General features: G+C 36.2%; 5 protein-coding genes and 2 long non-coding RNA genes across 17 annotated transcripts; 4 read left to right on the plus strand and 3 right to left on the minus strand.

The window, feature by feature from the left end:
* The first annotated feature begins 19,139 nt into the window (after positions 1-19,139).
* Positions 19,140-22,099, plus strand: LOC126700381 (expansin-B18-like). Its single transcript, XM_050398503.1, has 4 exons — positions 19,140-19,416; positions 19,525-19,637; positions 20,657-20,850; positions 21,530-22,099. Exons 1-4 carry the CDS (start codon positions 19,245-19,247, stop codon positions 21,864-21,866), a joined length of 816 nt encoding a protein of 271 aa, XP_050254460.1. The 5' UTR covers positions 19,140-19,244; the 3' UTR covers positions 21,867-22,099.
* A 2,343-nt stretch (positions 22,100-24,442) lies between these two features.
* Positions 24,443-27,251, plus strand: LOC126700384 (psbP domain-containing protein 4, chloroplastic). Its single transcript, XM_050398505.1, has 5 exons — positions 24,443-25,008; positions 25,801-25,904; positions 26,312-26,423; positions 26,722-26,949; positions 27,064-27,251. The coding sequence occupies exons 1-5, from the start codon at positions 24,687-24,689 to the stop codon at positions 27,126-27,128; spliced, it is 831 nt and encodes a 276-aa protein (XP_050254462.1). The 5' UTR covers positions 24,443-24,686; the 3' UTR covers positions 27,129-27,251.
* Positions 27,252-27,403: 152 nt separating this feature from the next.
* LOC126700383 (pentatricopeptide repeat-containing protein At3g21470) lies at positions 27,404-29,595 on the minus strand. The gene has a single exon (XM_050398504.1). It carries the CDS (start codon positions 29,484-29,486, stop codon positions 27,786-27,788), a length of 1,701 nt encoding a protein of 566 aa, XP_050254461.1. The 5' UTR covers positions 29,487-29,595; the 3' UTR covers positions 27,404-27,785.
* A 2,378-nt stretch (positions 29,596-31,973) lies between these two features.
* Positions 31,974-34,675, plus strand: LOC126700385 (pentatricopeptide repeat-containing protein At1g08070, chloroplastic-like). The gene has a single exon (XM_050398506.1). It carries the CDS (start codon positions 32,094-32,096, stop codon positions 33,909-33,911), a length of 1,818 nt encoding a protein of 605 aa, XP_050254463.1. The 5' UTR covers positions 31,974-32,093; the 3' UTR covers positions 33,912-34,675.
* A 3,316-nt stretch (positions 34,676-37,991) lies between these two features.
* On the minus strand, positions 37,992-39,069 carry LOC126700386 (uncharacterized). 2 transcript variants are annotated; one of them, XR_007647125.1, is made up of 3 exons: positions 38,823-39,069; positions 38,626-38,704; positions 37,992-38,240 (listed from the first exon to the last, which is right to left on the minus strand). It is a non-coding gene; the product is annotated as an uncharacterized LOC126700386 (long non-coding RNA). The 2 variants fall into 2 exon arrangements; XR_007647126.1 differs by having other exon boundaries at positions 38,795-39,069.
* Positions 39,070-59,886: 20,817 nt separating this feature from the next.
* LOC126700387 (bidirectional sugar transporter SWEET1) lies at positions 59,887-203,213 on the plus strand. Of its 10 annotated transcripts, none has more exons than XM_050398509.1 (7): positions 101,087-101,211; positions 101,309-101,370; positions 101,465-101,501; positions 101,747-101,842; positions 102,520-102,799; positions 103,404-103,523; positions 104,608-105,187. In XM_050398509.1, the coding sequence occupies exons 2-7, from the start codon at positions 101,325-101,327 to the stop codon at positions 104,800-104,802; spliced, it is 774 nt and encodes a 257-aa protein (XP_050254466.1). In that variant the 5' UTR covers positions 101,087-101,211; positions 101,309-101,324; the 3' UTR covers positions 104,803-105,187. The 10 variants fall into 10 exon arrangements, with proteins under 10 accessions (XP_050254469.1, XP_050254464.1, XP_050254472.1 ...); XM_050398510.1 differs by having other exon boundaries at positions 101,141-101,159; XM_050398511.1 differs by lacking the exon at positions 101,087-101,211 and adding an exon at positions 105,234-105,549 and having other exon boundaries at positions 101,218-101,370; positions 104,608-104,806.
* Positions 77,990-85,224, minus strand: LOC126700389 (uncharacterized). Its single transcript, XR_007647127.1, has 3 exons — positions 85,053-85,224; positions 78,411-78,483; positions 77,990-78,132 (listed from the first exon to the last, which is right to left on the minus strand). It is a non-coding gene; the product is annotated as an uncharacterized LOC126700389 (long non-coding RNA).
* Positions 203,214-273,193: the final 69,980 nt, after the last annotated feature.

Below are 273,193 nucleotides of genomic sequence, written 5' to 3' on the forward strand. Positions count from 1 at the left end.
TTCTGCCCATTGCTCCTCTCTACTTAGTCCTCACACTTCGTTTCTGCCCGTTGCCGCCGACCAAGTCCCTGCCTAGCACCAACCGAAGCCCTAGCCTAATGCTGACCACTCTTTGCCTTCTCCACAACTCCACCCCCCTCTCTCTTTGCTATCTCATGCCTAGCGTTGACGTGGGTCTCTATCTCGCATTTTCTCTCTCTAGATCTCCACCTCAAAGGCCGAACCTCCGAGCTCCACCTCAAAGGCCGAACCTTCGAGCTCCACCCTCTCTCTACTATCTCATGCCCAGCGCCAATGTGGGTTTGTGTTTGTGTTTACCAATCTGTTGTGGGCAGTGGGCTTATGTTTTCCGATCTATGGGCATTTTGGCGCAATTGATGAAATTTTCGGGGGTATTTTGTTTACAATGTTTTCTGATGTGGCTGCTGTGGGGGCAGCGGTGAAGATAGAGTGAAAGAGAAAGAAAGACAAAACTGAAATAGAAAAAAAAATGCAAGTGAAGATAGAGTGAAGATAAAGAGGAGTATACGTGTGTGGAGGAGAAAAACAAAGAGTAAAAAAGAATAAAAAAAAGAAAAAAGAAAAAAGAAACATGTATTTGTATGAAACCAAATAAGATAATGGGAAAAATAAAATAAAGAATAATAAGAAATTAAAATTAAGAAATGTTACCACAATATTTTTGCAATAAATTTTAAGTAATAGGTTATTACTATCTAATATTGGTGAGACAAAAATAATTTTTTTGATGGTGGTGGTGGCAGTTGCGATGGTGGTGGTGGTAGTGACAGTGGTGGTGGTAGTGGCTTTGATTGTTGTTTATTGTAGAGAATATATTATTCTATCATGTGGCGGCGGTGGAAGAGTCGGGCAGCGATGGAAGAGTCAGTGGCGGCAGTGGTGAAGTGATTGCGGTGGCAATGGAAGAGTCAGTGGTGACGACGGTAGTGGCAGCGGTAGCGGTTGCAGATGATTGTGATTGTTGTTTATTGTAGTAGATATATTATTTTATTGTAGGGGATATATTATTTTATTGTGATATTTATACTATTTTATTGTGTTGAAAGTTAAAATAGATCCACTACTGCAGCATATGTGTAGGTAAAATAGATAAAGTAACTTTTGGTTTTTAGCTCCACTGCTGTGGATGCTCTAAGTAACATCATTGCCTAGGTGATTCAAATAGCAATGCTACTCCATACCTATAGAATTTCATAATAATTAAATTAGTAAATTTTTTGGTTTTTATTTAGATTCACTGTAGATATTACTTTTTTACATAACACTAACAATCTGTCACATTAACATATGTTAAACTTTTTGTCAACTTTTTTTTTTTTTTTTTTTTTTGTTTCTATGGATTCTTTCTAACTCAAAATAGTATATGCCCCCTATCAACAACCTTTTGAAATCTGGTTTAATTTAATTGTAATTAAATATGGACACTCACCATTTCACTTGGAAACAGAGAGGATCCTTATATATATACTAAGAAGTTCGTAGACAAAGGTTCATTATTGAATGATGAATGAGTGACTCAAAATATTAGTTAGCAGCACTCGAACATGTTAACTCGAAGAGAAAAATCTAGGATCACAAACTTTTTTGCCATAACTTTGACATTGCAAATTGTGAGCAGTAGAGAAAAAATTGTGAGTTTGTGGAGGGCCTTTTTGCATCTTGGGCTAAATCACTCCTACTATACTGCGACCCTATGATTTTGAGGTAGGAGAGTCGGGACTGGTCTAATTGAAACTCACCTTAGGCCAGCTTGTGCTCAAGTTAGAGCCCTAGTAGAAACCTTGGGGGTGTCATATGCCCACGGCAAGAAATGCTATCACAAAAAATGTTATAGCAAGCAAAACATGATACAACAGGATAACTAAAGTATTTTAACTAAAATATTTTTCGTTGACAGCAATAATGCTTAAACAATTCCACAAAGGAGAAATATGATGATGTGATTATGGCAAGAATAGGTTAATAACAAGAAAATAGCGTTAGTCCTTAATCAATCATAACAAAAGAAAAGAGGATTAGTCTGCTAAAGGAACAAACTTGACTCCTTGGCAGATTCAAGTCCAAGAAGGGAACTAATCTCAAATGTAGGTAACCTCAGAGGGGAATTCTACCATAGAAGTTACTCACTTTGGAGAATGGATCTAAGTGGCTTAATCTCATATTCTTAACTTGCTAGAAAGTGGGCTATTGAGAGGGAGAAAAGTTGGTAGCCTATTGGTGCATACTTTTCACTCCTATTACTCCTATTTTCTTCCTTACTCTCGGTTTCCTCGTTTTCTTTGTTTTTTTTTTTTTTTTTCTCCTCTTCATTGTTCTTGTTTACTGTGCATACCTATGGCCTTTTATACTATCTGTCGTGACAAGATTTACCATTTTACCCCTTCAACTACTTTTGGCTGGTTGTGGGTGCCCTTCCTAGACTGCCTATTGGTCTGCTGACTATCCAACCACCACCACAACACCGTATTGGTCGTGCTATACCTCATTCCTAGACAAAAGTAGTTTTTGTTTTTGTTTTTTTAGTTCCCTTGCACTCTCATCTAGATAAGAGCTAGGTTTCTCTCTTACCAACCCCTATAGCATGCACCTAGCGATTCTAACTCATGTTTGCCTCTTTTGGGTGGTATGTATTTCCAGCAGAACATTTCCCTCAAAAAAGCTTAAGCGGGAACCCCAAAATAGGCTTCCCTCTTCTCCTTACTGCCATATCACACCTTTTCTTACCTTAGACCTGTGGCCCACCTCCCCTATATTGGTTGGGTATAGGTAAGTGGTGCCTGAGCCTTGTGTGTGCTCTACTTCCATAAAGTCTATTGCTTTTCTGGCGTTCATGCATTTGCCATTGCCTACAGATTTGTTTGACTCTGCTGTATGTTCTGGTGCTTGTTTAACTCTTGGGCTTCCTCGGCCTATTTTATTCTTTGGGCATCCTCGGCCCGTTTCATTATTTGGGGGCATCCTTAGCCCATTTCATTATTTCCTACTTTTTACATTCTCATGGGCTTTTGCTAAATCTTTTGGGCTTCCTCGGCCTAATTACCACATCCTTTACCTTTGGGTTTATTGGCTTTTGAACCAATCTCATTTACTAATTAATTTCTTTGGGCTCTTCCAACCCGTTTTTGTTTTCTTTCTATTTCTTATGATTCCCATTGACTTACTACTTCATTCTTTGGGGCTCCCGTAAGCCCATTTGCTTTCTTTGGGGTCTTTTTACTATTTTGTAGGCCTATAGACATTATTCCTGCCATTCTGGCCTAATGATCTTTACTTTGCTGTTTCCTTTCTTCATCTCTTTCATATTGTTGAGCTTCTTCTGCCATTAGGCCCTTTTGCTAAAAATGGGCATCAACAGAGTTTATGTAAAAGTGATATACAGCCCAGTTACCACATTGTTGGGGGCATCCTTAGCCAATTTCATTCTTTCCTACTTCTTACATTCTCATGGACTTTTGCTAAATCCTTTGGCTTCCCTGGCCCAATTACCACATCCTTTACCTTTTGGTTTATTGGCTTTTGAACCAATCTCATTTACTAATTAATTTCTTTGGACTCTTCCGACCCATTTTTGCTTTCTTTCTATTTCTTATGATTCCCATAGGCTTACTACTTCATTCTTTGGGGCTCCCTTGAGCCCATTTTCTTTCTTTGGGGTCCTTTTACTATTTTGTAGGCCTGTAGACATTATTTCTTCCATTCTGACCCAATGATCTTTACTTTGCCGTTTCCTTTCTCCATCTCTTTCATATTGTTTGGCTTCTTCTGCCATTGGACCCTTTTCTTAAAAATGGGCATTAACAGAGTTTATGTAAAAGTGATATACAACCCAATTGTAATTTACCACGACAGAATTGTGACAAAAAAAGTTGTGGTAGTAGAACCACTCTAACTCATAGCATGCTGGTTGTGAAAGAATATATAATAATTTTTAAAAATAAATAATTGATCTTTCTCTCATGTTGTAGGAGTTAATTTAGGACTGCAACTTTTGCAGCATCATTTCTCACAATTATCTTATATGATAAATTGTAACTATTTTTCACTTTTATATGTATCTAACATTTTTTCCTCATTCATTCACTCTCATCCATCCAGAATAACGAGAGAGAGTGTGCAAGAGGTTGTGTTATTAGAATTATTTTTGTTGTAGTCTTCGATAAAACCAAGAAAATCAATCTGCTCAAAAATGATATTTGAAAAAGTTATGATAAGATTATAAAAAATTATAAATAAATAAATAAAAGAGATGTAGATAAAGATACAGATACAGATATAGATAGTGCTGTGATAAAAATTTCAGCAAAAAAAAAAAAAAAAAAAAAAATATATATATATATATATATATATATATATATATATATATATATATATATAAGAAGAAGAAGAAGATGAAGAAGATAGTCATAAAAAATCCAATTACTTTTGTAAAAGTAAAACATGGTAGTGGCCTAGTGCGTCTGGTCTTATCAAAATGGTAGTGCTTCTGGGTTTCTTTTCAAACAGCATAAATATATGAGTCATGTGAGTCATGTGTTACATATTGGCATTATTACTTTACTACCCACAATTCCTATAAAAAATTAATTAAAAAAAGAATGTAAATATGAAAGGGAGACTATAAAAAATAAATAAATAAAAAAAACAGTTTTTTCTATTCACATTAGGGAAAAAACATGTGAATGAGAAATGTGGTTATTTTCAAATAATTTTTCTAAATTTAGGAGCAGGAGCAGGAGCAGTTTTATTCCTTCACGTTAGAAGAAGAAAAAAAGAAAAAGAAAAAAGAAAGACATGAGGGAGAAACGTGCAAACTGTTTTTTTTTTTTTTTTTTTTTTTTTAATCTATATATATATATAAAACCGAAGCTTTTGCTGCCACCACAATTTTCCACGTCAACACAACACAATATTTAAAAAATAAAAAATTAAATTAAAAACACTATTTAATTTTTCTTTTTTTGGATAAAATCTGATAAAATCTAATATTTTAAGCTAACTTTAATCTAAAGATTATTATAGAATATAATTTGTTTATTTCAAAATCTTTTGATTATACGTTAATTTATTTTTTGCTATTATATATATTAGATAACAACAAAAAATTAAATATATATCATCATATGCCACAAAGATGATTATTATAAATAAAAAAAAAAAAAAACGGCAATAAAAAGATAAGTATCGGCTTTATTGCAATAAACCCAAAAAAAAAAAAGTTAATTAATTTTTTAAAAACCCTACAACTAAACTTCTTGAACTCTACGTTATAGAATATAATTTTTTTTATTTCAAAATCTTTTGATTATGCGTTAATTTATTTTTTGCTATTATATATTAGATAACAACAAAAAATTAAATATATATCACCATATGCCACAAAGATGATTATTTATAAAAAAAAATAATAATAAAAATAAAAAATTGCAATAAAAGGATAAGTATCGGCTTTATTGCAATAAACCCAAAAAAAAAAGTTAATTAATTTTTTAAAAAACCTACCAAACTTCTTGAACTCTACGTTATAGAATATAAATTTTTTTATTTCAAAATCTTTTGATTATGCGTTAATTTATTTTTTGCTATTATATATTAGATAACAACAAAAAATTAAATATATATCACCATATGCCACAAAGATGATTATTTATATAAAAAAATAATAATAAAAATAAAAAACTGCAATAAAAGGATAAGTATCGGCTTTATTGCAATAAACCCAAAAAAAAAAAAAGTTAATTAATTTTTTAAAAGCCCTACCAAACTTCTTGAACTCTACGTTATAGAATATATATATATTTTTTTTTTCAAAATCTTTTGATTATGCGTTAATTTATTTTTTTTGCTATTATATATTAGATAACAACAAAAAATTAAAAAATGCATTTTTGCATTAGTTATTGCAATATCTGAACATGTTTAGTAGATTTCAACGGTTATACCATGAATTATATATTCTTTTAAAGATAACCTATTTTTCTCTTATATATGTCTATTGTGTAGTCATAAATATATATTTTTTGTTTCAAAACTTTCTAGCCAATGAATCTTCTTATTCTTTAATATTTTTTGGCATTTCGAGAATTTTAATATCTGAAATCAATTGGTAGATTTTTCACAAGATATTGCACGTTTAAACAATGACTTCTTTATCAAATCGTAATAAAAATTGAAGTGAAACAGAAGAAATTCATGAAATAGTATAGTTTCATAATCAATTTTAAATTTTATATAATTATTTTAGTCTATTAAACAAACAAGTAGGTTCCCGTGCATAGCACGGGTTTGCGACTAGTTTAGTTAAAATTTAAGAGTTTTTTAATTAGTAATTTTACATATTTAAACTTTTTTTAAACAGATGACTTTAATGGTATTTTGAACATCTAAATTGAGGATCCCAAACAGGGAAACCGCCTTTTTTTTTTTTTAATTTTTTTTTTACAGGAGCCCCTTAAATAGTAGTATAAATATTTTTGTTTTTTTTTTTTTTTTTTTTTTTTTTTTGTTATCTTTTTTGTTTATGGACAGACCATGTGGGTAGTATTTAAAATCATATCCTTAAAGAGCTAAGAGAGTTTATGAAGCCGGATTAGTTAGTTTCGGCTTCAACAAGGTCATCTTTATTCTTAAAAAATAAAAAATATGATTAAAATTGTAATTCAACAAAATAAAAAAAAATTAAAAAAAAACAAACAAACAAACAAACAAGCAAACTACTAGAGAAACTTTTTTCCTAAAAATTAGCCCTCTCTTTTCTCTCTCTTACTTTTCATTCTTTTTCTTTTTTTCTTTCTTCCTCAGGTACAGGAGAAATTATGCCATCCTTGTGGTGGACCACATCACTTATCCATTATTTCAGTAAAAAAACTCCCACCTATTTAAAATTGCTGGGTCAGTAGTCAATTTCTATTTAAAACTCTACAATTTTAAACAAATGAAAGTCTTTTACTAGTATGGTGGATCACGTCACTTGTCCATCATGAAAACCTTATAATTTCTTCAAACTGGTACAGTGGTACGTCTCCTTTATTTTACTCTTTTTTTTTTTTTTTCACCTCTTTTTTTCTACTTTCTCTAGTGCTTCTCCTTTCTTTTTCCTCTTTTCTTTTTTCCTTTCTTCACCTTTCCTCTTCTCTCTTTCTCTTTTTTCTTTATTTGCTGGTTCTTTTTTCTTCTTCTTTTTCCCTCTTTTCTCTATCTCTCCATCTTTGTGGGTTTAGTGGTAGTGGTTAAATTTGGGTGTGGTTTTGTGGATTTTGGCTATGGTGGTTGTGGTGATTGATTTTGGTTATGGTTGAGTTTTATGAGTTTGGCTGTGGGTTTGGTGGTGGTGATTAATTTTGCCATTTTGAGTGTGGGTTTCTTAGATTTTGGCTGCGGTGGTGGTGGTGGTATTTAATTTTGGCTTTGGCTGTAGGTTTGGGTTTGATTGTGGTGGTGGGTTGTTGTTGCTAGTGGTGGCGGTCACTAGTGGTTTTTTTTTTTTTTTTTTAATATTATCTGTGGTGGGTTGTGGTTGCTCGTGGTGGAGGTGGTTGTGCTTATGACGGTTTTTGTGTTTGTTGTTTTTTTAGGCAAAAATGGAAAACTGACCCTCTAACTTTCACCTTTTTTTCATTTCAGTTCTCTAACTTTTAGTTTTGTAAATTCAGTCCTCTAACTTTCAATTTTTGTCAATTCAGGGCTCTGTTACAACTCAGTTAGTGCTGCCGTTAGAACGACTAAAACGACGCCGTTTTGCATGTGTGTGTGTGTGTGTGTGTGTGTTTTTTTTTTTTTTTTTTTTTTTTTTTTTTTTTTTTTAATTCGGAATTAAAATAAGAAAAATCTGAAAAAAAAAATAATAATAATAAAGAAAGAAGAAAACATTAAGGGGAACGCGTCGTTCCCCTTCCCTTGAATAAAAACATAACAAAGGACCCAAACCGACTCTCTTTCTCTCAACCAGACCCACGAGCCAAGCTTCAGCCTTTACAGCTCCAATCCCACCTTCCATCTCCGACGCTCTCCTCCACTACGCTGCCACATCAAATGCCACCATGTTAAATATTAGCATTGATACACCATGTTGAATATGCTAGTATAGATGCGGAAGCGAAAGCATAAAGTATAGAACACAGTAACACAAGTGAGGGTTACGTGGTTCAGCCTAACGGCCTACATCCACGGAAGAAACCCTAAAGGGTTATATCAATAATATATTAGAGTATAATACAAATCTTGTGTTACAATGAATCATAACATGTGTATATATAGTATACTAAACCCTAGACTAATAGACTTCTAGTACAAGTAGGAGACTTGACTTGCACACAAAGTAGAATTAGGCTTGGGCCTATGGTAATGAGCTAATATATCTCTAACACCCCCTCTCAAACTCAAGATGGAAACTTGATGAAATCTTGAGATTTGATAAGGTTGAGAAGATCCCTTGAATAAAGTTTGGCTCTGTGACGGTAGTTTGAGGAAGGCAATGATCTTGCAGTGTTGATGCGACTTCTAACATGTGCCCACATGTCCTCTTCTGAACTCACCTCCATAGCCACCACTCTCACCCACTGCTCCCCAACTTATAACTTCTTAATCTTCGGCCTCACCCACGAGTCTTTGCTATGGCAAGCTCTCAACTTTAATGGCAGAACCGTTTACTTAGACAAGAACAAGTTCTTGGTCTTGAAATTCGAGCAGTCTCACCTTGGAATCGAAGCCTATGATGTGTCGTACACAAACAAAGTCTTCGACATGAGCGAGCTCGTCTCTGTCACGAAATCGGCAGTCAAAAACAACCAAAGCCTTTATTTTGTTTTGATTCAGGGGAAGGGGAACGACTTGTTCCCCTTAATTTTTTTTTTTTTTTCCAAATTTTTCTTATTTTAATTCCGAATTAAAAAAAAAAAAAAAAAAAAAAAAAAAAAAAAAAAAAAACACACACACACACACACACACACACACATGCAAAACAGCGTCGTTTTAGTGGCTTTAACAGCAGCACTAATTGAGTTATAACAGATCATTGAATTGACAAAAATTGAAAGTTAGAGGATTGAATTGACAAAACTGAAAGTTAGAAGACTAAAATGAAAAAAATATGAAAGTTAGAAGGTCAGTTTTGCATTTTTGCCTTTTATTTATTTATTAATTTAATGAATTGTTAATATTATTATAAATGAAATTAGTTGGTAAAATAGATAAAATAGTTTTTTAGAGGTGTAAAAACTAAATTTTTTAACACCATCACTGTGAATAGGGCTGTAAATGAGCCGAGATTTGTTGAGTAGTACATGTTCAAGCTTGGCTCATCAGGAAAAATCAAAAGCTCGAGCTTGTGACAAGCCTAAAAATAGTGTTTGAGCTTGAGCTCGTGGAAAAGCCAAAAATCTTGAGCTTGGCTTGGCTTGACTTGCTTAATTAGTCAAGCAAAACTCATGCTTAATATCAAGCTCAAACTCGAGCTCAGGTCAAGTTTTTGAGTTTGAGATCTAAAAAAATTACATTATTAAATGCTTAAATCTCTAAAATTAAGAAAAAAGAAAAAGAAAAAGAAAATAGTACACTCATTTTATCATGCATCTAATCTTACTTATAATTAGCTATTATTCAAATTAATAATTTACATAATTAAATTCATTTATTCATCATTCCTTGTCTGCAGTTTCAGTAATTATTCAAAATATAATTTTTACATTCACGTTAGATGGTGAAGGACTAGAAAAATACCTGTTTGTAACTATTATGAATGAGAAAATACTAATATGTTTCATAACTCTACTTTAGATGATTGATAGGGAATGATCATATGTGGCCTACTTAATTATTTATTTATTTTTAAATGTAATTATAGTCTAAAGTGGTTCTTAATCAGTTTAAAGGGAAGGAAAAAATTAAGGTTATATAGGTAGTGGTCTCATGTTGGCCATATCATTATTAAGATATGTGTAATGAGTATATTTAGCTAACACATATAAACTTATAAATGAGTTTATGCTTGAATTGTTGTGTATCAAGCCTAATAGCTCACACGCTCGTTCATGAACAAATTTTTTTGCTTGGACTCGGCTTGTTTATTAAACGAGCCCAAAACTAAGGTTCAAGCTTGGCTTATTTATAAACAAACAAATATGAACAAACTTTTTATCGAGTAGAGCCCACGTTGTTCATGATCGACTGTGAATGTTCTAAACTTTCATTGGCTTTGGATTTATCACTAATATCATTTTTTAATAACTATTAACAATATGTCGTAGGTGTCAAATTTTTTGTGTGTCTAAACTTTCTCATTTGATATTGATGTGTTTCAAAACAATTTAACAAAAATTGGCAGTCATAAAGATTCTCATTGCCCATTTGGTGCTACTAGCTATGGTACCTCTCTCACTTGTAAAAAGGGATGGAGTAGATTTTTACACCATGCCATTGAACCATCATAGTCATAGGAAAGTAGGAATACAACTTAAAGACAAAGCCTTATCATCAAGTCCACCACAAAATAATTTTCTTTTGAGGGCTGAAACTTTAATTGGGCTAGTGTGAGGCCTGCACGCAACCATGAAGTTAGGTCGGCTTTAGCTTTATGCTTAATGGACCCAAATCAACACATATATCAATGGGGACAGGAAGTACCCAATCACCCCCAAGTATGGTACAGCCCAAGGTCTTACCCAAACCAAACCCATATCCGGGAATTAAAAAACAAAAAGGAAGTTATTCAGAACCTAGTTGCAATTTATTTTTCACAGGTTTTCTTTTTGTCTAATGGTGGGCTTTAATAAGGTTTAAATATTTATCATATAATAAGTCAAAAAAAAAAATTATCATATGTTTACATTTATGTGAGTCGTTGCCCCCAATTGGGCATATATGTATTTTACGTACTTCTCAAAAAATAATCTCCAAATTATAGATTGAAAGTTTACAATTTATAAATTATAACAATAAGCAAAAGATAGAGAGGGATGGAGAAATATGTTTGGTAGTCAATAAAAAAAAAGGTGAGGGAGATTGGGTCTGGTGGCCGTGGTCTGCAAGTTAGGCTAAGGTTTTTTTTTTTTTTTTTTTTTTTTTTTTTTTTTGAATTTACCATTAAAACTCATTTAATTAAATTATTCAATAGGTTTTTATCCATTATATCCTAATTTTAATTGGGTTGGGTTAAAACTAGGGACGAACCTAAGATTTTAAGCAAGCGGGGCCAGAAAAAGAATAAAAAAAAAAAAAACTCCAAATAGATATCCATATAGTACTAAAAAATTATAAATACACAAAATCGTTGTTTCTAAATACATTAAAATGCAATTATCTACCAAAAAAAAAAAAAAAAATTTAATACCAGGATGACTAAGATTTTTTTTTTTGGTTGAAATTAGAGCATTCACAATGGTAGTACTAAAAATTGTAGCTTTTAGTATCTCAAAAAGCTACTTTATTTATTTTACTACCTCACTTTTATTTACAATACACCCAATATCAAATGTTTTTTTTTTTTTTAATAACTTCATTTCAAATAATATAAACAACTCATTAAAATAATAAGGAAGAGAGAGAATTTGAGTTTTTTAATTGAAAGAAGAACTATAATCTTAATAAAATATTGTATTTAATTTTTAATAACTTGCTACAGTCACTAGGTATTTATACCAGTTTACTGTAACTGCAAAAAATTTAGCTTTAGTTTCTCAAATAAGACATGATTTTTTTTTTAGTGGTAAAATAGTTTTTTTTTTGCTAAAATACAATCATCATTGTGAATATCTTTATAACAAAAATTTTGGATCCGAGGGGGCCCGGGCCCCCACTTGGGTCCGTCCTTGGTTAAACTTACCCAAGTTAAGTGGGTCATGAGTGGGTTAATGAGTTTGGATAAAAATTATCATTTGCCAATTGCCACCCCTTTACATATATAAATTATAACAAGAAAACACGATGGATTTTCCACTAGGCTAGCAAGAAGTACCATATTGGCTATGCTATCTAATTCCTAAAACAAGATATGTCACTAGCTTCTGTCAATTAATGCTTTTGGTGATCATCCTCATTAATCCTAATCCCTTTGCAGCCATCCACTTTGCTTATTCATAAATACTTCAAAACTTATACTTAATAAATGGGGAAAGACATACAAGGCCTAATCACTAACTTATCATCATTCTTAAATATGTAATGTCAATAATAATAGAAATATTTCTACAAGTGAAGCAAAAAGTAAAAAATAAGCAAATATTTTTACAAGAAAAGGCAAATACTAGATGCAGTATTTTAAATGAGAGAAAAAAATATATTCAATGTTGAAACTTAAACTAATTAATCTGAGTTCTTGACTCTTGAGTTTTTTTTGCTAGGTAAAATAAGGGACCTCTAGGGAGAAAAAAAGAAAAAGGAAAATGTGACGTTGTGACGATGGGTTCTCCATTGGCAAAATGCACTATGACTAATTAAATTAATGGAGCTTTTGAGCTTATAAAAAACAAAGGATGTCAAATGCGCAATGTGCACGTTGGATTCTCCAATGGCAAAAATCACTCCTTCATCCGTAATTTTTAGTACTTTATTTCATTTTTATTCTAAAATGAATAGTATCGTTTTAGTTATTGGTATTTTTGAACATGTTTGAATCTTATGACTTATCCTTACTATCATTGACTGACCGAAAATATTCAAAATATTGATATGGCTAATGAAATGCTTCACTCAAGCACAATAAAAAGATATTTGGGCAACATAAAATGAACACATCATCAACCTACATGGTATGAAAGAGAAAGTGTGGACACAATTTTTGTGCCACAACTCCAATATGATTAATTGTGAGCAAAAGAAAAAAGGTTTATGTGCAAATAATTGTTCACCACTCACAATTAACCACTCCAACAAATTGTAATAAAAATGATAGAAAATGATCTGGTCCTGGAAGGCCGTATGATATAGCCACACCACACCATAAAGTTTGCTAGCATAAAATAGCCACATTTCTATTTTTTTTTCCCAGTTTCATTAACGTCTTTCTTTTTTTTTTTTTTTTTTTACATCCTCTTTCGTCTTAGATTTTATTGGTAGCTAGAAAAATTCCCTAAACAAAACAATGAACTCCATCTGTCATCCAGTTTAAAAAAAAAAAATGAACTCCATCTGTCATCATTATCAAACCCACAAATTCATAATCCTTGATTTGCCAAATCATAAGTCTATACTCAAATAATAAGTCTAAAAACACAACAAATTTTACAAATTTTTTTAAAATTGTTTAGGTGGTAGTTTGTTAATGATGTACAATAAAAGTACTGATGAAAGTGGTAGTCCTATATAAAAGTGATGTTGTACTAATTATTACAATTTATGACCTTAGCACATTGTACAAAATATTAAGAAATTTGTTGTATATGTAATATTGTTGATACTTAAAACACAACTCCTTATTCTCAAAAAAAAAAAAAAAAAAAAAAAAAAAAAAAAAAACACAATTTTTTTTTATGGGAAAAAAAAAAAAAAAAAAACACACTCAATTTGGTAGCTCCACTTCATCCAAACACCAACTGATTGCTACTAGTTGAGATCTACAGCTAAACCCCCACCAAACCAAGTCACTAGCATGAAACACCATCCCATTTCCAAAACTTATAATTTGACCTACTCAAATCCCCCAAATAATAAACTTCATGCCCATCAGTCCATCACACCACCTAAACCTGCCTAAATCCCCCAAAACCACAACCATTGCATCCATATCCACATTAGGTTGGGCATTAAGTATAGTAAGACATTGATTTGATCACGGGCGTCTTGCCTTCATCTTGGGGTAAGGAAAACTTGCACAAGGTAGGGTAGGTTTAGGTGGGGCACATCGAAGGCATCTTGCCATCCCCATGAAATGACCTCAACACTGATGATAGTAAGAAAGATGAGATAGAAGGGGGATGGGCAACTCTAAGAATTGTACAAGCAAGAAATGAGTGTATTGGAGATCAGTAGTGCGTGTACATTCACACACATCTAAGATGGGGTGGGATGAGATAGAATGAGGCAGGCAAATTTTGTCCTCTCCTTATTCCCTCTTTGAGGTAGGAAAAATCCATGCCAGGCAAGACATTGATGGTTGGATTGTGGTGGGAAAATTTGGTCATCCCTAGCTTCATTAATGCCTCAAGTCCTATGCATGTAACTTGTCCTAAGTTTTTCTAATATTGTATTGGCTCTCTTCTTTGATGTCCATACAAAGAATCTATAAATATGAGAGACAGAGAGAGAGAGAGAGAGCACCAGAATATGCTACACAAAACTTTCATTTTGATTATGTAAAATATTGATTATTTTTTTCTTTCTTTTTTTAAGAAATTTTTTTAAGAGGTTAGTCTAGTGATTCCTATAGCTCATATGCATGGTTCATGAGATTCTAAGTTTAAATTTTCTAGTTAACACTTTGCTAGGAAAATTCTTCTTGATAATTTTAGATAACTTTTTATTAAAGAGTTTTAATTTATGGCGTCTGTTCCTGATAATGACTCTTTATTATCAATCAAGACACCAATCAGTTTTTGATGTAGGCGGAGATTGGACTCCAGATTTTTTATTCAACTATCAGAAACTTTACCAACTAAGCTAACTGGAACCTTCAATAATTTAAGATAATTTAGGATTATTGAATATATATATATATATATAGACTAAAGATGTTTGACTTTTGGAATTTCATTCAATATTCAAACTTTCCATTAAAATGATGACGTATCATATTTTCTCTTAATTATATAATATATAGTTTCATATACAAATATAATTATAATAAATGATTATTAATAACTAAACAATAAATAATAATAATAATAATAATAATAATAATAATAATAATAATATCGAGAAAAAATCTTATTCCGTTAACTTTCGTGTAAATTGCATGGATTACAAACTATTATTATATAATTAATTTATTTGGAGGGCGCAAGAAATAATGGTAAGCTTAAGAAAATGATAGATTTGGTGGGTAACATTTCATTCTCAACGAGATCCTTCAAATGCTTCTGACACTAGGGTTTCTGTGAATAATTCCAAAAACCATAGTATCAATATGCATATTACAGTTGAATTATGCCTACCCAACTGAAACCACAACCGTAGAAACATGATCTTCAAAATTTGCAAATATAATATCAATCCCATCAACCTCACGGGCAATAAATTAATTAATAATTTCGTGATTGAGGGGACCTTGATATTCAAATTCTATTATCACCTTTCCATGTGCGAGTAATTTGCGAAAATCTCAAGCGATTTAACGACCAATAACCGCCATCAACGGCAGCATCCATGGAAATTGTTTTAATATAGTCAAAAAATCGAATGTTCTAACTTCTAATCAAGGATAAGCCTCTGGACCCTTAGTCTACCGACAAAGTACTTTTTTGGGGTGAAGAGCTTGATACACAATATCTGATAAAAAAAAAAAAAAAAAAAGTGTTTTGTTTAAATAATATACTTGAATAGTTTTATAAATCATTATATAATGGATTGAAAAAAATAGCTTCAAATTAGTTTGGAACCAAACTTTTGCCCCGTAAAATTGAACTGAGCGAAACATGATTTATTATTGCCTTGCAAAATAGTCAAGAAAATTTGGCTCTATATTGCATCAGTGGGGTCAGCTTAGGTGTCTTTTGGGCCTGGGGTTCGGCTTTTTGAGGGAGTGTTTTCTTTTTCCCATTTTTTTTTTATTTTTTTAATAATAATCTATTATTTTAAAGGTTTATTAAGCAACAATGTCCAAGCTTACACACACCAACAAGAGAGAGAGACAGCAGCCAAAAAATGCCGTCTCGGAAGTTTGGCATCTTGGACAAGTTTGCATTTTGAAGATTTGAGAGAAATTATTGTTTGAAAGTTTGGACGTACGTATAATTCCTCATTTCAAGCCATAATTATGAGTCATGTGACTCAAATACGTCAAAGTTCCTAATACAATAACCAATGGCGTTTCACGTTTGGAGCAAATTCCGCTCTCGTTAAATTAAAGATACAATGTCAAAAAGTGGGGTGTGATAGTTCTATTCTGAATTTCATTTTCCTCAGATTTTACTATTATTATTTTTGTTTGGATAAATTACAATTTTTTTTTTTTTGTTATAAGATATAATTTCTACTCTAATATAATCTAAGTGTATATGTGTGTGAAATTCCCTCCTGGAAACTTGAATCCTGACCCTTGCCCCCACACCCCACAAGCATTTATACTTATGAAGTGACCACTACACTAAGGGTGTGCGGTGATGGGTAACTTACAATTTACTTACCTATAGTTTGGCTAAAATTTAAGTTACTTACCTGTGATTTAAAATTTAACACTTTACTCAAGGTTAGCTTAGTTAGATTTTAATAACCCACTTCTGTTAAAAATAGAACTAATATGTAATTTTGCTGTACTTTTATGTCGCACTCCTCTAAAAACACAAAAAAAATATAAAATATTAGATCAAATAAGATAAAAAAAAAAAAAAAAAAAAAAAAAAAAAAAAAAATTAATTGGAATACTTGCATCATAGAATTTCAAACCACATGTAGGTAACTTAAATTTTGATCAAACCTTAGGTAGGTAAAGTGTTAAAATTTAAATTACAGGTAGGCAGATTCTCAAAAAAAAAAACTATAGGTTGACAACTTAAATTTTAGCCAAATCACAGATGAGTAAGTTATAATTTGCCCTTTTTGTTTTTATTTAATAGGAATAAATATATTAACAATTTAAGATCATTTACATTGATACTTTTTTTTTTTTAAAAGAAAATTTTACATTGATGCTTAATACTAGGTATGTAACTTCTTCTTCTTTTTCTTTTTCTTTTTTCTTTTTTACTGTTTACTCAAAAAAAAAAGTTATTTTTTTATTATTATTTAAATATAATGGAGATTAAGCATCTATTCGTTTATAGCATTGTTACAATCTTATGTAATTTATTTATCTCAAACACATGAATACCAAGGGTAAGAATATATTATAGGATATTATTATCCATACGTAGATATATAATGCAATTTTAGAATACCATGAGTATGGGTTAGCTAGGTTAATTTTGTAATACTAGTTACTGTGGTTTCACCATTATGCACTTTTGTAACTATTTATTCATGCCACCTAATATAACAACTATCTTCTTTCTCAAAAAAAATATAACAACTTTCTTTTATTTCTAACTTTCACCATAAAAGCTAGACACATATGCATATAATACTTGTACTTGATTTCTTCTTAACTTGTCTTAGCTTTTCTTTTCTCATGTCTCTTTTGTTATATGAGTCCAAATTTGATAAGGATTGGGTGTAAAATATGAATTTTACACTATCAAATAAAATATTGTTATATCAGCATTTTATTTAAAATTCAATACATCATACCACACTTAATAGCATCTCAATAAACTCTCAATTTGGTTGAATTTATATATGGGTATTAGAATTGATTAGGTGTAGTTGTGCTTATTCTTAAATATGTGATAAAATGATATGGCATGTTGGGATTGAAAGGGTAAAACATTGGTCTTACACTACATCCTTACAGAATTTAATCTCTTGTTGCATATAGATGTATTTTTTGGTAAATATAAATATAAATATATAAATATATATATATATATATATATATATATATATATAATAAGAAATCAGGTTTGATTTACTTCCAATACTTTTTAAAAATGAATCTCCTTTTATTTTAATAAGAAATTGTCACATCACTCACTAACTAAATAAAATGTGAGGATTAAAATCTATTACCACTTGTCATTGTATATTTAAAACAAAAGGACATGTTCAGTTAAAAAAGTATTGAAGGTAAGCCAAATTCTAAGTTAAAAAAGTACTAGAGGTAAGCCAAATTCTAGTTAAGAAATCCATATTCTTTGAGACTATACCTTTAGAGTTACTAGACTAAATTTTATATATCACTAATGTAATATTATGAGTTATATCGTGCTTTTAGAATTACTATATATTAAGCATAATTTATTAATCTAATTAACACACAATTTAATATGAATAATGCTAGAGATACAAATTATTTTACAAATTGCTGATGTGGTGAGTAACTATTGACAAATGAAAAAAAAAATGATATTAATGGTAGGCCTAAATGAAAACCAATAAGAGGTTGACTACATCAACATTTTGTAAAAATGTTGTAAAATAGTTTATAGTTATAGTATTACTCATTTAATATAACAAAGACATCGACGTTTGATTGAGTTATCATGCTTTTAGAATTACTATATATTAAGTATAATTTATTAATCTAACACATAATTTAATATAACAAAGATGTCGAAGTTTGATCCTGTTTTATGTGTACATAGGCCATCAAGTTAAATTAAATTAATCCTTTTACTTTCTCATTTTCTCTTCATGCCTTTTTTTTTTAATTTTATTTTAAATTTTTGATATTTTAACTAGTGGTAGAGCTAGAATTTTTTTTTTTTTTAAAAAAAAAAATTGGGCCAAACTATATATGTGTGCGTGTTTGTGTATATATATAAACTAAGATTTTTTACTCCTAACCATGAAATTAACATTTCTTCTTTCTTTTATAAGATAAATTTTAAAAAAATTCTCGTTTCTTCATAAAAAGGGGAAAAAATAATGTCCATATCTGTGATTTTCTAAAATTAAAAGAATTTTTTATTAAAAAGATTTGCCTATATATTTCTAGGATATGCTATTATGGTATAAGAGTTATTAGAGAAAAATAGTCCATTAATGATATATAAAATTTTCTATTTTTATAAAATACATTAAATACACTTTGAATTAATGAATTATTTATGATATAAAAGTAATTAGAGGAAACAATTAATAGCGATGTATTAGTCATCTAAATAAATGTGTTTGTGTTTTTAATAAAAATCTAGGAGATTTAAATTTATATATATCTAAAATTATTTTATTTTTACCAAAAATATAAAAGGGAGTAGGGATTTTGGAAAAGTCAAGGGCCATGCCTCCCTAACCCCCACGCTAGTCCGCCCCTCATTCTAACACTAACGTGAGTTGAGGTCTTATAAAACTATGATTAAAATAGGGGGAAAAAAATGAAGAACGTGGGTTGGGTGCAAAAGTGCAAGCATTTTTCCTCTATAAATACTGGCAGACTCTTATCAAAAATCATAATCCAAAGTAACCAATAGTAGTGCATTAGGGATTTGTAAAACACATAGTAAATACTACTAGCTAGTGAGAGTGAGAGTGTAGGTGTAGCAATGGCCACAGTACTTCATGGTTTATCCCTTTCCAATATACTAGTTTTCTTTTTCTTCTTTGAGCTGTGTTTTTGCTTCAATCCAAAATACCACAGGTTGTCAACGACTGGAACCTCTTGGTCATCTGCCGGAGCTACCTGGTATGGTAGCCGCGATGGTGCAGGAAGCGATGGTAATATATATATATATATATATATATAGAGAGAGAGAGAGAGAGAGAGAGAGTGAGTGAATTGTACTCTTTGTATTGTGTACTAATAAAATATATTTATGCATGCAGGAGGGTCTTGTGGGTATGGTAATGCAGTGTCACAACCACCATTCTCTTCCATGGTTACTGGAATAGGCCCTTCTCTTTACAATTCAGGCAAGGAATGTGGAGCCTGTTATCAGGTACTATAAACATAGTGTACATTTGGCAAGGAAAAAAAAGACACCCAGTTTTTTGGGACATTTTAGTTCATCTTGACAGGCTTCACAGTACACATTAAAAAAGATATTTAAAACTTATTTTTAACAGTGCTTTTACTAAATAAACATTCAGTAAAATGCATTTAAATGCACTCCTAATTGTAAACTAGAATTGTTTTTGGTTGTTAATAATTTGATAGTTACAATGGAGCTAAAAGAGGGATTTGAATTCTGAATATTATCTCTGAAAACATAAAGAAGTTTCAAACTTCTTGGCAATTGTTAACTCCAACTTTTGATTTCGCACTGAAGTCCCTGGCAGAAATTTTGGACCCATGGAATACTCAATGAACTGAAGTTAAATGATGACATTTGGAACAAGAATGATTGACCAAGTTTCCCTATAAATTGCTCTTTTCTTTGTCACCCTCTCTCTTTTCTTTTTGGATGAGTCATGTCTTGACTTTATTTATTCATAATACATATTCCTTCTATTATACTTTCTTTTTTCCTCCCCCTATGTGGCTTCCTTTCCACTCCGCTATTATTCTATTCACAATAAGGCTAGAAATAAGATCAAGCAATATTGTCACAAAACTATTTCAAATTTTCAATCAATATACTAGGAGTACGTCCATGGTCGGTCGTTAGTTACTTTGTCTTGTTCAACTTCTTTGAATTCTTTTTCCATTACTAGTATAATTCACAAACTGTTGGCCAATGTCTTTCTTTCTTTTTATAATATTATCACCTTTTTTTTTTCTTCTTCTATATTTAGTAGTAAAAGCAATCATGCTTTTTCTATTTATATTTCAAAGAGTTACATACTTCAAAAAGAGGGGAAAAAAATCAAAGTAATTGCTATTTATATTATTCCATAGTTCTATTAATGTACACAATAAAGTTTCGCATGATAAAAATTCTTAAATTGTTGTATTTTTGTTTTTGTTGTTTATGTTATGTTTGGATATATAATACAGAGATTGTTTATAAATTACTAGGTTAAATGTAGCAAACACTCATCTTGTTCGGGAAAACCGGTAAGAGTGGTCATAACGGATTTTTGCCCTGGAGGACCATGCGCATCCGATGCTGCACATTTTGATCTGAGTGGGACTGCATTTGGTGCCATGGCACTTCCTGGTCAAGAAGACAAGCTTCGTGACGCAGGAGTCTTGGAAATTAGTTATGCACGGTAAAACTTCACTCCTCAACCATATACTTTTTTCTTATTCTTGTAAATGTTATGTTATTTTATTTTGCTTGTTTATTTTTACCCAAAAGAACAAAACCTTTTAGTTTCTTTAACGTTATTTAATTAGTAGGCACTTTGTAATGAATAGGTTAAAAAAGTGTACAAGTTCAGAACTTTTTGAACATTAATATATTCGTAAATTAATTAGGATGACATGTGTTTATTAATTCATTAAATCAACACCACCATACACTTTTTTGTCACACTCTTTTTTTTTTAATGGAAATATATTTTATATTCAAACCAACAAACAAACAAGAGCACCTGTACAAGTTATAACATGGAGAAAACTGCAAACAAATACAATCCGAACATGAACAAAAGGACTAAACAAAAGACAAAAGGAATCATCAACTTTATAACTATGGATTGAGTATTACAAGAAGACTAAACACTAAAATTACGTGAATCGCCATGCTCAAAAACATTACTCGGAATATTTGACTTAATGGGCAGCCTTTTTTGTTTTTAATAGGTAACTTGGTAATAAAAGAACACCTTGATAAAGATTGTGGGAAACCAAATTACTTTAATTAGGCAAAACTCCTCTAATAGCAGTTCCATGTAGCTGAAAAATTATAATCAGACAGGCCTAACTAAATTTCTTTATGTTTGGCAGTGTGGCATGTGATTATTCAGGAAAAACCATAACATTTCATGTGGATCAAGGGTCAAACCCATACTACTTTGCTGTAGTGATTGAATATGAAGAAGGAGATGGAGATCTTGGTAGTGTTGATCTGAAGGAATCCTCAACAGAATCAAATGATGAATGGCGTACCATGCAACAATCATGGGGTGCAGTTTGGAAGCTAGATGCTGGGTCACTACTCCAAGCTCCACTCTCCATTCGCTTGACCTCACAGTACTCAGGCCAGACTCTTGTGGCAAAAGATGTCATTCCAAATGGGTGGAAGCCTGGCTCATCCTATAGATCCGTGGTTAATTACCTATGATTATCAACAACTTACAAGTCATCCAAGCCCAACTCCTATATTTCTGAGTTGGTTGAAACTTGAGATGTATTTTGCGTGGACTTAGATTAATGGGGCTAGAATTCAGATTGAAATCTTGCTTATTAGCATTAAAAGATGAATGTTAGCCTCAACTATTTTGAGAAAGTTGTGGTGCATCTAAGCATGTATTACAAATTAGCATATGTTTTAAGAGTAATGAGCTTTTCGTAGTATATATGTTGTTATAGTAGTATAAGTTCTACCACAAATTAGCTACAAATTAAGTGACCTAATGAGATCTTGCTACCCATATGTGACAAGCCTATGCATTCGGCATGCAGAACTAAACAACACAGAGCATATAACCTCGTTAACTCACTACAAAATTAATTTCATTTTGTAATATCTCTATAAGTTCTTTTATCCGAACAAAACAACAAGTACATTATATTATGAGAGAGAGAGAGAGAGAGAGAGAGAGAGAGATGCTTACATGCAAACTCTCAAATAAGAAACAAACAATTTAGCACACCTAGTTTCAACGCTAAAAAAAATAACGGAATCATTTCCATTATCCAGTCCCATCATTCATTTCCATCATTTCTGCTCCACAAAATGCACCAATTTGCAATTATTTGTCCAAGAAGTTCTTGCTCAGCATCAATGCAGACCAAGGTTAATCTTTTTTTATAAAAAATTTATGTAAAGAGTATCTCGTTAAGGATATATATTATAAAAATTTTTATATGTAAATCATATTAATTGATGAGTTAATTTATAAACATATCGTAAAAAGATAATTAAAAAAATCTATTTATCGTATTGTTAATTTAGCACCAATGAATCACATTAATTAATAATCAACCGTGTTTATAAATATTTTGTATTTATAAAAATTTATAATAAAATTAGTAATGTTTAACATTTTCCTAATCTAAATTGCAAATCCTCAGTGCATGAATAGTTAATATAAGTGAAGTTTATTCACAGTAGATTTATGATGCATAAAGCACCGGTAGCGGTGCCACGTGTAGGTAAATGTGACACAAGATAAAAGAACTCATATTATATAGCTCAAGCAATCTACAGCCACTTTTGTTTTGCCTTTGTTTATACAGTTAATCCTGTTACTATGGTATTGAAGAAGCTTTGCCTAGCTAATTCCAAGGGTTAGTTTAATGGTTTCAAAAATCTCATTAGATCTTAAGTTTGGAAATACTCATAACCGGCATTTTAGAAACCTTTCCCAAGGAGTTCTTCCATGTACTTACTTGATCACGGGCAAAGGAGGGCGGCATGGCCCTTGGCTTCTAAAAATTTCCCTTCCCCTTACAATTTTTATAAAATTATATATATATATATATATATATATATATATATATATATATATGGCTCTCTTGAAAAATGATTTTGGCTCCCATCATGCACCTAGAAAAATTAGCCAAGTGTTCAAAAAGTTATGGACCCTGATGTTAGGGGAAAAAAGAGAGAGGAAAAATGCTTCCTAAATATTAATTAATTCTATCTATAGAATGGATCTTGTATGCATTGGATTTCTATTTAGCTCAATCCTTGATTCAAGAATGTGATATTGAGGAGCCCAACATCCACACCATTGGACAAGTATATATGTAACACATGTTATAGTATAGATGTTCAGAAGCCATTTATTTTGCATGAGGATCATTTCCACTCGAAATTGATCTATTTTTTATGGTAGAGAAGAGATGCTCAAAAGCCATTTATTTTGTATGAAGATTATTTCCATTTGAAAATGATCTATTTTTATGATTCATATTAACTTCTACAAATCTTAAACCGAATCTAGTAGCATATCATATAAGATTTTAATAATAAAACACCCTATTCTGGCAAAGTTAGAAAATAAAATTTTACCCATGAAAAAACCTTGATGCAATTCTTATTAGAGAACATTTTGTCCCTTAAAGCATTAGCATCACAATACAAAGGCACCAATTTTTTCTTAATAATTTATAATGAGGTCATAACATAGAATAATACTTGGGACACACTATTTTCTACACCCAAATTCACACACTACTTTTGTATCAACTCATGATTAGTGTATAAGTTGACACAACATACTCAATTGCCTATGGTGGACTCACATAAAGTGCTGAAATTTAGTGTCCGTTTGACAAAGATTATTTTTGTCAATTTATAATCTTTGTCAATTTATTTTACTATTCAGTTTATTTTTGCTATTATTTATAGATCTCACTATACTTTTGCTACTTTTCATAGGTACTATTGTACTATTTCAGCTAACTTTTATTTTTATCTACAATATTTTCAGTAAAAAAATTTCAATTTCAAAAAAATAAACAGTTTCTAAACTGATCTCAATAATTCACACATAAGGTGTTGATTTAAGCGTGAGATCTGTGTCCTAGGCAAAAGCTGCTACTTTATTTAATGTAATTTTCCAAAATGCAGGGTTAAAAAAAGAGAGGTTCAATGATGGGTATCCTAGAGGCCCAAAGAGAAAGGAGATCTTGATTCTTGCAGAAAGGTGATGAAATAACTTTGCCACGCGTCAGGGTAAGACAGATAATCTTTTAGCATAGAGAATCCAGATTGTGCACGGTTTTGATGCCACGTCCACACATAGCCATTAACCAAACTCCAAACACCTGAGGACCTCAACCAAGTTTCGGTTTTGCCACAAGCAGTTGCTGTTGTTAAATTTTCCTGAGACAAAAAAAGCACACCAAGTTTCTATCTTTAGCTGGAAAAATTTGGGCTCTTTGAATCAGAATACACTTGTCTTTTTACCTTTCAGTTTTGAAGAAGAAGAACATGGGAACAACCTTATTTACTAGCTGCAGCTTTTCTTGGAGATACCACCAGCAGATAATTCCTTCTAGTCATATGCTTACTCAGTGTTCACTGGAAAATGGGATTTCTACAGCAAAAGTTATTCCTGATTCAGGAGAGAGTAAAGTGGTTGATGGAGGAATTGAGAAATGGTCTGGGTTGATGAAGAGAAGATCAGTTTTGGTTTCTGGGGTTTCTTTAATCTCCTCAACATGTTTGGGTTCTCCAAGAGAAGGTTTGGCTGTGGTTAAACAAGGCCTTCTAGCTGGGAGGATACCTGGTCTGTCTGAACCAGATGAACAAGGTTGGTTTTCATATGGTTCTGTTCACTTCCATTGTAATTGCCCTGTTTTCTTTTTTTAATTGCCTAATCTAAATGATAGTAATGATAAATGATATCCACATGCAATTGAGGAAAACTTCTATGGAGAAGACATAATTGCTCCTTAGTTATGTCTTATAGTCATGAAGCAAAAAAAATATTTCTTTTTGCCTTTCTCAGCTTGGAAGAGAACCGTAATATTATTAAAAATTATATCCCCTTTCGCTTGGGAGTATCTTGACATTTTCAGTGATTAAGTTCATATATAGTAGCCTCTTTTTCTTTTTTTCTTTTTTTTAAAGAAAAATTATCTAGAACTATTTCTTTCCAATTTAGTTTTTATGATGTAAACCAAATTACAAAAAAAGCAGGAAATGATCCCTTTAACATTCTCCATCAATATCTGTAAGCCGGAGTTACTATCTGCTACATATACTTATCAGGCAACAAAAGAAAGGGGGGGGGGGGGGGGGGGGGGGGGGGGATGAAGGGACAGAACTGATAGAACTAAAAGATCAATCAACATTAATAAATGGCATCTCAAAGTTCTATCTAGTCTTGGACCATGCAAAAAATTTTACTTACCTCATAGATTTTGAACTACTTTCTGTGGTTTCCATATGGAGCCCAAAATTGTGTATAGAATGCCTCTATAATTTCATATGCTTGAAACTTCAGGAACCTTTCAAACTACTTGCCATTGTCTTTACTTATTTATTTTTGTTCTTTTTATAAGTATGGCCAAGTTAACTAGGAAAACATATGCTCAGACAGGTTGGAGGACATACCGCAGGCCAGATGAGAAGTCTGGAGGACATGGTGTTGGATGGAGTCCTATAATCCCCTACGTATTTTCTGTCCCTCAGTATTGGGAAGAGGTGATAATGTACAACTGAAACCTGAGTTTTAACTCGTTGGACTTGCATTTGAACTGCATATTCAAGTCGTTACATTTCAAAGAAATTTCCCTTTTTTTTTTTTTTTCATAGAAACAAAATGAAATATCTAATTCCATGTCTCTTTTGGAGTCCTATCATCCTATTTACTATCTCTCAGGATTGGGAACAGGTGATAATGTACAACCGAAACCTGAGTTTTAACTTTGGACTTACGTTTGAACTGCATATTCAAGTCATTACATTTCAAAGAAATTTCCTTCTGTTTTCATAGAAGCAAAATGAAATATCTAATTCCATGTCTCTTTTAACTTGGATATTCTCTATCTCACTTTTTTTTGTTGATCTTATCTTAGTTCTCTATATTTTTCATTATGTCTGTATAACAGGTTCCAGTATCAATAGCAGATCTAGGTGGGACAGAAATTGATTTGAGATTTGGTAGCTCTAAGGAAGGAAAACTATTTGTAATTGTTGCTCCTGTTCTCAGATTTAGTGATGGTGAGGATCCCTAAATTTAAGCATTCTTCATTTGAAAGAATTCCCTCGGATGCCTTTTTGCTATAAGAAATCTGATTAGTTGTGCGTCAAATCTTCATATGAACTTCTTTTTTTTTTAATAAGAATGGTGGCGAGGAAGAACCATGTAGAGAATGCTTGTGTGTGCTTGAGGAAAGCAAATCTTCATACGAACTTAGCTCTCTAGCAGCAATTTTCTTGTGTGTGTGTGTGTGTGTGCGCGTGCATTAATGAATTTTGATATTCACATATTTGTTGTGGTTGTGTATTATATGTATAGGTCTTGGTGACAATGCTAAAATTGAACTAATTGGACCTCCGGATAAAGTGATTAATGCATTTGGACCTGAAGTGATTGGTGAAAATGTAGAAGGGAAGGTTATAAGTATGAATGTAGCAGAACACTCAGGAAGAACATACTACCAGTATGAATTAGAGCCACCTCATGCTCTTATCACTGCAACTGCAGCTGGAAATCGCCTCTACTTGTTTAATGTAACAGCAAGTGGTATGGATATTTATTTTGATATGCTTCAGTATAACCAAAGGAAAAGTATTCAATAATTCCTTTTCTTTTTCTTTTTCTTTTATTTATTTGATAAAATTCTTTTTCTTTTTGTAGGTCTTCAGTGGAAGAGGCACTACAACGATTTGAAAAGGATATCCGACTCTTTTCGCGTTGTCTAATTTAATTCTCTCATTAAATGAGATAGCATAAAGATATTGTTTCTGTAGTGTAATTTACAACAATTAGAGGAAAAAAAAAATACTTCAAAAATAGTTAAAAGCAAAGAGTATTGGTGGTAGAAATTTTGGGTTCAACTTGATATCATACATCTTGGTGCATATAAAATGGCATAATGGCATAAATATATTGTTTCTATAGTGTAATTTACAACAATTACAGGAAAGAAAAAAAAAAAAAAAAAATCCGTTTCAACAATAGTTAAAAGCAAAGTGTGTTGGTGGTGGAAATTTTGGGTTCAACTTGATATCATACATTTTTGGTGCATATCAAATTCGTAAAAAGCTTTCTTGCAGTTACCTGACACGGGTTTGAAGCATCAAAGTAGGTATAGAAGGCCATCCTTCCAGCTCTGTATCAGCACCTTTGCAATTAAACTTTCTGATAATCATTAAACTTGACAGCCAGCTCCTGAATACCTCTTTGCATGGTGAGTCTTGGTTTTGGATGGGAAGGGGCAAAATATCCAATTAAACTGAAGCAGAATGTCAATCACATTAGTTCCTTCTTCCAGTGATGACAGGATCCTTTTGGAAAGTAGCATATAGTCAAAGTTAGAAACAAACATGGTTATGCAAAATCCAGTACAGATCTATGCTCTATCTAGCATCAACACGAAATGTGTTCTTAGTGCTGCCTGGCATAATCAAGCTGCACCCGGGTGTCTTTTGTAGCCCTTTGTTACCCATGACCGTTCTCATCCTTTCAGCTTTCTCCCAGCTGTCTGAAGCAGCATAAATATGTGACAGAAGAACGAAATGTGAATCAGTAGCAGTCACCATGTTCACATTTTGTGTGCTCTCTTTCACTATCTTTTCTGTCATATCCTTGTCCTGATGAATCCAACAAGCTCCCAACATAGCTGTCCAAACTGTGTCATTAGGTTTCATTGGCATTCTCTTCACCAGATCGTAAGCCTCTCTTAGTCTCCCTGCTCGCCCCAAAAGGTCAACTAAGCACCCATAGTGCCTGACACTTGCTTCCAAGCCATACTTCTCCATCTTGGAGAATATTTCTATACCTTCATTCACAAGCCCCCCATGCGCGCACGCTGAGAGAACAGAAAGAAAAGTTATATCATCAGGCCTTTTGTTTGAACTTTCCATTCTGTCAAAAAACTCAAGAGCCTCTTTGCATCGTCCATGAGTGGCAAAACCCGAGATTATAGCATTCCAACAGGTAGTGTTCCTCTCAGTCATCCTTTCAAAGACCAACCTTGCATTAATCAAATCCCCACATTTCGCATACATGTCAACCAATCCACTCAAAACAAACACATTAACCCGAATCTTCTTACGATGTATCATACAATGGATTTCTTTACCAGCATCCAACAGCCCCAACTGAGCACAAGCAGATAAAACACTCACAATAGTGACTTCATCAGGTGCAAATCCTTCAGCTTGCATTTGGCCAAATGCTCCCATAGCTTCCATACAAAAACCATTCTGAGCATACCCAGAAATCAACGAATTCCAATTCACTAAATTCCGGACAGGAATTCGATCAAAAATAGCCTTGGCCTCATTCACATCACCCTTCTTGCAGTACCCAGAAATCATCGAAGACCATGCAAAGAAATTCCGGTGTGGCATCTCCTCAAAAACTTCCCTTGCCGCCTCCATCTCCCCATTGCTGGTATACCCATCAACCATCACAGTCCAGGTAACCACATTCCTAAACTCATGAGGAACCCTGTTGAACAATTGCCTTGCAATACCAGTATCTCCACCCTTTGCAAACCCATCAATCATTTCATTCCAAGTCACTGCATTTCTTATTGACATCTTTTCAAACAAAATTGATGCAGAATTCGTATCTTTATTCCTCAAGTATTCACCAATCATGGCATTCCATGTTACAACATTTCTCTCAGGCAAATAATCAAACACTTTACGTGAATCGATGATATCACCACATTTAGAATACATACCAAGCAATGAGGTCCCAACAATCACATTGCAATCCACCCCGGTCTTTATCGTCTCGGTGTGCACAGCTTTCCCAAAACCAAGGAAAGAAAGAGAAGCACAAGCCTTGAGAATTAAAGGGACTACACCCACATAGTCAAGTCCTTTACGCCTAATATTATTGTACACAACAAGAGCTTCTCTAAGTGATCCTTGAGAGATGTGATTCCTTATGAGGTAACTCCAATTAGTGAGAATTGGTAGGGTACAATAATCAGAGCTTTGGTTAATTGTTTTTGGATTTTGATGTATGTACTGGGTTTGTGTTTGATGATAGTAGACTGGGCAGTTTGTAGTTTCTTTAGGATTTTGGGAAAAAGTTACCCTCATTTTTTAAAGTTTCATTTATTTTCCACTTCAAATCCAACTGTTTATTTAGTTTTTGGAGGAAGCTTCTTATAGCATGCAGCTCTCTCACCTCCTTATAAAGTGTGTTTTTGCTGGGTTTTTTGTTATTAAACGAGAGATTTGGGGTTCGATCTTACCCTATACCAATAAAACTAATTGACGTCTTGATCTAATGATAAGGAGCAACCATTAAAAACAGACACCACTTTTTTTTTTTTTTTTGGACAAACTCTCACCTCATTAAAAAGTGTGTTTTGGTGAGTTTTTTGTTATCGAATAAGTGATCTGGATTCGATCTTACCCTACACCAATAAAAATAATTGCTGTTTTGATCAACCATAAAAGGTTAAAAGGGGTTGTTTGGTTAGTTGAAGAGGCACCATTTTTTGTTTTCATTTTCAATTTTTAGAGGGTCCCACCACTAAAAAACTAGTTTGGTTTTAGCATTTGAATTCAGTTTTCATTTTCAGTATCCTAAAAGTTGGATTTGAATAAAAAAAATGAATACAATTTTTCATCGTTTTTGTTTTCTATGAATACAAATACAATGGCATATTCGTAAATATTGTAAAAGCACAAAGTTACTTTATTTTTTTTAGTGATATGATGCAAGTGAGAAAATTTACTTTTTTTTTTTTTTTTTTTTTTTTATAGAAAATAATGATCAAACACAGGTATAATGTATTATATACCCAAATTATATATTTAAAATAACTTATCAAACACTACCAAATGTAAAAATAAGTGCTTTTTTTTAATATATATATTTAAATTCAGGATTTGAATATAGAATAAAGAAAATGAAAACTAGATACACCTATTTTTGAAACCAAATCGGTCTTAAAAGCATTTCTAGCAATTTTTCCAAATTTTTGTACTGTTTGGAGTATGAACAGTTGTTTTTATCTTTTACTTACCTTTTTTTTTTAAATACACTTCCAACAGATTCTTTATCATTTCTCAATCTCATTTAAATATTATTTCTTCATTATTTCTTTAATCTTTCTTTATTCTTTTTTTAATATTTTCCTTATTTCTCTATTCATTCCTAACGGCTATATTTTTTAGAATCCCAACAGCTATATTTTTAAATCTCCCAACAATAATATTTTCAAAATTTATAATAGTCATATTTTCCAACAGGCTATTTTTTTTAGAGTCTCTCTCTCTCACACACACATATATATATATATTAGGAAACCATCTTTATTGCTATAGTTCCCTATATATGGGAAGTATGGAATTTGAACAAAAGAACAAAAGCTTTAATGCAATTAGTTCAACCTTCTTAGCAAGGGCACCACCTGTTTCATTGTACTAATACAAAAAGAAATTTGACATTTTAAATGGGAATTAGCAATATAGCAATAATGGAAATTGGTACAAAGCTTTAGAACTATTACAAAGCTAATGAGAATTAGCAGTATAGCAGTAATGGCATTTGAAAAGCTTAAAAACTAGTACAAAGCTAATGGGAATTAGCAATAAGGTTGAACATCACCTTGGATATACATATATGGTTCAATAGGATCACATTGTAGCAAAACAAAGTGAATAGTGCAACAAAATCATATTGCAACAAAACAAAAATGAGTGACCCAATATACATTCTTAGTTAGTAGGATCACATTGCAACAAAATAAGATTAAAGCGCTGTCTTAATCATATACAAAATAAGAGCATTGATGATGATAATAGTCTAAGAATGAGACCTTCACTTTTCAAGGATTTCTATTTGGCATTGATGAATAATCTTGCTGCACTGAAGACAACATACTTACATCCATCATCATAATATTTTTTTCTTCCTTCATCTGATTCATTCTCAATTTCTCCATTTTATTGTCCTCCTTCAGCTTTTCCATTCTCAATTTTTCCATTTCATATTCCTCTTTCGATCTTTTTATATCTAGTTCCATTTTCATTCTTGCCATTTCAAGTTTTTTTATCCTTAAGTTGAATTCGCACCATCTCATGCTCATTGCCTGCAAGACGTCCTTTCTCAATACAAGCTATTTTCATCTCACTCATTTTTCTTCTTTCTTCCATCATGACATTCAATATGTCTTCCATATGTGAAGTCGTACCTCATTTGCACTTTGGTTTCTTCAATCTTTCTTTTTCGGCCTACACCCTTTTAGTGGTCTCTCCAAGTTTACAATTGGAATCAGTGGAATATCATCATCCTCTAAACTTATTGATTCTAGATTAGAAGATGAAGATGCCTCAAATCTCATTCTTTTTTTTGGTTGCTGATTGTCAACACTAACCAACCATTTTGGTGAGTGCTTTAACAAATTCCAACAACGTTCATATTGAAATTTGGTACCCTGCAATACTTGATAGAGCTGTTTTGCCACATTAAGCTAAAAAATTAACAAATAGTTTATAATTACTATCTTGAATCAGTTGGAACAAATTAGCAAATTAACACAAATTTCTTTATAAGATGTACATTGTCTTCAACAGCCATAAACTTCGAGATAATAACATAAATGCCCTTACCAAAGTTTTTGAACTCTTCCCTCCATTAAGCAGCTAGAGCAACTGTCTTTTGAATGACCCATAAGCCTAAAAGGGCGGCTAAGAATGCTGAAACTCTTGCAGAACTGTAAAACTATCAGGGAATTGAAGCAAACCCATCTTCAAATTCTCCTGCATGGCCTCCATGAAAGCGATTTTGTGTTGCCTAAGCTCATCACTCTTGCCTCCGAACTCGTTTCCCTTGATTACGCGGTTCGCATATTTCGAAATTCTCAGTATCCCAATGTAATTTCCTACAATACTATGATTAAATGCTTTGTTGGAAAGACCCATCAAGGTGCATTGCGTGTTTATGATCAAATGAAGGCCTTGGCGATTTTGCCGAATAGTTTTACCTTCACTTTTCTTCTGAGGTGTTTTGAATCGTTTGAAGCTCTAGGAGATGGTAGAGTGATTCATGGTGATATTGTGAAGCTAGGATTTGGTTCAAGTGTTTTTGTTCAGAATACCCTTTTGGATTTCTATGCTAAATGCGGTGGGAATTTGGATTCTGCGTGTCGGGTGTTTGAGGAAATGCCTGAAAGAGACGTGGTGTCGTGGAATTCAATGATTTCTGGGTACTTGGCGCATGGAGAGGTTGAATTTGCAATTGGGTTGTTTGATTTGATGCCTGAGAGGAGTATAGTTTCGTGGAATTCTGTTGTTTCAGGGCTTTCTAAAGCTGGAAATATGGAATTGGCTCGCTCGGTCTTTGAGAGGATGCCAGAGAGAAATGAGGTTTCTTGGAATTCTATGATTTCTGGCTATGTAAGGTTGGGTGATATCAAGTCTGCACAGTGTATTTTTGATCAGATGCCAAAGAGAACTGTAGTTTCTTGGACGGCTATGATTTCTGGGTACACTATGATCGGTGATCTTGAATCTGCAAGGAACGTTTTTGATCAGATGCCATTTAAGAATGTTGTCTCTTGGAATGCTATGATTGCTGGTTATGTTCATAACCATGAGTTTGATCGAGCTCTTTATGTGTTTCATCGGATGTTAATAGATGGCAAGTGCAGGCCTGATCAGACAACTTTGCTCAGTGTACTTTCTGCGTGTTCTCACATGGGGTCTCTTGAACATGGGAAATGGATTGATTCTTATACCAAGAGAAACAATTTCGACTTGTCTATTCCTTTAGGCAATGCTTTGATAGACATGTTTGCAAAATGTGGAGATATAGAAAATGCAAAAGCAGTTTTTGATAAGATGGCTAAAACATGTGTAATTACATGGACTACAATGATTTTGGGTCTAGCTGTTAATGGTCAGTGTAAAGAAGCTCTAGCTCTCTTCGGTAGGATGCATGTAGAAGGTATTAAGCCAGATGATGTCATTTTTATTGCTGTTCTGTCTGCTTGCACTCATGGAGGGTTGGTGGAAGAAGGTGAAAGGGTATTTGACCAGATGGTGCACAAGTTTGGTATTGTACCCCGAATTGAGCATTATGGTTGCATGGTTGATCTTCTGGGTCGAGCAGGGAAGTTGGAGGAAGCAGTACGATTTATCAAAGGCATGCATTTAGAGCCAAATGCTGTCATTTGGGCCACTCTACTAGGTTCATGTAAGATTCATGGAAATGGGGACATGTTAGAGTCTGTAACCAGGAAAATTATGGAGCTGGAGCCTTCAAATCCTAACTATTTAACATTGATTTCAAATTTGAGTGCATCAATTGGACAGTGGAGAGATGCTTTAATCTCTCGGGTAGCAATGAGACAGCAAGGCATGGAAAAAGTTCCTGGTTGTAGCTCCATCCAAGTAGGGGATAAGGTCCATGAATTTCTTGCCAGAGATACAAGTCATGAGGAAAGAAAGGAAATCTATTGGGCTTTATCATGTTTAAATGGACACTTGAAAGCAGTATGTGATGGATCATGAAAAACTCCCATGGTTCATTGCCCTAATAACATGCGCCTGCTGAGATGCTATGAGGAAGTTGAGTATTTAAATTACACGTCTTGGGAAAAATTCATCATTTCTTTATTCTGTTCCTGGAGCAAAGTTTATTCAAAAAGCAGGGTCCTAATTACTTCCAAGAAAAACCTCTCTTTTATGACACAAAATGAGAAGGTACGAGAGGTTTTTGGTACATGAAATTTTGGAGGTTGAATTGAAAAACCCAGATTAAATGTCACCCAACTTGTAGAATCAGGCAAGAGAAAACTGTGGGCAGGCATGAACTTGCAAAATCAAGGTTATGGTGGCATGGTGAATAAGTATGGCCAGGGGAAGAATAAGTGTTAACCCTGACCCTTATATCATCTAAGAGATGGAATGATTTGTTACAGTGGTGGCTTCCTTCTGGCCCCTCATTGAAAATGGATAACAAACCAGAGTTGGAGTTCATTGTCTAGAATGAGATACATCAAAGCATTGGGCCATCCTAGTAAAATTCAAACATTTCCATGATTTTGAAGGTGAGAAATTCAACCTGTAGAGTTGATACTACAAAAGGAAACTGTAATTGTTGATGAAGGTATAAAGGAGAGTTTATACTTAATGGCTGGCTGCTCTAACGCTTGCAGCTTGCAAGGGGCTCCTTTCATGCCTGAAGATAACTGCAGTGAGTTAATGTGTAATTTTTGCAACTAAACATGTTAGTTTTAAACTTTCAATATACCGACACAATCTTATCATTGATCCACATCATACACTAAATAATGTTTTAATTTAATTTAATTTATTTGAATAGCTTTCTTATCTTCCCCTCCTTCTCTTCCAAAGAAGAAAACAAGAAGGAAGCTTTCTCAAATAGTAATAGTTTATAGATTACTTGTGAAGACTCATTAAGTTTTTTTTTTTTTTTGGGGGGGGGGGGGGGGGGGGGGGGGGGGGCGGGGGGGGTTGTCTGGCTTGTTTCAACCATAAATTTTGCCAGTCAACATCCTTAAGTCTAGATTAATTTGTATTGTCCACCTCGTCATCGAAATCTAATGATAAAATCAACAAATTAGTCAATTAATTGGAGTGGATATTACAAACTAATGACAACTAGGATGTTAATTTTAGAGATATAACAACTATTATATTAATTTTGAAACTAATTTTAGATGGTACGATGGGCATTACAAAGTAATCTTGTTCAGTAAAATTGAAACTTAATTTTTACACTCACAAGAGCTGTGACTTTACAAATGGCAATAAAAATTATTATGGCCTGGACGACTCATTAAACCTAAAAGAATCCTATGCAACAGGTGGAACTCAACCTACTAGTTGGTGCTAATTCTGGCTGAAGAACCATAAGCCCACATTGAATGTACTTACACAATCTAAAGGCTAAAAGCCACCTCAAGTCTCATCCTGTTTCTGGAGATCATTACCTCTGTTCTCTTAAGGATATCACAACCTTCCCAGTTGTGAATTCTGCATCTTGTCCTCCCCCCCACCCCACCCCACCTTTTTTTTTTTTTTTTTCCCAGTTTTAACATCAAAAAACAGTACTCTTCCATTTAAAAATGGTTTATTGATTACCGATCACAATTACAAAGCTGCCATGACTCTGCTTCAGATTCCAACTAAAAAACAGGAACAGTGAGATGCTTTTCTAACTTTTAGTTTTGGGTGCCCGTTTCCATTTTGATGCTTTTGAATTATAATTTCTAATTCATTCTAACCTTATTCATTGTGAGTGTTGAAACCAAAATAGTAGTCATATGACACCACTGTTCAACCAAAATTTCTTTTTTTCTTAGAAATAATAGTCTAGATTCTTGACAGACCAACAATGCTTGTCCATATATTATGTTCTGAATCAGGTTTTTTCTGTAAAGGGTAAAAAGACATAAAATTCAATAGGTGTTATTAGAAGGACACATGGAAAAAATTAACAGTTTTTGGAAACTTTCGGTGGGATATAATGATAAGTTTGTCATGTTCTGGCCTAGATGTGTATTATCAGTAGCTCCTCTGCATACTGTAACTGATGCTAAAAGATACTAAATATTATCCTTGAACAGAACATAATGATGCACTTGTAGAGGAAGTTTTACTTTAAGGTAACAGTACATAATGTTTTTGAGTGCAGAGATATTATATTAGATGTACAGCCACCATGCCGAAATTGTGGACAAAAGGAAGAACATGCACAAACAGATTGAGTTTGTTCAATGTCTTTCTGATGTCATTTCCCTTTAGTAACTAGAGGGTAACATACCAGCTCAGACCAAAGGGGTATATAAAAACTGTGGGTAGTATGTATTTCTTTGCATGAAAACCAATTTTTGCTGAAAATTAGGATTTGTTGCACCTACTAAAAATAGTCCGTTCCTGGAATAAAGCAAAATTGTAATCACCTTGTCTAATTTTTCTTTGCAAGTTATTAATAATTATCCAAGGCACTGGTCGTTTCAATCCTCCTTTTTCTTTGCAAGTTCAAATCAATAAACCAAAGTATCAAACCCAGGGCATAATTGTGAAAATGCTGCATATATATTGTGACAACAAATTGACAGGCATGAATCTAGAGAATGAAGATTAACATAGACAAAATGCTTTTGAAGTCTGCTTACTTCGGCTATGATAAAGACTATAGAGAGAGAAAGAGATGGTTACTTGTATATGATGTGATGCTCTTCTGATTACTTGTATTTGATGCCCATAAAGCAATATGTTTAACCAAACTATGTTACGGAATTTATTGAAAACATGACTTGGGAAAGGATTCCATATATGATGTAACACCTTTTTTAACCTTCCATTCCTTTTTATTATTATGGTCATTTTCATATACAAGACAAGAGGTGCCAGATAACAATGTGAACCTCCAAAACTTTGAACGTGGCAAAAGAAAAGCTAGTTTTGGTAGGGGATGCTGGATAAAATCACTTTTGATGATAATGCAAGTGCTAAAAAGGTTGCAAAAGTTTTTGCTGGCAAAGGTTGGCAATCTTGTCTCAAAGTTCTTAAACTTGTAAATTATATTTTATTGTTAATACTTAATAAAAGTAGTACAAACATTCTCTTGGAATTGAGATCTTTCAGGGCTCAATAATTTAAATACAGCAAATCTAGTCTTCTCTTCCTTTTTTTCCCCTGATTATTCTGTACTCACGTGGGCATAATGTGAGTCTGCAGATTTTTGGTGTCGTGATCGTATTGTTAAAAAGCTTAGACCGGAAAATGTTAACAAAATCCACACAAAAAATGATTAAGGTCAAACTTGAGTACAAGCAAAGAAATGCTTGCGGTACTTCATAACTTTTGGTTGTCTAAGTTTTATAATAATTAACAGTATGCATCATATTTAAAGTAAAGAAACATCAAAAATATCAATGAAACAATAAAATTATTAATACAAATAAATAAATAAATAAAAATAACCTTCAAGTTATAAGTCACAAGCCTAGCATGTAAGAATAAATTTTGTTTTCATCAAAGCACCAACCTTTAGTCTGCTTAATTTTGCCCAATTCAGCGAACTGATGCACTTTTTTGTCATTACCCCTTTAACCCACTAAAATCTTTTAATCATAGCTTGTAGCTCAAGGCAAAGTCCATTAAAAATCTGGAAACAACTCATTGCATATGTAGGGATATTAAGGGCAATTGCTTTGATCAACACTTACCATCGACATGAAAAGCCAACCCAAGTCGTCATGTTAGATTGAGTTTGGTTGGTATTGGTGGGTTGAGTGCATAACCCTAGAGTGAGAATTTTCAATGAAAATTTTTATTTGAGATAGTTAATTTTCAATGATTTATTTGTTTTAAAAAATAAGTTAAAATATAAAGATAAATGTACCTATATAAAATATGATTTTAAAGAGAAAACATTTTTACATTTTGCATTATATATCCAAATGATTAAATTTTTATATTTTATTTGAAATTGGTATAACATTGCATATATAGGGGGCAAAGCAGAAGGTCTGTCTTTTTGTTTTGTTTTTGTTTTGTATGTGAATATTGTGAATTTTACTCAAAATGAAAAGCAACAAGTATATCATGGAGAAAAACTTGCTCTAAGAAACAAGGACTCTCTTTAATCCATAAAGAAAAATCATTAATGTCTAATGCATATTTTGCTAACAAATGAGCAAGTCTATTAACTTGTTTGCAAACATAGGATATCTGAAAGTCATGAATAGTAGCCAGCATACCATAGATAACTGGGGAATGCTCACCCAAAGCCTGAGAAATAGTGAGGGAGTCACCCTTCTGTCATAAACTCTTGAATACCCACAACTTTAGCAAACGGAAAGCCAGCTTCAATAAAATTGTATTAAAAAAAAAAAAAAAAAATCAAACTCTATATCATTAGTGTAATGTATTTTCATATATATATTTTCCACAAGGTACTAAATAATTCAACATACACGACAATCTACCAGAATATGTTGAATGATACACTATTAATCTTGATGGAATGTCGCTATGTCATAATTTATATTAAGATAGAAACATGCAAATCATGAAATTCACATTAAAGTTTGCCTTGTCCATTTTGTAGACCTCCCCTCTGATTCAAAGCGAAGTGACAACTACAAATCTTATCAGTTGTCATTTAAGAACATCATTTTCTCTCAAATGTTCTATATATATCTAAAAAATAATAATAAATAAATAGAGAACAAGAAAAATAATTAGCTACCTTGTTTCAATCTTTAACGCAGAGTTACCTGGGTCATAGGACACTCAAAAAATGGACCAGATTCTCATTCTAGTCATCACTGAAAAAAGAATTGAGGGCAAAGAGAAGCACCTCATTTATCCAAAAAATAATAATAAATAAATAGAGAACAAGAAAAATAATTAGCTACCTTGTTTCAATCTTTAACGCAGAGTTACCTGGGTCATAGGACAATAAAAAAATGGACCAGATTCTCATTCTAGTCATCACTGAAAAAAGAATTGAGGGCAAAGAGAAGCAACTCATTTATGATATGTGAAGTTGCGTCCACAAATTTGATTAATCCAACTAAATTCAATTTGGTTTTGGTAGTGAATGTCGAATTATAAATGCAAAGATATCCACAACGCAATGTGGTGCACTTTCAGCCAGTAATCATCTAGACAAGAAGAGTCCTCACAAAAAGGCAATGTGGTATTGGGTGAAAACCTTCAGTACCTGCCTTCAATTATTCTTTGATTTTGATGGCTACTAACATGAGTCGATAATGATGATAAAATGGTCCACATGAAATGACTTGCCCTATGTTAAAATTAACTGACATTATTCAAAATAGATAAATGTAATAGTCATACAAAATGTAATATAAATGCATACTGTAATTTACTTTTCATATCTAGGTTTATTTACTCAGTTGCTCGTTGTCGACGAGTTTTCATATTTTGAAGTCGGTTCATGATTTATTTATTTCTAATAGTTTTAAAATTTATCTTTATTTATGTATGTAACTAAGCAATCATTCATCTATTAATCTCTTATTTGATTGTGTCATTGATTTTTAACACTATTCATTGGTGGAAAAACCCAGATTTTATAGCCAAAACCCAATGTTTAAAATTATGAAAGATTCAAGAGATTTAAGTAAAAGATTAATGGAAAGATGGAGAATTAAGGATTTAGTCTCATCAGAAAATAAGATATTATTTTTAAATATGGACCAGCTACTGGGAGTAGGATTGCCGCGAAGTTTGGTAAATGATTTTGATTTGAACCAAAAAAACTATAGCAATATGAGAAAATTGAATTTCAATTGTTATAAAAGATCAAGTGTTGTGTGTCTCTCATTTAAAAGAAAAAAAGCGTCGTGTGTCAAATTTTATATTATCTCTTTATTTATAATAATATTTTATCTACTTATCTCAATTTTGGGCATTAAAGTTATATCATTTGTGTTGTTAATGAAATTGTGGGTCTTAAGAGAACAAGGTTTCTTTCTAAACTAGTTTAGAGAGAACCCTTTAAACTACTTTTATATCATTTTATTTGATGTAAATTTTAAAAATCTAACCATTGGATTGCATGTTCTTTATGTTCTTAATAAATATGTCAAATTTCGTTCAAATCGGATCTTATTTACTATTTGATTAATAAATTTATTTTTCATGCATAATTTTTTACCACAAAAACTTGAAATTTAAACTTGTCATTTAATGACATAACTATTGATCTTTGATATTCTTAAAATTTTCCTAGAATGAAAAATATATTAAGAACATGCAAGCTAGCGATTAGATTCTTAAAATTTATATCCAATAAAAAGATATAAGAGGAGTTTGTAAGGTTGTCATGGAAAATTTGTCCATAAACACCAGAGGTGGGGGAAAAGTTACAATATAAGATTCCTATGACAAATGGTTGAATCAGGCAGTTTCAAGTTTCGAACAGGTTGAGTAAGGATCAAAAACTTCTCAGATTAAATTTGGTAATTAATTCTATTAGTATACTTGTTCGATAACTCCAGTATTCCACAAAAGAAGAAAAAAAACGCATAAACATGAAATAAAGTTAAACCACTTATATAACTAAGTATGAATTTGGATTAGTATTTTACTAAAAGCTTACTTGCTTGCTTGTTGAAATTTGACAAAAATATAGTTGTACTTAAATAAATAAATAAATAAATAAATAAAATAAAAAAAGAAGAAGAAGAAGAAGAAGACTATAATTAAAAAGCTATAATAAGCAAATCAGCTAAAAACTAAAAGGGAGAAAAAGGCTAATCCAAACTTACACTAGTATATAGAATTTTAAAAAATAAAAAATTGTGTGTGTATATATATAAAAGAGTAAATAATTAGGAAGAAAAATGTATAATGAACTCATAAAAAAAAAAAAAAAAATACACATTGTTAGAAGTAGATCCAATACTAAAAATATTTATATTTAAGAATTGCATGTCAAGTTGGTGAGTAATGTCATTAGTATAAATTTTTTTTTTAACAATATAAAAAATATAATATAACTTTCGGGTTTGATGAACGAATTAAGTTTGGGTTGGATCTGTTTGAGTCAAATCAAAATCGAGTTCAAGAAAACAAAAAAGTCAATCTAAACAAGTTATTATTTTTATACCATACCTTTTTTTTCATAGAAAAAATTCAGCTCCCAACTAGTTTGGAATTATCTTCCTTCAACACTAACAAAGAAAAAGTTAATTCAAATTAGTCTAGAGCTATCCTCCCTCAACACTAGACTCTAGTAAAAGAAAAAAATTAATTCAAATGCACATGCATGCTTTCTTCAACATTGAAGGATTCTTTTCTTTTTCTTATTACCGTTTGAAAAAAAAAAAAAAAAAAAACTACATAATGCCAAATAAAATGAGGGCTTTTTTTTTTTTCCCCTCCAAGTTTCTTATGTGATCATCTTGATTGACATTTATATGATTTAAAATAGGCTAAAATGCAAAACTGACCCTACAACTTTCTCCAGATTTTATTTTAGTCCTCTAACTTTGATTTCCTTAATTTCAATCCTCTAAGTTTTAGATTTATTCAATTAAGGCCTTTCCATTAACTTTGTTAAAAAATTTTGAAAAAAAAAAGTCCGGAATATATTTTTCAATCATTAATTGAATTTTTTTAATTTAAAAAATTTGAAGAAAAATTTATAAAATTGAAAAATTAACCACAATATATAACAAAAGTTAATGGAAAAGCCTTAATAAAATAAACTTGAAAGTTAGAGCACTGAAATGAACAAAAGCAAAATTAGAGGACTGAAATGAAATCTGAAGAAACTTAGAGAGTTAGTTTTGCATTTTACACTTTAAAATAAATTATACCAACAATAAAATATTGTATTTTATTTTTAACAACTTGCTACAGTAAACTAGTATAAACAGTCAACTAGTATTTATACTAGTTTACTGTAGTTGCAAAGAATTTAACTTTAGGTTCTCTTATAACACATGATTTTTTGGATTTTTGGTGGTAAAATAGTTTTTTTGCTAAAATACAATCACCATTGTGAATTTTTTTTATTTATTGTTTTTGTTAAGTTTTTGGGTTGGATATTTGCTATTTGGGTTAAACTAGCTAGGCTGATTGGGATAAAAGGGGTATAAGATTTTGGAAGGGGGCTAACTACAAAAATAAAATATATAATAACTATATAAAAAAATTAAAAAATTGGACCCGGGGGGCCCGGGCCCCCACCTGGGTCCGTCCCTGACAATAGTGAAAAAAAAATTTTAATTCAATTGCACATGCATGCTTTCTTCCACATGGATGGATTTTTTTTCTTTTTCTTTTTTTTTTTTCTTTTTCTTATTACTGTTTGGCAAAAAGTTAAAAAAATTTCCTTTTTTGTTTTCTTTTTCTTGCTTTTAAAAAAATAAAAAATAAACTATCAAAAACTAAATAATGCCTAATAAAATGAGGGGTTTTTTTCCCTCCAAGTTTCTTATGTTATCATCTTGATTGACATTTATATGATTTAAAATAAATTATACCCACAATAAAATATTGTATTTTATTTTTAACAACTTGTTACAGTCAACTAGTATTTATACCAGATTATTGTAGTTGCAAAAAATTTAACTTTAACTTCTCCTATAACACATGATTTTTTGGTTCTTTGGTGGTAAAATAAATTTTGTTTGCCAAAATACAATCACCATTGTGAATGTTTTTATTGTTTTTGTTAAGTTTTTGGGTTGAATAGTTGTTATTTGGGTTAGCCAACATCAAAAACTGATTGTTGTCTTAGTCTGATGATAAAGAGCTATCATCAGGAGCGGATGCTATAGATTGAAATTTTTTCTCTAAAAAAAAAAAAAAGAAACTAGGCTGATTTGGAAAAAATAGGCCTAAGGTTTTGGAAGGGGAGTCCAACTACAAGAATAAAATATATAATAGTTATATAAAAAAAATTGGATCCAGGGGGCGGGCCCCCATCTGATCCGTCCCAAACACTAGTGAAAAAGAAAAAAAAAAATTAATTCAAATGCACATACATGCTTTCTTCAACATTGAAGGATTCTTTTCTTTTTTTCTTTTTCTTGTTACCGTTTGGCGAAGAGTTAAAAAAAAATTCGTTTTTAGTTTTCTTTTTCTTACTTTTAAAAAGAATAAAAATAAACTATCAAAAATTACATAATGCCAAATAAAATGAGGGTTTTCTTTTCCTCCAAATTTCTTATGTGATCATCTTGACTGACGTTTATATGATTTAAAATAAATTATACCAACAATATGAAGGGTTGAAAATCTAAATATTGTTTAATCATTTAAATCAAAATACGAGAAACGTTCTAAGATGTTTAGTGTTTGACCTAATGGAAATCCACCAGATCAGAGAGATTTTCGAGGTTTTTCTTTATACCTAACATGCCATATATATACATATAATCTGCATATTCTACCATTTAAAAATGAACAGTGCCCAAGATGCAAAATCATCTTAGTCACGCATGCATGTGTGATTTATGCCTTCTTATTCATGCATGCAAGTGCGTGGTGCGTGTAGGGAATGGCCCCCCAAATTTTATATTAAAAAAAAAAAAAAAATTTCCTTATTATATATAAAATTATTTTAATATTTTGAAATTTTAACTTACAAAAATAAGAGGTGACCCCTCCGAATATTTAAGTCAATCCAATGATGCTCTTAAAAATTAAAGTACTTAGTGTAATTGTTATAAAGACAGTACTTTATTTTTCTTAATTTCATTTTTTATTGTAAAATGTGCTCTTATATATGTTAAATTTTTTATCAAGTTTGGCATCAAATATGTCTGAATCTATTTTTTTCAACTCATTATGTGGCTAGTGGCGGCTCTAGGATTTTTTTATAGGGTGGTCATTAAGTAAATTAAATTATACAAAATCTAATAAAAATAGAACTTCATATATTGATAAATAAATAAAAAAGCAAATACATAAAGTCTTATAATTTCCTTCTAATAATATATTTTTTTTTCATATATTTTGAAATCATTGCATGATAGTCTCATTATCAATGCTGCAAACTACATCTCTTTCAAAATTTTAGTTAAATAAAAATTTTCTTGGATCTTTTCTTTTTGTTTGTAGAGACCTAATATATTGTTAAGGGGGCAAAAGTTACAAGACAAAATTTGACTACAAACTTAGTTGTAACCTAAGGCTACAATTCTCACTAAACAAATTAACATGGCTACATATTTATGCAAATAGGTGCCCCTTTGGCTGCTCCTCTTATTCCATTACCGATTGCTTCTAGCGGCGGATTGAAAATCTAACCATTGAATTGAATGTTTTTTATGTTATTAAAACACATGTCAAATTTTATATCAATCAGATATTATTTATTATTCGATCCATAAACATTTTTTAAAAAATATAATTTGAGACTACAAAAACTTGAATTTAAATATTTGATTGACAACATAACTACAAAATCATGATTTTTGATATTCTTGAAATTTTGCAAATATGTATGATATAAGAAAAAAAAATGTAATCCAATAGTGGATTTTTCAAAATTCACATCCAATAGAAAAAATATTGAGTGGAGTTATAACTTTGCTCTACAAGACTACAATCATGTTTTTTTGTCAAACTTTGTTCAAAATTTAATTATGTTGGGCCTAAAAAATATTTAGGGTGGTCACAAATTTTTTTTAAAGGATAAAAAAATTATAAAATTTTTAAAATTTATATATAATAAATTTTTTTCCCAAGTCACAGACCACCCTGGACACAATGTGGAGCCATCACTATATGTGGTGATTAAACAAGTCATTGACTCATCAAAAAAAAATATTGTGACTAAAACTATACATTAAATGCTTCTTTAGTTGCCACATAATGTCTTAGAGCAAAATAGCTCCAAACATGTTTGGAGTCAAACTTGTGCATCCTAGGTTTTTTAAATTTCATTAGTTCAATTGAAATATTTTTTAAACACTTTGGTATAAAATTTGATACAAACATATTTTTGATAAAAAATACTAAACTTTTTTTTTTTTTTGAGTGTGTGTGTATATATATATATATATAACTTATCAAATAAAAAAGTGTATATATATGTGGAGGTTTCTCTCAAATAATATATTAGTGTCACATCTCAGCCCCCCAAACAAAAATTTCTAGTCCCGCCCCTAGGTGTATGCAAAATCATCTTATATAAGGTCATGGCATGCCAGTGGACACATTGACAAGGCCATGACATGCTAGTGAACACGCTGTCAATGTGTGTGTGTATATATATTCACATATATGTAGTGGCAGTTCTAGAAATTTTTTTTAAGATGGTCATTAAAAAAATTAAATTATACCAAATCTAATAAAAAGAGAAATTCATATATTGACGACAAAAAAATAAAATAAATAAAATAAAACAAACAAACAAACAAAAAAACATATGCAAATACAAGGTCTTACAATTTTCTTATACAAATTTTCTTATTTTGAAATTGTTACATGATAGTCTCATTATCAATACTACAGGTTTCATCTCTTTCAAAATTTTAGTTCAATAGAATAATTCTTGAGTTTTTTTTTTTTTTTTTTTTTTTTTTTTTTTTTTTTTTTTTTTTTTTTTGTAAGGACCTAATATATTGTTAAGTGGACCAAAATTTAATAACAAAATTTGGTTACAAATTTAGTTGTAGCATAAGGCTACAACTGTCACTAAGCAAATTAACAAGGTTATATACTTTAAAATTCTAACTGTTGAATTGCATGTTTTTTACGTTCTTAAAATACATGTCAAATTTCATGCCAATCAAATTTTATCTACTATTTAATCCATAAACTTATTTTTTATGTATCATGTTAGACTACAAAAATTCAAAATTGAAATATTTAATTGATAACACAGCTATTGATCTTTGATTTCCTTGAAAATTTTCAAGTATAGAGGAGAATATAAGAAGAATGTGTAGTCTAATGGTGGATTTGTCAAAATTCAAGTCCAATAATATTTATATATATATATATATAACTCGAAATTAAAATATTTGATTGATAACGCAGCTATTAATCTTTGAACTCTTTGAAATTTTGCAAATATAAAAGAGGATATAAGAAGAAAATGTAGTACATTGGTAGATTTGTCAAAATTCACGTCCAATAAAAAATATATATATGTGTGTGTGTGTGTATAGAGAGAGAGAGAGAGAGAGAATGGAATTGTAGCCTTAGTCTACAATCAAGTTTATTACCAAATTTTGTACAAAATTTAAATATGTTGGGCCTAAAAATATTTATGGTAGTCACAATATTTATTTTAAAAAGAAATCATAACTTTTTTATTTATATATAATATATATATTATGGTTGTAGTGATCCTATAATCACCATAGACTCAATGTGGAGCCGCCCTTGCATATACGTGGGGTCTCACCATCACAGGCCTAGAATCACCCTTTCATTTAGTCCAAAGGAAGAGTAGGTTCCACGAAATCCATTGCCATTAATACCTTATAATCCGATAATCATTCCCACCTAAAATACATAATCTAATGGTAGAGTTTTAAGAACTCTATAGTAAAAATTATTTTAAGAATTCCAGAAGATTGTACGTAATCTTCTTTAACTCACTTTCTCCTTGTTCTGAAATCCACCCGTATCCTTTTTCCATGTCGGAAACATGAGCACTTAGTTCTTGCCCATATGTTATGTTTGTATGAAAAAAAATTGGGTGATTTTGATTGCTAAGCTCTTGAACTTTTTTATTTGACCTATTAGCCATGTGCTTGTGAGAATGAGCTAGCCTTATATAGTTAAAAACTCACACCATACTAACTACGAATACAAGTTTTTTGTATCACTTTTTGTATTTTACTTTATATTTTATGTTTCGCCAATCTTAATAGGTCAAATGTTTGATTTTTTTTTTAATTTTTAATTTTGGTTATTTTGTAAGAAAAGTTAAGTAAATATGTTATAATTGGTGATTAATGGAACACAAAAAGTGATTCTGAGTATTTTTATTCACTACCAACTAAGGGTTATTTTAATTCCAAATTCATAATATTTTAACAGACCCTTTTCAAAAAAAATAAAATTTTATCAGTTGCATGAATCGTGATTAATCATTTAGAAGCAAACCATCAAAACCATCCCTTATAGCCACCACAATCATGTGCGCCTATGCGGAAATTGCATACCTGTTTTGTCTAATCTCATAACTAAAAAAGGTTCATTGCCATTCAAAGTTCAATAAAATGGTAGCTTATGAAATACGAAAGGTCCATGGAGAATAACAAAACAGTTATATATATATATATATATATATATATATATATATATATATATATATATATATATATATATAGAGGATTGGGTTCAAGTTATACCTAGTATAACTCTAAGCAATATTACACTACCCAATAATTTGTTATAGAATTTATATTTTGAAAATTTCACCGTTGAATTATATGTTCTATATGTTCTTAACAATCATGTCAATTGAATGTTATTTACCATTCGATCCATAAACTCATCTTTTATGCATTATTTTAAACTACAAAAGCTTGAATTTAAACAATTGATTGATGACATGACTATTAATTTTTTATCACCTTGAAATTTTGCAAGCATAGAGAATATACGAAGATAATGGAATCCAACGGTAGATTTGTCAAAATTCGCATCCAATTAAAAATTATTAAGTGGTGTAAAAATTGTTTAGAGTTACACCAAGTGTAACTTGAACTCAATTATTTATATATATATATATATATATATATATATATATATATGAGTATCTAGGACTTTTGAGTAACCCAACCATTCAACAAAATACTAAATGATTGGATAATTTCTTTTGAACATAAGATATAAAAGTATTTAACTTTAAGGGGTTGGTTTAACGTTTCTTAGGACCTCGTAAAATTTAGGAAGTTTTTTCATCTCTTAATTGTTAAGAATTATGCTAAGCGTTTTGTAAGTCAACTAGTTGGTATTTTCTAGTATTTCAAAAAAACATTTAGGATTCAAATCTTACTACCCAACAATTTAATTATCAATAAATAAAATAAAAACTATTAAGAATTAGAAAATAAATGAACCTTGATCAGAGTCACATTTTTTGGTCGCATAAACTTATGCCTATTGACAGTTGCAACCCCAGGATTTTCTTTTAAGGGAGTCAATAGTGTCTTGAGTTAGGATTTTGTTGTGGGGGAGTAAAAAATAAAATGATTAATTCTATTTTATATATACAATTGTCATATTACATACAATAATATAACATAGTACTCTAAATAGTATACAACACAACTATATTGTAAAATAGTCTAAAAGAATTATTAATAGTTCAAAGATCTGTAAGAAAACAATGATAGAATGCATAAATAAAGAAAAATAAATAACTAATCATAATATTTGTCAAATTAATAATAATTTATTATAATCATATGTAATATCAATTAAATAAAAATATATGATAAAGAAGAATAGTAACACACCTAAGAGTAGGTCTAAGAGTAAACATTAAACTAAGGAAAATAAATAGTAACTTATATAAGATTTTGCTTTTGAAGTGTATGGATTTTTAACCACACATGTGGTCATTCTCTTGGAATAGGAGCAAGCACTAAAAGACTTTTTGGACTCGAAAAACTATAGAACACTTATCAAACTACTTAATTAGATAAAAAGAAAATATAGAAGGAAGAAAGAGAGAATGAGAAAAGAATCATAGATGTAAATACAAATCAGTTGGTTATACAAGTGGTGTAATTTTTTGTTGATGAAGAAAAAAAGTGCAAGAAAAAATAGTTTCATTCTACCATCAACAGATCACATTAATGTAAAATTATAATAACGTAATATTACGGCGTAACGTAACATCATGACAAATCAAACACTCCTCTAGTATTTCATGTGAGTAGGTATGAGTCATGCAAGTCCAAATTCATAAATGCAAAAATTGTCCATTATGTGAAGTTAAAATGATACCATCATAACTTACATCATAAATTAAGGAAAACTTTTAATCTTCTAACTAAGGAAAGGTTGGACCTATATATCCCACCCCACTTATATAGAGCTTTAGAATCATATTGGGCTGCCAAGCTAAGTGTCAGAATCTTTCATGGTCCTTTTTTTTTTTTTTTTTTAATAGCTTTTAGGAGTTACTATGAATTTTCCATATTCATGACGGATTAGCTAGCTAGCTAGAAGTGACAAAGTGTGCAAATTTTTTATTGGAAAATGGAAACTCCTTTAAGCTTGACGTAAATTTTTCATTTTTCTTTTTTTAAAGTTACTCATTTCAGATGCATGGAAAAACCTCTCTTAAAAATTAAAAATAGTCCCATTATTTCTCAACCGGAAATATGATATTCTTTCCATCTTTTTATGAACTGCAATATAACTTATGTATGTCACATTGTTTGTTATTGCTTCTTTCAATTTGTTGTTCCCAAACCCTGAAGACCTGTACTGTGGTTCAAGATTTTCGAATGGCTTATTTCTTAGAGAAATTGAATATAATGTACGAATCTATCAACTAGAGTGTCGGAAACTTAAGAAGCAACCATTGAAAAGTAATGCACGAAATAATTTGCATGATTATATAAATTAAAACACCATCATTTCAAACTCATACTACAAACTGTGTCAAGTATGTAAACTAATTACTCCATTTCAAAATTATATATTTTCAAATTAATAAAATCCTCTGTTAAATAAAAAGAAAGAGGACAACTAATATATTTGTTGTTTTCAAGTATATGAACGTGCCATTTTAAGGTCACTGCCTAGCAGGTAGCTATTGGTAACTGCCAATTGCAGGATATAATGGATTTGCTTTGATAATTTGACGTTTGGACGAGGAATTAGGCACATTGAAGTTGGAACATCTAAGAATCTTAGACTACTCACCCTATTTTATCAAAAAAAGAAAAAGATTACTCACCATAAGATGGTGGCTTAAAGTCAATGCCTTGTTGGGTTATTATTGGATTGAATAAGAGATTTGAGATTTAATCCCCATCTACACCAAAAATCATTTGGTATCTTGGTCTGATGATAAATAACTATTATCAGGAACAAACGTCATATGTTGAAACTCTCTCTCAAATAAAAAAAGTCAAGGTCTTGTTATTTGTAGAGACGGATTCAAGATTTTAAATTAGCGGGGGCCAGATTATAATAAAAAAAACTTTAAATAGACATTTATATAGTATTAAAAAATTATAAATACACAAAATCGTCATTTCTAAATACATTAAGATGTAATCATTTACCAAAAAAGACAAAAACAAAAACAAAAACAAAATAATATTTTTTCTAATTCTAGGCTGGCTAGGATTTTTTTTTTTTTTTTTTTGGTTAAAGTTAGAGCATTTATAATGGTGGTGCTAAAAATTTTAGCTTTTAGTATCTCAAAAAATTACTTTATCTATTTTACCACCTCACTTTATAATACACCCAATATCAAATATTCTATTTTTGTTTATCACTTCATATAAAATAATATAAACAACTCATTAAAATAATAAGGAAGAGAGAGAATTTGAGTTTTTTAATTGAAGGAAGAAATATAATCTTAATAAAATATTTTATTTTATTTTTAACAACTTGCTACGGTCAACTGATATTTATACTAGTTTACTGTAGTTACAAAAAATTTATCTTTAGTTTCTCCAGTAACACATGATTTTTTTGTCCTTTAATAGTAAAATAATTTTTTTTGCTAAAATACAATCGTTATTGTAAATATTTTTATTGTTTTTGTTAAGTTTTTGAGTTGAATAGTTACTACTTGAGTTAGGCTATATAGACCAATTGAGAAAAAAGGGACCAACTACCAAATGAAATAGAGAATGACTAAAAAAAATTTTAAAAATTTGGACCCATGGGGCCCAGCACCCTTAGGCCCCACCTGAGTCCGTCCTGGTTAATTGCCTGAAAAAGAGAACAAATGGTGACTACTCATCATATGCCTGCTTGTGTAAGACTTGGTTTTCTAAAATATTATACGGTACTTAAATTATTATTTTATTTATTTAGTGAAACATTTAAATTCAATTTAAATATTCAAATTAATATGTAACTTAAACATCTAAATAATTGTTTTCTATATGCTTTTTTATTATTTGTCAAGGTCAAATTTTACCTCCAAAGTTATAGGCCCATGCATTGCACACTTTTTTAAAAATTACAAAATTGTAAATTATTATTATTATTAGTGAAGGCGGAGAGAAAATCCAATTAAATTCTAAATTAGAGTCTAATTTTACGTCACATGTCTCATTTAATTTTTAAATTTGTGTGTCAGGTGAATTATTATATGCAAAAATCAAAGAGTCTAAATTCAATTAGATTCTAAATTGAATTTTAATTAGAATTCAATTTTGCGCCATATGTCACATCTAATTTTTTAATTTTTGTGGCAAGTAAATTATTGGGTGCAAAAACCAAAGAGTTTAGATCCTAAATCATATATATAAATATAAATATATATATATATATATATATATATATATATTAATAGTCAAGAAAATCCAATTAAATTTATATTGGATTCTCAATTTTGCGTCATGCGTCCCATTTGATTTTTAATTTTGTACCAATTGAATTATTAAGTGTAAAAATTGAAGAGTCTAAATCCAATTAGATTCTAACTTGGATTTCATTATATATATATATATATATATATATATATATATAATGAAACCATTACATATTTTAAAAACGTATGGTTTAAAAAAAAATGTAACTTAATACCAAATATAATTTGAACATCTTCTATAAAAAAAATGTATAATTTAAATCGTATAATTATAATTTTTTAATTATACCCGTACATATGTACAAGCTACACACTAATTATTGTCAGGGACGGGCCTAAGTGGGGGCCCAGGCCCTCTTGGGTCCAAATTTTTCTTTCTTTGTTATAATATTTTTTATTTTTGTAGTTAGCCCATTCCAAAACCTAAGGCCCTCTATTTCCACAACAAACCTAACTAGCCTCACCCAAATAGTAACTATCCAATCAAAAAACTTGACAAAAACAATAAAAATATTCACAATGGTAATTGTATTTTAGCACCAAAAAAAAAAAAAAAAAAACCTATTTTTCCACCAGAAAATCATCTGTTATTAGAAAAGTTAAATTTTTTGCAACTACAATAAACTAGTATAAATACTAGATAACTACAACAAGTTGTTGAAAATAAAATACAATATTTTATTAAAATTATATCTCTTTTTTCAATTAAAAAACTCAAATTTTCTCGCTTCTTTTATTACTTTAATGAATTATTTATATTATTTTAAATGAAGTTATAAAAAAAAAAATAGAACATTTGATATTGAGTGTATTGTAAAGTGAAGTGGTAAAATAGATAAAAATAACTTTTTGAGGTGCTAAAAATTAAAATATTTAGCACCACCAATGTGAATGCTCTAACTTCAACAAAAAAAAAAAAAAAAATCCTAGCCAGTGTAATATTAAAACAAGACATTATTTTATTTTTGTTTGTTTTTGTTGGTAAATAATTGCATCTTAATGTATTTAGAAACAACGATTTTGAGTATTTATAATTTTTTAATGCTATATGGATGTCTATTTGGAGTTTTCTTTTTCTTTATACTCCGGCCCCTGCTAACTTAAAATCCTGGATCCGTCTCAGATTATTGTAATGCATGGAAACTCATAAGTATTGTTATTTAAAACATTAGGTAAAAGTAACAATTAACAAAAACATAATCATAATCATAATCATAGATTAAAAAAAATAATGTTGTTTTTTCTTCATCATCAATGAAACAATAAATAATATTCTATTTCTATTATGCCTTTAATTTTTATTGTTAAAACAGTCGATTCGAGCAACAAGGTTGAGAGTTTGGCATTCACTGATCAAATAGAGACAAACACACAAAAACGTTATTACTCGTGCCCGACGCTAATAAAAAGAGAAATTCAATCCACTGAAGAGTAAAGAAAAAATAAATAGACTTAGGGTATATATGGCTCGGGTTGGGTTGGTGTACTTGATATATTTTTGAACCGAACCTGTAACCTCCTTCTATTGAGTAAGTCAATCCATAAATGGTAACTAGAAAGAAATAGAAATGTTCTAGGGCTCAAAATCCCCAAAACACCCTTAAAAGCACTATGCAAACGTCATGCAAATGTATTCATTTGATTGCTAGAGTTTGAATTTCAAATTAGTTTTTAGAGGTTTTAGCTATGACATGCATACACATAAAAGGATAATTTTAATTTCATCCATATGTATTTAATTGTGTCTATCTCATCTCTCAACTTTTAAAGTCAAATCAATTTTATAATAAACTTTATAAATATATATATATATATCATTAAAACTTATAAGAATAATAGTGATTTGGTCGTGAAAGTTGAGAGATAAAACTAAACCAATTAATAATTTTTATAGATTGATTTAGAAAGTCAAATTGAAAAAATTAATTGTATAAGGATGGGAATGAGCTTGCCCATGCCTTTGCTAGAAAAGCAGATTTAGTTGTAGATACTAATATGTGGTTAGAAAACCTACTACCAAATTTGGATGATGTATTCCAATAGGACTTTTCGCAATAAAATATTCTTACCTTTTCCTCAAAAAAAAAAAAAAAAAAATTATAGGGACAAGACTGAAACCATGACCAAATTATAGTTTTTCCATTAAAATATTACTCTAATTAACTCAATTATCAAAAGTTTCAAAATTTTAAGGGAATTTTAATATTTATTCTAAATTATTTTATAATTAGTTGTAATTTTGTTTTTTGATTAGTCTTATGTGATGTACATTTGTTATGTAACTTAAAACAATTAAACTATATTTTTGAAATATGGTCTTTATTTTACATATGATATTGAATTAAGTAGTATATCACACAAGAATAATATTAGTTTATAGGCAAAAATGGATCTTACACCCACTTACTTTGCCCAAAAATCATAATAGTATTTTAAGTTTTAAATTGGTCATTTTTAGTTGTTCAAGTTTGAAATTGTTCATTTTAGCTTATTAACTTTGCCCAAAAATCTTTTTAGTTCTTTAAGTTTGGAGTCATGGTAATTTTAGTTCGGTAACTTTGCTAACCCAGTCAACTCATTCCTTTCATTCATTGTTATTGATATGGGTGCTTTGTTAAATCACTCAAAATGACACCGTATAGGTATTTTGAGAATCAAAATATTGTTTAGCTAATATTTTATTAATTTAATGTGGTTTTAAAAACTAAATTGAACCAACTTGTTCAATAAGAAATCGAACCCTAATTTAATCCGATAAAAACCACTAAAACGGGTGGTTCAACCATAAAAATTATCAATTAAATAGGTAAACACTAGGAATTGGACATTGTTTCAGTTCTTTAACTAGTCCGGTTTTTAAAAACATAAATTTAACAAAAATTTAAGGAAAAAAAACCAAAACAAAACAATGGTTCTAATGACTCTGCCAATCTAGTTAGAATAACATAAAATAACAAAAGCCTCAATTTTTTTTTTCACAAAGTAAAGCTAAAATACCTCCTAAAGCTAAAATTCCCAAATTCATTTTTTTCACTCAAAAAAACAAAAAGAATTTTTTTCAAGAGGGGTTTTAGCTTTGCTTTGTGGGAAAAAAATTTGAGAGTTTTGTTTTGTAATGTTACTCCCTATGAAGCACGGGTGCGTTTCGAGACTCAGGTACAGGTCCGAGTGCAAGTGCGAGTGTGGGACTCGGCAATTTTTGAAAAAGGTGGGTGTGGGTGCGGCGGGACTCGGCAATTAAAAAATTATTATTTATATTTTTAATATATTGCTAACCATACTTTTTCATATTATATAAACATATACCAAATTTAAGAGCAATAGTAGATAATAACTAAAACATGATGTTCATAAATTAAATACAACCCATAAGATTGAAACTAAAAAAATTCCATGATGTTCGGAAATTAGAATACAACTCACAAGTTTGAAACTAAAACAAAAATATTCCATGATGTTCCATGAGACTTGAGATTGAGAGTGGGTCGGTGAGGTTGTGAGTGAGTTGAGAGTGAGATTGTGTGAGTGTGAGAGTGAGTTGAGAGTGAGATTGTGTGTGACTGAGTGGCTATCTCAGAGACAGAGAGGCAGAGAGCACACAGCAACACAGAGAGGCAGAGAGCAGAGCACACAGGCACATAACCGATAGACGAATGAGAGAGAGCTGAAGTTTGATCTCAGTGAGGATGCGTGAGAGAGTTTAGCCCTTTAGGGTTTGTTATAAAGTTCAAACGGTGTGTTTTGCACCTTTTTTTTTTTTTTTTTTTTTAAATTTCGGCCTAAATCGACGGTTTTGCCCGATACGGCCTGAGTCGGTGCGAATCAACCTGATTCAGCGCGATTCGGCCCGAGTCTGAGCCGTGCCGGTGCGAGTCGTGGGAAAAAAAAAACTGGACATGGCACCAACGCACGAGCAACGGCATCCCTCACGTGTCGCCACATCGGATGCGGGTGCGGCACGGGTTTTGCTGCGTTTGTGCATCCCAGGTTACTCCAAGTAGATAGACAACGTCGTTAGAAGAAGTTTGAAACACTGTTCTGATTTTTTTTGGTTAAATTAATAAATTATTTTTTTAATAATATTTTAATTCTTAAATTCTTAATACACACCTACACAACTCCATTTTGACTAACTTAAGAGAGCACTCTTAACGGCAATGAAGGAAAGGACTTACTGACAGAGTTAGCAAACTTACTAAAATAAAATGACCAATTCCAAACTTTAAGAAATAAAATGATTTTGAAGTAAAGTAATAGGATCAAAATGACTAATTTTAAAGTTAAATGACAAATTATTTTTGGGCAAAGTTACCAATCTAAAAGGACCAATTTCATATTTAAAAGACTAAAATAAATTTTAGACAAAGTTAACAAATGTATATTACATTTTTGCCTGGTTAGTAATTGACCACATAGAAAAAAAAAAAAAAAAAAAAAAAAAAAACCTCCCTCACCATGTGGTCATTGTTTCGCACTACCATTTGGACTCACTTAGATATATGATAGAAATTAATAATCATATATCAATCAATGAAATAGTGGGGGGAGACATTTACATGTTAGGTAACCTAAGAATAAGACAAATATCGTTTAATTCTTTATTCACTTTTAAGGGAGAAAAAAAGTAAGCTAGAGAGAGAGAGTTTCTTTTTTTTTTTTTTTTTTTGCTAAAGAGAGAGAGTTTCTTTTAATGCTTGAGATTTTGTGATTACCATTGCCTTACTTCTGAAAAGGACAAGAGAGAGATAGAGTGTGTGTATAGATCGTACATGTGGTGGGCTTTTATTTTTATATTTAAATATAATTAAATAATATTTATTTAATTAAGACTATTTTCATTATTATTTCATTATTATCTTCTAAATCTTTTTAATATATTTCTTATTCATTTGTTATATTTTCACTCAAATTTTTATTGTGTCTTATTTAATATTAATAACAATTTTATCTATAACTGCCCTTTTAGATTCAATTTGTTTTTCTAGTTTTCTCTTCTTTTTTTATTTATTTTTTATTTTTTTCATATCTAGATAGATATTTTTCTAATAGCCATTTATAATTAACAAAATATTTATAAATAAATGAAACGTGATTTATAATAGAAAATTATAATTGAACTAAAATAAAATTTAAAGCGTAGAACAATAGATCTAATTTATTCAAAAGCTTTACTAAATAATATGATCACTTTATACTCTAAATTTGTACAAATAAAAATTTATTTCATATAAAAAAGTAAATTACTTTTAAAGGATAACTAATGAAAATATACTTAAACAATACAAATTAAATAAATTACTAGAAGTATTAATATATATATATATATATATATTATTGGAAATTGGAAAGATCAAACTTAAATAAAATATATTAAAAAAATTTAAATAAAGTAACAATTACATCGGACCCACGTGACGATGGCTAGATGGTATAATAAAGCATAAACCCTTTAATCTTTATCTATTTTTTTATAATAAGTACATACTAGTTTATATTGGGGCTTTTTTTAATATACAATGCATTCTATTAGCCATTAAAAGGGTCTTTAAATTTTTTTCTTAATTTGCATAAAAAGGTAAATAAGTCTTAATTAAAATATAACATAAATATATTATATTAGTTAAGATGGGGTATTCTTTTATTTGAAGGCCTTAAGCAATTGCATTAGTCGTCTATATACTAGAGCTGACATTGGGGCTTGTCCTTGCATAAGAGACTTGAATCTAAATCTTACTTACACAAAAAACCAATTGTTTATTGTCTTGATTATAATGGATAAAAAGTAAATTTTATGAAGTGGACACCATAACTTTAAGTCTATTGTTTCTAAAATAAATTTTTTTAATAAAAAGAAATCACTAAAAGCAATTTTCCCACCCTTCATCATTTTACTTTAGTAAAAGTATATGTTTTGTCCTTGAATTTAGGTCAAATTCTAAATTAAACTTGAAAGTTGAAAGGTTCTATTACAGTTCTAAAAATATATATAAACATGTTAAGTTAATCTTTTTGTTGTATTATTGTTATAATTGTTGCTTATGTAAAATTTGACAAAATCACTTTGCACTCCATTGCAATAGAAGGTCACAAAAGACATAACTTGGAATGTTCACAATTTTTTTTAGGACATGTTTTATACAATACTAGTTTACAATCCGCGTATATGAATAGTACAATTAAAAAAACAATCATAATTATATATATATATGTACATATGAGTTTAAATTATACCTGATGTAAGAGTTATACCTTTTTTTAAGCCATGGATGAGTTCTCTCTCTCTCTCTCTCTCATTGTTTTATTTTAGTTTTTTTTATATATACACATGAGTTTATTCTTTTTTTTTTTATTCAGTTTTTGATGATTTAATTATATGAGATTCTTCATTTTTTGCATAGCATTAACTCACCTAGAACAAAAATTAAAAAAAAAAAAACTTAAATAGGACATGTGACACAAAATTAGGCAACAATTGAAGTCCAATTTAGAATCTAATTGAATTTTTTTTCTCAACTTTGGCTTTAATTATGTTTATATATGTATGTATATATATATATATATATATATGAACTTCCTAGTTACTATTTTACTTCATACATGGCAATTTAATACGAGAAATACTAGCAACATAATAATTTCACAACAAAAATTATGTGACAAATTATTAGTGGTATGTAGATAAAAAAAAAAAAAAAAATGGTGATGTCTATGGTGACCCAAATAAAAACCAATAATAGATTGACACCTAAAATTTATTATGAAAATGTTAGGATGTAAGACTCCTCATTTAATGTTTAATATCACATGATCTAAAAAAAAATACTACATCTACAATATTTTCACAACAAATTTTAGGTAGCAACTTGTTACCTGCTGTAGCTAATAAGCAAAAAAGTAATTTTAGTGGTAATGACCTATGTTAGGAAAAAGTATTTTGTATCAAATGATACCATGTCACCCATATCCAAACCCAAAAAGCTGAGAGATATATGTATAAAAATAACTACCCACTAACACATTTTTTCATTTGTTAATGAGGTAGTTATTTTTCACTGATATATCTCACATTTATTGAATTTTGATACCGCTGACATGGTATCATTTAATACTAAATATCTCCTCCTAGGTTAGAACTAGTAACAACTTGATATCCAAAATTTGTTGTGAGGTCTAAAAAAAAAAAAAATACTACATCTACAACATTTTTACAATAAATTCTAAATAGTAAGTTGTTACTTGTTGTAGTTGGTAGGCAAAAAAAGTAATTTTAGTGATAACATCCTAAGTTAGAACTAGTAATAGCTTGTCATCTAAAATTTGTTGTGAAAATATTGTGAACTAACATTACTCTAAAAAAAAAATAAAAAATAAAAACATTTTACACCCGTGACATAATGACAATAGTTTAAAGTTTTATACATGTGATAGTACCATAGTATGTACCAATAGATCTCAGGTTTCTGATTTATTTCCTCCGACCATAAAAGGCAATCACCCTCAAATTGTTTGGTACATACGGAATCTACGGATACTTTCACTTTCACCTCCAACTTTATAATTGTTCCTCATAAATAAAAAAAAAAAAAAAAAAAAAAAAAAAAAAAAACCTCCAACTTTATAACCCAATTTTTCTTCTTTTTTAATGGTAACACAACCCAAATATCCAGTGGTAAGAATCTTTTAATTGTTGGACCATATTACCAATTTACCACGTAATTCGAATAGTGGAAAGTAAAGGACAAACTCTCTCTCTCTCTCTCTCTCTCTCTCTCCATACATGTTTTCTCCCAAGAAAAATCCTCAACTCAACCATAGACCACTTTAAAACCTGATTTTTTTTATCATGGTAATCCGGTAATTCTCTGCTTCTACTGCAGTATTTGTGCAAATATATGTAAGCACTATTGTTGTGTATTTCAACTTTTTTATTTTTTCTTAGCATTTTTGGATAATGAAGAATGAAATTACATGGTGGCTGTGATGGGTGAAGAGAAACAAATTATTTAAATAAAGTAAAATTTTTTTATTAAAATATAATTTAAAATAAATAATATAAGGTGAGTGTTTTTGAGAAATAATTCAGTAAAATTATATATAAAAAAATAATAATAAGTTGTTATGTAAGTAAATAGTAATTTACGCATGAGCCGACATGAATAACGTGTTTTTTAGGATAACTCATGCCTCAAATCAACCGTGTGATATTTTGCATATTTTTCCCCCTAACTCACACTTTTTATATAATAAAAAAATTATTTGGTAAGAACACTATTTGTTGGGATAAACCTATGACGCCCACGTTTTTGACCAGTTTTAACTTTTAACCCTTCGCGCTTTACACAGTTTCACCAAACACTTAACGTACGATCAGCTGTGTGTTAAGACCAACTTCAAAAATCTACAAAAAAAAAAAATACAAAAACTTCAAAAATCTACTGTGTTAATTTTTTGTTTTCCTCTATATAAACACACGTGCTTCTGGTATTGTGCACCTCTCTATTCTCAGCTTCTGGTATTCTGATATCTGGTTTCTCTCAAGGCTTTTTTCATTCCTCATCTGGGTTCTCTTTCTTGTTTCTAGATTTTGTGTTGAAACAGTGAACAAAATGCAAAATACTGCGCATTTCGTGTTCGGAATCTTTGGTGGGTTGTATTCAATTTCTCTGCGTTTCTTTCTTTCTTTCTTGGCCTTTTGGACTTATGGTTCCTCTGTTTTGTTATCTTTCTCTGCAGGAAATATTAGTGCACTGTTCCTCTTCTTGGCTCCAATGTATGTATCATTTGAGAACTCCTTTTGGCTCTTATAAATCTGCCAACTTTTGGTCCTTTTTAACTCTTTTCTCCTAAAGGGTGTTGTTCTTTTTGATTCTTGGACATGTTTTTACAATCTTTTCTACTCTCTTTTAGCCTTTATATTATATATATCTGATTAATCTGACTGACATATTCTATTACTGAGAAGTTGTTAATCTGTGTTATTCATGTGAGGAATTGTGAATAATTTTGGTGCGTATTGTAGGATAACATTCTGGAGGATTATAAAGAGCAAGTCCACAGAGCAGTTTTCGGGCATTCCATACGCGATGACCTTGCTCAACTGCCTTCTTTCTGCTTGGTATATAATATATGCTTCTTATTTCATCAACCGGGTTCTTTTTAATTTTTATTGTTTCTTTTCTTTATTTGTTACCTTTTTTTTACCCCTATTCTTCTCTGTTTTTGACATGGATTATGTGTGTCTTTAATTACTATTATTATGGTGATGATAATGATGGGGATTTTATAGTTAATTCATGTTAATTTCATGGCCACCCGGGAATTCAGGGGCCTCTGTGTTGGTTGGTTGGACTTGGGAGTCTAGGCTAGCAATTAAACAGGATGACAATTTGGTTTAACATTTCTTGCTTTAGGAAAATTTAATGCTTGGTTGATTAATATTAATGTTAATTTATTCTGTACTGTGCATCGAACTGTTTAATATTTGTTTCTTTAGTAACTAAAATTTCAATTGGTGTGTCATTCATAAGAAATTTTAGAACTTTCCCAAAATTATCTCTATTTTTTTTTTCAAAGAAACATTCTCTCGTTCTGCTAGTTCCTTCAATTTTAAATTGTAAAGAAATAAAATAATCAAAAATCAAAAATATGAACCATAAAATCTTTTGAAATTCTCTTTTTTTTTTTTCCTTTTTTTTTTTTTGAATTAATTGTTCTGCCAATAGTCCAAAATGATTTCCTTGTTTCATATTTTCAGAGTTGTCTAGTTCAATTGTCTTATAATTACTGATTTTATACATGAAATAAATGTTGAACAGGTATGGCCTACCCTTTGTGTCAAAAAACAATCTTTTAGTTTCAACAATCAATGGCACTGGTGCAGGAATAGAGGTCATATATGTGTTGATCTTCATCGTCTATGCCCCAAAGAAAGAAAAAACCAAGATTTTGGGGCTCTTCGCGTTTGTGCTCACCTTTTTCGCAGCCGTGGCCTTGATCTCCCTCCTAGCCTTGCATGGCAATACCAGAAAGCTCTTCTGTGGCTTTGCTACTGCCGTTTTCTCCATAATCATGTATGGCTCACCTCTATCAATCATGGTGAGTTGTAACTTCTAAGCTATTTCTTGATTTTTTTTGTCTTGTTAAATATTTATTGAAGGAATTGACTGGACCCTGATTGATTTGGTTTCAAAGATTATGCCTCAGCTACTGGACCCAGGTTCAGTTATTTTCAATATGCAATTTGCAATTTTTTTTGTGTATATTATGATAGCTTGGTCACGGGGAAGTGTGAGAGCTTTGGTCCATTTCTTTATGTTAGGCCACTTTCTGAGCAAGTTAGCCAATCAAGAAATTGGTTATCCCACTCAGGAATCAGAAAATAACGCTATAAGACAAAATTTTGGTATAGTATCCTAATTTCTAAGAGGATTCAATAAATGATTTTAAAAATTTTAGTATTTAACACTTCAAAAACTTATTTTATTTATTATATCACTCCACTTTAAGATACATCAAAACTTCTATATTTTTTACCATTTCATTTAAATAATATAAATTACTCATTAAAATAATAATAAAACAACTACACAAAAAACTATAACAATCACCTCCTACACCACCCCTACCACCACTCCACTTGCCATAACCTCCATTGTAGCAACCACAACCCACCACAGCCACCACTACCACAAGTCACAGCACCACCTTAGGCAACCACAACCCCCTGCAGGAAGAAAAGAACCAACCACCGCAAAAACACCCAACCACCACAAAAACAAAATCTTAGCCAAGCACTCACCGATGACTGATCTAACCCACTGCAGGAAAAAAAAAAAAAAAAAAAAATTGTAGCCCTAAGATCCAACTCACGCACTCACTAATCTCACCACCGTGCCTCCAAATCAAACCCACAAATCACCGCCACTGTGACGTACAAAACCAACTGAAAAAAATTGGAAGCTACAGGGGGATCGATTTCAGAGAGTGAGAAAAAAAAAAAAAAAAAAAAAAGGAGTAATAGCAGGTCTGAACAGAGAAGAAGGAAAGAATAAAAAAATAGAAAAATAAAATATGTTTTTTAAAGAGAAGAAGAGAGAGAAAGCTTTAAAATAATATTTTTTTTATAAGATATAGCTACAATAAGCTGTATTGTAGCTAAGGTGTTATTTCATTTAGCTATAACACCTTTGATATAGGGTCCGTTTGGATACAGTTGAAAATTAAAAAACACTGTAGCAAATAATTTTTAAATGTGTAAATAGTATCATGGGATCCATTTTTAATGAAAAATTGTTGAAAAATGAAATTTGTGGGTTCGTGAATAGTGCATGATGTGCACTGATTTGCTGAAAAAGAGTGAGAAAAGTCAAAATTTGTGGGTCCGTGAACAATGCATGAACAGTAGCAGTAAGTCTCACAAACACGTGCAAAAAAAAAAAAGGAAAGAAAAACGCCAGACGCAAACGCTGGGATTTTCAGCCCAATCTAAACGTAATCGTAACCCACTTTTTAGAGTTTTAGCATTTAAATTATAGCATTTTAGCATTTGACATCTTAGCTAAGAATGCTCTAAGTACTGTATCCTAGCCGCTTAGGTTGTCAAATTGATTTCAACAAAATGATTATGTTGACCAGTTCGACAAAAATAGTTTTACATTTTTTAATATTGATTAAATTCAATAATATACAATTCTTAAATACAGTATCTAAAAAATTGCATGTAAAATTTTACCAGTATATCAAAGCATTAGCATTCGAGGATGTGGAAAAAAAAAAAAAAAAAAACCTATTTTCCATCCTCAAACACTACTTTATCTATTTACCAACTCATTTTATAACTTACCCTACATCTCAGTTTTTATCTTTATATACAACCCAATAAAATAATATAAACTACTTAATAAAATAGTAAAAAGTATTATTCTCTCTTTTTCCCACTCACTTTTTCTCTTCACACACAACCACATATTAAAATAATATTTTTTTTATGCAACCTATGAACAATAAGGTTGCATATATATGCAACCTTACTATTCATAGGTGGCAAATTTTTTTAAGTATACAAATCCGGATGGATGAGTTTTAGATGGCTTAGGTTGTAAAATAGCAACTGAGGGTGTTTACACCCCAATGCTAGTGCTCTTATTATTTGTTTTAAAGTTAAACATACAATTATGCTTCCTAAGAAAGTTTGGTTAAAACATACTTTTTGGTGCATGAACTTATATGGGTTTTATATGTATATGCAGAGGACTGTGATTAGAACAAAGAGTGTTGAATTCATGCCATTTTTCCTGTCACTGTTTTGTTTCTTGTGCGGCACTTCCTTTTTTCTCTTTGGTCTGCTCGGCAATGACCCTTTTGTATATGTAAGCATCTTCTCTCAGTTCCTTAACAATTATGTTATAAATGCTTCGTATTATGGCTGAGAAGTCTTGGGAAAAGGAAATATTGGAATGTTGTGGATATATTATCATACTCTCCAAAAGTTTAAGACCAGTTATAAATTTTTTAAACAAACTAATCGAGGTTGGTCACATGTATTCTTTTCAATTATTCTATTTTACTTAAAGTTGCTCTCTTTTTTCCTCGAAAAGTCATAGTTTTTTTTTTATTTCCTTAATGAATATGTTAGTATCTTTTACAAATTTTAATGTTATTTTAGATCCTCTCAATGCCCATATATAAAATTCCGTAACATTATCTGTTTGCATATCCCTAGTAAGAAAATTTGTGTTCCACAAAGAGCTTAGGCATGGCCAATTTACAGCCTGGGTTCCCAAATTTTGAAGCTGCTATCTCAAAAATAAATAAAAATGAAATTGCATCGCTAAAGTTCCTTCAGTTTCAAAACAAGTGACAATATGGTGTCTTATAAAAAAAAATACCAATATTGTGTATTAATTTTTATAAAAAGGGAAAAAGCTATTACACAAGCGAAATAAAAAGGGACTTAAAAGTCGTGTTTTTTAGTTTGGAAATTATGACCTCAGATTATGATTTCAGCTGATTTTCGCACGGGTGTAAATGTATGTATAATTAAGTGTGTATAATAAACACTGCTTGCTCTTATGGAAATGTGTAATGTTGTTGCAGGTGAACAATGGGTTCGGTTCTTTTCTTGGGGTCCTGCAGCTGATTCTGTACTTTATCTACCGTAAAAACAAAGGCAAGGACAAGGACAAAAACGAGAACAAAAACAAAAACACCGCTATAGTATCCATGGAGCTGGGACTTCCTGATGAACCCAACAAAGATAAGGAGCTATCCAACACAAACGGTACTCAGGATGGCCACGTATAAACTCGTAGCTTCTGCCCTTTTGGGGGCGTGAGACTGTACCCCCAATCATTTTCTTCAATCGTGCTCTGCCTCTAGTATCAAAAATTTAGTTCTATTGTGTGCTGAATATTTACTCTGTTCCTAATAATCTTCTAATGAAACAATGCTATTTTGGAAGGCACAGATCATGGTACAAACAAAATGTAAAATGTTGACTGAATCTGGGGATATGTCTTTTGAAATGGTTTCGATTTCCATTTTTTTTTTTCCTTTCTTTCTATAGTGGATTAAGATTTTACATATGATAAAATGTTCTGTAAGAGGGTACTATCTTATCATGTTCATCACATGATCGATGAGATGAAGTACTGTTTTAATTTCATGAAGCTACCCAATGTGCTAATGCCATGACTAGTTCATTGTGTACATTTGTATTTTGCTTTGTTATAATAAAATGGATCTGTATTATCATAGGCTCTGTCCTCCTAATTATGTTGCTTTCGCTTAAGTTTATAAATATTTTGGTTTATATATATTTATATATCTTGTGGCGGTGGATGATTGCCGCTTCACCATGGAATTGTCAGGTTTCAATTAAAGACGCCTGAAAGAGACAATTAAATTAATATGCAGCATTGTACGTGGGATTTTATCTGCTAGCATATGTAACCTTTGAAGGGTTTGGTTGGGGGTTGGCTCAACATAAACACGACGACAATGCCATTAGTATTTTCTGGAATTGTTGATTTTTATTGATGAGAAATCGTTAACAAATCTTTAAGGAGATTGTCACAGAGTGAGTCTTAAGATAACATGTTGGAAGACCACTTTAAAGTTTATGTTTGTGGGTTTATCAACCAGTCATTCATAACTATCGTCCAACGTGAGGGACTTCATCGTTCACACTTACGCATCTAGATTTCCAAAATAATAATAATAATAATCTTGATAATATCATTGAAAATGTAATTTATAGAGGCCGAAAACTCTAAATTATTTGTAAAAATGTTTTGATTTTGATTTTGATCTTTTTTTTTTTTTTTTTTTTTTTTTTTTTTGCTTTTTAGTGTAATCACCTTTTATATATTATGATAATTCCCAATTTTTTTTAATTGAAGAGCACAAGCAAAGACAGGAATTTTTTATTAGACGGTTCGATTACCATATTAAAAAATAATTGAACTATAGGCTCACTCACACACACACATTTACCACATAGGCTCACACACACACACCCAAATAATAAGGGATAAATTGTAATTTACCACATTTAGGACATCTAAATTTTTTTTTTTTAGGATAACTCACAACTTTGATATTAAAATTATTTTAAATCAACATAAGTGTTTTTGTTGAAGCAAAGCCCTCAAACTCAAATCTATCATATATCTTATTTTAACTTTTGGTTGATCTCATTATATGATGATGCACAAAAATCATCAGTGAATTGATCGTCCACACACATGCCAATGGGTGTACCTGAAGAACAAAAGAGAAGAACCAAACAGAGAGCACCAGTGGGGTACCGGCCAAAAACCCTCCGAAGGTTAAGTCAATGGTGGAACAATCTCCAAGAACTCAAGAGTGCAAGAGCTAAGGAGAATTCACGTACCTAAAAAAGGTTAGGGTTTGTTATTTATATAGTAGCAGATAGCTGACCTAAATCCCTTGATACGGGGAGAATTTCCTTATAGAGAGAGGGATCTCAAGATCTTGGGGATCACCTTCCCATATAGGGGAGATATGATTGTGTAGTAGGATCTTTGGTCGTGGTGTACAAGTTATTTCCATGTAGGGACATATGAGTGGGCCCCACGCAAGTCCCATAAGAAACCGTAGGGCGATGGATTGTCGGGATGGGGGTTGGATCGTCATCCAACCTGACTTAACGACCCATGGGATTGGCCATTCCCATAGGATCAGTTTAGGCAAAAGGCTGATGATCAGGTGAGGAAGGTTCAACACCCCGTGTCCATTGATAAAAATTATCCTCATTAGCTACCCCCTACTCCGTGAGTCATTAGGGTAGGCAAAGGGTCGCGGAGTATGTTGCCATAAATGCTTTGCCTTAGTGTCATGTGTCATAAATAGGGGTAATTATGTCCTTTTGACAGGGCAAAGGACACGTGTCGCTTTCTGATTCGGGGTGCCAAGCGTAGCGACACTTCATTTTTTGTGCCAGACCGCCCTATAAATAGTCCAATGTCGTTATTGTCCTCATTATTTGAATATTTTCCATTTTTGATTCCAGAGCCCATTCGTCGGTTTTTCTCCTTCGTTGGTTTTCTTTGCATTCGTCTGTTTTAGGTATGCTCTGCCGATTTCATTTTGTATTTTCTTTTTTGCTCTTTCTCCATTATTAGTTACATACTTAGGAGGTAGAGTAGAATCTTAGTTTTCATTTGTCACTTGTAGGTAAGAGATGTTTGGAGATAGTGAAGTGACGAGTGAGCGTACACCATCAGTCCGCATGGGTTCAGATGACGACTTGACCAGTCAATCTAGGCTTGAGTATATGTTGGAGGGTTCGTCGATTTTTGAGAGGGAGTTAGCGTCCTATCCTTCTTTTAAGGAAGCTAGTCCCTTTGGGCAATGTCCTAAGGAGATTGTTCTACTTGACGACTGGTCAGTTCATGACTTCCCAATTGATATGAGGGATGAAGTTTTTTGTAGGTTGAGGCTCAATTTCAAATTCCCGATGATGTGCCCATTAAGAAGGGCAACAGACGGGAAAAGTGTTATATTGGGAGCTCGTCGGATGTGCGCTTTTATGAGATTGCCTTCATAGCAAGGCTTCGTCTGCCTTTGACCTCCTTGCATCGTCAGTTAGCAACTTACATGGGTGTATCTGTTTGTCAGATTGCCCCCAATGCTTAAAGGATACTCATCAGGGCCAAGGTGCTATGGGGTCAACATAGTGGAGGACATCGATCTCTAACTTTAAAGGAATTTTTTCATTGTTACAAACCCTAGGAGATCCCCTGTTCTAAGGGTTTTTACAACTCTGTATGTCGATGGGCTACCCTAAGATTGATATTTGACATGCTCGACTCTAATTGTCAATGGAAGGCTAGGTTTTTCTTTGTGTAGGGGGTCAATTGGGTATGCTGTCCCGATGAGTGGGATAGCATAGGGTCTTTTTTTGACAATTCTTGGGGGGTTTTGAATAAGTCAGGTGAGTTGTCGGTATAGTCTTGGTTGCCGGTTTGTGTTTTCTACTTAACTGATGTAATTTTTTGTTCGTTTCAGCCACAGTATGTCCAACGATCCTCCTATGAAAGAGGCGTTTTTGGTAAAGGTTTTTGAAATACCATTTAAGGAGAGGTCTTGGAAGAGGCTTGTCATTTTGGACACTCTTTATGCATTTTGCGGTGGACTTGTCCTTTCCGAGGAAGCTCAATGACTTGATCAGGTTTCGCGAGGTCGTAAGTATATTACTTCATCGCCTTCATTTTTTTTTAGTATGAACTTCCCACTTTTCAACTTATTCGTCAGTTTCAGAGATGGATTCTTTGAAGAACAAGCAAGCTTTAAAGAGTAGGCAGGAGGAGATCAAAAAGGCTTACGCATTGAGGGCTTAAGGTGGGGGATTGTCAACATTGTCCCCTCATGCATCCAATAAGACGAAGTACTCTTCCGACCTTCAATCATCAGGAAAAAGTGCTAGTGGCCCCTCCATTTGTCCAGAAACATGCGAGGTCGTTGTTGACGCTCCTCACCATGGGATCGGGAAGGGTCTTATGACTTCCCAAGGCCCCGTTGCCACTCTTCTTCCTTTGCTAGTGAAGGATAGAAGTATGCAGTGGACACTACCCATTCCATCGTCTGGGATGCTGACTTGGACAAGTGTTCGGAGTATGAGACTGACCTTTTGGGTGACTTTGGTCTCTATGATATGGTAAGGGTATGTTGTATTTCTATCTCATTCGTCCATTTTTCAAGTACTTTTGTCCCTTTTGACTCTTTATTTTACTTATCCCTTTTGACTTACGTTTGTCCCTTTTGATTAGGGCTTGGTGAGGATGCGGGCTCTACAAATCCACTGTGCTTTATAGGAGGCGTCGGTTTTTTGTCTTACTTACACAAAAAACCAATTGTTCATTGTCTTGATTATAATAATCGATAAAAAGTAAATTTCATGAAGTGGACACCATAACTTTAAGTCTATTGTTTCTAAAATAATTTTTTTTTAATAAAAAGAAATCATTAAAAGCAATTTTCCCACCCTTCATCATTTTACTTTAGTAAAAGTATATGTTTTGTCCTTGAATTTAGGTCAAATTCTAAATTAAACTTGAAAGTTGAAAGGTTCTATTAGAGTTCTAAAAATATATATAAACATATTAAGTTAATCTTTTTGTTGTATTATTGTTATAATTGTTGCTTATGTAAAATTTGACAAAATCACGTTGCACTCCATTGCAATAGAAGGTTACAAAAGACATAACTTGGAATGTTCACAATTTTTTTTAGGACATATGTTTTATACAATACTAGTTTACAATCCGTGTACATGCATAGTACAATTAAAAAAACAATCATAATTATATATATATATATATATATATATATATATACACACACACACATATGAGTTTAAATTATACCTGATGTAAGAGTTATACCTTTTTTTAAGCCATGGATGAGTTCTCTCTCTCTCTCTCTCTCTCTCTTATTGTTTTATTTTAGTGTTTTTTTTTTATATATACACATGAGTTTATTCTTTTTTTTTTTTAATTGAGTTTTTTATGATTTAATTATATTAGACTCTTCATTTTTTGCATAGCATTAACTCACCTAGAAAAAAAATTAAAAAAAAAAAACTTAAATAGGACATGTGACACAAAATTAGGCAACAATTGGAATCCAATTTAGAATCTAATTGAATTTTTTTTCTCAACTTTGGCTTTAATTATGTTTATATATGTATGTATGTATGTATATATGTATGTATGTATATATATATATATATATATATATATATGAACTTCCTAGTTACTATTTTACTTCATACATGGCAATTTAATACAAGAAATACTAGCGACATAATAATTTCACAAAAAAATTTATGTGACAAATTATTAGTGGTATGTAGATATAAAAAAAAAAAAAGGGTGATGTTTGTGGTGACCCAAACAAAAACCAATAATAGTTTGACACCTAATATTTATTATGAAAATGTTAGGGATGTAAGACTCCTCATTTAATATTTAATATCACATGATCTAAAAAAAAAAAAATACTACATCCACAATATTTTCACAACAAATCTTAGGTAGCAAGTTGTTACTTGCTGTAGCTAGTAAGCAAAAAAGTAATTTTAGTGGTAATGACCTATGTTAGGAAAAAGTAATTCGAATAGTGGAAAGTAATTTTAGTGGTAATGACCTATGTTAGGAAAAAGTAATTCGAATAGTGGAAAGTAAAGGACAAACTCTCTCTCTCTCTCTCCATACATGTTTTCTCCCAAGAAAAATCCTCAACTCAACCATAGACCACTTTAAAACCTGATTTTTTTTATCATGGTAATCCAGTAATTCTCTGCTTCTACTGCAGTATTTGTGCAAATATATGTAAGCACTATTGTTGTGTATTTCAACTTTTTTATTTTTTATTAGCATTTTTGGATAATGAGAAACCAAAAACATAAAATCCAACAACCTATCATGTTTGAAAACAAAAAGAAAACCTAAAACTAACCTAAAAAAACAAATAAAAACATAAACTCAACAAAAGAAACAGATTAAAACAAAGATTAAGGCAAAAAAGAAAAAGAAAAGTTTTTAAAACATACCTTAAAATAAAAGCTTCTAGGCTTGATTTTTGACCATTCCCCTTAGTCAAATCTATCACAATTCAATGAAATAGTGATTAGTAATCTTAAACTCAAAGGATTGGGACCAGAAAATGTCTCAATCAAATAAAAAGAGATCTTGAGGGTATTTTGTGAAAAACTCCCTTATGATTCACTATTTTCTAGTGAATCTTAGGTTTTTCCTGTGGGATATCTGTGTGTTTTGAAAATTTACCATGTAAGGCTTTTTATAGTTGAAAAAATGAGATTTGGAATGGCTCCCAGACAATATGGGATTCATTTCAAATCTCAGCCATTAATGCAGAAAACTTATCTTTCATATGCTTTTGAAACCTTAGTTGCGTACGCAAGAACGTGCTTGCGTACGCAAGAACATGCCTGCGTATGCATGGTTCAACTCACATATGCAGGCTGAGGACCACTTTGGTCATTTAAAAGGTTATATTTTCCATTTTAACACTCCTCAAGTCAACTTAATATCTAATTAGACTCTAAACTGGCCTTAGGCCTTAGAATTCAAGCATTATTGGGGAACGGAGGCCCGAGTCGTAAGGGGTACAAAACGCGATGTTTACAATGGACCATAGTATAGCAGAAGGGGTTAAGGCCCAATAATACAAGAAAGGCCCCACAAGCATCAATTTGTTTTATTAACAAAAAATCTGAGCATAATTATCAATTACTTAATTTCCAGGAACTAAGTAGCATTGGATTTCACTTGGACATTAGTTATTTAGGTTTGGTAAGTGTTAACTTTGAATTTTAAATTTTTTTTTTTTTTTTGCATAGTTCACAATTACTAGCATCTTCTCCATTAATCTTAAAATTCCTCTTAATTAAGGCGAGGGTCACTCCACAAGTATAAGTGCTTAAGGGGTATGGGGGGCAAGGGCCGGAGTTCAAGTCTCCAGGAGGAAGTTTCACATACATATACACTTAAATAAGGTTAGAGTATAATTTCTATCTTATATAAAAATAATAATACTAATAATTATTAAAAAAAAGAAAGTCAAATAGCTGATCGAAATCCATAACCCACCAAATCAAAACTTGGCAAAAGTCATCAATCAACCTGTAATAACATCAAGCAGGTAAAAATTAAAATCATATCAAACAAGTGCAATTGTTTGATTCAACTTGATTGTTCTTTGGAGTTGGGTAGGCTGAGCTAGGTAATCCCAGGAGGACTTGTGGTTGGGCCGAGTATGTATTAGAAGTTGGACTAGTGCCAACTATATCCTGTCAATATCCAACCTCAAAGCCCATATCAAGACTGCACACTCTTGGCTAGTCTAGGCTTCACTAGTTTCAGAAGAAACTTAGGTCTACCATTATTTTCTTTACAAAAAGGCCCAAATATATACTAGCTTGTCTTAAGCATTTTCGGCCCTGTCCAAGAACCTTCTTGGGCCAAAATAGAAAAAGAACCTTGCAAATGCATTAGAGCATTCGCATTTGGAAATTGTATCCTATCATATTTTACCATCTTAAAAATCTATTTTATCAATTATACCATACCATTTTACAATATTCCCAGCATCCCAACTTTTATTTTACAATACAACACATTAAAATAATATTTCTACACAATAAAATAATATATCCCAAAATCAAATCTATTCTCTCCCATCTCTCTCCTCTCTCTAATTTTTACCTCTCTTCCAGCTGCAACTTCCACCGGAGCCTTCATTTGTGGCGAGGTGGTGAAATAGTCCAAAGCCATAATCTTATTCAGCCTCTCCCTCAATGCTGAATCTACAACAACACGCAAAGAATCAAAATCACACACACCAATTATTCAAAATTGATTCAAAACAGAGAGAATTATATCAAGGAAGTCAATACCGTACCGGTTTGGCCAGCAGTACGATATATTTCGGATACCGGTCAATACCGGTGTACCGTTTCGGATTTATCGCTATTTTATATATTTATTATATATATATTATTTGTATATTTATAAATTTAATTATTTGGTAAAAGTTAATTTGTTAAGCAGTTAAACTATTTAAGCTTATAAGTTTATTAAAAAAAAAATAAGACTAAAAAATAGAAAATCAACAAAAAGGTTTGGATGAGATAAATAGATAATAAGGGGGATGGGTTTGGTAGAATCAAATAAAATAATTAGAAAAATTTGTTGGTGATAAAGCCAAAGAAGTCAGTGATAAAGACAAAGCCAAATTTGTTGGTGATAAAGCTAACATGAGTTTTTATACTTTTCAGTTTTCACATTTTCCAAGTATCTTTTGTCAGTTTTTTACTCCACCACACACGTTAACTTCTGATCACTTCACTTCAACTTCTCATTTCATTTCACGCAGTCTAAACCTCTAGGCCTCTCTCTAGTCTTATACAGTTTTTCACTTTTTACTCCACCACATGTATCTCTTCCCATCAATCAACACACATTTTCAGATTTGATCTCTCTCTCCCTCTCTCGCAGATCAAGCATTCAACATGTTTTGCAGCCTCAATGAATCCTAGTGGTGCTGTTCACTGCCAGCCAGCTTTGTTGTCACCACTGTGAGGCCAAGATGAAGAGAACGTTGTCACTGCTAGCCAGCTTCTAGACCTTTCTCTCTAGTCTCACACACGAGAACATTGATCGACAGCGTTTTTGGGTCACTGTGGGCGTTAAGATCAACAGCTTTTTGTTCCGGCCGGTATCCATTTACCGGCCGAAATAGCCGGATTTCGCCGGTACGGCTAGTACGCGTCCGGTACGACCAGTATTTTTTCCGGTACGAAACAGAGGGTGTACCTATACCGGTGCACTGGCCGGTACAGTATATTCCGGCCATACCTGCCGGTACGGTACGATATTGACATCCTTGAATTATATTCAAATCAAAGATTATACAAGTAAGGCCTCATTGCCCATCACCCACCACCCACCACCACCAAAACAAAACCCACAAATGGCCAACAAAAACCCAGCAAAATTGGACCCAAACGTCGACTATCTCCAACGACCAACAAAACCCAGCAAAATCGAACATAAACACCGACGATCTCCGACGACCAACAAAACCCAGCAACATCAGACTTGAGAGAGCCACGACTCACGACCCACTTCAGCCATACCCAATTCAACCATACCCACTCATGACCTAGTCACATCAAGCAAAAAAAAAAAAAAAAAAACCACAGAGCCCAAAACTCCAAATCCGCTGATCCACCAATCCACTAACCCACAACCCACACACTGAAGTGGAGGCCCAACCACTAGCACAAAGAGAGAGAGTGAGAGTTAAGAGCAATTCATAGAGCGAGAGGGAGATGAAATGAGGAAAGAGAGAGAGAGTTGAGAAGCCTGACATAAAGGAGAGAGAAAGAATAAGACAGATTAAATAAAAAACAAATACAATAGTCTACAGTGCCATCATAAAAGTAGGATGGCATTGTAGCAGTATTGGAAAAAAAATTACAATTCTTTACTTTTACAATTTCGGATGTTGGAGGTTTTTGAGAGATAAATGCTAAATAAAGGCAACATATGGCATTTAACATTCCGAATGCAAATGCTCTTACAAAGCAAGTCTGGAAATCTTGGGCTGTTATTATTATTATTATTATTATTATTAGAGATAGTTTCAACCTATTATGTCCGTTCTTGATAATTAGTTTTTATTATCATACTATGATATCAATTAGTTTTTCTAAATTTTGGGTAGTTATTTGTTTGAACAAATTCAGGATTTTTTGCAAGCAAAAAAAAAAAAAAAAAAAAAATTAAGAATTAGGTGCAGGTAGGCTAGGGGATTGCCAATGTCTGCCTACATGAAAATCAAAAAAAAATTCCTATTATAAACAACCATAGTTAGCACAATTCTTTATTATCCATTATGTTGGATTTCTGGGTTTTAAGAGTTACGCATCAACACATTAAGGGTTCGTTTGAGAATAACTTATTTAGCTGAAACTAAAATTTTTTTGTTGAAAGTACTGTAGATAAAGGTAAAAGTTAGCTGAAATAGTACAGTGAGACTTGTGAATAGTACCAAAAAGTGCAATAGGACCCATGAATAATAGCAAAAATAAGTTAAATAGTAAAAAAAGCTGGTTTTTTAATCAGGTGCCAAACAAACACTAAGTGTCCTTTTAGGAACAGTTTATTTAGCTAAAACTAAAATTTTTTTGCCGAAACTACTATAGATAAAAGAAAAAGTTAGTTGAATAATGCAATGAAACACATGAATAGAATCCTAAATACAGTGAGACTCATGAATAGTAGCAAAAATAAGCTGAAAGAGGAGATAAACTAAAAAATTCAGTTCATCCCAAACGCACATGAAATAGCCTCTTTTTTTTTCTTTTTTCTTTTTTTTTTTTAGGAAGTTGCCTCTTTGTTAGACATGCATATAGCATGTTAAAAAACACTAGTAAATCCAAAAGTTTAAATCATAAGTTTTCGTTCAAATATATTTATATTAACCACTTAATTGCTTTAATTTTTTTCCTTGTATTTTATGGGATTTTATTGTATTGGGTTTAGTATTAAGTTAGTGAAGATTTAAGTTTAAATGAAGATCAGTGCATTTCATGACTAGCTCGCGAGTAGTTCGCGAGAAAGGTTCCTGCGAAAAGGGCATGTGAGAAGCACATGACTGAAATTGAAGAGTCGTGCTAGGCTGTCAATTTCGCGAGTATTTCGCAGGTAAGGCCTTCCCGTGAAATACCTGTGAGACTCTCTGCCTGGAGGATTTTTAAGTGTGACTTTCTTACCCTTCACCCATACTATATATACCCTCATTACCCACAAATGTAAAAAAGGCCATTCAAAGAGAAAAACCCTAGATAGGTTTTCGACAACACACACACCCATCTTTTAGAGAGAGAGCTACTCATCCTTAGTGAGAAATCATTCTAGCCTCTTCTCCTTCCCTCTCCCATTGTCATACCTTAAGAGGAGATTTGTACTCAAACACAACACACACACCTATTCAGAGTGTAGAGAGTGTTTTGGAGTTTGGGAAGCTTTGGAGATTTGCCAAAAAAAGCCGGTGAGGCTTAGCGGATGCAATCAAGCGTATTGCGAGATCCGAAAAGCTAGACAAGACACGGTTCCGAGAAGCCTTGTTAGAGTAAGAGCTTGGAGGGCTTAGGTACATTGGGTAGATTAGGTTTGGAGGGTCTCTTACTATTCGTGTATCCCAACTTATTGTCTAGTGGATCAATTTACCACTTGGAGGGCAGCGGAGAGGTTTTTCGCCGAATTCTTCAGTTTTCTCTTCAATAACACATCGCCGTGTTATCTTGTGTTTGAATCTTTCTTCCCTTACTCTTGTGCTTTACTTTTATTGTTTGTTGTTCATGTGTATGCACTAGAGTAGTATCGGTTGATTGTACTTCATTTACTCTTATTTCCGCACTTAGATAAGTTAGAGTAAAAGCAATTTAGTCTTAATTTTTAATTGGAGGTCTAAACAAGCTCTTGTGTTTTCACACATTTTCGAGCTTTCATCATCTAATGTGAATTTTAGTTAGTTTAACTGGTAAAGTTTCTGGTGATTGAATAAGAAATTTGAAATTTAATCCCCACTTACAGTAAAAATTGATTGGTGTTTTGGTGATGATAAAAAGCAAATGTTAAGTCTCACTCTATTTTTTTTTCTACAGTAATTTTAGCACGCAAAAAAAAAAAAAAAAAAAAAGACAATCAACTTATTTTATTTAAAATTTTACTTTTATCTACAATACTTTTAACAAAAAAGTAGATGAGTTGTTCTCAAATTGACACTTAACTTTTGACACACATTTAACATGAATATTACCAAAAATTATATTTGTTAATAAATACTATGCAAATAAGTTACTGAATATTATGAGATACCCAAAAAAACACTAAATGTGTCACTGACTTTTTCACAAATATGATGTTTTTTTTAGCTGTGATGGATCCCAATAAAATAAATTTGTGAGAGAAAAAAAAAAAAGCAAATTTTTCTTTGAAAAAATGGGTATATGTATGTAGCATAAGTGTATAACACATTTTTATTTCAAAAATTATTTTTGGGGGTAATTATTGTTACACACGTACTCTTGCACATAATTATACACACGTAAAATTTATATGTACAAGATTTGTATTGAAATCATGACTTCACTATTTTAGTGCAAATTTCGCATATGCATATAATTGTGTGCATTAATACGTATGTATCAAATATCAGCCTTTTTTTAAAGATGAATGTCCTCGGACTACTAAATGTCCCCGGACATGGCCCATGGCCCAATATATACTCCTGGGCCCTTTGTCCCCACAATAGCCCCTCAAAATTTCCTTCTTTTACACTCCGAAAAACAAAGGGATTTTGATACTCCAATCCTAATTCTGCTCTTCCCTTACATCATTCCTGTCTATGTAGGTGTCTTTTCAACTACCTAGAAGCACGCTCTTGATGCTTTGGCATTCGGAACGCAACTGCAATTAATTCCTACGACTCCATGTTCCCCATGTTCTACGGTACGATGGGAATCAAATGGCTGGGAATTTTATGGGAATGCGAGTGGGAGTTTTCCCGCTTGCTCTTCTCTCTCATATATATATATATATATATATATATATATATATACTGCTAAAAAACTTTATCCATCTCACTTTTCGCATTCGAAATTCAAGAGCTAGTCTGAGGAGCATTTCCTCACTCTCGTAAGTAGTTCCCAATCATTTCTTCCTTCTTTCTTCACTTCGGTCCTTCTTGTCTTCCTTTTTATTCAATGTCTATTCTCTCCTCGGCCCACTTAGTTTCGTTTCGTCTACCTATTCACTTCCTTTCCCCTCTTAAATGGGTAGATTTGCCTACTTAGTAGACTTCCCCGAGGATATAGAGAGCTTTAAAGCTCAATACCGAATCCCACCATGAGTATCCATTAGTTACTGCAAACAGGGAGGGTGGCACACCAATAGGCAAGAGGGAGAAGTTGTGATCCCCATGATTGCTTTCATAGAGGGAGGGATAAGAATCCCTATGGGTAGAGTTACTAGGGATTACCTTATAGCTTATAGGCTTTCCCTTACTCAGTGCGCCCCCAATATGTTTAGGATCCTAGGGAGCGTAGATGCCCTCAATGAAAAGATGGGCTTGAGCCTCACCCACCACAATGTCAATTGGATTTACAACCATCACCATTTATTGGGGCAAGGGTATTATCTAAAAACTAGGTACCCTAAGGTTAGACTTATATCGTGCCTGCCCGATTCCAGCAAAGGCATGAACAAGGATTTACATGATTGTCTCCGGAGAATGGCACGATGGCCTCCATTGCCCGACAAGAGAAGGGACACCAGGTGGGGCTCCTGAGTCTAGGTCTTTTTGCTCTAATGATAACTCCCTCCTGATTTATGCTTAATTTCTTTGCGCTTTTGGTACGCTACTATATATGTAAAGTTCATGAAAATTCATTAACATATCTCAAGGTGCTAGATAAATAAGGTGATCAACATAAAAATAAAAATAAAAATAAAGAGATTTAAGAGTAGAGGAAAGAACAAACTTTATAAAGGCAGCTGTGTCTGGTTCACCATTTTCTTTATAAAATATTCGTGTTGCGTTGCTTTCTGAATGTTTATTTGACAATTCATGCTTTTGATTTGCATAGTCCAATTTTCTCTTCTGAATCCAAGGCTGAAAAATCTGCATCAATGTTTCCAAATGGAGATGCTGGCATTAGTATAGAAAAGGAGCAGGAAAAGTTTACGTCATATTCTACAATGGATGAAAAAGTTTGGCAATTGATTAATAAAAGATACTTCAATAGCTAGCAAATAAGAACCACTGGTAAATTCAAGTAATTAAACGACTACCTGATAGACTCCATAGGAAACCAATAAAGAAAATGAGACAATGACTGAAATCAATAAAGTATGGTGACTCTGAGATGTTTTTTTAAACGCTTGTGGTAGTAAGACTACCATGATTGGGATAACAGATATAACCATGATCCTTGCAGCATGGTGGTTTGGATATCAGTCTTGACAACTGACCCTACAAAATTGAAGAAACATGCATTATATTGTGAAACATATCATCCATACCACAAGCATACTCATTGGCAACTTATTTGTTACTAATATTTAGTATATATAGTTCCATTAAAGTGAAGAAATGAAAGTTGACTTTTTTAGTGTAAACTTTAGTTTTATATCGCTTTAAAAAAGATAACTAAACCATGGCATAGCCTTCGGTTTAAAGGACCAAGTTAAGCCAAATGTACATATTTATCTTCACCAATTCTGTGCCATATCTGTAAGACATGTTCAAAATTTTACTAGATTGGGAATATTTTATTCCTAACAATAGATTTATATATCATATATAATAGCAGAAGGTAATTGTTTTGTTCATGTATCATACAAATAACAAACTAGTGAACACGAGAGAATTCATAGATAAACTGTATGTAAATATTTATCACACTTATGGATAACTTTAAACATATTTCTCATTCCATTCTTTTTGGTAACTACTGATTACATTGAAAAGATGAAACAAGAAAACTCATGGAGTATAGGAAAATTGTGGTAACTACTGATAACAAAATAGTGTCTGTAGATTACTCTTGGGGTAGAGGAAAATTGTGGTAGGGAGTTTAATTAACATCATATGAGTATTGGAAAGAACATTGCTTTAGCATGATAAATAGCACTCTTAAGACAAAGGACCTATGATTTTCATTATGAATTTTTTTCCCTTCATGATTATGCTTCACCACTTTCCTGTAATGATTGGCTGTGTTAAGCAAGGTGTGATGATTTACTTCAAACAAATGTTTTACTAGCTATGTACATATACTAATTCTAGAGATGTCCTTTCAGTAGAGCAGTGTTTTGTTTTGCCTAAAACTTAGGGAGCAATAAAAGCTAGATTACCAACATTGTCAAAACCTAGTTAGATTTTTCAGAGTTTAAGGACCAGAAAAAAAAAAAAAAAAAAAAAAACCCCTAGGTTTTTAATCACGTAATATCAATTTTGTGATATGGACAACTGAGATTTAAGAATTGTCCAAATTGACCCCATCTCAATTTTGATAACTATAATTGTCATAAAATGGTTATGTGTTTTGCAAGTACTATTATAGTGGTTACGTACACACCATGTGGCCAATTTCTATTAGTTATAGTCAATGGAGGTGGAGAGGTCAATTTGACCATTCTAACACGGTTAATAATACAAAATTAATAACACATGGGTCAGTTCGAAAATGACCCAAACCCTAAGATTTTAAACACCATCCAAAACCCACTATAAAATGGAATTGATTTCAATCAAGTAATTAATTCTTACAAACTAAATCAATAGATCCTCACAAATAACACTCACATCCTTTGACAAACATAAATACACTTAAAACTCTTAAAAACACAAATTAACTCAAATCACATTCCACCCAAACAAACCCTCACTGTTTTTGAAAATTTGAAAAATAATTTTGTTATTCTTAGGTGTCAATTGGTAGCCGAGTTTACACAATAGTGATCTTCTTTGGGTTATCAATGGAAGGAAAGATAGAACCTTTGGTTTTAGTCTACTGAGTCCAAAAGAGTGCTTGTGTTGTTTTGACTAATGAGGTGTAAATCAAACTAGAATTCATGCAAGTACTAGTAGAGAGATAGAGAGACTGTAATACTATATACAGAGGGTTGGATTTAAGTTATACTTGGTGTAACTCTAAGCAATGTTATACCACTCAATGACTTGTTATTGAATTCATATTTTGAAAATCTCACTGTTGGATTATATGTTCTATATGTTCTTAACATACATGTCAATTTTCATGCCAATTTGATGTTATTTACCATTCGATCCATAAACTCATCTTTTATGCCTTATTTATGCAATTAGGTAAAATAGTAAAGAACACATTTCTTAGGGGGCAATGGTGGCTCCAGGATTTTTTTTGTAGGGGGGTCAGCAGTGATGAAGCTAGAAATTTATCATGGGGGCAAATAAAAAAAAAAATTAAAAAATTAAATTTTTTTTACATGTGCAACTTCCATATTATATACATTATACAATAATCTAAAATAGTATTCTAAATATAATTTAGTATAAATATTGATAAGAAAACAACCATTGAATGCATAAACAAATATAATCAAATAACTAATAATACATGTGGTTAGTCTCTTAGAGAATAGTAACTTATATAAGTTTTAACTTTTGAAGTGTATAACTTCTTAACCTTACATGTGGTCAGTTTCTTGAGATTGGAGCAAACACTAAAAGACTTTTTGGATTTTAAAATCTATAGAGCATTTATCAAATTACTTGATCAAATAGAGAGAAAAACTAAGAAAACATAGAAGGAAAAAAGAAAGATAGAGAGAATGAGGAAAGAATCATAGATTTAGATACAGACCTATTGGTTTTAACAATGGGTATTTTTTTGTTGATGAAGAGGAAAAAGTGCAAGAAAAAACAACTTTTTTCTAGTGTCAATGGAAAAATAAGCCAAAGTCTTGGATTTTTTTTTTTTTTTTTTTTTTAACGAATGAGAAAAAATTTGAAACATTTTTTTTCTTTCTTATAAAATTAAATATTTTAAGAGTAGTGCTATTAACATAACACTTTCACAATAAAACCTATGTGGGAAGTTGTTAAAGATAAGAAAAAAAGTGATGTTAGTTGTGGGTCCTAATAAAAACCAGTTACAATTTATCACTTAATCTTTATTGTTAAATTACCATGAAAATATTGTGAAATTAAAGTAGCATTAAGATGATCATATTCAAACTTATATTAGCTTAGTTTAAACAAAATTTATGGTCAAGAGGTTTAATATTATATATATATATATATATTATGGTCTGGTCAGGGGGTTCATTTGAACCCCTGGCCTTAAGGTAAAGCCACCCTTGTGGGGTTAATAATATATTTTCTTATTTATAATGGCTCTCTTAAAGAAAAGAAAAAAAATCTAGGTTAATAACATCCTATCAATATTTTGACCCATTAAAAGTGATGTTGACACTTCCTCAAGGATCGCAAAGAGAAGAAGAGTGAATATGGATTTATTGATTAGTGCCAAAATTGATCAAATCCATCCTTACGTAAGAAGTCTTTCCAAACATCTCTAAACTTCTCAAAAATATAGACTAGGTTTTGAAAATTTGGAGATTTTGTGTGATTGGGACGATCTTAAGCCAATTAAGTCTGTATAACTTCATTTTTTTTTTTATAAAAAAAAAATTTAAGGGAACATTTTGTAAGTAGGATTTGATATAGATATTAAATATGGTCAATGATTTGGAATAATTGTTCAATTATTAGGTTGTATTTTTGTTACGATGGATAGATATTTTTTAGTAAAAGATCCATAATAGTTATTTCCCTAAATGAGGAATAACAGTATCTTATTAAGGTCTGTAAGAGCTCTTTTTAACATATTTAATATCCTAGAAGACAAAAGACATAGTGTTATGAATTAGATCTAGAATATAATTTGTTGGGTTATAGATTGACCCTAGTTAATTAATTCAATTACCCAAATTGATTAATAAGTCAAATTACATGCAAATCAAGTGGTGGCACAATCAAATCACTAAACCAAAAAGAATGCAATTGAAATTAAGTTTGACATGGTGATTTGATCACGATGGGAAAAATCTTTGTAGACAACCCCCCCCCCCCCCTCTCCTCGGTTCAAGTCATCAATCCTGAAGAATCTACTAATGAAAAATCAAGCGGTTACAAGTATAAAGAATCTTACCCTAACCGAACTATCCCAAAATAACTACCTACCGTAGAACTTACTATCCTATACCAGTATCAACTCCAATAACCAATTGGACTTGTTTTTTTTGTAGAGACTTCTCCTTTACACGGATCCTAGAACATGACTAACATCACAACAACACAAAGTTCTTCAATTCACACCTGAAGATCTGGAAGAAGCTTGGTACAAAACCCCAAGGCGCATAAAAAGTCGCAACAACTCCTATAAACGTGTATCTATGTATGTCTTTTTGTGTGTATAATGGTGGCTATAAAATATATCTTTTATATGCTGTGGAACCCTAGTGCATGACTTAGGAAAGCCTAGTCATCATGAGCCAAAAACAAACCTTGGATTTTAAATTTCCCATGTTTCAATAGATCAAGAGGTGTCGAGCTAGGTATTGAAATTCGATAAATATTGATAAATCGACAGGTATTGAGCAAGTGTTGAGATATGCAGTTCTAGCTTTTCTTGTATTGTTCTTGAGTATTCTTTATGTCTCCAATAATACCACTTGTTGAACTCTAAATGATCTTCTTGAATGCATTAGAACCTAAGATTCCATTACAAGTAAAATGTATTTTGCCTAGGGATATGCCAATTACAAAGATGACACTTACATGATTCTTATTATGTTTTATTGTGTTGATATGTAAACTCTACACGAACTTGATGTTAGGATTAGTGCCCTTAAATCCTATTGTATGATGCTATGTATGATATTAAGTATGACATTATGTATGATATTAAGTATGACATTATGTATGACTTAATATTGTGATTAATAAATTTGTTTTATTATTATCTGAAATAATGGTAACATGAATATTCGAACATTATCATATAGTCCATGAGATGCATAGTATGTGATTTATGTGAAAAGTCACAGAAGATATAAATCACAAGTTTTTTATAAACTCAAAATTATAGTTCATAGTCAGTGATGAAATTGGGCATTTCATTTGCGAAGACTATAACATATCAACTAAGATGATTTGTCTTGAACATGGAAGTGGAGACTTCTAGTTGATATGTTGATATATTTTAAGAGTTAAGACATATTGAACTAGATCGCTGTGAGATTTATTATTCTCCTAACGACTGTCAAATGAACAATAAATCTCACGACTTTTATTTATATGAACTCTTAATCCTGAGAGAATAATGGACTTGATCATGAAGTGTAGGTTGCTTTAATATATCAGGAGTGAGATCTAAAGTAACGGTCAAAATCTCAGTATGTTGGGCAGCCACATTTAGTATTGATGGAACATATATTCTCAAGATAGAATTCATAGTCTCTTAACGGGATATAAAATATTCCCATGAGATAAATTTAATGGGTACGGTTATTCAGAGTATTAGACCTAACCACTTTAGTAAGAAATTACTAAAGTATATATTTATATAATTGGATTTCATAAATATATGATGAATAACTTAAAAAGATTAAACCGGGTACTCAATGATTAAGATGTAGTAATCTACAAAGTGGCAGTCTTCATTTATGACTTTGTATTACTACGAATATTTTATAAAGGGGTGCATGTACAATAAAGTCTGGGAATATAATTTATTAATAAGGCCTAAAGTGCAATTATATTTATATAGTGATATTAAATATAATTAATGGTAACTTTGGACTTATCAAGATTAGTTGATAGAAAAGCCCAAGGGCCATTAGAGTTAGTGCCTTATTTGTTCTCTTTTGGTCCCACTCTAAGCCACATACTAAAGCCCAATTGGAAAGGTCCAAAAGGCTAAGCCAATTAGATAATTAGTTGTAAGAGGAGAAACATACAGATTTTTTGGAACATACATGAAGTGGTGTATGTGAGTGTTGTACACTCTTTCATTCTCCTTTGAACAAACTCATAAAAATTTATTGAGAAACCACACTTCTTGGGCGTTAGTGGAATTAGAGTGAAGATTAAAGGTATTCTCAAGAACCTCCAATCTTTGGTTTTGAATTTCACCACACTAAGATACACTCTCCTGTTCTTATAATCTGAAACTTACATAGCACATGTTATCAATTGCGAATGAAGTAGATCCATTAATTTTCCGTTGCATATATGCATATTTCCATTACTTGAATCACTTGATAAGTTATTCTATTATTTTATACTCATTTGAGATCCGCTTACCTCATAGTTTATTGATTTCATTACTATCATTTATCGTTGTTTTGAAATGACAGTTTATAATTGATAATTCCTTCCTTGCAATTTGATTATTTCTACAAAATTTTATAGACTTACCTAGTTACCTTCTTTGTCTTGTTCAATGGTGTGTGACTTTCTACTTACTAGGTTGTGTAACTCACTATATTATTTCAAAAATTTTCAGATTAGTTGCTTGAGGTCGTAGTCATAACAGATTATTAGGATGCGATCGTTCTTGCTTTCAAGTGAGCTAATGTTAAGATTTCAAGCAAACATTTATGTCTGGAGAATTTCATGGTTTAACATTTCGATGAATAGGGATTAACAATTTTAGGGGTGGTACATTAGGTCTCAGCTCATAAATAGTACATCTAAGTTCTTGGTGAATGGAGTCTAAGACTCAGGTTACTCTGCAGAACTTTTGGCAGAAGCCATAGATGATAGAACTAGATCATTTTAGAAAATTTTGTTGAGAAGCTTGAAAATAGACACTAACAAGATTATATATTAGGCTACTATAATCAATTTAGTTAATTGCCAGGTATTGAAAACATGCTTGAACATTTTCTCTCAATTCATTGAAAACAAGCTGGCATATCCTCAAAGAAAACTTGCGTGCACGCCCACACACATTCATACACAGCCTTGCTATGTGAAGTATGAGAAAATACCACTAAAGCTAAAGCGTTTTGCATTTGTTGAATCTGCAGAATCTTCAAGGTCATGCCTGCTAAATAAAACAGAGGATCCCCAAAGTAATGTCAGAAGATTAACAGCTGTTCCAGCCAGCAAGCCGATTCCAATGGAGAGCTGACTTTGAGCAGTTTCCTTGGTCTCAGATAGTCCAGATGCTAAAAAAACATAAGAAAGTTCATTAGCATTAATGTATCTTCATTTATTGCAGACCACTATAACAGGTACTTAATAGTGGTAAGTGATTAAATTCACCTTTTTGAAACAACAAATTGATTTAAATAACAAGATTTAACATGAAAACAACCACAAATCTGAAGTTTCCAAGTGACTTGACTCAAGTTGTTTCTATGTTAAACAAATTCAGTCAAGGCAATTAACAAGTATTACCTATGTACCCCTACCCGATCTTCCAGATTTGGTATAGGAAATACCCATACCCTATACCCAAATCCTCTAATGGGTCGGGTAAAATCCGTGACTGCTGGGTGGGTACCCATCTCTTAACGGGTTGTTGCCAAATGGATGGAATTTGCCTCTTGTAGGAACATTAGTACGTCAAGATAAAATGTCTCTGGCTAAGGAACAAACGGATCTATAATCATTCACAAAAATCGAATTATAATAATGTTACAGTTAGACCTTAGAAATGACATTAACACATGGACTTTATGGTTTGGAAATTGGAACCGCACCCCTGGCCCTTTCTGACCTTTAATCTTTGAAGAATTAAAGAATTGAAGGACAATAATGCCCATACAAGCAATGTAGCACGCAGAAAGTGCTGGTTTCAAATAATTCCAACAAAGAATAAAAGCAAGTCAGACCTACCAAGGATGATAATAGCATTAGGAAGTGAGCTGAATATGGGCAAGGAGAGCCCACCAATGATGCCCGGACCAAGAATCTCAAGCAAAATCTCACTTCCATCAGTCAAATTCTTCGCAGCCCAGAAAATGCAATAAGCATATACAAGAATTAGAAAGCCATTTCCTAGGACAGCGTTGGTGCATGGCATAACACCATAGGTTTGCTCACAATCATCCGATGAAATCAAACGGTTATCATGAAATGTTGGCAGCTGAACGCGTTGAACTTCATAAGGAAACTTCCCTAAGGACTTAATGTTTGTGATAGGTTTACTCCAGCAGGGATAGGCTAGTGTAATAAGGAGGAAGAGTATGGCAAAGAGGACAAATCTAAGCTTCTTTGCCATTTTAAAGTTTGGAAAATGCTTCGTTAGTGTCGTAGTATGCAAGCAGGAAACAAATAAAGATAACAGAAAGACCTCTGAAGTCTGAAGGGTGAAAGTCAAGTTCAAGTCAACTATATATATATTTTTTACAATAAAATAATATATACATTATTTAAGAATATAAGCATCCTTTATTACCAAAATAAAATTACTTATTTATCTCATCTATTAATTATTTGGCGGGGTGGACTGAGGTCTGAGAACCATAAAGGCTGCAGCCGAGACATTTGTATTTAACATAGCACAAAAAGTGCTGGAGAAATCGGGATCCCTGGCTTTCCAAGAAGCTCGCTTGATATGGGGTGCTGAAAGTGATCTGGGAAGATTTGAAAAAACCCTCTCCACCGTCAAAGCTGTGTTGTTGGATGCAGAAGAGCAGCAGGTTCATAACCAGGAGCTGACCGTCTGGCTTGGGCAGCTCAAAGAAGTGTTTTATGATGCTCAAGATGTCCTTGGTGAATTTGAGTGTGAAGCACTGCGGAGGCAAGTGATGGAAATGCAGGGGAGCACCACCAGGAAGGTAAGCCGTTTCTTTTCTTCCTCTAATCCACTTGTATTTCGAACCAAGATGACTCACAAAGTCAAAGAAATCAGAGCACGTTTAGATGAGGTTGCAGCCGGTAGGGCTAAGTTTCATCTCTCTCCACGGTCGGATGATAGGCATGTGGTGCGTGGAAAGGAGATGAGTTACTCCTTTGTCCAGGCTTCAGATGTGATAGGAAGAGACCAAGACAAAGAAAAAATTGTGAAGCATCTAATGGATCCTAGTGATGGTCAATCCATCTCTGCTGTTCCTGTAGTTGGGATTGGAGGTCTTGGCAAGACTGCGTTAGCTAAACTGGTGTTTAATGATGAAAGAGTGATAGAGCATTTTGAGTTAAAGTGTTGGGTGTGCGTGTCTGACGAATTCGTTTTAAAACAACTACTGGTAAAAGTTATCAAATCAATAACCAGTGAAAATTGTAGCGATTTGGATGAAGAGCAGTTGCAAATGCTACTTCGAAATAATTTGGATGACAAGAAATTCTTGCTCGTCTTGGATGACGTATGGAACGAGGACAGGGGAAAATGGATTGAGTTGAGGAATTTGTTGATGGGGGGTGCCGATGGAAGTAAGATTCTTGTGACTTAAAGCAGCCCAACAATTGCTTCCATGATGGGCACCATGTCCCCATACAACTTGGAAGGTCTTTTACATCAAGAGTGTCTGTCCCTATTTATAAAATGGGCATTTGATGAAGGAAAAGAGAGGCAGCACACAAACCTTGTGGAAATTGGGGATGCGATTGTGAAAAAATGCAAAGGGGTTCCCTTGGCAGTGAAATCGTTAGGAATCCTACTATATTCAAAGCTTGATGAACGTGATTGGCGATTTGTAAGAGATAATGAAATGTGGAAATTGAACAGAAAAGAAGGGGATATTTTGCCAGTCTTGCAATTGAGTTACAATCAGATGCCATCTTATTTGAAACAATGTTTTGCTTTTCTTTCACTTTTTCCAAAAGATTATGAATTCAATACTTTTGATTTAATTCCATTTTGGATGGCAAATGGGCTTCTTCAATCACCAAATGAAAATCAAGAGGCGGAAGATATTGGCAACCAATATATAGATGAGCTCTATTCAAAATGTTTCCTTGAAGATTATATTGATATTGGTCATGTGCGAGAATTTAAAATACATTATCTTGCACATGACCTAGCACTATCATCAGCCCAAAGTGAGTGCTTAATTATTAATTGTTAGATCCAAAACATCTCTAAAAAGGTTTGGCATTTGTCATATACTGACAATACTTGGCAGAATGAAAATGTTTTAAAATGTTTACAAAAATCAAAGAGTTTATGAACCATTCTTTCTGGGGTGGAAGGAGTTGAACCTTCTACTAAACCCTATGTTGATTTATGTCTCTCAAAATTTAGATACCTGCGAGTTCTAGTGTTAAGTAACTCAAGTTTTGAGGTGTTACCCAGCTCCATTGGTACCATGAAGCATTTAAGGTTGTTGGATTTGAGAAACAATTGTAGAATTCAGAAACTCCCAAACTCCATTTGCAAGCTTCAAAATTTGCAAACTTTAGCTCTTTGTGGATGTGAAAAAATTAGAAGAATTACCAAAAGATATAAGATACCTGATCAGACTCAGAATTTTTTTGGTGACAACCAAAAAGAAGTCTCTACCTGGGTGCCCTAATTCCCTACAATTTTTGAGATTATCAAATTGTGGCAATCTAGAATCTTTAGTTGAAACGATGCAAGTCTGTACAAGCCTTCGGGTGTTGTTTATTGACAATTGTGGGGGTCTAAACTCTTTGCTTCCTACCCTAAAATTCCTTACCGCGTTAGAGGCTTTGCTTTTTGAGAATTGTGAAAAGCTTGATCTAACTGAAATGGAAGACAATCAAGATGATTTCCCAACGAACCTTTGAGCATTAGCCTTTGTTGGATTACCATAGTTGGTGGCTATTCCCGATTGGATTAAACGCTCTACAAAATCTTTACAAATCCTTTATATTGAGAGTTGTCCTAACTTGACAGCATTGCCAGAGTGGCTGGTGAATCTCGAATCGCTTAGACGACTTAAAATTAAGAATTGCCCCAAATTGTCTTCTCTATCAAAGGGGAAGCTTTGTCTCCCAACTCTAAGATCTTTCATAATTGCAGAATGTCCTGAATTAATTAGAAGATGCCAACCGGAAATCGGAGAGGATTGGCACATGATTGCTCATGCCTCAAAAATTTATCTTGACGACAAGCGGATTAAAAAAATTGATAATTAGGTATGGAGTAATCCCTCTCCCTCTCTTTTATTTGTTCTTTCTAGACATGGCAAAACGGGTCAGAATTTTCTGACCCAACCCGACCCGACTCGAAAAATAACCAACCCGAACCCGATTTCTTGACCCGAAGCAAAAACGGGTTGACCCGTGACCCGACCCGTGTTTTGTGCGGGTCAACCCGACCCGCGACCCGACCCAAACCCGAACCATTTTTTAAAACTTTTTTTTTTTTGGGGTAAAAAAAAATAGTGAAATTAAGATAATATTAGTTTAATTGTTTATTATGAGTTTTAAGGAAACAATTGATACATTTACATAACTGCATGCAAATTAATTGAAAAATAAATGGTTGAGCATTCTGTAATGAGTAAAGATTTTTAGATATCAAATAGCAAAGTACATGCTAAGATAATCTGGTTACAGTAAAGTTAAAAACAGATTTAAAATTGTAGATATGTGTGAGACACATTCACAAGTGTGAAAATAGTAAAGCCAAAGTATCAAATTAGCATAAATTATGAATGCTTAGATCTATTTTAACAATTTATATTCAAAATAAACAGCTTTTCAAAATAAATTATGATATTTCCTAGAGTGTGTGCTGCTTAACAATGATATGATCTTCATAAAAGAGACTAGGTATAAATAAGTAAGCAATCAAACTTTAATGTATATCTCAAATTGAAATAGAGTGTCAACCACAATTGATAATAGATAATAAAATTAATTTTTAAAATTGTAACTTTCATATATGTTTTTATTCTTTATCAAATGAGTTATCCAATAAGTCATTTGTAATTTTTTTTTTTGGAATGTTGATATTGTGTAAAAATAAAACTTGTATATTTGTTTTACTTATCTTTGTGTTGTTTTGTTTTAGATAGCAATGTTAGGATTTGTATAATTTTAAAATTATTGAATAAATATTAATAAGTTTAACTGAGTTTATTCTTGATATAAGTAGTGAATTCAAAATAATACATTTTACATCAAGTAATATGTTGCATAACTATCCAAATGGCAAATACATATTGTTTTCTTTATAAAAAAAATAAAAAATAAAAAATTTCATGTGAAAAATACGGGTCAACCCGACTCAACCCGACCCGACCCGCAACCCGATTGACCCGAACCCGATTTAAACCCGCTTAAAATGACCCGTTTTTGACCCGTGACCCATTTGACTCATGACCCGATTGACCCGACCCGAACCCGACCCGACCCGCCCGTTTTGCCATGTCTAGTTCTTTCTTCCAAGAGTTTAACATTTATAAAATATTATTCTATTTCTAGTAGTGTGATCATTGCAAATCAATATATACATTAATAAATATAAATATGAATTATATGTCCACCGTACATTAATTAGGTCAAAGTTGGAATTCTTGTTATGTTAATTAGGTGTTGAAATTGGAAGTATTAATGGACTAATGGAGATATTCTTGATTTGATAAATTGCTTAATTTGTACAAGTGCTCTTAATTAGTGGAGATACTTATAGACTATATTATAGAGTAATTCTACAAGTGCTCTTTTCTATCCTCTAATAAGGGTCCATTTGGTAGGAGAGGTTGAAAAGTGGGAGGATAGAAAATGGGGAAGGGATAGAAAATTGTGTAGATAGAAGAAATTTAATTTTCTTTCATATATGTTTGGTTTGGATGATGGAAAATGGAGAGATGGAAGATGAAATTGGTATAAATTTACAATTATATCTCTATTAAATAAAACAAAAAGTAATACATTTTTTTAATTAAAAATTCTATATATATATATATATATATTTTTTTTTTTTTTTAAGTCCACAAGCCAAAAGATCCAAAACAGATGAGAGAAAAAAAGGTGGGGAAATAAAAAAATTTATGAGAGTGTAAGAAATGGATAAACGCAAAAAGAAGAAAAAGACAAAAAATGAATTGCGTGAGTGTGTCTAATACATACGCGTTACATTTATTTATTTATTTATTTTGGTAAACGGTAATAACACTAACTAAGAAACACCGCCAGCAGCCACTTTAGTACAAAGTCTAGGGCAATATACGCCCATCATATCATCATACAGCTACTGAGCTATAGCAAGGGGGGGGGGGGGGTGAATCAAAAACTAAAGACAAAACAGCAGAAGCCGACCCCAATTTAGCTAAGGCATCGGCACAAAAATTTGCTTCCCTGAAGCAATGTGATAATTTAACTTGAGGCAGACGCAACAACAATTCCCTGCAATCATCAACAAGACCAGACAAGTCTCCATTAGTATTGACATTGCTAGAAACTAAGGAAATTGTTGCGGAAGAATCAAGTTTAATTTCCACTGCAAAAATTCCCCTTTCTAAACATAGCCCCAGCCCATCCCTCAAAGCCCACAGTTCCGTGATGATACTTGAGCTAACACTGATGGATTTTGCAAAACCCACAACCCACTGTCCCGCGCTATCTCTAAGCAAACCGCCACACCTTGACAGCCCACTAGTGCTGACAACCGAGCCATCGATATTTAGTTTATGCCAACCTTCAGCTAGTTTCAACCATTGGACCTGCTTCAATTGCCTATCCTTCCCCACGTTAGGCTGCAAAACACAATACATAAGCTCATATGTTTGCATTTCCACCACCTGAATCAGATTTGGGTTAAAGGGTTGCTTTTTGAAGGCCCTTCTATTCCGTTGTAGCCATAGGTTCCACAAACCAAGTAGGAAGAAATTGCACCAGTCATAATCCTTGCCAAGTGCCTTTAAGGATCCTAAGGCATTTTTTTTTTTATCCATGACACAAGGTCATCCGAGAAATATTGCTTGAGACTATCAGGGCAGCTAGATAGCTCCCAAAAGTTTTTTGCTGTCGGGCAGTCCCTCAGAACATGATTAATACTCTCCTCCAATTCTATGCAATTGTCACAGCCACCCAAACTGCCAATACCACAATGTGTCAAAATGGCTTTCATTGGTAAGCTCATGTGCAAGCATTTCCAAAGAAACATTTTAATCTTGGGCAAAGTTTGGAGCTTCCAAATCCATTTGCCATGAAAATCCGGTGCCTCTAGGTTTTCATCAATTGCCAATAAGTACGCATTTCTTGGGTCAAACTCCCCATTTAAGCTGGAAATCCAGCTCCTTTGATCCTCCCTTAAAGCATATCTTCTAAGAGGGGTGGCTCTCACTACCTTCAGAATGTAATTAGGGAAGACAAAGGAGAGGTTAGCTAAATCCCAACCATTATTCATAGTCACATCCTTATTGCACAACTCACTCTCTCCTTGGTTCAAAGGACCTTCAATGAGGGCTTGATTGTGCCAATGTTCAACCACTTATCATTCCAGAAGCTTAGTGGGCTATTGCAACCCACTGTCCACTTAGAGCCCTTCCCACAAATGTTTCTTCCAGTCTAGTATGAGCCTTGGGCTTTCTAGTAGGCCCAGCCATGTACTTTTTCCTCAACACATTAGCCCAGCCTCCATTTTTAGAGTTCTCCATTCGCCAACACAGTTTAGCAGCTAGAGTTAAATTTCTTCCTCTAGCTTCCTGAATGCCCAATCCCCCTCGGCACTTCGGTTTAGTATCTTTTTTCTAGCTAACCAAATGCAGTTTTTTATGCTCTTTTGTCGATCCCCACACAAAATTCCTGCTAACCTTATCAAGATTATTTAGAATTCGGGTAGGGAGCATGCACCCCTGCATCACATAGGTAAGGATTGCCGAGAGGACTAGTTGGGCAATCACTACCCTACCTACCATCAACAATAAGTTTGTTTTCTAGCCTTGCGGCTTATTTTGCACCCTTTCTGTTAGAACATATATGATTTATTTGTATTTGGGTAGATCTAGGATGCGTTTAATACTTCAAGAAACTGTGTTTCAAGATCAAGTGTTGAAGACATGCAAGTCTGTCCAAGATTCAAGCTGAAGAAATGCTATTCATTAAAGCTCGACAGCTAGTTATCAATCAAGCTTAAGAAGCTGTTCCAACCCCGTGGCTCAACAACTGCTCGACAGCATCTCGACAAATAGGTATCTGTTGAGCTTTATGAAAAACAGAATTCCAGTTCTGTTTTGACTCCAATCTGGTTTTATGTATTTGGGTTTTCTTTTCTCATAACCCTAGACATATAAAAGTATTATTTTAAGGGCCGTCAAAATGTTCACAAGTTGCATAAGTGTTAAGAAAAGTTTGTTCAAGCAATTTGTAACCAGAGACAAAGTTTTGCCATAATTCATCATTCATGTGAAAAAGTTGTTGTGTATATGCACCATAGGATTTTGTGACCAAGTATCTTCTTGATCTTCATCGTGTGGATGAATTGAAGAACTTTGCAGCCAAAAACCTTCTCTAGTTGGTGATTGAAGTCGCGTACTGGAATCCGCGCAATTAGTTAGTCACGTACTTGGGAGCCGTTCATCAAAAGGGGAAATTGTCACTACAGAACAAGTCTAATTGGGTATTGGGGTAAGGGTTCAACTGTAAGTTGATATAAGGTACTAGGATTCCTTTACTTGTAACCGCTTGCTGTGATAATAGTGGAATTTCGGGAGTGGTGACCTGAAAATCACCCGGTGGGAGTTTTTGCCTTTAGGTTTTCCCCATTCGTAAACAAATCACCGTGTCAAATTTATTTTCTGCTGCATACTTACTGTGGGGCCCGGTAATTTATGGGCCAGACCCGCTTGCTCATGGGAAGTCCACAGGCCCAAGCCGAAGAAGGCCATGGCCCAAGCTCAAAATAAGAGGCACAAAATGGCCCGGAGATACAGCCGAGGACAGCTTAGTCCTCGGCAGGCCCAAAGTCTCATTGATGAAAGTGGTATACGAGCAAACTTTAAAGATCAGAAAATATCTCAGGGAAGTTGTCCTTAATACCCTTCACTGATAAGACTCTACACCTAACAGAACCTGATTCTTAGGCTTTATTAACCATCCCCAACAATTCCGGGATTAGACTGACGGGACAAATAGCAGTCCTAAAAAAGTTGACCCTACACGTGGACAAGGGACAGCGAACGTAGGCTAGTATAAAAGAGAAGATAAACTAATCAGAAAGGGGATCCCATCTCACTTCCTGGGAAAAACTCCAGGGATGAGAATGCCCGGATAATATATGTACACCACCACGGAAAACCCACCGCCGGGTAACCGGAGAAAGACAATAGTGCTCCTCGGACATGATCCAAGGAGTCCAATCCCTCTAGTTACAAAGCTGTAGGGCTTGGATATCCAGGTTGAAGCCTTTTCTTATCTGAGTTTCCCTAAAGTCCGGTTTGGACCAACGCCCTGTGACCAAACGCTAGCCTTTCAAGCCCACTCTCTACAAATCATATTGTGAGGGATCTTTCACGTGCGAGCCCAACACAATTATTGGGCCGTTAAACAATCGTGTCCCTACAATTGGCGCCATCTGTGGGAAGGCTTGCGCGTTGGCACGAGTGGTGCATGAGTCAACTCTCTAGCAAGCAGAGATTCGCGAGTTTTTCCCATCTCCGGTGACCTGCAGTTGTCGCTCCGATATAAACTGGTGCCAGGGCTTACATCCTGTAGTGCCAACGGCACGGGCAGCTCTGGGGGCTTCCGACCTCAAGTCAGCTCTCCCAGTCATGGCAAAGGGGTTGACCTGCGAAAAAAGCAAACAAGTACTCAAAAAAATTTTGGACAGAACCAAGGCCTTGCATGGTCCTCGGACTCAAGCCTATGGGGAAACCAAGTACTCAAAAAAGTTTTGGACAAAACCAAGGCCTTGCACGGTCCTCGGACTCAAGCCTATGGAGAAACCAAGTACACAAAAGAAAAAAACAAATAAGTACCCAAAAAAGTTTTGGACAGAACCAAGGTCTTGCATGATCCTCGAACTCAAGCCTATGGGGAAACCAAGTACACAAGAAAGAAGAAGTTTTGGACAGAACCAAGGCCTTGCATGGTCCTCGGACTCAAGCCTATAGGGAAACCAAGTACTCAAAAAAGTTTTGGACAGAACCAAGGCCTTGCATGGTCCTCGGACTCAAGCCTATGGGGAAACCAAGTACTCAAAAAAAGTTTTGGACAGAACCAAGGCCTTGCATGGTCCTCGGACTCAAGCCTATGGGGAAACCAAGTACACAAAAGAAAAAAGCAAATAAGTACCCAAAAAAGTTTTGAACAGAACCAAGACCTTGCATGGTCCTCGGACTCAAGCCTATAGGGAAACCAAGTACTCAAAAAAGTTTTGGACAGAACCAAGGCCTTGCATGGTCCTCGGACTCAAGCCTATGGTGAAACCAAGTGCTCAAAAAAAGTTTTGGACAGAACCAAGACCTTGCATGGTCCTCGGACTCAAGCCTATGGGGAAACCAAGTACTCAAAAAAAGTTTTGGATAGAACCAAGGCCTTGCATGGTCCTCGGACTCAAGCCTATGGGGAAACCAAGTACACAAAAGAAAAACCATAAGTTTTAGACAGAACCAAGGCCTTGCACGGTCCTCGGACTCAAGCCTATGGGGAAACCAAGTACACAAAAGAAAAAAGCAAATAAGTACCCAAAAAAAGTTTTGGACAGAACCAAGGCCTTGCATGGTCCTCGGACTCAAGCCTATGGGGAAACCAAGTACACAAAAGAAAAACCATAAGTTTTGGATAGAACCAAGGCCTTGCATGGTCCTCGGACCCAAGCCTATGGGGAAACCAAGTACACACGAAAATGTAAGTCGCTAGAAGCACAATCAGAGTTCCCTACTTCTCAGTTAGCTGCTCGGATGGATTATTTAGAGATTATCATTCTCGGACGGTATTCACGCGCTCATCACGGAATATTCAACTGCTACCCCGGTTAGTTTCCTAAGTTTGATTTACTGTGAATTATCGTCATAATGCTTGGTAGTATTGGTAAATCCGAATTAGTTGGATTATGTTTCAAAGTTTCCTGCTCTAAACATCCTTGAGGAAACACACACATGGAGCACACCCCTTCACAAAGTGGTGTTGCCAAAAGAACAGTATTCAAAACAAGTAAAGAAATTTCCATTTTTACTAAAACAAAGAAATAGTACAGCGTACAATGAAAAGCTGGAATCAGCTTGTGTCAAAACTAACCACGTAACCAAAAAGAAAGGAAGATGCAAGAGAATAAGATAAAGCCGAGGAAGTGGATCAGAGGAGAGGTTGGCTACTGCTCCAAGACCTTGTTCTTCCTCAATGCTTTTGCATGCCCACAACTCAGACAGCAAAAGAAACCCAACTTGAGCCTGACACCGCTGAAGCAAAGGTGCAGGGAGCTGGAAGTTGAGGGGCTTTCTCTAAATATTTGCCTGCCACAAGGCAGAGGCGCTGATAGCCGAGAATCTTTCTTCTGACACACCAAAATTCTGGCATGCACAGAACCTGCTTCGGATTTTGACTAAAAGGGGGAGAAACACCCTTTCCCCTCTGTCGAAGCGGAGTATTCTCTTGAATTTATGCTTCTTGTGCCCGTACCTCACCACTTTGAGTCTCAGGAGGACACGGTGCCTCCGTGGCGGAAAGAGTTCTTTTTCCTCAACCCTCGCCTCAGACATGATATACTAAGGGAGGAAACTGAAGGACTTGTGCGAAGGTAAAACACCTTTCTCTCCTATTTATTTAAAAGGTAAGGTGGTGGCATTTAATTCTCGCAGCGTCCCAAGGAACGCTACAGACAAAATGACTCTGGCTCAACTTCCAACGTCAACTGCAACCACAAGATTAAAGAAGCCTCGTAAAGGCGCACCTCGAACATTGGGACGTTAGAGAGTACCGCGTGGCCAAAGGCTGTAGAGACACCTCTTAATTCATGGGCTTAGTGACTTCGCGGCCCAGGCCCGCTCTGCATGAGGGCCCAGGGACTGTGGCCCACGCCGAGAAATAGCCGTTGCCGAGGACAACCCCTGCTCAGCGCCTCGTGAAATACCTGAAGAAAGGGAGAATCTGAACTCAAAAAGTTTTGGACAGAACCTAGGACTTGCATGGTCCTCGGACTCCAGCCTATGGGGAAACCAAGTACACAAAAGAAAAAACATAAGTTTTGGACAGAACCTAGGACTTGCATGGTCCTCGGACTCAAGCCTATGGGGAAACCAAGTACACAAAAGAAAAAACATAAGTTTTGGACAGAACCTAGGACTTGCATGGTCCTCGAACTCAAGCCTATGGGGAAACCAACTACTCATTCTCGGCTCAAATACTGTAAAAGGTTAAGGCCAGTGTGTTAAGTAGATGGCGAAATGACCCAATGTTCATTAGCTTAAGGAAACTGTTCATTTAGCGGGTGACATGTCCTCGGATAGTTACTTCCTATACCGTATCGAGCACTTAGTCCTCATCTCGGCTAATTTTAAGGTGAGTTTCGTCCCTCACTGGTCGGCATTGCTATGTCGAATAATTTTATTAAAGTTATGATGACATCTTTTTATTAGCAAATATTTTAGCCATAGTTGTCATTGATTCAAATGCTATATTATTGTGCCGAGCAGGGCTCGTAAACTTGTAAAAACATAAAAACAGAACATCCGAAGTAAAGTAACAGCAACTTTTATTAATATGAAAAATTATTACAACGTACAAAAAGGGGCTTAAACAAGCCTATACAAAAGATGAACTGCCGAAGCAACTATAACATCCGCAATGCAGATGAGTAAACAATCAGGTGTCTTTTAAACTCGTCTTCAAAGTCTCTCCAATCTCTGCCTCAGTATTGCTTATATAGAGAGAAGAACCTTCTTAAGAAAAAAATGAAGGAGAAGGAAGAAGAATTTGAAGGACAAGGAAGAAGAATTTGAAGGAGAAGGAAGAGGAGGATGAAGGAGATGAATGAGGAAGATGGAGGAGATGAATAAAGAAGATGGAGGAAATGAGTAGGAAGGAGGAGAAGAAGAGGGAAAAGGTGAGAAGGAGGGAAGAGAGGCAAAAAGAGGCGCTAGTGAAAGAAGAGAGGAAGAAGCGGGGACGCATAGTCCCTGCCCCAGTCCTGACTCCTAACACACTGACGCCATGTTAGATATGCTCATGAGAGAGCGGGTGGTGGTGATAATGGATGGCTTTGACTCGGTCACGCCGAAAGTGGGACGTGACGAATCCCTGCTTCGAATTTTGGCTAAAAGGAAGGGGAGACAAATCTTGAATCTCCGCCATCCTTGCCCTGACCGAGCCATCTCGAGCTTTATTAGGACATGGTGTTTTTGGGAATGAAATGGTTTACTCATGACTGACTACTGTGGTGAACGTATTATCGAATAAGGTATAACCAGAGAGAAGAAGTAGACTCTGGGAGGAATCTGAGGGACTCAAGTATGAGAAAATCAGCCTTTTTCTTCTCTCTTTATATAGGGGACGAAGAGGAGAGTACTTAATGTGTGCAGATCTCCAAGAAGATCTGCAAACATGAATACGCCCGTTTCATTCGCCCACGCCATCAAAAACCGTTGAATTTGGGAGGTCTCGTAAAAGGAAGATATTAAAGGCATGCTTCGGATAACCAAACGGCATAAACGCGTCGTGCGTAAATTAAGGGAAACGTCTTGAAGACCGGCACATTCCCTGGGGAGGTGAAGAGCCGCCAACGTCGGTCAAGAGCTGAAATAAATGAGCCACAATAAAGGCTCGGCATTACCAAAACCCACCTTTCCAATCAAGATGTTGGATAGCAGGGTTTTGAGGGGCTATTGTGGGGCCCGGTAATTTATGGGCCAGACCCGCTTGCTCATGGGAAGTCCACAGGCCCAAGCCAAAGAAGGCCATGGCCCAAGCTCAAAATAAGAGGCACAAAATGGCCCGGAGATACAGCCGAGGACAGCTTAGTCCTCGGCAGGCCCAAAGTCTCATTGATGAAAGTGGTATACGAGCAAACTTTAAAGATCAGAAAATATCTCAGAGAAGTTGTCCTTAATACCCTTCACTGATAAGACTCTACACCTAACAGAACCTGATTCTTAGGCTTTATTAACCATCCCCAACAATTCCGGGATTAGACTGACGGGACAAATAGCAGTCCTAAAAAAGTTGACCCTACACGTGGACGAGGGACAGCGAACGTAGGCTAGTATAAAAGAGAAGATAAACTAATCAGAAAGGGGATCCCATCTCACTTCCTGGGAAAAACTCCAGGGATGAGAATGCCCGGACAATATATGTACACCACCACAGAAAACCCACCGCCGGGTAACCGGAGAAAGACATTAGTGCTCCTCGGACATGATCCGAGGAGTCCAATCCCTCTAGTTACAAAGCTGTAGGGCTTGGATATCCAGGCTGAAGCCTTTTCTTATCTGAGTTTCCCTAAAGTCCGGTTTGGACCAACGCCCTGTGACCAAACGCTAGCCTTTCAAGCCCACTCTCTACAAATCATATTGTGAGGGATCTTTCACGTGCGAGCCCAACACCATTATTGGGCCGTTAAACAATCGTGTCCCTACACTTACTTTATTGGTGATTTGTTTTTGCTACCACGCATTTGCATGTTAATTAACTTAATTAATTCACTTGGCTAAATTAATTGGTTAATTTATCACAAGGGGTCAATTCGTTTTTGGCCTATCAAGTGGTATCAGAGGAGGCACAATCTGATTAGGTTTTAATCTTTATTGTGTTGATCCATTGACCCCTGTTTGTCATGGATAGAGGACAGTCTTTAATCATACCTCCTTTATTTGATGGCACTAAGTATGCATACTGGAAAGTATGCATGAGAGCTTTCTTGCAGTCATTAGATGAAAAAGGGTGGCAAGCTGTGGAAATAGACTGGACTAAGCCTACAAAAGCGCCGGCCGATTTTTTACAATACAACACAATAAAATAATATTTCGACACAATAAAATAATATATCCCAAAACCCAAATAAAAACCCAAAAACTCGGTGAGAGAGAGAAAGGAATTGATAAAGTAAGTGAATAAAATATTAGTATTTTTTTTTTTTAAAGAATTGAGCTACAGTGCAATTCTACATTTAGAATTGCACTATAGCACTATTGCAAATTTTTTTTGCAATAGTTAGTTTTTACAATTCCAGATGTGTGACGGGTTTTGGACTTTTATGCTAAATATTCCCTAGTATATGTCATTTCCAATGTGAATGCTATAAGGCAATTGTCCTCAAATAGATATTCTCACTTTCACCTCCAACTTTATAACCCAATTTTTCTTCTATTTTAATGGTAAAAAAACCCAAATATCCAATGGTAAGAATCTTTTAGTTAGATCATATTACCAATTTAACATAAAGAGTAATTCGAATAATAGAAAGTAAAGGACAAACACACACTCTCTCTCTCTCTCTATACATGTTTTCTCCCAAGATAAAACCTCAACTCAACCATAGACCACTTCAAAACTTGATTTTATATCATATTAATCCGGAAATTCTCCGCTTTATTGCAGTATTTGTGCAAATATAAGTAAGCAATATTGGTGTCTACTTCATTGTCATATGTGAAGAGAGAAAAACTATTTTAATAAATTAAAAATAATAATATTTTATTAAAATATAATTTGGAATAAATCTGAGCTTTTTTTTTTTTTGAGAATTAACCCAATTGGGTTTATTTATTGAACTGGAATAAATAATTTGAGCTGAGTGTTTTTGAGAAGTAATTCAGTAAAATTATAAAATAAAAAATAATAATGAGTTGTTATGTAAGTAAATAGTAAATTATGCACGAGCTAACATGAATAACGTGCTTTTTAGGATAACTCATGCCTCAAATCAACTGTGTGATATTTTCCACATTTTTTCCCCTAACTCACTTTTTATATAATAAAAAAATTATTTGGTAAGAACACTATTTGTTGGGAAAAACTAAAATTAATACCAGTTTTTAATTTTTCTACAAAACATTGGGAATGATAAACGTTGGGCATGCCCACGTTTTTTACCAGTTTAAACTTTTAACCCTCCGCGTTTTTCACAGTCACCACTCACCAGACACTTGAGTAACGTACAAGCAATTCATGAATTTGTCACATAGTACAAGAGGACAGTTCTTGCTTCTTACTACCAAAAGTAAAGACAAATTCCTTACTCAAAAGCATACCTACGGAATAGGGGATAAGACCAACTTCAAAAATCTACTGTGTTCCAAATAATTGTTAGTCACTGTTAATTTTTTGTTTTCCTCTATAGAAACACACGTGCTTCTGGTATTGTGCACCTCTCAATTCTCAGCTTCTGGTATTCTGATATCTGGTTTCTCTCAAGGCTTTGATTCCTCATCTGGGTTCTCTTTCTTGTTTCTAGATTTTGTGTTGAAACAATGAACAAAATGCAAGATACTGCGCATTCGGTCTTCGGAATCTTTGGTGGGTTATATTGAATTAATTTCTCTGCGTTTCTTTCCTTCTTTCTTGGCTTTTTGGACTTATGGTTTCTCTGTTTTGTTATCTTTCGCTGCAGGAAATGTTACTGCTTTGTTTCTCTTCTTGGCTCCAGTGTACGTATCATTTAAGAACCCCTTTTGGCTCTTATAAATTTGCCAACTTTTGGTCCTTTTTAACTCTTTTCTCCAAAAGGGTGTTGTTCTTTTTGATTCTTGGACATGTTTTTACAATCTTTTCTACCTTCTTTTAGTCTTTATATTATATATATCTGATTAATCTGACATATTCTATTACTGAGAAGTTGTTAATCTGTGTAATTCATGTGAGGAATTGTGAATAATTTTGGTGCGTATTGTAGGATAACGTTCTGGAGGATTATAAAGACCAAGTCCACAGAACAGTTTTCCGGCATTCCATACGTGATGACCTTGCTCAACTGCCTTCTTTCTGCTTGGTATATAATATATGCTTCTTGTTTCATCAACCGGGTTCTTTTTAATTTTTATTGTTTCTTTTCTTCATTTGTTACCTTTTTTTTACCCCTATACTTCTCTGTTTTTGTCATGGATTATGAGTGTCTTTAATTACTATTATTATGGTGATGATAATGATGGGGATTTTATAGTTAATTCATGTTAATTTCATGGCCATCCGGGCATTCAGGGGCCTGTGTGTTGGTTGGTTGGACTTGGGAATCTAGGCTAGCAATTAAACAGGATGACAATTTTGGTTTCACATTTCTTGCTTTAGGAAAATGAAATTTAATGCTTGGTTGATTAATGTTAATTTCTTCTGTACTGTGCATGGTACTATTTAATATTTGTTTCTTTAGTAACTAAAATTTCAATTGGTGTGTCATTCATAAGAAATTTTAGACCTTTCCCAAAATTATCTTTTTTTTTTCAAAGAAACATTCTCTCGATCTGCTAGTTCCTTCAATTTTAAATTGTAAAGAAATAAAATAACAATAAAAAATATATAAAATCTTTTGAAATTCTCCTCTTTTTTTTTTTTTTGAATTAATTGTGCTGCCAATAGTCCAAAATGATTTTCTTGTTTCATATTTTCAGAGTTGTCTAGTTCAATTGTCTTATAATTACTGATTTTATACATGAAATAAATGTTGAACAGGTATGGCCTACCCTTTGTGTCAAAAAACAATCTTTTAGTTTCAACCATCAATGGCACTGGTGCTGGAATAGAGGTCATATATGTGTTGATCTTCATCGTCTATGCCCCAAAGAAAGAAAAAACCAAGATTTTGGGTCTCTTCGCGTTTGTGCTCACCTTTTTCGCAGCCGTGGCCTTGATCTCCCTCCTAGCCTTGCATGGCAATACCAGAAAGCTCTTCTGTGGCTTTGCTACTGCCGTTTTCTCCATAATCATGTATGGCTCACCTCTATCAGTCATGGTGAGTTTCAACTCTTAAGCTATTTCTTGATTTTTTTTTTCTTGCTAAATATTTAATGAAGGAATTGACTGGACCCAAATTGATTTGGTTTCAAAGATTATGCCTCAGCCACTGGATCCAGGTTCAGTTATTTTCAGTATGCAATTTACACTTTTTTTTGTGAATTATCAATTATGATAGATTGGTCACGGGGAAGTGTGACAGTTTTGGCCCTTTTCTTTATGTTAGGCCATTTTCTGAGCAAGTTATCCAATCAAGAAATTGGTTATCCCACTCAGGAATCAGAATATAACGCTATAAGACAAAATTTTGGTACAGTGTCCTAATTCCTAAGTACTGTATCCTAGCCGCTTAGGTTGTCAAATTGATTTCAACAAAATGATTATGTTGACCAACTCGACAAAAATAGTTTTACATTTTTTAATAATGATTAAATTTAATCATATTCAAATCTTAAATACAGTACCTAAAAAATTGTATGTAAAATTTTACCAGTATATTAGTATATGTTTTAAAGTTAAACGTACAATTATGCTTCCTAAAAAGTTTGGTTAAACATACTTTTTGGTGCATGAACTTATATGGGTTTTATATGTATATGCAGAGGACTGTGATTAGAACAAAGAGTGTTGAATTCATGCCATTTTTCCTATCTCTGTTTTGTTTTTTGTGCGGCACTTCCTGGTTTATCTTTGGTCTGCTCGGCATGGACCCTTTTGTATATGTAAGCATCTTCTCTCAATTCCTTAATTATTATGTTATAAATGCTTCGTTGTATGGCTGAGAATTCTTGGGAAAAGGAAATATTGGAATGTCGTGGATATATTATCATACTCCCCAAAAGTTTTAGACCAGTTAAATTTTTTCAACAAACTAATCACATGTATTCGTTTCGGTTATTCTATTCTATTTAAAGTAGCTCCCTTTTTTCCTCAAAAAGTCACAGTTTTTTTTATTTCCATAATGAATATGTTAGTATCTCTTACAAATTTTAATGTTATTTTAGATCCTCTCAATGCCCATATATAAAACTCCTTAGCATTATCTGTTTGCATATCCCTAGTAAGGAAATTTGTGTTCCACAAAGAGCAGCAGGCATGGCCAATTTACGGCCTGAGTTCCCAAATTTGAAGCTGCTATCTCAAAAATGAATAAAAATGAAATTGCATTGCTAAAGTTCCCTCAGTTTCAAAATAAGTACCACACACCAAAAAAAAAAAAAGTACCAATATGATTGGCTTAAAAAAAAATATATCAATATAGGGTCCATTTGGATAGAATTTATTTTGCTGAAACTAAAAACTGAAAACACTATAGTAGAATAATTTTTAAATGTGTGAATAATACCGTGAGACACATTTTTAAAGAAAAAATTGTTGAAAAGTGAATTTTGTGGGTCCTGTGAATAGTACAAAGACTCACAAACTGCTGAAAAGTGACTAAAAAGTCAAAAATATACAGCTACTATTCATGAACACTAGTGATTTGTCCCTTGAAACGCGTGCTGCAAAAAAAAAGAAAAACGCCATACACAATAAACGCAGCACAGATCCAAACGGAAAGGAAAAACGCCATACACAATAAACGCCATACACATGAACAGTAGTGTATTAATTTTTATAGAAAGGAAAAAAGCCATTGCACGCAAGCGAAATAACAACCGACTTAAAAGTTGTGTTTTTTAATTTGGAAACTGTGACCTCAAGCTATGATTTCAGTTGATTTTCGCAAGGGTGTGAATATATTTATAGCTGTGTGTGTATAATAAACACTACTTGCACTTATGGTAATGTGTAATGTTGTTGCAGGTGAACAATGGGTTCGGTTCTTTTCTTGGGGCCCTGCAGCTGATTCTGTACTTTATCTACCGTAAAAACAAGGGCAAGGGCAAAAACGAGAACAAAAGCACCTGTGTAGTATCTGTGGAGCTGGGACTTCCTGATGAACCCAACGAAGATAAGGAGCTATCCAACGCAAACGGTGCTCAGAATGGCCACGTATAGACTTGTACGTAGCTTCTTCCCTTTTGGAGGCTTGGGACTGTACCCCCAATCATTTTCTTCCTTCGTGCTCTGCCTTCAGATCAAATATTCAGTTCGATTATGTGCTGAATATTTACTTTGTTCCTAATAATCTAGTAATGAGACAAACAAAAAAAATTGTAGAATGTTGACTGAATCTGGGGATATGTCTTTTGAATTAGTTTAGATTTCCTTTTTTCTTTTTTTTTTTTTTTTTTTCTTTTCATTCTATAGTGGATTAAGATTTTACATATGATAATATGTTTGTTCTGCAAGAGGGTATTATCTTATCGTGTTCATCACATGATGAGATGTACTGTTCGTGAAGCTACCCTGTGCTAATGCCATGACTAGTTCATTGCGTACATTTGTATTTTGCTTTATTATAATAAAATGGATCTGCATTTTGATAGGCTCTATCCTCCTAAAGAAGAAGAAGACGACGAAAGGGAAAGTGTTCAGATAAAGAAGGGAAGAGAAGAAAGAAAAAGACCGAAAAAAGAAAGAAGAAGAATGAGAAAAAGAAAGGAAAGTCTTCAAGAAAATGCAGTTGCCGTGTGTGTTAAAGATAGTGGGCATGGGTAGGTGTGAAATAAAAAAAAATAAAAAGTGAAATAATTTTTTTTTTTTAAAAGTGAAAAAAATATTATTTAAATAAAAGAGGGTGTAAAAATGATGTAATAAAAGAGGGTGTAGAATAAATAAAATGATGTGAATATTTTGTAAAAATGAGTGTATAAAATAAAAATATATGTTTTTTTTGCAAAATAGACAAAAATTTTGCAATCTAGTGACACAGATGCTCTAACTATTCACTAACTAGGGAAAAAAAAAAAATATATATATATATATATATGTATGTATGTATATCTTTTGGCGGTGGATGATTGCCGTTGCACCATGGAATTGTTAGGTTTCAATTAAAGGCACCAGAAAGAGACAGTTAATTTAGGGCAAGAGTTAGATACAGTACTTAGATACTGATCCTTAAATTCCTCTCTTAAGATTTTGTTATATGGATTTTTCCTCATGGGATGGAAGTATATTTTTTAATTAAGTAGCCACATAGCTCAATTTTAAGTGGGGAACCTAAGGAATAGCACATAAGGTATTGTACCTAAGTTTTGTCCATTAATTTAATATATAGCATTGTACGTGGGATTTTATCTGCTAGCATATGTAACCTTTGAAGGGTTTGGTTGGGGGTTGGCTCAACATAAACACAACGACGATGCCATTAGTATTTTCTGGAATTGCTGATTTTTAGTGATGAGCAATTATTTACAAATCCTTAAAAACACAATCATAATAAATACCCATTAATAAATATCCTAATCCTATTTAATATCCACAAGCACAATCAAAATAAATGTGTATTCACAAATGGAGACACTTCACACAGTAATAATTACTCTCCCACGCATCTTCCTCCTACAACAACCCTACATATCTCTCCACCCGTAACTGTAAGTGACCAACCCAGTAATAATATTCCCAGCAACAAGACTCAACCGATCGAGAAGAGAGTTACAAAGGCACGGGTTCATCCATTGTACAAACGCATAATTTGGGAAATCAGAAAAGAAGCTTGAATAATACAGAATTTCACCATGAATTACCAAACAAAAAGCAAGTGGTTTTCCATGGTGAAGATGAATTTACAACGATATTGGCAAAGGCTATTAAACAGTCTTGCCAAAAGCAATGAGTCTGTTAGTTTGGAACTGTCGTGGGCTTGAGAACCTATGTACAGAAGATCAACTGGCAGAATTGGTGTGGGCAAAAGATCCCTCTATTGTGTTTTTAGCCGAAACATGGACAGATAAAGATAGGCTAGTTCAAGTTCAAAGACGGATAGATTTCAAGAATATGCTCGAAGTTCCATGGAGAAACAAGGTAGGAGGATTAGTAATTTTTTGGAAAGAAGATTTTGACCTGTCAAGTGAAACGTTTTCCCCAAACCATATTGATTCAACAATCAATAAGAATAAAGAGGATGAATGGAGATTTACTACATTCTACGGGAAACTAGACACGCGGTTTAGGCATGAATCATAGACAGAGCTTCGTAATCTGAAAAATCGTAGTAACTCTCCTTGGATTTGTGCAGGTGATTTTAATGAAATTACATGCCAATCTAAGAAAACAGGCGGATGAATCAGACCACATAATCAGATGTAACCCTTTAGCGATGTTCTCAATGAGTGTGGTTTTATGGATATGGGATTTGTAGGCTTACCTTTTATGTGGCACAAATATTATGCGGATTATACAATATGGGAGAGACTTGACAGAGCCTTAACTAAAAATGACTAGTTTTCAATGTTCCTAGGGACAAAAATTCATCACTTGGATGTCACTACCTCGGATCATAAAGCTTTGTGGATCGTACCAGAGGGTATGGAGTTTAGTTTTTAGAAACCCTTTCTGTTTGAGCAAATGTGGATGATGGATAAAGGTTGCACTAATACAATAGAAACTATTTGGAGGAAAAATGTGGATGAGCCATGGGATACCAAAATTATTACCAAGATTGATCACTGTGGTAAAGCTCTTACATAATGGAGTAGGCAGGCTTTTGGTAATGTGAAGCGTGAGATTGAGAGGAAAAGAAAACAACTGACCAAGGCAGAGAATATAGCAATCGGTAGAGGTGACTCAAGGCTTATGAAATTGTTGAAAGAAGAAATAAATTTGCTACTATATAAGGAAGCTACTATATGGCGGCAGAGATCCAAGATTATGTGGTTAAAAGATGGAGACAAAAATACAAAGTTTTTTCATAGTAAAGCTTCTCAAAGACGACGATGAAATTACATAACTAGACTCCATGATGCTAACGGGAATTGGTGTACTCACCAATAGCAAATAAATGATAGTATTGTGGATTACTATACTAACTTGTTCACTAGAAGCAAACTCGAGCACTTGGAAGAGGGAGTTGAAGTTATTCCCAAGGTGGTCACAGCCGAGATGAATGCCGATCTAACTGGAGATTTCACTGCCATGGAGGTGGAGGTAGCTTTGAAACAAATAGCCCCTTTAAAGGCTCTCGGACCTAATGGTATGCCTCCTTTATTCTATCAAAATTATTGGACTTTACTTGGTAATGATGTTACACAATCTATTTTGCACTATTTAAATTCAAGTTCTTTACTTGCTGCCCTTGGTCACTTTTTTGTTACTCTAATCCCTAAAGTAAAGAACCCAGAGTTTGTGTCGCAATTTAGACCAATCAGTTTGAGTAATTACTATATAGGATTTTTTTTCTAAAGTCTTGGCAAATAGGCTGCAGAAAATAATGCCTCAGCTTATCTCAGAACACCAAAGTGCATTCCTTTCTGATCGTTTGATCTCGGATAATATCATGCTAGCATTTAAAACTTTACATCACATGAGAAATCATTGTGCAAGTAAGAAAGGGTACATGGCTCTAAAGCTTGACATGAGTAAGGCATACAATAGGGTTGAATGGGAATTTATGGAGAAAGTGATGAGGAAGATGGGTTTTGATAATCGGTGGGTGAATGTTATGATGGAGTGTAAAACTACTACCTCTTATTCCATTTTAATAAATGGAGAGGCTCATGGTGATATCAAGGCAAGCAGGGGCTTGAGACAAGGCAATCCACTCTCCCCATACCTACTTTTCATGTGTACAAAGGGACTTCTTGGTCTCATAAAAAAGGCAACATATAATGGGGATATTAATGGGGTCTCTATATGTCGAAATGGACCCAAACTAACACATCTGCTTTTTGCAAATGATAGTTTAATTTTTTGTAGGGCTAAGGAAGACAAATGCTTAAGGTTGCTGGATGTTTTGGCAACCTATGAGAGAGCCTTAAGGCAGCAAATTAATAGAGCCAAAACAACACTCTTTTTCAACAAATCAACCACATCCGATATGCAAGAAGTGATCAAAGGGGCTCTTGGGGTGCAGATGGTTCAACAATATGAAAAGTATCTAGGTTTGCCTTCCCTTGTGGGTAAAAATAAAAAAGAAAGTTTTGCTCATCTAAAGCAAAGGATTTGGAAGAAATTGCAGGGATGGGAAGTTAAGCTTTTATCATAGGTTGGACAAGAAATTTTGATCAAAGCTGTAGTACAAGCACTCCCTACCTATATGATGTATTGTTTTAAGCTACCAATCACTCTTTGTCATGAGATTGAAGCATTGATCCGAAAAAAGTTTTAAGGACAACGTGGAGATGCTAGGAAGATACATTGGGTGAAGTGGCAGGATATGTGTATGCCAAAGTCACATGGTGGTATGGGTTTTAAGGACCTCTTATGTTTCAATGATGCTCTTCTGGCAAAACACACTTGGAGACTCCTTCATGATCATCAATCATTATTTTATCGGGTCTTCAAAGCAAAAAATTTCCCAAATTTTAGTATTATGGAAGCAAAGGAACCAAGTAACGCTTCTTATGCATGGAAGAGTATCCTACAAGGTTGAGATGTAATTAAAAAAATGGGCTGTTTAGAGGATTGGGAGTGGAAATTTAGTTCATATATGGGGCGATAAGTGGCTGCCGAGGAAGTTCAATAACAAAATCATCTCACCTCCTATTGCTAGGGAGAGCATAACAATGGTTAGTTCTATAATTGACCAAACAAACCAGGTGTGGAAGGATGAGCTCATTGATTCATATTTCTTTGAGTGGAAAGCTGAAATTATAAAAAAAATATACCTCTCTGTCAATCTATACAGGATGATGTTCTAATCTGGCCTTTTAGACCGGATGGAGAATACATAGTTCGAACCGGGTATAAATTTCTACAGAATCTGTGCCAAGCTAGTGAACCTGGTTCCTCTGATGCCACCATCTTGCAACCTCTGTGGAAGAAGATTTGAAGCTTAAAAGTCCTTGGGAAATTAAAAATCTGATCTGGCGTGCTTGTAAGAACGCGCTGCCCACCAAGACAAATTTGGTTAAACGCCAAGTGGTTACTAGCGATTTGTGTGAGATGTGTAAGCTGTACTTGGAAGACATAGCTCATACTTTATATCGTTGCCCAAAACTGGAAAGTTTCTGGCAAAACATCCCTTTATGGAGTCATAACACCATCAGACAAAGCACAAGTTTTTTGGATATAATGTTTGTTGTTTGTGCTGAAAACATGGACCCGGAGTCGTTCTCATCGGTGGCTTGGACGTTGTGGAATCGACGAAACAATCTTAGACTAGGGAAACCTTCTATCCCTCTGGAGCAGTTGCTGGACAAAGCTCGTGAGCTCACACTGGGGTGTTTACCTAGTCCCATCTTGGCATCAGCAGTCCCGAAACAGGCAGCAGAAATGTGGACTCCCCCACCTTTACATGGATACAAGATCAAATGCAACAGAGCAATTTTTTTGAACAAGAAAATAGAGCTGGTTTGGGAGTTATTATTCAAAACCATGATGGAATGGTGATGGCTTCACTATTTGAACTTATTCCGCTGCCATCCACAGTCATTATTGAAGTAGAAACTCTAGCAACACGGTGGGTGGTGGAGTTTGCTCAAGAATTGGGATTTGATAGCATCTTCCTCGAGGGTGATTCTGAAGTCCTAATCAAGCTCTTGAACAGTAATAGTAGGTCTTCGGCACCTTTTAGGCATATCAAAAACGATATTCTTTATTTTGCTTCACGCATTTCATGTTTCACATGTTCAACGATAATGTAATAAGGTTGCTCATTCGCTTGCTAGAAGAGCAATCTTTTCATCCCCTTTGTCCGTTTGGATGGAAGATGATGATGAACTGATCGTCAGTTTATTATGATCGTCCAGATGGAAGCCGTCCCTCACCAATCCAATCTTCTGCAATTCGTGGACGAAAGAAAGGAAGTAGTTCGCCGGCGTTGTGCCTGCAAAAAGGTCTCCAATACCAAAGTCAGAAAGATTGACAAAGGAGAGCAATGAGGATAATGTGTTAGAGTATTTTTCTTACCCTGCCCCTTTTGGGGTTCAGTCTTTATATATGTGTGCTTACAGGTGATTTCTTCTAGCCGTTGGTGGAGTATTGATGGGGGCTTTAATCTTGCCTGGTAACGCCCTTGCAGGGTGTTAATGATGAGCTGCCCTTCCCAACGGTCTGAAGGTTGATTAATGTCTTGTAACGGCTCTACGAAGAGTGGGAACGAGTGTTCATGTCTTTGAGAACCGACCTTTTCCCTCAGAACGGTTTTATTAAGGTCGTCCATGACCTGCATTGTATGGACGATTACCATTTCGGTCAGGTGTATCAGCTGCCCCCCTATTCTATGGTCGTCCATATCTTGGATGACTATAGGAATATGAAAGGACTATTATTATCATTATATATATATATATATATATTTTTTTTTTTTTTCAGTTATGGCGCTTGGAGTTCTGCTCCGCATTGATTGCGTAGTGGCGGCTGTGGCTCATCTCAGTGCCACGTGTTTGATTTCTATTGGTTGGAGTGTCTCGTTTCCGATGAGTGCCTTTTCAGTTTTCCCGCACTTTCCAAGGCAGAGTCCTTTGATTTTTTGGCTTTTCCTTTTTCCATTTCCCCATTCTCTGTGCGGTTGATCTCTCCTACGCGTATTTTGCTCCTCACCTCCTCAGTTTTCTCCCTAACTTCCAAGTACGCCCACCCCCATTTATGCTTTTCTTTCCTTTCTGATTTTTCCTTGCATTTGTGTCACTTAAGCTCCTTTTTCTCTCTGCACTATCCTTTCTTCTTACGGAGTGGTGGTATTAGTTTTTTTTTCTTTAATGGTGGATAATTTCGAAGTTAGGCGTAACTTCCCCTCTGTAGCTTTTCTCCTCGCCCGCTTAGGTTCCTTGGTAGAGCTTTTCGGTGACCCATTGGGTGCGCCTTCGCTTGCCGGTTCGTACCCACTAGTTGAGGAATTTGTTAGTAAGGGTACCGGGTTAGATTTGGCGTTGGGTGTTTTGTACCCTTTATTGTTAGAGTCTCAAGCTTGGTTCCAGTCTATTAGAGGGCTCCTAAGAGAGGGAAGTATGGGTTTAGAGGAAGGGTTAGGTGATTTAAAGAGGGGTTCAACCTCTAACGTAGTTGAGGAAGAGGCCGGGATCGATGCAACGACCACCGCGCTTTCCCATGCTCCCTTGTCCTCCTATTCTCCCGCTCCAGCGACAGTCCGTCAATTTCATGCCCTCAAGGAAAATTGTTCCTTGAAAGTTGAGGTTTTTAGTAAATTTAAGGACAGATTTCAGTTTCCGGAGGGAACCAAGGCTCGTCTTCCTAGGAAGGGCGAAAAGGCTTGCGCCTTTGCCCACGGAGAAGTTTGCTTTTACGAGGCTGCTTTTTCGTGTGGCCTCCGGTTTCCCGTCCATCCGTTCATAATGGAGCTTCTTTACCATTTTAACCTTGCACCGGGGCAACTTATGCCTAACTCCTAGAGAATAGTAATTAGTTGTATGGTGATCTGGACGACCATTGCTGACGGGGATATGATCTTAGTTAATGAGTTCGTCCATCTGTATCGTCTGAAAGAGTCCAGAGAATTTGGGTACTATGAGTTTGTACCCTGGAATAGGAAGGCTCGTCTGGTAGCTGACCTTCCGTCATCCTTTCGCTACTGGAAATCAAGACAATTCTTTGTATCTGGGGACGGTTGGGAAACATTGCCTAATGATTTGTGGGGGAATGTACCTAGGTTGCTGCGCCAACATTGCCCCTTTGATTGGTGCGTTTACCCCAATATTGTTGGCCCTTTTTTTTATTTTTTTTTATTGATATCGTCCTTTGTAGTGAAAGATCGTCCAGAACTTGAGGCCAAATTTGTAGAGCGAGTTCAGGCTGCGATCAAGTACGCAAGGACAATTGAAGATTTTGGTGAGCTGATTGATCCACGTATGTAAGGTTGAATTTATTCAACCATCTAATTGGCTTTATTCCGTGCCAAATTTGCTTGTAATTCAGCATTTAGTAACCCTGTATTTAGGTGGGTTTGTTGTAAGGGCAGTAAGTGAGATAGAGTGAAGTTTGCTCAAGAGTGTGCAAGAAAACAGAGACTCGCGGCTGGGACTCGCGGCTGCAAGCCGCCAGAAGCTGCACACGTGCCAAGCATGCTGGAAGATGAACAGTCATGCTAGCTGGAGCACTACAGGACAAAACAGGACAACTGGCCATACGGTTAACTCGCGACTGGATCTCGCGACTTGGTCAAGCCGCGAGGTCAAGCCGCGAGCCACCCCTGTTTTGCCAAAACCTGACGTTTCACATTCCTCTCCCACTCCAGTATAAATACCCCTTTAACCCACGATTGAAAGAGAGCTTCCAGAGAGAATTTTGAGAGAGAAACCCTAAAGAAAAACCAGATTGCTTCACCCACAATCTATACCTTAGAGTCTCTTCAAATTCCCTTACTCTCTTCCTCTCCATTGTCAAATCCTTGAGAGGCATTATACCAAACCCGGTTTTCACCATCATCATCTCTGTGAGACAGTCGTTTGGAGTTCTGGGAAGCAGTTAGGAAGGAGCCAATCTTCATTGGTTGATGCTACGGTCTAGTAGCGGAATCCGGGAAGCTAGAAAAGAAAAAGGTTCGGCGCAACCTCGTTGGAGCAAGAAGCTTGGAGGGCTTAGGTGCACTGGGTAGATTAGGCTTGGAGGGTCTATTGCTGTCCTTGTATCCCAGCTGTATTTTCTAGTGGATTGATTACCGCTTGGAGGGCGGCGGAGAGGTTTTTCGCCGAGGACTTCGGTTTCCTCTTCGATAACACATCGCGTGTTGTCTCTGTGTTTGCATCTTCCTTCCTCTCTATCTTTGCCTTTATTTTATCTGCTGTGGTTTTATTTTGTTATGGCTTAGATAGTTGTTTAACCAATTTCATATTATAGCATGTGTTAAGTTTCCGCACACTAGTTGTTTGACATATTGCTTGAGTTGGTTAAGTTGTTTTTGGGGGTCTAAACGTTCAAAGGTGTTTTGTACACGTTTTTGAACTTTCAATTGGTATCAGAGCGGGTACACTGTTGTTGGTTTCATTACCATTGTGTGATCCTTGACTCCCTTTTGAGATGGATAGGTCTCAATCCCTAAATGCACCTCCATATTTTGATGGGAGTAATTATGCTTTTTGGAAGGTTCGTATGAGAGCTTTTCTGTGTTCTATTGATGAATCCGTTTGGGATGCTGTTGAGATTGGTTGGACCAAACCTGAGGCAGCCAAATCCACATGGGATAAGGCAACACTTGCTGCATCTAATGCTAACAGTAAAGCACTCAATGCTATTTTCTGTGGTGTGTCTCCAGATGAATTTCACAGGATTTCTCATATTACCATTGCCAAAGAAGCATGGGAGATTCTGGAAACCACTTATGAAGGCACGAAGAAAGTGAAAGACACCAAGTTACAAATGCTGACCACTCGGTTTGAGGAGCTTAAAATGAGTGAGGATGAGTCTTTTGACTCTTTCTATGGGAAGCTAAATGAGGTGGTTGTCAGTAAGTTTAACTTGGGGGAGAAAACGGAGGACTCAAAGATTGTAAGGAAGATCCTTCGATCATTGCCGGAAAGTTTTCGTGCTAAAGTGACAGCCATTGAAGAGAGCAAGGATCTTGACGACATCAAAGTACAGGAGCTGGTTGGTTCTCTGCAGACTTATGAGATGTCGCTGCCCAATCAACGGAAGAGTAAATCCCTTGCTCTAAAGACCATTAATGAGAAGGTGGAAGATCAAGACTCATCGGGAGAAGATGTGGTTGACAAAGATGTAGCCTATCTTGTTAAAAATTTCAGAAAGTTTTTGAAATTCAAAAATAATGGCAAATTTGATGATAAAAGAAAATTCCAAAGTTCTGGAAGGGAGAAGAGGGATTTCAAAAAGAAAGATTGAAAAGAATCCCAACCCACACAAGGTGTCACTTGTTTTGAATGTAATGTGCATGGACACTCTAAGAAGGAATGTCCGAATTATTTGAAATCGAAAGGCAAAGTGTATGTCACGACCTTGAGTGACTCAGACTCGTCTGACTCAGAATCTGAAGAGAGCTGTGATGGAGAGGGGAACTATTCAGCTTTTATGACTATTGCTCATGTTGAGTCTTCGGATGAGTTGAATCTGCTTGTACGAGACCTTGGAGAACATAGTGATGATGAATCACTAGGAATTGTTGAAGAATCAGAAGCTGAAGAAGAAGAAAGCACAGCAAATCTTCAAGAGAATTATAACTCACTCTTGGAGAAGTCGGGTGAATACATAAAGGTGGCCAAGGCTGCTGTGAGAAAAATGAAGAAGGCTGAGGAGGACTACAAAAGTCTTCTAATTCGATATAGGGAGGCCAAATGTGAGATAGAAACACTGAATGGTGAGTTGTCCGAAGCTTACACTAAAGTGAGATTTCTTGAGAATGAGGTTGTGCAAGCAAATGCTAAAATAGAGAGGGTCACCACCAAGAAGCTAGATGATGTTATATCATCTCAAAAGAGCTTTTCAGACAAATCCGGACTGGGATATACCGGAGGAAGTAGTTCATCTGGAAATGTCACTAAAGAAGTGAAGTTTGTAAAGGCCAAAGATCCAGTTGTAGCTGACCTTACTGGTGTGAAGCTCGAGGTGGAGGAGAAGAAGAATGTGGTGGACCAACGGATGCTGAATCATCGTAATCAGTTTGTGGGCAGGTCTGAATCTCGTGCCAAGTCACGTCCACGACCACAAAGAGGTCCTAGAGGAACGTATGTGTGCCATTATTGCGGACTTCAAGGGCACACTCGACCAAATTGCCAAAAGCTGAGAGCAAAGAACAGTGCAACTCCTCAAAGGTCAGGAGGACCCAGAAATGATAGAAGAATTTGGGCAGGTGATCAATCTAGAGGTCAAAATGGAGATCCCGGAATGATGAACGTGATGAAGATGATTGGTGCATTCACCAACTGCTTGGAAAGCTTCTCACGAAGGTTTGAAAGCCCTAACTCCCGTACCCAATCCTATAAGGAAATCACCCCAAACGCAAGTGACGTGCGGGTGAATAAGGGTACTCATGCATAAGCATTATAACATGTCCATGCATTAATACTTCCTATGCTTTGCGACAATGCTTGTTTGATTTGTTTTGCTGTTTTTGATGTTGGTTGTTTGCTTGTCTTCTAGTGAATATTTCTTAATTTTGTTTTATCAATCTTTTTGTTTCTTGTGTCAAAAATCCAAAAATCACATAAAAATTAGAAAATCAAAAAGCTTAATTGACTTTGTTGAGTTTTGTCTCAAAACTTGTTTTGCCTTATACCTTTGTGCTAATGGCTTTGTGCATTTTCGAGCATTGCTTGTTTTCATGCACTCATATCACTGTGGGAAAAATCTTGAAATCTATGTGATTGTTGTAAATAGATCTTCAAACTTGTCATGAATGATTAGTGAATGGTTATGTTGATCTTGAGACATGCATAGACTTGTGTCTATATATCTTCCCACTTTTTATTTTTGTTTTGCTAAAAAGAGCTCACCAAATGTAAATCTCCAAATGAAAAGAGATATTGAGCTGCAAAAGCCTGTCGCACATTCTAGTATTTGACTAGGAAAAAGGGTAAGCGACCTTATATTAAAAGTGAATGTTCATTCAAAAAGGCCAAAGGCCTGTTCTTCAAAGAGAAATGTTATATATCCCTCTCACAATGAGAGATGATTGCCTCAAAAGATCAAAAAGATCAAATGTTATGATTGAAAGTGGAGTCAAATGAAAAGCTCCAAGTTATGATTATCAAATTGTGTGGGAGGTCATATATACATATTTCTATAATTGAGATGGGTCACATGATCTAGTGCTATTTGTGTATGCCTTGGTTGAATTGATCATTGAAGCTTCACATTAGACTAAGGACTATCTCATTGCTGATATCCACACACAACACACAAGTTTTTGTTCAATAAATGCCATATTCATTTGTGTGATTGTACTTGATAAAATGTGTTTTCACATGCTCAATCTTTGTTAATTCAAGCATAAAAAGATTTTTGAGTGTTTTAGGTGTTTTTGGAAAGTATTTTGTTTGAAAAATCTGAAAATTTCAAAATTACTGTTTTGCCCTGTTTTGGCGGCTCAGTCGCGGGTATGTCAAGTCGCGAGCCTCAGTCGCATCTTTGCTGGTCATTTTTGGCGACTTGTTCGCGAGTGGAAGGTCCAGTCGCGAGGTTCACTCAGAGATTTTCGCAGCTCAGCTCGCGACTCACTCGCGGGTAGACCTTCCAGTCGCGAAAAACACTTAGAAATTTTTTTTCAACTTTTTGTCCTTCAGTGTTTTGGCGGCTTGATCTGGCGACTTTTTGGCGACTCGTTCCAGTCGCGAAAATCGCGTGTTTTGCAGAAACAGGAGCAGTTTTTAAACTCTTTTCAGTTTTCCCTCGAACTTTTGTAACTGTTCATCTTCTCTTTAAACTGTTTTTCCTTCCAAACACTTCGTGAATCCATTTTTTTCGAACCCCTTTGGTGCTTCGTTTCTTATCCAAATCATCAAGAAAAGGTATGGGTTTTGCTTTCTCAATCTCATTTTCTTTTTCCTGCAAATTTCTGTTACTGTTTGGACTGGTATTGTATTCGTTATACTTATCTCTATGTGTAATGGGTATGAAGTGTCTTGTTTGATATTGTTCTCACCTGTTTTCATGCTGAGCAGTCACAATGTGTCTTTCATTGTTCTGATTTTTGCCTATTATTGAATCTGAGAATCTTTTCTGAAATGGGTTTGGTGTCTATTTGACTTACTCATTACACTTGCTTGAGTATTGATGTTGGTGTTTGGTTTTGGTTACTGAGTTGTTATGATAACATAATGTATGTCTCTCAACCACGTGCTCCAGTGTGGATGTTTGGTTTCTTCATGTTGAAATATTTTCCCCTTGTTCTTGTCTCTGATGGAGTGAATTTTGTTATCTGCTCTAAATGTTCAAATGCTGTATCTGATTGCATATCATGGTCATGTTAACCTGTCTCAATGACAGTTTTGTCAGTTGTGCTGTCTATCTATGTCTTGTTGCAATATCACCAATTTTGCTGCACATGTTAGCTTGTGCTTCTGTTTATTGTTGGTAGTTTTGGTTGGGTCTGCACTATCCTCTGTTTGTGTTTATATATTGAAATATTATTTACACTAAACGTTGTTGACAATCATCGTGTGGGGTATTGTTGTTTGGTTCTGTGCTGTTGGCCTGTTCTCTTGCAGATGTCTCGTCGATCTTCCAGGGGTAAAGATATTGTTGCTGACGAACCAGCAACACCAGTTGCTAAAAGGACTCGTCTATCATCTCAGGCATCTCAAGATCCCAATGAGGATAGATTCAGACTTCCGCTTAACTCACACGCCTACTCAAATGTGTTTGACAAGTCAACCACTATAGTGGAACGGGTGGTGGAGTTCAACACTTTAGGGACCACTTTCATCCCTCGAATCTTTGAGAATCGAGATTGGGCAAACTTGTTCGGGAACTTTGATGATCCAATGGATGAGCTGGTCAAAGAATGCTTCTCCAATGCAACTGATCTTGGACCTCAACTCATTTTCTGGGTCAGAGGAACAGAGTTTAGTGTTACCCCAGACTCCATCGCAGATCTTCTCAGCATCACCAGACCTCAGAATGTGAATTTAACTCCTTATGATGAACGAAATCCAGAGGTTGGAGAAATTCTACAAATCCTTGGACACGACCATGAAGTATCTAGTGCAGGAACATCCATCAGCACCGCAAAGTTTGCACCTGAGCTGACCACACTGAAGTTGATCATGTTCACCAATCTCTACCCACTGTCCAACACTACATTCATCAATCTTGGGAGAGCTCTATTTCTGTGTGACCTCATTACAGGAGCCCCCATTGATATATGTACTCACATCTACTACACCTTGAGGAAGACCGCGTGTCGATCTGCAGCTCGAGGAGTTATTCCATTTGCAGTCTCATCATGAAGCTCATTCTTTGTGCCGGCATTATTCCTCCTGCAGATGGAAAAATGTTGACTCGTCAACGTCCCATTTCCTTGTTCACTCTTCAAGCTAGCAGAAGTCACTCCTCTAAATCACCAAGAAGTGCTCACCTCTCTCCGGTTACTCCTTCTGCCCCTGACTCAGAGACACCTGCACATACCACATCTACATCACGTGCTGTTCCTGAAGCTTCACCGGCTAGTATTCCGCAAGCACAGACTGCTCCTCATACTGATAGAGTCGGCAGCGTCCTTGAGCATATTCAGAAACGCGTTGATGAGCTTGTGGCACTCCTCTACTCCACAAACAACCATGTCCAAATGCGCCTCGAGACTATGGAGAATCAGCTTGATGAGATTCAACGAAAGTTGGACGAGAGTCTTTAGCTATTCGTGACAAAAAGGGGGAGAGCATTCAGTAAGGGGGAGAAAAGTTCAAAGGGAAGTGTGCATAGTGATAGGGGGAGTACACACATACACACATACTTTTGTCATACTTTTGTTTTTAGTCTTATCTTCTAAACTTATGGTTATGGTTTTGATACACTGTGTTTTGGTGTATAGATGATCCTAACTCTTAACTTATACTCTTGGTTTAAACTTTAATATATGTTGATGATGTTATTCAGGATGTTTTTGGTTTGTACCCATGTGCTTTTGTAAGCTTTTAGGGTTAATGTTTTATGCATAGTTTGTAGGCTTTATGGTATGTACCTTGCTTAGTGCAGCCTTTATGCTATGTTGAAATCAGTACTTTAATCTAAATGTTCTGCATTTTGGTTTATGTACTGTCACTCTTGTGCCCTTGTAGGATTGTTCCTAGATGCATATGCCTTGTGTGTTATGCATTGGTTGAGTGTTGAGCATACAAGTGTCTTGCCTTGTGCTTGTTAACTTGTATGTCCTTGTGTTCATTCCAAGTGTGAATGAGCACTGTGATCACTACCTTGTGGTGTTCACTTGGTTGATCAAGCCATGGTTTGTTTATTAACTCCATCTTTGCTTGATCACATATTACCTGTTTCATATGCATTTATAATTTTCTGCTTACAATGATCATGGTGTATTGTTGTGTTTCAGGAGTATTGTGTTCATATGATTCAAGTGCTTCACAGCTTCTAGAGTTAGGTGTGAGTGAGTTTTGTTCAACTGTTCCCAACTCACATGTTAAGTCTAGAGTCTGTTTTAGGGTTTTGTCACAGAATAGCCAAAGGGGGAGATTGTAAGGTTGAATTTATTCAACCATCTAATTGGCTTTATTCTGTGCCAAATTTGCTTGTAATTCAGCATTTAGTAACCCTGTATTTAGGTGGGTTTGTTGTAAGGGTAATGAGTGAGATAGAGTGAAGTTTGCTCAAGAGTGTGCAAGAAAACAGAGACTCGCGGCTGGGACTCGCGGGTGGACTCGCGGCTGCAAGCCGCCAGAAGCTGCACACGTGCCAAGCATGCTGGAAGATGAACAGTCATGCTAGCTGGAGCACTACAGGACAAAACAGGACAACTGGCCATACGGTTAACTCGCGACTGGATCTCGCGACTTGGTCAAGCCGCGAGGTCAAGCCGCGAGCCACCCCTGTTTTGCCAAAACCTGACGTTTCACATTCCTCTCCCACTCCAGTATAAATACCCCTTTAACCCACGATTGAAAGAGAGCTTCCAGAGAGAATTTTGAGAGAGAAACCCTAAAGAAAAACCAGATTGCTTCACCCACAATCTATACCTTAGAGTCTCTTCAAATTCCCTTACTCTCTTCCTCTCCATTGTCAAATCCTTGAGAGGCATTATACCAAACCCGGTTCTCACCATCATCATCTCTGTGAGACAGTCGTTTGGAGTTCTGGGAAGCAGTTAGGAAGGAGCCAATCTTCATTGGTTGATGCTACAGTCTAGTAGCGGAATCCGGGAAGCTAGAAAAGAAAAAGGTTCGGCGCAACCTCGTTGGAGCAAGAAGCTTGGAGGGCTTAGGTGCACTGGGTAGATTAGGCTTGGAGGGTCTATTGCTGTCCTTGTATCCCAACTGTATTTTCTAGTGGATTGATTACCGCTTGGAGGGCGGCGGAGAGGTTTTTCGCCGAGGACTTCGGTTTCCTCTTCGATAACACATCGCGTGTTGTCTCTGTGTTTGCATCTTCCTTCCTCTCTATCTTTGCCTTTATTTTATCTGCTGTGGTTTTATTTTGTTATGGCTTAGATAGTTGTTTAATCAATTTCATATTATAGCATGTGTTAAGTTTCCGCACACTAGTTGTTTGACATATTGCTTGAGTTGGTTAAGTTGTTTTTGGGGGTCTAAACGTTCAAAGGTGTTTTGTACACGTTTTTGAACTTTCAACGTACCCTAGCTCGTCACTGTCTGGGACCAGAACCTTCCCTCTACGTACTCAGTACCCTCGACCGTGAAGAGAGAAAACGTAAGCTGTACTTCAAGTCATCTCTTTTCTTCGTGTTTATCTTCATTCTTTTTATTCGTCCTTACCCCCCCTTTTATTCGTCCTTGATCTCTTTTGTGTAGAGATGACATCGAAGTTTAACAAAGAGATGTACAACAAAATTAAGGGCAAAAAGAATGAGCCCCTTTCTAGTATAGGCCAGAAGAGGCTGAGAATCATGGATAAAGAAAAGGAGAAAGAGAAAGAGGTGGTGGAGAGAGGGTCGTCCACACCTACCCTTGATCTGGACGAGGGTCTGGCTACATCTCCTGGCATTTCGATTGAGGAGGTGGCTCGTCCTTTCAAGAAGTAGAAGGCGGTCAGTAAGGGGAAAGAGAAAGTCGGTGCCAGTGTTTGGTCGGACGCTGGGACGGCCATGGATCGTGCTAACAAGCTTTTTACCCCTAGCGAGATGAGGGAAGTCACGAGCATTCCTTCGCACGAGATGGTGAGCCGTCACGTTCACAAGCTCGTGCAGGTGATCCATCATACTTCTTGTCCTTTTCTTCGTCTTTAACTGCTTGACCATTTTTGTTGCTTTTGATTGAACTAATTTTTATTAACTTTGTTCTCGTCCATAGGTGTTGGGGGAGACCATGCACATCACCACGCAGTATTTAGCGAACGAAGAGAAGGCCGTCGTGGCCAACTCGAAGGTGGAAGCTTTGGAGGCTGAGGCTTCAGGTTTGCGGAAGGACTTGATCATGACCATGGATTCCCTCAACGCCTCTAAGGAGCAGGTTCGAGTACTGACGGAGCAGCTGGACGTTGAGAGGCAATCCGTGAAGCAGAAGGATGAACTCCTGGCGGCAGCCGCCCAGAAGATGAAGGTTGCAGTGGCGAAGGCCGTTACTGCCTTCCAGACCATGGAAGAATATAACACCATCCTTTTCCGGTGGTACTTCAAGGGGTTTGAGCTGCTGCGGAGGTACTTGATCAAGCATGGTCCTGGCGTGAACCTTGAAGACTTAGACTTTGAGGCCGTCGACAAGGAGATTGAAGAGGACGAAGCGGCTCAGGCAGTGGCGTCTACCGGTGTTGAACCATCCCAGGCTACTCAGGACGATGATGTTGCCCCTCCAGCTTGATTCTGCTTTTTTAAAGAAAATTTCTTCTCTTATTCTCCTTTTTTTTTCTTTTTTTTTTTTTTATGTACTAAGTTAAAAACAGCTAATGTTTGGATGCCCTTCCTGTTTTTTTGGGGCCCCCATTTTTGCCTCAGAACAATTTAATTTTATGTTTGGTTTTTGGCTCTATATAAACGTCTGTGTGTTTATTTCTGCTTTTCGTGATTGCATGAGTTGTGTGAGGATTTTTGTCTCTTCCTGGGAGTTTTAGGAAGGTTTCCCCACTTACTGATTTTTTGGTCGTCCTGTGTGGACGTGGTTACCTTGATCAACTTGAGGAGTTTGATCCTCTTGCTTTGTCATATGGACGAAATCATTTTACATAATTAGTTTTGGACGATGCGTATCCGTTTAAGGGATTTTGTCGTCTTCTTCGGACGATGTATATCCATTTAAGGAATTTTATCGTCATTAAGCCTTTTTTGAGATGATGTACATCCATCTAAGGAATCTTATCGTCATTTAGCTTTTTGGGACGATGCACATCCATTTAAGGAATCTTATCGTCATTAAGCTTTTTAGGGACGATGTACATCCATATAAGGAATCTTATCGTCATTAAGCTTTTTAGGGACGATGTACATCCATATAAGGAATCTTATCGTCATTTCTTTTCTTTGGACGATCGTTTGCATTTTTCGTTGAAAACTGTGCCGCATGATTTGCTCAATAACTCTTAAGAAATGCTGGATAATACTTATGATTCGAATAATTGCTTACATAAGATAGAAGTACCAAATTGGTTTTACACTGGAGTTTATGGTTCCCTTTCGTAATACCTCTTCAAATGTTCGATGTTCCATGGACGAGGTAGTCTTTTTCCTTCTGAATCCTCTAGATGGTAACTGCCCTGACGTGAATAATGGACGACTTTGTAGGGACCTTCCCAGGACGGTCCCAATTTGCCATGTGCTGGATCCTTTGTTGTAGGGGTGACTTTTCTAAGGACGAGGTCTCCAATGTTGAATCTTCTCAGCTTCACTCTTTGATTATAATATTCGGCTATCCTCTGCTGGTACTTGGTCATTCTTTCAGCTACCTGGTCTCTAATCTCGTCCAGACTGTCTAAGGTTTCCTTCAATTGGTCGTCATTGGTTTGCTCGTCAAAGAATTCTCTCCTTAGGCTTGTGAGACCAACTTCGACTGGTATGACTGCTTCTGTACCATATGTCAGACTGAACGGTGTTTCTCCAGTTGGTGTCCCCGCTGTCGTCCTATATGCCCACAAGATGCTTGGCAGTTCTTCAGGCCACATTCCTTTTGCCCCCACCAACTGGGACTTGATGATCTTGAGCAGGGTCCGGTTGGTTACTTCCGTCTGTCCGTTGGCCTGAGGATGACCTAGTGATGAGTACTTGTTTTTTATGCCCAAGCTCGAGCAAAATGACCTGAAGCTTTGGCTGTCAAACTGACGACCGTTGTCTGATATGATCGTTCTTGGTATCCCGAACCTGCAAACAATATTTTTCCAAACAAAATTTTGTACCTTTGCTTCGGTGATTGTTGCCAGAGCCTCTGCCTCCACCCATTTTGTGAAGTAGTTGATGGCGACGAGCAGGAACTTCACCTGTCTCTTTCCCGGAGGTAAGGGACCCATTATGTCGATCTCCCACTGTGCGAATGGCCAGGGAGACGATATTGTGGTCATCTTTTCCCCGGGGATTCTTTGAACATTCCCATATCTTTGGCAACTGTCACACGTCCTTACGAAATCAGCTGCGTCTCGTTGCATTGTTGGCCAAAAGTAGCCTGCTCTCATGATCTTCCTGACGAGGGACTTTGCCCCCGTGTGGTCTCCGCAGATTCCCCCATGTACTTCTTCAAGGATGTACCTGGCTTCCTCCTTTTCAACACATCTCAAATACGGTTGGGAGTAGCCCCTTTTGTAGAGTTCGTCATTAAGTATTGTGAATCTGGCTGCTCGTTTCCGTACCTTTTTAGCTTCTTCTGGATCTGGCGGTAGTCGTCCTTCTTAAAGGAATGTGAATATCGGGCTCGTCCAACCACGGTTAGTGTGGACGGAGAAAGTTTGAAGTTTCTGGATGCTAGGATAGTTTTGTTCTTCTGTCTTCCAATTGAACCTTTTACTTTCGCTATCCGTTGAGGCACTTCGGGCCACCTCATCAGCTTATGCGTTCTGATCCCTGGGGATCTGGACGAACTCTATGTAATTAAAGGAGCCTATCAATTGGTTCGTCAATTTGAGGTATTTCTGCATCCTAGCCTCCTTTGCTTCGTACTCCCCTCTTACTTGCCCAATGACGAGTTGGGAATCGCTTTTGAGTACAACATTCTCAGCTCCCAGTGCCCTGGCTACTCTCAATCCCGTCAATAAGGCCTCGTATTCCGCTTCGTTATTGGTTACAGGGAATTTAAGCTGGACTCCATACTTGAGGACATTTTTTTCAGGGGAAGTGAGGACGATGCCTGCTCCGCCACCCCTTTGAGTGGACGATCCGTCAGTATTTACTGTCCAGATATTCTCTGCGTTTCTAGGGATGGTGAATTCTGCTATAAAATCAGCCAGTGCCTGTGCTTTTATCGCCATCCTCGGACGGTATTTTATGTCGAACTGGCTGAGCTCGATTGCCCACTGCACCATTCTTCCTGCTGCTTCGAGCTTGTTCATGGCTTTTTTGATGGGCTGGTCTGTCATCACGATGATGGGATTGGCTTGGAAATATGGACGAAGTTTTCTCGAAGCCATGACCAGGGCGAAGGTGATCTTCTCTATACGAGGGTATCGCGCCTCGACCCCTTGGAAGGCCTGGCTAACGTAATACATAGGAAGTTGCAAACCATCATCTTCTCTAATCAACACCGCGCTGACAGCCGTCACCGAGACGGCTAAGTACAGGAATAGATCTTCGCCTTCTTTGGACGGGCTTAAGAGGGGCGGGTTGCTAAGATAACACTTCAGCTCTTGGAACGCCGTTTCGCATTCCTCCGTCCAGGAAACACCTTCTTCAAAGTCTTGAAGAATGGAAGGCATTTGTCCGTAGCCTTTGAGACGAACCTGTTGAGGGCCGCAATTCTCCCCGTGAGGGATTGTACTTCTTTGACCGTCCTGGGTGAGGACATTTCCAGGATTGCCCTGACCTTCTCGGGGTTTGCTTCAATCCCTCTCTGCGATACCACAAACTCGAGGAATTTTCCCGAGGAAACTCCAAAAGCGCATTTGGACGGATTGAGCTTCATGCTGTACCGCCTGAGAGTATTGAACGTCTCTCTGAGGTCGTCCAGATGATTCTCTTCCTCCTTGCTCTTGACGAGCATATCGTCAACATAAACTTCCACGTTCCTCCCGATTTGCTTCTCGAACATCTGGTTCACCAATCTTTGATAGGTGGCACCTGTGTTCTTGAGCCCAAAAGGCATGACCTGGTAGCAGTAAAGTCCCTGGCTGGTGATAAAAGCGATCTTCTCTTGGTCTTCTTCAGCCATTTGTATCTGGTTATATCCCGAAAATGCGTCCATAAATGTGAGAAGTTTGTGCCCTGCTGTGGAGTCAACTAGCTAGTCGATTCTGGGCAGTGGAAAGCTATCTTTTGGGCAGGCTTGGTTCAGGTCTGTGAAGTCGACACACATTCTCCACTTCCCATTTGCTTTTTTGACCATGACTACGTTGGCCAACCACTTTGGGTAGTGGACTTCTCGGATAAATTTTGCTACAAGAAACTTATTTACCTCGTCCATCACTGCCTTGTTTCGCTCGGGAGCAAAGACTCTCCTTTTCTGCTAGACGGGTTTCTTCTCCGAGTCAACATTCAGGTGATGCTGGATGAGGCTTGCTGGGATCCCTGGCATATCCTCGTGGCTCCAGGCGAATATATCGAGGTTGCTCTTCAAAAAGCTGACGATTTCACCTTTCGTCCTTTGATTCATGCTCATCCCTATTTGGGTCGTTTTTGGAGGATTCCCTTCAGCCAGCTCTATCGTTTCAAGTTTCTCCATAATCTCTGGTGTTTTCTCTTCAATTGTCCACGTATGGTTTTCTTTTGAGGCCAGGACGGCATGGTAGCATTCTCGTGCCAGTACTTGGTCTCCTTTAATCTCCCCGACGCCGTGTTCTATTGGGAACTTCACCTTTAAGCAGTAGGTGGAGATAGCAGCCTTCCAGCGATTAAGCATCGGTCTCCCTATGATCACATTGTAGGACGAGGGTGAGTCTACTATCAGGAAATTGTGCTGGTTGGTTACCTGGAGGGGGTATAACCCGGCCGTTACTGTTAACGCCACGATTCCTCTGCGGTATACTTTGTCTCCGCTGAAACTGACGAGAGGAGACTCAAAAGGACGGAGCCTTTTTGGGTCCAGCCTTAGTTGTTGGAAGGCAGGAAGATAAATTATGTCTGCTGAACTTCCGCTGTCGACCAGGACTCTTCGGGTGTTGAACCCCTCGATCATGATCATAATGATGAGTGGGTCATCATGGGGTTGCTTCACACTTCTGGCGTCCTCCTCAGAGAAACACAAATCTCCACTGGTACGTCTTTGCTTCGATGGAGGTATACTGTGGACGCTGTTTACCTGTCTTTGGCATGATTTCCTAAGAGACTTGAACGATCCCCCAGTGGTCGGTCCCCCGGCGATGGTCTTTATTTCCCCTAGCGCGCTCTGTGGACAAGGTTGGGGGCAGTCTTCGTCTCTCCGTGCATTAACTTGCTAACCTTTCTGTTCGTACCTGTCGGAATCTCCCCTTTTTATATACTGTTGTAGCTTCCCATTGCGGATGAGCTCCTCAATCTGTTCTTTGAGGTCCCTGCAGTCCTCTGTGTAATGCCCGTGATCCTTGTGGAAACGGCAGTATTTCCCTTTATCACACAATCCAGGTGCTGAATGGAGTGGTTTTGGCCACTTTAGGGATGGTTCGTCCCTTATTTCTATTAGGATCTGATCAACTGGCATCACCAACGGAGTGAATTTTGATGGACGAGGGTTCTTATCCTCCCTCCTTCTATTTCCATCATCATTCCGTCTGTCAGCTCGATCCCTTTTTAGCCCTCTTCGATCGTCCTCCTTGTCTTTCTTCTTTTCCCTGTTCTTAAATGCCCCGTCAATAGCTGCTAGGCTTCTTCCGCGTTCAAGTACTTCTGAGCTTTTAGCAATACCTCAGCCATTGTCTTAGGGGGGTTCTTTGCCAAGGACGCCACAAAATCCCTAGACTTCAATCCTGCTTTGAAGGTCGTGAGATGCACCTTGTCATCTGTCTCGTCTATTTCCAGCATGCCTCGGGTGAAACGTGTCACGTAAGATCTCAGTGATTCCTTCTCTCCTTGTCTGATGGTAAGCAGGTGGTCAGCAGTTCTCTTTGGTCGCTGCCCGCCTACGAAATGACGGACAAAGGAACTGCTCAATTGCTCGAAATTGTCAATGGACGATGTTGGCAACTTGTTGAACCATTCCCTGGCTGCTCCTTTGAGGGTCGTAGGGAATGAGCGACACAAGATCTCGTCAGGCGGTTGTTGGAGGCCTAGGGTCGTCCTGAAGGTATTCAGGTGATCCAAGGGGTCTTTCAGCCCGTTAAAAGGTTCCAGCTGGGGTAGACGAAACTTGGAGGGTATAGGGCACTCCTGGACGGCTATGGTAAAGGGTGAATCCGTCTTCCGGACGATTCTCTCCAAGCTTTGGTTCGTCTTTCCTTTGATGGCGTTCCTTAGTTCGTCCATCTCTTTCCTCATCTCTCTTAAGAGATCCGAGCTTGCTTCCTCCGGAGTGTTGGTTCGCCTTCTGTTACAGTCTTTGTCGTCTCCCCTGTCTGCACTGAAAGTTCAAAAACGTGTACAAAAACACTTTTGAACGTTTAGACCCCCAAAAACCAATTTAATCAACACACGCAATATGTTAAACAATAGTGTGCGGAAACTTAACATATGCTATAACATGGTATTGATTAAACAACTATCTAAGCCACAACAAAATAAACCACAGCAGATAATGTAAAGGCAGAGATAGAGAGGAAGGAAGATGCAAACACAGCGATAACACCAGATATGTTATCGAAGAGGAAACCGAAGACCTCGGCGAAAAACCTCTCCGCCGCCCTCCAAGCGGTAATCAATCCACTAGAAAATACAGTTGGGATACAAGGACAGCAATAGACCCTCCAAGCCTAATCTACCCAATGCACCTAAGCCCTCCAAGCTTCTTGCTCCAACGAGGTTGCGCCGAACCTTTTTCTTTTCTAGCTTTCCGGATTCCGCTACTACACCGTAGCATCAACCAATGAACATTGGCTCCTTCCTAACTGCTTCCCAGAACTCCAAACGTCTGTCTCACAGAGATGATAATGGTGAGAACCAGGTTTGGTATAAAGGCCTCTCAAGGATTTGACAATGGAGAGGAAGAGAGTGAGGGATTTTGATGAGACTCTAAGGTAGAGATTGTGGGTAAAACAATCTGGTTTTTCTTTAGGGTTTCTCTCTCAAAATTCTCTCTGGAAGCTCTCTTTCAATCGTGGGTTAAAAGGGTATTTATACTGAAGAGGAGTGGAATGCGAAACGTCAGGTTTTTCCAAAACAGGGGTGGCTCGCGGCTTGACCTCGCGGCTTGACTAAGTCGCGAGTTCCAGTCGCGAGTTAACCGTATGGCCAGTTGTCCTGTTTTGTCCTGTAGTGCTCCAGCTAGCATGACTGTTCATCTTCCAGCATGCTTGGCACGTGTGCAGATTCTGGCGGGTTGAAGCCGCGAGTCCAGTCGCGAGTCCCAGCCGCGACTCTCTGTTTTCTTGCACACTCTTGAGCAATCTTCACACTATCTCACTCACTACCCTTACAACAATCCCACCTAAATACAGGGTTACTAAATGCTGAATTACAAGCAAATTTGGCACGGAATAAAGCCAATTAGATGGTTGAATAAATTCAACCTTACAATCTCCCCCTTTGGCTATTCCGTGACAAAACCCTAAAACAGACTCTAGACTTAACATGTGAGTTGGGAACAGTTGATCAAAACTCACTCACACCTAATTCTAGAAGCTGTGAAGCACTTGAATCATATGAACATAAACTCCTGAAACACAACAATACACCATGATCATTGTAAGCAGAAAATTATTAATGCATATGAAACAGGCAAAAAGAGATCAAGCATAAGATGGAGTTAATGAACAAACCATGGCTTGATCAACCAAGTGAACACCACAAAGTAGTGATCACAGTGTTCATTCATACTTGGAATGAACACAAGGACATACAAGTTAACAAGCACAAGGCAAGACACTTGTATGTACAACACTCAACCAATGCATAGCACACAAGGCATATGCATCTAGGAACAATCCTACAAGGGCACAAGAGTGACAGTACATAAACCACAATGCAGAACATTTAGATTTAAAATACTGATTTCACATAGCATAAAGGCTGCACTTAAGCATGGTACATACCACAAGGCCTACAAACTATGCATAAACCATAAACCCTCAAAGCTTACAAAAGCATATGGGTACAAACCAACAAATACCTGAATAACATCATCAAACATATATAAAAGTTTATCCAAGAGTATATGAGGAAAGTTAGAAACAGTTATACACCAAAACCCAGTGTATTAAAAACATAAAAACCATAAAAACACTAATTACTCCCCCTCAACAAATTACTCCCCCTCAAGAGCTGCTTTTCTGCTTCAATTATCAATGAACTTTCTCCCCCTTTTTGACATGGAATGGCCAAAGGGTCACTGGTCATGCTGAGTTGTGAAGCTGTCAAGTGTAGCAGCCAAGACATCAATCTGGTCTTGCATGGCTCTCATTCTGTCAGAATGCTCAGTCTGGACTGCCCTGATCCCATCAAGCCTTTCCAGAATGATCTGGAAAGCATCTGGAGGTGCATCTGCAGAAGTTGAAGCTCTGGACCTCTTGCCACTCCTCCTTGGTGTTGAGGTGGATGCATGCCCTGCTGCCTCTGCATCAGTCTCCATTGGGACTTCCTCTCCTTCATCACCTTCATCTTCTTCTCCTGGAAGCCTAACACTGATCCTTTTGCAGGTAAGTTTGTTGATTGCAGAGGGTGTGGACATGTGACTGATGTCTTGAGGAATTTGAACACCCTTCCTTCGAAATATCCTCATTAGGAGACTGGGAAAGATCAGTTTTGGTCTAGATGTTGTTCTTGTCTCATCCACAATGATGTCAAAGATGTGGGAACTTATATCTATGAAGTTCTTCTCTTTGAGATCCATCAGAAAAATTGCTCTAGCACAATTGATTGTGGTCAACTTCCTAATAGGATAAAGGTTAAACATCATGATTATGGTTAGAACCCTCATGTCCACTGGAAAGGCAGTGGTATTCAAACACTTCCCTTCTCTCTGCCCACCTATTCTCTGTTGAACTGTTTCAATAGAGACACTCCTATCCTTGAAATTGACAAACTCCTCATCATCCAAACCCTCAAGCCCTAGTACATCATCTATGACATGTGCATCCAAGATGAATTCTTTCCCTCTAACCCAGCAATTTAACTCATTCTCCTTTATCACAGCATTTGAATAAAATTCTCTAATCAGAGGTTCACACACCAAAGGGAAATCACTTAAAAGTTTGTCCCATCCTCTTCCTTCAAAACAACTGGGAATAAAAGTTTGCCTTAAATCATCCAAATCCACAAATCTCTCTTGAATGATTCCTGCATTCAAGAAGTTATCCTTGTATCTCTCAAAATGATGAACTGACCTAAACAATCTAGGATCCATCTTAAGTCTTTTGTCAGCCTTCTTCGCAGTAGATTTCTTCTTCTGAGGTGAAGGAGCCATCTGTGAACAATCAGAAAAGGCCACAACAACATATAACAATATATGCGCATAACTAGTCAGTACCATGTAGTTAACAGAGAGAGATATCAATCAAACAAGTGAACTTCAAACACTTAAACAGCAAGCAATTTAGTTCAAACATATGGATAAACCAAGCCTAGGATAGGAAACACATGAACAACATGGTGAAGCCATCCTGAAGGCAGATGAAGGACATTGAGGCAGATTAAAAAAAATGATATGACAAACAAACAATATATTGAACCTAACAGAGTCTTCCCACAGATTATCAAACTAAGACATGCACATCTTGCAAAGGAAAACTCACAACCTCAACAGAACCAATAGTAACATCTCAACAGCTCAAAGTTCAGATTGAAATGAAAGGAATACTTAGCTAAGCACAAGAGCAATAGGACAATGACTATCATTAACACAACCTATAACAACAGAATCCACAAGCTAAGCAAGAACAAAGAGCAGAGACCGAACCACAAACCCATTTCAAAAACACAATCAAATGCGAAAAATCAAGGGTAAAAGCACAAAATCAAGTAGAAAAGAGTGAAAATCAGAAAACCCATACCTGGAACTCGACGATTTTGGGCTGTAAGGATGCAACACAAGAGATTGGAAAAGGGAGCACGGAGTGTTTGGGAGGGAGAGTGTTTAGAGAGAAGATGAACAGTCACAAAAATTCGAGGGAAAAACTGAAAAAGTTTAAAAACTGCTCCTGTTTCTGCAAAACACGTGATTTTCGCGACTGGTTCAAGTCGCCACACAGTCGCCAGCTCAAGCCGCCAAAGCACTTAAGAGGAAAATTTTGAAAAATTTTTCTAAGTGTTTTTCGCGACTGGAAGGTCTACCCGCGAGTGAGTCGCGAGCTGAGCCGCGAAAATCTCTGAGTGAATCTCGCGACTGGACCTTCCACTCGCGAACAAGTCGCCAAAACTGACCAGCGAAGATGCGACTGAGGCTCGCGACTTGACACACCCGCGACTGAGCCGCCAAAACAGGGCAAAACTGTATTTTTGAAATTTTTCAGATTTTTCAGCAAAACACTTTCCAAAAACACCTAAAACACTCAAAAATCTTTTTGTGCTTGAATTAACAAAGATTGAGCATGTGAAAACACATTTTATCAAGTACAATCACACAAATGAATACGGCATTTATCAAACATAAACTTGTGTGTTGTGTGTGGATATCAACAATGAAATAGTCCTTTGTCTAATGTGAAGCTTCAATGATCAATTCAACCAAGGCATACACAATTAGCACTAGATCATGTGACCAATCTCAATTATAGAAATATGAATATATGACTTCCCACACAACTTGATAACATAACTTGGAGCCTTTCATTTGACTCCACTTTCAGCCATAACATTTGATCTTTTGAGGCAATCATCTCTCATTGTGAGAGGGATATATAACATTTTTCTTTGAAGAATAGGCCTTTGGCCCTTTTTGAAAGAAATTTCACTTTTAATATAAAGTCGCTTACCCTTTTTCCTAGTCAAATACTAGAATGTGCGACAGGCTTTTGCAGCTCAATATCTCTTTTCATTTGGAGATTTACATTTAGTGAGCTCTTTTTAGCAAAAAAATAAAAGGTGGGAAGAGATATAGACACAAGTCTATGCAAGTTTCAAGATCAACATAACCATTCACTAATCATTCATGACAAGTTTGAAGATCTATTTACAACAATCACATAGATTTCAAGATTTTTCCCAAAGTGATATGAGTGCATGAAAACAAGCAATGCTCGAGAATGCACAAAGCCATTAGCACAAAGGTACACGGCAAAACGAGTTTTAAGACAAAACTCAACAAAGTCAATCAAGCTTTTTGATTTTCAAATGTTTATGTAATTTTTGGATTTTTGACTCAAGAGACAAAAAGATTGATAAAACACATTTAACACAATTAAGAGATATTCACAAGAAGACAGACAAGCAAACGAAATCAAAACCAACAAGCATACCAAACAAACATAGTCACAAAGCATAGGAAGTATTAATGCATGGACATGTTGTAATGCTTATGCATGAGTACCCCTTTTCACCCACACGACACTTGCGTTTGGGGTGATTTCCTTAGAGGATTGGGTACGGGAGTTAGGGCTTTCAAACCTTCGTGAGAAGCTTTCCAAGCAGTTGGTGAATGCACCAATCATCTTCATCACGTCCATCATTCCGGGATCTCCATTTTGCTCTCTAGGTTGATCCCCTGCCCAAGTTCTCCTATCAGTTCTTGGTCCTCCTGACCTTTGAGGAGTAGCACTGTTCATTGCCCTCAGCTTTTGGCAATTTGGTCGAGTGTGCCCTTGAAGTCCGCAATAATGGCACACATACATTCCTCTAGGACCTCTTTGTGGTCGTGGACGTGACTTGGCACGAGACTCGGACCTGCCCATAGACTGATTCCGATGATTCAGCATCCGTTGGTCCACCACATTCTTCTTTTTCTCCACCTCGAGGTTCACACTCGTAGAGTCAGCTACAACTGGATCTTTGGACTTCACAAACTTCACTTCTTTGGTGACATTTCCAGTTGAGCTACTTCCTCCGGTATATCCCAGTCCGGATTTGTCTGAGAAGCTCTTTTGAGATGATATAACATCATCAAGCTTCTTGGTGGTGACCCTCTCTATTTTTGCATTTGCTTGAACAACCTCATTCTCAAGGAATCTCACTTTAGTGTAGGCTTCGGACAGCTCACCATTAAGGGTTTCAATCTCGCATTTGGCCTCCCTATACCGGATTAGGAGACTTTTGTAGTCCTCCTCAGCCTTCTTCATCTTTCTCACAGCAGCCTTGGCCACCCTTGTGTATTCGCCAGATTTCTCCAACAGTGAATTGTAATTTTCTTGAAGAGTAGCTGTGCTTTCTTCTTTTTCAGCTTCTGATTCTTCAACAATTCCTAGTGAGTCATCCTCACTATGTTCTCCAAGGTCTTGAACAAGCAAATTCAATTCATCCGAAGACTCAACATGAGCAATAGTCATGAAAGCTGAGTAGTTCCCTTCTCCATCACAACTCTCCTCAGATTCTGAGTCAGACGAATCTGAATCACTCAAAGTCGTGGCGTACACCTTGCCTTTTGATTTCAAATAGTTAGGACATTCCCTCTTGAAGTTTCCATGCCCGTTGCATTCAAAACAAGTAACACCTTGTGTGGATTGGGATTCTTTTCCATCTTTCCTCTTGAAATCCCTCTTCTCCCTTCCAGAATTTTGGAAATTTCTCTTATCATCAAATTTTCCATTGTTTTTGAATTTCAAAAACTTCTTGAAATTTTTAACAAGATAGGCTACATCCTTGTCAACCATATCTTCTCCCGAAGAGCCTTGATCTTCCACCTTCTCATTAACAGTCTTTAGAGCAATGGATTTACCCTTCCGTTGATTTGGCAGCGACATTTCATAGGTTTGTAGAGAACCAACCAGCTCCTGAACCTTGATGTCGTCAAGATCCTTGCTCTCTTCAATGGCTGTCACTTTGGCACGGAAGCTTTCCGGCAATGATCGAAGGATCTTCCTTACAATCTTAGAATCCTCCATCTTCTCCCCCAAGTTAAACTTGCTGACAACCACTTCATTTAACTTCCCATAGAACGAGTCGAAAGACTCATCCTCACTCATCTTGAGCTCCTCAAACCGAGTGGTCAGCATTTGTAACTTGGTATCTTTCACCTTCTTCGTGCCTTCATAAGTTGTTTCCAGAATCTCCCATGCATCTTTGGCAATAATAATGTGAGAAATCCTGTGAAATTCATCTGGAGACACACCACAGAAAATAGCATTTAGTGCTTTACTGTTAGCATTAGATGCAGTAAGTGCTGCCTTATCCCATGTGGATTTGGCTGCTTCAGGTTTGGTCCAACCCATCTCAACAGCATCCCACACGGATTCATCAATAGAGCATAAAAAGGCTCTCATACGAACCTTCCAAAATGCATAGTTACTTCCATCAAAATATGGAGGTGCATTAAGGGATTGAGACCTATCCATCTCAAAAGAAAGGGAGTCAAGGATCACACAATGGTAATAAAACCAAACAGATGTGTACCCGCTCTGATACCAATTGAAAGTTCAAAAACGTGTACAAAAACACTTTTGAACGTTTAGACCCCCAAAAACCAATTTAATCAACACACGCAATATGTTAAACAATAGTGTGCGGAAACTTAACATATGCTATAACATGGTATTGATTAAACAACTATCTAAGCCACAACAAAATAAACCACAGCAGATAATGTAAAGGCAGAGATAGAGAGGAAGGAAGATGCAAACACAGCGATAACACCAGATATGTTATCGAAGAGGAAACCGAAGACCTCGGCGAAAAACCTCTCCGCCGCCCTCCAAGCGGTAATCAATCCACTAGAAAATACAGTTGGGATACAAGGACAGCAATAAACCCTCCAAGCCTAATCTACCCAATGCACCTAAGCCCTCCAAGCTTCTTGCTCCAACGAGGTTGCGCCGAACCTTTTTCTTTTCTAGCTTTCCGGATTCCGCTACTACACCGTAGCATCAACCAATGAACATTGGCTCCTTCCTAACTGCTTCCCAGAACTCCAAACGTCTGTCTCACAGAGATGATAATGGTGAGAACCAGGTTTGGTATAAAGGCCTCTCAAGGATTTGACAATGGAGAGGAAGAGAGTGAGGGATTTTGATGAGACTCTAAGGTAGAGATTGTGGGTAAAACAATCTGGTTTTTCTTTAGGGTTTCTCTCTCAAAATTCTCTCTGGAAGCTCTCTTTCAATCGTGGGTTAAAAGGGTATTTATACTGAAGAGGAGTGGAATGCGAAACGTCAGGTTTTTCCAAAACAGGGGTGGCTCGCGGCTTGACCTCGCGGCTTGACTAAGTCGCGAGTTCCAGTCGCGAGTTAACCGTATGGCCAGTTGTCCTGTTTTGTCCTGTAGTGCTCCAGCTAGCATGACTGTTCATCTTCCAGCATGCTTGGCACGTGTGCAGATTCTGGCGGGTTGAAGCCGCGAGTCCAGTCGCGAGTCCCAGCCGCGACTCTCTGTTTTCTTGCACACTCTTGAGCAATCTTCACACTATCTCACTCACTACCCTTACAACAATCTCACCTAAATACAGGGTTACTAAATGCTGAATTACAAGCAAATTTGGCACGGAATAAAGCCAATTAGATGGTTGAATAAATTCAACCTTACATGCACGATTACTTTCCTGCAGCAGTCGTTGCTTCATCTCTTGGTTCTGTCTTGTGAGTTCTTCCACGGTTGCTGATAGCGACTGGATTTGTAGTGCCAGCGCAGCAGGATCTGGGTTTGTACTGGATTCCATTTGGACTGGGGACAGATCACGTGTTGAATCGTCATTTCCCACAGACGGCGCCAAACTGATGATGAACTGATCGTCAGTTTATTATGATCGTCCAGATGGAAGCCGTCCCTCACCAATCCAATCTTCTGCAATTCGTGGACGAAAGAAAGGAAATAGTTCGCCGGCGTTGTGCCTGCAAAAAGGTCTCCGATGCCAAAGTCAGAAAGATTGACAAAGGAGAGCAATGAGGATAATGTGTTAGAGTATTTTTCTTACCCTGCCCCTTTTGGGGTTCAGTCTTTATATATGTGTGCTTACAGGTGATTTCTTCTAGCCGTTGGTGGAGTATTGATGGGGGCTTTAATCTTGCCTGGTAACGCCCTTGCAGGGTGTTAATGATGAGCTGCCCTTCCCAACGGTCTGAAGGTTGATTAATGTCTTGTAACGACTCCGCGAAGAGTGGGAACGAGTGTTTATGTCTTTGAGCGACGACCTTTTCCCTCAGGACGGTTTTATTAAGGTCGTCCATGACCTGCATTGTATGGACGATTACCATTTTGGTCGGGTGTATCAGAAGATGTTCCACTAGACCTTTTAACTATAAGTCAGGTTGATTTCAATAGCCTCCCTTAATAATAAGTAATGAATTTGTTCTCAAAAAATAAATAAATAAATAAATGTGTATTAATAACTCTCATAAAATTTCAATTTTCATATTTCTATACAAAATAATAGAGAAAACATCATTTTTTGATAAATAAAATAAAATCATATTTTATTAAATCTAGTGTAACTTTCAATTATATTACTCCACCTAATTACTTTTTATTTAATTAATATTTCAAAAATACCATTGTTAGATTACATGTTCTTTATATTCTAAATATTTATACCACTGCGCATCCTTTGCGTAATGGTCACTCTACAAGTACAAAGTTCTTATGAGGTGGGGACAAGGTGCAAGGGGCCAGGGTTCACACACATATACACTTAGATGGGTTTGGCTTACCTTTTCTAACTGGACATCTCGTTTCTTTTTAAATATACAATGGCAAGTGGTAGTGTATTTTAATTTCCATCTTTTATTTAGTTAGTGGGTGATTTGACAGTTTCTCATTAAAATAAAAAGATATTCCAGTTAAAAAAATACTTGAAGTAAGCCAAACTTCACTTAGATTAAGTTAGAGTAGAATTTCTATCTTGTTTTAAAAAAATATCTATTAATAAGTACCATAATCATATATTCTTCTATTTAAAAACACAATCATAATAAATACCCATTAATAAATATCCTAATCCTAATAAATATCCTAATCCAGTTTAATATTTCATACACAAGCACAATCAAAATAGATGTGTATTAACAACTATCATAAATTTTCAATTTTCATAATTCTGCACAAAATAATAGAGAAAACATCTTTTTTTGATAAATAAAATAAAATCATATTTTATTAAACCTAGTGTAACTTTCAATTATGTTACACCACCTAATTACTTTTTATTTAATTAATATTTCAAAAATATCACCATTAGATTACATGTTCTCTATATTCTAAATATTTATACCACTACACACCCTTGACATGATGGTCACTCGACAAGTACAAAGTTTTTATGGGGTGAGAATAGGGTGCAAGTAGCCAAGGTTTACAGACATATACGCTTAGATTAAGTTAGAATAGAATTTCTATCTTGTATATAAAAAAAAATAAAAAAAATAAAAGGTAATGCTACAAACACAAACTATTTTATAACATTTTTACAAACTGTTAAAGTGACTTTAGTAATTTTCAAATAATTATTGGTAAACATAAATGTGATGTTAGTAGTTGACCCATATTATAACTAATAAGAATTCGCCACATCAATAGTTTGTAAAAATGTTGTAAAATAGTTTGTGACTGTAGCATTACTAAAAAAAAAATATCTATTAATAAGTACCGTAATCATATATTTAATAGTTCTATTTAAAAACACAATCATAATAAACACCCATTAATAAATATCCTAATCCTAATAAATATCTTAATCCTATTTAATATTTCATATACAAGCACAACCAAAATAAATGTGTATTAATAACTTTCATAAATTTTCAGTTTTCATATCTCTATACAAAATAATAGAGAAAACATCATTTTTTTTATTTAAAAAAAAATCATATTTTGTTAAACTTTTTCATGCATTACATAATTTTCTAACTAGTATATAAAAAAGTATTAACATCAAAAAGTAATAGCCTAAGCTTCCATCATGTGACACATTTGTTAAGACTCTTCATTTAGGCTTCAATATTAACAAATTTTGAATTAATAGAATTCCTTAAATGTGTCAATGGTGTAAATGCATTAATTATTTATAGTTATATTTTCTATTAAAAAATTAATTTATTTATAGGTGTGCATTAATTATTCTTTTATATAAAGAATTTATATTTTTATTTAAATTCAATATAAGAAACTAATCTTAGTTTGAATACTTATTATCCAAATAATAATAATTGTAAGAACGCAGTTGATCCACAGCCCAAGATATTTAGACAATGGCCCAATAAGCCTAAAACAATAAATTTGTTAGACAATGGGCCTGTTAATGAATGTTCAATGACTTAAAATATAGATCATAGTAGGCTAGTTGGTATAAGAATGATTAAGACAAAAAATTTGAAAAGAAAAATACTCCTTGGTCAAGTCTGAAGGTGATATGTTCTTCTATATTTCTCTCAAACTTATATATTCAAGTTCTTGGTTACACATTCATTTCTTTTCTGGTTTTCTCATGCCCCTTCTTGTAATGGAATCCTCCTTATTTTATACCCCCTTTCCTTCTTTTATCTTAGCCGTTCACGTGTAGATCAGATTGCTAATCTCCTTGATACTTGTCCCATTAACACCTTCCTAAAGTCTTTATGGGCAGCTGTGAGGCTAGAAGTCACTGTTCAAGTATCACCTCCATATTAATGCAGCCAATTAGTTAGGTGTAGAGCATTCAATGTGATGGTAGCAGCTTTCTTCCCAGATATTTCTCAATTCTCTGTTAACTCACTTCTCTCTGAAGCTTATCCTCTCAAGCACAGTTGCCTATTGCCCAGTACTTGATTGGTGGTCGGATTTTAGGCTGCCACCCTGTTAGCTGAGGAAGGGTGGTTCCTCAGACAACGTCACCTGTTTATTATGACCAAACTTCTTCCTCGGCCCAATAACTTACTTACCTTTACTAAAACTTATCTATCATCGGGCTCCTAGATGTCCTCGGGTGCGGCCCACGGCCCAATATCCTTATCTGGGCCTTTCATCCTTACAATAGCCCCTCAAAATTCTACTCTTTCTCCCTTTGGGGAAAAGTAGAGTTTCGATTTTACATTACTGTACCTCCCATGCTTATGACATTGCCTTATGTGTAGGCGTCTTTTCACCTGCAATGAGCACACTCCTACCGCTTCAGTATCTGGGATGCCTCTGCATTTACTCCGCACGGCGCCCTGTCCCCCACGATCAACGGTATGATGAAAATCCTATGGTAGGGATTTTCCATAAGGATTCGAGTGGGAACTCTCCCGCTTACTTTTCCCTCCTATATAAATTGCTCGAAGAATCTAGATGCCCTACTTTTTGAATCTTCAACTCTCAAGAACCAGTCCGAGATGCTCTTTCCCATAGTTTTGTAAGTAACCTTTAGCCCACCTACTACTATTTTTAGGAAATTTTCTTCCTCGACCTCTTAATTTTCACCTTATTCTCTTAACAATCCTTTCTTATTTCTTAGATGGGTAGGTTTGCTAGTTTAGTGAATACTCTCAAATGCATAGAAAATTTCAAGGCTTGATACAATATACCACCTAGGGTTTCCATACGGCATTGCCTTCAGGGAGAATGGCATGCTTTAAGGTCAGAAGGGAAAGTGGTGATCCCTATGATCACTTTTATAGAGGGAGGGATAAGGATTCCCATGGGAAGAGTGACTAGGGATTTTTTAATTGCTCATAGACTCTGCCCGACCCAGTGTTCCCTAAACCTATTTAGGATACTAGGTAGTGTGGACGCCATTAATGACAAGATAGGAGTAAATCTTACCCATCACAGTGTCAATTGGATGTATAATTGCCAACACCTAAAAAGTATGGGATATTACATTTAAACTAGGGTTCTCAAGGTCAGGTTCACCTCATGTCTTCCCGAATCTAATAAGGGCATGGACCAAGATTTTTTGATTATCTCGGGTGAGTGGCATGATGGTCTTCATTGTCCAACACGAAAGGGGAAGTCAGGTGGGGTATTCTAGGCTTAGGCTCCCTAATTTAACACTGAACATTCTAATTTCATAGTTTCTTGTTTGTTTTTTTTTTTTTTTTTTAGTTCAAAATTTTATTTTTCTTTTTTATTGAACCTTTTCTCTAATTACACTTTTGTTTTTATGATTTTTGCAGACAGCGTTAGGTTCTAAGGAATTAGGAACTAATGTATTAGAACTTCATTTTGTAATATTGGCAAACCATGATAAAAACGTTTTAGTCTTGTTTAGACTTGCTCAAAGTATGTGTTTTTATGTAAAGTTGGAATCGAGTTACTGCAGGATTTATTGTGTAAATCTGCCTGGCTCGATCGATCAAGAATTAGACTCGATTGATCGAAAGTCGTGCAGACTATTTTTTCTGCAGAATTTCCAACTCAACCCAGGCCCGTTTGATGTGTAGGGTTTTATGTTTTGCCTAAGTATAAAAGGGAAAACCATAACCATGTTTAGAGTTGCTCTTTGTGCTGTGTGTGTGAATCTTCTGTGAGATCTAGAGGTGGTTGCCTTCACATACACTTAGGGATATCAAGAATCAAGATTATGTTAAGAACTTGATGATCAATTCAGTTGCTATTTCAAGAACTTAAAGATATACAAGCAAGAGTGCTTGTGATTGCTGGGAATCCAAGAAAGAAGTAGTCTGTGGACTCAGAGCTGTCACGTGGTCGTGGTAGTAAGTTTCCTACTCGAGGTAGTAATAGGATGTTAGTGGTCTAAGTCGCTATTATGTAAACTTCAATTCTTTCATAGTGGATTTGTTTTACCTTGAAGATAATTAGGTTAAATCCTCCCCAAGTTTTTACCGGTTTGGTTTTCCTAGGTTATCATATCGTTGTGCTCTTTATTTTTCACATTTTACAATGATATGATATATTTGTGTTAACCTAGATTTGAATAATTTGACTAAGTAATCACTTAGCTAATTAAGTAGATTAATTTGGTTGTGTTTTGAGGGGTCTACAAACGTTCAAATGGTATCAGAGTAGGTAGCTCTTTTGTTGTAGATCTTTTGATCTAAGAGTTGGTCTTTAACCCCTGTTGTCATGGAACACGGTCACTTTCTTGTGATCCCACATCACTTTGATGGGAACAACTATGCTTACTGGAAAGTAAGGATTAAAGCATTCCTGAAATCTATTGATGAGAGAGTCTGGAACTTCATTAAATACAAATGGGAGAAGCCCACTACTCCAGTTAGTGAGTGGCAAACTTCTCAGAAAGAAGCAATCGCTTTTAATAGCAAGGCTATGAATGCTATTTTTAATGCTATTTCTATGGAGAAATTCAAAAGAATCTTTAATGTTGAGGTTGCTCATACTGCTTGGAATATTCTCCGAACTGTGCATGAAGACACAAAGGCAGTTAAAATCAATAAGTTACAGCAATTAACAACTAGATTTGAAAGCATTAGGATGTCTGATGATGAATCCTTTGCTGAATTCTATGCTAAGCTTAATGATATTGTTAATTCTGCTTATAATCTGGGTGAAATCTATGATCAACCTAAAATTGTTAGAAAGATTCTTAGATCCTTGACTGAGGATTTTAGACCCAAAGTGACTGGCATCACTGAAAGCAAGGATTTGGACTCCATCCCTGTTGATGAACCTGTAGGAACTCTTCAGTCCTATGAGTTGGACCTACCTGAGACAAGCAAATCCAAATCAATGGCTCTTAAGTCAGTTGATGATGTTGATGTGAGCGGATTTGATGATGAGCTCTCTGCTACAGAGATTGCCTATCTTGCCAAGAACTTTAGAAACTTTCTTAGGAACAATAACAGAAAGGCAAAAGGTAAAACAACGCTGAACCTAGAAATTTTAGGAGGAATGATCCCACAAAGGTTAATAACACTGAAAAACCTAAAGAGAAAGTAGGTCAACCTTCTAATAATTCTATGGGTCAACAATGTTTTGGTTGTCAAGGGTATGATCATGTGAAATCAGAATGTCCTACATTCTTGAGGTCTAAAGGTAAGGCTATGGCTGTAACCCTTAGTGATGATGAAATTTCTGATAATGAGTCTGGTAGTGATGAGGATGGAAACTTCAATGCTTTCACATCTACTGCTGTAGTTGATGAAAGTATTTCTGTTGAAGAGAACCCTTCTGATGGGGAACTCTCTGAGGATGCAGATTTGCAAGAAGCCTACAATAAACTTTGCAAAGTTGCTGCAAAGGATGCTATAAGTGTTGATTTAGGCTTAAAGAAAATTGCATCTCTTGAACTTGATAAGAAAAATTTGCTTGTGAAACTGTTTGATGCTAATGAATTGTTGAATAATGTGAAGACTGAGAACATGCTTTTGCTTGATAAAGTTAAGAATTTGGAATTATCTGTTGCTAGAGAACAAACAAATAGGTCTACTGTTTCCAAACTTGACCACATGCTGAGTGTTCAAAAGTCTCCTTCAGACAAAATTGGTCTAGGTTTTGTAGAAAGCATCTCTGTGCCTGAACCACATTCCACAAACTTTGTTCCTTCTTCTGAACCCCCTGTGAGTGAGGTTGTCAAACCCGTAGAAGTTACACCTCTTAGGAAAATTAGGGTTGATCTTCAAGAATCTAAACCTAAGACTCCTAATCCTCCAAAGGGCTAGTTGTATGATAGAACTGCATGGGTTTGTAATTTTTGTGGAAAGTCTGGGCATATTCGTCCAAACTGTTTCAAGTTGTAAGCTGCTAAGCGAGCAAACAAGCCAAAAGTACCTGTACCTCAAGCACAAGATCCTATGGTACTTATTGGTGAATTGGTAAAGGCTCTAAACTTTTATTCCAATCCTGGAGTTGGTAATTATTCTAGTATGAATAAGAACTCTAATGCTCGAGGTGCATCTAAAAATTTTTGAATGCAAAAGGCTCAATCCAATTGAGCCTTTCTAACATGGTCCTTGTGCTTCATCGCTCTACTCTTTGTGACCATTCTTCTTTGTTATTTTTGTTTTCTTTGTTTTTTATTCTAGGATTTGCATTGCATAACATTCATGCATTTCATTCTAGGTTGTTTTTGTTGGTTCTTTTATAATAAAAAAAATTAAAAAAAAAGGGGGAAAAGGGAAGCAAAATGTGTTTTGCATTATTTGTCTTGGATTTGAAATCAAGATTGGCCAATTTATCTTTACATAACTTGTCTTTGTACCTTGTTTAGCTTGGATGAGTTTATTTATTGCACTCTACTAGTTTGAGCTTTGTAGTGCATATTGTGTGGGAAGATGTTTATAGTTTTCGATTACATGATCTTAATCATGAAGTCACATGTCTTTGATTGACAAAATTGAACTTAATGAGAAGGCATAAATAACCATCTCACTATTATTTACTAGCCAATCATGAACACCTTAGTGCATATTGTAAAATTTTGTGCTTGAGAAAATGTAACACATGCACAAAAAGAACATAAGGTGTAGCCTCAGTTTAAATGCTAAAATTGGTGTGTACATTATTGGGCTATAATTAATTCAATCAACTAAAATTAGTGTGTACATTATCCTGGCTATTTCAATAAGTTTCTAATCAAAATAAAATTAGTGTGTACAATATGAGACAAATCAAGAAACTTACATGATTGCAAGGTTTTATTCTAGGAGATGTGGGAGTTATATAATGTAACTCTTTAGGTGATAGTCTCTTTCAAATTCTATGTGATGAATTTTGTAGAAAGTGTGCTTAATTACTATTCACATATCACCTCACATGTATCTCAAGTTTTTGCTAGTTGCACACACTACACAAGTTACTCTTTGCTAAACTTTGTATATGTTATTGTGTGTGATTTTGGTTTGGTCAACCAAGGTTGAAGAATTCCTTGATATTTATGCAAAACATCTTTGATATTTGAGAATCTAAGGAGAATTTATTGAAATCTTATTTTTGGGAAAACTGGGTTAACAACAAGTGTTTTTGAAAAGCATTACATCTCATACTCATGCATTTTATTCATAAAATTCAATGCTTTGAGGAGTTTTTGCAGAAAATTGCTTTGTTTTTTCAAAAAATTTATTTTTTCAGAATTTCAATCGATTGAAACTGTTTCTCGACCGATCAAAATTGTGATTAAAAATTTGGTGAGCTGATGTCTGTTTCGATCGGTGCTCGATCACTGTTGGATCAATCGAAGGCATTTTCGATCAATCGAAAATCGCATAGAGAGTTTTTTAAAAACTTTGAGTTTTACGTGTTTTGTCACTTTCAAACTTTTTCAAAAACACTTTACTCTCTCTCTTTGATCGGTCAAAGCTTCCAATCAAATTTTTGTCATTTTCCTTCGATTCCTTTGCAAGGTTTTTCTCATCTAAGGCCGGTAAGACCTTTATACCCCTCCTTTTTCATTTATTTTCATGTTTTCATGCATTTTTGCCATGCATTAAAGGGAAATTTCGAACGTAAGGGAAATTGCGATTTTTGTTGATTTAAGCCTTTTCTTTGGAAATTGGTTAATGGGTTTTTGTTGTGGGATGATATACAACTGTTCTATGTGAATTAATTTGATCAATTTGTTGATTTGTGAAAATTTGGAATTTCTAGGGCTTGAAACTACCCGAATTGGGGATTTTGTTCAATTGGGTTTAATTTGATGAAATTGGCTTGTTAGGTTGATTAATTTGATCATTATATTATGTTATCTAACTTGTGTAATGATCAATTGGTCAATTTTTTGGAATTTGTACAAGTGGTTTTTCAAAACTTTGGAGTTTTTGTTATAAACTCTATGCTCAAGCCAATTTTGTGATCTTAAAGAGAAATTGAACTTATTCTAACTGCATTAGAGCATGCATAATTTTTTTATATTGTTCATGCATCATATAGACTGTTATTTCTATTTTGTTTTGTGCTAACTTACAGTCCGCCCTTGGTTTCTTTTCCTTTTGTTTCTTTTTGGTTCTTTTATGTTTGTCTTGTCCTATCCTTAGCACCATGTCTAGGAAGACTAGGGCTAATAGGAAAGCCTCCTCTTCTTCTGCCCCCACCTTTGATAGCGAGAGGTTCCTAAGTGAGAAAAACCAAGAAGCGTATGAGAAGTTGAACCTTGTTAGGAATATTTGGGTTGAGAGAAAGGTTGTCTTAGATGAACTTAACCCTGAGATTAGGAGAAGCTTTAAGCGTCAGGGTTGCGTACCATTGATGGATATTTCTCATCCACCTCCGGCTACCTTGATCAGAAAGTTTTACTCGAACCTCTTTGTCCACTTTTATGATTCCAACACTCTGGTGAGAAGTTAGATACGAGGTGATAAGTACACCATTACTCCTTCGGTAGTGGCTGATGCTCTTGAGGTGCATGTGGTCCAGCATTTGGTTTATCCTTATGATGAGTCTCCTCCCTTAGACGATATCATGTCATACATCACTGGTACTTCTATCCAACGGGGTTCTGATCCTCCGATCACGTCTGCTGAGTTAACTGAGATTCATTATCTTTTCTTTCGTATTGCTTGTCATTCTTTGTGGCCTATCTCTCATTTGCACACCATTCCTATAGAGCGTTGTGAGTTTTTGTATGCTCTTGTCGCAGATGCTCCTATTAGTTTTCCTCATCTTTTTCTTTGTTCATTGATTAAGGTTCATCGGAGTAGTTCTACTACTCATGCTCTTTTCTTTCCGGTTTTTATTCATCGGATTCTTTTGCATTTGGGTTTAGAGGAGTTTCCCGCATCTGAGCCTATTCATATAGTTGCTCCCATAGGTGTCACCTTTTTTAGGCAGAGGGCTGCTCAGATGAGAGCAAGCTCTAAACACCCTAGAGTTGAGTCTTCTGGTGTCGCACCTCCTCCTCCCTCTTCAACAGGTGATACTACTGCTGAGGAGTCTGTTGATCCTGTTGTTGTTGCTGTTCCTCCACTTCTACCTCGGATGATTCATACATTTGACGTATGTTGGAGACTGTCATGACCGTTCAGGCAACTCATGGTTCGATTTTGGTGAACATGTTTGATGAGCTTCGTGCTTTGTGAGCAGATTTGGAGAGACTTAGACGATCACCTCTGCCACCTCCTTTTGAAGATGACTAATTGCCCTTTGGCAATTCGTCACAAAAAGGGGGAGTACATATGTAAAGGAGATTTTGTGTTAGGGGGAGATTTTTTTTTTTTTTTTTTTTTTTTTTTTTTGTTTTGGAGCTGTGGAGATTTAGATTGTATTTAGGTGCTTCATTGTGTATCTACTTTTTTGGCTCATGATGTATTTTTGTTTTTGATTAGGTTGTCCATGATAGGGGGAGATACATTGATGATATATGTTTCTTGTTTCACATTGTTTATTGATTTATATTTATAAGTTATTCATGATATATGTCTTTATTTTTATGTTATATGTGAAATCAAGAAGTTACTTTGTTTTACTTGTATTTTTCACACGTGTTTATGCGTTTGTTGAGTGTTTCAGGAATATACAGGTTGATTCAGTCGTACTGTTGTCTACACTTGCAACTGATAGATGGTAGTTAGGTTGAATTTGTTGTAATGGGCAATATTTTTGTAATGGGTTGTTTTTATGTAACTTTGAGCATTTTGTTTAGTTATGTTTTGTCACGGATTGCCAAAATGGGAGTTTATTAAGTTCTAAGGAATTTGGAACTAATGTATTAGAACTTCAATTTGTAATGTTGGCAAACCATAATCAAAACATTTTAGTCATATTTAGACTTGCTCAAAGTATGTGCTTTTATGTAAAGTTGGAATCAAGTTACAGCAAGATTTGCTGTGTAAATCTACCTGGCTCGATCGATCGAGAATTAGACTCAACTGATCAAAAGTCGTGCAGATTGTTTTCTCTGCAGAATTTCTAACTTAGCCCAAGTCCGTTTGACTTGTAGGGTTTTATGTTTTGCCCTAAGTATAAAAGGGAAAACCCTAGCCACGTTTTAGAGTTGCTCTTTATGTTGTGTGTGTGAATCTTCTATGAGATCTAGAGGTGGTTGCCTTCACATACACTTAGGGTTATCAAGAATCAAGATTATGTCAAGAACTTGATGATCAATTCAGTTGCTGCTTCAAGAGCTTAAAGATATACAAGCGGGAGTGCTTGTGATTACTGGGACTCCAAGAAAGAAGTAGTCCGTGGACTTGAAACTATCACGTGGTTGTGGTAGTAAGTTTCCTACTCGAGGTAGCAATAGGATGTTAGTGGTCTAAGTCGCTATTGTATAAATCTCAATTCTTTCATAGTGGATTTGTTTTACCTTGAGGATAGCTAGGTTAAATCCTCCCCAAATTTTTACCGGTTTGGTTTTCCTAGATTATCATATCGTTGTGTTCTTTATTTTCTGCACTTTACAATGATATGATATATTTGTGTTAACCTAGATTTGAATAATTTGACTAAGTAATCACTTGGCTAATAAACTAGGTTAATTTGGTTGTATTTTAAAGGGTCTAAAAAAGTTCAAACAAAAATTTCACAGCCCCTAATTTTAGCTTCGTCAACAAGCCCGACCTTACCATAATACTCCAGTCCAAGATTTTCCTCCACTTGGACGGACAGTTGCAAGCTGCCCACATCATCCTTGGATACAAGCCAATATCAACAAGCTTTCAGTCCCCGAAGTACGTGATTAAGGCGAAAGACCCTAATTGCAACAGATTAACATTGCAGTGCTCGAGCTCCTCGTCAATCCTCCACCTGAAGGTACTCAAAAAATTGAGTTGCCCACTCAGCGTGTAACTGGGGAAGAAGCAACTTCTTCACATCCTGCTCTGGAAGAAGCGACATTCAGAGTGATTGAGGTCACACAATCTGAAGAAGACTTTGAGGTTCTCGATCAGTCGCCCCCTGCCAAGTCTCCACACGCTTCCTTTTCCCACCTAACCCCTGCTCAAGTAAGCAGTAACCGAGAGCCATCTGACGTTCCCAAAGCCATGGTGCTTCAAAGGAAGAAGAGCACTAGCCTCCTCGAATTATTGGAGTCACACGCTGGATGGTCTGCTCCCAAGGTGGCTATCCAAACCCATCCCCCCACCCCCCTTCCCACTCATGCCTCCCCTTCCCAATTAGTAGACAAGAAGAGGAAGAGGGTTAAACAATGGAAGGATGTGTCCAAGGAAGGTGAGGTTGCTCCTTCCAAAGACCTCTATTGAGGGTACAGGCATAGAGAGAATGCCTAAGTGTCGCCCTAGGGTTCCGACTTGGAACCCACCACATGTACTAGACGGAGCCCCATTCCCATTGGACTCCTCCATTAGGGACTTCCAAAAGTGCAAGGCTGGCTATGTGGCCAACGCACTGGAACAGCCCCTACTTCTACATTAGGATATGGCTAACCTGAGAACTCTCACAAAGCACGAGGTGTTCCTAGCCTTAAAGAGAGACTTATCCATGGTATGCCCTTCGTTTCACCTTTTATACTAAATATATATATATATATATGCAACTTTCTTTCGCTGTCATCATTACATAAATAGATACTTTGTTTTATTTAAAGGATTCACTGTGTTGCTTTCTTCGGAGGCAAGGCGTGTTGTTGCTATCCAAACTTTAGCTATAGTGGAGAAAAGAATAAAAGACCTCGTCACCAAGTTGGCCGAGGCAGATAGGGAAAAGAAAAGCATTAAAGCTGGTACTGAGAAGTAGGCTGAGGACCAACGCCTGCAATTGCATAAAGCTGAGGAGTAGCTTGCAGTTGCTAATGAGCAAATAGAAGCTCAAAAAAAATAAATGGAAAAGGTAGAGGAAGCTGTAGCTCGGGCCGAACAAAATGGTTATGACATTGGGGTAAAAGAGACTGAAGACATCCTGAGGGCCCAGGTCACAAGAGTTTGCCGAGGTTACTGCCTTCAGGTATGGACCAAGGCATTGAACTTGGCCGGGGTGGGTGCTTCTTCAGAGTTAAGGAGAACAAAGAATATCTTCTATCCCCCAGCTTTGCGCGTAGCAGTTCAACCTAGCTCCCAGGTGGTCACTGCTCCTAAAGTGCCTGAACCTGCCCAGCCTGCTTATGCTAGTACCCTTCCAACCACTTTGAAGACCTCTAAGGAGTCCAAAAGGGTAAGCTCAAAGGGTAGGGAGAAAGGGGTAGCTAAAGATACAGTGCCTGAAAAAACTACCAATGCCCAAAGAGACTTCTCAGGAGAAAGAGGTAGCCCCGGGCAAAGTGCTCGAGCAATCTAAACCTCCATCAACAACTTAAGAGGCTTCCGAGGAGAATGAGGTAGCTCAGAGCAAAGCGCCTGAATCCTCCTCCCAGTTAGGGGCTAAAGGAAACATCCCCCCCCCCCCCTCTCATCCACTGTTAACTAGGGTGTTACCATTCTGTCCTAGACCTGTTTAGTTGCTTCTTTTTCTTTTTCTTTTTGAACATGATGTTTCTAGAAGGGAAGTAATACCAAGTGTATTGTACCCTCCTTGTTTTTTCCTAAGGGAAGATTCTATGATCCAATGAAAAGTCTCATCTTTTACTTAATGAACAATTTTAATTACTTCAAGGCATATGCTACTATTCTAATCCTTTTTTTTTTTTTAAGGTTCTGTTTAAGTATAATACATATTGTTACCAACCTTATATTAGTCATGACTATATTTGAATGTATAAAAAAACTTGTAAGTCTCCAAAGATTATCAGTTCGGCCCCAAATTATTCTAGTGTATTCATCAATACCCAAGCAACAAAGCAAAAGACATATTTAAGAGAGTACTTATGTACCTTAAATTGGATTAAGCAAGTGATGTCAATGCATTCGGAGTATGTAATCCGAGGAGAAATGCATAATGAAATTATGCTTATCACCAAAGAATATTTCATGGATATACTTCAAATGCTTTAAGTGATGCTCGTGGAGATTTCTTCAATTAGGGTGCTGCATTTAGAGTCTTTATCATCCATTATTAGTAAAAAGCATTAATTTACCCAAAGGTATGTGGTCCAAGGAACCAGGCATGACCGAGGTTCTATTTAACACTTAGAAAAGTAAAAGGCATTAATTTACCCAAGGCATGTGGTCCGAGGAACCAGGCATGACCGAGGTTCTGTTTAACACTTAGGAAAGTAAAAAGCATTAATTTACCCAAGATATGTGGTCCGAGGAACCAGGCATGAATGTGGTTCTATTTAACACTTAGGAAAGTAAAAAAGCATTAATTTACCCAAGGTATGTGGTCCGAGGAACCAGGCATGACCAAGGTTCTGTTTAACACTTAGATGAATAAGATTAAAACACATAATAGTTAAAACCAAAGATGGTGAGATTGTCTTTCATTAATAATAATACCTTCGAAGATTGTTTACATTCCACGGATATGGTACAACATTTTCATCTAAATCTTCTAGAAAATAAGCTCCTATGCCAGCCACAGAGGTAATGTGATATGACCCATCCCAATTGGGCCCTAGTTTTCCCCAAGATGGGTTCTTTGCAGTCCCTACTACTTTTCTTAACACCAAGTCACCTGGTGCCAGTGGTTTAGCTCTCGCACCTATATCATATCCCTGCTTAAGCTTTTGCTGGTAATGTGCCAGTTGTACCATGGCTACTTCTCTTCATTCATCGACCAAATCCAAACTCCTTTCTAGTAATTGATCATTATTGTTTAGGGTGAATAAGCTTGTCCTTAGCGTCGGAAACCCAGTCTCTAGAGGGATCACAGCCTCAGACACATATGTCATTGAAAAAGGTATTCCCCCAATTGACCGATGAGGATTTATCCGATATGTCCAAAAAACATGTGGTAGTTCTTCAACCCATCTACCCTTTGCTTCATCTAACCTCTTCTTAAGCCCATTAATTATGACCTTATTGACTGCTTCAGCCTATCCATTCCCTTACAGATAGGCCAAGGTTAAATATATGTTCCTAATGCCCAGCTCACAACAATATCGCCTAAAGGCTTTACTATCAAACTGAAGCCCGTTATCCGAGATAAGGGTACGAGGAATTATAAATCTGGTTACAATATTCTTCCAAACAAACTTCTTTGCATCAATATCTCTAATGTTGGACAATGGCTTAGCTTCGACCCACTTTGTGAAGTAATCAGTTCCAACCAGAAGCCATCTCCGATTCCCCACAGCCCTGAGGAATGGTCCCACAATATCCAAGCCCCATTGAGTGAATGGCCATGGGCTTGACAGAGGATTAAGTACTCCCCTAGGCTGGTGAATGTTCGGAGCAAATCTCTAGCATTGATCACACTTTGTTACATACTCTTGTGCCTCTTTTTGCATACTCAACCACCAATACCCTTGAGTAAGAGCTCTATGTGATAACGATCTGCCCCCTGTATGACTTCTACATATCCCCTCGTGCAACTCTTCCAAAAGTGGCTCCACTGCCTTGGGATGAATACAAAGCAAGTATGGCCTAGAGAAGAAGCGTTTGTACAAATTTTGCTCCTCGGACAACCAAAAACAAGGAGCTTTCCTCCATATCTTTTCTGCCTCCCCCTTCTCATAAGGCAAAACACCTTCTTTGAGAAACAGAACAAAGGAATCCATCCAACTAGGTCTGACCTTAATTTGGTGAACTTGGACTTTCTCATTTTTCTCCTCAGCAGGCCTATGCAGATCCTTGACAAGTATGACCCAAGGTAGATCTTGTCCAAAAGAGGTTGCTAGAGTTGCTAAAGAATCAGCATGTGTATTCCTACTTCTCAGGACTTGTTGTATGGTGAAAAACTCAAAATTGACTGCAACGCCAGACTTGACTCAAGTACCCCTGCATGCTCAAATCCCTAGCCTCCAACTCTCCCTTTACTTGTCCTACAATTAACCTTGAGTCTGAAAACACTTCAACAACATTTCCTCCCATCTTCTAAACCATAGAAATCGCTATTAGTAGAGCCTCATACTCAGCTCCGTTGTTCATGGTCGAGAAGCCCAACCTTAAAGATTTCTTAATGGTAATCCTGTCCGGGGACACTATTACCAGCCCCACCTCGAATCCCTTTTGATTTGCCGCACCATCAACATATAACTTCCAGGGTAGGGGCCCTTGTAGAGAAATTGCCTGAGCTTACTTTACCTTTGATCTGTGTTCCTAGACCTCCACCTCTATTGGAGACTCAATAAACTCTGCAACCAAATCCACAAGCACTTGCCCTTTAATGGAGGTACGAGGCATGTACCTTATGTCAAGTGCTCCCAAGATTGTCCCCCATTTGGCAATTCTCCCTGTATAATCAGCTTTTTGTAGTAACAACTGTAGAGGGAGTTGAGTTAAAACCACAATTGTATGTGCTTGGAAGTAATGGGGGAGTTTTCACGTAGCATGTACCACAGCCAAAATGGCTTTCTCCAAAGGTAAGTAACGAACTTCAACTTCATGTAGCGACTTACTCACATAATAGACTAGCCATTATACTCCATCTTCTACCCTTACCAATACCAGACTAACTGCATGAGAGGCCACGGCAATGTAGGCAAAAAGGACTTCTTCCTCCTCGGGTCTAGACATAATGGGCAGCCAAGAAAGGTAATCCTTCAACTGCTGAAAAGTGAAGGCACATTCTTCATTCCATTCAAATCCTTTCCACTAGTGCAAGAGTTGGAAAAATGACCTACATCTATCAGCGGATCGAGAGATAAATCTATTCAGGGATGTAGTCATTCCTATCAACTTTTGGATTTCTTTAGGATTCTAAGGAAATTATAAATCATTGATTGCTTTAATCTGATTAGGGTCAACTTCAATCCTACAATGGGTGACCATATAACCTATAAACTTGCCTGAGCCTACGCCAAAGGAACATTTAGAAGCATTAAGGCGTAATTTATGCTTTCTCAACACCTCAAAGACACTTCTGAGGTCACCCACATGCTCGGCCTTTGCCTTGCTTTTCACCACCCTGTCATCAATGTAGACCTCAATATTCTTACCAAGCTGGGGTTCAAACATTCTAGTTATCATCTTCTGGTAAGTAAACCCTACATTCTTCAATCCAAAAGGTATCACCTTAGAATGATAATTCCCAGTGGGCGTTATAAAAGCAGCCTTCTCCTGGTCGGCCAGAGCTAATGGTATCCGATGGTACCCCTGAAAGGCATCCAAAAAACTCATCCAAGGATGACCAACCGTTGCGTCCACTAACTGGTCTATTCGGGGTATCGGGAAGGGGTCCTTAGGGCAAGCTTTGTTTAAATTTGTGAAATCTACACACACTCGCCACTTCCCATTCTTCTTTTTCACCACTACAGTGTTGGCCAACCATTCTAGATAAAAGACCTCTTTTATTGCCCCTGCACGCTTAAGCTTTACCACCTCTTCTTTAACAATCTCAAAATGTTCTTTAGAAGAGCGCCGAGGTGATTGTTTCTATAGGGTAACTGATGGATTGACATTAAGATGATGACAGATAAAATTCAAATCCACCCTGGGAGCTTCATAAGCACTCCAAGCAAACACATCAACATTCTTTCTTAGGAAAGCCACCAGCTCTTCCTTCTCCCAAGGAGGCAGCTGAACTCCCACTTGAAAATACTTGTCAACATCAGTATTGATAGTAATCTTCTCCAACTTCTTGCATCTCGCCCCTTCAGCTACAGCGTCCAAGGATGTCCCTGTTTCCTTTGATTGCTACAAAGCCCTTTCTGTGGTGGCCGAGGATTCACCCTCAGATTGGTGTCTAATAGTCGCAACTAGGCATTGCCTGGCCATAACTTAATTTCTAATCAGCTCTTCAACCTCATCCCTTGAAGGATACTTCACTTTCAAGTGCAGAGTTGAAAAGACAGCCCCTATGGCATAGAGCCAGGGCTTGCCATGATAGCAATATAGGGAGAGTACGTGTTTACCACAATGAAATCTACTTCAACGACCTCTGACCCTGCTTGAACAGGCAGCCTGATCTGGCCCATTGGGATGACTGTCTTCCCATCAAACCCCACCAGAGGGGAATCGTAGCTAACCAAATCCTTGGGTTTCAACTTAAGTCCCTTGTACAGGTCAAGGTACGTGATCTCTGCCCCACTGCCTTAATCCACCAAGACTCTTCTCACATCATACCCCCCCTATTCGGAGAGTGACCACTAAGGCATCATCATGTGGTTGATAAGTTCCAATTTTATCCTCATCAGAGAAGCTCAAAGCTGGTCGGACTTCCATTCTTCCTTGATTAGACTCATGGATCGAATCCTCAGCGTGTGGTTTTGCTATGGACATAACCCCTGATGGATATGCACCAGTCCGACTTGGGGCGGCGAGAATAACACTTCTTGTTCCCAAGGGCGGTCTTGAGGAAGCGTCCCTCCGGTGTGCCGACACGACCTGACTCCCCTACCAAGAGGGTTGGTACAGGAACTGCTTCAGCTTCCTAATTTTGACTAACTGCTCCAGATAGTCACATAAAGTTCTACAATCTTCTATAGTGTGTCCTCGGTCCTGATGATATTGGCAATGAAGATTTTGATTACACTTCATGGGGTCTCCTCCCATCTTATTCGGCCATTTGAAATATGGCTCATTCTTTAGTTTCTCAAGGATTTGGTGTACAGGCTCCCTAAACACTGTGTTAACTACCTAGACAGTAGTGTGCCCAGTATATCAAACAAAATCTCTCTTGGGCCAATTACTATTATATCTTTCTGACCTAAAATCTATTTGGTCATGAGGGATTTCCTTCGGCTTCCCCTTCCCCTGCTGCTGATCATTCTCGATCCGTTTATGTTTATCAATCCGATCCATGAGCTAACGTAGACGTGACAAAACGGGCGGGTCAGGTCGGGTTTGGATCGAGTCAATCGGGTTGGCGGGTCAAACGAGTCACGGGTCGAAACGGGTCATTTTTAAAAGGGCCATCGGGTTGCGGGTTGGGTCGGGTTGACCCGTATTTTTCAATTTTTTTTTTCTTTTTCAATTAAAAAAACAAATCAATGACAACTTATTTAGAGAGAATGAATAAAATCAGTTAAGCAAATGAATTGCACTTAATGCCACTTATTAATATCCTTCCAATTCTAACAGTTTCGAATTTTAAGCATGACAAAAATTATTTATAGTCGTAAATTCATGATGAAAAAAGTCTTCAATGTTAATAGTTCACTGTCAAAATGCATATAATTACAAGTTTACAACTTCAAAAAGAGATAGATCTTAAAACAAACAAAACAAGTAAGCCAACAAAGTAGCAAGTTATTGGTCTTCTTAAGTGCACATGTTCCTGTTGCATTTAAAATAATAGTAAAGTTAGATTACTTAGAAAGATAAACTAAAAAAAAAAATTATTTAAAAATAAACATAACATATTAAGTGAAGAAGAATAGTAAATATTTTATAAGAATTACACCTCAATCTCAATCTACTTAACGTTGGTAGCAGATTCAGCACTGCAAATATTCATACTTACAAATTGTAGCTCAAGTTGGCCAATTTTGTCAGCATCTTCATCTACAATACAATATTTTAATATAACTTAATGTATCATATAAGCAAATCAATAAAGAATTAAAATTGTATAATTATGATTATAAAAAAATTAAATTACCTTCAAATCCATATAGTCAACTTTTAGTACATAACGTAGCTTCCACATTCTCAGGTAAAAGACGTGATCGATACGGAGTAAGAATTTTTTTCCTAGTACTAGAACTTGATTCAAAAACAACAGTGGTTATCGGAATGCTCATAAGATCTTGTGCCATTAAAGAAAGGCAGAGGGCTGACTGCTGAGGGGGCTTTACCGCTTCGGCCCTTGACCCTTGTGGATTGTGGTCCGTGGATGTGGTTGTTGTGTTGTGTTGTCACGTTTTTGCTTCACTCTTTCAAGTTTCATGTGACTCACAATTTTGGCTTTGGACTCTAGTCAACTGAATTAGATTTTTTTTCTTTTTTTTAATGGTTGTGTTGTCTAAGTCTTCTCATGTCAATTGTCATGTCTCTATGGTCTGTGGAGCAAAGCTGAAGCTTTTAGCTTTATTGGTTTTGTCATTTCATTTGTGATTCGTGAAGCCCCAAGATCAAATTGGCAAGTTGCACTTGCATGTAAAAAGTTATTGTTTTGTCTTCTTGTAAGTTGTAATTTAATAATTTAATGACTATTGACTACTGACTATGGACTATTGCCTATTGGTTTGGCTTTGCCATCCTGGTGCTTTGTGCTTTATGCACTTAGTATCAAGACATAGTTTAAAAATAAATAAAAAAATTGCGAATTTTTTTAACCGGTCGGGTCGGGTTGACTCGTAAAAAATCAGGTTCGGATCAGGTATTTTTCGGGTCGGGTCGGGTCAGAAAATTCTGACCTATTTTGCCATGTCTAAGCTAACGCATTCTTTGCACTGGTTTCTTCGTCAAGGACTTCCTTAATTTGTGCTCAGCAGGACTGCCGACCTTAAAGGTCCTTATAGCCACATCCTCAAAGTCTCCATCCATCTCATTAAACATTTCCCAATATCTATCAGAGTAAGTCTTTAAAGTCTTCCCTTCTCTCATTGTCATGGACAACAAGGAATCCAAAGGATGGGGACTCTGCTGCATGTAACAAATCGAGCCCCAAAGGCCCTACTAAGCTCTTGAAAGGAGTTTATGGAGCCCTCCTCCAGTCCATCAAACCATCTCATTGCCACAGGCCCCAAACTGGATGGGAATACTTTGCATATCAAGGCCTCATTCCTCGAGTGAACAATCATTCTCTGGTTAAAATAACTGACATACTCCACCGGGTCCGTCCTACCATTATACATGGTAAACATTGGCTGCGTGAACCACCGAGGAAGCTTTGCCCTCTCAATCCACCATGTAAACAATGATTTTGAGATTTGACGCAAAGCCTTACTCATGGCATCATTCCCTAAGCCCCTATAGGCTGGGCTTACACTCCTTCGCCTTTGATGGCGCTCTTCATTATAAGAGAAAGACTCGCTGGGAGGGGTTCTTGATCTGGGTCTATAATTGTCATCATCATCAAATTGAGACTCTGAGCTCGATGGAGTCTCCCTCCTTTGCTTACGGCGTAACTTCCTACGTAAATGATCTATCTCCAGTTGCAAGTTTCTGGTATCCTCCCCATGAGACACATGACTCCCACTTCTAGAACGACTCCTACTAGTATAAGTTATGTGCACACTAACCTCACAATCTCTCCCTCATTCAAGATTAAGAAGATGAACTTGACGTTGCAATCCCACAGATTCTTCTAAGTTTGGCCTTGAATCCACAATGATTGAACAAGCTCAAGAATGTCAAATTTCCCACAAACGGCGCCAATTGTAAGGACGCGGTTGATCCACAGCCCAAGAGATTTGTACAGTGACCCAATAAGTCCAAAACAATAAATTTGTTAGAGAGTAGGCTTGTTGGTATAAGAATGAATAAGACAAACATTTTGAAGGGAAAAATACTCCTCGGTCAGGTCCGAAAATGGTATGTTCTTTTATATTTCTCTCAGACTTATACAAATATATTCAAGTCCTTGGTTACACAGTCATTTCTTTGCTAGTTTTCTCATGCCCCTTCTTGTAATGGAATCCTCCTCCTTTTATACCCCCTTTCCTTCTTTCATCTTAGCCATGTATAGATCAGATTGCTAATCCCCATGATACTTGTCCCATCAACACCTTCCTGAAATCTTTGTGGGTAACTATGAGGCTAGAAGTCACTGTACAGGTATCACCTCCACATTAATGCGGCCAGTTGGTTAGGTGCAGAGCATTCAATGCGGTGGTAGTAACTTTCTTCCCAGATATTTCTCAATTCTTTGTTGACTCACTTCTCTCTAAAGCTTATCCTCCCAAGCACGGTTACCCATTGCCCAGTACTTGATGGGTGGTTGGATTTCAGGCTGCCACTCTGTTGGCCGAGGAAGGGTGGCTCCTCAGACAGCATCACCTGTTTATTATGACCAAACCTCTTCCTCGGCCCAATAACTTACTTACCTTTACTAAAACTTATCTGTCCTTGAGCTCCTTGACGTCCTCAGGTGCAGCCCATGGCCCAATATCCTTATCTGGGCCTTTCATCCCTACAATAATAATAATAATAATAATAATAATAGTAATAGTAATACAAAATTTATATATAATTATAAGTAGTTTATATTAATAGTAATAGTAATACAAAATTTATATATAATTATAAGTAGTTTATATAGTTCTCTCTCTCTCTCTCTCTCTCTCTCTCTCTCTCTCTCTCTCTCTCTCTCTCTCTCTCTCTCTCTCTCTCTCTATATATATATATATATATATATATATATATGTAATATATATATGACCAACTGGTGTAACTTTTTGTTAATGTTTATACCACTTAATAACCCTTTTTTTTATACAAGATAGAATTTTTACTCTAGCCTAATTTAAGTGTATACCACTCAATAACTTTTAATTGGTTTAATATTTAAAATTATGGTTTTGGATTATTTACGTACTTATTATCCTTAATACGCATGTAAAAAAAATACACGTGTCAAATTTCATGTTAAACAGATGTTATTTACTATTAATACAAAAGGTTACACCACTTAATAATTTTAACTGGTTTAATATATTTAAAATCATGGTGTTGGATGACATATATTCTCATTATCCTTAACACACATGTAAAAAAAATACACATGTCAATTTTCATATCAAACCAATTTTATTTACTATTTAATACAAAACATTACAATACTCATTAACTTTTAATGAGTTTAATGTATTTAAAATCATGGTATTGGATTATGTACATTCTTAATACGCACGTGAACAAAAAAAAAAAAAAAATGCATGTCAAACCAATGTTATTTACTCTTTTTTTTTTCCTTTTTCCTTTTTTTTTTTTTTTTTTGATAATTTGATAGTTACAACGAGGAAGAGAGATTCATGTTATTACTATTTGATTTGTACACTAACTTTTTTTTTAAAATTAAAAAACTTAGAAATAAAAAGGCAATGTGATCTTCTATCAATAACTTACATATTTCAACTCATTTCAATAACATACATACATACATATATATAAATCAACAATCAAAGTTGTGTATCAAAAAAAAAAAATCAAAGTTGTAATAGCCTAAATTTGTGCTATGTCATTAAAAACGGTTTAATGGATTAGTACATTTATTTTACTTTTTAATTATATCTAAATATTTATATAAAACAAATTTCATAGTTATGTTTCTAAAATTTATATGAGAAACAATTGATTAAAAATATGGTATTTTTGCTTGAGTTTCGTTACTTCGACAACAATTGATATAGATTCAAGCAAAAAAAAAAAAAAAAAAAAAAAAAAAAAAAAAAAAAAAACCATATTTAAGAAGACATTCAATCAACAATATAAAAAAATTATTGTGTACTTCACATAGTGGAAATAAATTAAATATTTTTCAATTCACTTAAGAAATAAGTTCATATTCCTAATTATAATAACAATAAAAATTTACATTTATCTTCTTTGCAAGGAATGTTGTATAATTTGAATTAACTTCCTAAATATTACAACATGAAACGAGTATTATACCTAAGTAGTAAAATATTTTTTTATTAAAATCTTTAAAATGAATTTATAGTACATACATGCATCACGCGAGACATCGGCTAGTTAGTTGAATGGAATAGATTGTGTTCTAATTAAGAAAGCTTGTTCTGTGCGTGCAAGTTATTAAAACTTAAAAAGCGTATGCTAAGAAATTGTCTTTTCTTTCTGGATTATAATTGCAAACAAACAATGTTTTAGTATGTTTCTCAAAAAAAACAATGTTTTAGTATACACTTCAAGGGTTATATTAGTTCTAGCAAACACTTCAAGGGTTATATTAATGGCTAACAAAATCTAATATAACGTTTGAAGTGTTTGTTAGCCATTAAAATCTTTTGACACCCCCATCAGGAATATGTTAGGTATTTTTAACATTATATATAGTTGTAGTCTAAAAATTGCCTAGCTAATAAAGAAAACAAAGATGAGTTCAGAAACATTCTTTCTTTCTTTCTTTTGGAAAAAAAGTTCTGAAACATTCTTGATAGTATTAGTTTGTATATCAATTCTAGAAGGCAAAAACTCTCTATATTGGATTGGAGTTCATGCGTAGATAATACTGACAAAGTTTCCTCTGTCATGGATAACATTAAACTTGAGCATGGATATAAAGTCTGTAGATGAAAGTTTAGCCAAACAAAGTAATTAGCATGACAAACTTTTTTTTTTCTGGTCCAGTTCAAAACCGGTTTTGATTATTCAATCTCAAGTTAATTAAAACCCTTGTCATGTGGTCTAAATATTGCCATGGAGCTCAAATGTACAAGAAAAAAAAATTGGGGTGCTGAATAAACTTTTAAAAAAGGAATATGCTATAGTAACAAAAGCCCATATTGTGATTTTTATAGCTTGTGAGTTGTAATCACAGCAAATTTTCTAGAACTGGGATGGTCGACATGGAATGGAAAAGGTAATTAGCTTTTGAGGTACCAATACCATGGGTCCGTGTGGCTTTGGCCAATTGTCAATTGCCTTTGTCCTTCCTATTTTTTTTGTAGGCTAGACATCTTAGCTACGATATTGTTGATAGGGATCGATGCTATAAAGTGCTTTACAATCAAATGATTTGATTGTGTAATGTTACATGCACAATAAATTTTACAACTTCTTTTATATATTATACTCAATGACTACCGCTATTATTATTTTATGGCACACCAATTACAAACTGTCATATCATCACGGGTGAAATTTGTTATTAAATTCTTTGTATAGTTATTCTTTTCGCATATGGTTACTTTTTCAAATTCATTGCATTCTACATGTCCTTCAAGTCCGAAAGGCGGTGGTACGACACAATAAAAGTAATAAAAAAATGGTACCTTTTGCATGGTATTTATTAAAACATTAATAAAAATGAATAACTTTTAAGTTAAATGTATGACAAAAACTAAAATCAAACTTATTTAAAAAAAAATTAAAAGTTAGATTATTTATAAAATAAAATGAAATAAAACTTTAGATAAAAAAAAAATGCAAAAAGCAAAAAGCAAAAAGCCTTGTACCTTTACCACAATTGGTACCTTGGATTGGTACCACTTGAACTAAAGAGATCGAGTGGGACATAAATGATAGTAGTATTTTTATGATTTTCTAATTTTGTATAAAAACTATACCCGATCGGTGTTTGGTTCCAAGTATAACCGGGCGGTCTTATTTTTAAAATCATGCATATATGTGGCAGTTTTCAAATTTAGTAGTAGTACATAAAATAATCAAAACAACCCTAGAAGTTACAGGCGAAAACAAGAATCACACCAAATCCTAGAAGTTACAACTTACAAGCAACAACAAGAATCACACCAAGCGTCATTCAAGTCTAAAGAGAGAGACACGCGTGATGAAATAATTGCTAGTAACCATTAAGGATCTCAAGTATAAATAGAGGAATTTAAAAGAAATGGACACCACTCTCTACTGATAAACTTACTTATGCAAAAATCATTCCCTTTTAATTGTAGTTCATTAGTAAATTCTCTTACTTTGTAGGGCTTTAGAAAATGACCGTGCCAATAAGTTACTTCCTTATAATATGTTACTTTAATTAATCTTTCTTATACAAGTTTCATTTAGTTCTTAGTAAATAATCATTTTGTTTTATTTTATTTTATTTTATCATTAATGCATTATCATTGGGCTCATTTGATGTTAAGTATGTTTACTTAGCCATCAATCTAATTATTGCCTGTTTAGACATTAATTTGTTTTATTAACAAAAAATCTTAGCATAATTATCAATTACTTAATTTCCTGGAACTAAGTAGCATTGGATTTCACTTGGACTTTAGTCATTTAGGTTTGGTACGTGTTAACTTTGAATTTTAATTCTCTTGCTTTTGCATAGGTCACAATGTGTTAGGCTTAAGTCTAGTGTCTAGTAGTACTGGACCCGTTGAGATGATAACATGTGTCCACTTTTGGACGCGTGTCACTATCTAACCGGGTCCAGTGCACTAAATGCACTAAATCTAAACCAAGTCCAGACACAATTACTAGCATCTTCTCCATTAATATTAAAATTCCTTTTAATTAAGGCAGTGGTCACTCCATAAGTATAAGTGCTTGTGGAGTGTAGGGTGTGGGGTGTAGTGTGTAGGGTGTAGGGTGTGAGGTTTAAGTTTCCAGGAATGAGCTTCACACACATATACACTTAAATTACGCTAAAGTAGAATTTCTATCTTGTAACTAAAAAAAAAAATATATATATATATATATATATATATATATATATATATATATAGGAACCAAGTACAAGACTTCTAGGCCTTAGGTCACTTGGGCTCACAATTTATTTGTAGTGGGCTTAAGGATTTCCTACAATGGGTCGTTCTCGGTAGAGAGACTCAAAGTAACACTCAGTTGATACTCTCTCCTTGACTGTTTTCTCTCAATTTTTCTGAACCACTTCTTCTCCCAACTTTCTTCTATTTATAGCTAAGGTTAGTGGGGAGATTATGATTACAGCCACCGTTAGTGCTACTGGAGGTCCAATATTATCTGATTGAAGTGGATGTTTAGGTGAAAGGGCGGTGCGGCATTTATGATCTTGGAACTTGGCTTCATCTTGACCGACTATGTTCGGCAACTCAGTTCCCTGGGAATATCACAATTTCCCGGGAACAGTTCGTATATTTGACCGGGAACGTTTGTCCGATCACCTCTCGGAATTCAATACCCTACGCTTGTTCGTACATGAAGGAAGCTCCAAGAAGGGCACAGGACAACTGGACCTTTCTGCTGGACCTTTGCCCAAAGCTGGTATGGGACTCGGCCCAGGGCCTGTGTGGGATTGGGCCCAGGGCCTGTATGGGACTGGGCCCAGGGCCTGTGTGGGCCTAGGATCTCAGTGCCGTACAATAGCCCCCCCTTGATTCATACTCGGTCGCCGAGAAGAATCAAGGAGCTGTTTGGGCCTCTTGACCTCGGGAACCTTCTTGTCTGGGACTTATGACTGTTACTTTTTACTAATATTCTCAAAAGACGCGCCGTCTCGCGGCGCCAGGCGCAGTCGTCATTATTGCCTGACGGTTCGTGGACCGAAGCAGCACGCGAATCGGTTACGTTTGGCAGTCGCTGGATCGCTCGTAAATTATGCCCATTTATTGCTTGAATAAACGTTTCTTCTCCCCCCACTTCTTTTTGGCTTTATAAATAGTCCCTCTCTGAACACCATTCCATTTTTCCTTCACCTCTGATCTTTTCTTCTTATTCGAGTAAAAATTTTTTATTGTTAAAGGCTAATGCGTCACCTGTTCTTTTGCAGACGACAAAGTGTTTGTTCAGGACCTCAGAGCCGTCCACACCAGGGATTTAAACTTCGTCCTCCGTTCCGAGATATACGTGCATTGGGACGGACAACTCCAGGCCTCACACTTGATCCTCGGAGTGGATCCGGTTTATTCTACTTGGCAACCTTTCAAGCAGGCGCTGATAGTTGACAGCCCCCTGCTATCATACATAGACGTCCGGTACGTAAATTTTTTGCTGCCGAAGCTTACAACCGGGGAAGCGAGGGAATTTGGTCGGCGGTTCACTGCCGCGAACGAACTAGCTCCCCTGCGAGACGAGTCCGCGGAACGGGTATCTCAGCGCCTTAGAGAGAGAGCTCACGAAGCCATACAGCAAGGGGACCAAGCCGAAGAGCAGCCCCATCCCGAGAATCCACCCGCCGAGCCTCAACAGCAAGTGATAGAAGCGGCTGCCTTGCTAGCTGAAGCGATCCAACCCGGTGCAAGAATGGTGGCAAGGAGAGTCATGACCCTCGACCGATTCGTGCCTGGTGCCCGGCAGCCCAACCAGCCCCCGCCTACTCAGGGTCGGGGTCAAGCGTCTCAGCCTCCTCCCCCTTCGCAGTCCGGACGGGCCCGTAAGAAGCAGAAAGTAACCGAGCAACCTTCCACGGGCCCGGGGGATGCCGCAGTCCAGACTCCTCCCCGACCAACAAGTGGAATCGTTATCCGCGAGCCGCCAACCGAAGCTGGCACGGGGGGCGCGTCCTCCTCCCAAGTGGCTCCAGCGTGGGAGCCAAAGTTCCTTCTGGACGGCAAGCCATTGCCCTCAACCGCCTCTGTTCAGATGTGGGATAAGGGCGAGGGCGGCCGTATTGCCCAAACTTTGGCTGAAGCTCTCCAACTTCCCGAGGACGTGCACGCTTTCGAGGATGGGTCCGAGGAGTCTGTGGGGCGCCGGTTAGAGTGGCACGCCATTGCGGTAATTTTTTTGTCTATCTACTCCATATAGATTTCCTTTTGTTTCTTTGCTAACCTCCGTGCTTGCTAGGCCGCTCAACTGGCTCACATTATGGCTGCCCGGGCACAGGAGCTTGATGAGGAAAACGAGCGCGAGAAAGGGGCGCGGGAGTCAGCAGTGAAAACGGCTAAGGAAAAGCTGAAAATTGCTGAGGCTGCTGAGAAGAAGGCTGCTGCTGCGGAGAAGTTCCGGGCATTGGCCGAAAAAAGGTATGCAGAGCTCCTGACCAAGCAAAATGAGACGGAAGTCAAATTAGCCGAAGCCATCAGCCTTAACACTTCCAATGCCGAGGAGATAGCCGATCTCAGGGCAGGCTTGGCGGCCGCGGAACAAAAGTGGTATGACGTAGGTTTTGCCGATGCCGAGAATTCCGCAGAGCCGGTGGTGGCTCGGGCTCGGAATATGGGTTTCGAGGCCGGGTGGTTTTCCGCTCTTCAGGCAATGGGAGTTCCTGAAGATTCGCCGCTGAGAGACCCCGGCCAAATTCCATTTCCGAACCCTGTACCTGCCGTCCAGGACGCCCCGGCTGCTTTTGACGAGGAGGAGACGGCCAGTATGAGGGAGCTGGTTGAGCAAATCGATTCTCACGCCGAGCCCGAGGAAATGGAGGCCACGAGCATCCCGACTGTGCAGGAGCTTCTCGATGAGGGCCAGCCTTTTCCCCTGACCGTCCAGCAGGAAGTGCCACCGCCGACCCAACCTCCCAGCTGATTTTACTTTTATTTACTAGCTTATTTTTATTTTATTGGTTTTATTTGCCTATGTCACCGGGATATGGTGATTGAACAATTGCTTTAATTTATTGGTTTTATTTGCCCACGTCACCAAGGTGTGGTGGCTAAACGATTGCCTTTATTTGTTTAATTAGTAGTCCGTTTTCTTTTTCCGTTTCAATTTGTTGAATGAATTTATATCTATTTGTGTTTTGCTTGAATTATACCAGTGCTATGGCCGCTTAATAGAATGGTACCCCCGAAAACCTGTTGTGCGGCGCTGTGGGTAATTTGAGAGCGCTATTGGACTTAGTATTTGTAAAAGGGTTAGGTTTTTATCAGGTTTTGGTTTAACCGAGAATTGTGTTTTCGTCCTTAGAGTATTTGTTTGTAAAGTTTCCACTTGTCCGGATATTTGATTTTAACCGAGAATCAAGTTTCTGTCCTTATAGATTTATTTGTAAGGTTCCCACCTGCTCGGCGATTTTGATCGAACCGAGGGTCAGGTTTCTGTCCTTAAGATTTGTTTGTAAGGTTTCCACCTGCTCGGCGATTTTGGTTCGAGCCGAGGGTCAGGTTTCTATCCTTAGGATTTATTTGTAAGGTTTTCACCTGCTCGGCGATTTTGGTCGAGCCGAGGGTCAGGTTTCTGTCCTTAGGATTTATTTGTAAGGTTTTCACCTGCTCGGCGATATTGGTCGAGCCGAGGGTCAGGTTTCTGTCCTTAGGATTTATTTGTAAGGTTTTCATCTGCTCGGCGATTTTGGTCGAGCCGAGGGTCAGGTTTCTGCCCTTAGGATTTATTTGTAAGGTTTTCACCTGCTCGGCGATTTTGGTCGTGCCGAGGGTCAGGTTTCTGTCCTTAGGATTTATTTGTAAGGTTTTCACCTGCTCGGTGATATTGATCGAGCCGAGGGTCAGGTTTCTGTCCTTAAGATTTGTTTGTAAGGTTTCCACCTGCTCGGCGATTTTGGTCGAGCCGAGGGTCAGGTTTCTATCCTTAGGATTTATTTGTAAGGTTTTCACCTGCTCGACGATATTGATCGAGCCGAGGGTCAGGTTTCTGTCCTTAGAGATTTATTGGCGATTCTCTTGGTGTGCGGTTACAGAGTCAAAAACAGCATAGACAAAAAAGTTCATCATGCTCTTAATCTTGATAGAATACAAGTTCTGGCTTACACCGACGATTATGCGTAGAATTTCTTCAGGTTGTTGGCGTTCCATGGTCGGGGAGTGGTCTCTCGTCCAGGTCTTCCAAGTAGTAGGCCCCTGCACCTGCGATGGCTGTGACTCTGTATGGTCCCTCCCAACTCTGAGCAAGCTTCCCTGCAGCCATGTCCCACATGTTCCCCACTACCCTTCTTAACACTAGTTCCCCGGCACAGAATTCCCTGGCCTTTACATTTCGGTTGTACCTTTGGGCCAGCTTCTGCTGATACTCGGCAAGACGTACGGTCGCGGCCTCCCTGCATTCTTCTAGCCAATCCAAATGCTCCATCATCAGGTCGGCGTTCTGTACGGGGTCAAACCCGGCGACCCGTGCACTGCATAAGCTCACCTCGATTGGTATCACTGCTTCTGCTCCGTATGCCAGAGAAAACAGGGTTTCACCCGTGGATCTCCTGGGGGTCGTGCGGTAGGCCCATAAAACACTGGGTAGTTCTTCTGCCCATCTTCCTTTCGCTCCATCCAACCTTCTCTTGAGCCCGTTCAAAATAGTCTTGTTTACTGCTTCAGCTTGGCCGTTGCTTTGTGGGTATGCCGGGGTTGAATACTTGTTCTTGATGCCGAGCTCGCTGCAAAAGGTCCGAAAAGCGTTGCTGTCGAACTGTAGCCCATTGTCTGTCACTAGCGAATTCGGCACCCCAAACCTTGTAACTACGTTTTTCCATACAAATTTGTTCACGTCAGTATCCCGGATATTGGCCAAGGCTTCAGCTTCAGCCCACTTTGTGAAGTAATCTACAACCACCAGTAAAAATCGGCGGTTCCCCGTTGCTCGGGGGAATGGCCCGAGGATGTCAAGCCCCCATTGTGCAAATGGCCACGGGCTGCTGACAGGATTTAGACGTCCTGCCGGCTGATGGATCATTGGGGCGTGCTTTTGACATTGTTCGCAACTCCGAACGTATTCGGCGGCATCCTTCTGCATCTGTGGCCACCAAAACCCCTGTGTCATTGCTCTGTGTGCTAAAGATCGTCCCCCAGCATGCCCGCCGCACACTCCTTCATGCAGCTCGGTCAGAAGCTCCTTGACTCTTTCAGGATGCAGGCACAAGAGGTAAGGGCCCGCGAAGGACCTTCTGTACAACTTTCGGTCCGAAGACAACCAGTACCTGGGAGCCATTCGTCGAATCTTGTTGGCCTCGGCCTCATCCTCTGGAACTTTATCTTCGGAAAGGAAGTCTATGATCGGGTTCATCCAGCATGGTCCGGCTACCGCCACCTGCGCAACCTCTACTCCGGCCTGGTCGAGAGCAGTCTTCACACAGATGCTTGGCTCCCTTATAAGTTCTATCGTGATAAGCCTCGGCGTGTCCTCGGTAGCCGATGAGGCTAACGTGGCAAGAGAGTCAGCATGCTTGTTTTGTGACCGGGCTACCTGGGATATCTTTACCGTTCCAAACTGACCGATAATTTGCTTTGCCGTACTTAGATAAGCTTTCATTCGGGGGTCCCGAGCCTCGAAGTCCCCAGTGATCTGATAAACAACCAGCCAAGAGTCCGAGTAGATCTCCACGTCCTTTGCGCCCAGATGCAATACTGCCCTCAACCCGGCCAGTAGGGCTTCATATTCGGCTTCGTTGTTCGAGGCTTTGAACCCCAATCTGAAGGAGTGTTCCAGTCGCATACCTTCAGGGGTGATTATGACAATACCAGCCCCGGCCCCCATAGCATTTGATGCGCCGTCCACAAATAACCTCCACGGGCGAATCTCCGCACTACAGATTACCTTGCCTTCATTCTTGGGTGTAAATTCTGCGATGAAATCGGCGAGAACCTGTCCCTTCACCGAGTTTCTAGGTCGGTATCTTATGTCAAACGATCCCAACCGAGTCCCCCATTTAGCAATCCGTCCTGTGAAGTCGGATCTCTTCAACAGTGATTGCAATGGATACTCGGTGAGGACGAACACTGTGTGTGCCTGGAAGTAGTGTGGTAACTTCCTCGTGGCGTGCACCAGGGCCAAAACCAACTTTTCAAGAGGCAGGTACCTTGTCTCGGCATCGACCAAGGTTTTGCTCACGTAATACACCGGCATTTGCACTCCCCGGTCCCTTAGTAACACAGCACTTACGGCATGATCGGTGACTGCAAGGTACATAAACAGATCCTCCCCGGGCTCCGGGGCCGTCAACCTCGGCGCCTTTGCCAAATATTCCTTTAGTTCTCGAAAAGCTTCATCGCAGCTCTCGTCCCATTGAAACCCCTTCCACTTCTTCAGAAGTTGATAGAATGGCCGGCAGCGATCGGCAAACTTGGAGATGAATCGGTTCAGGGCGGCCAACATTCCAGTGAGCACTTGCACCTCCTTAGGATTGCTCGGTGGTTTGAGGCGATTGACGGCCTCTATTTGGTCGGGGTTAGCCTCTATTCCCCGAGTGGAGATCAGATAACCCAGGAACTTGCCAGCCCCCACTCCGAAAGTGCACTTTTCGGCATTCAGGCGCAGCTTGTGCCGTCGTAGTATCTCGAATACTCCCCGAAGGTCTTCAGTATGCAGCAACTCTTTTCTGCTTTTTACCACCATGTCGTCGATATAAACTTCAACCGTGCATCCAATTTTTTCTCGGAACATCCTTGTCATCATACGCTGGTAGGTGGCCCCGGCATTCTTCAATCCAAACAGCATGACCTCGTAGTGATAGTTTGCGTTCGGGGATATAAATGCTGTCTTTTCTCGGTCCTCGGGCGCCAAGGCAATCTGGTGGTAGCCTTGGAAGGCGTCCAGGAAGCTCATTCTCGGGTGCCCGTACGTGGCATCTGCTAGCTGATCAATCTTGGGCATCGGGAATGGGTCCTTGGGACACGCTCTGTTCAAATCTGTGAAGTCCACACAAACTCTCCATTTACCGCTCTTCTTCTTCACTACGACAGTGTTTGCTAGCCATCTCGGGAAGAATATTTCTTTTATGACCCCGGCTTCCTTCAGTCGCTGGACCTCCAGGTTTACTGCATCAACGTGTTCCTTTGATGCTCTTCTCGGCTTCTGCTTCTTCGGGGGAAATGATGGGTCCACGTTGAGTTTGTGAACAATGAACTCGGGGTCTACGCCGGGCACTTCATACGGGTTCCATGCGAAGACATCTATGTTCTGCAACAGGAACAACAACATCTCTACCCTTTCCCGGTCATTCATGCTTGTACCTATCTGGAAATATTTGTCACTATCTGGGAGAATTCTTACCTTCAGCACCTCCTCGGCAACGTCCGCCCCAGTTTCCCGGGGTTTCTGTAATTGCAATGCAGTCTCTTTCTCGGCATGCTCAGCTTGACCGAGCTGTCCCTTTTCCCACCGGACCGCGGCTACAAGGCATTGCTTCGCCACCTGTTGATTCCCCCTTACCTCTGCAACTCCATACTCAGTAGGAAATTTTACTTTTACGTGAAGGGTGGACGGAACAGCCCCCATGGCGTGAATCCACGGCCTCCCCAGGATTGCGATGTAAGGTGCGAATGATCGGACTACTATGAATGTAACTATAACTTCCTTGCCTTTCATGTCCACTAGGAGAGAGATTTGCCCCTCGGGAATCACAACTCTCCCGTCAAACGAGACCAATGGCATGTCATACTTCGCCAAATCCTGGGTCTTTAACCCGAGCCCTTCGAAGAGGTCCGGGTACATGACGTCAGCCCCGCTACCTTGATCAATCATCACCCTCTTCACCAAGAATCCGCCTATCCGGGCTGTCACCACCAAAGCGTCGTCGTGAGGTTGGATCGTCCCTTCCAAATCATCTTCTCCGAACGAGATGGCCAGCCGTCCAACTTTCTTTTTCTTCTTGGATGATTCTCCCTCCGCGCAAGCCACTGTCATTACCCTTTTTGCCGCTGCTGCTCTTCTCGGTGCGGCATGAATGACGTCGATTACCCCCAGGGGTGGTGGAAGGGGGTTCCTTTTCTGTTGGGCGCCCTGCCCGGGCTCCCGGTCAATGGAATCTACTACAAACTCTTTCAGGTGCCCTGCCTTCACTAACTGTCCGAGATGATCTTTTAATACCCTACATTGCTCGGTGGTGTGCCCCTTGTCTCTGTGATAGGTGCAGTATAGGTTTTGGTTCCTCCGAGATGGGTCGCCCCCCATTTTGTTCGGCCATCTGAAGAATGGCTCGTTCCTTATCCATTCCAAGATTTTGTGCACGGGCTCTTTAAACACCACATTAACCCCTTCGATCTGCACCTCTGGTTCCTGCATTCTGAAGTCCCTTTTCGGCTTTGGCGGCAAGATGCTTTGCCGAGATCTCCCCGTAAAAGGAGTTTTCCCCCTGCTTTGCAGCCGGTCATCCTCCAGGCGTTTGTACTCCTCTATGCGTCTCATCAGTTGCCTCATATCCTCCGGGGGTCTTCTTGTCAGCGACTCCCGCAATTCAGAATCTTCGGGGAGCCCCATCCTGAAGGTGCTAGCCGCAATTTTCTCGTTTCCTCCACCAATCTCGTTGTAGAGTTCCCAGTATCGGCTGGCATAACTCCGAAGGGTTTCCCCGACCCTCATTTTCATGGAAAGCAATGCGTCGACCGGCTGTTGCACTCGGCTGCATGTTACGAACCTGCTGCCGAATTCCTGAATCAGCTCGGCGAAGCTGTGTATAGAACCTTTCCGCAACCCATTGAACCATCTCAATGCGGTAGAGCCGAGACTAGAGGGGAATACTTTACACATCAATGCATCGTTGTGCGCATGCAAAGACATCATGTGGATGTAATGACTGACATGCTCCACGGGGTCTGTCCTCCCCTCATAGGAATTGAATGGTGTTCGCGTGAATCTGCTCGGCATGGGTGCCCGTTCAATCTCATCGGAGAATGGAGACCGGGCTGCCATCCGCAAGGCTCTGCTCATGGCGTCCATTGCAGCGTTGTGGTGCCGCCGCTCCTCTGGCGACTCTGATCCTTGGTTATCATATCCATACGATCGGGAACGGTCCCGTCTACGACACATCTCCCGGGAGTGTCGATGTGACTCTTGAGAGCGTGATCGGTCTCGGTATTGTTGCGTAACAAATCGGCTGGAACCTTCCTCGCCACGGTTTCTCCTGGGTTGGGGGTTGTGGTTCCTTTCGTGGCGCCGACCCCTTGCTTCCAGCTCCAAGTCCATTACCAATCTGCGTAACCGCTCCAGCTCTCAGTCTCTATCATCATATTGCCGATGTGCTGAGACGCCTGAAATTGTCCGGTGTGTCTGGGCCGATCCTTCTCCCAATCCGGACCTTTCCTCTCCTCTTGGATGCTCCCTATCCTCCAGCCGTTTCTACCTTCTCTCCCTCCACGTCGATCCCCGAGAAGATCCTGCGGAATTGCTCGGAACATGCCCCCCTGAACGCTCCTTAGTCATCTCCCTTGCTTGAGTCTCACTCGAACCACAGCTTCGTAGGAGAGCCCCACGGTGGGCGCCAATTGTAGGAACCAAGTACAAGACTTCTGGGCCTTAGGTCACTTGGGCTCACAATTTATTTGTAGTGGGCTTAAGGATTTCCTACAATGGGTCGTTCTCGGCAGAGAGACTCAAAGTAACACTCAGTTGATACTCTCTCCTTGACTGTTTTCTCTCAATTTTTCTGAACCACTTCTTCTCCCAACTTTCTTCTATTTATAGCTAAGGTTAGTGGGGAGATTATGATTACAGCCACCGTTAGTGCTACTGGAGGTCCAATATTATCTGATTGAAGTGGATGTTTAGGTGAAAGGGCGGTGCAGCATTTATGATCTTGGAACTTGGCTTCATCTTGACCGACTATGTTCGGCAACTCAGTTCCCTGGAAATATCACAATTTCCCGAGAACAGTTCGTATATTTGACCGGGAACGTTTGTCCGATCACCTCTCGGAATTCAATACCCTACGCTTGTTCGTACATGAAGGAAGCTCCAAGAAGGGCGCAGGACAACTGGACCTTTCTGCTGGACCTTTGCCCAAGGCTGGTATGGGACTCGGCCCAGGGCCTGTGTGGGATTGGGCCCAGGGCCTGTATGGGACTGGGCCCAGGGCCTGTGTGGGCCTAGGATCTCGGTGCCGTACAATATATATATATATATATATATATATATATATATAAAATAAAAAAAAGAAAAAGAAAAGAAAGAAAGAAAAAAAGAAAGTCAAATAGCTGATCCAAAGCCATAACCCACCAAATCAAAACTTGCAAAAGTCATCAATCAACCTGTAATCACATCAAGTAGGTAAAAATTAAAATCATATCAAACAAGTGCAATTGTTTGATCCAACTTGATTGTTCTTTGGAATTGGGTAGGCTGAGCTAGGTAATGCCAGGTGGACTTGTGGTTAGGCCGACTAAGTATTAGAAGCTGGACTAGTGCCAACTATATCCATGTCAATATCCAACCTCAAAGCCCATATCAAGACTGCACACTCTTGGCTAGTCTAGGCTTCACTAGTTTCGAAGAACCTTCTTGCGCAGAAACAGAAAAAGAACCTTGCGAATGTATTACAAAGCAAGTCTGGAAATCTTGGACTGTTATTATTATTATTATTATTTTTAGAGATAGTTTCAACCAATTATGGGCAGGTAGGCTAGGGGATTTCTCAAGTCCGTGCTAGGGAGATAAATAACATTATATGCGGACTCTAAATTTAGGCTTCGCCAACAGCCCATTAAAAAACACTAGCTCAGCCCATTCAGAGCTTGATTTGGGCCAATGTCGGCCTACATGAAAATCGAAAAAAATTTCCTATTATAAACAACCATAGTTAGCACTAAGGCTATAAATGAACCAAGCTGTTCTTAAATAGTTTGGACTTGGTTTGATAAAAAGCTTGTTCATGTTTGTTTGTTTATAAATAAGCAATGTTTAAACTTTAGTTTTAGGCTTGTTTAATAAATGAGCCGAGCTTGAGTAAAAAATATTGTTCATGAACAAGCTTGTAAAGTTGTGATTTACAAATTTGTATTATGTTGGCTTTTATTCCGTGCCAAATCTGATTGTAATTTTATTCAATCTTTTGTACCATGTATTTGTTATGAGAATTTATTGTAAGGGTTGTGTGATAGTGAGAGAGTGTGAAGACTCAAGCTATTGAACACTGAAGAGTTTTCGTAGGTATATTGCGACTAAGCATCCCGCGAAAGGAAGCATGTGCCTTGCACATGACTGGAATGTGAAGAGCCAGGTCAGATGGAGACAACTGTGTCTCGTGAGTGTCTCGCGGGTAAGGCCTTCCCGCGAGACACCCGCAAAACATTCTGTTCTGCCAGCCTGTCCAGTCTGATACACACTTTCTGTGCCTACACTATTTATATCCACATTACCCACAAATGTAATAGAGAGCTTCTGAAAGAAAACCCTAGCAAAAACACTTGAGAGTTAGAAATTGTTAATCCAACAATTCTCTACACATTTGTTTATGGAATTTCCTCATCTCCTACCTCTCCATTTCCATACCATTGAGAGGTCAATAGCCCAAACACTTACCACACCTTTGAGAGTGTCCAATGAGGTTTTGGTGCTGCTGGGAAACATTGGAAGAAGCCAAGGATGGCAGATGCAACATGGAGCTTCTTGCGGGATCCAGAGAGCTAGACATGATATGGTTCCGAGAAGCCTTGTTGGAGTAGGAGCTCGGAGGGCTTAGGTACAGAGGGTAGATTAGGCTTGGAGGGTCTCTTGCTTACTTATGTATCCCAATTGATTGTTTAGTGGATCAATTACCACTTGGAGGGCGGCAGAGAGGTTTTTCGCCGAGTTCTTCGGTTTCCTCTTCAATAACACGTCTCGGTGTTATTTGTATTTGCATCTCTCTTCCCTACTCTTGTTCATTTCATGTTACTGTTGTGTTACTTTAAATATGGATTAGAGTAGCTCTTGTGCTTATATGCTTATGTTTACACTATTCCGCACTTAGTAATAAGTTAGTGTAAAATCAACCAAGCCGTAATTTGAATTGGGGGTCTAAATAAGCTCTTGTGTTTTCACACATTTCGAGCTTTCAAAGCTCATGAACGCCAAGACTCAATACAAAAGTAACAAAGCAAGTTGAGCCTAGGCTTATTTATGAGTTTGGTAATAAAATTGATATGAGCTTGACAAGTAAACTTATATCCTTCTAAGACTTTAATTAATTATAAGTTGAGACCACTCATCTAAACCAAATAGGCTAGATAATAAATTTGATATAGGCTTGATAATATACTTGTGTTGGATCTCAAGCTCAAAAACATGATATTGAGCTCATAGTTGTCAAAACATGAATCGTATCGTGAATTAATTTTTGATTTTTCCGTATTGTGTACATATCGTATCGTGTATCGTAAAATCCACAAACACTTAATAAAATTTATAAAAAAATTATAGATATACATATATAAATGGTATATTCATTATAAATTTTGAATATATTTAGCTAATGACTAATTTATTCATCACTTATATAATAATATTTAACAAGCTAACTATATAAATCAAACTAGCACGTGTTTATAAAATACACATTCAAATTGCTTAAATTCAAAAGTGATAATATATAACAAATGACCCAAAAATTAATTTATTTTCATCATATTGGCTAATCAACCTCATCTAAGTCAATACTATCATCATGTTTATCATTTTACAAATTTATTTTTTCATTAAAATTTTCTTCACCGTCATTAACATTTACTATCTCTTCTTGTTCTTTTTATTTTAATAATTAAAAAAAAAAAAAAAATCTTCTTGGCATTCTAGTTTCTTGGACTTATAACAATAGTGAAAAAAAAATTATATTTTCAATTAATATCTTGTTCATGATATAGAAAATAAATTTGTAAATATTAAAATGAAGTGTAAGTGTGTACTATGTAGTCCAAATTTTGTAGAAGAAAGAGGGGGGAAAAACTTATGAATATGTTATTTTATTAAGTTAAATTAAGTAACCTAATAATTTTGTGTTTAAAACAAGTCTAACAACTTGTAAGATTCAAATAAAAGTACAAATTTTAACAAAAAAATCTCATTTTAAAGCATTTGTCTATGTATTGTACGATATGTACGATTTTACGATACAATATAATTCATAAGATACTCGTACGATTAATGAACACTTATGATACGTTGATATGATACAGAAATTTTTACACACAATACGATACGTATCGCGTATCATATGATACTGACAACTATGATTGAGCTTGAGTTTGGGCTTGATATTGAGTTCAAGCTTGGCTTGACTAATAAATCAAGCCAAGCCAAGCTCAAGCTTTTATACTTTATATCGAGCTCGAGCTTGAACATTATTTGTAAGCTCGTATCAAGCCAAGCCAAGCTTAAATATTCTACATTTGCTGTCGAGCCAAGCTTGAACATTCACTACTCGACAAAGCTCAACTCATTTACAGCCCTAGTTAGCACAATTTTTTATTATCCATTATGTTGGCTTTCTAGGTTTTAAGAGTTACACATCAACGCATTAAGGGTTCGTTTGAGAATAATTTATTTAGCTAAAACTTAAAATTTTTTCCTGAAAATACTTTATTATCCATTATGTTGGATAAGAGTTATGCATCAACGCAATAAGGGTTCATTTGAGAATAACTTATTTAGCTAAAATTAAAAAAATTTTCTTAAAAATACTGTAGATAAAGGTAAAAATTAACTGAAATAGTATAGTGAAACCTGTGAATAGTATCAAAAAATGCAGTGAGAACCATGATAACAGCAAAAATTAGTTAAATAGTAAAAAAAAAACAGGCTTTTTAATCTGGTGTCAAATGCACACTAAGTGTCCTTTGGGAACAGCTTATTTAGTTGAAGCTAAAAACTTTTTTGTCGAAATTACTATAGATAAAGGTAAAAGTTAGCTGAATAGTGTAGTGAAACACATGAATAGTACCAAAAATGCAATGAGACCCATGAATAGTAGCAAAAATAAACTAAAAGTGAAGATAAGCTAAGAAATTCAGTTCATCCCATAAATAATACCAAAAACTTTTTTTTTATTTAAAAAAAAAAAAAGAAACAATCAACTTATTTTATTTAAATTTTTACTTTTATCTACAATACTTTTAACAAAAATGTAGATAAATTGTTCTCAAACATATACTTAACTTTTGTCACACATTTAACATGAAAATTACCAAAAATTATATTTTTTTTAATAAATACTATGCAAATAAGTTTGAATATTATGAGATACTCAAACAAACACTAAATGTGTCACTGACTTTTTCACAAATATGATGTATTTTTTAGCTATGGTGGATCCCAATAAGATAAATTTGTGAGAAAAAAACAAAGGGTAAATTTTTCTATGAAAAAATTAGTATATGTATGTAGCATAAGTGCATAACACATTTTTATATCAGAAATTATTTTTGGGGGTAATTATTGTTACACACGTACTCTTGCACATAATTATACACGTAAAATTTATATGTACAAAATTTGTATTGAAATCGTGACTTCACTATTTCAGTGCAAATTTCGCATATGCAAATAATTGTGTGTATTAATACGTGTGTATCAAATATCAACATCTTTTTTTTTTTTTTCTTTTAAGATGAATTTCTATATCGGGAGCAAAAGGTCACATACTTAAACATTTCTTTGTGCTGAAATAACATGTTTATTTAATGCAGAAAAAAACTAGGACACACCAACGCCTATGACGCATTTGAAAGGGTCTTCACTACGACCCCCATTACATCAGAACTATTCATATTTCACATGCATGCACTATCAAAGTGCCATACACAGCTGCATGAAAACATTGAAATTAAAGACAATTAAGCACACAGAGAAACTGATGAAATGGCCGTGACACCCTAAGGTCAAGTCATCGGCTTCTTCCCAGCATCTCCAGCTGCAGCCTCAGCAGGTTTGGTACTAGTCTCCGGTTTGTCATCTTCCAGAGTCATCATCTATTACCAAAGAACAGTTTACTTAAGCATCATCATCTATAAAACAAAACGTTATCTACGTACCCAAGAGTTGCATGGTGCTTATAATTAGCAATAAATTTCTTAGCATGATCTATGTAAGTTTCACAACAGTAGCAAGAAAGAGAGATGCAGAAACATAACGAGGATATATAGTGTGATGTTCTCAAATTTTGCAGTGAAACAAGAAAAATTATATGGGGTTATTTTATTTTTATTTTTTCACATTATTGTTGAGTTTTTGCTTCGGGGTGTGATTTTATGCGTGATATATCAAAAGCAAACAACTAATGTTTGATTTTTGCAAATTGCAATGCTTGAGTCAGTCAACTGAGCCTGCGTGCAAACGATTATCATAACATTTTGTTTGTATTCAATGCCAAAATATCATGTCACGAGAAGCATCACTCCAGGCCTAGAGTGACATTCCATGAGAATGAGAAAGGTTGCAGAATTGTTTCAGACTAATTAGAAATAAACACTACAAAATATCAACCACCAAGCCTCTTTTCTCTCAACCTCAAAGAAACATATAAAAAAGACAGTTTATATATATATATATATAAGGAATATTGTCCTTCTGTCTTTCGGTAATTTGCTTTTTACTATGGTCGATTCTTTAAGTCTTTATAGAGCGAATGAATCTAAAACACGTATCGGATCGAAGTATCAAAGTATCAATATCCAATCTCCTTGCAAAGGAATACGGATCACTTTTTATCCTAACAATAACTTTGATTCTTGTTGTGCACTAGGCCTGGAGTGATGCTTCTATATCCTCCTTACAATTCCACATGATAATGTATCAAAATAATTGCTACATGCTTTGGTTCTAATGAATAGTAGTTGTCACTAGACTTTGTTGTCTCATATTTTTTGTATTAGATTCTATGTAGCTATGGAGGTGAAACCTTATGAAAATGGAGGTGGAAGAGCAATGGAGGAGAGAGAAATGAGTAGTGGATGAGAAAGAGAGAGCAGAGAGAAAAATATACCTATTTATTTTTGGGATTAGAGATAGGTATAGAATGTTATAAATAAGGATAATAAATGAGATCCTTATCAGAATATCAGCATTAATAAGTGCATTTTTTTTACCGTTGGATCTATATAAATCCAATAGTTTAGAAAATGTGTAAGGTGTAACTTAAACTCATCTATATATATATATATATAGAGCTAGGTTCAAATTATTCCTGATGTAACTCTAAGTAATGTTACACCACCCAATAACTTGTTATTGAATTAATCTTTTGAAAATTTAACCATTGAATTACATGTTCTATATGTTCTTAACGTGCATGCCAATTTTCATATCAATCAAATGTTATTTATCATTTGATCCATAAACTCATCTTTTATGTATTATTTTAAACTACAAAAATTCAATTGATTGATGACATGGCTATTAATATTTGATCACCTTGAAATTTTGTAAACATGGAGAATATATAAAGATAGTGTAATCTAACGGTGGATTTGTCAATATTTGCATTCAATTAAAAAATATTGAATAGTATAATATCACTTAAAGTTACACCAGGTGCAACTTGAACCCAACTCATATATATATATATATATATTATCATTATAGTACTACAAATTTTTCCATACTTTTTTCACAATTATTTCATGTAGCAATGACTTGACTTATTGTTTATCACCTTCACATGAATATTTTTTTTTTCCACCACTCACAATCAGTCACATTGCAGATAATTGTGGCAAGTTTTTAACGCCACAGTTTAGCCTCTAAACCCCCTAGACTGTTTTGCATGTGTTTGAGTGGCAAATCTCTTTTGTTGGTAAGCTATGGAAAATTATTATATATAACATTTTTTTAATTTATTAAAAAATTAAATGACAACCATGGTTCATCTCTCTCTAAACTCAAAAACCTTAAATTTTTCTCTTTTTCAGTTTTATAACTATCTAAAATTCAAAACCATCGAGTTGATAAAAACTTGTCAACTTAAATTTGTGAAATTTATTACAGTTAACATTGCTCGGAAGTATAATATTACTATTATTATATAACAAAAAATCCTAGGACCACAACTTACTTAGGTGGCAAATCTACCACTCACGACTTGCCACGTGAGTAAATTGTGGCAAAAATTGTAGTCCTAGCAAAAAAAAAAAATCTTCTTTTGAAGCACTTAAGGTCAGGGTACAACTGTCAGCTTATAAGCACTTAAGTTTGAAACATTGTTCTGATTTTTTTTTTGTTAAATTAATAAATTATTGTTTTAATAATATTTTAATTCTTAAATTCTTAATACACACCTATACAACATCATTTTGAATAACCTAAGAGAGCACTCTTAACGGCAATGAACGAAAGGACGGATTGACTGAGTTAGCAAAGTTACCAAAATAAAATGACCAACTCTAAACTTTAAGAAATAAAATGATTTTTGAGCAAAGTTATAGGATTAAAAGAAGGGGGGTTTAAAATGACTAACTTCAAAGTTAAATGACTAAAATTATTTTTGGGCAAAGTTACCAATTTAAAAGGACCAATTTCATATTTAAAAGACTAAAATAAATTTTAGGCAAAATTAACAAATATATATTGCATTTTTGTCTAGTTAATAATTGAACACACCGAAAAGAAAACTGATAAAAAAAAAATTCTCCCTCACCATATTGTCATTGTTTCGCACTTCCATGTCACTTAAATATATGATAGAAATTAATAATCATATATCAATCAATGAAATAGTGATTCAGCAAAAAAAAAAAAATCAATGAAATTGTGTGGGGAGACATTTACATATTAGGTAACCTAAGAATAAGACAAATATTGTTTAATTCATTATTCACTTTTAAGGGAGAAAAAAAGTAAGCAAGAGAGAGAGAGAGAGAGAGAGAGAGAGAGAGAGAGATTTTCTTTTATTGCTTGAGATAGAGCGTGTGTGTAGATTGTACGTGTGTGGTGGGCCTCTTTATTTTATTTTATTTTTATATTTAAATATAATTAAATAATTGTGAGGGGTAAAAGACCCGGAGGCCCATGCGAATGTCTACATTTGGACCAAGGGCCCAGTCCAAGGAAAGACCCCTCCTCGGCATGGATATAGACGAGGATAAAGGAAACAACCTGTCACTAATAGTGACACTCTATATCATACCATGGAGCAGGAAAAATACTATAGCAGAAAAGGACAACGAAAAAAAGGGAGGTGTCTAGGGAAAAGGCTGTCATTATTCCGTTCATGACCTTGTGCCTGACATGGCCATACTTCCCTGTCCTTACAACCACTCCCAACAATTGGAGGGAAGGGCGGATGGGACAAGCACTTACCCTAGAGACCCCATTCAGGAGGAAGAAATCTACTATAAAAAAGAAGTAAAGAGAGACAGAGGGGCGGGGAGACCCCCCCCCCCCCCCACAACACACAAGAGGGGCCAGAAAGGGCTCCTGGAACCGTGCCGAGGACCAATTCTCCCAGATGAACTCAGTCCATCTCATCCTGATCGAGTAAAACACCATGATGACTTTTGTTCATACTCCAACGCCTAGCTCTTTGGCCCACTCTCTACAAATTCATTGTACCGGGCTCACTGGTCTAAGGTCCCATGCATCTTGGGCTGAACCAGAAAAAACAGACCCTACAATAATATTTATTTAATTAAGAGTATTTTCATTATTTCATTATTATCTTCTAAATCTTTTTAATGTGTTTCTTATTCACTTGTTATATTTTCACTCAAATTTTTTATTGTGTCTTATTTAATATTAATTACAATTTTATCTATAGATGCCTTTTAGATTCAATTTGTTTTTCTAGTTTTTTCTTCTTTTTTTATTTTTTTTATCTAAATAGATATTTTCTCATAGCCATTTATAATTAAAAAAATATTTATAAATAAATGACACATGATTTATAATTGAACTAAAATAAAATTTAAAGTGTAGAACAATAGATCTAATTTATCAAAAGCAAGATTGCAACTTTACTAAATAATATGGTCATTTTAAACTCTAAACTTGTACAAATAAAAATTTATTTCATATAAATGATTAAATTAGTTCTAATAAAAAAAGTAAATTATTTTTAAAGGATAACTAATGAAAATATACTTAAACAATACAAATTAAATAAATTACTAGAAGTATTAATATATATTATTAGAAATGGGAAAAATCAAACTTAAATAAAATATAATAAAAAATTTTAAATAAAGTGACAATCACATCGGAGCCACGTGATGATGGCTAGATAGTATAAACACTTTAAACTTTATCTTCTTCTTCTTCTTCTTATTTTTTCTTTCTTTTCTTTTCTTTTTTTTTAATAAAAACATACTAGTTTATAGTGGGGCTTTTTTAATATACAATGCATTCTATTAGCCATTAAAAGGGGCTTTAAAATTTTTTTTCTTAATTTGGGTAAAAAGGTAAATAAGTCTTAGTTAAAATATAACATATATATATTATATTAGTTAAAAGATGGGGCATTCTTTTATTTGAATGCCTTAAGCAACTGCCTTTGTCATCTATATGTTAAAACTAACACTGGGCCTTGTCCTCGCATAAGAGACTTGAATCTAAATTTTACTTACACAAAAAACCAATTGATTCACTATCTTAATTATAATTGATAAAAAGTAAATTTCATGAAGTGGACACCATAAGTTTAAGTCTATTGTTTCTAAAATAAATTTTTTTTTTTTAAATAAAAGAAATCACTAAAAGCAATTTTACCACCCTTCATCATTTTACCCCCTAAAAAATAAAAACCTTCATCATTTTACTTTAGTAAAAATATATGTTTTGTCCCTGAATTCGGGTCAAATTCTAAATTAAACTTGAAAGTTGAAAGGTTCTATTTTAGTTCTAAAAATATATATAAACATATTAAGTTAATCTTTTTGTTGAATTATCTTTATAATTGTTGCTTATGTAAAATTTGACAAAATCACGTTGTGCTCTCCATTGCAATAGAAGGTTACAAAAGACCTAACTTGGAATGTTTACAATTTTTTTTAGGACATATCTTTTATACAATACTAATATATAATCCGTGTATATGCACAGTACAATTAAAAAAACAATCATAATTACACATATATATGGGATTAAATTATACCTGATGTAAGAGTTATATCTTTTTTAAGCCATGGATGAGTTCTCTCTCTCTCGTTGTTTTATTTTAGTTTTTTTAACATATGCACATGAGTTTTGTAGGGATAAAAGCCCAAGATCATATATTGAGTCTTGGGCTTTGTCTGAGGATATTGATAGGTCCAAGGAGGAATAAACAGCTATTAAGAGTTCCCAGTTAAAGTCTCATAAGTAAGGAACGAGTGGAGGATGATTCGAGAATGAACTCCTCCTCAAATGTGATGAATACAGCTCAAATATGTATTCCGACAATTAAAGTGACCCTCCAAGAAGCTCCCATGATAGGAACGTGCTTTACGAGCATACTAGAAAGAAGGAAACCCAAAAATATCTAAGAAAAAACTGTTACCACCACATTAAATGCACTACAGTTACTTTTCTGACCTCATTTATGGGGAGAAAACCTCCGAACAGTACTGCCTTGGCCACCACAACTTACAGAAAGCCAGAGAGGGTATCTGATGGGACGGGTACTCAAGTAGGAGCTCAGATGATCAACAAGTGTAAGACTAAGATGACCCAAAGGGAACTATATAATGTGAGAGACCTTCCATGAGAGAGGGAGATCGAAAAAATAGAGATAAAACACTGTAGCAATCTAAATTATCTTTGTATCCATTTGTGATTAATTTATACAAAGGGGGACCTCCTCGGACTGAAAGTATATTAAGATCAAAATCTCTTATTTGTGTTTGATTGTCATTCAAATCAAACTTACCCATTGTTCAATTCATTAGGGTCTAGTTCTTCGACCCACTCTCTATAAATTTATTGTATTGGGCTCATTGGGCCAATATCCCATGCGTTTTGGGCTTGGACTGTAAATCAAGACCCTACAATTGGCGCCATCTGTGGGAAGAACTTGCGTGATAGTGAAAACAACGGTCAACTATGGTAGGTTCAGGTCCACAGCAGGCAAAATCCATAGCATCTCAACGTGAAAACCCTTTCGCCAACCTTAAGTGTAAGAGAGATCAAGAGGGCAACGTGCACGTTACGCATACAAGCAAAAGCCACTCTCGAGTTGGGAGTCATGTCTCTCAAGAGCAGCATAATAAAGCCATGCAAAGGGATTTCGACTATCTAAAGAAGAAATTACGCCATGCACAACGAAAACGAACTTCCACCCCATCTGATTCTTCTTCCGACGATGAGAAGGATAGCAGATATTGATGCAGATCAAGGACTCCTCCTAGTGAATCCTTCTCATATAAAGAGGAACACCACAGTGAACGTAGATGCAAGAGCCCAGCTCCTAGAGGGCTGGGAAATGATGCAATGAGCAAAGCCTTAGACCAGATTTCCAGGTTGCCCTTCACGCATAGGATTGAAAGGGCAACTCTTCCTCGGCGTTTCCATCAGCCAACATTCACCATCTACAATGGACGAATGGACCCTGTGAAGCATGTGAGCCATTTCAGTCAGAGAATGGCTGTCTATTCTAAGGACGAAACCTTGATGTGCAAGGTGTTCCTATCCAGTTCGGAACCCGTGGTGATGAGATGGTTCGACGGCCTAAGGACAAATTCTATAGCTTCCTTCAAGGAGCTCACTCGGGCATTTAGCTCTCGTTTTATCACATGTACCAGGGTTTCTTGGCCCTTAAACTCTCTACTGTCTTTGTCCATGCGAGAATGGGAGACCCTGAAAACATACTCGGACAGGTACTGGGAGATGTACAATGAGATTGATGGTAACTTTAATGACGTCGCCATCAGCACTTTCAAGAGCGGTCTCCCAACCGAGCATGGTTTAAGGAAGTCTATAATAGGAAAATCTGTCACCAGCCTGCGCCAACTCATAGATCGGATTGACAAGTATAAAAGGGTTGAGGAAGACCAGCAACTTGCTAAAGGAAAGGCTAAGGTTATCCTTTAGGAGAGGAGAGATTTCAAGTTGGGCCGATTCAATAACAACCAACCTCGAAGAGATTTTGCTGGACAATCAGGGTCTACCAACACCCAGACCGTTAATGCAGTATTCCGAGAACTGGTGCATCAGGTTCTAGAGAAGATTAAGAACAAGTCATTCTTCAAATGGCCGAACAAAATGGCTGGAAACCCCATGAGACGCAACTAGTGCCTTTATTGCCAATATCATTAAAACCAAGGGTACACTACAGAAGACTGCAGGAATTTGTGGAACCATTTGGACCAGTTGGTCCAAGAAGGAAAGTTGAAGCAGCTGCTACACCATTCTAGTGGCTAAGTGGGGCACACAAGTTCGGATCCCTGGAGAGATGCTTCTTCGAGACCTCCTCTGGGAACAATCAATGTCATCTTCGCCACCCCCGGTAGGACTGGTTCTTGTCCCTCTAGAGTGATTTCTGTGGTTCGGCTATCCACTGAAGACGGTAATTCAAAGCCAAAAAAAGCCAGAATAGAGGCCCCATTGGTTTTGGGCTTCTCAGCCGACGATAAGATCAGAACTATCCAACCCCATGACGATGCTTTGGTGGTCACACTCAGGATATAGGGTATGATGTGAAGAGAGTGTTGGTAGATCAGGGAAATGTTGTCGAGATAATGTACCCCAACCTGTACAAAAGGGTTGAATTTGAAACCCGATGACCTAACGACATGCGATTCCCCTCTAATGAGTTTCGAGGGGAAAACTGTTACTCCAAAAGGTCTGATTAGATTACCCATACAGACCGGTTCAGACGTGGTGGAAGTGGACTTTATTGTGGTGGACACTCATTCACTTTACACGGCTATTGTGGCTAGACCTTGGCTTCATGCCTTAGAAGCCGTCTCTTCTACCCTGTACCAGAAGGTGAAGTATCCGTCCGATGGCCAGGTTAAAGAGATTGTGGGGAATCAGTCCATGGCTAGGCAGTGCATGGTGGCTACCATCTTACATAGGCCCAACGCTGAGTCATCGGCCTCTGCTAAAAGGGACTTATAGCAATCAAGAACTCCGGTATTGCCCGACAATGGATCAACCGAGGAAGCAAAGTGCGAAGATTTGGAAAAGGTTGCTGTTGGCAATGATCTGAAGAAGTTCTTTCAGGTCGACTCCAAGTTGCCTCCCCAAGAAAGAGAAAAGCTAATTGAATTCTTGAGAAAAAAACGTGGACGTATTCACGTGGAGTGCTTATGAAACTCCGAGGGTAGACCCAAATTTCATTTGCCACCATTTAAATATCAATCCATCTATTACCCCAAAAAACAACCTCCTCGGCGCTCATCTAAAGATCATTCTGATGCTGTGAAAGATGAGGTGACAAAGCTTAAGCAAGCAGGGGCTATCAAGAAAGTTTTCTACCCTGAATGGCTGGCCAATACTGTGATAGTGAAGAAAAAGAATGGGAAATGGCGAGTATGTGTGGACTTCATGGATTTAAACAAGGCTTACCCAAAAGATCCCTTCCCTATGCCTTAAATAGACCAGTTGGTGGATGCCACTGTTGGCCATCCTCAGACGAGTTTCTTAGATGCCTTTCAAAGGTACCATCAAATACCACTAGCCCTGGATGATCAGGAGAAAACAGCCTTTGTCACTCCCACTAGAAACTACCATTACAAAGTAATGTCTTTTGGTTGGAAAAATGCGGGATCTACCTATCAAAGGATGATGACTAAGATGTTTGAGCTGCAGTTGGGCAAGAGTATTGAGGTCTATATAGACGATATGGTGGTGAAGAACAAGGTGGTGTCTGAGCACGTGGGAGACCTCGGAAACATTTTTGAAATTCTAAGGAAACACAAGCTACGCCTTAACGCTTCCAAATGCTCTTTTGGTGTGGGATCAGGCAAGTTTCTAGGCTATATGGTGACTCACTGGAGGATCGAGGTTAATCCCGACCAGATTAAGGCAATAAACAATTTACAACCACCTCGGAATCCAAAGGAAATTCAGAAACTAACCGGAATGACTGCTGCCTTGAATCGGTTTATCTCCCAGTCCACGAATAGATGCAGACTCTTCTTCCTGTTGATGAATAAATGGAAGGGATTTGAGTGGACTGAGGAGTGCGCTTTAGCTTTCCAACAGCTTAAAAAATATCTCTCTCATCCACCTATCATGTCTAGCCCTGAAGTTGATGAAATTCTATTTGCATACATTGCTGTAGCCCCTCATGCCGTGAGTTTAGTGTTGATACGAGTTGATAGTGGCATACAATGGCCAATTTAGTACGTGAGCAAGTCACTACACGAGGCCGAGGTTCGTTACCTACCATTGGAGAAAGTTATCCTGGCAATAGTGCATGGTACGCGAAAGCTTCCCCATTACTTCCAAGCACATACAGTTGTCGTCCTAACTCAACTTCCACTCGAGGCCATACTTAGAAGTGCTGATTACACGTGGAGGATTGCTAAATGGGGCACAGTTCTGGGGGCTTTTGACATCAAATACATGCCTCGTACTTTTGTCAAGGGCCAAGTCCTTGCAGACCTGGTAGTCGAGTTCGCTAAACCCCCATTAGAAGAAGTAGCAGCGACACAGAACATGGATAGAAAATCGGTTGGCACAATCTCCATACAAGAACCTTTATTCTAGAAGGTATACGTTGATGGTGCTGCAAATCAAAGGGGCTCTGAAGTGGGACCAGTTCTGGTCTCACCTAAAAAACTCATCATCAAGAAATCATTAAGATTGGGCTTTTTAACCACAAATAATGAGGCTGAATATGAGTCTGTGCTAGAGGGAATGTCTATGGTTCAAAGAATGGAAGGAAAGGCAGTAAAGATGTTCTCGGACTCGAGGCTAATCATCAACCAGGTGAAGGGCGAACTAGAAGCAAGAGATGAGAGAATGCAAGGGTATTTAAGTCAGGTTAGGCATTTACAATCAAGATTTGAATCCTTCAGCCTATTGCACGTCCCTAGGAATGGAAACACACACGCCGATTCCCTAGCCACGCTTGCAACCTCCTCGACACAGAGCCTACCTTGGGTTATCCTTATAAAAGACTCGTGCAAACCCACGGAGGTAAAGGAAAAAGTAGTTCATGTTCACCAAATCAGAGTAGGGCCCAATTAAATGGATCCTATAGTACTATATCTGAGAGAGGACATCTTGCCGAAAGACAAATCAGAAGCTGATAAGATAAGACAAATCTAGTTGTCCGAGAACCAAAAATTGTACAAACGCTCTTTTTTTGGGCCATATCTACTCTGCATTCACCCTGAAGCGTCAAAGCTACTCCTTAAGGAGTTGCATGAAAAGATTTGTGGAAGCCACACAAGAGGCAGGTCATTGTCTCACAAAGCCATCACTCAGGGCTACCGGTGGCCAAATATGCAGAAAGAAGCACAAGAGTATGTGAAGAAGTATGATTAATGTCAGAGATTTGCAACAAACATTCACCAATCAGGAGGAATTCTTAACCCCCTGTCCAGCCCCTGGCCATTTGCTTAATGGGGTTTAGATATAGTTGGCCCTTTCCCCCAAAGCAGCAGGGAACAAGAGGTATCTGCTGGTCGGCACTGACTATTTCACTAAATGGGTTGAAGTTGAACCTTTAGCAAACATCAGAGATGTGGATGCTAAGAAGTTTTTCTGGAAAAACATTGTCACCCGGTTCGGGGTCCCTCATTCCTTCATCTCGGACAATGGTCTTCAGTTTGATAATAAGTCCTTCAGGAGATACTGCTGTGAATTGGGAATTACGAACGGATATTCTACCCCAGCCTATCCCCAAGGGAATGGACAAGCCGAGGCTGTTAATAAGGTCATAGTGAACGGACTCAAGAAGAGGTTGGATGATGTGAAGGGAAGATGGGTGGAAGAATTGCCACATGTCTTATGGACGTATCGAACCACACTTCGCAGATCAACAGGAGAAGACCCCCTTTTCGATGACTTATGGAGCCAAGGTTATTATTCCTTTAAAAACGGGCTTTCCAACGCTAAAGATTAGCTCGTTCAGTCCGAGTAGTAACAATGAGTTGCTAGAAAAGAGCTTAGATCTTATTGAAGAAAGAAGAGAAAGTGCAATGGTCCAATTGGCATACTACCAACACAAACTCAAGCAAGGTTATGATGCCAAGGTAAAGCTAAGGCCACTAGTGCCTGGCGACTTGGTATTGAGGAAAGTTCTAGGCACTGCAAAAAACCCAGCATGGGGAAAGTTAGGACCCAATTGGGAAAGACCATATCGCATCACCTCTGTGGCTAGTATAGGGGCATATTTCCTAGAAGACTTAGACAAGCATGTAATACCATACCCTTGGAATGTAAACAACCTGAAAATGTATTATTATTAATGAAAATTTCCTTTATCAATAAGTTCTTTTGTTGTGTAAAGTCATCATGCTTCCTGTTACTCAATCTGTTCAAGTATTAAACAGAACTTAAGTCCTGCATGGCTCCTCGAACCACAGGCTTAGGAAAAATTAATTACTTTTGACATCTGTTCAAGTATTAAACAGAACCTAAGTCTTGCATGGCTCCTCGGACCACAGGCTTAGGGGAAATTAATTACTTTTGACATCTGTTTAAGTATTAAACAGAACCGAAGTCCTGCATGACTCCTCGGACCAATGGCTTAGGGGAAATTAATACTTAATGGTATCTTTATGAGTGTTAAACAGATCCTAAGTTATGCATGGTCTCTCGAACCACATACTTTGGTGAAATTAACACTCAAGGGCATCCTTATAAATGTTAAACAGAACTCAAGTTACAAGATATGTTACTTATTTCCTTTAGATTCAACATTCATTGTATAAGGGTTAATTCATAATACAAGTGGATAATAACTCTCTCTTGCTGACACTTAGTTAAATTTCTTTAAATGTCAATAATGATTTAATGTTAGAATACATTGGAAATGGAGCAACAATTGTTCAAACTTGTTTGCAATAATAATAAGTATGAAAAGCATAAAAAGTAAAGGTCTAGGGAATAGAAGGAAAATTTCATTCATTAATTCAAAAGAAGATATATTACAAGCAATAACATAAGCCACAAGAAAAGAAAACAAAAGAAGGTATAAAAAAAATAAATAAATAAAAAATCCTACAACTACTTTTTTGTTGGCTGAGGATCCTCCTTAGTATCAGTGGTCTTGGACTTAGCATCCCCAGCCTTGGGCTTCTCAGCTACCTTAGCCTGGGAGACTACATCCCTAATCATGAGGGTGTCCTCAGACTGAGTATCATTGGCTGGAGGAAGGCCCTCCTTACCCCTACCTACCCTTGTAGAAGCCTCAGCATCAAGAGTAAGATCTTGAATGCTGGAAACCTGCTCAAGAAGGGGCAGGGGCAAGGCAGTGGAGGAGGGGTCAACTGGAACTTCTCTTATATGTTCGGGGAAGAACACCCTTTCAGCCCTCCTCAACTCGGAGTCCATAGAGACCCCTGCACTATTAAGAGCCTCCATCCAAGTTACAGTGCAGTAGTCCCTGCACAGTTCAGCTACCTCCTCGGCCAGCCTCTACTCCGTCTCAAGCACCCCCCCACTCATAAGTTGCTTCCTCCGCGGCTTTAGCAGCTTCCCTGACCGTCTGGGCTTCAACTTTCGCTTTTTGCAATTCAGCCTTCAAACTTTGAACCATTTTCTCGGTGGCCAGGTTCAGCTCGGTTATGTAGAGTAGCTTGTGCTGGTCTTCGGCCTGGGCCTCAGCAGTTTTAAGCCCCGTCAAAGTGCTTAGACGCTCATGCTCAGAGGTTTTCAGCTTCTCGGCCAATTGTATCTTCTCCTCCTTCACAGTCCCATGCGCTTTCTCAACCTCGCGCCGAAAGTGGGACTTAGTTTCAAATTTATTATGGGCATTTCGAACCCACTCCTCAGCCACATAGACTTATTGAGTGACCTGTATAAAAGTAGCAAAGGGCTTACATAAAAAATATATATATATATATGAATGAAAAAGGGTAATGAATTGAGGTATTGCTAGAAGCTTAATTACCATAGCAAGGTCTCTTTTTAGAGACATAAATAGGTCAGGTTGCCTTGTCCACCTGAGGGCTTCCATGTCCTTAGGGAGAAGGAGAGGCTGCTCTAGAGCTTGGGCTAAATAGGTGGCATGCCCTCTACTGGATTCCCTTATGGTAGAATCATAGGGAATGGGGGCTTCATCCATCTCTATCACGAGAGCCCATGTGCACTGCTGTCGGTGCACCTCAGTGTCATCCCTACTATCTACGGATTTAGCCCTCTTATCTCTAGGCTCTTTGGTTTTTTGCTGTTTGGTGCCCCTCTGAGGGAGCACCTCCCTCTCTTCCAGCTCCTGCATTGGTCTCTTCTTCTTCAAATCAGAATTGATGCGCAGAGCGAGATCAGTAGGAGGAAGAGGAGGAAGAGGAAGATTGGTAGAAACCTGGACCCTAGGGACTTCTGTCGAAGTTGCCCCCTTGTTCTTATTGGCGATTAAACCCCTCAAGCTCGGCCTCTTCTTCTGGTCCATATTCTCTCCTTCTTCGGAGCTTGTATCAACTAAAGCAATCGTCTGTTCTGGCGATGAGCCGTGGAAAGTCTGTCGAACTCAATCTTAGAATCCAAAAGCTCCACGGACTTCTCTAGGGTTCTCTCTTCCTCTGCAAAGTGAAATCTGTCTATCTCCACTTTAAGTGACAAACGTAAGAAAGAGGCTATCTCTTCTGTTGCTGCTGCCGCTTCGAACAAAACCTGCCGAAGTGGTATTGCGAATGGTGGGGGGTTCTGTTGAACGGGCAATACCATAGGTGGGAGATCCCGCCTCGCTAGGAACCCCGGTTTGGAGACGTCTATCCGAGCGAGCCTAGGGTTACCTGCTCTTAGTGCTTGGCCTGCGTCCTGGTATATGCGCGACAAGGGCTTGTAACCTAAGATGAGGTGAGCAGCCCACAACTGATTATCTTCGCTCACGAATATTTCTGACCTCAGCAAAAAGTTGAGCCTGGGAACATTGACCAAACTAAGCTTTGGAGAGACGTGATCTTTATCTGCAAAAACATCCAAGAAGGTAATTGTGGTTAATTCAATAATAACACTATCCGAGAAGACAAATTGCTAAAAGTAAGTAAAGGGAGAGCTCAAAAAACTAAGGTCCCGGCCGAGAGACCTGATCTTAGGGTACCCCACCTGGTATTCCTATCCTAACTGGGCAGTGAAGACCGTCGTGCCATTCCCCGGAGACGACCAGATAATCGTCCTTCAAGCCTTTGTTGGACTTAGGAAGGCAAGATATTAATCTCACCTCGTCAGACCGAGATTTAAGGTTGAAAGTTCAAATAGTGTAAAAACACCCTTGAACGTTTAGACCCACAATTTACAAATTAACCAATTCAAGCTTTATGTCAAACACTTAGTGTGCAGAAAATGAACAAAAGCTATAAAACAGAATTGGAAAAATATCTAAGCCAAATTAAAATCACAACCCACAGTAGATAATAAAAGGCAAAGATAAAAGGGAAGGAAGATGCAAACACAAAGACAACACGCGATGTGTTATCGAAGAGGAAACCGAAACCCTCGGCATAAAACCTTTCTGCCGCCCTCCAAGCGGTAAACAATCCAATAGAAAATGTAGTTGGGATACATGGACAGCAATAGACCCTCCAAGCCTAATCTACCCAGTGCACCTAAGCCCTCCAAACTTCTTCCTCCAACGAGGTTGCGCCGAACCTTTTTCTTTTCTAGTTTCCCGGATTTCGCTACTTGACCATAGCATCAACCAATGTAAATTGGTTCCTTCCTAACTGCTTCCCAGAACACCAAACAGCCCTCTCATAGTAATGGAAATGGTGAGAACAAGGTTTTGGTAAAATGCCTCTCAAGGATTTGACAATGGAGAGGAAGAGAGTTGAGAAATTTGAAGAGACTCTAATGTATAGATTGTAAATGAATCAATCTTGTTTCACTCTGGGTTTCTTTTTCAAAATTCTCTCTGAAAGCTCTCTTTCATTTGTGGGTATAAGGGGTATTTATACTGGGGTGAGAAGAGAATGTGAAACGTCAGGTTTTACAAAACAGGGGTGGCTCGCGGCTTGGCCTCGCGACTTGACTGAGTCGCAAGATCCAGTCGCGAGATAACCGTATGGCCAATTGTCCTGTTTTGTCCTATAGTGCTCCAGCTAGCATGACTGTTCACCTTTTGGCATGCTTGGCACGTGTGCTGTATCTGGCGGCTTGCAGCCGCGAGTCACCTGCGAGATCAAGCCGCGAGTCTCTGTTTTCTTGCACACTCTTAAGCAATCAACACTCTATCTCACTCACTACCCTTACAACAAAACTCACCTAAATACAGGGTTACTAAATGCTGAAATACAAGCAAATTTGGCACAGAATAAAGCCAATAAGATGGTTGATTAAATTCAACCTTACAATCTCCCCATTTGGCTATTCCGTGACAAAACCCTAAAATAGACTCTAGACTTAACATGTGAGTTGGGAACAGTTGAGCAAAACTCACTCACGCCTAACTCTAGAAGCTGTGAAGCACTTGAATCATAAGAACATGAAACTCCTGAAACACAACAATACACCATGATCATTGTATGCAGAAAAGCATGAAATGCATATGAAACAGGCTTAAAGTGATCAAGCAAAGATGAAGTGAAGAACCAAATCATGGCTTGATCAAACAAGTAATCACTACAAGGTAGTGATCACAGTGCTCATTCACACTTGGAATGAACACTTGAACATGCAAGTTAACAAGAATAAAGCAAGTTACTTGTATGCCCAACACTCAACCAATGCATAATACACTAAGTATATGCATCTTGAAACAATCCTACAAGGGCACAAGAGTGACAGTACTTAAAAGAAAATGCAAGACATTTAGATAGAAGTACTGATTAAAACAAAGCATAAAAGGCTGCATAAAGCATGGTACAAACCATAAAGCCTACAAATATGCATAAAACATAATCCTAAAAGCTTACATAAGCAACATGGGTACAAATACACAATATATACTAAATAACATCAACAATATATATATAAAGAGTAAACCAAGTTTATAAGATATGAGTTGGAAACAAAAATACACCAAAACCACAGTGTATCAAAAACATAAATATCCATAGTAACACTAAATATCCAAAAACATAAACCTATAAATTTAAAGGATAAGTCTTAAAACAAAAGTATGTGTGTACTCCCCCTATTACTATGCACACTCCCCTTTGAGCTTTCTCCCCCTTACTAAATGCTCTCCCCCTTTTTGGCACGAATAGCTAAAGGCTGTCGTCTAACTTCTATTGAATAGCTTCTAACTGATTCTCCATGGTCTCGAGTCGCATTTGAACATGGTTGTTGGTGGAGTAGAGAAGTGTCACCATCTCATCAATGCGTTTCTGAATATTTGCAAGCAAACTACCCACTCTATCAGTTTGAGGATCAGTCTGTGCTTGCGGAATGCTAATTTGTGGAACTTCAGGGATGACCCGCGAAGTAGGTGTGGTATGTACAGGTGTCTCTGACTCAGGAGCAGATGGAGTAACCGGAGAGATGTGTGCACTCTTTGGTGTTTTAGAGGAATGACTTCTACTGGCTTGTAGAGTGTACATGGAAATTGGACGCTAACGGGTCAACATTTTTCCATCTGAGGGAGGAACAATGCCTTCACGAAGAATGAACTTCATGATGAGACTGCAAAATGGAATACATCCTCGAGCTGCAGTTCGAGCCGCGGTCTTCCTCATGGTTTGAAAGATGTGAGCACAGATATCAATGGGGGCTCCTGTAATAAGATCACAAAGGAATTAAGCTCTCCTAAGATTTATGAAGGTAGTGTTGGACAGTGGGTAGAGATTAGAGAACATTATCAACTTTAGTGTGGTCAGCTCTGGTGCAAACTTTGCAGTGCTGATGGATGTGCCTGTATTGGATACTTCATAATCAGATCCTAGAACTTGTAGAATGTCTTGAATCTCTGGAGTTCGATCATCGTACGGAGTTAGATCCACATTCTGAGGTCTAGTGATGCAGAGAATATCATCGATGGAGTTCGGGGAAATGCCAAACTCCTTTCCTCTGACCCAGAAAATTAGTTCAACTCCAAGATCACTCGTATTAGAGTAGCAATCCTTAACCAGTTCATCCATTGGATCGACAAAATTCCCAAATAATTTTGCCCAATCTTGTGGCTCAAAGATTCGAGGGATAAATGTGGTCCCTAATGTGTCAAACTCAACCACCCGTTCCACTATAGGAGTTGCCTTGTCAAAGATGTTTGAGTAGATGTGTGAGGTAAGCGGAGTTTTGAACCTCTCCAAATTGGAGTCTTGAGATGACTGAGATGAGAGTCGAGTCCTTTTAGCAACTGGGGTTGCTAGATCGTCAGCAACAATGTCTTTGCCCTTAGAGGATCGACGAGACATCTGCAAGAGAATAGGCACACAGCAAAGAACCAAAAACAGCACCACACAAGATAAATTTCAACATGATTAGATGCAAATAAGAGTGTAAACCAGAGATTTTATACACAAACACAAACTTAAGACAGGTCAGACCCAAACAAAACCACAATCAATACTAAAATGTACAATGAGTCAGGAGCAATAAAATGGTGAAAGTGCAATAGAGCATAGAGAAACACAAATTTAGAAATAACTGTCAATGAGACAGTCTACCATGACCATGATATGCACAGATTGATAACATTCGAACATTAAGAACGGATAGCATAAATAAGACCACATAAGATAGGAACAGGCATAAAACATCAAAATGAAAGATCAATGGAAACCACAAACACCCAAAAAGGAGCACATGGCAGTGAGGCATAACATTCAGAAAATGAAGTGTTTTAAAGCGATACTTTCAAGATGCAAGCACACATATGTTGTGTCAACATAAAACACAGTAATATGATATAAGTAATCCAATGCCTCAGGCATACTTCAACACACACACAAATGAATGGAGTAAGTCACAAAAAGTACCAAACCCATTTAACAAAAGAGTTTGAAAATCAACAACAGCCAAAGCGCAGAACAAAGAATAAGAGCATTGTGACCAACAAAACAATACCAGATGAAATCAGCATCAAACACAATCCACCATACCCAGCACACAAAGAGTAAAACGATTGAACACAATATGACAAAAAATAACAACCCAAACAGCAAGAAAGTAACACACAAACCATAGCATATGAAGTGAGGAAGAGAAGACCCATACCTTTTCTTGATGATTTTGAGAAGAAATGAAGCAACAATGGAGTTTGAAATGGGTTACACGGAGCGTTTGAGAAGGAGACAGTTGAGAGAGAAGATGAATAGTCACAAAAAGTTCAAGGGAAAACTGAAAAAGATTTAAAAACTGCCCCTGTTTTTGCCAAACACGCGTTTTCGCGACTGAAGTGAGTCGCCAACAAGTCGCCAGGTCAAGCCGCCAAAACATTCAAAAACAAAATTTTGAAAAAATTTTCTAAGTGTTTTTCGCAACTGGAAAATCTACCCGCGAGGGAGTCGCGACCTGAGCCGTGAAAATCTCTATGTAACCCTCGCGACTGGACCTTCCACTCGCGCACAAGTCGCCAAAATTGACCCGCGAACTCGCAACTGAGGCCTGCGACTTGACTTACCCGCGATTGAGTCGCCAAAACAGAGCAAAAATGATTTTTTGAAATTTTCAGTTTTTAAGAACAAAATATTTTCCAAAAACACTTAAAACACTCAAAAATCTTTTTGTGCTTGAATCAACAAAGATTGAGCATGTGAAAACACATTTCAACAAGTACAATCACACAAATGAATATGGCATTTATTGAACATAAACTTGTGTGTTGTGTGTGGATATCAACAATGAGATAGTTCTTAGTCTAATGTGAAGTTTCAATGATCAATTCAACCAAGGCATACACAATTAGCACTAGATCATGTGACCCATCTCAATTATAGAAATATACATATATGACCTCCCACAAGACTTAATAACATAACTTGGAGCTTTACATTTGACTCCACTTTCAATCATAACAATTGATCTTTTTGATCATTTTGAGACAATCACCTCTCATTGTGAGAGTGATATTTGATATTTCTCTTTGAAGAGATAGTCTTAGGCTTTTTGAATAAATATTCACTTTAATTTTTGGTCGCTTTCCCTTTTTCCTAGTCGAATACTAGTATGTGCGACAGGCTTTTACAGCTCAATATCTCTTTTCATTTGGAGATTTACATTTGGTGAGCTCTTTTTAGCAAAAACAAAAAATAAAGAGTGGGAAGATATATAGTCACAAGTCTATGCATGTCTCAAGATCAACATAACCATTCACGAATCATTCATGACAAGTTTGAAGATCTATTTACAACAATTACATAGATTTCAAGATTTCTCCCACAGTAATAAGAGTGCAAAGCAACAAGCTACGCTCGAAAATACACAAAGTCATTAGCACAAAAGTACAAGGCAAAACAAGTTTTGAGACAAAACTCAACAATGTCAATCAAACTTTTTGATTTTCTATTTTTATGAGATTTTTTGGATTTTTGACACATAAGACGAAAAAGATTGATCAAAAACAAAAATGACCAAAAGTATGCACAAATAGACAAACAAACAACCATCAACATAAACAATAAGCAAGTCTAGATTATCACAATATAAAAGATCAAATCATGCAAAGCAGCGGAAAATAAATAACACAAGATATGATCACCCAGGAAACCAAACCGGTAAAAACCTGAGGAGGATTTAACCTAGCTATCCTCAAGGTAAACTTGAATCCACTATCTTGAAAGAATCGAAGTTCATACAATAAGACTTACAAGCCCCCACGCTCGACTTCTTATTGCTACCAACCAGTAGAACTTACTGACACGACCACGTGCAAACTCCGAATCCACGGACTCCTTCTTTCTTGGATTCACCACCAGCTACAAGCACACTCGCTTGTGTTTTCTTTAAACTTCAATGGCAGCAACTGAATTGATCATCAAAGCGTAGATAAATCTTCTCCTTGAAAACCCTAAGTTTGTGTAAAGGAAAGCTCCTCTAGATCTCACAAGAGATTTACACAAACCGCAAATATGAGCAACTCTAAAATGTGGCTAGGGTTTGCCTTTTATACTTAAGACAAATAAGAAACCCTAAAAACGTATTTAAAACACTTAGGGCTAAGTTGGACGAATCTGCAAAAAAGCATTCTACCTTAGCTTCGATTGATCGAGTCTATATTTCGATCGATCGAGCCAAGCTGAAAGGCACAATCCTTTCCTGCTTTAACTCGATTCCAACTTTACATAGACGCACAACTTTGAGCAAGACTTAAACACTTCTAAACACATTATTTTGATCATGGTTTGCCAACAATACAAATTAGAGTTCTAAATACATAAAATCCTAAACTTTAGAACCTAACAAATTGGAATCCAATTTAGAGTCTAATTGAATTTTTTTTTCTCAACTTTGGCTTTAATTATGTTTATATATATATGAACTTCCCAGTTACTATTTTACTTCATACATGGCAATTTAATATGAGAAATACTAGCGACACAATAATTTCACAACAAAACTTATGTGACAAATTATTAGTGGTACGTAGATTAAAAAAAAAAGTGATGTCTGTGGTGACCCAAATAAAAACCAATAATAGATTGACACCTAAAATTTATTATGAAAATGTTAGGGATGTAAGACTCCTCGTTTAATATTTAATATCACACAATCTAAAAAAAAATATTACATCTACAACATTTTCACAATAAATCTTAGATAGCAAGTTGTTACTTGCTGTAGCTAGTAAGCAAAAATGTACCCAATTTTTCTTCTTTTTTAGTGGTAGCACAACCCAAATATCCAGTGGTAAGAATCTTTTACTTGTTGGATCATATTACCAATTTACCACAAAGAGTAATTCAAATGGTGGAAAGTAAAGGACAAATACACTCTCTCTCTCTCTCTCTCTCTCCATGTTTTCTCCCAAGATAAAACCTCAACTCAACCATGTCATGGTAATCCGGTAATTCTCCGCTTTTACTGCAGTATTTGTGCAAATATGCGTAAGCACTATTATTGTATATTTCAACTTTTTTATTTTTTCTTAGCATTTTTGGGTAATGAAGAAAGAAATTAGATAGTGGTTGTGATACCTGAAGAGAAAAAAATTATTTTAATAAATTAAAAAAATAATAATTTATTAAAATATAATTTAGAATAAATTATTAGAGGTGAATGTTTTTGAGAAGTAATTAAGTAAAATTATAAAAAATAATAATAATAAGTTGTTATGTAAGTAAATAGTAAAGTATGCACTAGCCGACATGCATAACGTGCTTGTTAAGATATAACTCATGCCTCAAATCAACTGTGTGATATTTTCCACATTTTTCCACCTAACTCTCACTTTTTTTATATAAAAAAAAAAAAAAAAAATTATTCGGTAAGAACACTATTTGTTGGAATGCCTAATTCCTAAGTTTAATGATATTCCTTTGTTGACCCAAAAAAAAACCTATGATGCCCACGTTTTTTACTAGATTTAACTTTTAACCCTTCGGCTTTTCACAGTTTCACCAAATACTTACATCTGTTTGGATACAGTTTATTTTATTAAAATTAAAAATATATTGTCAAAAGTACGATAGATAAAGGTAAAAATTAGTAAAAATAATATCGTGAGCTTATGAATAATACCAAAAAATATAGTGAGATTTATAAATAATAGCAAAAATAAGTTGAATAAAAGATATTTTTATTTTTTTTAAAAGTAGAGGACAGTTCTTGTTTCATACTACCAAAAAGTAAAGACAAATTCCTTACTCAAAAGCTTACCTACGGAATAGGGGATAAGACCAACTTCAAAAATCTACTGTGTTCCAGAATCCAAATAGATGTTAATCACTGTGTGTTAATTTTTTGTTTTCCTCTATATAAACACATGTGCTTCTGTTATTGTGCACCTCTCAATTCTCAGCTCTGGTATTCTGATATCTGGTTTCTCTCAAGGCTTTGATTCCTCATCTGGATTCTCTTTCTTGTTTGTAGATTTTGTATTGAAACAATGAACCAAATGCAAAAAAATGCGCATTTGGTGTTCGGAATCTTTGGTGGGTTGTATTGAATTTCTCTGCGTTTCTTTCCTTCTTTCTTGGCATTTTGGACTTATGGTTCCTCTGTTTTGTTATCTTTCTCTGCAGGAAATGTTACTGCTCTGTTCCTCTTCTTGGCTCCAATGTATGTATCATTTGAGAACCCCTTTTGGCTCTTATAAAGTTGCCAACTTTTGGTCCTTTATAACTCTTTTCTGCAAAAGGGTGTTGTTCTTTTTGATTCTTGGACATGTTTTTACAATCTTTTCTACCTTCTTTTAGTCTTTATATTATATATATCTGATTAATCTGACATATTCTATTACTGAGAAGTTGTTAATCTGTGTAATTCATGTGAGGAATTGTGAATAATTTTGGTGCGTATTGTAGGATAACGTTCTGGAGGATTATAAAGACCAAGTCCACAGAACAGTTTTCCGGCATTCCATACGTGATGACCTTGCTCAACTGCCTTCTTTCTGCTTGGTATATAATATATGCTTCTTGTTTCATCAACCGGGTTCTTTTTAATTTTTATTGTTTCTTTTCTTCCTTTGTTACCTTTTTTTTACCCCTATACTTCTCTGTTTTTGTCATGGATTATGCGTGTCTTTAATTACTATTATTATGGTGATGATAATGATGGGGATTTTATAGTTAATTCATGTTAATTTCATGGCCATCCGGGCATTCAGGGGCCTCTGTGTTGGTCGGTTGGACTGGGAGTCTTGGATAGCAATTAAACATGATGACAATTTTGGTTCCACATTTCTTGCTTTAGGAAAATGAAATTTAATGCTTGGTTGATTAATGTTAATTTATTCTGTACTGTGCATGGAACTGTTTAATATTTGTTTCTTTAGTAACTAAAACTTCAATTGGTGTGTCATTCATAAGAAATTTTAGACCTTTTTCAAAATTGTCTCTATTTTTTTCAAAGAAACATTCTCTCGATCTGCTAGTTCCTTCAATTTTAAATTGTAAAGAAATAAAATAACAAAAAATCAAAAATATGAACCATAAAATCTTTTGAAATTTTCCTTATTTTTTTTTTTTTTGAATTAATTGTGCTGCCAATAGTCCAAAATGATTTCCTTGTTTCATATTTTCAGAGTTGTCTAGTTCAATTGTCTTATAATTACTGATTTTATACATGAAATAAATGTTGAACAGGTATGGCCTACCCTTTGTGTCAAAAAACAATCTTTTAGTTTCAACAATCAATGGCACTGGTGCAGGAATAGAGGTCATATATGTGTTGATCTTCATCGTCTATGCCCCAAAGAAAGAAAAAACCAAGATTTTGGGGCTCTTCGCGTTTGTGCTCACCTTTTTCGCAGCCGTGGCCTTGATCTCCCTCCTAGCCTTGCATGGCAATACCAGAAAGCTCTTCTGTGGCTTTGCTACTGCCGTTTTCTCCATAATCATGTATGGCTCACCTCTGTCAATCATGGTAAGTTTTAACTCTTAAGCTATTTCTTGATTTTTTACTACTTGTTAAATATTTAATGAAGGAATTGACTGTACCCTGATTGATTTGGTTTCAAAGATTATGCCTCAGCCACTGGACCCAGGTTCAGTTATTTTCAGTATGATCACTCCAAAAAAGAAGTTATTTTCAGTATCCGTTTGGATCCGCAAACGCGGATCCACGTTTGCGTGTTTTTTTTTTTTTTTTTTTTTTTTTTCAGCCGCATGTTTTTTCAGCCGCATGTTTTGATATTTTAACAGTACTATTTATGGGTCCCATAAATTTTACAGTAACTTTTTCATTAAGATGCTATTTATATATTTAAAAATTATTATACTATTTACACTTTTAAAATTTTATTACAGTATTTTCAATTTTAACAAAATAAATTTTATCCAAACGTAATTTTGATAGAACTTATTTTGATAGCTTGGTCACGGAAAGTGTGCAGCTTTGGCCCATTTCTTTATGTTAGGCCATTTTCAGAATATAATGCTATAAGACAAAATTTTGGTATGGTATCCTAATTCCTAAGTACTGTATCCTAGCCGCTTAGGTTGTCAAATTGATTTCAACCACATGATTATGTTGACCAATTCGACAAAAATAGTTTTACATTTTTTTAATAATGATTAAATTTAATCATATACAAATCTTAAATACAGTATTTAAAAAATTGTATGTAAAATTTTACCAGTATATTAGTATTTGTCTTAAAGTTAAACATACAATTATGCTTCCTAAAAAAGTTTGGTTATACATACTTTTTGGTGCATGAACTTATATGGGTTTTATATGTATATGCAGAGGACTGTGATTACAACAAAGAGTGTTGAATTCATGCCATTTTTTCTGTCGCTGTTTTGTTTTTTGTGCGGCACTTCCTGGTTTATCTATGGTCTGCTCGGCAATGACCCTTTTGTATACGTAAGCATGTTCTCTCAATTCCTTAACTATTATCTTATAAATGCTTCGTTGTATGGTTAAGATGTCTTGGGAAAAGGAAATATTGGAATATTGTGGATATATCATCATACTCCAAAAGTTTAAGACCAATTATAAATTTTTTTAACAAATTAATCGAGACTAGTCACATGTATTTTTTCGGTTATTCTATTCTATTTAAAGTTGCTCTCTTTTTTCCAAAAGTCATAAATATTTTTTTATTTCCTTAATGAATATGTTAGTATCTTTTACAAATTTTAATGTTATTTTAGATCCTCTCAATGCCCATATATAAAATTCCTTAACATTATCGGTTTGCATATCCCTAGTAAGAAAATTTGTGTTCCAGAAAGAGCTTAGGCATGGCCAATTTACAGCCTGAGTTCCCAAATTTTGAAGCTGCTATCTCAAAAATAAATAAAAATGAAATTGCATTGCTAAAGTTCCCTCAGTTTCAAAACAAGTACCAATATGGTGTCTTATAAAAAAAATACCAATATAGTGTATTAATTTTTTAAAAAACTATTACACACAAGCGAAATAAAAACTGACTTAAAAGTCATGTTTTTTAATTTGGAAACTGTGACCTCAGGTTACAATTTCAGTTGATTTTTCACATGGATGTAAATGTATGTATAACTGAGTGTGTATAATATACACTGCTCGCTCTTATGGAAATGTGTAATGTTGTTGCAGGTGAACAATGGGTTCGGTTCTTTTCTTGGGGCCCTGCAGCTGATTCTGTACTTTATCTACCGTAAAAACAAGGGCAAGGGCAAGGGCGAAAACGAGATCAAAAGCACCTCTGCAGTATCTGTGGAGCTGGGACTTCCTGATAAACCCAACACAAACGGTGCTCAGAATAGCCACGTATAGACTCGTAGCTTCTGCCCTTTTGGAGGCTTGGGACTGTACTCCCAATCATTTTCTTTAATCGTGCTCTGCCTTCAGTATCAAAAATTCAGTTCTATTAGTGCTGAATATTTACTTTGTTCCTAATAATCTAGTAATGAGACAATGCTATTTTAGAAAGCACAGATCATGGTACAAACAAAATGTAGAATGTAGATACGTCTTTTGAATAGATTTCCATTTTGTTTTTTCTGTTTTTGCGTTCATTGTGTAAATATGTATTTTGCTTTATCATAATAAAATGGATCTGTATTATCATAGGCTCTGTCATCCTAATTATGTTGCTTTTGCTTTAAGTTTATAAATATTTTGGTTTATACATATTTATATATTTTGTGGCGGTGGATGATTGCCGCTTCACCAAGGAATTGTCAGGTTTCAATTAAAGGCGCCTGAAGGAGACAATTAATTTAATATGCAGCATTGTACGTGGGATTTTATCTGCTAGCATATGTAGCCTTTGAAGGGTTTGGTTGGGGGTTGGCTCAACATAAACACGACGACAATGCCATTAGTATTTTCTGGAGTGGTTGATTTTTAGTGATGAGCAATCGTTTACAAATCTTAAGGAGATTACCTCATAGAGTGAGTCTTAAGATAACATGTCGGAAGACCACTTTAGAGTTTTTGTTTGTGGGTTTATCAACCAGTCATTCGTAACTATCATCCGACAAGAGGGACATAATTAGCCTGGTTTGGATAGTGTGTTTGCCGTTTGTAACTTTCAGCGTTTTCCTTTTCTTTTCTTTTTTTTCAAGCCGAAACTTTTGACTATTCTCCCGTAAACAATGTATCCATGCACTGTTTACGGTCCCACAAACTTCATTTTTCAGCCACTTTTTCATTAAAAATAGGACACACGGCACTATTCACACATTTAAAAATTATTTTGCTATAGTATTTTCAGTTTTCTATTTTCAGCAAAAATAAGTTGTATCCAAACGGACCTTTAATCATTCACACTTGCGCATCTAGATTTAAAAAAATACATAATAATAATAATAATCTTGGTAATATCATTAAAAATGTAATTTATAGAGGCCAAAAACTCTAAATTATTTGTAAAAATGTTTGGATTTTTTTTTTTTTCTTTTTAGTGTAAATAGCTTTTATATATCATTATAAGTCCCAATTTTTTTATTGAAGAGCACAAGCGAAGACAGGAATTTTTTATTAAACAGTTGGATTCTCATATTAAAAAATATTAGAACCATAGGCTCACACACACACACAAATATATGCATGTATATACATGTTTTAGACTAAACTGCGATAAGGCCAAATAATACGGGATAAATTGTAATTTACCATTAAATTTAGGACATCTAAATTTTTTATAGGATAACTCATAATTCTTTGATATTAAAATTATTTTAAATCAACATAAGTGTTTTTGTTGAAGCAAAACCCTCAAACACAAATCTATCGTATATCTTATTAAGTTAGAGTAAATCTAGTATTATGTCCGTGCGATGCACGGTTTAATTAAAAATCATATGTAATTTAAATAAAAGATAACAACAACTAAGTTTTTATATTTATCTAAAAATTGATAGAGATGTATAGAAAAAATCAATAAGAACAATTATAATTTTTCTATCCATGAGGTGTTTAAAAAAAATAAAAAATAGAATTAAAGATTGATATTAGTAGTTGTATACGTGTACTATGATTTTTTTTAAAATTAATTTTGATATGAACAATTAGTGTGAAACCAAAAAAAAATTTATATATATTTTTAAAAATCTAACAAAATTTCTACAATTTGGTGAAGTCACGTGGCACAGCCACGACTCCTAAGCCCAACTTTTATTATATAGTATATGATATGTAATGTCCGTGTGTTGTAAGGTTTTATGTTAAAACTTGTAGAATATATATAATTACTATAACCAAATAATTAATTATTATAAATAAAAAAAAAAAAAAAGGAATAAATTGCATTGCTATAACAACCATCAAATATAAAATGTAGTACCTTAATACAAAATTATCTTCTAACATACCAATTGTGTTATAATATCATTTGTAGTTACATGTATCAAACTATTCGCATATGAATTTTATATCTAATGAATCTACAATATAAGTGATTTGCAGTGTTGTTAACAATAAATTTAATGATTAAAATCTTTAGACAAATTAACATAAAATTGGCCACTTTTTAAATATAGAACTATTCGAGGAATAAAACCTTTGTTCTAATTTTAAAAAAAAAAATTGCAAAGTTCTACATCTAGATTACAAACCTTTCTTAGGATGCTTGAAATCTTTTTTGACAAAAAAAAAAAAAAAAAAAAAAAAAAAAAAAAAAAAAAAACAACAAAGTACCATATAGATTGCAAAATTGTATGTAAATTTAATAGTCTATGATTGGAATTTACTATGACAACTTACATATATATTGGGCAACAAAATAATTAAATTCGATCAAACCATTAACTTATGAATTAGATCAAACATAAGGAAATTACCCACTCAAAAAAAGAAAGGAAAAAAAAAAAAGGAAATTAGCTTAAACAAAAAGGCAACAAATACATAAAACGTATTTAATTTATTATAATAAAAAATTAGAGTAAAAAATACATACCTACATGATTATGGGTAGAAAAACTACACCAACTAATTATCGGTGTATATATATACATACTCCACCTAGAAAAGGAGTCCAAGTAAAAATCAAATACTCTAAACTCCTTGAAGTTACCTAATTAAGAAGTTTAGGTTAATTACGTAATTTTCTTTTTTTAAATACTTTATCCCAAAAAAGTAGTTAACGTTATTAGAGTGATTGTTATTAGTTTTTTTTTTTTTTTTTTTTTTTGTTTACATTAAAGTTAATAAAAAAAAAATACGGGAAGCAATATGTATTTTTTTTTTAAAGAGATACACTTACTTTATGATAACAATGAATTAGAGATAAGAATGAATTAGAGTCCTAATTTTTTTAATTTGAGATATGAATGAATTATAGTCCTGATTAATCTAATATTAATCTGCAGTTTTTTATTTCTTTTTTTTTTTTTTTTAGAGATACACTTACTTTATGATAAATCAAAATTTTAATATTAATTTTCCTACAATCTTACATGAAGCAGTTTAAAAAAAAAAATCAAAGATGTAAGGAACAAAACACAAAAGGGAGCTTCTTTACCACTCCAATGGTAATCACATTCAAACAAAGAAGCAAGAAAATCTTCCCAGCCTTCATCTTCATGCTCTCATGCAAACTCCTCTGCAATATATAGTAACAAAGGAATTTTAGAATAATCGATCATCTGTCAATAATCAAAAAGTCACACACCCATGTAAATTCAGGAAATACCCAAATCAAATTTATCGCATAAAACCTCACACACACAATCAAACTCACATAATTATTAGTAATAAACCATTTTGGGGAACACCCATTTACGAAATCAGCATAAAAAAACATGGGTTATTGTCACATTGTTAGAATACTCACTTCACTTGCACAAGAAATTTCACAAAAGAATCATTCTAACCAAACAGAAAAGCCAACAAAAGACAAACAAAACTATATATATATATATATATATATATATATAGAGAGAGAGAGAGAGAGAGAGAGAGAGAGAGAGAGAGACTCACAAATAGAAACTGGCTTTTGGGTTCAGCTTCGATTGGAATTGGAACACATGAGTCTATCTTACTAATGTCAGTTAAATAGATATACTCTGAGGATTGAGAAGTAGTAGTAGATAAGTATCAAGATTATTCAGCTAAAAAAAATTTGTAAAAAATTAATAATAATATCTATATATTTTTTTATTAATCTATACCTACAATCTTACATGAAGTAGACATTAAGCAGTTTTTATTTTATTTTTTTTTTTTTATTTAAAGAGATAAACTACTTAATGATAAAAATGAATTAGAGTCCTGGTAGTATACTATTCCTTTTAGTTTTTTAAAAATCTAAAATTTTAATAAAATTTTTGCAATGTGGTTACGCCAACCACAGCGTCTAAGCCCAACTTTTATTATATATAATATGATTTCTATCTTGTATTAAAAAAAAAAAAAAGCTTTTAATAAGTACCATAAAAATATATTTAATAGTTCCATTTAAAAACACAATCATAATAAATACCCGTTAATAAATATCCTAATCCTATTTTATATTTCATACACAAGCACAATCAAAATAAATGTGTATTAATAACTATCATAAATTTTCAATTTTCATATTTTTATACAAAAGAGAGTAATGCTACAAACACAAACTATTTTACAATATTTTTACAAACTGCTGATATGGCTTTAGTATTTTCCAAATAGTTATTGTAAGTAAAAATGTGATGTTAGTGATGAACCCATATTAGAACTAGTAAGAATTTGTCACATCAGCAATTTATAAAAATGTTATAAAATAGTTTGTGTCCATAGCATTTCTCTACAAAATAATAGAGAAAACATCATTTTTGATAAATAAAATAAAATCATATTTTATTAAACCTAGTGTAACTTTCAATTATGTTACACCACCTAAGTAATTTTTATTTAATTAATATTTCAAAAATATTACTGCTAGATTACATGTTCTCTATATTCTAAATATTTATACCACTGCGCACCCTTGACTTGATGGTCACTCTACAAGTACAAAATTCTTATGGGATGGGGACGAGGTGTAAAGGGCCAAGGTTCACACACATATACAGTTAGTTCAAGTTAAAGTAGAATTTCTTTCTTGTACAAAAAAGAATTATTAATAAGTAGCATAATAATATATTTAATAGTTCCATTTAAAAACACAATCATAATAATACCCATTAATAAATATCCTAATCCTATTTAATATTTCATACACAAGCACAATCAAAATAAATGTGTGTCAATAACTATCATAAAGTTTCAATTTTCATGTTTCTATACAAAATAATAGAGAAAACATCATTTTTTGATAAATAAAATAAAATCATATTTTATTAAACCTAGTGTGACTTTCAATTATATTACACCACCTAATTACTTTTTATTTAATTAATATTTTAAAAATATTACCATTAGATTACATGTTCTCTATATTCTAAATATCTATACCACTACGCACCCTTGAAGTGATGGTCATTCTACAAGTACAAATTTCTTATGGGATGGGGACAAGGTGCAAGGGGCCAGGGTTCACACACATATACCCTTAGGAAAAAAAACTATTAATAAGTACTGTAGGAACTAGGGCCCAAAATAGTGTATTGGGCCTTGGGCCTTGTCTGAGGACATTGACAAGTTCGAGGAGGAGCAAATAGTTATTAAGGGATTCCCAGTTAAAGTTTCATAAGCGGGGGATGAATGGAAGGTGATCCGAGGAGGAATCCCTCCTTGGATACGACGAATGTAGTCCAAGTATGTAGCAATTAAAGTGACCATCCAAAAGGCTATAGCAATAGAAATGTACCCCATGAACATACGAGAAAGAAGGAAACTCAAAATATCTAAAGAAAAGCTACTACCACCGCATTAAATGCATTGCAGCTACTTTTCTGGCCGCATTTATGTGGAGAAGACCTTTGAACAGTGCTGCCTTGGCTACCACAACTCACAGAAAGCTAAAAAGCATGTCTGATGAGACGAGCACTCAAGTAAGGACTCAGATGATCAACAAGTGTAGAATCAAGATGATCCAAAAGGAGCTATATAATGTGAGAGACTCTCCATGAGAAGAGGATGGGAAAATTGAGAGTGAAAAAAATATTATAGCGATTTAAATCACTCTGATACCCAAAAGTGATCATTATATACAGGTTTAACCTCCTCGGACTGAAAGTCTATTGATATCAGCATTGTGTTTGATCGTCATGCAATTCAATACTAGCCGTTGCCCAACTCATTAGGACCTAGTTCTTTGACCCATTCTCTACAAATTCATTGTATTGGGCTCATTGGGCCAAGACTCCATACATTTTGGACTTGGGCCGCGAATTGTGACCCTACAAGTACCATAATAATATATTTAATAGTTCAGTTTAAAAACACAATCATAATAAATACCCATTAATAAATATTCTAATCCTGTTTAATATTTTATACACAAGCACAATCAAAATAAATGTGTATTAATAACTATCATAAATTTTCAATTTTCATATTTCTATACAAAATAATAGAGAAAACATCATTTTTTGATAAATAAAATAAAATCATATTTGATTAAACCTAGTGTAATTTTCAGTTATGTTACACCACCTAATTACTTTTTATTTAATTAATATTTCAAAAATATCACCATTAGATTACATGTTCTCTATATTCTAAATATCTATACCACTGCGCACTTTTAGCGTAATGGTCACTCTACAAGTACAAAGTTCTTATAAGGTGGAGACGAGGTGCAAGGGGTCAAGGTTCACACACATATACACCTAGATTAAATTATAATAGAATTTCTATCTTATATTAAAAAAAAAAAAAAAAAAAAAACTATTAATAAGTACCATAATCATATATGTGGGCAGGCAAAAAGTGAAACAGAGGATTTATGATTGTATCGTGATCCAGTTACTATTCACTCACACAATGAATTTATAGAGATGGGATGCAAGGTCAACTTTACCCGTTATAAGACAAAAGATGAAAGTCCAATCAAAACTACGTGTGTAGTGATTAATATTCAACTGAATATAGCTTAGAAATGGCTAAGTGTTCGTCCTCAAGCTTAGTCCGAGGATGGTATTACAATTGGATGATTTTTCTCTCTCTCTTTCTCTCTCAAAACTAGGCCTCCCCTTGATTTAGGAACTTCTTGGCTTTATATAACTTAGCAAAGATGCATTTGAATCTTACATTTGGAGGGTCATGATCAGACTTTCTTGATACTTGTCTCATCAAGACCTTATTAGAAGGTTTTTACACCAAAATATTAGCTGTGGGAACACTGCTCATGGTCATTTCTCCATTAATGTGACCACCTAAGTGGTTGCAGTGCATTTAATGCAGAAGGGGATGGCTGCCTTGTCCTTCCTTTTTTCTTTTTTTCCTTGTTCAATACCAAGTTACTTTTGTCCCCCTTAGGATTGCACCGTACTCCCACCATTCCTAATTCTCAGCCTTTCGAGGTGAAGTAGAAGCCCTCGGCACCCTTATCAACTGCAACATTCCAAACTCCTTATTAGTTAAATAAGTTCTTTCTAAGGATACTTCGCAAAGTTCCCTCCTTGGAAATGCCCTTGCCTATTTTATTAACTGCTTTGGATCCTCGTCTCCCCACAATATATTTAATTGTTTCATTTAAAAACACAATCATAATAAATACCCATTAATAAATATCCTAATCCTAATAAATATCCTAATCCTGTTTAATATTTTATACACAAGCACAATCAAAATAAATGTGTATTAATAACTATCATAAATTTTCAATTTTCATATTTCTATACAAAATATTAGAGAAAACATCACTTTTTGTTAATGTTTATACTATTCAATAACTTTTAATTGGTTTAATATTTAGCTAGACACGTGAAAAATGTATCTGAGGAGATGATCTGGGTGGAGGAAACCCCCCCACTAGTTGTAGAAGCTTTGTACTCTGATTCCATGCAATTATCTGAATGAATGACAAGGCCGTTTTCAACAAAAAAATTAAATTAAACTATGATTTTGGATTACTTACATACTTATTATCCTTAATACGCATGTGTAAAAAAACACCCAAGTCAAATTTCATGTTAAACATATGTTATTTGCCATTAATGCAAAAGGTTACACCTCTCAATAATATTAATTGGTTTAATATATTTAAAATCATGGTGTTGGATGACATATATTCTCATTATCCTTAACACACATGTAAAAAAATACATATATGTAAAATTTCATATCAAACAAATGTCATTTACTATTTGATACAATAAGTTACAATACTCAATAACTTTTAATGGGTTTAATATATTTAAAATCATGGTAGTGGATTATGTACATTCTTAATACACATGTGAAAAAAAAAAAAAAAAAAAAAAAAAAAAAAAAAAAAAAAACCATGCATGTCAAACCAATGTTATTTATTTTTTATTTTTAATTTGATAGTTACGATGAGGAAGAGGGATTCATGCTATTTACTATTTGATCAGTACACTAACTGTGGGGTCCAATAGTTTATGGGTCCGGCCCACACGCTTATGGGAAGCCCACCGGTCCTAAACTGAAGGAGGCCAGGGCCCAAGCTCGAAACTAGGAAACATAAAAAGTGGCCCGAAGACACAGCCAAGGACGGTTTCGTCCTCGGCAGGTCCAAAACCTCAGGGATAAGAATGGAATACGAGTAAGCTAGAAAGATCAGAAAATATCCTGGGGAAGTTGTCTTTAATACCCTTCCCTGACATGACACTGCCCCTAGCAGAGCCGGGATCTTAGGCTTTATGGATCATCTCCAGCAATTTTGGGATTAGACTGATGGGACAGATATCTGTCCTGGAAAGATCGACCCTACACGTGGACGAAGGACAACGAACGTAGGCTAGTATAAAAGAGAATGTTATGTGACCAAAAAAGGGGGGCTCTCCCATCTAGCTTCTGGAGAAAGACTTGATGAAAGAGAATGCCTGGATAATATACGCCGGACACCACATAAAAACCCACCGACGGGTAACCGGGGACAGCAACATCGCTCCTCGGACATGATCCGAGGAGCCAAATTCTCCTAGATACAAGATTGAAGGGCCTGAATATCCAGCCCAAAGCTCTTTCTCATATTGGTTCACCTATAGTCCGGCCCGAAATGTCGCCCTGTGATCCAACGCTGGCCTTTCAAGCCCACTCTCTACAAATATTATTGTGAGGGACTTTCCGTGTGCGAGCCCAACATCGTTGTTGGGCCGTTAAAAGATTTTGTGTCCTTACACTAACTTTTTAAAAAAAAATTTAAAAAAAATAAATAAAATAAAACTTAAAAATAAAAAAGCAATGTGATCTTCTATCAATAATTTACATATTTCAACTCATTTTGATAACATATATATATATATATATATATATTGAAATCAACCATCAAAGTTGTGTATCAAAAAAAAAAATCAAAGTTGTAATAGCCAAAATTTGTGCTATGTCATTAAAAACGGTTTAATGGGTTAGTACATTTATTTTTACTTTTTAATTATATCTAATATTTATATAAAACAAATTTCATAGTTATGTTTCTAAAATTTATATGAGAAACAATTGATTAGAAATATGGTATTCTTACTTGAGTTTCGTTACTTTGACAACAATTGAAATAGAAATTAAGCAAAAGGGGGAAAACATATTTAAGAAAACATTCAATCAAGAATATATAAAATAAATAAAAAAAAATTATTGTGTACTTCACATAGTGGAAATAAATTAAATATTTTTCAATTCTCTTAAGAAATAAGTTCATATTCCTAATTATAATAACAATAAAATTTACATTTATCTTCTTTGCAAGGCATGTTGTATAATTAGGATTAATTTCCTAAATATTATAACTCGTAATGAGTATTATACCTAAGTAGTAAAGTATTTTTTTATAAAAATCTTCGAAATGAATTTATAGTGTATACATGCATCACACGAGACATTAGCCAGTTGGTTGAATGGAATAGATTGTGTGCTAAGAAAGCTTTAGTATTCTGTGTGTGCAAGTTATACACTAAGAAATTGTCTTTTCTTTGTGGATTTTAATGGCTAACAAACAAGACAATACGTTTTAGTATACACTAAGAAATTGTATTACTTTTCTTTGTGGACTTTAATGGCTAACAAACAAAACAATATGTTTTAGTATACACTATTGTTTGTTAGCCATTAAAATCCACAAAGAAAAGACAATTTCTCGGTATACACTTTTTAAGTTTTAATAACTTGCAAACGCTTTGAAGTATACACTTTTTAAGTTTTAGTATACACTAGTGTATATTAGTTCTAGCAAACGCTTCAAGGGTTATATTAATGGCTAATATAACCTTTGCAGTGTTTGTTAGCCATTAAAATCTTTTGGACAACCCCATCAGGAATATGTTAGGTATTTTTAACATTATATATAGTTGTAGTTTAAAAATTGCCTAGCTAAAGAAAGCAAAGATGAGTTCTGAAACATTGTTTTTCTTTTTTGAAAAAAAGTTCTGAAACATTCTTGATAGTATTAGTTTGTATATCAATTCTAGAAGGCTAAAACTCTCTATATTGGATTGGAGTTCATGCGTAGATAATACTGACAAAGTTTCCTCTGTCATGGATAACATTAAACTTGAGCATGGATATAAAGTATGTAAATTAAACTTTAGCCAAACAAATAATTAAAATGACAAACTTTTTTTTTTCTGGTCCAGTTCAAAACCGGTTTTGATTATTCAATCTCATGTTAATTAAAACCCATGTCATGTGGTCTAAAAATTGCCATGGAGCTCAAATGTACAAGAATTTTTTTTTTTTTTTTTTTTTTTTTTTTTTTTTGTGGGGTAGCTGAATAAACTTATAAACTTTTAAAAAAAGGAATAAGCTATAGTAACCAAAGCCCATCACGTGATTTTTATAGCTTGTGATCACAGCAAATTTTCTAGAGCTGGGATGGTCAACATGGAATGGAAAAGCTAATTACCTTTTGAGGTAGTATGTCTATGGGTCCGTGTGGCTTTGGCCAATTGTCGATTGCCTTTTTCGTTTCTTTTTTTGGTTGGCTAGACATCTTAGCTACGACTTGGTTGATAGGGATTGATGCTATAAAGTGTTTTACAACCAAATGATCTGGTTGAGTAATGCTACATGCACAACAAATTTCATTGTTATCATTATTTTATGGCACACCAATTACAAACTATCACATCATCACGTGTGAAATTTGTTATTAAATTCTTTTTATAGTTATACTTTTTGCATTTGGTTACCTTTTGCACTTGAACTTTAGATAAAAAAAGAAATTAAAAAGAAAAAAGCTTTTTATCTTTACCACATTTAGTACCTTGGATAGGTACCCCTTGAACTAAAGAGATCAAGTGGGACATAAATGATAGTAGTATTTTTATGATTTTCTAATTTTGTACTTTTTGCATTTGGTTACCTTTTGCACTTGAACTTTAGATAAAAAAGAAATTAAAAAGAAAAAAGCCTTTTATCTTTACCACATTTAGTACCTTGGATAGGTACCACTTGAACTAAAGAGATCAAGTGGGACATAAATGATAGTAGTATTTTTATGATTTTCTAATTTTGTATTTTTTGCATTTGGTTACCTTTTGCACTTGAACTTTAGATAAAAAAGAAATTATAAAGAAAAACGCCTTTTATCTTTACCACATTTAGTACCTTGGATAGTTACCACTTGAACTAAAGAGATCAAGTGGGACATAAATGATAGTAGTATTTTTATGATTTTCTAATTTTGTATAACAACTATACCCGATTGGTGTCTGGTTCCGGGTATAACCGGGCGGTCTAATTTTTAAAATCATGCATATATGTGGCAGTTTTCAAATTTAATAGCAATACATAAAATCATCAAAACAGCCCTAGAAGTTACAAGCAACAACAAGAATCACACCAAGTCCTAGAAGTTACAACCTATAAGCAACAACAAGAATCAAACCAAGCGTCATTCAAGTCTAAAGAGAGAGACACACGTGATGAAATAACTGCCGGTAACCATTAAGAATCTCAAGTATAAATAGAGGAATTTACAAGAAATGGACACCACTCTCTACTGATAAACTTGCTTATACAAAAATCATTCCCTTTTAATTGTAGTTCATTAGTTATTAAATTCTCTTGCTTTGTAGGGCTTTAGAAAATGACCATGCCAATAAATTACTCCTTAGAATATGTTACTTTAATTAATCTTTTTTATACAAGTTTCATTTAGTTTTTAGTACATAATCATTTTATTTTATCATTAATGCATTATCATTGGGCTCATTTGATGTTTAGTATGTTTACTTAGCCATCAATCTAATTATTGCGTAAATTGTTTAGGCGCCAATTTGTATTAAAAAAAAATCTTAGCATAATTATCAATTACTTAATTTCCTGGAACTAAGTAGCATTGGATTTCACTTGGACTTTAGCCATTTAGCTTTGGTACGTGTTAACTTTGAATTTTAATTCTCTTGCTTTGGCATAGTTCACAATTACTAGCATCTTCTCCATTAATCTTAAAATTCCTCTTAATTAAGGCAATACCAAACCACATTGTTTAAGAAACAAAGTCAAATAGCTGATCCAAATCCACGATACACCAAATCAAAACTTGGCAAAAGTCATCAATCAACCTGTAATCACATCAAGCAGGAAAAAATTAAAATCATATCAAACAAGTGCAATTGTTTGACTCAACTTGATTGTTCTTTGGAATTGGGTAGGCTCAGTAAGTACTAGAAGTTGAACTAGTGCCAACTATATCCATGTCAATATCCAACCTCAAAGCCCATATCAAGCACACTCTGGGCTAGTCTCGGCTTCACTGCTAGTTTCAGAAGAAACTTGGGCCTACCATCATTTTCATTACAAAAAGGCCCAAATATATACTAGCTTGTCTTATTAAAAAAAATTCTTAGCATAATTATCAATTACTTAATTTCCTGGAACTAAGTAGCATTGGATTTCACTTGGACTTTAGCCATTTAGTTTTGGTACGTGTTAACTTTGAATTTTAATTTTCTTGCTTTGGCATAGTTCACAATTACTAGCATCTTCTCCATTAATCTTAAAATTCCTCTTAATTAAGGCAATACCAAACCACATTGTCTAAGAAACAAAGTCAAATAGCTGATCCAAATCCACGATACACCAAATCAAAACTTGGCAAAAGTCATCAATCAACCTGTAATCACATCAAGCAGGAAAATTTTAAAATCATATCAAACAAGTGCAATTGTTTGACTCAACTTGATTGTTCTTTGGAATTGGGTAGGCTGAGTAAGTACTAGAAGTTCGACTAGTGCCAACTATATCCATGTCAATATCCAATCTCAAAGCCCATATGAAGCACACTCTGGGCTAGTCTTGGCTTCACTAGTTTCAGAAGCCTATCATTTTCATTACAAAAAGGCCCAAATATATACTAGCTTGTCTAAAGCATTTTAGGCCCTGTCAAAGAACCTTCTTGGGCCGAAACAGAAAGAACCTTGCGAATTCATTACAAGGCAAGTCTGGAAATCTTGGCTGTTATTATTTATTTTTTTTATTCAAGAGATAATTCCAACCTATTATGTCTGTTCTTAATAATTACTTTTTATTATCATACTAAGACATCAATTAGTTTTTCTGAATTTTTGGCTGTTATTTGTTTCAATAGATTCTGGAATTTTTGCAAGCAAAAAAAGAAAAATTAAGAATTAGGCGTAGGTAGGCTAGGGGATTTCTCCAGTCCTTGCTAGGGAGATAAATAACATTATATGCGGACTCTAAATTTAGGCTTCGCCAATAGCCCATTAAAAAACACTGGCTCAGCCCATTCAGAGCTTGATTTGGGCCAATCTCAGCCTACATGAAAATCGAAAAAATTTCCTATTATAAACAACCATAATTAGCACAATTCTTTATCATCTATTATGTTGGATTTTTGGGTTTTAAGAGTTACGCATCAACCCATAAAGTATCATTTTGGAAACAGCTTATTTAACTGAAACTAAAAACTTTTTGTTAAAAGTACTGTAGATAAATGTAAAAATTAGTTAATAGTGATGTAAGACTCATGAATAGTACCAAAAAGTGTAGTGAGACTCATGAATAGTAGTAAAAATAAGTTGAAAGTGAAGATAAGCTGAAAAACGCACACTAAGTAGCCTCTTTGTTTTTGTTTTTTTTTTTTTTTTTTTTTTTTTTTTTTTTTTTTTTTTTTTTTTTTTTAGGAAGTAGCCTCTTTGTTAGACATGCATATAGCATGTTAAAAAACAACAGTAAATCCAAAAGTTTAAATCATAAGTTTCTATTCAATTATATTATATTAATCACTCAATCTTATCTTTATCATCTAATGTGAATTCTAGTTATTAGTTTAACTGTTAAAGTTTTTTATGGTTGAATAAGAAATCTGAGATTCAATCCCCGCTTACATCATAAATTAATTAGTGTTTTGGTGATGATAAAAAGTAAATTTAAAGTCTCACTCTTTTTTCTTTTTTTTTTCTACGGTTCTTTTAGCATGCCAAAAAAAAAAATCAACATTTTTTATTTAAATTTTTACTTTTATCTACAATACTTCTAACAAAAAAGTAAATAAGTTGTTTTCAAACGAACACCTAAACTTTTTCACACATTTAACATGAAAATTACCAAAAGTTATATTTTTTTTTTAATAAATACTATGCAAATAAGTTACTGAATATTATGAGATACCCAAAGAAACACTAAATGTGTCACTGACTTTTTCACAAATGTGATGTATTTTTTGGTTGTGGTGGATCCCAATAAAATGAATTTGTGAAAAAAAAAAAAAAAAAAAAAAAGAGTAAAATTTTCTATGAAAAAATTGGTATATGCATGTAGCATAAGTGCATAACTCATTTTCATATTAGGAATTATTTTTTGGGTAATTATTATTACATACGCACTCTGGCACACAACTGTATACAAGTAAAATTTATATATATGTACAAAATTTGTATTGAAATCGTGACTTCACTATTTTTGTATTTCAGTGCAAATTCCGCATATGTATACAATTTTGTGCATTAATTACTACGTGTGTATCAAATATCAGGCTTTTATTTTTTAGATGAATTTCTATATCAGGAGCAAAACGTCACATATTTAAAACATAATCATTTCTTTGTGCTGAAATAACATGTTTATTTAGTGCAGAAAAAAAACTAGGACACACCAACGCCTATGGCGCATTTGAAAGGGTCTTCACTACGACCACCATTACATCAGAACTATTCATATTTCACATGCATGCACTATCAAAGTGCCATACACAGCTGCATGAAAACATTGAAATTAAAGACAATTAAGCACACAGAGAAACTGATTAAGTGGCCGTGACACCCTAAGCTCAAGGCATCGGCTTCTTCCCAGCATCTTCAGCTGCAGTCTCAGCAGGTTTGGTACTAGTCTCCGGTTTGTCATCTTCCAGAGTCATCATCTATTACCAAAGAACCGTTTACTTTAGCATCATCATCTAAAAAACAAAACGATATCTACGTACCCAAGAGTTGCATGGTGCTTATAATTAGCAATAAATTTCTTAACATGATCTGTGTAAGTTTCACAACAGTAGCAAGAGAGAGAGATGTAAAAACATAACGAGGATAGTGTGATACTGTGATGTTCTCAAATTTTGCAGTGAAACAATAATTTTACTTCTTAATTTGCTCCAAACTCTCGTTCTAACCAAACCGAAACCGTAGTGAATACTTACTGGGGGCAGCTCGTTCTTCTGCATGTATGCAATTAAAGCTGCAGCCTGCAAACGAATAGTGATGGTGTTAGCCTTGAACAACAACTTCGCCAAAGAATAGAAAGCAAACACGAAAGAAAAGAAAAAATGGTAATAGTTCTCTCACATTTGTTGATATACATTTAATATGCACAACGTTCATAATTTCACGAGTAATTTTTATGTTTAAAACGTAAAATATGTGGAGTGTATATAATATGGAGTGCGAGAGAATCAATGCCCTGAACCAAAAATCTCATAACAAAGAGAGCGAAAATGGTTAAAGATACCCGAGCTATCTCATACTGCTCTTTGGTCAGGGTTTTGGGTTCCCCCTCAACAGAAGTCAAGTGAAGGTTGTGCTTTATGGTAGGCTTCTTATCCATCTCCTTAGGAACACAGATTGGAAAATATGAAGAGAGGCTAGCAAGCTTATAAGTGAAACTATGTTTCTTGTGTGTGAGGGTTAAGGGAGTCCATGGCCTCTAATAAATAATTAATAGGTGAGGAAGTGAGTGCGTGTATGCGTTTATGTTATGAATTCAAGGTGATATGGAGCCATGCAAGAACGTGGCAGCCATGGCCGTGTGCAGAGACAGAGATGCGAACATTTGGCAAAATCACTTTGTCTCAGATGTAACCGCCTCCTTAATTTATTATTTTTGAGCCGTTGCTGATTTGACTCTACCTAATTATAATTTGAATGGTTATACATATAAATATATATACACTCCAGAATCTTCTACAATTACCTTCCATGATTTTACAGTACCTCATTTGTTAAGAATTCTTTTTCAATTGGAAAGTTGTCTAATGAAGAACACAATGCAAGAGATATATACTTGAAAAACCATATATTGAAGGGATAATATGAATTATAACATTGTATTTCTACAACTAAAAATGCTATTCAAATATGGCCATATGGCCAAATCCCTTTAAGACATGGACATATGCTTCAGTCAGTTCCTTGTACCATTTTTCTTTACAAGATTTAAATTTTGGAGTTTTAACCAAAGTTCTCATATTCTATATTTTAACCATTCCTAAAATTTTCTATAATTATTGCTGCCCTTAATCCCCCTCTTAAAGAAGCACCAATAGCTATTATAAACTACTCACATTTACCATTTTGCATTGGATGATAACAATTAAAGTTAACTAATGGTGAAAATTATGATAACACGATGTGAAATCTCATTCATCCTTTTTGATAGCAAAAGTGATAAATTATGCTTAACCTATTGATGACAAGGTGACAACTTAATATAGAAGATAAAATATTCAGAAAGTGAAAGATCGACAATAAATTCGTATACATTGTTAATACGATTTTGTTGTACATTGTCGGTATGGAAAATTTTTAAATTCAACGGTTGTACACTAACGAAACAATTTTTTTCATACATTGTCAAGATGACGAGCTTTCCTTTAATTATAAAAGTAAAAAACTGTTAGTTCATGTTAAATTGTTGATATGATGACAATGTTCGACAATAAATATCACTTAAGATCATGGTCAAGATTATGCAAAATAAGAATAAAAGAAAGAATTTTACACATTTTATCATAATTAATTATTACGTCTTTTTTATACTTCTTACAAGCATGTATCAAAGTATCATTAGTTCAGATGAGTAAAGCTTTATGAAATTTGACAAAGTATCTTATTGTTAGAAATTTTCATTTGAGGAATAATGGTGTAGTAAGAACATGATGTTTTATTATCAAGAATTGGGTTTGATTAGTCCAATGACGAGGAGGACACAAAAGGGCTAGTCCTCCCCATACCCTTAAAACTCCAGAGTCTGGTGAAGGCGAGTTCCAATCTTTTTTGGTTTGATTACCAAAATAAAGCAATTAAGAGAGAGAGAGAGAGAGAGATCAAATTCTCAGAAAAAATTACAGTCAAAACCAGTCCAAGATTCCTATGCTATCCAAAAAAATAGCATTATAATATAACCCCCTCTAGGAACTTGGTAGTGCAGAAGACCACCCAATGCTTAAGATATCCATCCTTAAAATTCAACATTTTTGTGTTAAATAAGCTCAAATTCGAATCGGCCCAAGTTAAATCAAAGCTGAAAACTCCCTCTAGGGGCTTTAGCGGGCAGCTCAACCAATCTAGGCCGGCAAAGGTTAGTGAGAGAGACCCAAGAGAGGGATTGAAAAGGCCCTATAAAAAGGTAGAGGGAGGCTCACGTAATTAAAGAGTGGCAATCACAGCGAAACCGGAGATCATAGGCACACGTTAGCACAAAGGACTGAAGGAGTTCCAAAAATTCTTTCCAATACTAGCTCTTTACTGTTTAGTTAGATGCCATGGGATGGGACCATATATCAATTTCATCCTTGAAAAGCTAGGATGCTCATCTATATTTAATGTTAACAAAAGGCATTGAGCCTAGCTAGCTTGACAAGGTCTCGCCCATAAGCATTACATGATACCTACTGCTAACTAGATTACATTGTTCATGGTTTCATGTAATGACTAGTGTATACACAACTTCATGAGACACCAAGACAGCCGCTCGCTACTAGCAAAGCCATTCGTTATGCTAGCTGGTAGCTGCAGCCCACCCATCCTTCAGGTATTGGGTGTGATTGTAGACATGAAGTTATTAGCAAACGTCTATATTGAGTCATATTAATTGCTTCTTCGTTAATGTTCTGGTCTCATATTAATTACATGATAATCTTCCTATCAAGTTACTTAGCAGGCTGCTGGCTTTCTATAGTTTCTATATATGTATTAACAACGGCTATAGATTAGACTGATTCAGAGAGTAACAGTGCGTAGAGAGAGATATTGGTGCGCCATAGGAGCACACAACATTAATGTGTTAATGTGGTTGCCATGGGATAAAGGTATAAGTAGTGCACCTAATTAGACTCCCTAATTAAATTCAATCTACTACATTGATTAATGAACCATATGGTTGAATTTAATTATCATTAAAAAAGACGATAATATTTTTGCTTTAATCATTACTACCACAAGAAAAATGCTTAAGTTCAATTTAAACCTTAAACGTTTTCATTGAATATATTAGGAAATGTCAACCTTTACCCCTCTTATGCTTGTGGATTAACCATTACATCAAGGATGCGTTATAATATCAATTTGTAGTTTTACATAGTAAAGTTTGTAATATTCCTAACATCACTCTTAATACAATAATCATGTAATCACTACAAAAAAATGGGGCTAGCCCCAGAAAGCATCAAAATAAGGCCAAAATGCCTATCCCAATGTTTTTTCCCCGGCGCTTCAAACTGCCGTGCAGTGATAGTCAGTATAGGGTCGCTGAACCTATACCAGCACTTTTTAAAAGCGTTGAGATAAGTCCTAGCACTTTTTAGACCCTATTCCGGCATTTTTACTTATGTCAAAACAGCTCTTACCAATAACTTTGAAGACTTGTACCGGCGGATTTCAAGGCCTATACCCGGATTTCAAGGCCTATACCGGCGCTTTTTTTATTAGAAAGCGCCAATATAGGTCTATCTATACCAGCAATTTTATAATTGCCCCTATAATGTACTCATGGAAATATGAATACAACCTATACCAACGCTTTTGAAAGCGCTGGCATAGGCAGTAGCTATTTTAGCATTCTCAAAAGCGTTGGTATAAGTCTTCAATGAATATAATTAAAAAGGCCTATACCAGTACTTTCGAAAACACTAGCATAGGCAATACCTATTTCAGTGTCCTCGAAAGTGCTGGTATAGGGCATAACAGCCTTGCCTACACCCATACCCTATTCCAGTGGTTTTAAAGCGCTGCAATAGGGCCTTTTTATAAAAATTAAAATTTTATAGCACTGAAATGTACCTACAATACATATTTTCCAATATATATTTTATAGCACTTGTAATGAACTACAATTCTTATTTTCCATTAGCAAATACAATACCATATTAAACAAACAAACTTTTTTTTTTATAGGTAATAAGAGTATTATTAAACAAACTTTAAAACTAAATAAAGCAAATATATGGTGTTCATGATGATGAACACAAGGAAATGCAACAAACAAACAAACAAACAGCATCAAACAACAAGGAAAAACTTAAATTGCACTATTAAGAGAAGAAATGAATTCCAAGATAGTAGAACAATCCGAGAAGCCCCAACACGTAAACCAATCAAATAAGATCTTCTGGCATAGAGCTTGTAATTGAACCAGAGATTTCTCAGTATCCTCAAAAGAGCGCCGGTTTCTTTCTGTCCAAACAATCCACATCAAACAGCTAGGAACCATATTCCCTATATCTGAATTAAATTTTCCCAGCCAATAGCTCCAACAATACACCAAGCTTTCCACAAAGCCTAGCATGACCCATTGGATCCAAAGATCTGATACATGTATACCCACAATGAGTGAGCTACAGGACAATGAGGAGGAGATGATCCACAGTTTCCTCATTACGAAGGTACATACAACACCGATTCACCAAAATGTGCCCCCTAAGCATAAGATTATCCAATGTAAGAATCTGCCCATAAACCGTTGTCCACACAGAAAATGTCACCCTCTTAGGAATCTTAACTTAATTAAAAAAAAACGATAAACCTAACCTATAGTGGCGGTTATAAAACGTTGCAATAGGGCTTCCATACCAGCGTTTTTGGAAATCGCCGCTATAAGCCTCCTATTGCAGCAATTTATAAAGTGCTGGTTTTAAGCTACCGTAATAGGGTTTCATATACTAATGGCTTCAAAAAGTTCTAGTACAGGCTTCTCTATTACAGCGGTTTTTAAAAGCACCGAGAAAAAAACGCTGCAATAAGGCGATTTTTTTGTAGTGGATGGAATTCAATTGGGAACCTAAGTTATTACAACTTATTAGGAATTTTATCTATGTTTAGCCTTTTTGACCATGAAATGTAATTGTGTCTATTCCAACCACTAGTATAAAGGCAAAGTATGGTTTTTTGAGCTTTATTACCTACCTTGTTTTAAATCATTATTTTTAATTAAAACCACTCTCTTATAATTAACAGTGCTGATCATTCAGACTCAAATTCCACTAAACTTTTTTTTTTTTAAAAGCAAATTACAAAGTCAAGAGAAAGAGAAATATATATTTATATATATATATATATATATATATATATATTTTTTTTTTTTTTTTTTTTTTGCTTTGAGAAGATTTCACATTTCCTTTTCCTTTTCTTTCTTTTTTTTTTTTTTTTTTTTTCCGCCTTCAGATAACAGTATTATGCTTTGGTATTTGCCTCAATCTCACATAAGATTAGCCAGGTCTAAGTATATATTATTTAAGACTTAAGTATTTTGTTTGATTTTGTTCAAGATCATACATAAAAATTCTAGCTGTAGATTTTTATTTTTTACTTTTTTTGTGTATGTTTTTCCAATGGCTTTTTAACTTAAAACTATATATATATGTTATAGTTTGTTTAGGCGGTTATAATTTTCTTTAGGAAATTGGTTCTTGCACATTCTTTGTTGTATATTGTGTATAAATTACATATTTCACGTTTTAAATGTAAACATTAATAATAATAAAAAATGCGGATACCACATGTGAAATTATGGATGTTGGGTATACGAAGTATACATTAATCAATGTGAGAGAACAAGTATCGTTATCTATAGTTAATGTTTGTTGGAAACTAGTTATAAGATAAGAAAATGCTAAAATTATCACCGCGTACTTTTGGTGTGATGGTCACTTAACAAGTATAAATGCTTGTAAGATGTGAGGGGCCAAGGGTCAAAATTCAAGTCTCTAGGAGGGAACTTCATACATATATACACTTAGATAATGCTAGATTCAAATTTCTATCTTGTATATAATAAAAAGAAATGCTAAAATTACATTAGTGCTACTTAAACAGCATAATAAATAAATGTTTGAATTACTTTTTTAGTGTCATGTCAATTTGTCAAATTTGTAGTATCACTAAGGGCCTAAAATGTGGAATCTGTGTCTCTAGTCCAAATTTAATATGGAATCTGTGTATATATGGAAATAAGATTGTTTTCATCATTTAGTGACCATTTGGCATGATTCATTTTGCCAACTTATTTTACTATTCAGCTTATTTTTTATATTATTCATGAGTCTCACTGCACTTTTTAGTATTATTCATGAGTTTCACTATACTATATCAGTTAACTTTTACCTTTATCTACAATATTTTCAGCAAAAAGTTTTCAATTTCAATAAAATAAACGGATTCCAAACATACCCTTAATCTCAATTTATATAATTTTTTAAAACAAGCTATCTGTTTTTTCATTATTTTCTATTTTCAAGCAATTATTATATTTTAGTCAAGAACTGAATATTCAGCAAAAACATTCAAATCTACAAACGGTATAAAACCACCAATCTTAAAGTGCTATTAGGTAAAAAGGACTTCAACCATGATCAACCATTACAGCTACATAAAAACATGACTTTCCTTGTGATCGGATAAGTGATCAAATGACTCAAATATTAGCATGGACAATCCCTCATAGGATATGGAAATACTATTTATAATGGATAATTAAAACCTTAGACAACAGGCCAAACTCGAATGATGTGCAGTCTGCAACCTATATATATGGCATAGTGATAGTGAATCAATTGTCGTATTCTTCATCATCAGAATCCGGTAGCGGATCAGCCACTTTTAGCTTCATCAAACTCTCAATAGGAGCCAAACCCTAAAACCATGATCAATAACTTTTCAAATCAAATATATTAAATTAGAAATATTACATAGGTTTCTGCTAGATTACAGTACGAGTTGATGACAAAGATTTAGCTCAAATTGGAGGGTGGAGACAATACATGTTACAACTTAAAATGATGAGAAGAATGACTTACAATATTTCAAACAGTACATTAAATTTATATGTATGTTGATTATGCCACATTGCCACATTCATACTAGAACAAAGACACAAACCTTATAACCAAATAATAAACATTTAACTTGAATAGCAGAAATGAGATCTTGAAATGCTAGATATAAGATGGTTATGCTAAATTTATGTATAGCCTAAACATCAAAAACTGATGACATAAACTAGATATATTATTTGAATTTACCTCAAGAAATAATCTTAGTGCTTCTTCTTTGGTATGGTTATTTATTATTTCCAGGGCTGCCTTCTGCATTTATCAAACTTTCCAGTTAATATGAAACGACAAAATTCATCACATTATCAAAAGAAAAAATGAGAAAAAAGAGTGGCATTTTCAAACCCTGGCTGAGTCCAGTTCCTCTTGAAGCAAGGTTTTTGGTTCAGTATCAATGGAGGACTTCCTCTCAAGCTTATTATTAGTAGATGAAAGTGGTGGTATTGATGGTTTTTGATCCATTCTAGGTCCTTTTACACACTTAAACAAAGAGTGAAGTGTATAGAGAATAGTACTTGTGTTTGTATAATTAAATAATATAGGGCTTGTGTTGACTGTTGTAATTAGGGGTCATTAATAGACGAACAACCCCAGCTGTTCTCTAAACATAATAATGAAGGATGAACGTGGCAGCCATGGTGGGAGAGGTACAGAAAATGGTATCCAAATGGCAGCTAAAAGAGTATGTGACAGTGACTGACAGTACTACCGTAAAAGGTGCGCCAGATTATAGTTTCTAAGAGCTTAGTATAGTTTGGGGAGTAGACGTCTGTCTTTCGTGTTTATTTGTGTGTGTCAATCACTTGCATTGCCAATTGCCATTGCCTTGCAAGCAGGGCTCGGTGCCTCTCTCATTGCCAAAACCGAGGGGATATCCATTCAGAAATACGTTTAACCCTTTACTCTTTCTTTCTCTCTTTGATCATTGTCTATTTTTTTATAGCCTCTCTTAATTACCAAACATTCACTTATAAACTATTCTAAATTTTCTTGGTAGAATCTCTATGAACTTGAGATGGGGTGGCTCAAATTGTTGAAATATAAAAAATATTAAGAATAAATAAAGAGAATGTGAAATAGAGGTCATAGAAAATTAGCATACTTCGGCTTGTATCTATAATATAAAGTCGAAAAGGAAGACAAATGTGGTAACCATGAAACCTAGCACATGGTATTACAAAAATTTCGAAATGTCATGGTATTATATACAAAACCATGACTGAAAGTATTTATGGTAATTTCATAATATATTAAGGTTATGTTTGGTAACCGTTTTTGTTTTCTATTTTCATAAACTTGTTTTTGGAATTATAAAGAAAAAACAATTTTCTTGTATTTTTGAAATCAAAAACATGTTTGGTTAGTTGAAATTAAAAGGATTGTTTTTTGAAGAAAAAAATAGAAAATATTAAAATACGTTGTTACTATGATTTGAACTTTAATGCTAACTCATTAAATGAGACAGATTCATTAAATCAAATGCATATTTTCATTGATTTTTGAAAATTAAAAACTGAAAACAACATTTTGTATATTTTCAATTTCCTTCACAAATTAAGTTTTGAAAACAGTTTTTGTTTTCTGTCCATTTTAAGTTGCCAAACAAATTTTTTAGTCTTAAAAATATAGAAAATTGTTTTTGGAAATAAAAAATAAGAAGAAAAAATAATTACCAAATATACCCTAAAATTTCTGCCAAACTCAAGGTGAATATTTAAAAACAAGCCGTAAATCTAGAGTTGAAATCACCAATAAAAACCTGCGACCAAGCTATCACCCAAAAGGACACACTTCTAAAGACGGAAGTTGGGATGAGGCAACTTATGTGACGGTAAAATCACCAATTAGGAAAGAAATTGTTAGGGAGGATGCTGAGGTTCAAGAAAGAAAAATAGGGTTTTTAATTCTCTGATACCATATCAAAATATAAAAATTGATGATGCCGAAAAATCGTCAGTGAGCTCCACAGCACTCACGTGCTCAAAACAATGCCTGCACAACACAAAAATAGAAGACCTCGCAGAGAGCACCGGTGTGGTGCCGGCCAAATACCCTCAGAAGGTCAAGTTAGAACTTCTCACAACTCTAAAGTGTTAGAGATGGTAAATTATGCGTACCTTGGTTGGTGAGGGTATTGGGGTTTTTATAGTGGTAGAGGGTTGACCTCTCCTTATTGGATTAGAAGTCTTTTCCTTATAGGAGTCTCTTTTGACGTATTTTTCGAGATCATTTCCTTGTAGGAGTCTTTTTATTTAACACCAAGGGTGGGGCGCAAGATATTTCTTTATATATGCAAACGTGGAGACCAAGCAAGGCCACGTCAGAGTCGTCAGCTTCGCCTACTCCCTCGTCAGGGTCGTTACTTCGCCTACTCCCTCATCGGGGTCGTCAGCCTCGTTAGGGTCGTCAGCTTCGCCTACTCCCTCATCGGGGTCGTCAGCCTCGTTAGGGTCGTTAGTTTCGTCTACTCCCTTGTTAGGGTCGTCAGCTTCGCCTTCTCCCTTGTTAGGGTCGTCAGGGTCGTCAACTTCGCCTACCCCCTCGTCGGGGTCGTCAGCTTCGCCTACTCCCTCATTGAGGTCGTCAGCCTCGTTAGGGTCGTCAGCTTCGTCTACCCCCTCGTCGGGGTTGTCAGCTTCGCCTACTCCCTCGTCGAGGTCGTCAGCCTCGTTAGGGTCGTCAGCTTCGCCTACTCCCTTGTTAGGGTCGTCAGCCTCGTTAAGGTCGTTAGCTTCGCCTACTCCCTCATCGGGGTCGTCAGCCTCGTTAGGGTCGTCAGCTTCGTCTACTCCCTTGTTAGGGTCGTCAACCTCGTTAAGGTCGTCAGCTTCGCCTACTCCCTCATCGGGGTCGTCAGCCTCGTTAGGGTCGTCAGCTTCGTCTACCCCCTCGTCGGGGTTGTCAGCTTCGCCTACTCCCTCGTCGAGGTCGTCAGCCTCGTTAGGGTCGTCAGCTTCGCCTACTCCCTTGTTAGGGTCGTCAGCCTCGTTAAGGTCGTTAGCTTCGCCTACTCCCTCATCGGGGTCGTCAGCCTCATTAGGGTCATCAGCTTCGTCTACTCCCTTGTTAGGGTCGTCAGCTTCGCCTACCCCCTCGTCGGGGTCGTCAGCCTCGTCAGGATCGTCAGCTTCGCCTACCCCCTCGTCGGGGTCGTCAGCTTCGTCAACTCCCTCGTTGAGGTCGTCAGCCTCGTTAGGGTCGTCAGCTTCGCCTACTCCCTTCAGCTTAGTAGTGTCAGCTTTTCATTTATGACAAGTTAAACCCGTCTTCCTAAAACTGTAGACGTCCTAAAGCTGTTCGACTGCCATTTATGACAAGTGAGGCCGACGGGTCTATTTTGAACGTCGCTTCATGATACTATATTCATGAATATTCACATTCACAATTTTACCCTTATCAAAAATATTAAGAACAAATAAGAAAGAAAAAAATATAGAGCTTTAACTTTAATTAATACCCCATCCAGAATATAAAGCCTAGAATAATATATATTTACTATTTAGTCTGTTTCTTAGGTCATTCACAATGAGCTCAACAAATCTCTAATTTTCCAAATCTTGGTATGCGAAACCGAATTTAGTACCACTATAGTAAATGATATTACAAAACCATGTTAGTTTATAGCTTTACACAAAATATAGTTCATAAAATATTTGATATTCCTATTGTAATACAAATTTAATCTATTTAAGTTGCATTTGGTATTGGCTTAAAAAGTTAGCTTTTTTTATTATTTAACTTATTTTTGCTACTATTCAGTTTATTTTTGTTAGTATTCATGGGTCTCATTACACTTTTTATCTACAATACTTTCAATAAAAAAATTTACTTTTAGTTAAATAAATTATTTCTAAACAGGCTCTTAGTCCCAAGTCTAGTCACCAATTCAAACAGATCTAATCCTTATACTTCTACCTAAAGTTTAGCTTTGACTTAATTAGATTGAGTCTAGTTTTCTACTATATTCTAAATTCAGTAAACCTAGCCAAAAGCATACTTGCAAGGAATTACAGTAGGAGAAGACCTATGTTAGTTTCTTTATGGGTTTTTTTTTCTTTTTCTTTTTTTGAAAGAAAATAATATCTGACGGGAATGACGACTCTACATCCCACTGACGAAGATAACATTACTGACGGGAGAATCATCCATGACGAAGTGATCAGAAACAACGAAGGAAGCCATCATCACTGACGAGGCAGAGAGTTATTCAATGCGATCAATCAATGATCCGAGCAGTTACCAAATCAACCAAGAAGACCGTTGGAAGGCCTATTAAAAGTCTCATTACTGGCCAGGTGCGTTACAAAAGAAAGCATTAAAAGCCCCAACGGCTAGCCCTTATGGGCTCAGGTATAAAACTCTCACACAACCAACAGAAGGGGATATATGCAAAAATATTCTGAAACTATCTATTATTTCTTTATTGTGTTTAACTGTGATCCTAACTTTGGCATCGGAGACTTTGTGGCAGGCGCCACACCGGTGTCCCTCGACGAGCAAACCTTTACATCCCACGAGTGATTCCATCTGCACATTCACTGACGGATTTGTGTTCCATCAGTTTGGCGCCGTCTGTGGGAACGAGTTTTCAGATTTACATTCGAAAACGTAGTTTCCATCAATTCACCATATTCAGATGGAATCCAACCCAGACTCAACGGCCCTGGCCCAGCAAGTTCAAGCCCTGGCAGCCACCATTGAGGAACTCACCAGGCAGAACCAGGAAATGAAGCTGCGGCTCCAGCAGGTTCAACAAGCTCAACAGGAAGAAAACCGGTCCAAGGGTAACATGGAGGGAGAGGGGGATAGCCAACAGAGGGAAACCCCCCGGAGACCAACTACTCCGGACGAACAGAACTCAGATCTTCTTCGGGAAATGAGGAAAGAGATGGACGAATTAAGGAGCGCTATCAAGGAAAAGACAGACCGGAGTGTAGACAAGATGGTAAGGGCTACAGATTCGCCCTTCACTGCAGCGGTACTTGATTGCCCTGTGCCGTCAAAGTTTCGCCTGCCTCAATTAGAACCATTCGACGGACTCAAGGACCCTCAGGATCATCTCAATACCTTTAAGACGACTCTGGGCCTTCAACAACCACCTGACGAGATATTATGCCGTTCCTTCCCTACGACTCTCAAAGGAGCTGCAAGAGAGTGGTTTACTAAGTTGCCAAACTCGTCCATAGACAACTTCGATCAGCTAAGTAGTGCTTTCCTGCGTCACTTCATAGGGGGACAACGCCCAAGGAGACCAGTAGATTACTTACTCACCATAAGACAGGGAGAGAAGGAGACTCTGAGGTCATATGTCAAGCGATTCACCCGGGAAACTCTGGAGGTGGACGAAGCTGATGACAAAGTGCAACTGACGACCTTCAAGGCAGGGTTGAAATCCAGAGACCTTGTAGCCTCTCTTGCCAAAAACCCCCCGAAGACAATGGCAGAGATGCTCCTGAAGGCCCAAAAATACATGAACGCGGAAGACGCTCTAGCTGCCATAAAAGATACCGAGAGGCTAGGAGATAAGTCCAAGAGGGAAGACGACCGCAGAGGGCAAAAGAGAGACAGACCAGAACGTCGGAACAGTGACGGGAATAGAAGGAGAGATGAAAAAAATCCTCGTCAGGTAAAATTTACTCCTTTGGTTATGCCTGTTGACAAGATTTTCACGCAGATCAAGGACGAGCATTATCTCAAATGGCCCAGGCCATTACACTCGTCCCCCAACGTACGTGACAAGAACAAGTATTGCCGGTTCCACAGAGACCACGGCCACAACACAGAAGATTGCAGAGACCTGAGGGAACAAATAGAGGAGTTAATACGGAAAGGAAAGTTGCAGAAATTTGTAAAGAAAGGAGAATATAGCAAGTTCAGAGACGACAACAGGACCCAAAAGGAATCCTTCAATCGGGATGACGACCATACATCCCAACCTCCACGCAAGGTGATCGGGGAGATAAACACGATCACGGGAGGACCATTCTCAGGAGGGTCATTCAGATCGCTTAGAAAAGCATACTACAGACAGGTAAACAGCGTCCACGCCATTCCTCCGTCCAAGTACCAACGAACGTACCAAGATATGTCCTTTAATGAAGGAGACGCCAGGGGAGTGAAACAGCCTCACAACGATCCCCTGGTCATAGTACTGAATATAGAAGGGTTCAATACCAGAAGGATCCTTGTTGATAACGGAAGCTCAGCGGATATCATCTACCTCCCAGCCTTCCAGCAGTTGAAGTTAGATCCAAAAAGGCTCCGTCCTTTTGACTCTCCGCTGGTCAGTTTCAGTGGAGACAGGGTCTACCCCAGGGGTATAGTGACTCTGACGGTGACAGCAGGAACCTACCCGTTGCAGCTGACCAAACAAGTAGATTTCCTGGTTGTAGATTGCCCCTCATCTTACAATGTCATCATTGGGAGGCCTACCCTAAACAAGTGGAAGGCAGCAACGTCCACATATTGTTTGAAGGTGAAATTCCCAACAGACGATGGTGTAGGTGAGGTGAAGGGTGATCAGGTCCTGGCAAGGGAGTGCTACCAGGCCGTACTGGCAAGAAAGGAGAACCACACGTGGACGATAGAAGAAAAAGAGGAAGACGGAGTGGAGACCCTGGAAGCAGTGGAGTTGGTAGAAGGAAATGCGGACAGGACAACCAGGATAGGGACGACGCTAAGCCCTGAGATGAGAACGAGACTTATAAAGTTCCTTAAAGGGAATCTTGATGTCTTTGCATGGAGTCACAAGGACATGCCAGGCATTTCTCCAGAGATCATCCAGCATAGACTGAATGTGGACGCCAACAGGAAGCCCGTTCAGCAACGACGAAGAACTTTCGCTCCAGAGCGAGATCAGGCAGTAGCAGAAGAGGTAACCAAACTCTTGACGGCTGGATTCATCCGGGAGGTATACTACCCAGAATGGCTCGCCAACGTCGTCCTGGTGAAGAAACCAAATGGAAAGTGGAGAATGTGTGTAGACTTCACTGACTTGAATAAAGCATGCCCAAAGGACAGCTTCCCTCTACCAAGGATAGACCAGCTCGTGGACTCTACCGCTGGACACAAGTTGTTGACGTTCATGGACGCCTTTTCAGGGTACAACCAGATAAAGATGGCTGAAGAAGACCAGGAGAAGACCGCCTTCATCACCAGCCAGGGACTCTATTGTTATAAGGTGATGCCTTTTGGGTTGAAAAATGCTGGAGCTACATATCAGAGGTTGGTAAACAAAATGTTCAACCAACAAATTGGCAGAAACATGGAGGTATACGTAGACGATATGCTCGTCAAAAGTAAGGAAGAGCTCTCTCATCTGGACGACCTGGAGGAGACTTTTGCAACCCTGAGAAAACACCAGATGAAGCTGAATCCTAGCAAATGTGTTTTTGGGGTAGCCTCGGGAAAATTCCTGGGATTCATGGTGTCCCAGAGGGGAATAGAAGCCAATCCAGAAAAAGTACAAGCTATCATTGACATGGCTCCACCCAAGACCGTCAAGGATGTACAAAAACTTACGGGAAGAATAGCAGCTCTAAACAGGTTCGTCTCTAGGGCCACAGACAAATGCTTGCCCTTTTTCAAAACTCTCAAGCAGGCCTTTGCTTGGACTGACGAGTGCGAGGCAGCGTTCCAAGAGTTGAAGCGATATCTGAGCAGTCCACCTCTCCTGAGCCCGTCCAAAGGAGGGGAGAACCTATATTTGTACCTGGCAGTATCAGCCTCGGCAGTCAGCGCAGCCTTGATTAGAGAAGAAGGCAAGAAGCAACTCCCGGTGTACTACGTCAGCCAGGCCTTTCAAGGAGCTGAGTTCAGGTACCCAAGAATTGAAAAGATTGCGTTCGCGCTTATAGTAGCCTCGCGCAAGCTCAGACCGTATTTCCAGTCAAATCCTATCCTTGTAATGACGGACCAGCCAATCAAGAAATCAATGAACAAACCGGAAGCAGCAGGGAGAATGGTCCAATGGGCAATCGAACTCAGCCAATTTGACATCGAGTACCATCCAAGAGTGGCCATCAAGGCACAAGCTCTGGCTGACTTCATCGCCGAATTCACTCTTCCAGACGAAGAAGGAACTACAGACGAAGTTGATAAATGGACAATACAGACAGATGGTTCGTCGGCCCAAAAGAGGGGGGGAGTAGGGGTCGTCATAACCACCCCCGACGGAGAAGTGATGAAATATGGAGTTCAACTGGAATTCCCAGCCACCAATAATGAAGCCGAATATGAAGGAATATTGACGGCCTTGAGGCTTGGAAAAGCCCTTGGTGCCAAAAATTTGCTGGTCCAGAGTGATTCAAAGCTGGTGATCGGGCAGATCAGTGGAGAGTACGAGGCCAAGGAGGAAAGGATGCAGAAATACCTTAAACTGACGAGGCAATTAACTCAGGAGTTCGACACAGTGGATTTCGTCCAGATACCAAGAAACCAGAATATTGAAGCTGACGTAGTGTCGAAACTAGCGTCGTCAGAAGCAGGAATGACAAGCGCGGACGTGGCAATAGAAATTCAGAAATGCCCAAGTATTGAGGAGGTGGCAGTGCTCACCACCCAGAGCACAAACACCTGGATGACGCCCTTGATATCCTTCCTCCGAGACGGACACTTACCTCAGAATACTGACGAAGCCAGAAAGGTCAGAAAGAGAGCGGCCAGGTTCACGATCCTAAATGACATCTTGTACAAGAGAGGCTTCTCTATGCCCTACCTGAAGTGCGTCGACGAGGACGAGGCCAAATACATCCTAGAAGAAGTACACGGAGGAGTCTGTGGCGACCATGCCGGCCCCAGGTCCCTGGTAAACAAGGTGATAAGAGCGGGGTACTTTTGGCCAACCATGCAGGGGGATGCTGCTAACCTCGTCAGAAGATGCAACAGATGCCAGCGGTACGGGAATGTACAACGGCTTCCAGCAGAGAAGATGACGACCATATCCTCCCCATGGCCATTCGCGCAATGGGGAGTCGACATCGTCGGTCCTCTGCCCCAAGGTAAAGGTCAGGTAAAATTCCTTCTAGTTGCTATTGACTATTTCACAAAATGGGTTGAAGCAGAGGCCCTAGCAACCATCACTGAGGCTCGGATCCGGAGCTTCGTGTGGAAAAACATTATCTGCAGGTTCGAGATCCCTTTGGCGATCATATCCGATAATGGGAAGCAGTTCGATAGCCAAGGCTTCAGAGAGTTCTGCTCGAACCTCGGGATCAAGAATCAATTCTCATCCCCGGGACACCCCCAGGCAAATGGACAGACGGAAGTAACAAACAGGACGTTGCTCAAGATAATCAAAACCAAGCTGGGCGAAGCAAAAGGTGCCTGGCCGGAAGAACTGCCTAATGTCTTGTGGGCATACAGGACTACAGCCAGAACCCCGACAGGAGAGACACCCTTCAGGCTTACCTACGGCTCAGAAGCAGTGATCCCAGTAGAAGTTGGAGTAACAAGCATCAGGCGAGGAGCTTTCAGAGAGGGACTCAATGACGAGGGACTGCGGTTCGACCTGGATTGCTTGGATGAAATAAGAGACAATGCGTCCAGTAGAATGACAAAGTATCAAAAGAAAATGGCCGAGTATTACAATAAGAGGGTCAAACTCAGGCGTCTGGCCATAGGGGACCTCGTCCTTCGCAAAGTCACTATAGCTACTAAGGACCAGACTCAAGGGAAGCTGGGCCCTACATGGGAAGGACCATATCGCGTCGTTCATTACTCTAGGCAAGGGAGTTACCATCTGGAAACTATGGACGGACGAAAACTCCCTCGCCCTTGGAACATTGAGCATTTAAAGAAATACCATGAGTAAATGTAACACACGAATGCACTCGTTATTGAAGTTAATAAAAGTATTATTCATTCAATGTTTTTGCGCAGGCAGTACAGGTCAACCATGAGGCCTATAAATCATTAAGTAACAAGATTCCGCCTTGACGGATGTAAGTTACAGACGACCATAATACTATGGCTAAAAGACTAAGTAACAAGATTCCGCCTTGACGGATGTAAGTTACAGACGACCATAATACTATGGTTAAAAGACTAAGTAACAAGATTCCGCCTTGACGGATGTAAGTTACAGACGACCATAATACTATGGTTAAAAGACTAAGTAACAAGATTCCGCCTTGACGGATGTAAGTTACAGACGACCATAATACTATGGTTAAAAGACTAAGTAACAAGATTCCGCCTTGACGGATGTAAGTTACAGACGACCATAATACTATGGTTAAAAGACTAAGTAACAAGATTCCGCCTTGACGGATGTAAGTTACCGACGACCAAAATACGATGGTTAAAGGACTAAGTAATAAGATTCCGCCTTGACGGATGTAAATTACTGACGACCATAATACTATGGTTAAAATACTAAGTAATAAGATTCCGCCTTGACGGATGTAAATTACTGACGACCCTAATAATGAGGTTAAAAGAACAAGGAACAAGAGTCCGCCTGGACGGACGCAAGTCTAAATGGCAGGAATCAGTTCACAGAAGAGCACAGTGCATTAAATCAACAACTAATTAGCAAAGCACAAAAAGTACGGACGGATGTAAACCAGCCAGAAGAAAAGTAAGTACGCTTCATTCCAGCCCATAAACACTGGGCCAATATCATTGTTTTCAAAATAAAGTAAATTGTTTTGAAATTAGATTTACAAAAAGAAAGGCCCAAAACAAGACGGGCACCCACAAAAAAAAAAAAAAAAAAAAAAAAAAAAAAAATTTCCTAAGTATGTAGAGTCAAGCATCAGCTGTGCCTTCACTGGCCGGCACGTCAGCAACAGGTTCGGGGGCGTCATCACCAGGGGCAGAAGACGAAGCCGCCTCCTCCAGGGTCATTTCCTTGTCCACCTCCTCCAAATCCAGGCTCTCCAAGTTGACTCCAGAAGGATGCTTGATCATGTACCTCCGGAGAAGCTCAAATCCTTTAAAATACCAGCTGAAGAGCACGGTATTGTACTCGTCAGTGGTCTGGAAAGCCTCCACGGATCTAGCAGCGATGGTCACTAGCTTCTCCTTGGCCGCCATAAGTTGCTCGTCCTTCTCCTGAGTCAACCCGCGCTCAACTCTGAGGTCGTCCTCCAGCACCTTGACCTTCTCCTTCAATGTCGTGGCCTCGTCCATGGAAGTGATCAGGTTCGTCCTCAGGTCAGAGTTCTCCTTCTCCTGAGCCTCCATCCGGGTTGCCAGAGACGCCACCTTGGCCCCTTGAGTGAGGTACTCAGCAGTGATATGGATACTCTCTCCCAACACCTGAAGGAAGTTATGAAGTCGTCTATAAAAAAAAAAAAAAAAAAAAAAAAAAAAAAAAAAAAAAAAAAAAGAGAAAATGAAATGATGAAGAGGGAAGAACACACACCTGGACCAGTTTGTGGACATGACGAGAAGCCACATCGTTTAAGGACAAGTCGGATAGAGCCTTCAAGTCCGCTGAAGTAACAACCTCGTGAGCCCTTTCCACGGCCAATGACTCGTCATCCCATATTGTGGATGAACGAGTATCAGTCTTCTCCTTTCCTTTGCCAACCACGCGCGGCCTTTTAGAGCCAGGAGTAGGAATCTCTTCTATTGAAACGGCCGGGGAGGCAGTCCTCGTCGTTTCGAAGGCTATGGAAGGAACAATGCTGAGCGGGATGGAGGCAGAACCCTTCCCGGTAACTCGCACGGTCTTCTTCCCCAAGTTGGACAGGGGTTCGTCCTTCTTTGACCTCATCTTTGCATACATGTCCTTGTTAAACGTGGTCGTCATCTCTGCAAGAAGAAAGTGTGTAAAAAAAAAAAAAAAAAAAAAAAAAAAAAAATTTGCTTAAGTGTACACAAGGGGAATCAGCATTGACGAAGTTATACATAAGAGGAATCAGCATTGACGAAGTTAAAACTTACTCTTTTTTCCTTCAATGCCAAGCTGACGAAGAACGAAAGGAGATGGGTCAGGACCGAGGTTGTAAAACGCAAGAGATCGAGGGTCAACCAGCTCGTCCCAACTCTCAATCGTCTCAGCGTACCCGATGGCGGTCTCTATGCGTTCCTTATATCGTCTCTTCAGCCCAGGCCGTCTCTTAACTGTACCAAACAAAGAAACAAAGAAGTCAGCAAGATCAGAACTTGAAAATTGGCAAGATTGAAACAACGGGGAGAAATACTGACGCACCTAAGGTCGGGGTTCCCCACCGACGGAGCAACCTCGGGATATCACCCCAATCACTGCTAGATTGGGTCTCGAAGTCGTCCCCAGACACAAAGAAAAAGCGCGACTTCCAATACCTGAATGACGAGGGCAATCCCTTGACGATCCTAATCCTTCTCTCCCAAGGGACTAATTCGTAATATCCCCACTCTTTAGACTCTTTCAAACGATACAGGTAGGTAAGCTCACCTATCCTGATCATATCCCCGTTGGAGGCCAACCATATTTGCATACAGTTAATGACGATCCTCCACGAGTTTGGCATGAGCTGGCCAGGGGCTATACCAAAATGATCTAAAAGTTCCATCAGGAACGGGTGGACGGGGAACCTAAGCCCACAGGTGAAGGCTGACTCATAAAAACATATTTCGCCTGGAAAGAAGTGACAAGCCCTATCTTCTTCCCTGGGACGACGAACACGAACCCTAGACGGAAATTGAAACCTATCCTTAAATCTATTCACGGTCTCGTCATCCAGACCACAAATCTCCCTAAGGGCATAAAAAGCCCTAACCTCTCGAGAACCAGAGACGGCGGTATCTCCTTCAGCCGGGCCACCACTGGACGATAGCCCAGTCTCGAGGTCACTAGACCTAACTTCAGACATTAATCTTCTCCCTCCTAAACCCTCAAACCAATTTAGCGATTGACGGAGCAACGGCAACAACTCACTCAAAACGACGCTCAGACTATTGCCTTCGTACACAAAATTTTCTAAAAAAGGGTAAGTACCCAAAGACCCCCCTAGACGCGCAAAAAGGAAGGAGATCGACGGGCAAGCTATCCTAACCTCTAAGCTATCAACCATGGAAAATACAGAAATCACAAGGAAAACAAGGTACGAAACTGAAACCCCAAAAGAAAAACAAAAGCCAACACCAGAATAGAAGCGAAAAGGGAATAGCAAAATCAGAAATTATACAGTAAAAGAAGAAAAAGAAGAAAGAAAAAGGAAAGAAGAACATACCTCCAATGGCGGAACGGCAGAAGCAGCGCAAGGCAAATCGGAGAAGAAGGAAGCCACAAAATATTCAGAGTATCTCTAAAAAACTGGTTTGCTTTTGCTCTCTGAGAAACAAACGAAAAGTTGAAAAGGAGAAGTTTTAAATGTGGGCCAAAAACGATTGAAAAAACCAGCGGGAAACCCAAGGGTCATGCCATTAATTCCACAGACCATCAAGCGCCACGTGGCCATGATTGCGTGTAACGCCGCCACCAAGCATTAAAGGCGGAACAGAACCCCAAGAGTCACAAAAAGAACTTTTCAGCTTCTGAGATCGTCATGACAGGTCACCGACGACCCCAGAGCCTGGGGGGCAACTGACGGGAATGACGACTCTACATCCCACTGACGAAGATAACATTACTGACGGGAGAATCATCCATGACGAAGTGATCAGAAACAACGAAGGAAGCCATCATCACTGACGAGGCAGAGAGTTATTCAATGCGATCAATCAATGATCCGAGCAGTTACCAAATCAACCAAGAAGACCGTTGGAAGGCCTATTAAAAGTCTCATTACTAGCCAGGTGCGTTACAAAAGAAAGCATTAAAAGCCCCAACGGCTAGCCCTTATGGGCTCAGGTATAAAACTCTCACACAACCAACAGAAGGGGATATATGCAAAAATATTCTGAAACTATCTATTATTTCTTTATTGTGTTTAACTGTGATCCTAACTTTGGCATCGGAGACTTTGTGGCAGGCGCCACACCGGTGTCCCTCGACGAGCAAACCTTTACATCCCACGAGTGATTCCATCTGCACATTCACTGACGGATTTGTGTTCCATCAATATCAAACATAAGTTAACTTCCTTCCTTCAATTCCTTGGCGAGGAGGTTCGAATAATGGCTAATATCACGGTGAGTAAATGCTTAAGACTTTTCATCAATCAAAAAGAGAAAAGAAAATTGAGTGCTAATAATTAGTTGAATCCATGCGTCAGTACTAACGGGCCCAAGGCCCAAAGTGCATGTGTGGGGCTGGATTTGAACCCAATGGTTCTCTTCTTGCCGTCTTCGGTTTGTTTGTACTTTTCACTTTGAAGTGGCTTGTTGGGGAATGGTGTAATATATACTTGTTTAATTCTTTAACTGATTTATATAGTTTCAACTTTTAAGCAACTTCTATTAACCAAGGGATTGAATTCCGTTAGGATCCTATGATTCCTACTATCTCAGACTCACTTTATAAATTCCTATGATTCCTATCTCATAGTCGTAATTCCTTTCCTTCTACTCTTTATAAAAAAGAAGATTACGTTGTTTGTGTCGGCTTTGTTTGAAGGCACATTAAAATGGGCTTTCATAACCTTGATTTGGGCTTTTTTTAGATCACTTGTGTTGTGCGGATTTTGTGGGCTTTACTGATGGAATGCACAATATAGTGTTAGCTAGTACACACCATGTACTGGTTTCAATTACGAATAGGACTTTGATGACTGTTTCACAAAAGTCTGAACATATGGGTTTGCATCCAATTATATTATAGTATTAACTTAACATAATCAAATTACCAAAATACTAGGGAGTATTTGATTGGCCTAATCACATATAGCGTTTACTTGGACTTAATTAAATGTTGTAAGATTATAAATAGTCAATAGCTGAGACTTTTTCTTTGAGTGCAGGAGAGGAAGTGTTGTGTTTAAGAGTCTTGAGACTTGAGACTTGAGACTTGAGAACCAAACAACAATCAGGTCATATTCAACTTGATATTATATTTTTCTTTTCTTTTTCTTTTGTTGATGTCCAACTTGATGCTATTAATTCAAAGTAGTTTTTCTGACACTTGCTGGAAGCCTGGAATGGAATATTTCATGGATTTGACAAATCTAGACTTGAATTGGCTTATGGGGTAAACCTTGGCGTGCCATTTACCCATTCTTGTAGGCAATAATTACTGCTCTATGAATTTTCAGCCTGGGCCTAGATGCTATAATGAATTTCAATTTAGCCTCCATTTTTTGGATATAAAATATAAATGAAAATTATTTCAATATTTAGTTTATTTTTGCTATTATTTATGGGCCCACTACACTTTTTGATATTATTCATGAGTTTCACTATACTATTTCAACTAATTTTTACCTTTATCTACAATACTTTCAGTAATAAGTTTTTAGTTTTAACAAAATAAACGGTATCTAAACAGACCCTTAATCCAATTTCTAAAGATTTAGGGTCCATTTGGGAACATCTTATTTAGTTGAAACTAAAAACTTTTTGCTAAAAGTACAGTAGAAAAAAAAATTAGCTAAAATAGTATAATGAAACCTATTAATAGTACTAAAAAGTACAGTGGAACTATAAATAATAACAAAAATAAACTAAATGATAAAAAAAAATTGCAGTTTAAGCCAATGTCAAACACAACCGAACATAGTATGATCTTTTTCATTTTCTTTTCATACTCCCAAGAGAATAGCGTGTTTGGTAATTAAAAAATGAAGAAAGAAAGAAAGGATTGTGACCAAACCATAAAACAAATCTTGACCCAACCCTCCACCATGAACCCAGAGGCTGATTGGGCAGAACTCCATTTTCCTACCTGGGATACTAATGTGAGATCAATAACATTACAATATTGTATTCAATAACAGGATGGAGGTACAATTTTTAATGATAATAAAATTTAATAAATACATGAACAATGCACTTTTGAAAATTAAAATAAAGAACCCTAAGTAACTAGTTGAGCTGTCTTGAGAAATATATATATGTTGAGATTTGGGATCAGTTTGCTATATCGTGATTATATATATAAAGAATTATTATGGAAAATTTGAAAAACAAATAGGTTTTTTTTTTTTTTTTTATAATAAAAGTTGGTTACGAAATTGATTGTAGTCTAAGGCTATAAATTCACTCAATATCTTTTTATTAGATGTGGATTTTAACAAATCCACCATTAGATTATTATATTTTCTTCTTATATCCTCCATGCTTACAAAATTTCTAAAAGATCAATAATTATGCCATCAATCAATTGTTTAAATTGAAAGTTTTGTAGTCTAAAATTATGCAAAATAAGTTTATGGATCATATAGTAAATAACATCTCATTGGTACAAAATTTGACATGCGTGTTAAAAGTATAAACAACATGCAATCTAACAGTTAAATTTTCAAAATATGTAATAATATTAAAAGAAGTTGTAGTCTTGGCTATTAATTTATAATAACCAAACTTTGTCCTTTTTTATTATTATATAAATGCAATAAAATTTCAATGTATTGCATTTGCTCCACGAGGATGATTTTTTATTATCAAACTAAAATACCGATCAATTTTTAATATAAGCAAGATTTAAATCTCAAATCTCTTATCTGACAACCAGATTAGTTAAGCTAGCTGTAACTTACAAAATATAATTAGCATTAATTTAACCATTTTAAACAATAAAGTATGAAGAGCCGGCATCTTGCAATCCACATGGTAGCTTTGAAAAGCAATCTCTGACTTGACTGCTTCTCAATCTTCTGTGAGAATACAATTGCTTCCTAGTAAGCAGCCGGGCTTGATTTTTTCCAAATACATTGTGATGAATACGTCAATTTAGGTATTTTTGCTCTAGAATCATAACCTGTAGGGCTGCCATAAGACACTGTTTAGATACCGCTTATTTTGCTGAAAACTGAAAATACTGTAGCAAAATAATTTTTAAATGTGTGAATAGTGTCGTATGACCCATTTTTAATGAAAGTTTGGTTAAAAAAAAGATTTGTGGGTCCCGTGAAAAGTGCATGGGACCCACTGAAAAAGAAAAATAGTTGTTGGTACGCGCTTCTCAGGAAAAAAAAAAAAACTGAAAAAGGCAGATGCTGGAGCAAATCATCAAAATCCTAAAGGGTACCCCAGCCTCTTTTTATGCATTGCTTCCTTCTCCTTTTATACTAGCCTTTACCCTCCCTCCAACGTCCACGTGTAGGTCCAACTTTCTAGGGCTAATACTTGTCCTATCAGCCCATACCCAAAGTGGTTGGGGGTGGTTGTAAAGCTGAAAAGTATTGCTCTGTCAGACGCAGAGTACTTAATTGCAGTAATGGCAGCCTTTCCCTTGTCCCTTGTCGCCACACTGCTCAGGGGTCATTTCCCCATTAATGCGGAGGTGTCTAGCTTTTCCTTGAACCGCTCCTATACCATACTCGCCCTTTTTTCTAGGAGCGCCTTGGGATGTCGAGAACAGATCGTCCTCGGCTATATCTTTAGGCCATTTGGACTTTCGTTGCATGTCCTCGGCAACGCCTATCCTCGGCGTGGGCCTTGGGCCCTAATGCAAAGTGGGCTGAGATCACAAATTTTCTAGCCCCACAATAGCAATCAGATGTTTGGTGGTACACTACTTCATTTGCTTCACAGCTTATAAGGCATAAAGTGGGGGGGGGGGGGGGGGGGGTTTCCTTCGATGTGGGATGCCTAGGTTGTAAGCATGCCAAGGTCGGCCAAGGACGTTGCCAAACATGCCGAGGACGTTGCAAAGCATGCCGAGAACGGCCGAGGACGTTGCAAGCATGCCTAAGACGTTGCCAAGCATGCCTTAGGTACCCACACCTAAGATTATCGATTTCTTCTTCCATTTCGGTTGAGAAGATTTTCATAGTAGATTGGATTCTGTCTGATGTTTCTCCTTTGGTTCATTGGAGATAATCTGGAGACCAATGGATTATGCATTATAAAGTAACTCTATCCTACCCCAAAATAATAAATAATAAATAAATAAATAAAAAAGTCTGGACACATAGTATAATTGGTAACTATATCTGAGTGCATTTTCTATATGTAAAATAAGATAAGACAATTTGGATCTACTCACTTTTGTATCTCTGCTTTTACCATAAAGGAGACAAATTCTACTTTCTAAATTATTTACCCATAACAAGTTGAATTTTTATTTGAACATATTAGGACTTATTTTGGATATCTATTTCATAATAATTGAATCTTATCATGAGGTCCATGCACTCCTAACACAGAAAATTACTAGGTATTCCTAAAAAACTGTAATGTAATATTCTCCTCTAACATAAATAGAAGATCTTACCTTAAACTTAATCAATAAAATTTATATTGTGTGAGATAAGAGATAATCATGTCATTTTATACTCTTAAATTTTAAACAATTGGTTTTGCTAGCTCATCTATTTCTCTGTTTTATTTGTTCTATAGGATGTGCTGGGTGTAGTTTAGAAGTTGACTTATTTTTTAAGTTAGTTTATATACAATTTTTCAAAGTTTCACCTTTTTAGGTAAAATTCTATTTTTATCTAGATTAATTTGTAAACAAAGTAAATTAATGAAAATAAGCCATTTCAAACACACATTTAAATTTAGTAGTATATTCAACATTAGATAGTTTAACTCTTTTTTTTTTTTTTGGTGGATAAATCAACAAATTTTATTGGAAAACAAAGGGAATATAAACTGCACCCCTTCAACCAGAGGGAAGAATCAAGGTTTATTATATACCAGATCAACCTAATTCTGATTACAAACAAAGCACTAATGTATGAGAATTAACTAGCTTGATATCCTAATTCGCTTGGTTTAAATAATAGCTAACCATATTTGAACCCCTGACTTGAAAAAATTTATTTATATATATATATATATATATATATATATATAATATTGCTTTTCTAATTTAAATCATGTTTTAAATCTTGCACACTTTGATCACTTATCAACTTATCCCACAATCAAACAACAATGTAGTGTATTATTTATGTATGGATGAGTGTGGTTGTGTGAATTAATAATTATATAGTGCAAGTGGAGTTGAGATTTTCATTTAGATTAAAATATTTTTATAAAAAAAAATGTCAAATATATAACCACAATTTCATAAAAACAAAAATACTATACAAACTTAACAAAATAAAACGGTCATACTTACATTGACAATAAATAATGAAAACTGATAATAAACTATCATGAAGTGATTTCAAAATATGAAAACTCGTAAAAAAAAATTATAAAATTTCATGTATTTGTGTGTTTTTTTTTCGATAACTCAATGTATTCAAGTTCCTTTTTTTAATTAAATTTTTGTTTAATTTAAGTTTCTTAATTACTCTCCTAAAAAAATTTCTAGAGCCGCCACTGGTAGCAATTACCACCAATAAATTTTAATTTACCTTTGACATCCTCTTGATACTCTTATTTCATTTCCCTATGGCTATAGGTAGGATTGTGCACAGGTCCACCATTGGTAGGTTGGAAAAATTGCAAACCAATGCCAATCTACCAACCTTAAAAAATAACAGGTTCGATTGAAAATTTAAGCAGTTTCAACTCGGTGGATTCAATGGGTTAGTTTTAATTACGTAACGTATGCTAAACTTTAAAATTAATTTTACCATTTATAGATAATTTTAAGTCGTATTTCCTCTCAAATAAACCATTGAGAAAAATCATAAGAATTAACCCACTTTCCCTTAGACCAAAGTATTTTATCAACCAAAAAAAAGATACACATGTCTTAAGCTATGAGTACTTTTCTAAATGTTTTTATACAAAAATATATAAATAAGTTATGAGTACCATATATATATCATTATGTATTCTTATGAAATAAGTTGAGAAAGCATTATTCATTATTCATACTAACAAGTGTACTTCATTCATGCGAGGTAGAAAATGTCGGATGGTATGGGTGGATAAAGCAAGTTATTGCACAAGCCCAGTCATAGGTGATAAAGAAAATCCCACCGAGCTAGTTCACACAAGGTAGCTCATGTTTTTGCCTTTGAAATTTGTGATGCCCCAACCAACAAGATCTGTTCAATTTGAGTGATGGCCTGAAATTAGATATAAACTCATTGATCATTTTAAAAAAAAATGATAATGCATCTTTACATTTTACAATACACACATGTACTATAACCAGAGTATCCCCAATTCAACTTTCTTTCTCTAGTAGGTAATCTATTATTCAGTGCCAGCCAACTAATGAATCGAGATAGCAACTTTGAACCAAATTAATATCCACCAAGGCAACTCTTCTTGCTTTGCTCTCAGTTCTTCTAGAAATGTTTTTATGCTATTAGCTAGCTTGTTCGTTGCTTGAATGGAGGCCAAGAGCGTGATTAGATGAAAAAAAAAAAAAAAAAAAAAACGTAAGTCATCTGTATAAAGTGATACTAGAATTGCTCAGTCAAGATATTGCACAATTTTATTGATCTATCGATACCATATTTTGTCTATTCTCAGTTTACGTGCACAAATTTCAATTCAGGTCTAGTAAAATTCATAAATTTTTTTTTTTTTTAAATTATTCCAATGCCAAGGGAATCATAAGTATTGAATTAATTTGTTCCAATTAAATAGGGGATTAACCAATTTCATGAATCATATGTATTGAATTAATTTTTCTTTTTTTGGTATTTTAGGTATGTTCTTTTTAACTTAAAACAGGTTGTAATATGTGTTTATACACATGACACAAGATTAGTGTTAGGAACCCAGTGGTTCCTAATGGAGATTGATGGGAATTATAGGGGAATGGATGGGGATTGTAGGGAAATTGACTTAATTCGAGGTAATCACCCTCCATAGAGAAAGAGAGATTAAGAGAGAGAAATGCACTAACAAATTGGTTTATTCTTCATTGATTCCTCATATTGGATTACAATCATGTATTTATAGGAGACTAGCTTTAATCTCATTGGTCCACATGGCCTCATCTTATTGGTTCTATTATTCCCCATGTGCATTAATAATTCCAACATGTGCTAAATGTGATTAACATGCTTGGAATTGTAACTAACTAACTAACTAACTAGGTTCTATTATTCCCCATGTGCATTAATAATTCCAACATGTGCTAAATGTGATTAACATGCTTGGAATTGTAACTAACTAACTAACCAGGTTCTATTATTCCCCATGCGCATTAATAATTCCAACATGTGCTAAATGTGATTAACATGCTTGGAATTGTAACTAACTAACTAACTAAATCTCAATACAACAATTATTATCCATATGCTTATAGCATTCCTAACAATTAGGCTACAATTAGGAGTGGTGATGAGAAGGAGGTTTTACTTAAGTGAATAAGGAAGCCATCTCAGCTTTGGTGTTGAGTTTTAACATAACATAATATAATATAATATAATGACATGTAAAGTTATGAAACCTATAAAATTTAAGTGACATAATATTATAAAATGAAGCAAAATTAAAATATCTTCGATTTTATATATATTATTAAATTATAAATTATAGATATAATGTCAATTTATTTTTACCTTTTGTTATATAGCTTTGTATAAGTTTACTTTTTCTAAATACAACTACGAATACATTTTTGCAAATCTTACTTCTTTTAACAAAATAAATATAATAAAAATAAGTCTATTTAAACACACTCTTCATCTCATACACGTTTTAATATCTTAGTTTGATTCAAAAAAAAAAAAGGTAAACTACATATTTGGTCCCTATCTTATATACACTATATTTCAATTTGATCACTAATCTTTCTATTGTATCAATTTGGTTCCTACCCTTTCAGTACTATGTCAATTTAGTCACTGCTGTTATCTTTTGGATGAAAATTGATGATGTGTCTAATGATCAAAACAAAAAATTAGCTTCCGTTGATATGACAATAAACTTAAATTTTATTTTGACCGTTTGTCATGTTATCAATTTTTATTTAAGATATAACGGTAAAAATTAAATTGACATAACATTGAAAGGTTAGGAATCAAATTAACACAATTGAAATGTTAGAGACTAAATTAAAATATGGTATAAAAATTAGGGACCAAATATGTAATTTACAAAAAAAAAAAAAAAAAAAAAAAAAAAAAAACCCCTTGTCTATCTTATCCTCGTCAAAAAACTAAATAAGAAAAAAAAGGGCAAAACTCCTACGCAATTCCTTAAATACTTTAGGTACTTTCCTTAGTAATGAATAATTACTTTTTAACATTATGTTAAGATACAAATCGATTTTTACTTGTGTGAAATTTAAATACAAATCCATAAATCCATGAAAATACACTTTACCAAACCCACAATTCAATTATTATGTGACCTTGACAATTGTAATTATACACAAGTACGTGGCAATAAATCCATACATAAATCACTTGGTTGAGCTATATTTTGGTTAATAAACCAAGTAATTGAATTTGATTGAACAAACATAAAATACAATCATCAATTAGCTTCTCTTAAAAGAAAAACAAAAAAACAAAACAATAATAACTTCGTGTCCTTGCCTCGCAAGCCAGGGGATAAAAGACAAACGCTTAAGTTGATAACAGTGGACTGCTCTCAGAGTACCTTTCTTCTGTTTCCCAGCCCACAGCAACTGCTAGAGCTAGAGACTAAAATCTAGGTGCCACTATTTTATAGTACACCCAACAGAGTTTGCAATTTATTGCTGTACTTCCTATACACAGAATTGGAACTCAAAAAATATATATTATTATTATTATTATTATTATAATTCTACAAATTTTTCTACACTTTTTTCACAATTATTCTACGTAATAATGGTTTGACTTATTGTCTATCACTTTCACATTGATATATATATATATATTTTTTCCCCCACCACTCCCGTCCAGTCACATAGCAAATAGTTGTGACAAGTTTTTAATGCCACAATTTAGCCTCTAAGCTCCCCAGACTGTTTTGCATGTTTTGAATGGCAAATCTCTTTTGTTGGTAAGCTAACAAAAATTATTATATATAATAATTTTTATAATTTATTAAAAAAATAAAGGACAGATAATATTAGAGGTTTAAACACAAAAACCTTAAATTTTTCTCTTTTTCGGTTCTATAAATGGTCCAAAACTCAAAATATCTAGTCAATAAAAACTTGTCAATTTAAATTTGTGAAATTTGTTACAATTAACATGTAAGTAGTATATTACTATTATTTTATAATGAAAGATAATAGGACCACAACTTGATCTTGTGGCAAATCTATCACTCACTACTTGTCACGCCACTTGCCACGTAAGCAAATTGTGGCAAAAATTGTGATCTTAGCATTAATCCAGCTAACAAGAGACAATGAGAGAAAAAAAGAATCTTCTTTTGAAGCACTTAAGGAGAGGGTACAACTGTCAGCTTATAAGCAGAGAGTATTACAGTATTACTTACTATTAGCTTTAAACGGCTGTTATGCCTTTTCTCTCTCTCTCTCTCACACAAAAACATAACGGTGCCTTTCCGTCAATTCGCGTAGCACGTGAGCCAATCCCACGCGTACCATGACTTCATGGCATGATACACCACATGACATGACTATGTACAACATCCATGCATTGCATGTTACGTACTATTATGCAAGCTATATATGTATGACCTTCATTATGTATGTTTCTTTCTAGATTTAGGGTTTCTTGTTGCCCAGCTCCGTCTGTCGTCACTTCCGTCAATCTTAGGAAATTCTATCTGAAGTTACATTTATAACCTCACTTAATACCATAAATACCCTTCTCTATTTTTTTAATCAAGGACTTTTTTTTCTTAATTTTTGGAGGCAAGTGTTTTTTTAATAATAAATCCCCCCAATAGGTGTGTGTATGAGACAAACTATGAATGAGCAACACTTTATAACTATTTCTTTTTAGTTATCACTCGTAGTTGACCACTGTATTTTCAAATTGAATGTGAAATTGGATTTGAGGAAATTTATAGGCACCCATTAATATAGAGATTGTTAGTGTGTGTTTGAGTTTGTTTATAAGTTTTTTTTTTTTTAGCTTTTATATTCAATTTTTTACATTTTTATTTTGTTTTACCTTTTCAAATTACAACTATACTTCAGTACATTTTCAAAAAAAAAAAAAATCAATAAAAAACTAGATAAATTGTTCCCATATTGAACCAATACAAGCTTTGTTTAACTTAGCAAAATTTTCAATTTTTAGTGGTTAATAAAAAAAAAATATATCAATAATGAGCTCAAATAAAAATCAATACAAGCTTGCTAACTTAACTGATATGCAAAAAATGGAATTAAAGAATTAAGAAATGGTAATAGGTTGAAAATGGAAGCAACCAGATCTTTGTCCACATAAGACATGCTATGTTGCTAGTAGGAATTAGAGTGGGGCCATTGCTGATCTACGTGGTAAGGCATGAGTATGACCATGGCAATGGTGATGATCCATTGGATGAAAACACGGTTTTTGGTTTTTTTAGAGTGTAGGGCCATTTTAGGTATTGGGGCAAAAAAAAGTGGGTTCCCTAAAATGAGATGTGCTAGAATTCTTTAGGTTGTGCTGATTTTGGGTCGTCAAAAAGGTGCGTAGGGAGTTGGGACACTTTGGGGTCTCAAAAGTAAACTTAACTGTGTCTGTGACCCTGCTCCTATTCACTGTCACAAACTTGAACTGTATCATTAAAAAAACTTTCCATGAACAACGAAACATAAATATTTTTTAAATTCTTTTACTGTTTTTTTTTTTTTTTTTTTTGAAAAATTTGTAACAACTCTTTCAAAAAAAAAAAATTGTAACAACTTTTTTTTTTTATGAACTAAAAAAAAAAAATTTGTAACAACTGTCAACGAACAAGGATTAAAATTGTATTTTTTTTTATTGGGATCATTAGTCATTACTTTTATGTTTATATATAAAAAGTGCGAATATGCAAACAGTGATTTGCTATAATGCGTTTAGTTTGTTCAATATGTTTGTTCAATATATACTGTTCATCAACCTGTCTCAGTTTTTTTTTTTTCTTCGTCAGTTTTGTTTTTGCTTTTTTGTCTTTTCTTTTATTTGTTTTAAATATTTATTATTTAAGTGTGCGTTTAGATACCGCTTATTTTACTGAAAACTGAAAACAATAAAAAAATAATTTCTAGTTACTGTTTATTATTGTTCACCACTGTTCATTTGCCTAAATACATTGTTCATGGGACCATGAACAGTGTATTAAGCACTAATAAAAAAATAAATAAATAAATAAATAAAAGCTAAAAACACCAGACACGTGAACGCGGACGCGCAAACCAAACGGACACTAAATTTGCATATACAACTACACCGACTTAACAAATTCTTACAATTTTTTCACAATTTTTTTGACAATCTACACTGTTCATTGGCCTCTTTTTTCTTTCTTTTTTTCACAGTACGCCCAATTTTGCATCTGCTCTTTTTGTCTTTTCTTTTAAATATTTATATGTGCATATACAGTTATATTGACACAACACATTCTTACAATATTTTCACAATTATTGAGGTGTCAATTTTTTAAAGGTCAAAATAAAATAATAAAATAAGAGACTGAGAATTACTACCATCTAAAACTCAAAATATGTGAAAATTTTTTTTGGGATGTTAAAATTTAGTGGGAGTATTTTAGACATTACATAATAAATACTTTAAGAATCATAAGCTTTTATTACAGTTTAACTAAGAGAATAATAATTGACATATATGCTATTTTCCAAAATATTAAGGAAAAAATTGCTTTGCTTGATTTTAAAGTTTAAGGAGTAATGTTATGTCTACAATATTTTCACAACAAATTTTATGTGGCATGGAATTTTTGATGAATAAAAAATGATATCAGTAATGGGCTTAGTTTAAAACTAATAACAACTTGTCATTTAGAAATTATTCTAAAAATGTTATGGATGTAGCATTTCTCTAAATATATATATATATATATATATATATATATATATATATTCGGATCCTAAAAATGAAGGTATTGTCTATTGAGAAAATGTTGTGATATTTTGTTGTATTCTTAGACTTCTTTTTTAGTATAGTCAAATTGGGTGAGCCAAAATTTACGATTTCACACAATTTTCTTGTGTTGTCTTTTTGTTTTTTTTTTAATGCATAATTTTAAAACCAATAATAATTTTTCATCTAAATTTTGTTGTGAAAATGCTATGAACGTAAAAAATAAAATATCAAACCGAGACCTACCACAGCTGGAAATAAAAAATATTGCGAAAATGTTGTAACATTTTGTTGTGTTCCTAAGCTTCTTTTTTTGTTTAGTCAAATTTGGTGAGCCAAAATTCATTGTTTTAGGCACAATTTTCTTCAATTGGCTTTTCATTTGTTTTTTGTTTTATTTTTTCAAATGCACGGTTAGAAGTGGATAACTCAATTTAAAACCAATAACAATTTACCATCTAAAACTTATTATGAAAATGTTATGGACATAACATTATTCTAAAATAAAATAATAAAATATCAGGCCAAAACCCACCATAACTAGAAATAAAGGTATTGTAAAAATATTGTGACATTTTGTTATATTCCTAGACTTCTTTTTTGGTTTAGTCAATTTGTTGAACTAAAATTCATTCTTTTATGCTTAGTTTATTTAGGTTGATTTTTTTAACACGTTGTTTCAAGTTTTAAAAATTAAAAAAAACACACACACAAATTGACAAAGTAGCACTTTCCTCCTTTATGTTTGGGGTAGTTTCATTCCCCCTAAACTAAAGTTGAATAATTCTCTCCTTTATATTTTGTAAATGAGTATGTACTCCTATTGTTACTCTCTTAGTTAAACCCTAATAAAATCTTATAATTCCTAAAATATTTCATTATGCAATGTCTAAAATACTCCTACTAAATTTTAATGTCCCAAAAAATTTCTTATTTTGAATATTATGTGGTAGACTGGTAATCATGCTTGGAAAGTTAGAATAATGATATATGGTGTTGTATTTGTTACCTAGAGAACACTTATTTATTAGGTTTAAATCTTCTAGACTTATAATTTTATCTAATAGAAACTTTGATGATAGATGTCTTTTGTTATTTTGTTCTTTTTTTTTTTTAATTTCTTTTCCTACTTAAAAGAGTGTTCATTAAAAATAAGTAAGCTAAACATCGTAGTTAGACTCATAAAATAAGATGATAAAGAATGAAGTATGAATAACAAAATCTTCATTGTAGATGGTTGCAAGTATTTAATTTGATTAAGATTTTCAAAAAAATTGTAGCATATATTATCATTCATTGTGAAAATTTAAATATTGTGGAAAGATGATGACATTCTTTATCATTCTTTGTAGCATTTTTTGGTGAGTAGATATTACATTTAGTAAATAATTTCTAAGAAATTGTTATAGTAAATAGATATTCAAATAGCTATTTTTTTAAGTTAAATACATGATTTCATACTTCTTCAACAAAAATAAAAAGTATATTAATTTTCTCACTAAAGGGGCAACACGTGCCTTGCACGTGCAACCCACACTAATACTAATTATAATAAGGGATAGTATACGGATAGTTTTGAAAAAAAAAAAAATGTGTCATTAGATTTATTGTAAACAAGATAAGTGAATTTTGTATTCGTCTTGGAATTTTCGTTTCAAAATATAAATACCAAATATTTTGAAATTTGAAATCAAGTACTTATTGAAAATAATAGGGTAAATTGTAAATTACACCACTAAAGTTTGAGGGTGTTTGGATTTTACACCTTAAAGTTTCAAAATTTAAAATTTACCCCCTGAAGTTTGGGGGTGTTTAGATTTTACTTCCTAAAATTTGGAAGTGTTTGGATTTTACATCCTAAAGTTTTAGAAGTTGGGGGTATAAAATCCAAACACCCCAAAATTTGGAGGGTAAAATTCAAATTCTGAAACATCAAAATTTAAAATCCAATTACCCCCAAATTTCAAGAGGTAAATCTCAAGTTCTGAAACTTTCAAGTGTAAAATCCAAACATCCCTTAATTTTAAGGGTAATATGCAATTTACCCAAAATATTAGTCTTTAACTCTTTTGTTAAGGCTCTGGTATAAGTATTATTGCGATCTGATGTAGTGTATTGCTGTTGTATTTAGGTGCAATGGATGCTTGTACAAAGGTACAGGAGATGCTTGTCCAAAGTTAGTTGAGTTAGTTGAGTAATGCATTAGAAGTTTGTACTTGGTTAGTTAAGTGACTAAGCTACAATGTATGATACTTACTTAGTGAGTAAGGTATAAGACTAAACACCGATTGTAATGTGGATTCATTAAAGAATAATACATTGAATAGTTCTCTTTGAGATGCTATTGGGGGTTGATTCCCTCAAAGAATCATTGAAGGCTTAGTTCCCTCGAAGAACTACTAGATTGAGAGTAAGAGAGACTAAAGATCATTTGATTCCTATCATCTTTATTGACTTTTTCTAATATTATCAAAGTATTTATATCGACTTTTCAAAATAGAATTTTCTCCCAATATTGATTTCTAATTTTTATTTTTTATTTATTTTTTACATTATGATTGGTAATGGTGAATAATTATGGAAATATTATATTTTAATTAGGTAATTGAGAAGCTTTGGGCAATTTTTATTTTTGGGTGATATTATGCATTTGATTTAATGCCAATTTGGGATGTTAATTTGGAGGTCCATATTTACCTTTGGTCATAAATCTGTGAGGAAATAAATATTTTTTGGGTTTTTATTTATTTATTATTCAGAGAAGAGAGAAAGGTGAATAACAAAATAGGGGACCAACTGAGTCCTCCATGGCTTTGTCGCGATCGTTGCTCCTGAAATGAGCCCTCCTCAACTATTTTACCAAACTTTTCAAGCCTCCTCATGATCTCTCACCACCTTTAGTGTGTGTTTGTTTGGAGGTGAAATAAGGTGGATGTAAAACTTTGGAGAGAAAATGGGAAGGAAAACTTTTTTGGAGTGTGTTTGGTTTGGTGGGGATGAAGGAAAATAAATGGTGAGGTCTAGGTATTTTCTATTAGGATATGTGCCATTTAAATCCTATTGTATGATGCTATGTATGACATTATGTTGTGATTAATAAAGCTGTTTTATTATTGTCTAAAATAATGGTAATATGAATATTTGGACATTATCATATAGTCCATGAAATGCATAATATGTGATTTAGTCATAGAAGATATAAGTCACAAGTTCTTTGTAAACTTATAATTTTAGTTCGTAGTCGGTGATGAAATTGGGCATTTCATCTGCAAAGACTATAACATATGAACTAAGATTATTTATCTTGATCATAGAAGTGGAGATTTCTAGTTGATATATTTTAAATGTTAAGACATATTGAACTGAGCCGTTGTGAGATTTATTATTCTACTAATGACTATCAAATGAATAATAAATCTTACAACTTCTATTTACATAAACTCTTAATCCTTAAAGATAAATGAATCTGATCATAAAGTGTAGGTTACTTTGATATATCAAGAGTGAGATCAAAAGTTCAGTATGTTAGGTAGTCACATTTGATGTTGAAGTAACATGTATTCTCAAGATGGAATTCATTATCTCTTAACAGAGATATAAAATATTTTTTTGAGATAAGTTAATGAGTTTGATTATTCAGAATGTTAATCCTAACTACTTTAGTAAAAAGTTACTAAAGTATATATTTATGAAATTGGATTTCATAAATATATGATAAATAACTTAAATGATTAAACTGGGTACTTAAAGATTAAGTTGTAGTAATCTTCAAAGTGGCAGTCAACATTCATGACTTTGTATTACAACGAATATTTTATGAAGGGGTTAAATGTATAATAAAGTCTTGGGATATAATTTATTAATAAGGCCTAGAGTATAATTATATTTATATAGTGATATTGAATATAATTAATGGTAATTTTGGGCTTGTCAAGAGTTAATGGAAAAGCCCAAAACTCATTGGAGCTAGTGTATTATTTGTTATATTTTTGTCTCATTTCAAGCCACACACTAAAGCCCAATTGAAATGGCCCAAAAGGCTAGCCCAATTAATTAATCAATTATAAGGAGAGAAACATACAGAATTCTATAAGAAAATGAAATGGTGTGTATGTGAGTGTAAGTCATTCTCTTATTCTCCCCTAAACACATGCATATAAACTAATTGAGAGATCACACTTCTTAGGCACAAGTGAAATTGGAGTAAAAATTAAAAGTGTTCCCAAGTATTTATAATCTTTATTTTTGAATTTCACTGCACTAAGGTACGTTCTCTTATTATTATATTCTAAATTTTACACAGTACATGTTATCAATTGCGAATGAAATAAATCCATTAATTTTCCATTGTGTCTATTTTGTATGAGATGCAAACCATATTTTACCAACATTTTCTCCCATGATCCACAAAATTTTTTTTCCTCAAAATGGAGAGAAAACTGAAGGGAGAAATTAGGCATCATTTTTGGACGAAAGTTCACACTTTTTTTTTCTTTTCCTCTTGGACATTGCTTGCCTTTTTTTTTTTTTTCTTGGACGTTGCCGGCCTCTTCATCATTTTTCTTTTGATTTATTGGGTAGGCGTTGCCTGCCTCTTCTTCTTCTTCTTTTTTCTTTTTTTTTTTTTTTTTTTTTTCATTTAATTTACTAGGCAGGCTTGTCCAGTATTTTTTTTTTTTTTTTGCTTTCTTTTGTTTTTATTTTATTTTTTGTTTGTTTAGATGTGATTTTTTTATGGGCATGATTTTGTTTTTTAATTTGGGTGATTGATTTTTTTTTTAATTGTTTATCACTTTTTTGTTTTAATTGTGCATTATTTTTTAATAAGGGTATATGCATAAATTTATACAAACTTACTTTTTTCTATCTCTCAATTTTTACACTCCCAACCAAACAAAAATAAGAAAAATTAAAATTTTTTCTATCCTCCCACTTTTCTACCCCTCCACTAAACAGACCCTTGATGGTGTTTTTCGTCATCCATGTCTTGAGTATCGCATTAGTTAAGATAAGTTGCATTTCCTTTGTTGGTGGCAATTGGGGCACCCTCTAAAGCCCCTATAGGGAGTCTTCAAGCCAGATTTGACTTGAACTAGTCCATATATGAGCTTTTTTAGCACCTAATCGTTGGATCTTTGCATGGATTCTCTAGTACCAATGATTTCCTACTCTTGGCACCAAGCCCCATTACCTTCACAATGGGGTGGGTCTTCTCATCTAGATATGGTTTTTATGTCTGTGGGGTGGGTTAAATTGTAATGTTCTTTCTTGGAGAGTATGAATATCTACTAGATTGTATCTGTTTTGTCATAAAGCATGGGAATGTTTGCCATATCATATAAGTTTTTTCCTAATCAATTTTGGTTTGGTTTTCCATGTCTTACAGTGTTTAATAACATCCAAAAAAAGAAAAAGAAAAAAAAGAGAGGTCAATGACAATTATTTTTAGTCAATATAAAAAGTATGATTTATTTTTAGAGATTGTTTTCTCTAAATTTTTTTGGAAAATAACTTTATCTCACTGTAAGGTAAATAAGGGAAGTTAGGAGATTTATTTTCAACTCATTTAAGGTTACTACCAAATATAAGATAATGAGATAGTTTTATAGAATTTTTTTTTTTTTTTTGAAAAATAACTCATTTTCTTTTTTAAAAAAAAGTACGATCTTTATCCTCATGAAAAAAAAAAAAAAAAAAAAAACATAAACATTTTTACTTCAACACTACCATTACTCTAGTAGAGAAAAATAATAAATCCATTTAAAAATAATAGACAAACACTTATTACCGGCCTAATAAGAGTTATTTTAACCCAAAAAGAAAAAAGAAAAAAGAAAAAAAAAAGGTGGTGTTCCAGTCTATTCAAAATCAAGACGAGTATGAAGAGTATGATAAATATACTCGAAATTGGGTTGGGTGAAGCTAAAATGTTTCAATCATATTTTAATTGTGGCCTATTTATATAAGTGGCCGACCTTATAGTTATAGACTTATAGTAGATGAGTTGGTATGCTGCAGGATTGCCCTGAAGCATGATCTGTATAGGACTTACATTATTCACTCTACCGACTTTACCCCTTAATATAATATTACTATAATAATATTTTATTTAGATTTTTTAAACCTGTCTACCTCATAGGGGCATTGTTGTCAATCTAAAAGCTAAGCTAAGATATGGTTGATTTGTGGTGTGGGCTATATTCATCATTGGAAATGATTTTTAGTTGAGAGAGAGAGAGAGAGAGAGAGAGAGAGCAAAGCACTGTATTAGCTATATAGCAGTATCCATACTGAACCAACGTACCTGTCACTTTTTTTGTCAGCGGTAGGGCATTTTCGTCATTTCACCACCACTACATGCTACTTCTAAACTTAAAGCATTTTTATAGGCACAGTGCCACAGAGATCTTTCACCAACGGCAGTGCGGCTAGCATCTCCCCGTATAGTCCCCATGCGTTTGATAGATTTGCAGTTTGTGCTTGCCTGTCATCTTTCAATGGATTTTTTTAGTGTCTATGTGCTCGTATTATATTATTATATATCAAAATATCCAGTACCTTTCAAAAGAACAGAAGTGCTATTTTCACAATATTTTTACAACAAATTATAAGTGGTTAATTGTTATTAGTTCAAATTTGAACCTACTATTGATGTTATTTTTTTTACTCTAACAATAACAATCACTAGCAACCTGTCATTTAAGATTTGTTGTGAAAATGTTATGAACATAACATTTCTCTTAAAAAAAATGCATAACTTTTACTATAACTATCTATGCGACAGATTTTGAGTAATGGAGAAAAAGTAATGATTCATGTGTAACAGTATAAGTGACAATCTATTGCATAAAATAGTTGTGACTTTTTATATGGTACTAAAATTAAAATTAATGATTATATGCTCGAATTCATGCACTAGCATGCTACATAGTACATAGCCTACATTCTATCTTTATTTAAATCTTTTTTTTTTTTTTTTTAAGAATAAGGGTGATTGATTCCCCATATAAATTTTTTTTTTTAAAAAGGAAAGGAATAAGGATAATTCAAGAATTATCCATTGATTGGATATTCTTAGAAGATAATTATCATTCTTGAATTATTGATAAAAGTGTTCAAATTTAATAACAAAAAAAAACTGTTGGAGAATCCCACTAGATTAGGTATTCTAATTCAAGTTGTCTCTCTAAAACTACTAAAATTTTCAAAGCTATTAAGAGCATCCACATCCGGATTCTAAATCCCATCTTATTTTACCATCCCAAAAACCTACTTTATCAATTATACAATACCATTTTACAATACATCCAACATCCCAACTTTTATTTTCCTATTCTACTCATTAAAATAATATTTTTACACAATAAAATAATATAAATTCTTCAATAAAATAATATTTAAATTTTATCTATCACTCCACTCTCTCTCTGAGTATCTGTTCCTCTCTCAACAACCAAACAACCCAATTAAGGCAATTATCACCGCACCACCACCACCACGCCTACCACGCCACCATGCCCACTGCCCACCAAATCCACCGGAACCAAAAACCCAAACTAAGGAAAAAAAAACCAAACAACCCAATTATCACCGCACCACCACCACCATGCCTACCACGCCACCATGCCCACTGCCCACCAAATCCACCGGAACCAAAAACCCAAACTAAGGAAGAAAAAAAAAAAAAAAACCAAACAACCCAATTATCACCGCACCACCACCACCATGCCTACCACGCCACCATGCCCACTGCCCACCAAATCCACCGGAACCAAAAACCCAAACTAAGGAAAACCCAAATCCACCGGAATCAATCCATGCCTCACTGCGAAATCCACCGGAATCAATCCATGCCTCACTGCGAAATCCATGCCCACTGCCCACCAAATCCACCGGAACCAAAAACCCAAACTAAGGAAAACCCAAATCCACCGGAATCAATCCATGCCTCACTGCGAAATCCAAACAAAACCCACACAAAACCCAGATCGGCGAAAGCACAAAACCCAGATCGGCGAAACCATTTGACCCACGGCGCCACCAGATCAACGCTGCCACCAACGCCGCCAACATCACACCACATCCAGCCCATCATCAGCGATCTTGAGCGATCCATCATCGGCGACATTGGCAACCCACCAATCTCCACCGATCCAAACCCACGCCACCACCTGACCCATGATTCACCGATACACCGATCCACCGATCTCCATGCCGTGACCACGAACCAAACCCAGCTATAGTGCAAGCCTTGAACGAGAAAGAGAGATGTGAGATGAGAGAAAGAGTGAGGAAGGAAGACTGATCTGAGATTTTTTTTTTTTTAATATGGAAACAAACTGATCTGAGATAGAGTAGAGAGCAGAACGAGAGGAGGAAGAGAGAGAAAAGAAAGAGAAATAACGAGAGAGGAGAGAGAAATTCCCGGGTTAAATGAGAGAGGAGAGAGAAATGAGAGTATTAAAATTTTTTTTTTTTTTTTATAACATTCAGCTACAGTACCATCTTACATTTGAGATGGTACTGTAGCTAAATCCCAAATTTGGAATTGGCATATGGCATATAGCCTTCCCATTGTTGAGTAGTTTTGGGGCTTAAATGCCAAATGTTCCTAACATTTGGCATATAGCCTTCCCACTGCTGATGCTCTAAGATGACAAATTGTTAATGGTAACTAATAAAGTGATGTATGTGAAAATTATTAGATATGTATTAACTCTTTTGGTCCCATGTACTTAATATATCTTTCCTTGTACTTCCATGAATAGTTGTATTATTGTACTACACTACTAAGCTATCTTAATTCTTACCTCTCTACATTCTCAAAAAATAATAATAATAATAAATAAATAAATTATTACCTCTCTAAATATATGGGCCCGGTATAGTATAATTCATCCAGCAAAGTATTGAATTGTATTTCCCAATTTGTACATAAATGTTATAATAATATCTTATTGGCTCATCAAAAAAAAAAAATCTTATTGGTTGTTTTCACTATATATATTATTGTGGGGCCCGACCCAAAAATAATGGGCTATTCCAAATTCAGGCCTGTCCGAGGAGCGTCCTGTCCGAAGGGAAACCACATATGAAGCATTACTTAATCCCAATAACGCCAAGGAAACTTGTCCAAGGAGTAACTCCTCCTCGGACATCACGAATCCCAGACGAGGAACTCTCTCCAGCCATTTCCATTCATCCTCCCAACATATAAAATGAATAAAATCCAAAATATCTCGTGGAAAACTACCACCACATTAATTGCGCCCCAACCACCCCCTTGGCCGCATTAATGAGGAAAAGACCCCTGAACAGTACCACCTTGGCCTCTGCAACTCACAAAGGGAGTGATGAGGGCGGCTGATGTGACAGGTGCTCAAGTAGATGCTTAGATGATCAACAGGTGTAAGGTTGAGATGAGAGGAGAAGAACTATATAATGTAGTGGAGTCCCTCAAAGAGGAGGACAGAAAAAACTGTATGGGAAACTGAAGAAATAGAATCAGACAGGAGAGATTCATTCTGGTGTCTTTATTTTTTCTGCAAACAATACTATCCATGTATCAGACCGAATAGGCTCACTGAGGCTAAATTCTTTGACCCATCCTCTACAAATATTTATTGTGGGTTGTACTTTGGGCCAAGGCCTGATCAATAGAAGTTGGGCCAGGAAAATCGTGCAACTACAATTGGCGCCGTCTGTGGGAAGAACTAGGACATCAGCTAGTACAACGGTCGAGCATGGCAGAACTAGGTCCGCACCAGGAAGATCCTCACCAAGCTGACTCCAAACGAACACAACCCGCCGAGTCCCAGAGGCAGAATAATCCAACCACCCAGGAGGCAGGGGGAATTGTGAGGGAAGTGTGCATACTATCCGGACGAGCCAGAGTCACACTCAGATAGGAAGTCACGTGTCTCAAAGGCGAAATAGTCAACAGGCCATGCAGAGAGAGATAGATGACCTAAAAAGGAAGTTACGACGTGTACAGCGAAGACGATCTCCCTCTGACTCAGGCGAGTCTTCTAATGCGGAGGACGTGAGTTACAGACAAAGGTCAAGGACCCCCCCAACTGAAACCTTTTCTTACGAAAAGGAACCACGCCCTGTACGGAAGTATGAGAACCCATCCAGCAAAGGTTCGGGGAACGACGCCATGAAGAAGGCGCTGGATCAGGTCTCGAGGTCACCTTTCACGAATAGAATCGAAGGGGCTAAGCTGCCAAGACGTTTCAACCAACCGGTGTTCGCCATCTATAGCGGCAGAACAGACCCCGTAGAGCACGTGAGTCAGTTTAACCAAAAAATGGCGATTTATTCGCAAAACGAAGCCCTAATGTGCAAGATCTTCCCATCCAGCTTGGGATCGATGGCAATGAGGTGGTTCAACAGCCTGAAGACAAACTCCGTAGGCTCCTACAAGTAGCTCACTCAAGCTTTTTGCTCCCGTTTTATTACAAACACCAGAGTCCCTCGACCTCTCAGTTCGCTACTATCCTTATCCATGCACGAAGGAGAAACCCTGAAAGCATACTCGGATAGGTATTGGGAGGTGTATAACGATTTAGATGACAACCATGACAATGTTGCTATCAGCACGTTCAAAAGCGGTCTCCCCACCGAGCACGGCTTAAGGAAATCCCTCACCGGAAAACCAGTTACTGACGTCCAACAGTTAATGGATAGGATCGACAAGTGCAAAAGAGTAAAGGAAGATCAGCTGCAAGGGAGGGGAAAGGAGAAGGTTATCCACCCCAAAGCAAATGATGTCAGGTCGGAACGTCACAATCCTGGTCAGCCGAGGAGAGATTTTCCGCGACAGGTTGGGCAGAGCAACCCGCAAACAGTGAATGCCGTGTTCAGAGAGCCAGTACAACAGGTACTGGAGAAAGTAAGGGATGAACCCTATTTCAGGTGGCCGGGAAAGATGGCTGGAGATCCTTCCAAACGTAACCAGAACCTGTACTGCCACTATCATTGGGACCATGGGCATACTACTGAGGACTGCAGGAATCTGTGGAATCACCTAGATCAATTGGTCCGAGAAGGAAAGTTACGTCACCTGCTGCACCCATCGAGCGGCCATCCTGGCCAAGCAGCACAAGAGCCTCGAAAGGACGTGTCTTTGAGACCCCCCACCGGGACGATACATGTCATCCTCGCTGCACCAGGAAGAACCGGGCCACCCATCCCCAGGGTATTAGCTGTTGATCGGCTCCCCTCCGAGGGCAGGCAAAGGGAGCCCAAAAGGCCAAAAAAGGGAAGCTCCTTGATACTGGGATTTTCGAATGAGGATAAGAGAGGAACTATTCAACCTCACGATGATGTCTTGGTGGTCACATTACGGATTGGGGGCTTCGATGTGAAAAGGGTGTTAGTAGACTCGGGAAGTGCGGTGGAGATAATGTACCCTGACCTATACAAGGGGCTGAACTTGAAGCCGGAAGATTTGATAGCTTATGACTCCCCCCTTCTTAGCTTCGAGGGAAGGATTGTTACGCCAAAGGGGCAAATCCGACTGCCCGTACATACTGGGGCGGAAGTGGTGGAGGTGAATTTTATCGTGGTCGACGCTTATTCACCCTACACCGCGATAGTTGCAAGGCCATGGATCCACTCCCTAGGGGCCGTGACCTCCACACTTCACCAAAAAGTAAAATACTCATCCAGAGGACAAGTGGAAGAGATTCGAGGAGATCAGGTCGTGGCCAGGAAGTGTATGGTGGCCGCCATTTTACATCGGCCCTTAGTCGAATCCTCGGTCCCAGAGAGCTTATAGCAACCAGCCTCCTCGGCAAGACAAGACGATGGGCTGGTCGAGGAGATAAGGTGTGAAGGTCTAGATAAGATTGCTGTAAAAAATGACCCTGAGAAGTTCTTTCAGGTCGGCTCTGAATTGCCTTCTCAAGAAAAGGAGGAACTGTCAGATTTCTCAGAGAAAATGTCGACGTATTCGCATGGGACGCCTACGATGCCCCGGGAGTTGATCCTAGCCTCATTTGTCACCACTTGAATGTCAACCCCTCTTCCACTCCGAGGAAGCAGCCACCCCGACGCCCTTCAAAGGAACACGCTAGTGCCGTAAGGGACGAAGTGGCAAAATTGAAAAGAGTAGGGGCTATCAAAGAGGTCTTTTATCCCGAATGGTTGGCGAACACAGTGGTGGTAAAGAAGAAGACGGGGAAGTGGAGGGTCTGCGTGGATGGCGCGGCCAACCAGAGAGGATCAGGAGTTGGGATAGTTTTAATATCGCCGGACGGCGCTGCCATTGAAAAATCGTTAAGACTCGGATTCTCGGCTACGAACAATGAAGCCGAGTATGAAGCCTTACTTCAAGGGATGGCGATGGTTCAAAAATTGGGTGGAAGAATAATAGAAGCATTCTCGGACTCCAGATTAGTGGTCGGACAAGTGATGGGCGAGCTTGAAGCCCGAGATACTAGGATGCAAGAGTACCTGGGACAAGTCAAACGGCTACAGACGAGTTTTGAATCCTTCAGTCTGACGCACATTTCCAGGAGCGTAAACACCCATGCAGACTCGCTGGCCACTCTCGCCACGTCCTCGGCGCATAATCAGCCGCGAATGATCCTTGTTGAAGATCTATCACAGGCAAGTCCCATCTGTAGAAACCCGGCTCAAGTCCATCAGATCAGAAAAAGTCCCAACTGGATGGACCCCATAAAGAGCTTCCTCGAAAACGACATCTTACCGGAGGAAAAACTGGAAGCCGAAAAGATACGCAGGAACGCTCCTCGGTTCTGGCTATCAGAGGACCACAAACTATATCGACGCTCTTACTTTGGGCCGTACCTACTCTGCATACATCCAGAAGAGTCCGAGTCTTTACTTGAGGAGTTGCACGAGGGGATTTGCGGAAGCCACATCGGAGGAAGGTCGCTGGCGCACAGGGCACTCACCCAAGGGTACTGGTGGCCGAATATGCAAAGAGAGGCCCAAGAATACGCTAAGAAGTGCGACCAATGCCAAAGATTCGCCCCGAATATCCACCAACCCGGAGGGGTTCTCAACCCCCTGTCTAGCCCATGGCCGTTCGCACAATGGGGCCTTGATATAGTCGGACCTTTCCCCAAAGCCGTGGGGAACAAGCGATACATAATAGTCGGAACTGATTACTTCACTAAATGGGTGGAAGCTGAACCCTTGGCCAACATTAGGGACGTGGACGCCCAAAAATTCATTTGGAAGAACATCATCACCCGCTTTGGGACTCCGCGTACACTCATTTCCGACAATGGTCTGTAGTTCGACAGTGGGAACTTTAGGGAGTATTGCCGCGAGTTTGGAATCATTAACCGATATTCCACCCCCGCCTACCCTCAAGGAAATGGGCAGGTCGAGGCCGTGAACAAGGTCATAGTGAACGGACTGAAGAAGAGACTGGACGAGGCAAAGGGGAGATGGGTAGAAGAACTCCCCCACGTCTTATGGACCTATTGGACGACGCCACGACGATCGACCAGTGAAACCCCCTTCTCGTTGACTTATGGGGCTGAGGCCGTGCTCCCGATTGAGAACAACTTTCCCACGCTAAGGTCTAAATTGTTTACCCCAAACGATAATGACGAGTTATTGGAACGGAGTCTGGACCTAGTTGAAGAAAGAATAGAAAAAGCGATGATTCATGTGGCCTATTATCACCAGAAGCTGAGACAGGGATATGATGCTAATGTCAAACTGCGGCCTCTGGGTCCAGGTGATCTCGTGATGAGAAAGATTATTGGCAGCGCAAAGAACCCCTCTTGGGGCAAGTTGGGGCCCAATTGGGAGGGACCATACCGTGTCACATCCGTGGCCGGAATAGGCGCCTATTACCTAGAAGATTTGGATGAAAAAACTGTACCCCGACCATGGAATGTAAATAATCTCAGAAGATATTGTTATTAATGAGAATGGCTTAGCATACGTTTTCTTTCATGACTATCCGCTGCTTGCTGGTCCACTGACAACTATTCATAGCTTTAAACAGAACCTAGGTCCTGCATGGCTCCTCGGACCACAGACTTAGGGGAAATTATTACTCATAACAATCTTTATAAGTTTTAAACAGAACCTAAGTCCAGCATGGCTCCTCGGACCACAGACTTTGGGGAAACTAATACTTGAGGCAGCTAACCATAAGTTTTGGACAGAACCAAGGCCTTGCATGGTCCTCGGACTCAAGCCTATGGGGAAACCAAATACATGAAAGAAAAACCATAAGTTTTGGACAGAACCAAGGCCTTGCATGGTCCTCGGACTCAAGCCTATGGGGAAACCAAGCACACAAGAAAAACCATAAGTTTTGGACAGAACCAAGGCCTTGCATGGTCCTCGGACTCAAGCCTATGGGGAAACCAAGCACACAAGAAAAACCATAAGTTTTGGACAGAACCAAGGCCTTGCATGGTCCTCGAACTCAAGCCTATGGGGAAACCAAATACACGAAAGAAAAACCATAAGTTTTGGACAGAACCAAGGCCTTGCATGGTCCTCGGACTCAAGCCTATGGGGAAACCAAGCACACAAGAAAAACCATAAGTTTTGGACAGAACCAAGGCCTTGCATGGTCCTCGAACTCAAGCCTATGGGGAAACCAAGCACACAAGAAAAACCATAAGTTTTGGACAGAATCAAGGCCTTGCATGGTCCTCGGACTCAAGCCTATGGGGAAACCAAATACACGAAAGAAAAACCATAAGTTTTGGACAGAACCAAGGCCTTGCATGGTCCTCGGACTCAAGCCTATGGGGAAACCAAGTACACAAGAAAAACCATAAGTTTTAAACAGAACCTAAGTCCTGCATGGCTCCTCGGACCACAGACTTAGGGGAAATTAATACTTAAGGCAACTATCCATAAGTTTTGGACAGAACCAAGGCCTTGCATGGTCCTCGGACTCAAGCCTATGGGGAAACCAAGTACACAAGAAAAACCATAAGTTTTAAACAGAACCTATGTCCTGCATGGCTCCTCGGACCACAGACTTAGGGGAAATTAATACTTAAGGCAACTATTCATAAGTTTTAAACAGAACCTAAGTCCTGCATGGTCCCTCGGACCACAGACTTAGGGGAAATTATTACTTATGATGGATTGGGAGATTATTACTTAAAGGAAATCATTTTAATGCATGCGCACAGTCTAGCACCATCGCAACCCTCAAATGCGCAGCCTAAAAATCCATTTTTATTTTGACCGTTTACCTGTATCTACATCGTTGCAAATGTTTAAAAAAGAGCGCTACTGACGTACATCCATAGTAAGCAAAACGAACATTTTATATTAATATTCCGAGTACATTAGAAAGAGAGGTCCTTACAAAAGAATGGAAAAATAAGACGACTCTCATTAAAAAAGAAAAAAAAAAGTACAAAGATCAAAAGCCTAAAAGGCTAAGCCTTAGCGGGAGGATCTTCTTTCTGCTTGGGCTGGGGAGGAGGAACCTCAATGGTAGAGTCTGTGGCAGGATCCTTCGCCATATCAGGCACGAGGATGGCATCGGGCACCGCCAGGTCTTGCTCCGAAGCGACTTGGGCTTCATCAGGATTAGCTCGGATCTCCTGAGGATAGAAGATGCTCTTGGGCAGTCTTAGCGCCGAATCCGCAGGTACTCCTGCAGCATCGAGAGCATGAGCCCATGAAATACTGCAGTAATCCCTGCACACCTCGGGGATCTCCTCGGATAGCCTGACTTCCGTCTCTTCAGCCCCGAGCTGGCGAGCAGCATTCTTCTCGGCCTCAGTAGCCTCTCGGATCAGTTGGGCCTCCTCTTTGGCCTGCCTCAGCTCATCCTTAACTTTTTGCAGGGCAGTCTTGAGATCCTGCACTGCCTGCCTCTCAGTGGCGAGGTTAATCTGTGTCGAGTACAGCTCTTTGCGCTGGTCCTCCGCCTGGGTCTCGGCACTCTTTAAACCAGCCTCTGCACTTTTGCGCCGGTTCTCCGACACCTTGAACTCGTCCGTGAGTTTAAGGTGCTCGTGCTTGAGGGACCCCAAGGCTTTCTCCATCTCCGCCCGAGCCTGGGTCTCAGCCTCAACCCGACTACGGCTATCATGGCAAAACTCATCAGCCACGAACACCTGCTGAGTAATCTACGACCGAAACAAGATTGTTTTGAAAAAGAAATCTAACAGGGGTAAATAAATTAATAAAACAGTAAAAGGATTACTTACCATCGCGAGATCCCTTTTTAGGGATAGGAAGAGCTCGGGCTGAGAGAACCGCCTATAGGCCTCCATGTCCCGTGGAAGGAGTAGGGGTTGCTCTAAGGCATCCGCCACGTACCCTGCTCGGCCTTGGTTATACTCTCGGACCAAAGCATTGAAAGGGATGGCAACCCCATCCAGTTCCAACTTGGGGTTCCATGCACGAGGGGAAGCGCGCACTTCAGCAAGGTTCTCCTCATCCCGGCTCTCCGAGGAGTTACCCCTTCTGCTCCTTGGCGCCCGCGTGGTCTTTTGCTGCTTGTTCGGCTGGGCAATCACTTCACCTTCCTCAGGAGTGTCAACCGGCCTCTTCTTCTTCAGGTCCGGATTAACCTTAAGGCCAGGGTCCGAGACGTCTTGAGGGACCACAGGGGGAAGGGTTTTGACTTGTGATGGAGTTGGTCCCTTCGATGACTGACCCTTCGATGACTGACCTTTCCCTCGGGAGGACATCAGCTCCTTTAAAGACTTTCCCTTTCCTGCCATGGGCTCTACCTCTTCGTCTGAAGTATCGTCCGAGCAGATAACGATTGAGGGAACACCAACTGCGGAATGTTGGTCCTGCTCTGCTTCGGGATTAGAAAGCTTCACCAAGGGGTTTTGCTGAATTTCCTCCTCAAAGTAAAACTTATCTATCTCTTCCTCAAGGGAAAGACGAGATGATTCAGCCTCTTCTTCAACCAAAACAGCAGCGCCAGGCTCGTTTACTGGAGGTAGCTGCTCTGCTAAATAGGGATTTCTGACACCAGGCAACACAACTGGTGGCAGATCGTGGTCAGCTAAGAACCCGTCCTTGGACACGTCAATTCTAGCCAGCCTCGGACTGCCAGCCCTTATAGTGTGACCGATTGCCTGGAAAGCGCTGCTCAGAGGTTGATAGCCCAGAACCAGATGGGCCACACGCAGCTGTCCGTCCTCGGCGACGTAAATCTCTGACCTAAGGAGATAGTTCAACGCTGGCACGTTTACAAAGTTTATCCGAGGAGCAACGTGAATTTTGTCTGCAAACAAACCAAGAAAAGTGAGGTTAGACCATGAAATTTTCCAATTACAAAGAAAGCAAGAAAAATAACCCCTCAACACTAAATCCTTTCCCAAAAAGGACCAATCCTAAAAGCGCCGCACTTGGATTTCCTACCCGAGTTGGACAATGAATACCGACGAACCACTCCCCAGAAGCAATGAGGAAATCATTCTTCACGGTCTTATTGGATACGGGAAGACAAGAGATCAACCTAACGTCCTCGTTCCGGGATTTAAGATAATACCCATCATCCCCGAGGCGGTGACATTCGTACAGATAAGCCACATCGTGCCAAGTAAGGCCTAGATTCATCCGCTCGTCTAAGACATCTACACAGCCTAGTATCTTGAACATATTCGGGGCACACTGATACGGCGTCAACCTATGGTTGAACAGGTATTCCCTTGTGATCTTACGCATGGGAAGTGTCATCCCTCCCTTTATGAAAGCAATCATGGGGATAACGACTTCTCCCTCAACTCTATCTGTCAATACTCCTTCCAGAGGACAGTACCGCAGCCCAACCCCAGGGGGAATGTGGTATTTAGCCCTAAAGGCCTCCATAGCGGCTGGAGTTTTTACTAATTTTTCGAATCTACCCATCTGAACTGAAATGGGGAAATGAAAGCAAAGACCAAGAAGAAAAGTAGAGTCCGAGGAGGGAATTGAAACGGCGAAAAAAAGGAAATGTACTGGTACCTGCACAAAGCGTTCAATGGGACGCCTGGAAATCTCTCTTGGACGAAACGCTTCACGAAGAACGGCTACGGTGGCGCAACGGACGCAAGTGTTCGTATATCTCTGGGATTCGATGGAGTTCTCTGGAGTCTTTTGAGGTTTATAAAATACAGATAAAAAGGAGGAACTGAACCCCTCTGACGTCTTATATAGCCGGGAGGAGAGAGAAAAGATCGCTCCTGCCAAAAAATACGAGAAAAAACGATGGCCGTTCGATTCACGCCACGCCGTTGGATAAAGGGAACATAACGCCTCCAGAAGTTAATGGCCGCGTCTCGTAAATTGTAGCGCGTCAAGAGTAACCGTCCGCACGCGCGCGCCACACGACCTCCTTATTTCCACCATCTCACAAACATCAAAACCCCGCTTTTCTCCTCGGAATGAGATAAAAACCGGAGTTTTGAGGGGCTATTGTGGGGCCCGGCCCAAAAATAATGGGCTATTCCAAATTCAGGCCCGTCCGAGGAGCGTCCTGTCCGAAGGGAAACCATATATGAAGCATTACTTAATCCCAATAACGCCAAGGAAACTTGTTCGAGGAGTAACTCCTCCTCGGACATCACGAATCCCAGACGAGAAACTCTCTCCAGCCATTTCCATTCATCCTCCCAACATATAAAATGAATAAAATCCAAAATATCTCGTGGAAAGCTACCACCACATTAATTGCGCCCCAACCACCCCCTTGGCCGCATTAATGAGGAAAAGACCCCTGAACAGTACCACCTTAGCCTCTGCAACTCACAAAGGGAGTGATGAGGGCGGCTGATGTGACAGGTGCTCAAGTAGATGCTTAGATGATCAACAGGTGTAAGGTTGAGATGAGAGGAGAAGAACTATATAATGTAGTGGAGTCCCTCAAAGAGGAGGACGGAAAAAACTGTATGGGAAACTGAAGAAATAGAATCAGACAGGAGAGATTCATTCTGGTGTCTTTATTTTTTCTGCAAACAATACTATCCATGTATCAGACCGAATAGGCTCACTGAGGCTAAGTTCTTTGACCCATCCTCTACAAATATTTATTGTGGGTTGTACTTTGGGCCAAGGCCTGATCAATAGAAGTTGGGCCAGGAAAATCGTGCAACTACAATTATAATTTTGAAAATTAAAGTTTATTGAATGATATTTTAAGAATTTCCAATTCATGGTTGAAGTTTAGTGATGCATTGATCAATGGAGCAATGAACTAGACAGAAGTTCATGGTTTTGCTTTTATAAAGCTGTTGTGGGGATATTTTATATGCATGAAAAGGAAAGGAAATAAAATTTTTAAGTGATATACACAATTCCAATTAATGACCTAAGAGTCCACTGTCTTCTGAATAATGCAAATCATCTCATGACCAATGAATGCCTTTTTCTCTAATTTTTCATGATAATAAAAACTACCATGAATAATAATAAATTATTAGTATAAAATTTGATTAATTACTATGTATGGTGTAATTTTCTTTTTACACCAACATGGTTGAAGTTTGGGGTAAAATGGATAGTGGGCCAAAGACCTTTCAACGGCCATGACTAAGACCCTCAAACGAACAAAAGAATGTCTAGGCACATCAGTCCAATTAAAATTCAACACTTTGCGTTTAAATTATCTAACAACTGGTTTGACTATTGGTGCGTAATTTGGCTTACTACTACGTCTTTACCGTCACTTTTTTTTACGCAGTCAAATCAATGTTTGCTCAACTTTGTATTATGAAGAAGAAGACGAAAAAAATGTAATTTAAAAAAAAAAATGTGACAAGTAAAAAGGGATAATACATTGTATAAAGGAATCTAATAGTAAAGTAATTAGCTGAAATAATTGATCCAAGGAAAGAAACAGTAAAACCCAATGAAACTGTTTTAATTTTTGCAGCTTTATATGCTTTTTTGTTTAGAGAAAGGTGAGGTTTTTTTTTTTTTTTTTTTTTTTTTTTTTTTTTCAGCTTTATAATTAATGACCATAAACACTTTTTTTAATAATTAAATAATTGGGAGAATAAGAATTTAAAACTTGTATAGTTTATTAACTTTTTAAATACATGTTTTCAATTTTCAGATAACATTACACGTATTTTTACATATTTTTTCACCCACATGTATTTTCAAAAAGCTACTTCTTTCTTCCTCACAAAGAAAATTCGAACCAAATAAAAATAGGAATTTGAGTCAATCTTTAAAAAACAAGAATAGGAATTTGAGTCAAATTCTAACAAATCTCCGCCTTTACTCAAAATCTAGTAACCAAGAATCAAATTTTACCAAAAAGAAAAGAATAAAAAATTGACCCAAACTCTATAACCGTACCAATTATACAAGTATATGCAAACTTTCCTATATGAGATCTTTTATTCTCTTCGATCATAGCCAAAAGGCCGAGAAATGTTTTTTTTTTTTTAATTATTTTTCTCTTTGATGCTATATTCTCTTTTGAGTTATTTGATTATATCAATTGAAATTTGATATATATGCCAAAGTCCAGTAATTTTAAATGATAAATACTTTTCTTGATTTTTTTTTTGGTAATTCTCTTATGATAAATGTATAATTTTTTTTTTTAATTTCATGGAAAGTATAAATCATGGTTAAGTCCGTGTGAAGTACACAATCACATCATTATGTTAAATGTTTAATTTAAAAAAAAAAAAATTGTAAGAGTAATTTTGCTCTTGTATGGTTTTACTCGTGCATAAGAGTAAATTGATGACCATAAAATTGATGTTTCGTTGAAAATAAACATCTCTTTAATAGACGAGGATCTTTTTTTTTTTTTTTTTTTGGCTAGCTTAATAGATGAACATTGTATCATATAGCATAGGGTATGATTTTATAATGGTTAATTACCTTACCATCAAGCAAAAAGAAAAAGAAAAAGTTTTTTTTTTTTTTTTTTTTGAGAATGAACAAAAAGAAAAACTTGAAGACACTTGTGGAGCAGATTTAAATATTACAATTCTTAATACGTAAATAAATCCACTTACAAGGCCGTCCAATTTTTTTTTTTTTTTTTTGCTTTTTATCTCATACTTATCCTCACAATCTTGATGACACGGCACGTTTCATCATAGATTAATCCCAATATCAATTTGATACAATTTGGGTAATGTAGTGTAGGTTTTTCATCTCAATATCTACTTCACAAAACTTAGGTATAGTTGCAACTTAATTTCTTTGATTAAATTGAATTATGTAATTTATAAGTAAATGCAAAATCATGTGATTTATATATTTGTCAATATAAATACCAAGAAGTTGAATTTAATTAGGGTTTTTTTATAAAATAATTTCAATAATTACACGGAGGGAAGGAGATTTTTTAAACTCTAAATGTCTTTTATTGAAAAGTGAAAACACAAAGAGATGTGAATTAACCCTTGGTTAGGGAATACATGGCATAACATCTAAGAAACTGTGTATATAATATATATGTTGCATAAATAATATGTTGTTATAACAAATTATTATACATATTGCCAAAAGTCTTGTAGCTCAACTATTTAGCATATTTTGGTATTTCCAACGGAGATATTCAAATTCAAATTCCTCGCCCCCAACTATTAGTCTATAAATAATTAAAAAAAAAAGTTACTATATTGGCTAATAGAAATAAAGTATGATAGCTTACATAAAGAATGTCCGCCCTAATAACAAGTTGCTATAATTTTTTTTGCTGTGATAACGAGTTGCTACATAACTTTTACCATTTTAAATATGTAGTTGTAAAGTATGATATGTTGCATAAAGAATAATGAGTTACTATAGCCGCTAAGAGTTTTGTAACTCAACTATTTGACATCGTTGGTGTTTCTAACAAAAATAGTTAGGATTCAAATTGGTTGCATATAGAATGTCTACCCTAATAACAAGTCGCTATATCAGATATTTAGGATCCAAATTGGTTGCATAAAGAATGTCCACCCTAATAACAAGTTGCTATATTAGCTAAAAATAAAAAGCTCCTCCAAACCACAATAATATAATTAGTCAATATTAAATAATTATCTAGTACTAATTTCATTCTCTAAAAAACACTTAAAAGAGTTTTATAGTTCAGCTAGTTGATACTTAGGGTCCATTTGGGATCCGCTTATTTTGTTGAAACTGAAATTTTTTTGTTGAAAATACTATAGATAAAGGTAAAAGTTAACTGAAATAGTACAATTAG

Source organism: Quercus robur, chromosome 9, assembly GCF_932294415.1.
Source record: "Quercus robur chromosome 9, dhQueRobu3.1, whole genome shotgun sequence".
Taxonomy (NCBI): Eukaryota; Viridiplantae; Streptophyta; class Magnoliopsida; order Fagales; family Fagaceae; genus Quercus; species Quercus robur.

Excerpts from the sequence above, each read along its gene's own strand:
- LOC126700387 (XM_050398507.1), top strand. The coding sequence starts at position 60,003 with ATGCAAAATACTGCGCATTTCGTGTTCGGAATCTTTG. Across the intron at positions 61,492-63,644 it reads GCTCACCTCTATCAATCATG|AGGACTGTGATTAGAACAAA; the intron begins GTGAGTTGTAAC and ends ATGTATATGCAG. Across the intron at positions 63,765-64,491 it reads GCAATGACCCTTTTGTATAT|GTGAACAATGGGTTCGGTTC; the intron begins GTAAGCATCTTC and ends ATGTTGTTGCAG.
- LOC126700385 (XM_050398506.1), top strand. The coding sequence starts at position 32,094 with ATGCTGAAACTCTTGCAGAACTGTAAAACTATCAGGGAATTGAAGCAA.
- LOC126700383 (XM_050398504.1), bottom strand. The coding sequence starts at position 29,486 with ATGAGGGTAACTTTTTCCCAAAATCCTAAAGAAACTACAAACTGCCCA.
- LOC126700384 (XM_050398505.1), top strand. The coding sequence starts at position 24,687 with ATGGGAACAACCTTATTTACTAGCTGCAGCTTTTCTTGGAGATACCAC. Across the intron at positions 26,424-26,721 it reads TGTTCTCAGATTTAGTGATG|GTCTTGGTGACAATGCTAAA; the intron begins GTGAGGATCCCT and ends TTATATGTATAG. Across the intron at positions 26,950-27,063 it reads GTTTAATGTAACAGCAAGTG|GTCTTCAGTGGAAGAGGCAC; the intron begins GTATGGATATTT and ends TTCTTTTTGTAG.
- LOC126700381 (XM_050398503.1), top strand. The coding sequence starts at position 19,245 with ATGGCCACAGTACTTCATGGTTTATCCCTTTCCAATATACTAGTTTTC. Across the intron at positions 19,638-20,656 it reads AATGTGGAGCCTGTTATCAG|GTTAAATGTAGCAAACACTC; the intron begins GTACTATAAACA and ends ATAAATTACTAG. Across the intron at positions 20,851-21,529 it reads TTGGAAATTAGTTATGCACG|TGTGGCATGTGATTATTCAG; the intron begins GTAAAACTTCAC and ends TATGTTTGGCAG.